General features: G+C 35.6%; 1 long non-coding RNA gene across 1 annotated transcript; it reads left to right on the top strand.

The window, feature by feature from the left end:
• The first annotated feature begins 10,144 nt into the window (after nucleotides 1-10,144).
• On the top strand, nucleotides 10,145-156,487 carry LOC145675450 (uncharacterized). Its single transcript, XR_014129119.1, has 4 exons — nucleotides 10,145-10,374; nucleotides 42,949-43,037; nucleotides 101,007-101,182; nucleotides 155,749-156,487. It is a non-coding gene; the product is annotated as an uncharacterized LOC145675450 (long non-coding RNA).
• Nucleotides 156,488-253,499: the final 97,012 nt, after the last annotated feature.

Below are 253,499 nucleotides of genomic sequence, written 5' to 3'. Positions count from 1 at the left end.
CCCAGGTTGAGAAACCTTGCTTTTGACTATGTGGTCTTGGTCTTGAATTGCGAGTAGTCCTATATGTCTTGAGTCATTCTCGATATGTTGAGTATTGGTCTCATCTCATTTATAAATTCCCGTCTCAGTTTAGATATCGGTAGTATCTGCGATGAAGAGTCTTATTTTTAAAAATTGAAGATTGAATATTTTTGTCATAATTCAGAGAAACAACAAAGAGAAACAGTAAGAGCTAAAAGGAGAGTGGCGAGAGGGGAGAAATGTTAGCAGTGTCTTCCATTGTCAGATATCTAAAGATATCCAGATTCTGCATAGCCCAAACAAACTGTGGAGAGCGCAAGTACCCTCGATATCCCAGAATCAGCGCCTCTTTTCTCTTGGATCTATCCATCTTTCTAAAGCAAGATCCAAAACCGGCTAACACTGGAAAATAATTTTGACTTAAGAAACCAAGATAATTAGTGATTTGTAATGACCACTAGACGAGATACAAAGTTTTCATATAACATGTCGTAAATTTTGTAGAAATGTTTTCTCGATTCCTAAAGAATTCTTTCTCGCCTAGATGTGATTGGCGCGGTTTCCTAATCTCGTCTAAAAATTTATTATTTCGTTTTTTTTTTTTAATTTATGTACAAAATTTATATCCTGGCTTTCTTCTTAATTTTATGTAGAAGTTATCAGAATCCTAGCGGGTCACGAGAAGTCAGTACAAGGTGTGAAATAAAAACATTAGATCATATTTATCATTAGAACATGTTGTGTAATGACTTATGATGTCTCAGGCCCGTAGCCAGCCCGAAAATGAAGGGGGGCGGTGGAAGTTAGGGGGCCCGATCCAAAAATATTAGTTCATCCCATATTATAGTTTATTTGCATGCCTACCATGAAAATATTAGAGGGGGCCAGTAAAAATTTAGGGAGCCGCCCCCCTAGACCCCCCTGGATACGGGCCTGTGATGTCTAAACATTTGATAAATGCTCTTCATTATGGGGCCGCAACGGGTCAGTGGTAGACCGTTCACCTCTGGTGCATGGGGTCCTTGATTCGATTCGAGCTCGCGTGAAGTGAACTTTGTGGTGGCCAAACACCGTGCGCGTGGGTTTTCTCGGGTTCTCCCGTTTCCTCCCACTTTCTTCATTCCACTATTTCCTTCATTTCTCATCATCACCGTCCCCTTTAGCCTAGCTGCCATAACCGTGGGACGTAACACTTAAAGATTTCGGTTTTGCTCTTGATTATGTTCGTACAATCAATGTATCAAATTAGTTTTAATACTATGAATCATATAAAGCTAGAACAGTGTTTGATATGTAAGCCTTGAGAAATTTCTAGTCTCGAATACGAGACGAGAATTGGGTATGTTTCTAGTTTACGTCTCGAATATGAAAATGTACTTCTTGTCTCGTGGGTAACTCTATTCATAATCTGCGCCGAAAAAGAACTAATTATAATCCGAGGATAGAACAGTATGAGATAACGAACATAGGACCTGGTAACGGATAATATGAAGATAACTAATAATTCAGAGTAATGCATTGTTATCCGGATTAAAAGAACAGTAGGGTAGGGCAAGGGCGCTAATCCTGGGGGGCCGAGGTTGCTCAGGCCACCCCAAAGCTCATGTGGGTCCCCCTATTGTATTTATGAGTGTACAATATTTGGCATAATTTGAGTGTAATTTGCCTTAAAATTTTCATATATATATATATATATATATATATATATATATATATATATATATATATATATATATATATATATATATATATATATATATATATAACAGTGGCGGATCCAGGATATGATCAAGGGAGGGCTAAACCATATTCTGCCATTTTATCCAGTGTAAAGCAGGATTGAAGCCCATTTTATCCAGTGCATACCTGAGAGTCAAGGAAGGGGCTATAGCCCCTATAGCCCTCCCCTTGGATCCGCCACTATATATATATATATATATATATATATATATATATATATATATATATATATATATATATATATATATATATATATATATATATATATATATATATCAACTTTCTGTATCTGAATGGACCCCCCGAATTTACAGAGAAATTGGCGCCCTTGGGATAGGGTCATTTCTTTGATAGTTGAAATTCTCAAATAATTCAAAATGAAATTAAGTTAAATATTTCAGGTTAACGTTCTCACAATTATACACTTTGGGCTTAAAAAAAAACTTGTGACTAATGGAAAGAGAATCCTTATGAAATAATTGGTACAATGAAAATGTAGGAGAAAACGGGAGAATCCTGGGGAAATCCACGAGCTTAATATTATCCTCCACACACTCATGTAGACCGGGATCGAACGAAGTACTCCTAACATCAAATTTGAGCGTTATACCCCTGAGTAGAGATGCAAGGGCTCGAAAAAAAACTGGCTTTTTTGGGGAAAAAACGGTTTTTTCTGCTTTGCTTTTTTGCTTGGGTAATTTTGGGCTTTTTTCAAAATTCTGCTTTAAATTGATAAAGCAGACTCTGTTTCACTTCTCTATAATACAAAAAGTCATTTAATTAGTGGTTGATGCCGATAATAATATAAAACCTCGAAAATAAACCATGCATTTCGTAAAGATTTTTCAAACAGTTTTTCTTCAACATATTTACGTTATGAATTCCAAAGGATTAACCAATGTATATAATAAGATTTTTTTAACCTCCTATATACAAAAGTAAGCAGAGTTGGCAAGAATCATGGTTGTTTTTGGAAATGCCAAAAACCCGTTTTGGGGGGGGGAATGTTTAAACCAGGCATTTTTGGTTTAAACCAGATTTTTTGATTTAGATATTTTGCTTTATGTATTTATATTACATATTCACAGAAATAAGTTTGTTTCGCCTTGGTGTTGTTATGCAACAACGGGATTATGCTGGAAGAGGTCCCATAAGCTTAAAGAAATTCGGTCAGTAAATTTTTTAAATTGAAAAACTCCCGCCCTAGCCATCGGGAAAATCCTGTCATTACTTTAAATGTAAAATAATAACGGGAAAACCCTGTTATTGCTTTGCATGTAAAATTTAAAGATAAACGTATCATAATCAGTACGCTAAAACTGAGGTATTAAATTACAAATTTAGTATGTAGATATCATTGAAAGTCCAATCCAAGCTAATGGTGGAAGCTACGTAGGCAATCGATAAATTTTGCCAATTTCTATCAATATATTTAAGCAACCTTGGCTTCTTTATAAAACAACAGGCATTCAGGCATGCAGAAATATACAATTTGGTTTCGTTTCGTATGTTTAGGCTTAACATCCTTACGTAATACCGAGGTTATCAACAAGACTTTCGCTTAAAGTGACATCCGTACCGCTATTTGGTTTACGCATGAAAGAAGGGTTGTGGTTCGACTAACAATTGAACATGGGGCACCTTGATTAAAAGGTGAAAAGGAAATAAAACTAATGCAGATGGTTTGATATGTGGATACATCCCCATGAAGTTCACACGATTCGCATTTTTCGTTCTTTTTATTTTATTATTATTATTTTTTTGTTTAAATCAGTTATTTAAAAAAAGCTGGTGTAAACCAGCCAACCCTAAAAGTAAACACTTCTTTTAAAAAAATACACAAAAAACGCAAAATTGTATGTAGTATTTTTACTTCAAAATATTCCATACCCTCTTTTTGAAACAAAATAAAAATAAAAGGTAAGATAAATACTTATATATGATACACTTAAAGGCTGCACATCTAGAGCTTTGGTTTCTGTATATTCTTGAAATTCTACAGTTAAGTTTTATAGAACTACCATCACGGTTTATCCAATCCTCAACTTTTCTGGATTTTTAACAAGAGGGATTCAACATATCATTACGGAACTCCCCCCTACCAAAAAAAAAAAAAGGACTACGGAATATATTTAAGTTAAGATAAATACAACTGCACAACAAACATGACTGAGTGGTTAGCTTTTGCGCTTCTATCGGTAAGTCCGGGATTCAACCCAGCATTCGACCATTCTGACAAAGCTTTTCTTCATTCCATCTGTGAATATAGAAATAGTGCGTGTACTGTGAGTTGGCCGACTTCCTTTCTAATTGTTTTTAAATCGTTATTATTACTAATTACCAGCAGTGACGGTTTTACGAAAGTTAGGGGGGCGATCTTTCGGACCGAAGCCTGTTCCCAGAGTTATGGAATGTCTAAAACAAACAAAATATCTATTAGTTATGCCTTTACTCATAAACTTTAAGCTCCCGTCAAATAAAAATTACGAATAGTTACAAAAACTAAACATTAGTAAGAAAAACCCCTCCCAAAATATTTTTTTCTAAATCCGCCACTGATTCTCAGTATAAAATGATCTTCAAGGTTGTATCCGGAAGATTACTGCTAAATATATAAACAAAACGAAATATTAGTTATGCCTGTACTCATAAACTTCAAGCTCCTCCCAAATAAAAATTAAGGATTTTTTAAAAAACGAAACAATCAGAGAAACCCCTCCCAAAGTACTTTTCTAAATCCGCTACTGATTATTTGTATAAATTGGTATTCAAGGTTGTATCCGGAAAATTATTGCTAAATCATTGCACAGCTACAGTATAACAGAAATGTGGAAGTATGGTTTGACGGAAATATTGAAAAACGTAAGTTTAACTTTTGCGCTAGAAGCTAGAGTACTAAAAGCTCTTAGAAATGAAACACGGATGACAAACTAGAGAAGAAGAATAATGTCGATATCTCAAAAGTTAAAATAAAGTTAAATAGCCTCTAAAATTGCCCTCAAATACTACATTCTTCATGTTAGCTTTAGTTCTTAAAACATGCGCTTCATCCATCTTGATGGTGAATTTCAGAGCGAAATATGTCATTTAGGTCATGGAATTCTTATCTAACTATAGAATATACTATAAGAAAGTTATTTAGATAGAAAAATCATGAAAATGAAAAAAAGGCAAAATTTCCAAAATTCTCGTTTTTTTCCCAAAAAAGCCGGCTTTTTATGTAAAAAAAAACATCGATTCAAAAAAGCCGGCTTTTTTGCATCTCTACCCCTGAGTCATGGTGTTCAAACAATTCAACTTCGCCATAATCGTTTATAATAGTGTACAATATGGTTCACATTTTCTTGGTTATAAATTATTAACATTTCTGATGAAAATTATATACACACATACACACATTATATTCAGTTGAAAAATTATTTCAATGTCCTGAGGGCTTTTGAATTTGCAATCAACCCTGTAAAACTATGGTATATTTTCTTGTGTTAGATAGGTCCACACATTATAGCTAACAATATATTTAAAAATTAAGCACTGAAATTTAACAATAATATACTTTATTGTTTAAAAAAAATATTTTAAAAAAACTTGCATCTTTTGATATATTTTGTGGAAATAAATAACTATATTTTTAATATAAATTTTTATGTCCCAAATCATCAACGGCTCCAAAATGGCGAGACGTATATAACATTATAACAAGTCTTTTCCTCTGAATGCGTGGTTTTTAAAGGGGAAAAAATGAAGAGAGAAAAAAATAGGTATAATCACTTTAAATTTTGAGCATACATGTGTTTGTGTAGAAGAATTATATGATAGAAACTAATAACGTGAAAGCATATTTAATTTTGTTTGTGTGTGTATGTGTGTGATGTTCTTACCCCATACCTCGTTTTGTTTTCACATTGACCTAAGGGTTGCCACCATCTGTAGTTTTTCATCAAATCTGGTAGTGTGGTTGTGGTTTGGGTCATTTTTTTTCTACAATAAAATTTTGGCATAAGAAATGCACGTATCCACCACTATTCGGGTAATTTATAGGTAAAATTAAGGCAAACAAAACATAACATAATATACATTACATAAGTTCACAAAACGATACGTAAATTTTCGAGAAGAGACAACAATTTTTTTTTTCTGCCGTCTTCTATAGCCTCGCTGCTGAAAGGGACGTTAAACTCAAATTCAACTAAACTCAATTTTTTTTTTTCTGACAAGGAGACTTACGGAAGTGTCATTCACCGATTTGAATGAAACTTTGCACACTTGTAGAACAGCGAATAAATAATCGACACGTATTTTTTTTTTTTTCGTTTTGTTTCGACAATGGTGAAGATTTAAGGGTGGAAACCTCACTTTGAACGTTAGGGGTGGTCTCCAAGCATAGACAGAAGACAACCATTTAATGTAGAAGAAAACATACTGCCAGGGGGTTTAGGAGAACTAATTCAAAATGTGACGTCAAAATTACAAAATTCAAAATGGCGGATCAAATATGGTGATTGCAATTACTAAAAGTCTTTTGGTTTGAAATGCTCTTTAGTTAGCCAAGAACAATTATTGTTGGCAGAAGGTTACAGAGCGGTTTGAAACATCTTTTGGTACTCATTTTAATGGGATGCTTGATTAAAGTTTGTCTCTGCACCTCTCACTATAGCGTTAACAGAGACACAAATAGTAGAAAATGTGGTGGCACAGTCAATAAATCTATGACTCACAGCTGCATATTTAATTTCTGAAAATGGTATTGTTATCGCCGTTGTTAATTATTTTGTAGAAGAATGTATCATTTGGTCCTATAGTCCAAAACAGCCTCGTTTAATCTGAAAATGTCCTTATGAAAGCATCAAATTCGGGCAAATTAACATCAGGTCTTGTGAGATCATGATCTCAAGAAGTTTTTCTCCCAGTGTCTAATGCATAGTCTATTTTGTTATTAGATTCGTAGAGTCACAATTAATCAACTTTTCAACCTATTTTACGAACAAATATCTCAAAATAAAAACGAAGAGTATCTCAAAATAGAAACCATTCGGCACTAACAACTGGTAGGATTCAGCCTCCTCTTGATTTGTTCCTCTTTAGGCCGTGGAAAAACTTCTTGAGGACATTTTACTGATATTGTCCTTTACAACTATAACATAAATTTACATCTCCGTAATATTCATAATATAATTTAGATCCAAATCACTGATTCATAATCAGTTTTCTTCTCCCAGATTTGCAAATCTTAATAGATATGAGTGATACAAAAATAGTTATTTGGAAGAAGATTGTGCTGCATTTTTGCGATTTGTAACACTTATTGCACTAATAACGGAGAGCTCGGTGTAAACAATATTTATGCATCATACTTTTTTTTTTAACGAAATATCATTACTAGAGCAACCCAAAAGCATAAAAAGCATAATAGCAATTTAGACGTATGGTTTGAACCTTGAACATGGTTGTGGTTGTTTAAGGGTCCAGAAGAAACTAATTTTAAAAGTATAATAAAGCATAATTTTAGAAAATAAAACATAAAGCATAATTTAAAATATATAGCACAATTCTTGGAAAATTCTGTATAACTGCAACTTTAACATACTATATTAATAAGAAAACTGTTTCATGTTTATTCTATTCACTTATGTTTATATGAAATACAGTGTAATAATCAGTAAAATGTAACTACAGAATTTTTATGCACAGAAGTTCAATATAATTAACGAAGAAAACATAACAATTTATCATATATATATATATATGCTTTATAAAAAGATTCATTTCACATGTCACTATATTAATATATATATTTTTTAAATCAATATTTACAAAACAAAAACATTGAAAACATAACAATGCAACAATGAAAAGCTAATTTTTATTTCTGTAAACTTTTCTGTGTAATCCTTTGATGTAGAGAAAAGAAAAAAGAAAAGAAAAAACTTTTCGCCAACCATGAATAGTACGCAAGAAAATGAAATCTTTGAATTTTACGTCCCACGGTTATGCCGGTTAGGCTAAAGGATACGGTGATGATGAGTAATGAATGAAATGGTGGAATGAAGAAAGTGGGAGGAAACGGGAGAGCCCGAGAAAACCCACGCACACGGTATTTGTCCACCACAAAGTTCACTTGGCGGGAGCTGGAATCGAACCCGGGACCCCACGCACCAGAGGTGAACGCTAGTACACAAGAACTCCACACTATATTGTTATGTGTACCTCTTGAATTTGAGCACTTTCTGTATTTTTTGTGATATCTTTTACTTTCCCTTTCTGTATATATGCACCTCTAAGGTGCACACAAGAGAAACAAAAACCGACTCGAGTAAAGCATATCTCTACAATGCATTAAGTAGAAATTTCATTAAATATGAAAGAAACTGGTTGCATAAAATATTAATAAATAAATCAAGATATTTAGAATATTTAATGTATAGTAAATATTTTACATTATACCCTCTTAATATAAAACAATGACTGAAATTAACAATAAAATATAATAAAGCATAATTTGGAAAAAAATAAAGCATAATTACACAAAAAATAAAGCATAATGTGGGTTGCTCTAATCATTAGTGTGAAGCGTTTTCTCAATAAATTCATAATTATAACAATTGAGGATATGTGAAGTTCTGACAGTGAGAGGCGAGGGGACTCATTATACGTAAGCACTCTATCAAGCATTCCGTTAAAATAAATGGCTTTCAAATTTGTAGAAAGGGATTTCAAGTCGGTCTGCAACCTTCTCGCAGTGACTATAATTGCTCTAGGCTAAGTGCAGAGAATTTCAAACCTGAAGACATTTTGAAATTGTGTAACTACTATATTGTATCCGCCATTTTGAATTTTGTAATTTTGACGTCAGATTCTGAATCAACTGTCCTAAAACCCAAATGACAGTATATTTTCTTATATGAAATGATTGTTTTCTGTGTGTGCTTGGAGACCACCCCTAACGTTCAAAGAGTGGTTTCTGCCCTTAAATCTTCACCATTGCCGAAACAAGCAAAAAAAAAAAAAAAAAAAAGTGTCGATTATTTTTTGATGTTCTTTAAGTATGCAAAGTTTCATTCAAATCAGTGAGTGACACTTCCGTAAGTCTCCTTGTGAGAATCAAGACGAGACGAGATAACCTTAATTCTTGTTTCGTCTCGTCTCGGGGTCAACACTAACTTGGACAATTGAGGAGTTTGATGTGATAAGGGCGTAAGCGAGTTTAAAAAAACACTACTTAAATTACTTGACAGCCAAATATGAACTGTAGCCTTTATACTAACAATATCAATAGAACGTATGGGCAGTGAGGATATAAGGCTCCTTACATATGTTCCATCTTCGTATAACATTTTCATTCCCGTTGAACGCTAACGAAATTGAAGGATTTTGCCAGTTTTTTGGAGCTAACCGCATTATTTTAAAAAGATATAAACTTGGCAACCCTGTTATCTTCCTATATTATATTTTTATTATTATGTCACACACACATACATATACATAATGAGAGATATTACACACACACACACACACACAAGGAAAGACAGAGAGTCAAGAGTATACATACATATACATATATCTGCTTGACTCTATCGATATAATAAAGGGTACGAACAACTCCGATTCTTACATGAAAAAAATTATACCTTTTTCCCTCTCGTAGCCACCACGTAATTTCGATAATCACCACGTTTTTTTTTCCCAGACCCCCTCTCTCTTTCCTCTTGTCTTAGTGTGCTCAACTATACTTAAGACATTGAGCGGGTCATTTTGCCCTTTTTTATTACTTAAAAAAATATTCGTTTTTTGTAGTGGTTACACTGATGACGCTTTATGTACTCTTATATATATATATATATATATATATATATATATATATATATATATATATATATATATATATATATATATATATATATATATATATATATATATATATATATATATATCCTAAACGTGACCCCCTCCCCCGTATTTTTCAAATAAAACTTAAGTAAATGTACCTAGACTTGAAAATAATGACCCCTTGTTTTTGTCTATATATCTACTTAGCTAGTGTTAGTAGGAAAAGAATTGAATACAAAGGTTTCCCTCGATACAGAATTAATAATACATTTTATGTTATGTCTTTACTGCATACGATTGGTGAGAAACATTTTTCATTGCTTTTTGAATTTCCAATGTTATTGTTCGTGTACCTTTTTTCGTTTTTTTTCTTTCTTATTACGCTATTTTTATGCTTTTTCTAATTTCTCTCTCTTTTCCTTTGTGTTTTTTCTCTTTTCGTTATTGTAGTACCCTTTGTTTCCGCTCTTGCTTTCTCGTCTTCATCATCGTCGTTTTTTTCTTTTTCTTTCTTTCTAATTTCAGTTTTTCGAAGCCGCATCCTAGTATATGGACTGAGCCAGCTAGTAGCAGGTAGCCATTTTTGTGACGTGTGATAACATTCGTATTTAGCTGTTTCACATTACCAGGTAGATCTTGCATCAACACACACTGAGTCAGAGATATTTGTGTGTAATTCGACAGTGCTACCAAAATATTGCGTGTGGGATCATTTAGGACAACCTTTTCTTTTACAAAAATCTTTTTATTTCTCTTGAAGAATTCCAGTGAATAATCGTAATTAAGGTAAGTGACTTTTCCTCAGCCCTCAGGTGTAGATTCTAAAGAATAGGATGATACTATAAGATAGTCAAAGAAAAAAAAATGCCACAAGGTATTATAAACCTGTGCTAGCAAGTATGATACAGGGGGTAAGTGGAGACAGGACGGTATTTTTAAGAGAAATGGATGATTTTTTTTTTTATTATTATTATTTTCATGGTAGGTAGTTAGTTTCGGACCTGCAGTGAGAAAGTAAGTGTACGGGCGGGGGAGGGTACAGAGGTGCATAAGTAGGCGGAGTCAATAGAGTGATTAAGATACAATCCCTAAATATATGCAAATGTTTTTAGTATGCAGAATAATTACTGCTCCACCTTCTAACAAACACGCCCTGTTTTCTTTCATTTTTCTTTTTTTTTTTAAGTTGTTTTATGTAAACCTTTCTTTAAATCTTTGGTTTAAAGTGATTTATTAAGTAAAACAGTTTCTATTAAAAAAATAAAAATAAAAAGCAAGGCGAATGCTTTAGTCATCCATTTATATATATTTTCAAGATCTACTTAAGAATTAACGTAATTAAGATATGAATAAGAATGCAAATTATGATACTAACTAACTAACCCTCCGAGAGACTTTTTATTTATAAATTGAAACCAGTTTTTCTTTTTTAATATATGACTTCAGATCCGGATTAAGAGTCTTCATCCCGGCGAAATTAACATACCGCTAATTTTACAGTAGTTATGTGATATCTTGAAATAGATAAAAGATAATCGAAATGTGGAACAAGAGCGCTCTAGACAATATTATTTTACATGAGGAACCGTTATCACGACTCACTTATCTGCTTTCGAATTCGACCCATTTTGAAAATCGGCATTTATTTTCGCGTTTCTGAACAGCTGAAAACGGAAAGCCACTAGGTGACTTGTGATAACGGTACCTCACGCAAAATAATATTGTCTAGGGCGCTCTTGTTCCATATTTCAATTATATTTTACTTATTTGAAAATATCACATAATTACTGTAAAATTCGCCGGGATGAAGACTCTTAAGGGAGCAGCTTACGGAGGCTATAACCCCGGGTCTTCAGGTGGACGTTAGCTTCCACCCTGATCAAAATATCAACTAGCTGCCTGAAAAGATACAAACTTATTTCTCGACTCGAAAATTCGAGTCGAGACACGAGTCGAATCGAGATTGCTCGTAAAAATCTCGACTCCACTCGAATGCTTCGAAAATCTTTCTATAATTATTAATATTATTTTGAAAAAAGTATTCACTCAGAAACAGCTTTGAAACCCATTCCAGCATTTATTACTTTAGAAAGGTACAGAACGCATATACTTAACAGTTAATTTTTTCAGGTGAAGATTTAATGTTCAACTCAATTCAGTTAATTAAAACTAATAATTAATGTCGTGATACTTGATTGTACTTCAAATATAATAGTAATATTTGATTATCTAGTTTGTATAAAACTATTATCCGTAGCCTATATCTAGTTTGTATAAAACTATTGCGATAAAGTGAACTTCATAGATTCTCTGAATGAGCAATTGGCAGTCTATAGTAATTTAGCATAGTTATAATTATTGTGTTTGAGTTTCCATAAACACAATAGGGGCTACATAACTTCTGCATTATTCGCTTTCCCAACTATTTTGAGGCTTTAATGTGTTGCAGCATATCACGCGTTACGGATAATATGTAATGTAACATTTGTTGTACATCACATATTATGATACGAGACTACTTTACATAGTATATTACAACAAATGGACTGCTTGAATGTCAAGAATTAGTACAGATAGGTACCTTTCACTTCTATAGATAGGTATTTTTTAAAAGGATTTTTGTAAACACTATATTATAAAACAATAAACTACATACAGTAGTTATGGTTTTGGTTCCCAACATAAAAAAAAATGGATTATTCATAAGATATTGAACTTCAACTTTCACTCCTGGCTAATGTGTGCGTATATTTGTACTCGTATACTTTGTCTCGTCTCGAATTCGAGTCGAGTCGAGACACGAGTTGAGACAACATATTTTCGAGTTGAGAGAACATTTTCTCGAGATGAGTCGAGACATTCTTAAATCTCGACTCGTGTGCATCCCTAAGGATCATCATCTTAAGATAAAATATGACCAAAAATGTGAAGCATATTCCCTTAACTTTCCTACTGTACTTTAAAAAAATATGTAATAGGCGAAGTCAGCTGGGGCCACAGGTTTTTTTTAGCTCCTGGTCTCCAGGTGGGTTAATCCTAAACTGTATGACTTTGGTAGATTCTGTACAACATATTGTCTTGCTTCAACCTTTTTGGATTTATTAAACATTATTATTATTATTATTATTATTATTATTATTATTATTATTATTATTATTATTATTATTATTATTATTATTATTATTATTATTATTATTATTATTATTTGTATAAGATGGTAGTTAGATTAAGACTAGACTTCGGTTCAATTAATTTCAATCGTCGTATGCCATTACATTGATTAGTGTTGTCTACGACATGAGAATTTTTTTCGTCTCGTCTCGCAACTGGGCGATTCTCTGGCAAGTGGTCCATTGTCAGTAAATTTTCAAAATTAATTTGAAACTATGATGTTTATGTTTTTCTATTAAGAAATAGTGTAAGTATATACTGAGACATTTAAAATCTTTTTGTAAAATATATTTACTAGGTTTTGACCACATAAACTTTATCTGTTCTACACCATGCTCAATACTGGTCACATATCCCAATTTTCAAATAATTTTCAAACTAAATTCTAAGTCCGTAATTATATGAACAATAGCAAAAAATATGAAGTGGATCTTTGGCAAAAATTTGACAATTTTGTTTTAATTAATGTTTTGTTCTGGTAGGCAAAAATCGTAGTTTTCTCATGTCATGTTTCGGTGTCCCGTGCGTAACGGAAAACATGTATTTTTCGTCTTTCCTTTGTAATTGCAGAGGATAAAGTATTGAAACTTTTGCTCCAAAGTAGAATTATTATTAGCCTGTTAGTGGTACTTATTAAATTTGTTTATTATCCTTCTTATGTATTTTATGAGGTATAGAAATGTTGTCCCGTGCGTAACGTTACGCACGGGACACTTACAGATTTATCCAAGGAAGTGAATATTATTAAGTTATTAAGATTTCAATACGTGTTAATTGTTATTGAGATTAAACAGTGAAGAATAAACTTTTATATTAACTCAAAGAAACATGAATTTGCTGAGAGAAACTAAATCAAATATAACTAAACATAACTACCAAAAACGTTTACGTTAAGTTACATAGAAACATTTACCACGAGGCTTAAAAACAAATTATCATGATAAATCGCACATTTTTCTTTTCATTAGAAAGGTAGGTATCTAAGTTGGTTTGACAGTCTTGTAGGGGGCAAATGGATTCGCAACTTTTTACTATATTCTTTCACCCTTTATCAGAAAATTAGGTGCTTGAAGGATATTTAAAACTTGATCGAATGAGACATAAAATCTGTTCTTTTCATCAAAACAAAACTTTGTACAACTGTTGTCCATGCATTTAAGATTTGTTACTCTAATGTCCCCATCTTCTTCTACATCACTTTCAGACACACATACATACCGATATTTAATCCTATTTCTGGAAGAACCACAATCAAATTTCTCTAGGAGAAATACGCGTGCTCTAATATTGTCCATTCTGAGCCCGACAGTTGAAGGGTTGGAATATCATTATGAACATCGTCTTCAAAGTTGTATTCTGAATTAATGTCGCTCTCATCACTTGGTGAATATATCATTCTGTACACTGATACTCTTTCCGTCTTCCTTGAACCAATCTAACTTGAATTGCCTTGTTCTTCTTTACATTTTAGAGTGTTTTTCTCTTCTAAAAGGCCAACAACGAAACAATGCGTAATGAGTTTCGCAAAAGGGACGTGAGAGGAAAAGAGTTAATCGTTTAACTTGCCTATAACGCTGTATCCTCACTTCATTTTTCAGTCTCACCTTGTTGCTATGTTTAAGTCTATATTTTGTAGCCCTTTCAGCGCCACTCATTGCTTTTGTTGATCGATTCAGTGCATCACTGACAATATTACTTGGAACAGAGTTACTTGCCTGTGAATCCATATTATTTACTTAAAAACTCACACTAAAGCAAATCTTCACTGTGGTGAAGTAACAATCATACCAAATAACCAAAAACCAACTGTTTCCCTTCAATTCACTTTCTCGCATTTCACCTGACAATGGCAGCGTTCAAACGACTCAATGTTTGGTAGGTAGCACAGAGGATCGAGCAGCTCAACAGTTATACAACATTATGTGGTTTGAACGCCACCAATCAGCACTCAGACAAATACCCTAAAGACATGGTAATAACACTAAGCGAGTTGCCTAGCAAAGTTCGACTTTGATACTTTGGAATATAATTTAATGCATTTAAATTAAATTATGGATGCAATTTTTTTGTGCTTATTAATGTTCAAATGTTAATCTTAAAATATCAATCTCTTTAGTAAGTATATTGCATAATAACAGTCTTAGAACAGCCAAACATTTGCATGGTTACTTTTCTGTCCCGTGCGTAACGTCCCGTGCGAAACAGTCAGTCGAAAAAGAAAACATAGTGTAAAGCTAATTGAATTCTATTTTCCAATTTAAAAAATATAATGCACAGTAAGGAGAATGAATGTAGAACATAAGTGATGGCATATAAAATGAAAGTGCTGCCATAAATCGCAGAGAATGTCCAATGAATTTGAAGTTATCAAATGAGCTTTTCGTCTGAGTCCCGTGCGTAACGCTTAATTTTGGCTTATAAATCAAATTTGCAATTGTTTTGAGTGTTTCATTTTATTTAATTATGCACTAATAGTTTTTCCCCTAATTTTGACATACTTTTTATTTTATTTGAAAATACATTTTTGTTTAAAAAAGCAGTTTTTGTGTACGAATGTCCCGTGCGTAACGCTGAGAATCGCCCAACTAAGATGAGAATTGAATTTTCAAATTAGAGAAAAGACTCGAAATATCTAACGGGGGCGCGGTGGTTCAGCGGTAGAGCGTTCACCTTCGGTGCTTGGGGTCCCTGGTTCGATCCCAGCTCGCGCCGTATGGACTTTGTAGTGGACAAACACCGTACTCGTGGGTTTTCTCGGGGTTCTCCCATTTCCTCCCACTTTCTTCATTCCACCATTTCATTCATTTCTCATCATCACCGTCTCCTTTAGCCTAACCGGCATAACCGTGGGACGTAAAACTCAAAGATGTCAATTCATTTCATTTTCATTTCATTGCAATTCTTATTTCGTTTTGGAGACGATAAAAAATAAATTCTCAGATCTCGTTGGCAGAACTAGTTCACGCAAATTTAGATCCCAAACACTGTTCTAGTGTTACCTGATCCATTATATATATATATATATATATATATATATATATATATATATATATATATATATATATATATATATATATATATATATAAACTGAAATTTTATAGAATGATTGTGCGAATACAATGTTATCAACATTTCAAAATATTCAAAGACATTCTACAACTAACTCCAATAATAAGAAATTTTGTTTAAATGTTGTTATATCACACCCTTCATGGATCTCTCGTGGCGCAAAATATTTCTGATATCTTCTAGATGAAATGAACAAGAAAACTAGAGCATAACTTTTGTACAATCATGGAATTGATTGGCATACTCCCCTAATGAACATCTTGATAAGATTGCAGCATTGTATCTGCAAAGTTTGACAACGGTGTAGCAGGTCTTGTTATCCTGACATAACTAATGCGTGTAACGAAGGATATGCTGATTTCATTTGGCTTTATTACTGTGAATACATTAAAGTGATATGGTATTTATTATATTGGTATTTATAAGTTTACAAGTTTATAAGTATTGATATTTATAAGCTTACGAAGTGGTAAATCATTGATCTGAAAGGATGATGAGAAAATTGCGGTAGTAGATGTACCGAAAACATAGAATTGAAATTGGGATTGTTAGAATCCAGGCGGTTCTACTTTCTTCTACTTTTGCACTGTTGTAAACAGTGGTAAAAATGAATCTGAAAAAGTAAGGGGGGCGGTAGGAAGCGGCATGACGTCACGCCGTCCTCCTGCCTATCTTTGCTCATTGTAATTTTTTAATAACTGGGGGGACACCATACATATTTTCTGAAGGTGGGGGTTCGGCATTCCCCCGGGTTCCCCTTCAATTTTACCAATGGTTGTAAGGGAATTTAGAGGGAATTCGTACTCATATAGCTTGAAACTTCGCTGCAAAGAGTAGGACTATCGTGGATTTAGACTCACGTACGAAATATTTTGTCAAATCTTGTCCAGTCTTTTAATATCGTGAAATTATAATAAATATTAGCTGCAGAATCCTAATATTTCTATCTAAACATAGTTTTACATACATATGAAGTGAATGGGCGAAATTTTCAATCGAAATATGGAACAGCAAACTTCTTTGACAGTCTTCCTTATATACACCCTCCATTCCAAAAGAAACCGAACGTTAAAAAAAAAACAAAAAAAGCAATGTACATTTTGGAACAAATCATTTTTATTAATCAATGTATTCCCCTTTTGCATCGATACACATATTTGCACGCTCCAACAAGTTGTCAAACGACTTCTCCATGTCCTTTATTGGAATGGTCTTTAGGACGGCGGTCGTCGCCTTCTCAATGGCATCAATCGATGCGTGCCACTTTCCTTTCATCGCCAAATGCAGTTTCGGGAACAGATAGAAATCGCACGGAGCGAGATCTGGTGAATAGGGCGGATGATGCAACCGAATAATGTGATTTTTGACCAAATATTCAGTTACAAGTCGCGAACGATGTGATGGTGCATTGTCGTCCAAAAGAGTCCAACTGCCGATTTCGCGATATTCGGGCCGAATACGACGAATTCTTGCCAGCAAACGCTTCATGACGCCCAAGTAAAACTCTCCACTGACTGTCTGGCCGGGCTGAACAAATTCTTTGTGGATAATTCCTTTTAAATCGTAAAAACAAATCAGCATCACCTTAACTTTTGACTTCACCAAGCGACTTTTTTTGGGTTTTCCTTCATCCGGCGCTCTCGATTCAGCACTTTGCCGCTTTGTTTCGGGCTCATATTCAAAACACCACGTCTCGTCACCAGTTACAATCGATTTCAAGAAGTTTCGATCCTGCCGAGCACTTTTAACGATGTCTTTGCAATGCGCAATTCGATCAACTTTTTGGTCTTCGGTGAGTTTGTGAGGTACAAACCGCGAATTAACCTTCTTAAGGCCCAAAACTTCGATCAAAATGCGGTATGCGGTTGTTTGAGGAATGCCTAATTCCATTTCAATAACTTTCACCGACGATTTTTTGTTATGTTTGATGAATTCGCGCACTTTTTCGATGTTTTCTTCCGATAATCCGGTTCCGGGACGGCCTGATCTTTCGTCATCATCCAGCGTCTCTCTACCCGATTTGAATCGCCTGAACCACTCGTAAACTTGCGTACGGGATATACACTCATCACCATATGCATTTTGTAGCATTTGGTGCGTTTCACTAAAAGTTTTACCCAGTTAAACACAAAACTCAATTGCAGCTCGTTGTTTGAAACTCATTTTCCGACCGATGTACACAACACACTGACAGTTGAAACGCAATAACTTTGTTGCCGTGCATCCAAATGTCATGACATTTATACCAGTTGTCAATGAGGGACTACGCCATCTACCGGTAAAATATTACAACAGATGGCAGTAGTGGTACTATTTGTTTTCAAAAGTTCGGTTTCTTTCGGAATGGAGGGTATATATATATATATATAAGCCAGCAAATGAGAAGTAATAACAACAAATAGAGTAGTGGTGAAATAATTGGGAAAACGAAGCTGCTAAAAACTAAAGATCGGAGGTTCGAATCCATGGTAGGGGAATTTTTTTTCTTCAGTAAAATTAAGAAATAAGTAGAAAATAACACCTGATACGCTGAGAAAACAGGCCTAGGATTTAAGGAGAATCCTTGGATTGGTGGGAACACCATGCCAAGACTGGATTGGAACGTTCTTGGATGGTAGTGTCCTATTTAAATACGAGGACACTCGTCTGATTAGTGAAAGAGCAACAATGAAGAAGTTGGAAGAACAACGCATTTATGTACAATTACGCGTAAAAGTTGATTCCAAGTACTTAACCAAGCACATCAGGATGACTGCATGAGCCAAATGCATCGTTATGATTGGTTTAAGCGTTTTAAGAAGTGATTAGTTGCCCAAGATCCAAGGATTAGACGAATTTCTACGTCAACAGACCACCAACTTGTTGAGATTGTGCGTGCTGTAATTCTGGAAAATTGATCTCTGTATTCGTGAGATTGCTGAAGACATTAACATTGATGTGGGATCTTGTCATCAAATCGTGTCTGAAAAACTTGCAAATTAAGTTACAAAATGTCACTCTTTTGTTGTGTCCCACCCAGTCTATTGTCTCGATTTGGGCCCGGCACGCATATATATATATATATATAAAAGGATTTCTACCAGGCGTTCCAGAATAGGAAGAATTCGTGGGAACGGTGTATTGACAGTAGTGGCGGGGCGGTGGATATACTTTAAAAGGGATAGTGATTGAAAGTTTCTGTAATGAGAAACAAAGCAAAAATTTGATCTTTTTCTTGAATAGACCTCATATTTCGGACAGTGGCGGATTTAGAAGGTAAAAACTGGGGGAGGCTTCAGCCAGCACCCAGACTATGATAGATATACAATGAGTTTACTATAAACTTTAAAAAATATATAAATAATAGCTTCAATTATTTTTGTCACCCAAAACATTGGGGGGGGGCTAGGTCCCCCGGCCTCGGGTTAGATCCGCCACTGATTGTGGATGGTCTATAAGAAGTACCGTAATATTGAATTTGTAGAGGAGAGAAAAAACTTAACAAAAAATTGTTTTTTTCTTTGTTATATTTTCAGCATTAGATATATTTTTGATATTTAGTATTTTCACTTATTTTGAAAGGTCTATGAAATAACGATACATTTGGCTTCCGGTTTTAATGTTGTTTTCCATGGAGCGAAAACGGTAATAGGAGGCGACAATCGGTATATGGATTCAGTATGCAAAAAATTTATTGGTCTACTGAAGTAGTAAGATTTGATTTGATTTCATTTCATTTCATTTGATGAACATTTGATTTGATTTCATTTCATTTTACAGTAAAAGCTCCTTATTCGCGCTTCCTTCATTCGCGTTTTCACTATTCGCGGATTAAAAAAAAAAATGCGACCCAATTCCTATATTCGCGGCTAAAGATTTCTTTATTCGCGGATCTAATCAGTACGTACATACAAAATAATAAAAAGGATTCCAATAGGTATCTAACCCAATATCCTTTGTAAACGCCGTCAAATGGACTAATAAAATGTAAAATAGACCTTATTACAACTTTGACTAAAGTATGTTGTTAAATGATATCGCCACTGTATTGGTTCGAACTTTGACATAAGCCGCCTTCGCCGCGATCGGTGTTTTTGAGAACGTAAACAAACAGAATAAAAGCAACTTTATTACTCAATGAATAAAGTATATTTTTAAATGCCGCCACATTATTAGACGTTCCGTCCTTTGGTAAAAGCCGCTTTGCGTATTTTATTGTTTCGTCTTTCCATTCGTTACAAAAATTGTGATCGAGTAACACGTCTCTACCGCTGTCTTCCTAATTTATACAGTAATGTCAACTAAAAAAAAATGAGAAACGAGTTTCGACACGAAAAAAATCTGTGTTACCGCTTAAAGTGAAAATAGAAATGCTTGATCGTTTACGCCTTGGAGAGTCGTTTGCATCCATATCACGCTCATTCAATGTCAACGAATCAACTGTACGATCGATAAAAAAATCCGAAGATAAAATAATTTCGTCTGTAGCTTCAACTTCACTGTCAGCGAAAATTGTTCGTGATCCAGCAATAGAAAAAATGGAAGTGGTTGTCATTATGGATCGAAGACCGCAACCAAAAAAGGGTGCCCCTGAGTGGTCCAATGGTCCGGGAGAAGGCAAAGCGTCTTTACGCTCATTTTAAAGAACCTGATGGTAGTTGTAGTGGTGAATGTACAGATGGAGGATTTCAAGCATCGGAAGGTTGGTTCAATAAATTTAAGGTGAGACAATCATTGCATAACATTAAAATCGTTGGAGAAGCTGCATCTGTAGACACTGCTGCAGCAGAACGATATCCAGAAGAATTTGCAAACATAGTAGTTGATGGAGGATACAAACCTGAGCAAGTATTTAATGCAGACGAAACTGCACTGTTTTGGAAGAGAATGCCAAACAAAACATTCATTTCTAAAAGCGAAAAGTCTGCTCCTGGATTTAAGGCAGCAAAGGATATAGTTACACTGCTGCTATGTTCTAATGCATCTGGAGATTGTGTCATTAAACCACTGATGCTTTACAGATCGTTAAATCCTCGAGCTTTAAAAAATCAAAACAAGGACGATCTGCCAGTGTTTTGGCGTGCTAATAAGAAAGCGTGAATTACAAGCGCTATTTTTTGTGACTGGTTCCGGAATTGTTTTGTTTCTGTAGTTGAAACTTATTTAAAAACACAGAATTTAGACTTTAAAGCAGTTCTAGTTTTGGACAATGCACCAGGTCATCCTCGCGAACTTGAAACTATGCATCCAAATATAAAAGTGACATTTTTACCTTCCAACACGACGGCTTTGCTTCAACCTATGGACCAAGGAATAATCCAGGCCTTTAAGCTCTATTACATTAGACGAACCTTCAAAATCGTATTGGATAATATGGAATGTAATCCTGATATGAATGTTATGGAATGCTGGAAGAAATTTGACATAGCAAAATGCATCGTAAACATAAAAGAATCATTGGAAGAACTGAAGCCACACACACTGAAGTCATGCTGGAAAAAACTGTGGCCATTTTGTTTAATGCATACATTTGCCTGCTTCTTTAAAGCCTCTTACTAGTTTTAAAGTGTTTTCTAGTATATGGTTGTGTTGTGCCGTCAAGGATGCCTATGACGATGTAATCGTGCAATGAAGGGTCAACTCCACGAATTTCGTAGTGTTCATACCTGTAGAGTACTTGACTCGTTGATATTTTTGTTCTTCAGTCAAACAATCGTCTTTAAGAGGCTTCATCCCAGCGAAATTAAAATACCGCTAATTTTACAGTAATTATGTGATATCTTCAAATAGGTAAAAGATAATCGAAATGTGAAACAATAGCGCCCTGGACAATATCATTTTACATGGGATACCGTTATCATGACTCATTTATCTGCTTTCGATTTCGAGCCCTTTTGAAAATCGGCATTTATTGAAAATCGGCACACACACTGAAGTCATGCTGGAAAAAACTGTGGCCTGCTCTGACTGCGGAAAATGACGAAGAATGTGTGCAAAGTCAAACATTGACTGCAAACATAGCCGAAATTGCGAATGGAATAGGACGAGATGGGTTCGAACAGATAGAATCAAGTGGCATTCAGGAATTGCTTGAATCTCAAGATGAAGATTTGACTAAAACCGACTTGAAGGAAATGTTACATTCACAGCCCATTAAAGAAGAGGCTTCAACAAGCACTGGAAACGTGACATTTAATTTGAAAAATTTTAGTGAAGGTTTAAGAATGGCAAATGAGCTTTGTGATTTCTTTATGAAAATTGATCCGTCTATGGGACGAAGTCTTATTTCTAAGAGGCAAATCGCTAATGCCACTGCTGAATATCAGTCTAAATTGAAGGAGCTTTTTAAAACTGCCAAGCAAGAAAAAATTACAAAATTCTTCAAACCCTTGCCTAAGCCTGAAGATAATAATTAATCAATATGGTCAAAAACTTCAATTACAGTAAATTGAATTTTTTATATATGTATTTGTTTTTTTTTTATTTTGTCACCTAGGAACGTATCCCCTATAATCCCATATAAATTATCATTCCGTATTCACGGTTTCTGTATTCGCGGCATATTTATGAAACATATACCCCGCGAATAAAGAGCTTTTACTGTATTTCACTTGATTTCACTTGATTTCGTTTGATTTCATTTCATTTGATTTCATTTGAGTTCATTTCATTTGATTTCATTTGATTTTGAGTTAAGCATCCCTTTCAGCAGCAAGGCTATGTGAGACGAAGTCCTGATCAAAGTTGAAGGTGATTCTTGAGATTTTGTCCCCTGCGTGGGCGAACACACGAACAGATTCGGATGGACGAATTGATACACAGACATAAAGGGTAAAATTATGAAGAATATGTATTCTGTTAGATGGACAGACTAACACACAGATAGAGACATAACTAACACACGTAACTAATCCACCTCTGCGCTGTTATGAGCAAGAAGTTCCTTTCGTCTTCGCGCTGCAGTGGGCAGGATATATTAACCCACCTCCACCCTGCTCTGGGCAGCAGGTTTCTTTCCCTTAGTGATGTTAGTTTCAGGGAAATTTCCCGCGGCGTAGGGAGATTTTGCAAATAATTTTTTAAGGAGGAAAAAAGGGAGATTTTACGAATGTGGGATAAAATGTAGGGAAATTTAACTTTTCAACAAAAGGTACTGTGATAGTATGACGAAAGACGGTGGCATTCTTTCCAGAATCCCACACACAAAGTGACAAACTTTCTTTTTTTCACAAGCCTTCCACAGCCTGGCTTGAGGATGTCGTTATACAAGATAACATTGAAGTAATAACAGAAGATCAAAAGCACAAATGTATATTGTGGAGATATGAACACAGTATAACAATCCATAGATACGCAATAATGCTCTCTTTATACATATGTAGTGAACGAAAATTAGAGAAATTTTATCTTAAAAAGGGAATTTTTGAGCATTTCTGAGGGAAATTTTAACCTGAGGACCTAGCATCATTGTTCCCTCTCCGCGTTACACTGGGCAGAAGATTCCTAACCATCAATCTCAAGACCTCTGCGCTGCTCTGGGCTTGAGGTCCAGACTCATAGAGAAAGAACTATTATTAGAGATACCTACTTATTTGTAGTACAATATACATAAAACTTGTATAAAACTTTTTATAGTAAAAAGGTGAGGGAAAAACGAAAAACCCATGAACCATCTCTACCATGCATTACAATATTGTTGACAAGATTTTTCAGAATGGCAGAACAAATTCACATTGTTGACATTTACAACAACACCGCACTAAATTTTTTAGAATAGTAATTTATTTACAAATTCTGATCAGAGTAACAAAATTAAAAAAAAAAAGTTTTGTAATTTAGGCAACAGAGAGTAAAGATATACTCATTGATTACGTAAATGCAGAATATGTGTAAGATTTTGTTACATAAAATATGGAAAGTATAGGGGAAGGGGAGGCAAAGTGAAATATATGAGACAAAGCGAATAACGTAATTTACAATCAATTGAATATAGATAGCAGAAAATGATTGACCAAGCTTATGACGTCACTAGTGGAAGAAGAGACGGACGTGAATGCCTAATGTCTACGTGTTGTTGTATCCACGAGAGAGAAGAAGAAAAGAAAAAATTGGATTTTGCTAAAAAAAAAAAGAAAGAAAGAAAAGAAAAAGAAAAAATCACAAGATAAGGTTTTCAGAATCTTTTCCTGCTATTTCGTAGAATGTTTGCGAACATAGCATGAATGAATAATGTGGGGTATTACCTTTATTATATTATTTAGAAGTAATAGTAACTACGCAGTCCATATGCTGTAGATATTCTTTTGTTTCGTGTTGCAGTGTGGGGCAAAGAGAATAATTTTAGAATGACAATAAATAGCAATTCACTGTCAAGGAATCTCTAGAAAAGAAGAGTGCGAAGAAGTATAGCAAGTCCACTAAGTCTACCGAAGCAGGTACTAATGCACTTTCCGTAAAGGAACTACTAAAAAAAAAAAAAAAAAAAAAGGAAATGTACCGATCAAGATATTTCTGCATGAAGAAATATTTTTGCTGCTGCTATAGATATACCAACTGCATCTGGAATTACAGAGGAAAAAATCACTTCCAAAATCTTCACAAAAGTCGGTAGTTACCTGTGCAAGTTTTGTCATGAATATTATCCACACCCACTTATTGAAGACTGGATACAATGCCCTATTTGTCAGTCATGGTTTCACGAAAATTGCTCTGATTATGTGGATCAAGGCATTTGCGTTTGCGATCTGTGCAAATCAAGCGTGTGATGTGATATTCTAAGCCCTAATTTGTTTTCTTCAGTTTGTTTGCTGTTATACAGATTGTTGTCATTAAGGTTACTGTAGATTAATAGAAACTAAACCCATAGAACACTGTCTATTTGATAAGAAAGTAGACCTGTATGGACTTGAGCTCTTTAAATAGGTTTAGGTCTAGTGTGTATGCAAGCCTAGTGTAGATCCAATTCCGTATTTAATTGTATTAGACTAACACTCACAAATTGTTAAGCACTTCAATATTCTTGTATGTCAAGCAGTCCGTTTAGACGCTAGTTCTTTTATTGTTATACAGAGCGTTCAAAAAGTCTCTATACACCTGAATCGTGAGGGACATTTGGAGGCTCATGGGGGACATTTCCAACATTTGCTATGAAAATGTGTGTTAAAATGTGTGTGTGTATATATGCTACGCCCTGTACATAGTGCTTTTATGCCATCAAGTATAATAAATTTTGAGTAAAATAATTTTCTCGTTGCTTTGAATATGTGACAATTCAGGTGTATAGAGACTTTTTAAACGCTCTGTAGAATATGTATAGAATTTTAGTTGTCACTTGAGCCTGTTGATGTTAACTGGTTCGCTTTGTCCTTCTTTCCTTTACATAGAAATAATTAAATTAAGGAAATCAAGTCCTAAACTTCTTTTTTAAATAGTGTAGAAAATTAAATTAAATTTCTATTTATAATGTATGTGCAAAACAGTGCACGAAGATATACAGGGTGACCAAAAAGTCCCTTTACAGCTGCACTTATTTCATTACTACATTATAGGTCTGCAGAACGCTTTCTGGTCGACGTGCTGAGTGAACGGAGCACTGATGCACTATTTTCTGCACATGTTGTATTTCGGTTTAATGGACGACCAGAATGAGGGGCATCCAAAACACTTCGCAGGCGAAAAAAACTTTCTTCTCCCACGTGATCAAAATTTGACGACTTGGTAGCTCCTTACCAAACCGTTCACGAAACCTATGCATTGTCTGCGGCATATTTTCGTTGTGCTTTCGTTTATGGACCCACACGCTTGCCAGTAAGCGCTCCTCCAAAGTGAAATCACTGGTACCTTCCATTGTTCTTCACCACACACAAAAACGGAGACAATCATCTGGTCAATGCACGAAATTTATTCTCCTCCTTCCGCGGACAATCACATGGTAGTTACGCGGCAATCGTGACAATTCACATGAGGATATGAGAGGTTCCAATCTTAAATGTCCTAACATCTTACATTGTTACCCGCATTTAGTTCGGTTGTACAGGGATTTGCTGACTACCCTGTATACTTAGGCATACAAAGTAGATTCTACAGGGTGATTTTTTTTTTTTAAACTCACGGATTTCATTTGGGTCTAGAATTTCTAACAGAAGTCCGATTTTCATGAGGATTGTGGCAAATGAGAGGAAGGATGGGAGATTTATGGGACCATGTTCACTTGTTTAAATTCATCCGGGGTAATATCGGCCACGCCTCAAGAAAAACCGCAAATATTCACCTGTGTACCTTACAAGTGTATCAAGTGCGGTGCGGTGTGAAGATTTGAGTTTTCTTCGTACATGGAAACCTCGCCAAGGCCAATAAGAATAAGAAATAGGAAACTGGGTCGTTGTATTGGGAATTGCGCTGTACAATTCTGTGCTACTGTGTGAGTATAATCAGGACACAGTGAGAACAGTGTACTCTTTGGAGCAACATGAGTTTATCATTAAAAGTGTTTGTTAAACGGAATCTATTGCTTTGCGAAAGTCGGTGTCCTCCCATCTTGCCTAATCCCATCTCGCCTAACGATTTATCAGCCGCTGATATCTCCAAGATAAGAATCTCCGCCATTCTAGGCGAGATGGGAGTTCCCATCTTGCCTACTCCCATCTTGCCTAAGATGTAAGAAGGGAATTTCTGCTCTAAAGAGGGAATTCCTGTACTAGTATTAACCACCAACACTAAGAAATTGTGAAATCATACGCACATTTCAGAAAAGAAATTATGTATTAATCTTTCTACATAAGAAAATCAATAATCTAGTTTCAGTATGTTTCAGAATTAATATGACAATACGAAGTATTTATAAAATAATAATTGAAATGACGAACATTGAAATCACAACAAAAATTACATTCACAATCACATGTCACATTCACACATAGATTATTACAAATAAACATATAATACAAAGTATTTTCAGATATATTTAGGGAAGAAGAGAAAAATAAAGGGTTAGAAGAATTTTAAAAAATCAGCATTTTCGTCAGATCAGTAAGCCTGGAGCAGTGGCAATTGCACACTATTTTGCAGTAGGCCGTTTACCGTTGTTACCACCATCTATAAGTAATGCTTATCAATATATATATAGATATACGATTTACAGTTTATGACAACTTATGAATATATGAAAGTGCAACCAAATATCATCTAACATCTTTTGAAACATCGAAACTACCAGGAACCTTTTTTTTTTTCTCAAGTTGCTTATATCCTTTTTCTTACCTTGCAAGCTGACAAGTAAACCTTACGTTTGGGTGAATCGAGTTGCTGACTGAAACGCATATGAGAAAGTAGTACTAAATGTGGTCAGTATTTCAGTGAAGTTGTAGGTGCGAAGCTCCAGGGGTTTAGTAGATACAGCTACCAGAACATCATATGGAAGTACAGAATAGTCTTCATACAGTTGGAGGTAAAAGCTCTGTACGACCTCTTGTAACGACAAAAGGTGAATAACAAATATATGGGTACATATTAGGACTAGGGGGAAGTCATATAGTAAGAATATATCAGACGGCGGCCATCTTGAAATCCGATATTTTGAATTAAGTTTAAGTTTTTAAAATAGGAATAGGGTCATGTGATACATGATTTAAGGCGCAAATTTCATCAGAAGAACAATGGTGATGTTAATTTTGATTTACGCGCAGTTGGTAAAAAGTTACAGGGAAATTAAATATTGTTGCAGCATATGTATTAGTCCTTTACCCGACCTTGTAAATTTTGTGTTAATGATAATAATTAAATAAAAAGCAGGTGGATAACTATTAGGTCTATGGTAAGAGTTGCCTTGATGGCGGCCATGTTCAAATCCGCCATTTTGAATGAGACAAAAGTTTTAAACAAAACGCATAACATTGACACCTTATTAATAGCAAATTTTACCATAACTCTAACGGTATAACCATTTTTGCTTTATCATTAACCAGCATTTGTTATCGCATAAACAAGTTGCTAATTTAAGGAAAAATGACCAAAGTGGAATTGAGTCATAATTGAACTTGGGTCTTTCTTCCAGAAAAGTCCTCAATTAGTACGTACTATCAATATGCAGTTCAGAAAAGAGTGCATGACTTGCACAAATGCTCTGCTCACAGTGAGCACACCTGACAAAGGCAATCGAGTTACACTTGACACATTTGTCGTTAACAATTCCGTCAAAGCAGTAGTCGTAAGGAGCGATCCATTTAATTTTGTACTGGTTAATGATAAAGCAAAAATGGTTATACCGTTGGAGTTATGGTAAAATTTGCTATTAATAAGGTGTCACTGTTATGCGTTTTGTTTAAAACTTTTGTCTCATTCAAAATGGCGGATTTGAACATGGCCGCCATCAAGGCAACTCCTACCATAGACCTAATATTTATCCACCTGCTTTTTATTTAATTATTATCATTAACACAAAATTTACAAGGTGGGGTAAAGGACTAATACATATGCTGCAACAATATTTAATTTCCCTGTAACTTTTTACCAATTGCGCGTAGATCAAAATTAACGTCACCATTGTTCTTCTGATTAAAATTGCGCCTTAAATCATGTATCACATGACCCTATCCCTATTTTAAAAACTTAGCCTTAATTCAAAATGGCGGATTTCAAGATGGCCGCCGTCAGGTATACCCTTACTATATGATTTCCCCCTAGTCCTAATATGTACCCATATATTTGTTATTCACCTTTTGTCGTTACAAGAGGTCTTACAGAGCTTTTACCCCCAACTGTATGAAGACTATTCTGTACTTCCATGTGATGTTCTGGTAGCTATATCTCCTAAACCCCTGGAGCTTCGCACCTACAACTTCACTGAAATACTGACCACATTTAGTACTACTTTCTCATATGCGTTTCAGTCAGCAACTCGATTCACCCAAACGTAAGGTTTACTTGTGAGATACTTTACGTCGTAAGCATGATTACTTCTCCTGGCTTCTAACTTGAGAAAACGGACTAATTCGATGACATGAGGATTTTGCTTATTTAGCAGAGTATTTAATCTATTATCCCAATCCTCTGCGGGATTATTTGTTCTATGGCGTTTTTTATGACAGTACCACATGCTAATTAGGACTGTAGAATTTTCTAGCCACTGGTCAATGAAATAACCATAGAACTGCTCAAGCTTAGGGGATGTCTTCTTGAATAGACAGTCAACCACTGTCGACCATTTCTAACGGAAGAAAAGCTAATGACGCAAACATTTGAACCTGAAGTCATTGTTTTTGTAGTCTGTAACCAAGAACAAATCCTGTATCTTAAACCAAAGACTCTGGTTAAAGTGAAAATTTCACCCACTTATGGAAGCTGAAGGGAAAATTGTGCTAAAAGAATTTATTACTGCTTCCTTGAAGTCTACCATTACAACTTCAGGATTCCAATTCAGGACTTTAACCTTTCATATATATACTTTCTCTTGTTCCGGAGAAGGCTAAAAACCACTGGAATCACATTAGTTTCCTCTATTGAACTTTCAATATCTGCATGAATTACAAAAAATTGGGAAGAAAGTTTGTTGTAGCTCTTAAATGTCTGCCAATAAAGAAGGTCGTGCTGGCGTGCAAAATGAAACTATTCAGGGGCTCTTATTCGTTGTGGCTGCTACTCGAAACGAAACCTTTAGATTCCACATCCAGCTCTGCTCAAAAACAAACAAAAATTCACAGAAATAGTACCAGCTATTGAACCTGTACGGAAATGGGAATTCTTATCTCGCTTTTAAATCATGACATTTCATTGCATCTGGCACTTGTACGCAACTGGGAAGGATTTTGACATGTACGAAAATGGGAACGTACTCAAGTGGGAAGACACAATTTTTTGTTGTTCTTAACAGTATGTATAAAAAAATATGCCTATCAGAACAAAATTCAAAATAATATTTAAAAATACTTTTCTGTATTAGATTCTAATTATATTTATCTCTTCCAATTATCTTCGCGACCTCCATGAAAACTTCTTGCAATCCTTAGGTTGAAAAACTCTGGCCTAGAGAGACCCATGGATGGTCTGCTCAACCGACTTCTTGAATAGATTGATTGAATGAGATTGTCGTATGTTGGGTGGAAGATCATTCCATGCACGGACAGTGGATGCAAAGAATGATTTCTAGTAATATTTAGAGGAGTGTAGGAGAAGTGAAAAGAGTTTATTTACACCTGATCTTGTATCGTGATCGTGATGAGCATTTAATGGTTGCAATCGTTGAAATAAGTAGGAGGGTTGTTAAAAGCGCAAAATCTTAGAGAAGTGTGAGTCCTCGTCTCATATATTCGAGGTGAGGAAATATTAGAGATTTTACAAGGAGTGATTTTGTGTCAATGGTTAGAATTTTCTTTAGTCTGGTGAGTGAATGAAAAGACCAGAACGCTTTCTTACGGACAACTTGAACGGGGTTTCCACTCAAAATATGGATCAATTGTTATCCCGAGATTTGTGATGGTTTCAGAAAATGTAATAATTGTTCCATGTATCTGTACTGCAGACATATTCGAACGGCAAATATTGATTGAAACATCTGGTTAAAATGATTCCTTCTTTAATGGAGAAATTCCCTCTACAGAAATTCCTTCTTTAGTGCAGAAATTCCCTTCTTACATCTTAGGCAAGATGGGAGTAGGCAAGGTGGGAACTCCCATCTTGCCTAAAATGGCGGGTATTCTTATCTTGGAGATATCAGCGGCTGATAAATCGTTAGGCGAGATGGGATTAGGCAAGATGGGATGGAATCGCGAAAGTCATTTTGAAACAAATTTGCCTCAGGTTCTGCCTCAGATAGTAATATAATATACCTATGGTCGCTAGTGAATAAATTGGAAGAAACAGGATCGCTTCTGAGTGAGACGGGGAAGCATCGGACCCTGTAGGCAGCTCTTGTGGAAAATGCCATTTATCGACTCCTTAGGTCGCCCAAGAAATCTCTCCGTTGTTTGTCGCAAGAAATTAGCTGTAACTATTCAACATGGGATATTTGGGTGTTACCGCTAACACTTAATTTGTATTCACACTAACACTTAATTTGTATTCTCACTAACAATTTGTATTCTGCAATTTTGCTTCAAAAATTCAAAACCTCATTCCAATTGCAAGGTACACTGGCGAATATTTGTGGTTTTTCTTGAGGCGTGACCGATATTACCCCGGATGAATTTCAACCAGTAAACATAGTTCCATAAATCTCTCATCCTTACTTGATCATTTACCATAAACCGCATGAAAATCGGACCCCAGTTAGAAATTTTAGACCCAAATGAAATCCGTGAGTTTTAAAAGAATTAGTCTGTATTATAACTATTATGTATATGTATCTCCTAACATACAATGCACGTTACTGATCACAAAGAAAGTTAGAAATGTGGGGATTTCTATATGCGTACTGTAAAATTCAATAAATTAACTAACACATTTATATTTTGTATAGAGATTTTATTGAATGTTTATGATTAAACAATGATACAGAATTCTTAATATTTATGGTTAAGTAAAAAATTAAAATGTTGTTGTTCTAAAGCATACAATATTGTTAATCTAAAACGAACAAGAATATTTACGTCAGTAATAAATTCAAATTAAGCGTCCATCTTGTAGGAAATACCGTAAGTTATTTGTTTTAGAGCTTTTTTATTTCCTTTTAGACACTTGAGTTTCTCTTCCGCTAGGGATTTCCTAAAAATCAGAAATTTGATAAGAATCATTGGACTACCATGGCGATTTACACATTAACTAGTCCCACTTTGTTCAGGGGGAGGGAATGAAGACTGTTCCCCATAAATTTTCATTGTCTCTTCGGTTAAGGATTTGAGGGGGAGGACGGTGACCAGGGGCGTACGCACGGAGTGGGTCCTGGGGATCCGGACCCCCCCGAAATCCCGACTTTTTTGTAAATGTAGTCTACTTTTAGGGGCAACTTTAGAAATTCTCGTATAATTTAGCCTCAAATTGTATTTTGACCCCCCCGAAACGCTTTAGACCCCTCCCGAAATAAATTCCTGCGTACATCTCTGACGATGACGGATATTGACTTATCTTGAATATTTTACTAAAGTGGGGAATGGCTCCATACTTCTGTGAATGGAAAGATTTTTATTCTAGAGGTGGCCTGGCACCGTCTAGTTATGCCTGTACCGGTAGTTAACGGTGGCTAGGGGGCTAAACCCCTGTGACCAACTTTATCCCTCCTGAAACTTTGAGTTCGTTAGTAGGTATGTATGTACGAATGTATGGTGAGGTCAAATTAGCTTCTCAAAGAAGATCTCTTCTGCTTCTCATGCCTTACTATTCTGGCTACGGACCTATGTCTATGGTGATAGGAAATTGTGTGGTGGTTCAAACTTACGTCATATTAGTAATATATATATATATATATATATATATATATATATATATATATATATATATATATATATATATATATGTGTGTGTGTGTGTGTGTGTGTGTGTAGGGTGTTCCAGAATAAGTGGGAAGTAAGGCAGGGAGTGATTCTTTGAAGGTAGTAGATGAAATGTGTTTCTGAGAACTATACGTGAATAGTTGATAATTTGCCCGCTAGATGACTCTGACGCTCCAAACTATGAATGAGATGTGAAAGACAAAGTGGATGTATTAATGTTGGATGTACCAAGACAATGATCATTGGCTAATGCATCCGATGTGGTATGGATAGCGATTCCAAACACGACAGGACTGACACAAACGATGTGTGCTTCCACGATAGAAGGATTGGAAGTTCTAGCTCAGTTTCGAGGCCGCCTCTCTCGCCTGACTTGAACCCCCTCGCCTATAATCCGTAGGGACATGTGAAATTCATTGTGTACGAGACATTAATCCCTTACATGCCTACCTTTTATGAACGCATTCAAGCGGTATTCACACACTTCGAACTCATGTCCGGTAATTTGACCGGTATGCGTGATTTCACACAGCGCCGTGCCTGTCTCCAGACAAACGGTCAACACTTCGAAAATCTCTAGTAGATTTCCTGATGATTTCTATTGAACGAATTGGGCCGCGGTGGCTCAGTGGCAGAGCGTTCACCTCTGGTGCTTTGGGTTCCTGATTCGATCGCAGTTCATACCAACTGAACTTTGTGGTGGACAAACACCGCGTGCGTGGGTTTTCTCAAGGTTCTCCCGCCTTTATTCCACCATTTCATTCATTTCTCATCATCACCGTCTCCTTGAACCTACCCGGCATAAACGTGGGACGTAAAACTCAAAGATTTCATTTCATTTTATTTTCTATTGAACGATACCTTTGTTTTGTTTGTTCTTTATTGTCCGTATTCCAATATTTTCAGAATCATTTACCGAGCCAACTATCAACTTTAATCGTAAACTTCACCAGAAGATATTTCTTCAATTGGCCTCATGCTTTTCTTCCCACTCGTTCTCGGACAACCTGTATATATATATATATATATATATATATATATAGGGTGTCCGCTGTACCCTATATATATAAAAGGTTTGACAATAAATCTACAGGATTGATGCTGTTACCTGGAAAGTTGAAGTTCTTGGAGCAAACCACGGAAAGATTATTGACAATAGTTTCCATTTTTCTTAATGCATACATTTTCCTGTTTCTTTAAAGTCTTTTACTAGATTTAAAGTCTTTTACTAAATTTAAAGTCTTTCCTACTATGCGGTTGTGTTGTGCCATCAAGGATGCCTATGACGATGTAGTCAAGCAATGAAGGGCCGACTCCACGAATTTCGTAGTGTTCATACCTGTACAGCACTTGGCTCGTTATCTTTTTGTTCTTCAGTCAAACAATCGTCTTTAAGAGGCCTCATCTCGGCGAAATTAAAATACCGCTAATTTTTTACAGTAATTATGTGATATCTTCAAATAGATGAAATGATAATCGAAATGTGGAACAAGAGCGTCCTAGACAATATCATTTTACAAGGGATACCGTTATCACGACTCACTTATCTGCTTTCGATTTCGAGCCATTTTGAAAATCGGCATTTATTTTTGCGTTTCTGAACGGCTGAAAACGGAAAGCCACTAGGTGTCTTGTGATAACGGTTCCTCACGCAAAATAATATTGTCTAGGGCGCTCTTGTTCCACATTTCAATTATCTTTTATCTATTTGAAGATATCACATAATTACTGTAAAATTAGCGGTATTTTAATTTCGCCGGGATGAGGTCTCTTAAGGGTCTGCCGGAGTGATTCGCGGTTGAAATACAATATATCTTCTATTAAAGGGGTCATGGTGGCACAGTGATGTAGCGCTTACCTCTGGTGTGTGGCGGTACCTGATTCAATCCCAGACAAGTTTGTGATGGACAACATCGTATGCGTGTTTTTTTCGGGGTACTCCCGTTTCCTCCAACATTCTCATTCCACTAATTCTTCTATCTTCATTCACCTGCCTGAATCATCCGTCTCCCTTAGCCTAAAGGACACATTCGAGGGACGTTAAATTGGAAGATTTACATCTATTATGGGGATGGTCTTATTGAAACAAGTCACGAACACGCCCTGCATTATCCTCTCCGAGCTATTGATTGATGGTCATCCAATGTTGTGGTCTCTCTCGGAGAGAGAGGATATTCTCGCGATAAACAGTTTTGATCCTTTGGTAAGTCTCTGTTGTTGATTGCTCCTAACTTACAGCAAAACTTAATGTTTGCCTTTTGTTCCATGTAAAAAATCCATGATAATAGAAACCATCCATGAATCTATGAATCCATGAACCATCTATGAATCCATGATAATCTCGATGATCAATGTTGTTAGAAGGGCACTGACGTTCTCTTTACCAAATATTCATACGTCCTGCAATAGAAGATCACAATATTAATCTCAAATGATAAAACATTTGTTTAGTCTTTAGCAGTTCACAGCTACTTTACACTAGGTTTGCTAGGTTATTCAAAAGAAAAGAAGAAATATTTTACTATAAAGGTAACCAAGAAAGTTCTGTCGCTTTTTGTAAGGCCTGTGTTCAATTGGCCCTGACACCGTGAATTGAATGCGAATGGAGATAAGGTGAAGGTCAGTTGTTGGTGTGGGTATATCCAACGTACTATATGGCTGTGGGAGTTCGGTTATACCGTGAACTTGCGTAAGGATAGAGTGAACATGAGACCTCCACAGAGCGTCATAAGGGCGTGTATGCAGTACGAGTTCAAATTGGGCTCAAACGCTGTTGAACGGAGCGGAAGATATGCCAGACTTTGGTGAGGGTGTCCTGACTACGCAAACAGTGCATCGATGGTTTAACAAGTTTAAGGACGGTGTCGAAACACTCGAAGATGCACCACATGCCGGAATACCAATACATGTGCAAAATGAAGATCTCCAGGCAGCAATCGAGGCGAACAATGCCCACACATGTGAGGAACTGAAACTACAATTCAGTGTGAGTTGTGAAACCTTCGGCAGCACCCCCATCAACTTGGGAAGCACTACAAATTGGATCTAAGCGTTCCACATGATTTGACTCCGGGCCAGAAGGCAACGCGAGCAGACACCTGTGTTTATTTGCTGTCTAGTCTGAGGAAGGAGCCATTTCTGGACAGGGTGTTGACATGTGATGAGAAGTGGGTCCTGTACGAAGCTCCAAGATGCCATCATCATTAGTTAGCATCCCATGAACCGGTTCCAAAACAGCCGAAACCAGCACTGCACCAGAAGAAGGTGCTCCTGTGTGTTTAGTGGACTGCTCGCGCCATCGTGCATCGGGAACTACTATCAGCTGGTCAGAGCATCAATGCAACTGTGTACTGTCAGCAGTTGAGCCGTGTTCAAGAAAAAACTCAAAAGTCTTGATCCAGCAGTTCTGAATCTCAAAGGGGTCCTCTTGCTACAGGACAACGCTAAGCCCCACGCTAGGATGACCCGTGACACCATTCTACGCCTTGGATGGGACCTTCCGATTATCACCTGTTCCATTCCTTTGACAATCACTTTAGAGGATGCCCGTTCAAATCCCTGATACAGGTGCAAAATGCACTTTATATATTCTTCGCTTCATGGTCCACCAAGTTCTAACGCGATGGAATCCATGTCCTTCCAGAACGTTGGCAGAAGGTCGTCGATGCTCATAGGGACTATTTTTAATCTTCCAGGTACGTCTTAGGTGACATATCAATGTTCGAAGGTGGTGGGTGAAAAAGCGAATGAACTTTTTTAGTTACCTTTATATTGTAGGTGGACAAATAAGAAAAATATGATATTCAGAATTTATATAACAAACACATATATGGTGTAACGTAGAGTAACTTTATTTGGAAACTGGGACAGTTTTGTTAAAAATGATTGCAGTACATAATTCACAAAAAAGAATAAACAATTTCCGGATGGTACTCATATGCAAAAGTGTCCACTTTGGGCTAACCTCACTCATATTCACGCTCACATCATCATCTCGGCCTCACGTTCACATCCCTTCGACATCAAGCTCACTCGACCTCACAGTCACAACATGATTTGGAACTCACCACGTCAATCAACCTCACGTCCACTTCGTGGGGGTAAAGTTGATTGAGTGTGAGTTCCGAACTCATGAGTGCCGACATGATTTCAGGCACCTTTGCTCATGTGGTCCGGATCACATATTAAGCTATAGCTCCTTGTCTCAAATAGCCTCATAAACTCAAATTCAACCAACTAAGCACTATTGTCCACAGCTATCACTTCTTTTGTTTATTATTAACAAAAAAAGAAAACGAAATAAATCATTTTAGGTGGGAAATAAAAAAACGTATATCGTAAAACGTGCCAACGTAAATCGATTGATGTATGTTTCATCAATATGATAAAACAAAAATTAACGTTAAGTGTGATAATCACAATATTTGACTCTATCTAATTAATTATACTCAGTATGTCATCTTACTAATATTATAATGAAAAACATGATTAGTATATACTTCAACATCAGTTTAATCTGAATAGGTGTTGTAAGATTTGTACAGCACCGACCGTTAGGTTCAAAAAATCGTTTTTGCCGATTTGAGTTGAAAACTTTTCATGAAGATCTACACTCACCCATACAATTTTCTTTATTTCTATTACATCAATACTGGTATATATATAGCGCCAGACTTAGAGGGTGCACTAGTGCACGTAACCCCCTTCGTTGTAAATATACAATATCTAAAGTGGGAAGCTAGCAGGGAAAATAGCAACACTTTCCGAAAATTTCTGGTGTCATGTTTAAGTTTGGGACTAAAGATAGTGGAGCTTTGGAAAAGCAATAGTTTAAGTTCAGTTTTCTGAAAGTTGGAGGAAAGGATTTAGCTAGAGCAAACACTTAGCACTTCCAGGGTATCTCCTTATTCATATCAAAGACGAATATAATCATTTTTAAAAAATTCAAATTTAATTCAAATGTACTGGTAGTTATTGCTGGACTCCCGTCAGAAAATCCTGGATCCGGCCATATATATATATATATATATATATATATATATATATATATATATATATATATATATATATATATATATATATATATATATATATATATATGTATTGAATTTTCAACTGAAATTGTTCAAATGTTACCTTTCTGTTTTACAAGTTATTTGTAACTTTTACTTTTGTAAGAAAAATAAATAATTACTGTAAAAAAATTCATTAAACATTTGATAATGTATTGAAAACATCTATAAAAAAAACATAATAAGGAGCCTCTCTACACCATTGTTTCTGTTTCTTACTAGTTTGCACAATATAGTTGGTTCGATCAAGTGTAACAAATATTTTTTCGATTGAAACAATTTTTTTAGGTACAAAGAACAGTGAACATAATATTTTCTGGAGAAAAGAAATATATAAACTAAGTCATAGTTTATGATATTTTAAACTGAAAGTAATAAAATAAGTTTTATATTTCGTTAAGCTATGAGTCAGGACAGTAAAGTCTTACATTTTGCATACTTTTAAAATGTAAACAATAGGTAAGCCTTGTATTTTTTAACTTGTAAAATGGAAACAGTAAATAAGCTTTGTATATTTTACTTATAAAATAGAAACAGTAAATAAGCCTTGTATATTTTTAACTTTTAAAATGGAAACAGTAAATAAGCTTTGTATATTTTAACTTTTAAAATGGAAACAGTAAGTAAGCCTTGTATTTTCTAACTTTTAAAATGGAAACAGTAAATAAGCCTTGTGTTTTTTAAGTTGTAAAATGAAAACAGTAAATAAGCCTTATATATTTTTAAAACTTGTAAAATGGAAACAGTAAATAAGCTTTGTATATTTTACTTATAAAATGGAAACACTAATAAGCCTTGTATTTTTTAACTTTTAAAATGGAAACAGTAAATAAGCTTTGTATTTTTTAACTTTTAAAATGGAAACAGTAAGTAAGCCTTGTATTTTCTAACTTTTAAAATGGAAATAGTAAATAAGCCTTGTGTTTTTTAAGTTGTAAAATGGAAACAGTAAATAATCCTTATATATTTTTTAAACTTGTAAAATGGAAACAGTAAATAAGCCTTGTATATTTTAACTTATAAAATGGAAACAGTAAATAAGCCTTATATATTTTTTAACTTTTAAAATGGAAACAGTAAATAAGCTTTGATTTTTTAACTTTTAAAATGGAAACAGTAAGTAAGCCTTGTATTTTCTAACTTTTAAAATGGAAACAGTAAGTAAGCCTTGTATTTTCTAACTTTTGAAATGGAAATAGTAAATGAGCCTTGTATTTTTTAAGTTGTAAAATGTAAACAGTAAATAAGCCTTATATATTTTTTAAACTTGTAAAATGGAAACAGCAAATAAGCCTTGTATATTTTAACTTATAAAATAGAAACAGTAAATAAGCTTTGTATTTTTTAACTTTTAAAATGGAAACAGTAAGTAAGCCTTGTATTTTTTAACTTTTAAAATGGAAACAGTAAATAAGCCTTGTATTTTTTAACTTTTAAAATGGAAACAGTAAATAAGCCTTATATTTTTAAAATTGTAGAATGGAAACAGTAAATAAGCTTTGTATTTTAACTTGTAAAATGGAAACAATAAATAAGCCTTGTATTTTCTAACTTTTAAAATGGAAACAGTAAATAAATCTTGTATTTTTAACTTGTAAAATAGAAGCAGTAAATAAGCCTTGTAATTTGTTAACTTTTAAAGTGGAAGCAGAAAATAATCCTTGTATTATGGTTATTTTTAAATTGGAAACGGTATATAAGCCTTGTATTTTCTTAACTTTTAAAATAGAACCAATAAAATAGTATTGCATTTTGTTAACTGTTTAAAATGGAAACAATAAATAAGTTGTGTATTTTGTTAACTTTTAAAGGGAATGTAACAATGAAAAAAGTCTATACGTATTTTGTTTGCATTGAATGTAACAAATAATTAAAACAAATGTCTTAAAAGATAAGAATGAATAAAATAAGCCTTGTTTTTTTACTTATATTTCCTTCAATTTTAAATGGGAAACAAACATAGTAAAATAAGTTATATTTTGTTAAATTTAAAGAAAAAACAATAAATAAGCTTTATATTTCCTTCATATATGAACGAGGAAAAATGTGTTACGTATTACTAGCTTTTAAATGGAAAATATTTAGGGTCATCAAGTCTAGGTCATGTAGCCAGAATAGAAAAAAGTAGGAACTCTTTCAAAGTAAACCTGGAAGACCAATCGGAAAACGACTATTAGGAAGACCTAGGCGCAAACAGGAGGACAATATTAAGATGAATCTCGCAGAAATGGGAATACAAAGTAGAAACTGGATCCAGTTGGCTAAGGATAGAAGTTAGTAGAGAGCTTTTGTGAACGCGGCATTGAACCTCCGTATTCCATAGACCATAGAATACAAACGAACAATAAAATAAGTCTTATATTTTATTAACTCATCAAAGAGAACAAAACGTTTTATATTTTATTGTTTACAAGCCAGTCTTTTATTTTTGTTTACTTTAAAATGGAAAAACAATTTGCAAAACAAGTCTTATTTATGTTAATATTTAACGGAAAACAGTAAATAAAATGAATAACGAACGGAAAAATAATTAATAAAATAAACCACACATTTTGTTAACTTAAAAATTGAGAATAATAAATTTTAAATTTTTTAACTTTTAAAAACGGAAGAATTACTGTATTTCTAGAATATAATTCAAACTACTTGCTGAGAAAAACATTTGTGAAAAATATTTACACGCTAATACAGTATATATATATATATATATATATATATATATATATATATATATATATATATATATATATATATATATATATATATACAGATAGATAGATAGATAGGTGTAGATATAGATATTACTAACTCTTAATTAGGGGATAATATACATAACACAAACCATAATTTCTCCCAAATTGTTAAATTTCTGTGCAATGAATTGGAGCAGCTCTCTGAGACAATTTCACATTTGGGGCAGGGCAATCTTGTCACGGGTATTAAAACAAGAACAAAATTAGTAAAATGTAATACTTAAAAAGAATTTATTATTATTATTATTATTATTATTATTATTATTATTATTATTATTATTATTATTATTATTATTATTATTATTATTATTATTATTATTGAAAGCGTGAAAATTACATGATTATATTCACAATTTAATGTATCTAGGCATATCGGTAAAATCATTTTCCTATTTAACTTACGAATAAATTACAAAGCAATTGAACAAAAAATATCACATACTATCCGCAAGTAAAATATATGGATAATATCAATAGTAAACACTTAGAAAATTCTGCTAGAATGTTGTACAGTCAGAAACTACATTAAGTATAGGTTGCAGCTATCATTACTTTTCATATCTCTAACCTATATTTAATATTGTTTCTGACTGTACAAGATTTGTAATGTAGGAGTTCATTTTCAACAACATTCCTCGTGGAACTAAAGAGGAATTTTCCACATATTTAATTTTCTAACTAAAGCAATTCTTACACTATTATTATTATTATTATTATTATTATTATTATTATTATTATTATTATTATTATTATTATTATTATTATTATTATTATAATTATATAAACTTTTATTGAGCTGAGTATAACTAATATCTATATGTTAAAAAAATGAAGAAATTGAAAAATAAAATTGTAAATACAAGAAACGAATCTAAAAACCAATAAATAAAATAATCCATATTTCGTTAATTTTCAAACATGAGTTGTAACTCAGTACCTCTTGCATTCAGTTAAGTTTTTAAACTCGAAACAAGAGACGAAACAAGTTTAATACTTCATTAACGTTTAAGAAGGATCGAGCAAATAAAATAATTTTGAATTCAGTTAAGTTTTAAACAAAAACCAACAAACAAAAGAAATATTTTTTTCGGTTAACTCTTAATCGGGAACGAATAAACCAAATACATTTTTCTTGTTCATTTGATTTTTAAACGGGAACAATAAATTAAATAAATCTTAAATTTTATAATCTTTTAAACGGAAAATACACACATAATAAAATAATTTTGCAAAATAAAATATACACAAAATAATTTTGCACTCAGTTAAATTTTAAAGGAAAATAACGAATAAAACAGATCTTATACTTTAAACGGAAACGAATTAATAAAAATAATCTGGATTTTAGTTAGTTTAAACAATAATGATAAAGAGAATGCGCATTATATTTAGTTACCTTTTAAACAGGAACGACTAAAGAAATAATCTTGGATTCAGTTAGTATTTAGAAGCAAATAAATAATAAAATAAAATAATTCTTGTAATTTGTTCACCTACAAATGAAATTGGATAAATAAAGTAATCTTGCGTTCAGTTAATTGAGTTGAGTTGATTTTGAGTTTAAAGTTCCTTCTTCAGCAACGAGGCTATATGAGACGGGAACTACTTAGAAATGTGGAATACGAACAACATAAGGTCCCGCCGGGAATCGAACCTGGCTCCCCCATGCCTAAGGCGCGTACGCTAACCGCTTAGTCACGAAGGGGCTTTCTGCATTCAGTTAAGTTTTAGAATGTAACAAAAAACAATAAAAATAAGTCTTATATTTCATTAACTTTAACATGAAAACAAATAATATAATCCTCAATACACTTAATTTTTAGATGGAAAACAGTAAATAAAATAAATCTAACTTTTGATTGATTTGGACAGAAACAAATAAATTAAATAATATTGCATCCAATTAAGTTTTAAACAAGAAATAATAAATAAAATACAATTTATATTGTATTTACTTTTAGACGGGACTGAAAAATTAAAATACATCTTGTATCCAGTTAATTTTAAAAACGGGAAGTAATAAGTAAAGTACTTGTTATATTTCATTTAATTCTATATGAAAACGAGTAATTAAAATGTATTGAATTTACTTGATTTTTAAATGGGAAAGGATAAATAAACATGTATAATAAATTATATATTTCGTTCTTTTACACGGGTACGAACAAATAAAATAATCTTGTATATAGTTAATTTTAAAAAAAGCGGGAAACAACAAATGAAATAAGTCGTATATTTTGTTAACGTTTTTTTTTTAAAAAAGAAAAAACTTGTATGGTTAAGTATCTAGCAATTCTAAATGGCTTTTATACCTGTGGTTATTTGTGTGAGGGGTTTTGTTTCTTGCGTTAGCGGAAGCCGAGCTGTTGACGGGCGATGGGAGACAACCTTTGCGTTGAATGTGGACAGTGATGAGCGCGGGTCCATCCTTCCAGACAGGTAAGAGTGTTATCCTGTCAATGGACTATATTTAACGTCGCTCCACTGCTATGAAATATGATGGTTTTTAACAGTGATTTTTGTTCTCCTAAGTTCTGTAAAGTTTGATTTTTTTTCTTCTTGTTTCGTTTTTTCGTTATACAATTGCAGTCTACAGTATAAAGCATTGTGTCGTTGAAAAAGTGGAGGGGAAAACCTCAAAATAATGATACAAAAGAAGGTAGCATTGTCTTTTTTAGGTAAGAAAAAATGACGATAACCTTTCAAAGAAGTAGTTAATACTACTAGTAATAAAACCTCTGTGTTATTATTTTTTTTAAAGTTACCTTCTTCAAAAAATATAGAAAATTGCTAGGAAAAGAAAAGGTACTTTATTTCAGGTGATATTTCTCTTATATGATTAAAATTAAACTTTTAAAAAAAAAGTAATATACTGTTAATTCTTACAATTTCAGAGACTTGAAGAAGAATCTGACCAATAATTTCAACAGCTGAATACGACCCACGTTTTTAAGGAGAAAAGAAAAAAAAAGCACAAAGAGAAGTAAGTACATACTTACTCCAAGATGTCAGTTTGAATTATAATTTATTGACACTTTGCCAAAACTCACAAATACTGAGTTTTCACTATTTTACACTTAATAAGTTGTGTATATTCTAAGTCAGAATCCGGTACTCTACACTAGCATTTCTCAAACTGTGAGTAGCGTACTATAAGTGCTCTTCTAGCTCTGTTCTTGCGGACCTTTTAGATTCAACATTAGTTAAAAAAAGATAGAAAAAATAGAAATTCAAATGAATTAAATATCACACACTCTAATTGAAAATATAAAAGAAATACAATTCAAGTGAATTGCGCATCACATATTTTAGTTGAAAATGTAAAAGATAAAATTCAAGTTAATTGTGTAACCTATGCTCTAGATGAGAATTAAAAAATAAATAAATAAAATTTAATCGTATACGCATCACATGTTCCAGTTGAAAATGTAAAAGATAAAATTCAAGTGAATAGTGTACCACAGAATCTAGATGAAATCCTTTAAAATAAAAACAAAAATAAACAAAATTTAAGTAAATTGCATATCACACAGTCTAGTTGAGAATGTAAAAAATAAAATCAAGTAAATTGCGCGCCACATATTCTAGTTTAGAATGTAAAAAATAAAATTCAAGTGAATCGTGTGTACAACATACTGTAAATAAAAATTTTAAAAAAATCAATAAAATTCAAGTGAATTGTATATCATGCACTCTAGTTTAGAATGTAAAAAATAAAATTCAAGTGAATTGCGTACCGATGGGAATCTCAAAAATAAAATTCAATTGAATTGCATATCACACACCCTACCTGAGGATGTAAAAAATAAAATTGAAGTAAATTGCGTGTCATATATTCTAGTTGAGAATATAAAATGTAAAATTAAAGTTAATTGTGTGCCTATACTCTAGATGAGAATTAAAAAAAAAAAATAAAATTCAAATAAATTGCATATCACACACTCTAGCTGAGAATGTAAAAATAAAATTCAAGTGAAATGCGCATTACATGTTCCAGTTGAAACTGTAAAAGATAAAATTCAAGTGAATTGTGTACCACACACTCTAGCTGAGAATGTAAAAATAAAATTCAAGTGAAATGCGCATCACATGTTCCAGTTGAAACTGTAAAAGATAAAATTCAAGTGAATTGTGTACCACACACTCTAGATAAGAATCTTTAAAATTAAAATAAAAATAAACAAAATTCAAGTGAATTGCACATAACACACTCGAGCTGAGAATATAAAAAATAAAATTCAAGTAAATTACGCATCACATATTCTAGTTGAAAATGTGAAAGATGAAATTCAAGTGAAATTCGTACCACACACACTCTAGTACAGAATCTAAAATAAATAAATAAAATTCAAGTAAATTGCATATCACACGCTCTAGTTGAGAATGTGAAAAATAAAATTCAAGTAAATTGCATATCACACGCTCTAGTTGAGAATATGAAAAATAAAATTCAAGTAAATTGCATATCACACATTTTCGAAAATCTCATAAAGATATAGGTGACACAAATACCAGAATACAGAATTTAAGGAGACAACAATTATACAAATTCTAATAGCTTATGTGGGTATTATAAAATGTTATGGATGATTTGACAATTATCTTTTAAATTCTAATATACATGTTATTCGATTAATACCCAACATAAAATTAAAATAACTTTAATCAATATTATTAAAAAAAAATATTTACTTATGCTCATGAGGAGGGACGGTACAACAAGAATAAGGTTTATTTGTCTCGTCTCGTAAATGTGGAAATCTCGTCTCGATTCTCGGGGAAAAAATCTTGTCTTATCTCGAATTTTCTCGCCTCGTACAAAATCCTTCCGTGTCGCGAGAGGTGCACGAAGGTTGTGTTATAAGAACATTTAAAACCATATTTATTATTGTAATATATGTGGTAATAACTTGCGTATCTTCTAACGTTGATAAATGCTTTTCATTATGTTCGTTCAATCATTTTAGCAATTTGTGGTTTTTATATTATGGATAACGTTATACTAAAGCAGTGTTTGAAAACTAATACTTCGGTAAAATAGTGTTGGCCACGAAACTTGTGAAGTTTATTGTGTCGTCTCAAATTCCCGTCTCGGAAACGAGACTAGAGGACACAGTAGTTCAGTGATAAAGCGCTTATCTCTGGCACTTGAGGCCCCCAGTTCGATCCTCACCCAAGTAATTATATGGTGAACAACTTCGTGTCCATGGGTTTTCTCAGCGTACTCACGTTTTCTCCTACATTCTCATTCCACCAATTTCTCTCCATCATCATTCACTTGCCCGTAATCATCCGTCTCCCTTAGCCTAAAAGGGCATAACCGTGGGACGTTAAACTGAAAGATTTCATTTCATTTCAAAACGAGAGTAGGATTGTTATGTTTGTCGTTTTCGTTTCCGAGAAAAGACAACACTACTTTTCAAGGTCCTTTGTGATTCTACTAGATCAGGATTCCTCAACCTGGAGGTCGCGAGAGGGTTTCATGGGGGGTCGCAAAGATAAGCGGAAGAGACAAATATAATTAGAATCTAATACCGGAAAATATTTTAAAATATTATTTTGAATTTTGTTCTCATAGGCATATTTTTTTAAAAAATTTTTATACATACTTTTAAGAACAACAACAACAACAAAAAAAAAAAAAAAAAATAGGTCAACTAAACATTTTCAACAGGAGCAGAGTTGTTTAAAAATCAATTTCAATAAAAGAGGTACGATGTGATACTAATGAGAACTGCATATTGAAATACCAGAAAAATACAAATGCAACAAAACCTGCATATTGAAATAGCTACAATTAAACTTGAAAGCTAGTGTGAGATACGTATGTATGTAAGCGAATAGTGTGTGTGTGTTTTTTTTTTTTTTAACACGTGGAGTTTATACAAACATAGGTTATAGAATTTATAGTAACGTAAACATTATACAAATTCTAATAGTTTATATATTAAATGTGTTGTTATAAAATTTTCTTGGTTACTTTCAATTACTGAAAAGAAAGATATCTAATGATAATTTTCTTCAATTAAATATTAATATCAGAATAAAATGAAGGGAATTTAAATCAGTTAAGATACCCATAAGTACACTGGTTTACTAGTATGCGCTCAAATATATATATTTTTAATGATAAGTTTACTTTCAAAGAGGACCAGGGGTGCACTCAAGGGAGGTCTACTGGATCCGACCCCCCCCCCAAAATGTTCTAACTCAACATAAATTCGTACACTTTCTCAATAAAACGATATTTATTTAACAGGGAAATGATTGATGTAGCATGAAAATTTAATCTTACACTTCATTTGTACTCTTTCTCTTATTTTTTTTTTTTAAATCTAGTTCCGTAATTTTTAATTGAAAATATAGGTGGAAGTATTTTATAATTACTTATCGTCTTTTCGGATGTAGAATACTACGTAGATGTAGTGGCTTGTAATATTGAACCCCCCCCCGCCACAAATTTGGACTCCTCGTAACAAAAATTTCTTGGGGGCGCGCCTAAAGGGGACACGATTTCGATTTGGTTTGACTTAGTTTAACGTTCCACGGTTATGCCTGCTAGGCTAAAGGAGACGTGGACCTACTGATTATAATGGAATACCAATCACTTTGGTCGTTCAACTGTACTACCACCGGGAACCGAACCCGGGACCACGCGAACCGAAAAATCAACCGTGCTAGCCACTAGACCAAGCGGGGGTTCGAAAGGGAACAAGAGTAGGTGATTCGTGCTTCATTTTGACTAATAAAAACAGCCCCTACTTGAAAGAAAAACAAAGGAAAATTATAGGACTAGATTGTTTTTATAAGAGACTAATGTCGAGTACCCGCTTCGCTGGGTTGAAATTAAAATTTTAAATGCACAACGCTTTATCTCATCTAGGGATGCGCACGAGACAAGATTTGTGGCTGTCTCGTCTCGAAAATGTGCTGTAAAAGTGATGTCTCGACTCGAAAAATGTAGGCTATATTTCTCTATTGGAATAGCCGTGTCTCGACTCGAATTTTGTCAGGAAAATCCTGTCTGGACTCGTCTCGTGCGCATCCCTGATATCATCTCCGAAAGCTATGGATTCGATACTAATATCGGCCATTTTCGATCATTTTTTTAAATATCTCCTCCTTCCTTAAGTTGTATCAAGGCGAAATCATAGAAAACTTCCCAGGCACGCACCTCATTTATGTCGAAAATTTGATCTAGATCGGTTGGGTGGTTCAAGGGATATTAAGCCACAAACATAGTCACTTTCACTTTTAAACATATTGATTTTTATATACAGGGTGTTTCAAAACAACACCGACAACGTTTGGGAGGTGATTCCTGACGCCAAGATAAGACGAAAAGTATTGACTAACCTGGGTGCACAAATGCTTCCTTTCGGAGTTATAGACTGCCGAAAACATGAAAAAAAAAAAAAAACTTTACAGATCCATAGCTCTAAAACTATGGTATCTACCGCAGTTGGCTCAAGACTTCAATTAGGAACTAATATGTATCCTATACAAAAATGCACGTATCGGAATCCTAAGGTACTCACGCAACATTTTTTATAGAGGGGGGTTTGGCTACAGGCATATAATTTGAGGTACTCAGCAACTACCTCTATAAAAATTGTTGCGGAAGCACTGCAGATGAGCTATGGACCTTTAAAGTTCATATTTTCGTGTTTCTGGTACCCTATAACTCCGAAACAAAGCATCTGTGTACCCAGGTTGGTCTATACTTTTCGTCTTATCTTGGAGTCAGGAATCACCTCCCATTCGTTGTCGATGTTGTTTTGAAACACCCTGTATGATCTCCCTCTCTCCCCTACGTTGCACCGTGAAAGTGAAATGATAAAAACCTTCCCAGGCACGAACTTCATTTATGTTGAAAATTTGATCGAGATCGATCGTGTAATTCAAGAGTTATTAAGTTTTATTTACTTTTATATATCTACCTCTCTCCCCTACGTTGCATCGTCAAAGTGAAGTTATAAGAAACATCCCGGTCCTGAACCTCATCTATGTTGAAAACTTGATCGAGATCGGTCGAGTGGTTCAAGAGTTGACCACACAAGTCACATAGTCACTTTCAATTTTATATAGTAATAGGAATCAACGGCGTCGACTTTCCAAAATTTATGTGGGTGCATATCAATGGCGAGACGTGTTAATCTATATGTTTTCAGGGAAGTCTCGATATTTGATTTATTTTTAGTCAAAATCTTTTATGAACGTTGTCATAAAGAGCTGCACTGTGGTAAAGTAAAATATATCAGTACTATAAGGATAAGTTGGAGCTACCCTAGCTTAGTCGGTATTCGGTAACACGGCTGACTTAAACGCAAGAGAAACGGGTTCCTGGGTCCCGTTTCTCGGGGTCCAGACTAAATCTGGGTCTCGGGCGCACACACAAGATTATTTGTGTGGGTGCTGGAGCCCTGGAGCACCCACGTGGTCGACGCGCATAAATAGAATAGAGTACAGCTGGAGTGTAAGATCAAATTTTATTTATTTATTTATTTATTGAAACAGAACACAACAGGTATTATACCCAATTACAGTGCTCATCTTTCATGAAATAATATATTTACAATTTCCCTTTTAAACCTTGTGAGGCAATCAGCATAAATATCTATATTATTTGTCATTTTTAAGAGTCTGTTGTAGGTTGCACTAATCCTCCATGTTGGCGACTTATTTAGGATATTCGTCCTTGCTTTTGCACAATAAAAGAAGTTACAGTTTTCTGGGCGTGTTTTTCTACCTGGAACGTTTATTTGAAAGCTCGAAAGCAATTCGTTGCAGTCTAGCTTATTATTAAGTACCTTGTACAAAAATATCATGTCAGATAACGTTCTTTTTTGTTTGAGGGTTAGAGTTTCAATGAATTAGAGTTTTCAGTTCTTGGGAAAATGTTTGTTTCCTTATATACAAGATATCTAAGAAATTTGAACTGGATTTTTTTCTATTTTTAGTGAGTTAATTTTTGTATCTGGGTTCCATACAAACATCGCATATTCGAGTTTGGATCGAACGTAAGTTTGATACAATTTTTGAAGCGTGGCAGGTTTACGAAACTCCCTACTAATTCTTAGAATAAACCCAAGATTTCTGTTCGCTTCATTTATTATGTTATCAACATGAGGTTCAAATGTAAATTTCGTATCATACATTACTCCTAAATCATTGACAGTACTTACAACGGGTAGTTGAGTCTCATTGATTGAATATTTAAATTGCACTGGTTTTTTACGTTTTGTAATACTCATGATTTTACATTTACTAATATTTACATTCAATAAATTACTTTGACACCATTTCACTACTGAATTTATATCTTGTTGAAGTTGATTACAGTCATTTATGGAATTTATACATCTAAAAAGTTTTTGATCATCGGCATACAACAATTTGTGGGAATACGTTATACATCTAGGAAGATCATTTATAAATATTACAAATAGTAGAGGACCCAAATTTGACCCTTACCAGATAGTTGCAAGTATTCGGTTGATTTGTATCCCTTAATCCCGGTTGATTTGTATTTTCACGCTACATCAATAATTTCCCTGTTAAACAAGTACAGGTTTATTAAAAAAGTGTACAAATGTATTTTTGGGGGTCAGGACACTATGGACTCCCTATAGTTGTGCCCCTGGTACATTTCAGTATAAGTTTTCTCTCAATAACATCATTTTTTAAATTTATAAACAAATTTGTTCTTCTTGATTTTCTCTGTAACTGTTTGTGTGTTTGTGTGTGTGTGTGTGTGTGTGTGTGTGTGCTCATATAGAGTACATGCACTATTCGTATATTACTTTTATTACATCAGCAATAGATTAAAATCAATATTAGGTATAGTAGATCTCCATGATCATTACTCAAAAAGCTGCTCCTGACTCAAAATATATAAACTTTTCACTACCGGTACTATGATCGAATTACCATTCCAAATAATAATAAAAACCAAAATAATAATGCAAAAAGAAGGACAACAGATAGCAGTCAAATAAGTATTTGCACTCTTAGGTCATTCATTCTTGTAATATTTTCAAGACATTATCACAGAAACTTAATAATTATCTTTTAGATCCTTCCTTGTGAAACAGTGTAATTTTCTTAGTAAATCACAGTGTTTAGGATTTTTTTTTCATGTTATGCATGTATCTCTTCGCATACAGCACACACGTTAATTTCGTAAGTGAAAAACAAAATACGTCACCTCGTCTTCCGTTTATAGAGGGCACTGTTGTTTTCGCTTTCTTATTGTTTCTTTTTTTGGACTTTTTAGATTGAAAATTACATAGATGATGGCGAGGCAGAATGTTTCTGACATCAAAAAGTTTTGCCCTCATTTTGAAGAAAATTGCAATTGTTAAATATGACGTTAGGCTAATTACGTATATAAAGTTATGTATGCCGTAATATAATTATTACGTACCCCTGTGATAAATAAACAGATAAATAAATCATCAATTTATAATTTTAAGTGACATTTGCTATTAGATATTATACTAGCTTATATATGTAAATTTTGTTTTCAAACTTTCATTAAATTTGAAGGCAGTGCGAGACAGAAAGATGTCCATGAATTTAAATAACATTTAAATATTATTTTCTGTGGTTCTAATACATAAGAATTTGAGCTATTGCATTCGGAAAGAGGCTAATTTAAAACTGTTTAAAAAATTATCGTAAAAATGTGATTTTTTTTTCAAATTTCGGCAAATGTTTGAGCACATGTGCGACCGGAAGATATAAACTGACTTTATTTCTTTTTTTTTAAACTCCTTTTTAATCTTGCGAATTCATAACTTTTCCGCGGTGTTACGACTTGAAAGAATCATTTTGCATTTTTTTTCGGCTCACTCTAATTTATAATAGGCAAAATAGAATGTTGAGGGATGGAATCGGGACAAGACGAGGCTGCATGTGCATAGTCTAGGTCTGGTCTCCATTGATCAATAGTAGTCTCAGTCCAGATTTAGTATCGAATCGAAAATTATCGTCTTTATCTCGGCCAACAGATGTTTGTCTCGTTCTCGGTCTCTAAGGTGAAGTATCGATCTTGTCTCGACCTCGTCTCAATGGTCTGGAAATAAATAATGTGTAATTACAAATGCATAAATAATCTCATCTTACAGCTTCAAATTTCTTCTTTTATTTTGCATTTCAGTCTTGTCTGTAGATTTATTGTTAGCAGGGTTATTCTAGCCTTAGTGTCTTACGATCATCCTTTCTGTATATACTTGTGTTCACGTGTTCAAATCACCATTAGCAGGCCTAATCACTGCGAAATTAAAATTCCGTTAATTTTACAGTAATTATGTGATATCTCCAAAGATAATCAAAATGTGAAACAAGCGCGCGCTAGAGAATATTATATTGCATGAGGTACCGTTATCACGAGTCAGCTAGTATCTTTGCAGCCATTTAGAAACAAGAAAATAAAATGCCGATTTTGTAAATAGCTGGAAATCGAAAGTAGATAAGTCAGTAGTGATAACGGTATCTCATGTAAAATAATATTGTCTAGGGGGCTCTTGTTCCACTTTTCGATTATCTTTTATCTATTTGAAAATATTGCATAATTATTGTAAAATTAGCGGGATTTTAATTTTACAGTGATGGAGCCTCTTAAGTATTGTGTATCAAGTTTATCCCAGTTTATCAAATCTTGGATAAAACTCAAATAATAATTCAGAGCCAATTTTAATCAATAGATCTTGTCTCGCTTAGTCTCGGGAGTGAAAAGGGATAGTAAACGGTACTCAGTCACAGGCCGGTAGCCAGCCCAAAAATGTAGGGGGGGCGGCTGAACTTAGGGGGGGCGATCTAATAATATTATAGTTCATCATTATATTATAGTTCATTTGCAAGCCCACCGTGAAAATTTTAGGGAGGCCAGCAAAACTTTAGGGGGGCCCGGCCCCCCTAGGCTCCCTCTGGATACGGGCCTGCTCAGTCAACTCCAATATTGTAGTTTAATTCATGCCTGTTGAATCAGTGTTATTCAATATCATATGCCAACGCAGTCGATAGCACCAAAATCGTACGATGAATTTTCATTTATTATCCATTGTGAAGTATTTTACTGTGTGGATCAGAAACACGGACATCAAGCAAAAATGATGAGAAACGTCTGGAAGCTTTCGAAATGTGGGAGTGGAGGAGAATGGAGAGAAGTAGCTGGCACGAGCGAAAAACGACTGAGAGGGTCTTAGAAATAGTGGGGAAGAAAAGAATAATTTTAGATATTATTACGGAGAGGAAGAGAAACTTATTGGGATATTATGCTAGAGCAGGGTTTCTCAATCTGGAGGTCGCGAAGATAAGCAGAAAAGATAAATATATTTATAATTTAATACCAAGTATCTTAAAAACATTATTTTGAATTTTGTATTTTTGTTTTTATACATACTGTTAAGAACAACAAAAAATAAGTCTACTAAACATTTTCAACAGACGCAGAGTTGTTTAAAAATTAATTTAAATGAAAGAGGTACGATACGAAACTAATGAGAACTGCATATTGAAATATCAGGAAAATGCAAAATTGCAACACAACCCGCATATTGAAATACAATTAAACTTGAGATACCTGAGCATGGTATGATTTTACTAGTGCGGCAATGTCCGGTTCAATTTTCGTGACGCACATTATCAAGTTACTTTCAACTGATAAGCAATTTCTTGTTTTTGTTTTAATGGTTACCATGGAAGAAGAAAAACAACTTTCAAACAGGTACGATGTAGCAAATGGAATTATTACTTTTAACAGGTTGACTGCCAAGGTGATTTGAGGGTACTGTTCCCAGGAGACCATAATTTTTTTCTTCCTACCGTTGGCTCAATTATGGATAGTCATGTCACATTTTTGTCGCGATATTTTGCTTCTCCCAAAATGTACCAATGGGAGCCGAGCACCATATGTCATGCTCATGGTCTCACAGTAATTTGTGACAACGAGCATCATATACGATGCTCAAGAACCTGAATAGGTTAGTAATTTGTGATATCGAGCATGAGCATCATATATGGTGCTCATGGCCCCACAAAAAAAGAAGGTGAGCACCACATATTATGCTCATGGCAGTCAATCTGCTAAAGCAGCAGATACCAGACCAGGATATTCTTCTCTCCTTATCGGGCAGAACTTTGTTCAAGTCTTCGTTACAGAAAACCAATTGCAAGTACACTTTTAGAGAAGTTACTGTATCCACTATATACAAGAAATAGATTCTACTGTTATAGAAATAGATGGATATCGTGAGATCTCCGCAATAGGTACATTAAAAAAATAAATCCCACACAAGCTTATTACAAACCAGAAATTATAATTGGGCCACTGGCAAGAGGGTGTGATAAAATAGGGGTCGCGATAGGAATTAGGTGGAGAACCACTGTGCTAGAGAGTACGGTGACAGAAAAGAGAGGGGCGAAGGAGACTATTGATGGACGATATCCAAACAGAAAAGTCCTACGTGAAGACGAAGAGGTTAGCGGAAGACCGTTGAGCATGGAAGCTTCTCAGTTACAGCAAGTGACCTGCCAATAATGGCAAAACACCTATGATGACATGACATTCTTTCTTGACTGTTACGTTAACTAACAGAAAATCGCGTTTATTGTCTTCACAAATATTACTACTAGAACAGTAGTTCTCAAAGTGGGGTCCATGGACTCCTTGGGGTACGCGGGACCTAGCCAAGGAGTCCACGAAACCTAAAAATTGAAATGTGCTGTAATAAAATGGAAATACAGCTACTATGCAAGAAGTATTTTTTCAGTTATTAAAAAGAAAGCAATTAGAAATTCTAACCATGTTTGCAAATTTAAATGTTTTCCTGCTTTACTAAATTTCTGCTCTGTGAGTATGGAAACTTGTCTAAAAAAGGTACTGTAACATTTTATGCTTTTCCCTACCACTTAATTATGTGAATAGACCTTTTCTGCTCTTTGGAGTATTAAAAATTCAAAGCAAAATCGTCTTAATGTGGAATCGGACCTAAGATTAATGGTGGCAAAGCTTATTCCAGATTTCAATGCAATCATGGAAAAACATAAATAATTTTATTCCTCGCATTTGTGACCCTATATTCGAGAACATTGTTCATCAAGTAATTTCCATTAAAAAAAAAAAAAAAGACATTGATTTCCAGTCTTGAAAGTTGTATTTTCAATTGAAAATTCGTTCACTGGAAAATATCGTGTATCTTTAGAATAAATTATTTACTGTATTATTTTTCTTGATCTTTCTTCATGTCAGTGGTAATTCTAATAGGTATATATTTTCAATACCATGTGAAATTTCAGATAGCATTGCAAAGGGGTCGCAGATCACTTTCCAAATGAACAGGGGGTCCGCGTTATCCGAAAGTTTGAGAACCACTGTACTAGAATAATAAATTACTACTACAATAAGTTTTATTTCAAAACGATAAATTGTTTTATTGTCAATTTAGTTTACTGAGTTTAATTGATATTATATTGCACAGTTTTCCTGCAATTATAATGGTCAGCTTAACTCCTGATAGTCTTATAACTACAGCACTCAACTTTGCCGTGGATGGTCTCAGGTTGGATTCCTAAAGGGGTTAGATTCAAACTCCGATATCTCACGTAATTCGGATCCCACTTTAAATATACGGTATTCTGTTTCTTCTATAGGCATGTTTATAAGATTTTCTTCTTCCGTCTAACAATATGAACAGTTGCAAATTGTTGTATGCTTTCGTGTTTGTTGTAAAGCAAAAGTTTGGTACTTTTAGATACAATTAGGTACGAAACTACGGGGGTGTCCGAACTCGTCCCCCCCCCCCCAGATTTCGTAACTCGACTAACATTTGTCGACTTTCTTAACAGAACTATACTTGTTTAACAGATAAATTATAGATGTAGGCTAAATATTTGGTTGTACGCCTCATCTGTATTCTTACAAAAATAATCTAATTCTATCATTTTGAAGGGTCCAAAAAAAATGTTTTTGACCCTTTCCAGCAAACATATCTGGGTGCAAACCTGGATACGATCAATGAGAAACATAGATTATGCAGAAGAAAATCAAATTTAAAGTTTAGAACCCAATGTCTACAATGATTAAAAATTTACACGTTAATATGATTTTCGATCGCCATTAATTGCTATTTACGTGAAATAGAAATTTTCTTTTTGTTTAAATTATGGAAAACATATATAGAAAGTTACACTATATTTGAATTGATTGTAAAATGTGTTTGAAAGAAATTCAAGTTCTTATTAGTTTTTAAAGTGAGTTTTTAGGTTTTCACTTTAGTGTAAGATTACCCGATATCATAATTAAGTAGACATTCTGGTATTTTGTTTAGTTGATTTCAAGCTTAACCTTCATATTGAGTACTCAAGGTATATGAGACTCAGACACAGAGGGGATCAAGAGAAGTGGAATACGAACCATATGAGTTCTTACTGTCGGGTCGCTGCGAAGACGTGTACGCTAATCCGACACTCAAGGAGGTTATTCAGTTTCAGTTGGAATTCAATTTCTCCTTTAATTGAAATATATAGGGCATGTTTATTATTATTAATAATAATACAGATTCGTTCTGAACAGCTGGGAGACGTCATGTTTTGTTAAGATTCAAAAGTACATTTTAAAAAGGAAATCAGTTGTTGGCTATGTAAAATGGATGGAAAGATAATAAAAAATATAGTCTATTAAATTCCAACCCAAAATTGTATGTCTTTTAAAATACTTGCGATCAGAACTGACATTTGCTCCACACCTTTTTATCATGTGTACACATATATGCCTATGTGTGCGCCCATCCAAGAACAATCATTCCACTTCTCACATATAACTTACCAACGTAACCAATTTTGAGTAGAGGAAATTCCAGTAAATTTTTTTCTCTCTATGACTTACGGTTCCCGAGATATGGTTCCTTAAATATTCCAAAATCGGAACTTTTTTGGCCAATATCTCGGGAAGGGTAAGAGTGACGCGAAAAATGCCATAATTTCTTAGAGATAGTTTTTGATGCTCTATCGAATGAGGGATCAAAATCGAAAAATTCCCAAATAACACACACATCTATATATACAGTATATATATATATATATATATATATATATATATATATATATATATATATATATATATATATATATATATATATATATATATAGAGAGAGAGAGAGAGAGAGAGAGAGAGAATTCAGTAAGGAACGTTTTAAGTTCGTTGAAAACTCAAACAAATAAACATCCTGCGCTCCAGATTCATTTCAGATTTTGCTTGGGGGAAGAGGGGGGTAGGTTCTCTAGTGACATAAGAATAACATGTTATTTGTTAGTATATATATATATATATATACTGGATAAAATGGGCTCCAATTCTGCTTTACACTGGATAAAGCTGCAAACTATGGTTTAGCCCTCCCTTGATCATATCCTGGATCCACCAATATATATATATATATATATATATATATATATATATATATATATATATATATATATATATATATATATATATATATATATATATATATATATATATACACTGGATAAAATGGGCTTCAATTCTGCTTTACACTGGATAAAGCTGCAAACTATGGTTCAGCCCTCCCTTGATCATATCCTGGATCCACCAATATATATATATATATATATAGGTATAAATTGATCAAGATATAGGCCTATATTTTGACACTCATAGTGGGCAATGAGAATTAGATTTGTTTTTTTACACAAATAATGCAGAAACAAATATTGAAATACTAATATTAATATTAATACTAATAATACAAATAATACTAATGTAATCAGATTTTAAAAAAATAAGTCTTGGAGCATAAATAACATGGCTATACGACACATAAATGCAATTCAAACTTATGTAAAACGTATGTAAAAATGTATTTATGATAATGTGTTCCGCTATCTTCGTTTGATCTACGAAACTAGGTAGACATGCGAAGTATATTATCGTATTCTTCACTTACATGATACATATTGAGTAAACCGGAACACATATTCAAAAACGCATTTGCTGGGCTCTGATTATCCGTAATATATTAGATATTCACATATTCATAACAGTTTATCAGCAAAGTTTTTTTTTTTTCATCTTAACCATAATTACATTTTTTTCTTTCCAATTTTCTTTCTAACGTTAATATTTTAAGAAAAAAAAGTAGGATTATGCTTCTCGTAAAAATAATTAATATTTAAATTTTACAATTTAAATGTAATCATTGGAAAATTTTATGCTGTTTCCCTTTGTTCAAATTTTATTCGTTGCATTTATATTATAATTATTTTCAATATTAATAATAATAATAATAATAATAATAATAATAATAATAATAATAATAATAATAATAATAATAATAATAATAATAATAATAATAATAATAATAATAATATCGTCTCTTTATGGTTAAATGGTTGACGAGCTTGCTCTTTCTGCATGTGATCTCAGGTTTGATTCCTGCTAACAAATAATCCTGGAATTGTATTCGACATAAATCAAAGTAGTGGTTCGGATTCCGCTTTAAATAGATCTCGTATCCAAACTGAGAAGTGTCGTTAAAATGCAATCGATAATAATAACATACAGTTTGCGTTTCCTCGTGTTTGGAATAATAGGTGCTGCGTTTTGTTGTTCCACTATATATTTTACACACGTTGTTTTCTACGCGTATAAGCCATAAAATAATACATCACACCGCACATTATTCTTAACATGATGAACATGGAGCTGACATCTATTATAACACCACCGACTTCTCGTTGACCCATTCCATATTCACTGCTGTAAAAGCTTACCTTTTGCCTGCTTTAGACTTACTTTAAATTAGACCATATGTGAGAATTATTTTGGGAGCATGTCTGGGGATTATGCCCTATAGGGAATCCCTTGTGCACAAACGGCAAATTGCTGAAATATGCAATTTTGGATTGCAAGTATGACTTCTTTTACTTTGATATGAATTGCCACCCCATGGTTTCTAGTGTTTGAAAGAACGCGTGTTACAATGTAGGTTTTCCACACGTTTGGGACAGTGTGACACTAAGCAATTTTCTCCATAGGTCCGCATGCACTTAGTGCCAGGAATCACATCCGAAATGTTATCAGTAGGGGGTGGGGCAGTGTTGCTCGGTGGTAGAGATCTTAAGTCTGATGCATTGGGGTCCCTGGTTCGATTCTTGACCAAGTAAGTGGTCAAAATCGTGTCTGTGAGTTTTCTCCGGGTACTCCCGTTTCCTCCCACTTCTCATTCCACCAAATCATCCATCAACATTCACTTACTTTAATCGTCCGTCGCCCTTAGCCTAACAGGCATAATCAAGGGACGTTAAACTGAAACATTTTCATTTCATTTTGCAAACGTGGGTGTTGTTTAAAAACACCCTGTAGACACGTCCCATTTTCTTGTCGGTGAACATGGGATAAACATTCCTTGGAAGTCCAAAAGACGTTTCTTATGCTAAGTGCAAAGGCAATCGGACATCTTTCTGTTTAATCTCAAGCAAGGCAGAGATTTTTTTTTTTTTTTTACCTAATTCCTAGCCATGTTATGTGTAATAACATAAATGAAATTTAATTTTGTTTTCTGTACAAGGAAACTAAAATTAAAAAAAAAAAATAGAAAGAAATATATAATACTAGTGACCTTCACGATGCATCAGTACAACAAAATTCGTTTAATTTTGTTGATCTTTCTTTACTCTATCATTACTTTTTCTTTTTCTTTTCAACTTTTTTTTTTTTTACGTTACCGATTTGGGACAATAAAACCTCAACATAAAGACGTAAACACACACACATACACAAGATTTTTTTGTGTGTATGTTTGTGTGTGAGTTTGGTCCTCTGCTAGTTCAGTAGAATGATCTAGTTTTTTTTTTTGATTCTTTCTTTCTTTTTTTTCTTCAAGTTTGTGTGGCTCAGCCAAGGTTAAGAAATTATGATTTTTCTTTACTTTTTTTTTTGCCTTCTTCACCCAAAGTACAAGACGGGACGGGACGGGTTTTTGTTGTTTGGCAGAGTGCTAACTGCTTCCTCAGTGACGACAACTGAAATTACGCTCATTTCAAATTTCCTGGAAGTTCATAAGTATCATTAGAAGTCGAAAAAAAAAAAAAAAAAGCTTTTAGCTGATATTCTCACAGCTCATTTTCTTTTTTTAAATTTTTTTAAAAAAATTTATTTTCCTAAGAAGGATTTTTTCAATTGCATTTCCTTCAAACTCTATTCTCAGTTAAAAAAAAGTTTCATTTAGGGTCTAATGTTGTTACTTGTAACTGGGTACATTGTAAATTGAAGATAATAAACAATCAAGTTTAAACTGTACTAGTTTCGATATTATAACAGTATCTTTATCAGATAAAATTCAATCATTCTGTGTTTAATAATAATAATAATAATAATAATAATAATAATAATAATAATAATAATAATAATAATAATAATAATAATAATAATAATAATAATAATAATAATAATAATAAAAACTGTTACACTTCAAAATTTATTATAACTGCTTCGATACTGTAGCAGAGTCTTTCGTCTTAAGTTTTGTGTATGATGAAGACCATGCCGAAAATGATGACCATGATGATAACAGTGCCATAATATAGAAAATGTTATATTTCAAAATTTATTTTAATAGTTTCAAAGTGAAATGAAATGAAATCTTTCAGTTTAACGTCCCACGGCTATGCCCGTAAGAATAACGGACGACGGATGATGGTGGAATGAAAAAGTGGGAGAAAATTTGTGTACCCCCCCAAAAAAGCATGGACACGTTGTCCAACACAAACTTACTTTGTCGGGAGTCGAACCAGGAGCTCCACGTACCAGAGAAAAGCATCTACCATTTTTTTTTAAAAAAAAAAGAAGTTAACTGATTTACCGAACCTTCCTCAGTAACTTGATTAACTACTTATTAATATGTTTTACTGCAGTAACTTATAACGACAGGGACACGAACATCGACGACAGTTAAAATCTTTCCCACCGAGAATCGAACCCGGGACCACTAGACCAGCCGGGAAGGCATCACTGAGCCACCATGTCCCCCTGTAATAGTTTCAGCACTATATCACTATTTTAATCTGATACAGAATAATTTTTATCTTAGTTTTGTGGCTAACGAAGCTATTACTATACCATCTAAACGATCATACCTGAAAATAGATTGTAATAGTTTCAATACAATAGCAATAGCTTCATTAGGCATAAGATCATCCTTCTCTTAGTTTCTTTGTCTGATGAAGATAGTGCTATGGTATCGAAATTGTTATACTTTAAAAAAATGATTACAATAGTTCCCTTACTATAACAGTATCTCTATTAGACACAAAACTATTGTTTGCTTAGTTTTCTGACTGATGAACATGATGTTATAGTACCCAAACTGTTACACTTTAAAATTTATTGTAACAGTTTCAATACAATAGCAATATCGATTGTAATGCGTACTTCTTGAAGAGCAAACTTTTCAATAAACTCATAGATACTTATGGTAGCTCATCTATATTTTTATTAATCGTTCAAAATTTATTATATATCGAATTTTTGACACTTTCAGCATGCTAAAGATTAAGGTGAGAAAGATTAAAATTATTTATCTTGTAACATTTTCAATACTGTAGCAGTATCTTCATCAGATACGAAGTCATCTTTTTCTAAGTTTTACAATCTGACAAAGATAGTACCGATTCTATTTGTATTATTACTATAGCAGTATCTACATTAGGCATAAAACCACTTTTCTCTTAGTTGTGTGTCTGATGAAGATAGTATTTTAATATATAAACTGTTGCACTTGAAAATTAGTTGTAACAGTTTCAATATTATAGCAATATCTTCACTGTAAAATTGGTTATAAGTTTTCAATACTATAGCAGTATCTTCATCAGATACGAAGTCATCTTTTTCTAAGTTTTACAATCTGACAAAGATAGTACCGATTGTATTTCTATTATTACTATAGCAGTATCTACATTAGGATAAAACCACTTTTCTCTTTGTTGTGTGTCTGGTGAAGATAGTATTTTAATATCTAAACTGTTACAATTAAAAATTAATTGTAACTGTTTCAATATTATAGCAATATCTTCACTGTAAAATTGGTTATAAGTTTCCAATACTATAGCAGTATCTTCATCATATCCCCTATCAATTACCCTTTACTCAGTTTTATATCTGATAAGATATGTTACATTATCGATTGTAATTGTATCTTTACTATAATAGTATCTCCGTTAGGCACAAAATCACCTTTTTCTTAGTTGTGTGTCTGATGAAGGCAGTATTATACCTAGGTAATAACAAGGGCCGGATCCAGGATTCTCTGAGGGGGGAGGGTATGCATCAATAACTACCAGTACATTTGAATTAAATTTGAGTTTTTCAAAAGCGTTTAGGCATCTGTGATGTGAATGAGGAATTCCTTTGGAAATGCTAAATGTCTGCTCTCGATGAATCCTTTTCCTTCAAATTCAGAAAATTGACTGAAACTATTGATTTTGCAAAACTCACTGCTAGCTTTTCACTTTAGGTTGTGTATATTTACAATGAAAGGGGGGTGCACGTGCACCTTTGCACCGCCCCTAAATCCGGTCCTGGTAATAACCAAACTGTTACACTTGAAAATTGGTTGTAACATTTTAATTCAATAGCAATATCTTCACCATACAAAATTACACTTCTCCCTATTTTATATTTGACGAAGATAGTACTACAGTACCGATTGTAATTATATTATTATTATTATAACAGTATGTCCATCAGGTACAAAACCACCCTTTCCTTAGTTCTGTGCCTGATGAAGATAGTATTTTAATATCTAAACAGTTACACTGATAAATTGCTTATAACATAACGTCTTTAGTTCTATAGCAGTATCTTCGTCATACAAAGTTACCATTCTCTTAATTTCATGTCTGATGAAGATATGCTACATTAGCGATTGTGATTGTATCTTTACTATAATAGTATCTCCATTAGGCACCAAATCGCCTTTTCCTTAGTTGTGTGTCTGATGAAGATAGTATTTTAATATCTAAACAGTTACACTTGATAATTAATTGTAACAGTTTCAATATTAAAGTAATATCTTCATCAGACACTAAGCCCCTATTCTCCTCATTTCGTATTTGGTGAAGATACTTCTACAGTATAAAAAGTGTACATCTTAAAAAATATTAAAAATAGAAGAATTACTTGAATATTAAATGTTCGTTACTAAAAGAGTTATTTGAATATTAAATGTTTGTTATTAAAAGAATTATTTGAATATTAAATGTTCGTTATTAAAATAATTATTTGAACATTAAATGTTCGTTATTAAAAGAATTATTTGAATATTAAATATTCGTTATTAAAAGAATTATTTGACTATTAAATGTTGTTATTAGAAGAATTATTTGAATATTAAATGTTCGTTATTAAAAGAATTATTTGAATATTAAATGTTCGTTATTAAAAGAATTATTTGAATATTAAATGTTTGTTATTAGAAGAATTATTTGGATATTAAATGTTCGTTATTAGAAAAATTACTTGAATATTAAATGCTCGTTATTAAAAGAATTATTTGAATATTAACTGTTTGTTATTACAAAAATTATTTAAATATCAAATATTATTTATTAGAAGAATTATTTGTATAATAATTATTCGCACTCGAAAAATTGTTTAATAACAAGTATTCCATATTAGAAGATTTGTTTTGATAATAATTATTCGTATTCGATTTTTAAAAAATAATAATTAATCGTCATTCAATAACACAGCCACACATAAAAAAAAGAAGTTCTGTGCACTGGACTCCAGGGTGTAGGTTCGATGTATTTTGTTACACAGAACCCAAATTTCGAAACCCCAGGACGATCGATCACGTCAATTTTTTTTACGGGCGAAAAACTTTAGCGATTTAGATAGAGAGGATACAAGTAACACAGCCATACAAAAAAAAAAAAAAAAAGCAAAAGTTCTGTGTAGCGTATCCCATGGTATGTATTAGATGTATTTTGGTACACAGAATCTAAATTTCGAAATCCCAGGACGATTGATAGTGTTAATTTGTTTTATGGGCGGGAAACATTTGTGCTGTCTTACGTACGAAAATTCGCTAACGTTTTTCGCCCATTAAAAAAAAAGACACGGTCGATCGTCTTGGGGTTTCAAAATTTGGATTCTATGTACCAAAATACATCGAATCCGTACCCTGAGGTCCATTGCACAGAACTTTGTTTTTTGCATATCGAATCCGTACCCTGGGGTAAATTGCACAGAACTTTGTTTTTTTTTGCATATCGAATCCGTACCCTGGGGTCCATTACACAGAACTTTGTTTTTTGCATATCGAATCCGTACCCTGGGGTCCATTGCACAGAACTTTGTTTTTTGCATATCGATCCATATCATGGGGTCCATTGCACAGAACTTTGTTTTTTTGCATATCGAATCTATACCCTGAGGTCCATTGCACAGAACTTTGTTTTTTGTATATCGAATCCGTACCCTGGGGCCCATTGTACAGAACTTTGTTTTTTGCATATCGAATCCGTACTCTGGGGTCCATTGGAGAGAACTTTGTTTTTTGCATGGCTGTCTTACGTGTATTCTCCCTATGCCAAACCGCTAAAGTTTTTCGATGATCAAATCAAGTGAATGATAGCGGAAGAATCGATGGAACCAGAAAGTGTAAGGAAACGGGACTACCCTCGAGAAGTCTCACGAACACGATGTTGTTCACCACAAACTTACTTGGCCGGGGATCGAACTATGGACCGCACGCACCAGAGGTAAGCATTCGACCACTGAGCCACTGCACCTCCAGATTCATTCATAAATAACCTAAAAGTGTTCGATCTAGTAAATGAAAAGGCATGATTTAAACGAAAATTCGAACAATATTATTCCGATTAATATTAATTCAAAAAAAAAAAAAAAAAAAAAGCTATATTGTTGTGTTACTTGTACTAAAATATGCTGACATCTACAGGAGAGTTTTCACAACACAATAAAGGTTCATATGTGGTAAACTACATATTTCACCTATGAACACTAGATGGCAGTAAAGCCACGCTTGTTATAAAATTTAAATTACGCTTGTTAAAACGAAAAAGCTATTTCCCGAAATAAGTGGAATGAAAAAAAGAAAGAAGTATATTTCGATCCGCATTAATTTTACAAATTAGGGGTCAATCAAAGTTGTTAAAAGCGAATCAATTGTTGTTATCTTCTGTAGTAAATTGCACTCTCGATTATTTGGCTTCATAAAGGAGGGGTCTATTTGAGAAGTGATTAACTCGCTTGTGCCGTGTTATGCACAGAAACTATACATATTTGCTTCGACATGCAGGGTCTCCAACCGTAGAAACTTCCTTCAATATATAACTAATACTTACCAAAAGAATTGTGATATTTAAATTGAATCCGTTAAAAATTTCTTTTAATTTTAGGTATTTTACAGTTAATTTTTTTCTAGGCGTTTTAAAAATCCTGTAAATTGATTTTTATTTCTAACTGTTCAAAAAACGAATTCAATAAGATCATTTTTTTTTTTTAAAATCCCAATCTTTTAAAAAAGAATTCAGTAAGTTCTGTTTTTACAAAATATTTTACAAAGAATCCAGAACGTTTTATTTTATTTCCAACCGTTTTAAAGAAGAGCCCAGTAAGTTCTTCATTACTTTGAACTTTTTTAAAGAAGTATCCAGTAACTTTTATTTTAAACTGTTAAAGGAAGAATCCAACCTGTCTTATTTTATTTCCAAGTGTTTTAAAGAAGAATCCGGTAAGTTTTTCTTTTATTTCCAACTGTTGACAAAATAATCCATATGTTTTAATTCCGGCTGTTTTAAAAAGAATCTAGTATGTTTTCTTTTATTTCCAAGTGTTTAAAACTCAACTGTTTTGTAAAGGTTTAAGTATGTTTCCTTCTATTTCTAACTGTCTTTAGAAGAATCTAGTAAGGTTTCTTCTCATTCCGAATGTTTGAAATATAAATCAGTAAGTTCAATATTACTTCCAACCGTTTTAAGAAAAATCCAGTAAATTTTCTTTATTTCCAGCCGTTTAAAAAAACTAATCAAGTTTTCTTTCATTTTCAACTATTAAAAAAAGATTCTAATAATGTTTTCATTTCCAACTACACGCAAAAAAAAGAAAGGTTACTAGTAAACAAGAAAAAGGTGGACAGTAACCAAGTTAGTTTGTCAATATATAGACAACAGAGTCGTGTGTCCCAGCAGCCAAGCCAAAAAGGTTAACGAGAGAAGGTGATCGTAACCTTGCGTTACAGGTTAACATTGCTAGGTTACAGTGTAATAACTCACAGGGGTACGCTAACCTATCACGTAGTGACCACTATCAATCATAGCCTGTAACCGGTAACCTTGTTCGTATGTTGGAATAACCGACTGCTCGGTTAACGAAACAGGGTGCGACAACTTTCTAACCGTGAATTTTGATTAGTATAACTTATTTAATAAATAACAGTAACAGATATTCACTCAGCCACGAGCACATCAAAAAATACAATACTAAAATAGATAATAACTACCTAAATTTATTTTCATTTGTAGTATGTACTTTTTTTTTTGTCATCCCATTTAAGGGTAACGCTCTACCCTTATAAGCCACCAATATCACAAATATTTAACAACTAACAGTGAGAATTTGTTTGGGTGATACTCTTTCCTATAAGCAAAGACGTAAAAGGATTTTGATATTTGTACCGTAAAGCAACGTAAAACGCATTATGTTTCCTGAACACATTACAAAATTATTGTTACGAGTGTGTGAATTATTTGACGACAATTACATAACTAGTAGTGCTACCATCTAGTGTGGATATTTGTACTAGAAACATGTCACTTAACATTTTATTCATTTAAATCTCAGAATATGCATAAACCTCCGTAAATAAACTTTCCTTCACATTTATGTAGAATCCATATTTTAATAACCGTTTTCCTATTCCTTCGGATGTATTCATAATTCTTAAAACTTTTCGTTCTTAAAATTGCAAATGGCGACCTTGCTGTTTGTACTTCTAGTAATGCAGTGTTACCAGTAAACAAGTTTCGGAGGGTTAAATTTGCCTTGTGTGAAAATCGGTTGATAACAACACAGTGTTTTAAATTAAATTAACCTTCTTGAATTGGTTACCTTCTTCTAACCTATTTTATAGGTTAATAGCAACCAAACACTGGATTGTTTCTACACATTTTCTAGTAACCTTTCTTGATTGATTACCGGCGACCTCGTAAAATTAACCTTTTTTGTCTCAGAAGGGTTATTACAAATTATTAACTGGTTCTAGCAGCTAAATTGTCCATTAACCCCCACTAGGTTACCACTTATTTTTCTCAGTGTATTTCAAAACCAACTGTCTTGAAGCAAACTCAGTAAGGTTGTCTTTACTCCCAACTGTTTAAAAAAACTAATTCAGCACGTTTTATTTTGTTTCCAACTATTTTAAGAACAATCCAGTAAACATAATTTTGTTTCCAACTATTTCAAAACCTGCTGTACTGAAAAAGAATTAAGTATGTTGTCGTTTCTTTTCAACTGTTTTCAGAAGAATTCCAGTATAAGTTTTCTTCTTATTTGAAGTGGTTGAAAAAATAAAATAAATCAGTAAGTTCTATATTAACTACAACTGTTTTAAGAAAAATCTAGTAAGTTTTCTTTTATTTTCAACTGTCAAAAAAAAAAAAAAACTAATTCAGGATGTTATATTTTATTTCCAACTGTTTTAAGAAAAAATCAGTAAATTTGAGTTTGTTACCAACCATTTTAAAACCTGCTGCGTTGAATAGAATTAAGGGGATCTTCTACCATCTCCGCTTAGGTTTCTAACTCTCCATTTGATAACATGTAAAATTTAATATGGTAATTTCTAACAAAGTATTGCAGGTAATAACTTGAAATTTTTAATACAAATACACAAGACCCATATAAATCCAACCACGGTCTCCAATTTACGTTACATGCGTTAGATTAATTGCAATATATTCTTCAGTAAGTTTGGCAACAGAGAATAAAAAGTATGCTGCAGAGGGGAGAGGGCTGACCATCTGTTGGCTTGTTAGCTGCTTTTAAAAGGACGCTCTTACCAGAAAAATCACGTTGTGATTCTCACTTCTCAGTGGTTAGAATGGTCTGGACTGGAAGAGCCCAAAACTTCTTCTTTCTTCCTTTCACGGTTTGTTTGTTTCTTCCACCCCCTGCTGTCACAAGAAGACAACTTGATTCGGAAAGCACTTTGAATTAGTAGCGAAAAGCCAAACTGAATGACACCACGGACGGATTAAAGGGAGGGGCGGTCACTCCCTCCGAGAACATTTGAATACTTTGAATAATCGGAGTAAGAAACTAGAAATTGCGTAATCTAATAAGAAAAGTTTGTTGAAGTATACAAATCAAGACGCGTTTTAAGTGTCACAGCATTGTACTCTCATCCCCTCCCCTCCCAATTCCCTTCTGAAGAAGTTCTCTTTTGTTTCTCTGTTCCATATTAGCCTTTACACTTACACTTTCATTATCCAGTATTGATTTTTACCATACCATCTGCACAGAAGGCGAATAAGGTTTACGAGTCCTTCCTGCCCCCTTTTTTAAAAATTGCTAATTATAATAAAATTTATCGAAAACAATTCATTTCAACGATAAAGACTTATACACATTCATTATTGCAATTTTAAAATAAACTCGCCGCCTGTCGCGTATGCTAGCGATCTAATATATACGAATAGATGAAAAGTTAGTTTGAAGCGTATTGTTTTTCTGTAATTAAGTCCGAATTCATATTTGTTTCTATTGTTGCATCGACAAAAGTGAGTGCTAAATCGATTTAGGCTCGTTGGTCTTTGCGAGGTCCCTTAAGATGCAAGGCCGTGGGCAGTCGCCCACCACTTGAAACGCCTCTGCACTAGAGGTCTGCACGTGCTCGGACCTATAAAGAATGTATCACTTCGGGCCCGGGAGGGGTTCGGGCAGTAGCGTCATTTCAGATTTGGCTTGGGGGGCCAAGACCCCTTGATATATGTAAAATTTCGCGTTTTTCACTGATTTACTACTATGCTATTGATAAAATTATATAAATCTCAAACTCAGGAGGGGGCAAATGCCTCTCCCTGTCCTCCTAAATGACGCCCCTGGGTTCGGGCTGTGAATTTTTAAATATACAACCATATTTCTCGGTCTTTTTCGGGCCTAACTTTGTAAATATAGTGTAAAACGATACAAATTGCACCGTTCTTTCTGGAGGACTTTTAAAACATAACTGCAAAATCAAACCTCGAATTGCTGTAAATAAAAATACAATTTTGCATTAATAATTAAGTTTCTGCAATTCGGGCTTATTTCGGGCTCATTTGATTATCACAGAGCTCAGTCCGGGCTAGGGTCTAAATGCTAAGACATATTTTGGACTCGGGTCGGGCCTCACATTGTAAATTCACGGGCCGGGCCCGGGCTGAAAATTCCGGCCCGTGCAGACCTCTGCTCTGCACCCGCACACATTCCTTCCTAGTCCAGAAAATCTCCTCCCCTCCGCATCGTCAATAATGGTAAATTTGTTCCTCGTATATTTGCTTATTATTGTAAGAGAAGTTCAAACCAGAACTCTAAAATTTGTTCGTTCTCTGGTCTAATGTGAGTAATGCAAGTTAAGAAAGATATGCGTAATATACAAATGTCAGGAAAACTTGATATCAATTTGAATAACCTTTTACGTAATGTTTATTTTAGAAATAATAAACTTATGCAAGTATATCGAGGCATCTGAAATTTAATGTTAAATAGTGGCGAGTGAGCCAGAAGGGGCGTGCACTATTCAGTTAGTCAAAGAACTCATATATGTAGCTTGAAAACTAATACTATTTAAACCAATATTGAATTAGACAAATTTGATCACTCTGGCCACAGAAAAGGCGTCACCTTCTATGGCCCACCCATCGCACGATGGGAATGAAAGACAGAGGAAAAAAAGACAAATTTGTAAAAAGTAGGATAACCATAATTGGAAATAGTGTGTGTATTTTTTAAGGAGGAAACCCAGAAGTACATTCTCGATATAATAATAATAATAATAATAATAATAATAATAATAATAATAATAATAATAATAATAATAATAATAATAATAATAATAATAATAATAATCTTTCTCACTTCAATCATAGGTTGATGCGCAAGAAGGAAATTTTAAAACTTTTCTCTCCCCTGGGAGAGCTGTTTTATAATTTGATAAGGTCTCTTCTTCGTAACTGCATCTATCCCTGGTCGGGCCGCGGTGGGTCAGTGATAGAGCGTTCAGCTCTAGTGCATGGCGTCCTTAGTTCGATCTCAGCTCGCACCAAGTGAACTTTGTGGAGGACAAACACCATGTATGGGGGGTTTCTCGGGGTTCTCCCGTTTCCTTCCACTTTCTGCATTCCATATATCGATTGCTAGCATTTCCTTCTTTTCACAACGTCACTAGCTCCTTTAACCTACCAGGCATAACTGTGGGACGTAAAACTTATAGATTTTTCTATCCTTGATCTTCTACTTCCTGGTTTTTCTTCTGCCTTTTCCCCTATCAACACGGTGATCCAATCGGAGTGCTGAATAAGATGTCCAAGCATGCTGTTTCTTTTTTTTTTCCTATTATCTTCATGATCTGTCGTCCTTCATTAGCTTCCTTTAGTACGTCTTCATTCCTTTTCCTTATACAGTATTATTATTAGTACACAACCACACAAAATAAATAAAAGTTCTGTGCACTGGACCCCAGGGTATTGATTCGATGTATTTTGGTACCCAGAACCCAAATTTCGAAACTCCAGGACGATTTGACCGTGTCAACTTTGTTTTATGGGCGAAGAACGTAAGTGCTGTTTTACGTTTGCTTATGTTTATCGCCCATTTAAAAAAATATCACGGTCAATCGTCCTGGGGTTTCGAAATTTGGATTCTGGGTACCAAAATATTTTGAATCCATACCCTGGGGTCTGGTGCACAGAACTTTTATTCTTTTTGTGTAGCTGTGTTATTATTATTATTATTATTATTATTATTATTATTATTATTATTATTATTATTATTATTATTATTTTCCATGCGTACATTTTCTCGAAAATATCCTCCCCCTAAGAGATGATCAACAATTCATTCCTGAATACTACTCAGCTTCTTTTCCTACTAATGACTATTTAGGAGTTTTTCCTTAGCTGAATCTCGTTATATTGTGTCTCCATTGTACGTAGAATAGGATTCGATTGCCAGTGTAAGCTCACAACTTCCGAAGTTGAGTCAACACCGTGAAAGAAATGGAGAACTATCCCAATAAAGTGGTAGCGATCTCTGGCCAAGAAAGACGAAAGGATTGTTTGATGTCATTGCACTGATCACGATCTTCTAGGTTGTGAATGTTTACCAGCTGGCATGTCCAGGCCCCTATGGGCTGTATTGCTGAGTTTAGATTTTAGACTAATAAACAGCTGTCTTTAGAAAATAACCTTGTAACACAAATATGATAGTCATGAGTTCCGAACCATAGTGTCAAGTGGTATAAATCTCACTTGGGTGGTAAAATTTGTTATTCGACATTCGTGGAAATCAACTGCTCTGTTAAAATATTTCAGTTTTCTAACATTGTTATGCCTAATTATTATTAAGTATTAATAATTAATTATTATTAAGAAGAAGCTGAAAATCGAGAAACATGGAAGAAATATTTCAAGGTCCAAACTGAAAATTAAGAAGAAACGAAAAAAATCTCATCAGTCCCAGGACCGGCCAAAAGGCAGAATACTTAATAATAATAATAATAATAATAAGAATTTTAAAATTTCGTTCTTGATTATAAGAATACATTATACATTATAAAAGTCGTATACAAAGAAATGTATACATCCTAGAAATAGTATATACATATCAACGAAATACCTTACTACTGTCAAACAACATTTGTACTGTGTATACATTTATATTAATTCTATATACTGTCACGTCTTTTAATCACGTGGCTCCCCAGCTTGGCTCACAACGATGAGCAAACGCCAATGATTTGAGTATTCTAGTAGGGAATCGAACCTAGAATCACGCGAACAGGAGTCAAAAGTTCTAACCACAAGACTATGGAACCCCTTAGTATGACGTTATGCTTGAAATTCAAATGATTCTACCAAAAACAATTATCAACGAAATAGTTTATTACATCTCTAACACATTACATTTATACTGTGCATACATCTATATTAATTACATTATGAAAAGGAGTAGAATGACTATATGCCTGAAATTAAAATGATCCTACAAAAAGCATATTTTTCAACGAAATTCCTTCCTATTGTCATGTATACGGGTAATTTTATTCGTGGGTGGAAGGAGGAGTCGCCGGAAGTAAGGAATAAATACAATACTCTCCTATCTGATAATTGAAATCATGAATAAATTTTATTATTATTATTCTTTCTGTATATGTTCATTTTCGAGTTAATCATTCCATATCGGACTCCCAAAAAAAAAAAAAAAAAAACTATCGAAACAACTTATTGACTGTGCTGATAGCGACTACTCCCCGTCACGACACCGTTTTTCAGTTTTGTTAGTGTTAGGAAAAAGAAGAGTGAGAAAGAAGAGTAGCAGAGGGAGGCAGAGAAGAAAAGAAAAAGAGAAAGAATGAAGAAAGATAAAGGATTGGAGGAGAAAGGATTACTGGATAATTCAGGAAATATAGTAATGAACTTGAATGGTTATTAACGAAGGATCAATTCCGAAGTGATCCGGAAATAGACACATATCCATAAATACGAGCCTGATCTGGGTCCAGGCGACTGCACAAGAGGGAGTTGCCCAAACCCAGCCCAAGCTAGGTGAAAATGGAATTTAATTGGTTGTAAGGTAATCCTGAATGGTAAATATTAACTATCCAGTCTCTGAACTCCATACTCTGAGATCGACCACACATATGAATTAGCTTGGCGAGACTTCTTTTTTGGAAGGAGAGAGTACCAAATTCTTTTCCTCTTTGATTCCTTCATTTTGTCACACTTCTTGCAACTCAGATATTATAGCACAACGACAGTAGAATTTCCAGTAAGTGCACTTTGCAGTTCGTTTCAAGACTATTCTAAAACTCAAGGGTCACAAAATCACCCTCCCCTCTTTCCCTTTTCAAAGGGATCTTTCGGGGGGAAAGGTGAAAAATGTGGAAACAATTGGATACAATTACTAAGAACATTTTCCTTCTTCCTTCACAAGTCTCTTGTTTATGGTCATTTCGTCTTGTGTGATAAGGCGGACTTCAGAACACAAAATTGCAACGCTCCGGATTCCCTACCCAAATTGTCACGCGGTTCGTATGTCAGTCTTCGAGTTTCTTCAAAGAATGTTACATTATCTGCTATGAGATCTGCAAACGATCTCCATTGTATAACTGCTATCTCGATAGAGGCAGTGGACAAAACTGAGGACAAAGCTGCCCAAAACAAGTTTTTGACAACAAAAAAAAAAAAAAGGAAGAAACAGAGACAACATTTGTTTTTAGCCAGAAGCGCTCATAAATCACTACCACGTGACGCGAAGACTATTAGGGCTAGAGGTTCAGCAGAGAGCTCTCAATTCCTGGAGAAATTCTATCCTCTACGTTGCCAAGTGTAAACGGAAGTATACATTATAATTAATCTAAATTGATCTGGGGCATTAAATCAAAAACAGAAACCATGAACATATAGGTATTGCTGTTGGAAAATATCATGGAAAATTTTGAGACGGTAAGTGCAATATCTTGTTAAATATTCACATAGAAATATCTACGTGTTATCTTATAGGGATCCTGAAACACTTGCAAGTGGGTAGACATCCCCTTAAGTGTTTTCGTTTATTTTCAACTGTTTTAAGGTGAACTCAGTAAGTTTTCTTTTATTTCCAAAGTGTTTAAATCTCAACTGTTTTAAATAGATTTCAGTCTATTTTCAACTGTTTTCAGAATAATACAGTAACGTTTGTCCTAATATCACGTGTTTGAATATATAAATCAGTAAGAAAAATCCAGTAAGTTTTCTATTATTTCCAACTATTTAGAGAAACTAATCCAGCAAGTTTTCTTTTATTTCCAACTGTTTTGAAATAAATTCGGTATGTTTTCTTTTATTTTCAGCTCTTTAAGAATAATTCAGTAAATTTTCTTTTATTTCGAAATGTTTTAAAAAATAACCTAGTAAGTTTTATATTACTTACAACTCTTTTAAGGAAAATCCAGTAAGTTTACTTTCATTTCCATCTAATTAGAAAAAAATAATATAATAAGTTTGTTCTTATTTCCAGCTCTTTTGAAATGAATATGAAGTTTTCTTTTATTTCCAACTGTTTTAAGAAGAATCCAGTAAGCTTTCTTTAATTTCCAAGTCTTTGAAAAAATAATCCAGTAAGTTTTATGTTACTTCCAACTCTTTTGAGGAAAATCCAGTAACTTTCCTTTCATTTCCTACTATTTAATAAAATAATCCAATAAGTTTGTTTTTTATTTGCAATTGTTTTAAAATGATTTCGGTATGTTTTCTTTTATTTACATAAGTTTTAAGAAGAATCCAATAAGTTTTCTTTAAGAAGAATTCAATTAAAAAAAAAAACACACACACACAAGGGTACTACGTAGCATACACAATCGATTAATCTCGCCGATCTTGACGATACCCAACATAGAAGTGAACCTTGACGAGATTAGTATATCTGCAATACTATGGCCTGCAGATCTTTGGTTTCCGAGTTATGAGTAAGGATACCAGATTTTCAGACTAGAAAAACGGGAAACCCTACGAAAATTTACAGCATAATCATAATTTTGCACTTGCTTTAGTCAAATATCAAAATGAATTAAATAATAATAGATCAAAACACACCAAAGGTGAGTGACAGAGAATACGCGTAGATTATTCCTATTAGTTGAGCATCAGTAACTAATAAAAGCGGTATTATTTAAATAACGCACGAATGGTATTAACTTATGACTTGGAGAAAAAAATGGGACATTTATTGATTTATACAAATTGTGAGGGAACAGATGACATGAATCTGGGACGATCCTGGCTAAATCGGAACGACTGGAAGCCCTAGCTGTGGGAAATCAAATTTGGGTCTTAGGCAGTCTAATTTCTCCCCTCCCAGAAAAAACAAAAATTCTATTTAATATATTCATTATTCGATCGATCGTGATCAAACGGTGGGGTGCTGACTGCCACGGGTGCTGACTGCCACAGCCAATTATTGGTGCTGATTGCCACGACTGGCGTTGATTGCCAATATCAAGGTGCTGACTGCCACGATGGCGTGCTGACTGCCACATGTTGTCCTAATAATATAATTTGATAACGAATTTGCCCTGTATTTCTTATAATGTTAGTATGTGTATAATCGGCAAAGACAAGTATGTGGTAAATTTCATGTCAAAAGAGTAGTTAATAAGAACAATAAAACAAAAATAAAATTTTCTTGTCCATTTAGTGATATTTTATTTTACTCATTATGATTTTCGTATTTATAATTCTTTTCCTATGAAATTTATCACAAATATAAATTTCCTGATTATACACGTAATATAAGTACAGTAAAACCTGTCTTCAACGGACCCTTTATTAAACGGAAAACTGTCATAAACGGAAATATTTCACGGTCCCATGAATTTTGGAAAACAAAACGTGTAAAACTCCCTTCATTAAGCGGAAACTGTGATACGCGGACAACGGAAAGAAAAATAAACATTTAACGGAAAATTCTGAGTTCCGGACTACAGCGTTTAGAAGATGTTTAGACATTCTGTGAGACATATACATTACACTGTCTGCGATAAAATGTTCGTTCTTTTGTTAAATATTTCTGGACAGTGTTGACTTTCCGCAACCACTACTCATATTCACCCCCACAAATTGTCCTTAATCCCCACAACTTAATCAAGAATAATACGGAATGTCGGAAAGAAGAAAACGAGATAGAGGAAGAAGAGAAATACGATACCGAGTTCCAAGAAGAGTATAGAATAAATACATATAAAGATTCTTTCAGAAGTTTAGAGGAACTGCAAAATTTTGCCTTACGAAAAAATGATTCTGATTCACTTAGTATTTAAATATAATTTCTCAGGCTAAAGTGTATGCGGAAAGTCAAGCAGCCAAGCAGCAATGTACACAGAAAACCCTGCTTAGCTATTAGAAAAATAAAGAAAACGTGTGCATAGCATATTTTGTATTCATTTTATTTTATTTATTTATTTATTTATTTATTTATTTTGTGTGTGTGTATTTATTCGTAGAAGAAAGAAGTACTGTAATCGAACAATGTACATGCAGCAATATATTTTCTCAGTATGCCCCTTTATAAGCATGTATTTTTTTTAAGAAAGGAAAGGTCTACCTCCACTAAGCGGAAACCTGACTTTAACGGAAACTTTTGCAAGTCCCGCTCGATTCCGCTAAGGGCAGGTTTCACTGTATTAAAAGTACTCTGCAAAATTATCAAATTATATTCTTACAAGAAGACAGTTACAGATATACGACAATAATTTTGGACATGAGTGTACTTTCAGTTTTGTCAGGGAGCGGTGTGTACAAAATTGGTACGATTTATGTGTTCTCACTTGAACTCTCTATGTCAGCATGAACTGTGTACCGCTGTGCAAATTGTTTCGAGCAGCTCTTGAAAGTTCCATCAAGAAAGCACTGCTGGCTGTACCTCACAAGGGAAGTTCAGGAGAAAGCACTCGCCTGCAGAGAAACTAAGCATGCCATTTGAAGTCCCAATTCATGCTGATTATAACAAGTTAATAAAATTCCTGTACGGTTGAGAACGGTTCGAGATATTCAACTTGGAAGTTTATATGAGAAAATGAGGATATACGCATTTATACGCGTTAAGTACAACATAATTAGTAACGAATATTGACATACGAATTGAAAGCTATCGGAAGTAACAGAAAAAAGTGTTTCGCAATAACTAACGGGTTTATTAGATACAATTAGTCATTACATTGTTCACAATAATCATAGGTTAGAGATGAAAATTGACCACTGTTATTCTTCTGTTTTATGAAGAAATGACGCAGGCAAAATACTCCATTGCACCATGAACATTTTATATGTGCAATTGTGTTGCATCCGTCAAGAGAACAGTTCGCAGAACCAAAGCAAAAAGCAAATTCGACAAGTGATTCAAAAGTTATAGTCCTATAATTTGTTCGTAACCTGCCTTGCAGAACGCAAACTGAAACAATCCAATGTATCGCGGTGATCGGAAGTGATTTGTATGGACACGAACTTTATTTGATTGTTTCGTTGGTACGTTATAACGTCCAGATGAAGAAGATTCATACTATGTATATACAAATCTCCTGCCATAATCTTTGATTGATCGGAATCAAAACACACCAAATGGTCGCACAAATCGTGTGCAATTCTTTGGTATCTTCTCAACCATTAGGTCTTTGCCATCCGTCATGCAACTTGTAATGGACAATTTGTCTGTGAAGGGACCCCAATGATCAAGCAATAGCAAGTTCAAACCATCAGGCTTCGCCATGGGTGAGAATACTTAACGTATTGAAACGTGCATGCACTCATTTTCTCATATAAATTTCCAAGCTGAATATCTCGAACAGTTCTCAACGTACAGGAGTTTTATTACCTGTTGTAACCAGACTGAATTGGTCCTTCAAATGATATGCTTATTTCTCTGCAGGCGAGTGCTTCTCCCGAACTTCCCTTGTAAGCTGGCTTCAGACCATCATATCCATTAAATAATACAATAAAACAATTAATATAAACAATGAAATGTGCAAATTGTACATATAACAGAAAAAACAATCCCTTTATAAACATCCAAGTGTATGTCGTTCCACTTAGTGAGCAACTTTGTAACTTATAGGATGCCACATAGATTTGCTGTGATGATTACTAAATTAATCCCTACTAAATTAATTAATAATCATAAATTTAGTATGAGGGATTAATTCCTCTCTTTCCAAATACAGTTTCTCCCAGGCTCGTGGCAGTCAGCACGCCATCGTGGCAGTCAGCACCTTCATATTTGCAATCAGCGACAGTCGTGGCAGTCAGCACCAATAATTGGCTGTGGCAGTCAGCACCCGTGGCAGTCAGCACCTATCCGATCAAACTTGGCATAGTAATAGATTTTGACGATAGTGTTGCCTACCAGGCATGACGAGTCGAGAATCAAATTTTCGCGTCTCGTTTTATATATTTATATCCTAATTTTTAACCTTAACTTCGTCTACAGGTGATCGTAACCCTTCCGCGCCTCAAGAGGCCCATGAACATAATTTAAATCATATGGTAAAGTTTTGCTTGTGCAAGCGTAGGTAGAGTTAAATTATATACAATAACGTTTTTTTATTATTATTGAATTTTATTATATTTTTTATTATAAATGGTATAGTGTAAAATAACTTTGTATAAATAGTTTACTAATACTGGATAAAGAGTGGAATATTAAGGCTCGAGCAACCTAGGGAATGATCTCCACACAGCTCTGAACAAGCTAGATGGAATGGATTTAGGATTCCCAAATGTTCCGTGCAAACAGAGGGGAATCAAAGACTACAAACCTCCACTCAAGATGAGTGACTGAAGTTAGCAGTCCCATAGAACTCCGAGCAAGCTAAGTGAGCAAGAAAGGAGGCCTAGGGCTCGAAGCAAGATAAAGGCTTTGGATTCTTTAGTTTCTATTTATTATTGGAACATGTTGGGTAATGACTTATGTAATCTTTAAACGATGGTAAACTCTCTTCATTATGTTCGTACAATCAATTTATCAATTTATAATTTTTATGCTATAAATCATGTAACACTAAAGCAGTTTAAGAGATCTAAGACTTTGGTGAACTAGTATTCACCACGTACTCAAGAAACTTCTCGTCTCGAAAACGATATTAAAATTGTATTTGTCGTGTCGTCTCTGATTAGAAAAAATATACTTCTTGCCTCATGGGAAACACTATATGTATTAAATATTATGATATGCGCGACTTTAGTTCTCAAGTTGTGTTCCATCAATTGTTGGATTTCAACTTACTCAATTAAAAAAAAAAAAAAAAAAAATCTAATTGCCTTTCAGAACAAGAATGCGTTACCGGATGATGCCAGGGGTATAAGTAGATCGGAAACGGTAGGGGAACGATAGGTAGCGGCATGACGTCACGCCGTCCCCCTGCCTATCTTTGTCCATTGTATTTTTTGTGAACTGGGGGGATGTCGTATAATTTTTTGGAGGTGATGGGACGGCGTTCCGCTTCACTTCCCCTTGTCTAGGGGTACCCACAAAGGAGGACTATGACGCAAACTGCGTCATTGAAATATTTGGGGGGGTAAACATCTGTATAAATATGTTTGAGGGGGTGTAAACATTAATCGAAAAGATTTATTTCATTTAAGAACACCTACGAATAGACAATTGGGGGGTGCGTCATGAACATAAGGGGGGTGGGCACCACTGCCTTGCCCATGACCAAACTTTTATAATAATATTTTAATAGACCATTGTGTATATAATCGAAGTATGTTGTGATCTTACCTGTGAGATGTGTATCTACGTAGAAATACATTAATAAATGTCTAACATGTTAAGCACGGATTTGTCCATAAATTATCCATAAGCACAGTAAACAAAGCGAAGTAAAGTGATGTGAAGTATCTAAAATCAGTATGCTAATTCATGACGCCCAACCATGCGAGCAGGGGCGTCATTTAGGGGGGGACAGGGAGGGGCATTTGCCCCCCCCTGAGTTTGAGATGTATATAGATTTTGTCAATAGAATAGTAGTAAATCAGAGAAAAATGCGAAATTTTACTTATATAAAAGGGTCTTGTCCCCCCAAGCAAAATCTGAAATGACGCTCCTGCATACGAGAGTTAAGGAATCCATATATTTGTGAAATTTATGTTACTAATGTGTTAGGTTGTTTTAGAATACCAATGTGGAAACAATTAAAACATATCAGGTTCCTACCTCTAATGCGCAGAATAACGTACAAATACATAATCCAACATGTAAAGTAAGTGATTTTATGCCATATAGCCTACAGTGTTTTCCCGTTATCCTATGTATATACCCACCATCGCTTATGCGCCTTCTCCCTACGGCCGCACCCTCGCAAAAATCTTTCTACTTCGCTCCTGCCCTGACTCGGTTAGATAGCGTTCATGCATTTTAAGTAGCAACCTAGGATAAGTTGGTCAGTGATTTTTGCACAATAGTTTTTTTTAAGGTATACGTATTCTTGTGTCCTCCGAAAGTGAATTTGCAACTAGAAATGCAAGTCCATGCACCAAAAACGATTGTTTAAGGTATCCGTAGTCAATTTAGTGAAAAAGAAATATACAAGCAATGAATACGTATATCCATGGATCCGTATTCTCAATCTGTACCGGAATAGCTAGTGGCGATTTGTTAAAATCAATAAACGGAAATTGTTCCCGCAATAGGAAAAATTACTATAATATAAATAATAATTACCCTCGAATAGTAAACTTCCTGCTTCGCGCCTCATCGAATACTTTTTGTTTTGTTTATTATTATTTTCAAAAATTCGTATTATTAATCTTAAGTCAGATGGAGACCCTGTTTGTTTCGTTAACGAAGCTTTTCACAAATAATTCCCGTGATGTTGCTTTTTTTATTTCTTCATTGTGTGTATGATGGTGTTTGGAACGAGTTGGTTCCCCCGCCCACTGTTAAAAAATCCAAGAAAATTCACTGATGGCTATCACACCCACATGTTCAGCGCAGAACGGAACAACACATTATATATAAAGTGGCCAATTTGATTGGCGAGACATTATATTTTAAAAAAAGAAAAAGAAAAAGAAATCTTTCCACAGGACGGGCTGGTCAAATACGAAGTAAATATGGTTTCCTGGGCTCCAACTATTATTTTGAAGTTAGCTACACCAAATTACAACTATTAAGTGCAATGATGAAAATAGAGTTTTAATGTTCCTATTATTTCAAGGGTCTATTTTCTAATTTTTGTATATTACAAGAAAAACTTCTTCAGAAAGATACAGGAAAAAATAGGTACAAATAATAATCTAATAGCAACATCATTCTGAGGCCAGAATGCATACCGTATACCTCGTTGCTGCTTAATGCATTGAATATTTCGTCTTTCTCTGTATAAATTTTATTGGCGACACATTTATTCATTTATAACATATATGTGTTATTAATATTTGGATTTCTTACCAGACAAGAACTGTGGTTGTCTCGTCTCGAATAGGGCTCGTGAAAGTGATGTCTCGTCTCGGAAAGTGTATCCATTTCCATTTTTTCCCCTGGGTTTCCCTCATTCGCACCAGGCAAATGCCGAGGTGGTGCTTACAAGGGAAGTTCGAGAGAAAGCACTCGCCTGCAGAGAAACTAAGCATGCCATTTGAAGAACCAATTCATGGTGATTACAACAAGGAAATAAAATTCCTGTACGTCTGAGAACTATTCAAAAGATTCAAATTGGAAGTTTATAGGGAAAAAAATGAGTATATGTGCATTTAAACGCATTCAGTACAACATTATTAACAAAGAATATTGACATACGAATTGAAATCTATCGGAGGTAACAGAAAAGAAACTGTTTTGCAAAAACTAGCGGGTTTGTTAGTTAAAGTTAGTCATTATACTGTTTACAAAAATGATAGGTTAGAGATTAAAATTGATCACTGTTACTCTTCTGTTCTATGAAAAAAAAAAAAAAAACGAAGCAAAAGATTTCCTTGCACCATGAACATTTTATATGTGCAATTGCGTTGTATCTGTCAAGAGAACAGTTCGCATAACCAAAGCGGAAAGCAAATTCGACAGGCGATTCAAAAGGTATATGATTTGTTCGGTAACCTGCCTTGTGGAACGCAAACTGAAACAATCCAACGTATCGCGGTGATCGGAACTGGTTCATTAGCATGGACGCGTACTTTATTTGATTGTTTCGTTGGTATATCATAATGTCCGAATGAAGAAGTTTCATACCATGTACAGTCCACAGCCAAAGCCGTCGTATTTCGATTCACAATGTCACTTAACCGAATCCACTTTTGTTATGCCGCTTACAGCGCCATCTACAGGGTGGTCCGAAAGTAGGTATACAGTACCGTACTGATCAGCTCATTGCATTTAATATAATTTCTTATTATTATCCATCAGGTAGACTTAGTTTTACTTACATCTTAAGCTCGGAAGAGCCGAAGCCAATAAACCCATAAACTAGAATGTTATACTTGATCAATGCAAGGGTGTATGCCTACTTTTGGGCCACCCTGTATTGATACACTTTGGAAGTTTTCGTATGCCATACCAAGTATATTCCCTTCTTCAAGTATATTCAGATCAAATTTGAAGTTATTTTGACCAGTGTTTTTTTTACAGCATTTTGAAAGCGGGACTTTAATTATAATCACCCTGTATTTCCAAGACCTGAACACGCTTCAAAAAATTGCTCTATTTTTTAGATCCCTCCCTCAATATCTCCACCTTGCCGCGGTGAAGGTGCTTGCGTGCTCTAATATCCCAGGAGCTATGACGGAGATAGCTTCGCTATCAGTGGGATTCCCATGCCGGACAGGTCTTCAGGGGTAGGAGTCAGACGAAGAGAGATATGTATTATGGTAGTGGGCAGCAGCTCTACCATTACCACACTGAGGCTGAAGATGATTGACATCGGCAAGGCTCAGCTGTGGGCAAAAATAGGCAGGGACAGGATGTCCTCTATGGCTGTTTCACTGCGAGGTGGAAGAACCTGGGACAGTACCACTGTACTCAGTCCCTAGAAAACAACATGGAAAGAGAAATAAGAGAAGGTAATATTAGGGAATACGACACTACTGTTTCAGAGAAGGTCGTCCCCGGCAGTGGAGGAAAACACAGCAGGGCCTTCTCCGTCGTCATCAAACGAAACCCCTGCAGGATAGGAACCTGGAATGTCCGATCGCTGTTACAGTGTGGAAAACTGGAAAACCTGAAGAAAGAAACGGAACACATGAAGATAGATATATTGGGAATCAGCGAAGTTAGGTGGCCTGATGGAGGAGACATGTGAAGCGGGGACTTCAGAATGATTTACTCAGAAGCTGTAAACGGTACAGCAATAGTCGATTTTGTCTTGAATAAGAAGATGGAACAGAAAATTATAGGCAGCTGGAGATACAATGAAAGGATAGTAATGTTGAAGATAGCAACCGAACCGAGGAATATGACGATAATCCAAGTATACATGCCTACATCAAGCTACACAGATGAGGAAGTAGAAGAAACCTATGAGCAAATAGAAGAAGTATTGATGAAAGTTGAAGACCAGAACAATTTAATTATCATGGGTGACTGGAACGCAGTAGTCGGCGAAGGTAAAGAAGAGAAGGTAATTGGGAATTTCGGCCTAGGAGAAAGGAATGCAAGAGGTACACGATTAGTTGAGTTCTCCAAAAGCCGTAATATGACTGTAACGAACACTCTCTTCGAACAACCACTAAGAAGATACACATGGACAAGACCAGTAGACAAAGAAAGATATCAAATAGACTATATACTGGTCTAACAAGCATTTAGAAATCAAGTGAAGAACAGTAAGAGTTACACAGGAGCAGACGTTGATTCAGACTATAATTTAGTTTTGATGAAGAGCGAACTCCGACTAAAGAGGAAATGAGTGGTAGCACCAAACAAAAGATGGAACACAAATAAGCTAAGAAGAGATGAAAGCATGAAAAGGAAATTTGCAAATGCGACAAAGAGGCGTCTACGGTAGCTTTAGCAGGTGATGACATCGATTCGAAATGGGAAGCCATGAAAGCAGAGATCACAAAAGCTGCCGGCAATCACATAGGAAGAGAAACGAGAACCCAATATAAACCCTGGATAACAGCAGAAATATTGGAAATGATGGAGAAAAGAAGACAGTTCAAGATAACAAACAAAGAAGGGGAATACAGAAGGTGCAGGAATCACATCAACAGAGAAGTAAAGAAGGCCAGAGAAAACTGGATAAACAACTTGTGCAAAGAAGTTGAGGAAAATATAGTCAAAAGCAATACAGAAACGGCATATAGAAAGGTTAGAAAACAGTTCGGTGAGAAAAAGAAACGCACAGACATTATCATAGACAAGGACGGAAGAACGCTAATAGAAGAGGAGCAGATAACAAGAAGATGGAAGGAATACATTGAAGAACTCTACAAAGAAGACAGAGTGAACGAGGAAGAGATAGAGAAGGAAGAAGATGTCGATGAAAACGAATTAGGACCATCAATTTTACAGTGCAAATTTGACAATGCTCTGGAGAAAATGTAGCATGGCAAAGCCCCAGGAATAGACCAAATACCAACGGAAGTGATTAAGAATCTCGGAACAGCAACAAAGAAGAAACTATTTAATCTTATTAATGAAATGTACAGCTCGGGAAAAATACCAAGAGACTTCAAGAAAAGCATATTGGTAACCATCCCGAAGAGAAAAGGCGCACGGAAATGCGAAGAACACAGAACGTTAAGTTTGCTTCCCATGCATTAAAAATACTGTGCAAAATTATCGCACAACGAATAGAAGGGAAAACCGAAGAACTGTTATCGGAGAACCAGTTTGGATTCAGGAGGAAAAGGGGAACAAGGGAAGCAATACTGAGTCTACGGTTGATCATGGAACAGCACATCAGAATAAAGAAACCAAGTGTGATAGCATTTGTAAATATAGAGAAAGCTTTTGACAACGTAGATTGGAATATCATGTTAAGAGTGTTGAAGAATCTGAAAGTGGATTACGGAGACAGAAGAATTATAGGAACCAGACAGCTGTTATAGGAAGAGATCAGAAGGAAGCAAGAATAAGTAAAGGAATAAGGCAAGGATGTGGACTTTCACCTCTCCTCTTCAACGTCTATCTAGAAGAGACTATGAAAGAATTCTTTGAGAAAAACGAGAAAGGCGTAAAAGTAAATGGTCAGGTTTTTAGCACAATAAGGTTTGCTCATGACATAGCATTGATAGCGGAGAACGATGAGGAGTTGCAGGAAGCACTTTCAAACTTGAACGATCAACTGGAAAAAACATGCAAAATGAAAATAAATAAGAAGAAAACCAAAGTGATAAAATGCACAAGAGCAGGACAGGAATAGGTAAACGTATAGCTAGATGGAGAGAAAATCGAAGACGTTAAGACGTTCCCCTATTTAGGAAGTCCAATATCCTCGGACGGAAGAAGTGAAAAAGATGTAAGTTCCAGAATAGCGCAGACTAAACAAGCATTCAATAGGAAAAGAGGACTACTAACATCAAGAAATGTGTCTCTGGACGTTCGAAAACGATTTATTAAGACACTAGTATGGAGTGTGGCGCTTTACGGATCAGAGACGTGGACATTGAGAAAAGCTGAAATATCTAAGCTGGAAGAATTTGAAATATGGGGTTGGCGCAGAATGCTGTGCATATCATGGACCGAAAGGAGAAGGAATGAAGACATACTAAAGGAAGCTAATGAAGGACGACAGATCATGAAGATAACAGGAAAAAGAAGAAACAGTATACTTGGTCATTTTATTCGACATTCCGATTGGATCACCGTGTTGATAGAGGGAAAGGAAGAAGGAAAACCAGGACGAGATCAGGATAGAATATCTAGGTGCAGTTACGAAGAAGAGGCCTTATCAAAGTATTAAACATCGCTCCCATGGGAGAAAAAAGGTTTAAAATTTCCATGTTGGCCATCAACCTATGGTTGAGGTGAGCAAGAAGAAGACTTTTCAGATTCTCTTTTATCCCTGCAATTAATACTTCAGTCACAGACGTCGTCTTCAGTTTTAAGGCAAGATACAGATCCCACACCTTTTAATTATTGGATCTCTGTAGTAATAATAATAGTAGTTGAGAAGTATATAGCAATATTAGTAACAATTAAATTACAAACATTTATGTATGTTATAAGCACACAACATACAACCATGCAGGGGCGGATCCAGGACGGACTTCTGGGGGGTGGCGGGTTCTAATACTGCTACTTAGAACTACTTTTAAGAGCTCCAAACTCTGGGATAGGTTTTATTTATATATAAATTAAGAAAGTTTCCTCTTCTGGGGGAGGGTAATGGCCCCCATCGCCGCCCCCTGGATCCGCCCCTGCAACCATACTTAATAGAAGGTCAAGCGCACACCCGGATTTTTTTTTTTTTTTTTGTTGAGAGGGGTCCAAAATTTGTGAAGGAGTTCACCAATGCTAAGTCTATGTAGTATTTGAACCGATGTAATTCCAGAAACGATAAAGACGGTAAATACTCGTTAATTATTGCCACCTATATTCTCAGAAAGAAAAATGGCAGAACTAGTTTGCTTTTTTAAGAAAAGGAAGACTACAGATGAAGAATAAGACCAAATCTTTATGCTACATCGCTAATTTCTCTGCTAAATAAGCATAATTCTACAAATGTATGTAGAATTAGGACTTTTTTGGAATGGGGAAGGGCGGACCCGGTGGACCCCCGCTTGGGTAAGTCCCTGTAGAGTATCCATAAAATTATTATCTTTAAAAAAAAAAAAGATCTAAATAATGCCACGGATCCTCTAAATTTGTTCCAAGGTTCCCTAAGGGATGGCAGACCAATAATTGGGGAAGACTGAAGTGCATTATGAAGCGAATATCTAATAATTCAGGGGCGAGTCTTGTCTCCTTTGGTATTATCCTCAGGCCCAAATTCAGGCGAAACCTAATTGCAATGGTGCCTAAGGGCCTATCAAGGCAATATGTTGTAAACATGCTTTCCTGATCTTTCATGGAATACTGTATGTATATCTGTTCTGTCCGAATACCTATTCTAACGCCACTTACCCTGACGTAGGTGTGGCTCCATTGGGAGAAGGTTCATGGCACAAAATCATGAATGACGTACTCCGTGCCAATTATTTTTTTGGGGGAAGGGGGAAGTGGAGATATAATTAAGTAAAATAGTGAGAAATTGAAATGGTTGTAGACAATTTGTATATATATACATAACATATACATATATATAACAAGAAGACTTCTTTATGATCCCGGGCTAAGGAGTGAACGGGGAGGTGGTCGCATTCGCTAACATAATGAGGCTCAAACTCAGACATATTATCCCTCCAAGATGACCATTTAGCAATTGAGGATCGCTCGATCTTAGGCCCACTATTCTCAAAGAAACTCGCTTCATTAATATCAACAACACTTATGCTAGCTCAAACTCGTAGTCGCCCGAATTCGGGCTCGCTACCCACACTGGGGTTTGAGGTAACTCCCATACCGCTCATTTATCGTCCTCCAATCCGATAAACCCAAGAGCCAGACTCACGAATCGGGACATCTCTGCTCCAGTGGGACTAATAACTCGTTCGAACTTTGATTTGCTATTGTTAATCAGGCTCAGGGCCAGTCGCACGAGCTCGCAACTTTCCGTGTAGCTCCTGGTAGTTCAGAATTTAGCTTAATTATTGAGCTTTGTGCTTGATTCAGCGTGATTCTCAAACTCGCAAGCTTAGGAATAGGAGTTTGGGCATCTTTGGTTGGGAAGCCTTTGGGTAGATCAAGACGAAGATAGGATGACAATACAAAACGGTACGACGACATTGCGCAAATTTTTCTAAGGATTAGATCGTTGATAATCTCTGTAATCTATGACCTATTAACTAGGAGCAGAAAATGCTGAAATTGCGCGAATTTCCACGGATACGTTGCTAACAACAGAATTCGGGAAATTGTGTGAAATTTTGCACCGAAATAAAATGTATAAACCCCATTCCTTTGTTAGATATACTTGTATTCTATTTTAATATTTACAAAGCAATATATTTTAACAAAAGAGACACTGACCAAAGCTTAAAACTTTACTTTATTTTAAATTATAATTTGTAACTGTTTCGGATATCTAGCATATCCTTCTTCAGACACGAGGTATTTTCATTAATTTCGATCGTGTCTGAAGAAGGATATGCTAGATATCCGAAACAGTTACAAATTATAATTTAAAATAAAGTAAAGTTTTAAGCTTTGGTCAGTGTCTCTTTTGTTAAAACAATTAATCCAAAGCCATGAATAGTCTTACTATTAAAGCAATATATATATCACGTTTACAGCTTTAATCCTTAGAATTTAAATCCTACAGCTTTAAAAAATGTCATACCTGCCTTCTCGTGGTTTATCTGTGAAATCCTAAACTCAAAGTATTTCACTCATATTTGTAACAATTTATGCGATAATAATACCTAAGCACCTAAGAACAGTAACTACGATGCAAATGCAAATATAAGGATCATTTATAGAAAGGTGAAAGGATAGCTACTAAAATACGTAGTAGACACACCTGAAATATGTAAACAAATGCTTGTTTATGATTGGCCAAAACTGGAAAATGTAAACAAATCTCTGATGTTATGTAAACAAAATGAAAACTAATGTAAACAAAATGTATATCTCTGATTGGTCGAACGCCCCTGCATGATATTTAGCGATGCGCACGAGCCGAGTCGAGACACGGCTCTTCCAATAGAAAAATATATATTTTTCGAGTCGAGACATCACTTTTACAGAACATTTTCGAGTCGAGACAGCCATAAATCTTGTCTTGTGCGCATCCCTAATGATATTTAAAAGGAATTTCTAAAAATATTTATATTCTTTGTTCATTTTTATATAAGTTTGTTTTACTTACAGTTTTTCAATAACTATTTGCTTCCAATAACTACAGTATTTTCTTACAGTTTTAATCTTTCAGGCAATCTTACAGTTAGACATGATAAAGAAAATTATTGACTGGGATATATTTTCCCCGTCCCCTTCTCTAACGACGGCCTTTAACACATGTAGTAAGGAAACTGAAAATGCTATTGTCGTCCATTGCTTCGTACTTTTCTTTCCAAAACGACATGCGTTTTGGTGACTGTTTTTATTAGTCGAAATGCTTATGGTAATGATGACAACGTTGCACAACCATTTTTTTTGCGCAATTTCCAATTTTGTTGCCTGCTCATTAAGGCATTTATCTGTGTTAACAGATAAAGGAGTGAAAGTTTGCGCAATTTCAGTGCACCTATACAAAGTATACATTTACCATTTATGATCATTTGTTTTTGTGGCGGTTAAGGGTCTTCACTACAGCGAAATTAAACTACCGCTAATTTTAGAGTTTTTCTGTAATATCTTCAAAACAAATAAAAAATACTCGAAAAGCAGAAACGTAGTGAACTAGATAATATGATTTTGCATATGATACCGTTATCACAACTAATCTATCTGCTTTCGATTTGCAACTGTAGAAAGATTTAGCATTTTTTGCGGGTTCTGTAAATAGCGTGATACCAAAAGCGGATAGGTGAATTGTGGTAAAGGTATCACATGCAAAATCGTATTGTCTAGTTCACTACGTTTCTGCTTTTCGAATATTTTTATTTGTTTTGAAGATATTACAGAAAAACTCTAAAATTAGCGGTAGTTTAATTTCGCTGTAGTGAAGATTACCTTAAGCCGTAAGATCTCAGGCCCTTAGACGTCCAAGCGGAGTTGAGTAGATTTTGAGTTTAACGTCCCGTTCAGCAGCGAGGCTAAATGAGACGAGGACCTACTGATTAACGTGGAATCCGAACCACATGAGCTTCCGCCGGGAATCGAACCCGGGTCTCCCATGCCAAAGGCGTGTAAGCTAACCGCTTAGCCACGAAGGAGCTCGACGTCCAAGTGGATGTCTCGTGGAGACAGGACTTCCTCTAGGACATTTCTGAGCTCTTTGGAGGGTAATCACAGTATGAGTTTTGGACATATAAATATTGTCCCGTGACCAAAAATGCCTACTTTGATGGTTTGGTAGGTTGAAGTTTAGTGTCTCTTTTCAGTACCGAGGATTATCAGAAATAAATCTATAATTAAAAGTGGAATCCGAAACACTGTAATTCATTGCTGAAATTCTAAGCACTAAACCAGAAGGAACAATTGTCTACTTTGACTTAACCTCACCTCACATTCCAATTCTGACATCACATTCACTCGACCTCATACTCACGTCATCAGTCTGGTATCGTTTCACTCTACTTTACAGCTACAACGTCACTTCGACATCACATTCACTCAACCTTCCGCTCACTTTATGAAGTTAAGGTTAAGTGAGTGTGAGTTTTGAACGAAATCCAAGGGAACTATCGTAGATATTTCCATTATCCTTGAAGTTTATATTATGACAATCACATCCCATTGAAATCCAATGAATATTTCCATTATCCTTAAAGTTTCTATTATGACAGTCACATCCCATTGAAATCCAATGAATATTCCCATTATCCTTAAAGTTTTTACTGTGACAGTCAAATCTCGTTGGAATTCAAGGAAAGTTCAATGGATAGTTCCGTTATCCTTAAAGTTTCTATTGTGACGGACACATCCCATCGAAATCCAAGGGAAATCCGTGGGTATTTCCATTATCCTTAAAATTGCAACTGTGACAGTCAGATCTCGTTCAAATTCAAGGGAAATCACGTGGATATTTCCATTATCCTTAAAGTTTCTCCTTAATGTTCTTAATGTTACGGGACTACGAGCCTTAATGTCTCGGATCATGTATGGGACACCCAAAGAATATGTTGTGCTACTAGTTCGTAGTTTGTCTTTTTTTTTCTTACCGAACCACTGTGGTTATAACCCTGCAAAGTGATTGGTAGCCCTGCCACTGTTAAAATTGCAGTTTTTTAAACATTTTTTGATTACCTACCTTAAAAGATATTTGCTACAATCTCTTGAGTCGAGAAGCGAAACCTGAATAATAAGGGGGAAGACTAAGGGAAGGGGGAGGCTAAGAGAAAATAGACTTGGTCTGCGTGTTTAAATGATCCACGCTTTTCCACCGTTTTCCGTCCGATTTAAAAGATGAATTAAAGAGCATCTCGTGAGAAACGAACAAAGCAATCGGCTACTGCATTCTGATCTCTATCTTCTTCTTCGTTTTCTTTCCCCTTCTGCATTTTTATTCGTTCCACAAAAATAGCTTGGTTCGTGCCATGAACGCCATTGCACAGAAGACTTCCATTGTTGATCGCTTCACCTGATAACAGGAGTTCTTACCCCCACTAACTGGTTGGAGATGGATTGTTCACTCCCTTTTAACTGCACAAGACCAATAAGTGAATTATATGGGAGGCGGGGTTTAAACGATGGATCCACAAATCACATATATATTCCTAATATATACGTCTCGGAATATTAGAATATTTATGTAAATGAAAGTATTCTCTTGTCTAACTAAAAATAAAATTAAGTTCATCGTTTTTTCACGATTAAAATATTCATACACTAGCGTTGATTCTGCTTCGCTGGGTTGAAATAGAAACTTTAAATACACAACTCATTAAGCCATGTGTTTGGTAAAAATTAAATATTACTATTATGGGCTGAATTTGGATTTAAACGGCATAGGAAGTGTCACTGTTCATCTCAGCAACCTTGAAAACTATGAATTCGACATTAATATCGATCATTTAAATATCTCCGCTCCTCCTCCCCCAAGTTGCACCGTCAAAGTGAAAATGACCAAAAAAAAAAAAAAAAAAAAACACATCTCAGACCTCAACCTCATCTATGTTGAAAATTTGATCGAGATCGGTCGGGTGGTTCAAGAGTTAGTCACTTTCATATATATATATATATATATATATATATATATATATATATATATATATTTGATTACTAACTGAATATTTCGCCACACTCATTGGGACTTCTTCACCGTAAAGCTACCTAACGCTTTTGTACTTACAGTCGTATTATTACCCTTCCAGCTGATCTGAAATGAAATGAAAATGAAATCTTTCAGTTTTACGTCCCACGAATACGCCGGTTAGGCCAAAGGAGACGGTGATAATGAGAGATGAGTGAAATGGTGGAATGAAGTAAGTGGGAGGAAACGGGAGAACCCCGAGAAAACCCACGAGCACGGTGTTTGTCCACCACAAAGTCCACACGGCGCGAGCTGGGATCGAACCACGGACCCCAAGCACCGGAGGTGAACGCTCTACCACTGAGCCACCGCACCCCCTCCATCTGATCTGGTGGCACTAATCCGGGGTACGCCTATGATGCATATGGTTCCGGGTTCGATTATCGGTTTGGAAATATCTAACATGTTACTTGCGCAAATTCTATCTTAAACTGTAGATGAGTGAGCTCCCTCTTGGCAAAGCGGTTAGCGTACGCGCCTTTGGTGCGGGGGATCCGGATTCGATTCCCGGCGAGAGAAAACTTGGTTCGGATCCCAGTTAAGCTGTAAGTCCATGTCTCATATAACCTTGCTGCTGAAAGGGAAGCTAAACTAAAATCAAAAGCTTAATATGTAGATCAGCGTTTCATATAGTCTCGATGCTAACAAATAAACAAAAGACGGCATAGATGAGAGAATTTAGAAAAGTTGGTCCTTTTAAGTCTAAATAGTTCTTTTACAGTTGGTATTTTATAGCAAATTTGTAGATGACAAGAAATTTTATCAGTCCCCTCACTTATCCACAGCTATCTACTACGATACTGCATGTATGTACCAGGTTTTGGAGGTACTGGTTACATTACTTTCCTTTTTTTTAACCAAATGCGAACATTACCTTTGACCTCAAATTCAACAATATGAATATATATGAGGTAGTAATAATAATAATAATAATAATAATAATAATAATAATAATAATAATAATAATAATAATAATAATAATAATAATAATAATAATAATAATAATAATAGATAACACACCTTTCAAAATTCTCCTCTGCATCCACTTCTATGAAAAGAAAGTCCGAAAAACTACGACGTCATACCTAAATACTTGATGTTGCACTAATCAATAGTCGTGGTTTTACATGCATATTCATGAAACAACATCCATCAAATTAAGTTCATATTATTTTCCCCTCAACATATAACACCATTGTCACAGTGCAAAGCCTGTTTTTGGTCAAATGGCTCTCATGCACGTCCTATCTCTAGTTTTTATTCTGGGTTCGATATCCAGCGGGGGTGCTAGTCTCGTGTGAAATCCGGTGTAACGCTCTCCAACCAGAAAATATTATAACTTGGCTTTTCCGAATCTGGAAACAGTGCAACAAAGGATAACCTTTGAATTATTATTAATGGATTTTTTCTCTTTTCGGACGGCATTAGTCGCAACTTTAAACTAATAAGAGAAGAAAACTTGCCTAATATATTACAGTAATACTTGCACACAGGAATTACTAACTTTTCTGCCCTTTAAAGCAATAAAAGTTTAATTTTTAGAAATGTGACTTCCCTCACAAAACGCCAATGAAACTACATTAATGGCACTTGACATCAATCATAAATCCAGTTACTTAGCCAGCTGCGCCATAGAATAACAGAAAGCAATGAAGCAATTTTTACTGATAGCCCAAGTATGGACTGAATTAGGCGATTAGTTTGAAGTCTGTAGCAGTAATGAAGGTCACGACTCACTTGGGTTTATTCGAGTCATAAAGGTCTGGGTTTCTTTTCTCAGACTCGGCCTGACTCGGTGACCTATCCAAATCCAGTGACCTGAACAGATTCGGATACCCGGAATCAGACAAAATATTAGTTCTGATTACTGCAGAGTTTCACAGTGGATGTTCACTACTCGAGCTCGAACGTTCATTTTCTTGATTTCAGGTGTCTTCATGCCTTGAATATTTCAAATTTAATTTCATGTCTATTCGTCTACTTACACTGAAAAATAGTACAATGTTTTTTGAACGTGGATTTACAAAAAATATTTAACAAAATACTATGTAGGCTCAGTGGCATGTATTTTATAGCTATTCTAAAAGAGAAGTTTTACAGGTTCGCTCGACTGAACTTTGGCAATATTTAATAAAAAGAATTTAACATTTCTGTGATTCTCACGCATTTATACTCTGATAAATCTTATAGTTATCTTTCAGTGCAATTCTTTGACACGCACGGCAAGCGAGCAAGAAAATTGTAAAATTTAATAAGAAGAGGAGAGGGAGAGAGGATTATAATCGTGTTGATCTTTCGTCGTCTTCGGCACACATCAGGTCAGCTTGGGTCATTCTCGATTATGAGTCTGCCGGGTCAAAGTGGGTCAGACTGTCATGGATCTGGTGAGTCGTGGGTTTAACTGCCTCCGGGTGTTCGTGATCACGACTATGTATGACTGTAAACAGTAAGCAGGTTGAGTTAACCCGAAAAGTAAAGACATTTTCCAACTATGCTTTCACAAAATAAAAGGCACACCACTTACATTTATATACATCTGTGTTAGCGTTATCGGTAAATCTTCTAGCTATCAAATTGGCGACCTGGGTTCGATCACCGATGGAATGGAAAATTGTTCATGTTCTACTCTCGTTTCAATGAGGCTCTGATGTTCATTCAGATTCTTTAAAAGAATACCAATGGCAGAGTGAAATAAAGAAGACCGGAGTATAGTGTTTATTACGCCATCTGTAAGAGTACTTAAGTCCAGAAACCGTGAAGTCCTTACTTCCACACACAGCTCTTGATCCTACATGACCTGTACAAAAATGAACAGGGTTGACTTTACTTTGTACAGGGGGCGCGGTGGCTCAATGTTAGAGCGTTCACCTCCGGTGCTTGGGGTCTCTGGTTCGATCCCAGCTAGCGCTGTGTTTACTTTGTGGTAGACAAACATCGTGCTCGTGGGTTTTCTCGGGGTTCTCCCGTTTCCTCCTACTTTTTTCATTCCACCATTTCACTCACCTCTCATCATCACCGTCTCCTTTAGCCTAACCGGCATAACAGTGGAACGTAAAACTTTAAGAAAAAACAAAAGGTTTACTTCATACACATTTATAGATCAAAATATAATAGAATACAGTCAATTTGTTTTTTTTTTTTTTAAAAAAAAAGTTCCTATCCGAAAAGAGTATATGGTTTTCTATGGTTTTCTATATGCTTCCTATATGGTTTTCTAGCAGTGGCGGCTAATGTTAGTGTTGCAGCGTTGCGCAACGACCAAAGTATTTTTAAAAATATATATTATTATCAATACTAGTAAAGAACAAGAAAAATACTTTCTAATACTCGCATATATACACTTTAAATAACATATTTTTTTACTTCTGTAACTATTCGTTCCGCTAATCCGTTTTAAAAAGCGAAAAATAATCCTTCACAGAGTCTCTAATTTATATTGTGTTGCAGCGAGCATGCAACGACCAGATTCCTTCAGCGCGGGAATTGGAGCGAATGTTAAGTCTCCTTTCCCCTATCTCAGAAGTTAAAGGAACTGGTCGTTGCAGTGCTTCTGCAACACATCACGGTCTCCAGTGAACGAGAAGGTTTTACGCGATAAATAAGCATTCTGAATTTTATTTCACTAGCAATTAACAAATGGAATTTGCTTTTAAGCATTCATATTTTTAAATTACGGGACCATACTGTAGCAAATGAATATAATGACAATTAAAAACAGTGATTGCAGAATTACAAAATAAGAAAGAAAATATCTAGTAGAGCAGAAAACAAATGAAAGTAGACCCGCATTTACAAGTTAATTCTTAGCTTATATTGATAATGAAGGCTTCTTCTACAGTAATTTGTGAATCAAATATCAATAAGTCAGTATGTACAATCGCCCCCTCCCCTGTGGATAGTATTTTAGTATATACATATTTCTTTTATAAAATAAGTATATTTTATACTCTTGATAATTTCCACACAAAACAGCATGATCGGAAACGCCACATTGAATTTTGGACTAGTTAGCAATGCTCAGGGGCGTAGCCACGAGGGGGCTCCACCGTGTCCGGACCTCCCAAAAATTTCGAAACTTGACTAACATTTGTACACTTTCCTAATGAACTATACTTGTCTAACAGAGAAACGATTGATGTAGGCTAAATATTTTATTTTACGCCTCATCATGTACTCTTTTTTTAATAAAAATAATCGTTCTATCATTTTTTCTAAAATCATAGGTAACAGTAATTAAGAATTACTTATCGTCTTTTCGGGTGCAGTATAAGACAGGTTCCATATTACGTAGACGTATTGGACCTCCCTCAAATACTTTGGACCCCTCCCAGCTAACATTTTTGGGTGTAGAACTGGCAGTGCTGTTTGTTTTCATGTTCTTTGATTTTTGGCTTCTGTTATATGCTGATCCTACATCTGGCGGGTTTCAAAGTTTGCTTTACAGAACATATGACATTGATAAGCATTGTTTCGCCTCATGTGGAAGTATATTGTGTTCATCGTGCATTGCGTAACAACCAAGACGGATGATTTGGAATGTAGCTTTTTCTTTTACGCACATGTGTGTGTGTTGATGGATGAATATGTGATATTCGGAATTCATATACCAGTACCTCTTTTGTATCAGTTGTTTTGATTTTTAATTATTAGATTTAATTTTATTGTGTGTGCTTTAATTCTGTAAATAACCTACAAATTCTGAATGAATTGTACACCATGACTTCTGTAAATAACTTACAATTGTACATTGACCAGCTTTCAACTGAGGAAAAAACTTCCAATTAAGGTTTAGACAAAACAAGCAAAGGGCAATTCAGGAGAGTGTTCGAAAAAAATCCAGTTTAAATTTACAGGATATCTTATGGCAGTAATGTTGTTTCCACTAGATACATTTCCTCAATTTATTTTAAATTTTCCTAGATAAACTGTGAATAAAGTGTGTTCAATGTACATTTTTATAACACTAATCTCTGCTACGAACTCTCTTCAGTCAACGCTGAAGAGGAATTCGGATCACTGTCAGGGACTGAGTTTGCTAGAATGAATCGTTCGCAATAATCTAGAAAAAAATATTTAGTGAATCTAGAAAGCTTCTGAAATTAATATTAACTGTACCTATGGCGTCAGGAAAAGGTGCTTTCCATCGAAAAAGACCTGACGATAAGAATACCAGAGTTCGACCAGCATCTATTAGACAGATTTGCTCCAATCAAAGACAGGATAATTAACTTAGTAATTAAATAAAGTGATTAATCGGATAAAATGTTCTTCATTTTTTATTTTTTAAAAACAGAATTTTATTTAATTTCACATGTCATAGCATTTGCATCTTAAGTTATGCTGATTAGTCTATGAGTCCACTTTATATCTTCTGTCTACGATCGTTTTTACTGCAACACCCGAAACCACAATCCACCGGCCGCCACTGTTTTCTAGAAACAAAGGTATGGGAATGATGGTGTTCATATGACACGATAACAAAGAAAAAGTTTAAATAATTTCTTTTACAATGTCTTGTACTGTAGAAGTAGTTATTATAAACATCATCGAATCAGTATACCAACTCGATATTCCATACGAAATATTGGGTGATTTTTGTTTTTATTTGTTTGTTTAAAACACTTTGTGGATAAAGAGGGTATAGCCAGTGGTGCCCACCCCCCTCATGTCCATGACGCACCCCCCTCAACTGTCTATCCGTAGGTGTTCTTCCATGAAAAAATCTTTTCGATTAATTTTTACACCCCCTCAAACGTAATTATTTATAGATTTTTAACCCCCCCCCAAATATTTCAATGACGCAGTTTGCGTCATAGCCCCCCCCTTGTGGGCACCCCTGGTATAGCTAATGAAAGTTCAATCACTACGACAGTTCTATACTTACGGTAGGAAGTTTAATCTTCTATAATTCAAGTTCTTAGTGTTAAAATCTTTCAAGAGTAACTTTTCGAACTCTCGATTGCAGCCAAGAAGTAAGGAAACGAATCATTTTACTTTCAGGAGCAAGTTGGTCTTTTAAATAACATGCAAGACATTTGTTTCCCATGTTGAAAGTAAAGGATTTATTATTATTATTATTATTATTATTATTATTATTATTATTATTATTATTATTATTATTATTATTATTATTATTATTATTATTATTGATATAAGTTGCATCAGTTTGTAAATTATAAAACTTTCAGGTTGTTGCAATACAAATATATATGAATAATTATTTTTAAAAATATTTCATTCGGCAGTTTGTAGGATAACAGTTTTTTCATGTTAGCAAAAGCCTCGTGAATTTTTTTGATATTTATATATCAACAGTGAACGATTTCCTACAGGATATACTACAACTGCGCTTCGCAACCAAGAATTACTTTTCATTGGGCCCTTTCCAATCAGGAAATACAATAACTGTGCCCATTTCAATCAGGAAATGCTATAACTCAGCCCTTTTCAATCAGGAAATACTATAACTAAGTCCATTTCAATCAGGAAATGCTATAACTCAGCCCTTTTCAATCAGGAAATACTATAACTAAGTCCATTTCAATCAGGAAATGCTATAACTCAGCCCTTTTCAATTAGGAAATACTCTAACTGAGCCATTTTCAATCAGGAAATACTATAACTGATTGCTATGATCGATTGCTTTTCAATACTACAACTGCACACTTGAAATCAGAAAATACAACAACTAGGCAACCAAAAATACTATAACTGGGCACTTTTGAATAAGAAAATACTATAACTGGACCATTTCTAATCAGAAAATCTTATAACTGAGCCATTTTCTATCAGGAAATACTACAACTGAGTCCTTTTCAATAAGGAAATACTATAACTAAGCCCTTTTCAATCAGGAAATACTATAACTGAAAGCTTTTCAATCAGAAAATACTATAACTGAGACCTTTTTAAGCAGGAAATACTACAACTAGGAACTTTGAAACCGGGAAATACTGCAGTTTGATCTCTTTACAACCAAGAATTGTTATGACTGATTGCTTTTCAACCACGAAACATTAGAACTGCATACTTTAAATCAGAAAACACTTTAAAGGCAACCAGGAAATGCTATAACTGGGCACTTTTGAATAAGAAAATACTGGAACTGGACCACTTCCAATCAGGAATTACTATAACTGGGTCCTTTTCAAACAAGAAATCATATAACTGGGCTCTTTTTAATAAGGAAATACAACAACCTGGATGGCTTACAACCAAGAATTACTATATCTGATTACTTTTCGACCACGAGGTAATATAGCTGGCGGCTTAAAACCAGAAAATACTAAGGAGCTTTGCTACCAAGAAATACTAAAACTGAACGTTCTTCAATCAGGAGATGCTATAACTGGTAGTTTTTCAATCAGAAAATACAACAGATCGCTTTGCAACCCAGAAACCTTGTAACTATAGGCACTTTTGAACGACAACGAATGAAGTACGACAACTCGGCTCCGTCAAGCATGAAATACTACATCTATTAGCTTTGCAACTAGAAAGTATCGGATGTTTTTAACTGGAAAATACTGCTACTTGGCATTTTTCAACTAGGAACAGGGCTATTTCCAACTAGAAAATACTATAACTAAGCACTCTTTAATTATGAAATGCTGCAATTGAGCGGTTTCCAGCCACTTTTCAATTATGGATGCTTTAACTAACATTTTACTAAAATATAGGAAACGGCTTCTTAAAGCCCGACTCTAGTTCTGGTTATACCAAGATTGTGAAGAATTCAACAATTCTAAGAAAATATCCCGTAAAGACATAATATTTGTAAAGTTCTTTTAGTTAACGGGACCAAGTGGCTAGTGAAGTATTTGTTCAGTCATTTTAAGAGCACATAATTTTTAAGTAATAGCTACGCACTTTTATCTTGAAAATTATCACTATAATTGCCGAACACTGTAAAAGTTTTATCTCAGTTTGCGTGTGCAGAAATAAACAAGAGTGACAATGGATTAAAAGCATGCGTGAATTAAGGTAACTGTTGCTATGTGTAAATAAACACGCATGCAGAAATCTATCACGCAAATCATTGGCAAAATTGGATAACTCTCTACATAGTTTCTTGGACAATGCAGTTGAAGTGGGTAGAACCATTCAGAGGCGTAGCTTTTTTCCTAAAGCAGTCCGATTCAGGATAAAATATTCATTTTGTATTAATTTCGTTCGATTTCGCAATAGCCAATCTGAATGGAACTCGTGCTCAATCAATGACCTCGCTGACCTCAATTAAATTCGTACTTTTTCAAACTCAAGCTTAGCCAAATTCCATGGAACATGAGTTTCATGGAGTCTTCTCCACTGGTGTAGTGGCTAGAGTACGGAGTTCCGAGTTCAATTCCTGGTGGAAGAGTCTTGAATTTTTTCCACATTTCACTGAATTGGACTTCATTTTAAACCATTAAACATACAGTTCCATAAAGGAACACTAAGCTCCAACTAACTAAACTTCCATGGAACTCACGTTCATTCGAATTCGACCTCGTCAACCTCAATGAAACTTGCCCTTTCGAACCCAACGTTGGTAATTTCAATGGAACTCGCCCTTTCTCGAACTCAACCCAACCCTACCTCAATGACAGTGGTGCTTTCTTGAATTCAACTTTACCAATCTGAATAAAACTCACGCTCCTTTGGACTCAACTTCCTATCCTCAACGTAACTCGATTTTTCGAACTCAACCTCAAGGGGAACACGGTGGTTCAGTGGTAGAGTGTTTACCTCTGGTGCGTGGGGTCTCCGGTCAAATAAGTATTTGATGGACAACATTGTGTCCGTGGGTTTTCTCGGGGTACTCCCGTTTCCTCCCACTTTCTCATTCCACCAATTCATTCATCATCGTTCAGTTGTTTGCTCCCCAATACATTTAATTTGACAAGCAAAAGGGTGTCAGGTTAAAAATATGACACATTATAGAAATCCAAGCATTACTGATAAGATCATATATTAACCCTGAGTATGTATTTCAGGTGCCAATATACGGTCAAGATATATTACTTAAGTGTGTACTTTAGCTTGAACTTTACCTCAAACCAAGTTCTCCAGCTAGCAGTTTTGATACTGGGGAACCCAGGAAAAATATTCACGTGTTTTACTACAGCCCTCTCCATGTGCGCCCGAAGGAGAGGTGAGGGTGGAGCCCGCGCACCACGGCTCACGAAAATGTATTAAATTTCTTAAGAGTCTTCATCCCGGTGAAATTAAAATACCGCTAATTTTACAGTAATTATGTGATATCTTCAAATAGATAAAAAGATAATTGAAATATGGAACAAGAGCGCCCTAGACAATATTATTTTGCGTGAGGTACCGTTATCATAAGTCACCTATAGTGGTTTTCCGTTTTCAGCTGTTTAGAAACGCGAAAATAAATGCCGATTTTCAAAATGGCTCGAAATCGAAAGCAGATAAGTGAGTCGTGATAACGATTTCTCATGTAAAATAATATTGTCTAGGGCGCTCTTGTTCCACATTTCGGTTTTCTTTTATCTATTTGAAGATATCACATAATTACTGTAAATATTAGCGGTATTTTAATTTCGCCGGGATGAAGACTCTTAAGATTTTCTTAATACTAATAAAAAAAATACTAAACGTAATGCAGCAACCAGGGAGATGCCCCCTAGAAAATTTTCTTCGATCGCCCATGTCTCTCTCCCTTAGGTATAATGCTGAACCACCCTTTCATACTACCCCTCAAAATCAAGGTTAATAGTGACATTAGTTCAGACCCTGTCCTTAGGAAAAAAAAAACTGATTTATTTTTAACAAAAGAAACACATCGATTGAGATACAGATGCAAACAGGAAGTGCTACCATTTTGCAGGAAGTTCTACAGACATATGTTTAAGAAACGACTTGCAAAATCCAAAGAAGCTAATCTCCAACAGTAAAACCCTGTAATTTTGTCTAAACCGGAAGTTACTATTCATTCTATATAGAAAGTACACAAAATAAAAGTTTCACAAAGAAAAACAGGGCAGCCAGTGCTCACCTTATAACAATCTTTCCAATGTATTTTCTCTTTATATTTGTGTCCCTTTGTAGAGGACACGTGTCTCCATGAATTGAAATAAAAAAAGGTCCACATGCTCTTGTAAACAATACAACAAAAGGTTTTGAAGTACTTTTACATTATTCCATGTTTTCATATTGAATTTCTTTATCATTTGTTTGTATTCTATGCGATACTTTTTTTATCTTTTATTTGCAGGGGAGTATTACAGATGGCGCTGGTAGCTGAGATTCTTCTGTTTCTCCCGCCATTTGTTGCAAAACAAACTGGAAGCGAAGATGAAACATGCTGCGAAGATGGATCTGCTTTTATACAATATATAAAGAGATACGTTTGTATCCCTTCGTTGAAATCTCTACGTGAAAGTAGCATAGGTAACAAATATTTCTGGCCATCTGGATTGTTTCATGAGTTTAGAAGTCATTACAAAAGTTAGGGCAAGAGTCTCAGTAATTTTACTGATATGATATCCTTTATGTTGAACTAGGTAAAAAAAAAAAAAAAAAAAAAAAAATAGTATGAACGTTTTATAGCCTTTTTTTACCAGGAAAATGACTGACCTGTTTGAAATGAATTTTTGAACACATTTAACACTTGGTTCATGCAAACTCTCTGGTCTAGTGATTAGAACGTTGAATTGATCTTCGAGTGATCCTGGGTTCGATTTTCGGCCGATGCTTCTCAATTTTTGGCACCCACCTAGCGTCGTGAGGCGAACTGGGGAGTCACGTGAATAAAACACGTGACGGCCACTAGGTCCAGAGTGTTCCTGATACGCCTGTTAGAGTGACGCAACACACTGCCACGTGTTCATCGCGAGGTTGGGCGTAGTTCAGCTGATCGCTAAGAGATGGTGTTGGAGCGGCTCAGGCCCAGAAGAGGTCTGTCACGCCAGTGGTTAGTCAACACTTGATTTGATATTGATTTTTATCATATTACTTTGGTTAAAAATACGTCCCTCAAATTGTATGGAAAAAATTGAATAAATCACGAGTCCGTCAATTTAGGGAGATGAAATTCGGCGAACTCAATTCCTCATTAAAGGTAAGCGTTTCGTCGTTTCGGAAAATTAAAAGTGCATTTCTGTCAACGATGAAAGAAAGAAAATATATTTAAAAAAAACTGCAAGAATTATCCTTCGATTTTTTTTGCAAGTTGTCTTTGAACTAAGTTCAAATATTCATCTGTTCAATTTGATTCATTTATGTTGAAATTTCTCGTCCCGTCTCGAAAACAGTACAAGTATCGAGACGAGATAAGAAAGTTCACGAGTCTCGTGGGTGAACACTAGTTCATCCATGTCTTAGATCTCAAACACTGATTTAGCGTTACATGATTCGTAGTAGAATATCTATATAAATAGACAGCGTGATTATACGAAAATAATGAAGAGCATTTATCAACATTTAAACAATCGCAAACTTCAACAATTAACGTGGTTTACATGTTGTTATATCACACCCTCTGTAGGCCTCTCGTGACGTGAAAGAATTCTTATATAACTTCTAGATGAAATTAAGAAAAAATCCGAACGTAAGTTTTGTACATAAATTTACACAACAGGACGAGAGGAGAAAAATCTTCAAATCGAGACGAGACTTCTATTAAATTTACGAGACGAGAAAACTGTTTCTCGTTTCATCTCATCTCCTAGGGAATACTAGTGGGTGGGATCTTTTTTCCCTAGAAACTCGGTATTCATTTAACCCCATTGGTGGTTTTCTTCGTAAACAAATATTTTAGCTAGTAATTTTTATGTCCAATAAGATGTTAGAGATTCTGTGAGGTTTTTCCTGGGTTTTCCTCATCCGCATCAGACAAATCCCGGGATGGTACCTAACATACCCTAACAGCACAAGATGTGCTAGGCATGTGCCATATAGGTGTCCCAGCTACTTTTTAGGTACCCGACACTTAGCACATATCATATTCGTGTGCTAAGTATGTACTTCAGCTACCTACAGTTCGCGCCCACCCTACCCTGGGGTAATTTTTTTCATTTGTTTAAAGTGTTTTTAGACTCATCTTAATGTAAACACATTATGCATATTACAGCGATATATCCCTATTATAATTAATCTGTACCTATATTATCAACATTGATCAGAGGCGCAATAATTAAGCATATAGCTTAGATATAATTAAAAGAAAGAACGTTGTTATTGACAGGACATGTTGTCATGAGTAAGATTATTGGTTTTGTTATTGATAGAACATGTTGTTATTGTCGAGATTATTAGTTGCTATGGAAAAAGCTTTTTACTGAGTTATACACACGAAATGGAAAGATATGTATAAAAGATATGGTTGCTGTTGATATTTAATGTACCTATAAAACCAGAAGAATAAATCGACGATTTCTGGACGCAATTCATGTTTATGGTTAGTAATTAGTAGCTGATATGTTTATTATAATAACATGATAATTTAAAGATACGTAAAACGAATCAGGGCTAAAACGAAGTGTTTTTATATATATATTTCGTTTTATCTGGTGCCGAAGACACGGGACTATACTATACTATTTAGTTCCGAAGAATAGTAAGAACTGAGTTTATGTGCATACGTACATATACCTTTTTATGAGTTTCACTATTTTGAGAAGCGGGAAGAGAATACAAAGAATTGCTAATATGCAGGATTCCGAGATTGAAGAAGTACCCAGTGTTTCAAACGAAACCATATCTGGAAATGCCGCAGCTCTGTCTGAACATTCCTATTCTAACCTTATTGATATGTTTAGTCGACTACTAGATGAAAAGCTAGAACAGAAATTTGATCAACACGATGAAAAGTTAGATGAAAAGCTAGAACAGAAATTTAATCAACAACAAAAATTATACGATGAAAAGCTAGATGAAAAGCTAGATGAAAAGCTAGAACAGAAATTTGACCAACAACAAAAATTGTACGATGAAAAGCTAGAACAGATACTAACGCAGCATAAATCTCTTGCAGATAAAGTACAAGGTGTGCAAGAAAATTTTGATCGCTTGCAATACAATTTGAAAGAAAATTTGCAAGTATTAGCTAATGAAGTTACCATCAAAATTACAAATGATACGACGCGAGAACTTGATACTAGGTTTCAACAATTTAGTAACAAATGGCAAGATAGACAGGGTCAACTAGCTCTAGAAACAGAGTCGATAAAGAAAGCCGTTGAAGCGGTGGAATCGACGGCAGCCCAACACAAAAATCAGATAGTGAATATTGCTGCCCAGGTGAATTCACATAGCATACTGATATCCAACTTACAAGAGGGAATCAGATCGTTACAAGAGAGGGAATGTGACTACAATGATCCTATGTATAAGGAAGCTTTGAGTACTCCCAACCAACAGGAGACAATGCATCATCAACAGGAAACATTGCATCACTGCCCGAGAACTCCATTAATAGAAACTGACGGGATATTTTCTTCTAAGAGTTCTATTGATGATGGTTTAGTTGTGGAAAACCACAGTAGGCGATTCCAAAGTCCAGATCGCAAAAGAAGAAAGGAGATAAATGAGAGCGGAAGGGTTCCAGACCATTATCAACACCAACAAAAATATAACCATAGTAAAATAAACGTTAAGGTCAGTGAAATTAAGGCCATGACTAAATTCAGCGGTAAGTGTGACGAAACCGCAAGCTCGTTCTTAGAAAAATTTGAAGCAGAGTGTGAGATTATGGGTGTAGATCAATCTAAATTTATGAAGTTGTTACCACATCTGTTACTTCCTCCTTGTTCCTTGTGGTTTAAAGCTATTCGCGACCATATAAAGTCCTACGAAGAATTTAAACGGGCCCTGTTGGCTAATTACGAAAATGATTTCTTGTTAGCTAACCGTGATGCGATGGTGCGAACTCGACACTACTCACCTCGGGTCGATAAATCTCTTACAGATTTTACAATCAATGCATATAATGAACTTAAACTCGTTAATCCGTTTCAGCCCGAATCCAGAATAATCGCTTCCGTACGCATTTTATTGCCGTATAAATTACAACAGATACTGTTGTCTGCTCAATGCGTAAACTTCAATCATCTGATAATTTTAGTTCAGAACTTCGAGAATCAATTCCCGAACCCTAGCGGAAGTAATCGTAATCCACCCAATCCAATTCCTGTCAGAAACCTGAATATAACTAATGAAAATATCGAAAATCTTCGCAGCGATGAGAGGTCACGTGACAATACTGGCATTGGAATTAGTGAAAGATCTGTTATGCGTACTGGAACTGGAGCTAATGGAAGATTCAATTCTAGCGGCAGAAATGGAACGAATTATGGTAATCCGAGGAACAGTTGGACGAACGGAAGAAACTTTCGTGGAAGGCGTAATTACAGTAACAATGTCATGCGTACCAGTGTGACTCAAAACAGATTCAATTGGAGATCTCGAGATGGCAGGAACTGTCGAAATAGGACCGAAGTAATAAACGAAACGGGAAATGAATCAAGTGAAAATAACCAAGATTGTGGTGTTCAATGTACTTTAATTGACCCGTTTGTTAATCATAATTTAAACTAAAACTCGCTGATATGGTTGGGGTTAATCCCATACCAGCCGAAGGTTCCCACGATTATTCGACGCAAAATTCGTCTATTAATTTATTTGTGAATAATATTGATGATAAATATAATTTAGATATGAAAAGCTGGAGCAGGTAAACGGCTAAAGCTGGTTAAAATGTCAACCCTGATATGTTAACTAAATTAAACTTGGATAACAATTCTTAATTTATTATCTCAGATGTTACGAGTTGTGTTGTGAATACTTCATTTGAACTTTATGTTTGTGCAACATGTTATCATGTGATTAATTTATTTTATCTTTGTATTAATTCTGAATGTTATGTTTACCTTTATTTTACTTTACATATTCAAAAGAGATTCGATTGTATTAACTTGAAATCCATGACAGTGAACTTAAATTGAAGCTTTTAAACGTAATTATTGCCTTCTGATCTTGTTGTTGTTTTGACAAGATGACGATCTTAATTATAAATAATGTTGTTTGTATATGGATGTTATCGCTCAATGTAAAAGAGGAACAATTAACTAGTAACTCTGCGTAAGTCATCAATTAGTTATAATTTTGAATAGATCCATAAATGATATTTATAATGAATCGACGTTTTATGATATGTAATTAGTAATAAAAGAAAAATGCTGTTATAAATGAATTGATATATATATATGGAGAAAGAAGAGAAAAGAAAAATATTTATATTGATGTAATAATAATAATTAATACGAGGATTGATGTAATAATAATTAGTACGAGGGCTATTCAAAAAGAGAATGTTTTGAGAATATCCAGGGTTCTTTCCTTCTCTGTAATACTGTTGCGGAATTCCCGTTCTGGGCGACATTTACAGCGATATATCCCTATTATAATTAATCTGTACCTATATTATCAACATTGATCAGAGGCGCAATAATTAAGCATATAGCTTAGATATAATTAAAAGAAAGAACGTTGTTATTGACAGGACATGTTGTCATGAGTAAGATTATTGGTTTTGTTATTGATAGAACATGTTGTTATTGTCGAGATTATTAGTTGCTATGGAAAAAGCTTTTTACTGAGTTATACACACGAAATGGAAAGATATGTATAAAAGATATGGTTGCTGTTGATATTTAATGTACCTATAAAACCAGAAGAATAAATCGACGATTTCTGGACGCAATTCATGTTTATGGTTAGTAATTAGTAGCTGATATGTTTATTATAATAACATGATAATTTAAAGATACGTAAAACGAATCAGGGCTAAAACGAAGTGTTTTTATATATATATTTCGTTTTATTCTTTTGTTTTATTCTTATAGGGTAATTTTTTTCATTTGTTTAAAGTGTTTTTAGACTCATCTTAATGTAAACACATTATGCATATAGGCGATTTAACATATTTCGGGGGAGTAATTTTGTAGTTCATTGACGCTTACGGCATGGGAAACATACCTAGAACATACTAGGCACGTACCCCAGGTACATGTCAGGCATGTGCCTAGGGGCGGACATAGACTGTGACTATCACTTGCCATCCATGTGATTTCTCTTTCATAAGTACATAAGATACACACTGGGTACATTCCCATGTACCTGAGGAAACATGATAGACATATGCCTGCTATGTACTTGTGCTGTTAGGGTAATAGTCCCAGGCCGTTTCCTTGCTCCCCATTCCTTTCTTTCTCTCCACTTCTCTGGGCAGTGTGATCGCCGAGGGACATCATCCCTCATATGTGTGACGGGCTAACGTGACTATAAATGCCAAAAACTTAGAAATCTAATTCCTTATCCTAAAGGCAGCCATGAACTTCTTGATAGACAAAATGAGCAGCTCCGACTTCGGATAGGTCCCAATCACGACGTGTGTTTCGACTAGGGAGACGAAATGGTGAGTAAAGAATTATTCAAAATCTCCCACGCAGCATACAAAGCTTACCACAGATTCTCTGTGCTGTATACGAAATCAGAAATAGTGCAATCTGTGGACTATGCTGAGGTCATTCTTTCTTTTCCACAAGTAGAAACGTAATCTTGTAATCAGGGACCGTGATGGCTCGGTGGTAAGGTGCTTACCTCTGGTGCGTGAGGTCTCTGGTACGATCGCAATTTGCAAAAAGTGGGTGTTGCGTTGGACAAACACCCTGTACATGGATTTTTTCGGGGTCATTCCGTTTCCTCCTACTTTCTTCGTTCGTCAATCCACATCTTGTTCATTATCTCATCACAGTATTCTTTAGCTTCATAGCATAAACCGTGAGACGTTAAACTAAAAGAACTGTTGTAATTATAAAAATATAAACACTTTAATGTGTTTTTTTTTTAAAAAAACCTTATAGTATGTATTTCTAAACAGTGATACTTTGTAATCCGAACTTCCACAAAGCCAGTTTTAAAACCCTGTTCGAATTCCAAATCAATTTTGCCTTTTAAAATAACATTAACTGGATTAAACTATTCTTAGACTCCGTGAACTCGAATTTTGAAAATGATTCTAACAGTAAATTCGCTTGTCGTTAAGGTAAACTATTAACGAATAATAACAATAATATTAAAATAAATACGTAAATTAATATACTTAAGAATATAAAATCAGAATGGAAAAATTATAAGAGATAATTTCACAACAGCTTCCGACCACGAAACTGAACGACAAGGCGGATTCAGGCGGTGGGGAAACGTAAAAACACACACAGAATCAGTGTGCTAAGTGTTCGGATTTTGGAGTAAATTTGCTCGAATGTCGAACGAATTCCGGAGCTTTCGAATTCCGGAAGCAATACTGTATTTCATCTCTAAAGTGAAGAGAAATAAAGGTAAAGTTTGTTTTCTGCTATATTAAAAAAGAGAGGATCTCCGACTTTATTAATTGTACTGGATTAATCTTTAAACTTGCAGCGAAAGGCTGTGACTTCGAAAAAGTTCGTCAACCACTGTATAGGCCAGATTTAGCCCTCTAGCTTTGGCAACAACAGCCATATGGGCTGGAGCATCGTCATGCAGTAAACAAGCTCAACGCACAGTGACAGATTCAACTGACTGCATCCAACGAACTGACGCAGCTAGACAGTTCAAACTGATAAATTATTTCTTTCATAGATAGAACAATATGACATATGAACTGGAACATTGTCATGCAGTAGTCAACCTCAACGCACAGCGACAGATTTAAATGACTGCCTCCAACGAACTGACATAGCTAAACAGTTAAAACTAATACATTATTTCTCCCGTAGATGGCACTATATGTTGTGAAGGTCTTAATACCAGTGAGGCGATATTTCATTGTCAGGTTAGAAAGTTCTGGAAATGCCCTCGTACCAGTATCTTCCTCTGTCTTGAATATATTTGAATATATTTGGGTTTACGTTAGAATTTATAAAGGTAACCAAAAAAAGTCTGTCGTTTTTTTTTTATCCACCACCTGGCGGATCAAAAGTAGTCCTTATCAGCATCGACGACCTTCTGCTAACGTTCTGGAAGGCCATGGATTCCATCGCTGTAGGACTAGGGGGGCCGTGAAGCGAAGAAGGTATCAAGTACAATTTGCACCTCTATTAGGGATTTGAACTGGCATCCTCTAAGGTAGTTGTCCAGGGAATGGAATAGATGATAATCGGACGGTGCAATGTTCGGGGAGTATGGCGGATGCAATAGTGCTTCCCATCTGAGGCGTAGAATGGTGTCCCGGGCCATCCTAGCCACTTTGGTCTTAACGTTGTCGTGTAACAGGAGGACCCCTTCGCGATTCAGAAATGTTGGCTCTAGAGTTTTGAGTTTTTCTTGAACACGGCTCAACTGCTGACTGTGCACAGTTGCATTGATGCTCTGACCGGCTGGTAGCAGTTACCGTTGCACGATGCCGCGAGTAGTCCACCAAACACACTGGAGGACCTTCTAGTGCAGTGCTGGTTTCGGCTGTTTCGGAACCGGTTCATGAGATGCTAACCAATGATGACAGCGCCGTGGAGGCTGTAACCGAGGCTGAAATTCACCGGCAAGGAGTAGAGGTAAATCAGGAGGAAACGGCCATGACTTCTCATCGATAGCGCCACCTTTCTTCAAGACAAGGCGCAACCTCATACAGCCCAGAAGACCAAGCTGTTGAAGCAGTTTCGCTGGGACATCATTGACCAACCTTCCTACAGCCCAGACCTCACTTCAAGCGACTTTTACCTGTTCCCGCACTTGAAGGAGCACATAGGAGATCGTCGCTTCGCTTCAGACGAGGAGGTGAAACACTTTGTGACAGCGTGACTGAACTCGCAATGACAGGATTTTTAATAAGAGGGAATCTTCAAACTAATCCCACGATGCGACATAGCCTCAACCGATATGGTGACTATGTCGTAAAATAACCTAATGTATTGTAGTATCGGTTGGCTGTATTGGTTGTATGAAATTATATGTATACGTTTCACTGTAGGCTTCGTAACCTTATTTTCTGATCACTTCTCGTAAAATATACCCTTAGGGGAATCTATAGAAGCTTTTACACATACAGTCAGCAGAAAATGATCTGAGAATATAAACTTTGTGAAGTGCACATCCAGTGGCGTATTTACGATTTTGTTTCGGGGGGGCCTTTGCTAACTTTCGGGGGGGGGCTTTACCTGAAAATGTGAAAATTCTGCAAGATATTTCATATTCTTTACTATAGAAAATAAGATTTCCGGGGGGGGGGCTTCAGCCCGGAAGCCTCCCTAAATACGCCACTGTGCACATCGTATGATTTGGACAATTGTTTGGCATAGGGGCTGTGGGCCTAGAACGTAAGGTTACGTGACATCCATATTTGGATGTCCAAAAGATTCAAATTAACAGAATATCGAAACCTGTGTCGATATATCGAAAAATCAAAGTATCGAAATGTCGATTAGTAAAAAAAACTGATACCACATTTCGATATATTAAAATATCAATTGAACAATCAACATATTATCATAACATAGCCCTAAGTATAGAGTTCGAACGAACAGGCAAACAAACGAACAGGCATTGAAACAATAATCTTTATTAATGTTTATCACGAGATGAGAAATAAGGTTATCTCGTCTCGTCTCGATTCTTGAAGATTACTTACTCATCTCGTCTCGATTTTTGAAAAGCTTTTCCACTATCGTTTCTAAGTATTTTTCGTCTCCCTCCGTAAATTTATGTACACTCATGTCCAAAATGATTGCCTCATATCTATAACGGTCTTCTTGTAAGAATATAACTTGTTAATGATTTTGCAGGGTACTTTTAATACTGTTACTATATGGACAAGAAAGTTTTATCTTCCTTTTATTGTTTTTATTTACTGCTCTTTTGACATGAAATTTGGCACATACATATCTTTGCCGTACTAACATTATAAGAAATATCTGGCGAATTCGTTATCAAATAGGATTCCTAAAACATGTTTATAGACATGCGACAATAATTTTGGACACGAGTGTACAAAATTTATGGGATGATTTTTTCTTCAGAAATCATACTTGTCATGCAAAGTTCACGAACAGTGTGATATTGTAACATTTAAATGGTATTGATATTGGAGTACATTGTTGTGGTCACGCGTGGCGTATTCGCCAACGCTCTCGACTTTGGTGCGAGCGGTCACGCGTTCGATTCCCGGTGGGAACACTAGGTCGAAAAAGTGTAAAAGATTTTGCAGGCAAACCATCCTGAGTGAGGATTTTTCTCATTCATACCAAGCAAATGCCGGGATGGTAATTAACATATAGGTCCCAGGCTGCTTCCTTCCTTCCCCAATCCTTTTTTCCTTCCCTTTCATCGGACAGTGTGACCGCGAGACACGTCTTCATACATGACGGCCTAACATGGAGTTAGATGCCGAAAGCCCAGAAATCTAATTCCTAATCCTAATCCTAGTGACAGCCTAACATGGCCTTAGATGCCGAAAGCCCAGTAATCTAATTCCTAACCCTAATAGTAATAGAGTATATTGTTGAGTGACTTGGTTATCTTTAAACTTTGAGAAATGCCCTTAATTGTGTTCGTATAATCACTTTATCAATGTATAGTTTTTATACTACAAATCACTAGAACACTAAAACAGTGTTTGAAATCCAAAACTTGGCTAAACTAGTGTCGCTCACGAGACTGAGGAAATTTCTCGTCTCGTCTCGAAAACAAGCAATAAGCTAGCAAAAGTTCAATAACTGAATCATTGATAAACTGAACTACTGGTTCTTGTATAGGACATCATAAAAATGAAATGAAATCTTTGAGTTTTACGTCCCACGGTTATGCTAAAGGAGACGGTGATTATGAGAAATGAATGAAATGAAGAAAGTGAGAGGAAACGGGAGAACCCCGAGAAAATCCATGAGCACGGTGTTTGTCCACTACAAAGTCCACACTGCGCGAGCTGGGATCGAACCTGGGACCCCAAGCATCGGAAGTGAACACTCTACCACTGAGCCATCGCGCCCCCATACGGCATCATCCAACATAATTACATCTTATTTTTTTAAAAACGAAAATATAGTAACGTCAAAAAATATCGAGATATCGAAAACATCGAAGAATTGAGCAGTAAAATTTTTCGATATCGGTATTTCGATATTTGAAAACATCGATCGATCGACCTCCTTAAAAATAAATTTAACAACGTAAGCTGTTACATTTATAAAGAATCACAAGAGTGCTACATCTATCTTCCAATTCTCTTTGTGCTGCTCTTGTAAGACACAAATTGATGCACACGCAACACACACACACACACACACACACACACACACACACACACACACACACACACACACACACACACACACACATAGAAAGAAAGATAAAACCACGTGACTTGTTATCTGTAATGGCGTTGTCCAATGCGGCAGTTTCGCAGCCATATATGCCACGCCCGAATGCTAATTTCCATGGTTAGACGTGACTGGAGTAACTAATTCTGTCCAATTATTTTACTTATTATTACTACTTTTTTTCCTCCGCTCCTTTCTCGCAAATGCTTTATGGCCGTCATTAACGTTTTAGCATAAGCATTTCTAAGAATCACTTCTTCAATGCCGATATGTGCCGTACAAAACCGCCAGAGTGCATCTGCATATACATATTAACTCATATTCTTAATTTTTCTCCACTCGGATAACAAAAGTTTAGCTGGTGTTATGTTACAGTTGTTATATTCAAATAAGGTGCAGATGCATTGTTAGGCGCAAGGTTGCCAACAATGATAGTTTCTTCTCAAACTTTGATCTTTCTAAAGTTTCGCTGTTAGGAATATGTGTGTCATTGTTAGGTGTATGTGTGTCACTGTTTGAAGTATGTGTATCACTGTTAGGAGTATGTAGAAACTTTAAGGATAATGGAAATATTCACAGGATTTCCGTTGGATTTCAATGGGATATGAGTGTCACAGTAGACACTTTAAGGATAATGGAAATATTCACGGGATTTCCTTGAATTTTAATGGAATATGACTGTCACCCTAGAATCTTTAATGATAATAGAAAAATCCATGAGATTTCTCTTGGATTTCAATGAGATGTGTCTGTCACAGTAGAAACTTTAAGAATAATGGAAATATTCACGGGAGTTCAGTTGGCGTTCAATGAGATATAGGCCCTAACTATAATTATTCTGCCTTTTGGCAGGTCCTGTGACTAATGATTTTGTATTGTTTTAATTTTATTTTTGGGCCTAAAAGTGCTTTTTTTTCGGTTTCTCGATCTTCACCTTCTTCTTTTAACTCCCAATATTTTCTTCTATTTTTCAAATAATCGATCAGTTCGACTCCTCGCTTTCCTTCCATCTTTCCTTCTATGGCAGTGTGAAGAAAATTTCTTCGCAAGATATGTCTAATCCAATTGGCTTTCCCACAAAGGATGCTGGTTAAAAGCGTCCTCTTCTCTCCTATCCGTTTTAAAACATCTTTGTTTGTTACTGTCTCTGTCCATTTTATCTTCTCCATCTTCCTCGAACACTACATTGCGAAGCTCTGTAAACATTTCTTCTCTGACTACTGTAATGTTCAAGTATGTGAACCATACAGTCCACTACTCCATCTTATACTGTAGTACAGAACGAGCTTCTTCCTTTGTCAGATAATAAGCCTGTTAATTAAGAATGATCTTTTCTTGTTGAATGCCTCTTTGATTAAGCAATTTGTGAGCTGATCTCTTTGGTACACTAAGTGTCTCTCGTCAAAATACTTTCCAAATACTTTCTACTTGAAATTATCGACCTCTTCAAGTTCTCTTCGTTCTATCCTGACCTTTAAGGGCTCGTTTCCACGGAATATTCTTATGATTTCCGATTTTTCGATGTTGACTCCCATTCGATATATTTAATCGATGTCAACTATTTTGTCCATAATATATTTTAGTCCTTCTTCGGTTCTAGCTATAATAATTGTATCATCTGCATATCTGATCTTGTTAATGATGTGTCCTCCAATCTTCAAATCTCCATTTCCCATTAATGCTTCCTTCATTAAATATTCATTGTAAATGTTGAATAATTGGGTTGACGTACTATTCTTGTCTGACTTCAAAAGATAGAAGAAAAGTTTCCTTATCTTTCTTAAAGTTTCCACAGTGACAGACATATCTCTTTGAAATTCAATGGAAATCTCGTGCATATACCTGTTTCCATTAATCTTAAAATTTCTACTGCGACAGTTACATCAGATTGAAATTCAAGGGAAATCCTAGAGATGTTTCCATTATCCTTAAAGTTTCTACTGTGATACACATACACCTCGATACATACTCCTAACAGTGACACACATAGTCCTAAGAGTGACACATACTCCTAACATTGAGATACACTCTTAATAGTGACACGTATACTTCTAATGATGACACATATACTCCTAACAGTGACACATATACTTCTAACAGTGACACACACACACTCCTAGCAGTGACACATATACTTCTAAGAGTGACACTCATACTATTAACAGTAACACATATGTTCCTAACAGTGACACAAACTCCTAATAGTGACACGTATACTTCTAACAGTGACACGCATGCTCCTAACGGACACAGTCACTCTAAACAGTGACATACAATGCTTCTAACAGTGACTCACATACTCTTAACAATGACACATATACTCCTAACAGTGTCACATATACTTCTAGCAGTGACATAATTCTTCAAACAGTGACACATATACTCCTAGCAGTAACACATAAACTCCTAGCAGTGACATACATCCTTTTAACAGTGAAACATATACTCCTAACAGCGACACATATACTCCTAACAGTATCACAGATACTTCTAACAGTGACACATATACTCCTAGCAGTGACACATACTCCTAACAGCAACACATATACTCCTAACAGTGTCACATATACTCCAAACAGTGTCACATAAAATCCTAACAGTGACACATATATTCCTAGCTATGACATACAGCCTTTTAACAGTGACATATATACTCCTAACAGCGACTCATATACTTCAAGCTGTGACACCAAATAACTTGCAATTAAATTATAAATATAGTGTATTTTTCATTATTATTTAAAAAATGATCTTTGTGGTTTACAGAGTTGGCAATATTGATCAGATGCATATAATAAAGTTTTGCACTTATGTATCTTTTTTTCTGTTTTAAATATATGTTTATTTTTGTTTCCGCAGAAAATGCACTATCGTTATCTATAATTAATATTTTTGCAATGCACTTATGATGCAGATATACACGTTGTATAAAATGAAAAGAAAAATATGTCGAATTGTGTTTTATGATTTTCTCTCCAAGGAGATTGTAACTAATAAAACACTTGGAAATAATGGCTTCTTTCTTTTCTTTCTTTTTTTTTTCAATGCATTTCCTTATGAACAACGTCCAAACGAAACATGGTTCTCAGATAAATTATGCAATAATCAGAAAAGGTAAAAATAGATACATGCTTTGATAAAAATGAAATGAAATCTTTAGTTTTACGTCCCAAGGTTATGCCGGGTAGGCTAAAGGAGAAGGCGATGATGAGAAATGAATGAAAATGGTGGAATAAAGAAAGTGGGAGAAACCCGAAAAAACCTACGAGCACGGTGTTTGTCCACCACAAAGTCCACATGGCACGAGCTGGGATCGAACCAGGGACCCCAAGCACTGAAGGTAAACGCTCTACCTCTGAGCCACATGATACATGATTTGAAAGTGAGACGTGAATTATCTTTTTGAATTCGAGTCGAGACCATAAATTTCACGAATCACGTGATCAACACTAGTTCACCCAAGTCTTAGATCTTGAGCACATTTTTTTTAGTGTTATGTGGTTCATGTAAGAAAAACAATATTTGATAAAGTGATTGAAGGAACATAAACAAGAACATTTATCAACGTTTAAAGATAAACAACTCATTACACAATATTCTCGAATAGTAAATATGGTTATATAATCATGCCTAATATGCTGTATGGTCGCTTACTTTAAGGGAAGAACCAGGCTGAACATATTTGAGAATTAAATCCTCAGACGAATATTCGAACTCAAGAGGAACGGGAATGGGGAATGACGGAAAATTCATAACGAGGAACTGCATAATTTATACCGTTCGCCAAATATTGTTAGGCTTATCAAATCTAGGAGGCTCAGCTGGGGAGGTCATGTAGCCAAGACGAAAGAAAGTAGGAACGCTTTCAAAGTTTTAACTGGAAATCCAAGAGAAAAACGACCATTAGGAAGACATAGGCGCAGATGGGAAGATAATATTAAGATGGATCTCACAGAAATACAAATGCAAGGTAGAAACTGGATCCAGTAGGCTAAGGGCAGATACAGAAGTTAATGGAGAACTTTGTGGCCCGGTATTGAACTTCCAGAATCCATAGGCCATAGAGTTAGTTATATCACACCCTTCGTTGAGCTCTCGTGACGCGGAGAAATTCAGGTAATTTCTACATGAAATTATGGGGGAAAATTAGGGTATACAATTCGAGACGAGAAAGGATTTTTTGAGAAAAGAATTCTACAAAATTTACGAGACGAGACAAGGAAGCTCTATTTCTATTCTGGTCTCGTCTCTTGGTCAACACTTGCTCTTCCAGGTAGGAACGTTTATTCTACTCGAGACGAGACCGCACTTTCTTCACATCTTTCCAAGATTACGTAGAAAAAGAATCCCATTTTCATATCATCTTACAATACAAGAGAAAAATAATGATATAAATTGCCAAAAGGACTATAGGCAAAATAGGAATAGGCCAACCAGGAATTGTTGTTTCGCCTACCTCTGAGATAATAATTATATACACTGTTAAAGGACTGTAGCCAAATAGGAATTTTTATTTCGCCTACGTCTGAGATAGAGATGATGATATACATGTTAAAGAACTGTAGTCAAATAGAAATAGGCCAAGCATGAATTCTTGTTTCGCCTACGTCTGAGATAGTGATTATGATATACACTGTTAGAGGACTGTAGGCAAATAGAAATAGGCCAAACAGGAATTTTTATTTCGTCTACATCTGAGATAGAGATGATGATATACATTGTTAAAGAACTGTAGCCAAATAGGAACAGGCCAAACAGGAATTCTTGTTTCGCCTACGTCTGAGATAGAGATGATGATATACATTGTTAAAGAACTGTAGCCAAATAGGAATAGGCCAAACAGGAATTCTTGTTTCGCCTACGTCTGAGATAGAGATGATGATATACATTGTTAAAGAACTGTAGCCAAATAGGAACAGGCCAAACAGGAATTCTTGTTTGGCCTACTTCTGAGATAGAGATGATGATATACATTGTTAAAGAACTGTAGCCAAATAGGAATAGGCCAAACAGGAATCCTTGTTTTGCCTACGTCTGATATAAAGATGATGATATACACTTTTAAAAGACTGTACCCAAATAGGAATAGGCCAAACAGGAATTCTTGTTTCGTCTATGGCTAAGATGAGATAGAGCTTATAATATAAAGTTTCAACGGGACTGTAGACGAAACAGAAATAGACCAAAATAGGAATAAATACCTGACACGGTGAATACGCATATTTGTAGTGTAGCATTTTGTCAAATACCATAAAAAATCGTTAATTGCGCAGGTGTGAACTCTCAAGGGGAATAAAATTGAACAAAACTTTCGATTTGGGGTAAATATTGAAGGTTTTATTAATTTAAAATATACAATAAAAATTAAATAATTCTTAACTGAATATAAATTGTTCTTAGACACTATTTTAATTGTTGTTCACAGACAAACATTTTCATTGTTGAACTACGGTACATAAAACTCTTCATTGCTGTTCGCAAACATTTTTATTGTTGAACCACATACAAACTCTTAATTGCTGTCCACAATCATTTTCATTGTTGACCACATGTAAGCTTCTAATTGTTATCACAAATATTTTCATTGTTGAATACAAGATATACTTTCAATTGTTGTCTTCATTTTTATTGTAAAACGTGAGACAGTTTTAATTGTTAACCCACAGCTAAACCAAATAAAGAATTAGAATTGCATGGATATGGGAATAGTACTTTTTAGTGGAGAATTAGATTAAAGTAACTAACTAACTCTATGGCCCAGGCCCGTATCCAGGAGGATCTAGGGGGGCCGGGTCCCCCTAAATTTTTACTGCCCCTCCTAAAATTTTCACGGTAGGCTTACAAGTGAACTTAATATGGTGATAAACTATAATGTGGTTGGATCGGCCCCCCCAAACTTCGACAGCCCCCCCTAAATTTTGGGGCTGCCTACGGGCCTGCTATGGCCTATGGAACCCGAAGGTTCAATGCCGCTTTCACAAAAGCTCTCCACTGACTTCTATCCTTAGCCAAGTGGATCCGGTTTCTATTTTGTATTCTACTTCTGTAAGATATATCTCAATATTGTCCTCCCATCTGGGCCTAGGTCTTCCTAATGGTCGTTTTCCGATTGGTCTTCCAGCTAGGACTTTGAAAGTATTTCTACTTTCTTCCATCCTGGCTACATGATCTGCTCAACTGAGCCTAATAGACTTGATAACCTGGTAAACGGTAATAAATTTATGTAGTTTCTCGTCATGAAGTTTCTGCCTTTCCCCATTCCTGTTCCTGTTGGGTTCAAATATTCGTCTCAGGATCTTATTCTCAAATACTTTTAGTATACGTTCTTCCCTTAGCGTAAGAGACCATGTAGCCTATTACAACCATACAGCATAACAGGCATGATTATCGTTTTGTATATTTTAAGCTTTAAAAAGGAAAGTACATTAATAATAAAAAAAAGAAGAAAAATATGAGGTATATAATTGTCTACTTCCCTCTTCTGTTCGTTGTACAGTTCTAAGTTGAGCTTTTTGAATTCATTTTGAGTTTAATGTCCCGTTCAGCAGCAAGGCTATATGAGACGGGATCCAGTGATTAACATGGAATCCGAACCACATGAGCTCCCGCCGTGAATCCAACCCGGGTCTCCGAAGCCAAATGAACAGTACTAAGGAGCATTATAATTTCTATTTTTACTTAATGTTATTTTGAAAAACTAAATGAAATCTTTAAAATTTATGTCCCTCACCTATGACCGTTCGGCTAAAACAAATGACTTACTAATGAAATTAAATTTACATGAAAGCTTAGGCGAAACGAAAACATGGAACAACGATTATGCGAGAAAACCCACTGACACAATGTCCCAATCATATACGTACACTCATGTCTAAAATGATCGTCGCATATCTATAACTGTCTTCTTGCAAGAATATAATTTGATAATGATTTTGCAGGGTACTTTTAATACTGATACTATGTGTATAATCGGAAAATGTATATTTGTGGTAAATTTCATAGGAAAAGAATTATAAATACCAAAATTAAAATGAATAAACAAAATGTTAATAAATGGACAAGAAAGTTTTATTTTCGTTTTATTGTTCTTATTTACTGCTCTTTTGACATGAAATTTCCCACATACATGTCTTTGCCGATTGTACACATACTAACATTATAAGAAATACCGGGCGAATTCGTTATCAAATTATATTTTTACAAAAACATTTTTATAGACATGCGACAATAATGTTAGACATGAGTGTACATGAGTTGGGACCAAACTCAGCAACTTCATGCATCAGAACTGAGAAAACCACCATTGAGCTCTGATATGTATGTAAATCTATATATATAAAAGAGAACGTACAAATCCTTTGTCCGCTCATCACGCTAATACGGCTGAACCAATTTCTTTCATTTTTGGGGGGTTATTAGGATTTGGACCCTAGATGGTTTTTATCATATCACTTTAATTTTTAATTACCAGTGTCTTGAGATAATTGACCATTCAAGTGTCATCCTTTGTTATTAGTTCATCATAGGTAAAAATAAACGTATTTATATGCAACCCGCATGACCGTGTCACTCGGCGGGTTAACATAAATGACAGGCGCTATAATTTTAACATTTACTGCAATTTGAAAGCGAAAAAGTAAAAATTATCTAAGTAACAAAGTTTATTGCGTTCCGGGGTGACCGCAGCGAAGCGGGGTGAACGCTGCTATCACTCGGCGGGTTAACATAAATGACAGGCGCTATAATGTTAACATTTAATGCAATTTGAAAGCGAAAAAGTAAAAATTATCTAAGTAACAAAGTTTATTGCGTTCCGGGGTGACCGCAGCGAAGCGGGGTGAACGCTGCTAGTGTGTAACTGAAGTGGAGGTCTTTGGCTTGTATACTACTCTGGTTATTTACTAATATAGCCATCCACAGTATCTGCCAATATATATCGAGGAAAGGGTGTCATTTGTTTGTTTTTTTAATCACAGAAATTGCTATCAGATATTAATTGATATTAAATTACAATAGATGATAACACATGTCAAATATTTGCTGCTCCAAATTTGACAGTAATTCACTGTAATTTTACGTCATTAGATTGACAGAAAGTAATTTAATAACCAAAAATTTGATTGATCGTAGTTTATATCACAGTATCACATTTGCTAATGGGTTGCTTTAGTTTAACATTGTTGAAATGTTACTATACATGTCAGTAATGAGTTGTAACTATATTGAAATGGTTTGCACTGTTCATAAAATTATGGGTAATCCCATATACTGTAGTAATTACACCAAATATCATTTTTAGAAATTTTTCTTCATTTTTTAGGATAACGAAAAAGAGTCTGAATATTTTTCTTTTATAACAAAGAATAATAATTCGATTTTTTTTCTAAAAGCGAAAAACAATTAGAATAATTTCCGAATAAGAAACAATTGTTGAAATATATTAACTCCCTCATTTATCCTTGAATTATTTTATCTCTAAACAACAAGGATATGTGGAAAAGTGTACACAATACTTAAACGAAATTGAATCATTTTTAGACACAGTGACTGAGTAGTAGCGCACTTTACCAGAGGTAAGCGTGGGGATCCCTGGTTCGATCCCCGGGGACAATTAAGTTTGTGATGAACAACATCGTGTCCGTGGGCTTTCTCGGAATACTACTCCTGTTTCCTTACACATTATCATTTCACCAATTCTTCCATCATCATTCACTTGCCTTAAGGTTAGTGTAAAAGAACAAGTTTTGGCGATAGATGTCACTACAGTCTTCGTATCTTTCCCAATATATTTTTTACCTTTCACGAAAATTTACAATTTCTCTTACAAATTTCAACCTAGAGACTTCAATTTTTTTTTTTTTTTTTTTTTTTTTTTAGAAATAACTTCATAACCTATCAAAGAGAATTATCCGTGCCGATTTTTTATTTAGAATTTTCCTTCATTGTTGGAACAGTTCCATTGTTAAAGGTTTGGATATCCATTTTAACAATCTAGCTATTTCAAGAATGAAGAAAATTCTTTAAAAAAAAATCGGCAAGGATTATTGCCTTCGATAGATTATGAAGTTCCTTTTCTAAAAATTTGAAGTCTGTAGATTGAAATTTGTAAGAGAAATCGCGAATTTTCGTGAAACCTAAAAAAAATACATGGGTGAGATATGAAGACTGTAGTGCCATCTATCAGCAAAACTTGTCCCTTTAAACCAACCTTAAGCATCGGTTTACTTTAGCCTGAAGGACATAATGATTAGACGTTAAACTCAAATATTTCCTTCCATTTCATTTTCGAATAATTTTTACTCTTGTTATCGTGAGAAACTGTTTTATTATTATTATTTTATGTGCAGTGGCGGATCTAGCCCGGAGCCGGGGGGCCTAGTCCCCCCAGTTTTTTGAGTGACAGAAATAATTTAAGCAATTATTTGTATATTATTTTGAAGTTTAGGCTATAATAAACTTATGATACCTATCATAGTCTAAGTTCTGGTTGGAGCCCCCAGCTTTACCTTCTAGATCCGCCACTGTTTGTGTGTAGTCTTGCTCGCTCACAAGGCTTTCTCGTCTCGAATATTTTGTAGGCATGTCGTCTTGTTTTGTGAGTTTATGTACAATATTTATGATCTTGTTTCTTATTTTCATCTAAAAGTTGTCAGAATCCTTCCGCGTCACGAGAGATGAGACATAACAGCATTTAAACCATATTTATTATTATTATTGGAGTTTATTGCGCAATGATTTGCATACCTTTAAACGTTGATAAATGCTCTTCACTGTGTTCGTATAATCACTTTATCAATTTATAGATTTTATGGTTTGAATCATGTGTAACACTAAAACAGTGTGAAATCTAAGACTTGGGTATACTAGTGTTGCTCACGAGATTCCTGAAATTTATCCTCTCGATAACGAGACGAGAATTCTTATAATTCTTGTCTCGTCTCCAATATTAAAAATGTGGTTCTCGTCTATATTCTTAAGCAGGTGTCAAGTTTCACTAAAATCAGGGATAAAAGTGCGGAGAAACGCGGGGGGACGTCGTCCTCCACCTCCAAAAAATATGTACGGCGTCCCCCCGGTTCCTAGGAAATTACAATGGACAAAGATAGGGCAGGGGGACGGCGTGACGTCATGGCGCTATTTACCGTTCCCCTACCTTTTCAGATCCACTTTTATCCTTGACTAAAATCAGATAAATTTTAAAAGTTCCCTTGGAATACTGCATATATAAACATCGGCGCCAATCTGTCTTCAACATTGGGGGGAGCGGGACGGGTGAACCCTTCCTATATATATACAGTGGCGGATCCAAAGGGGGCTATAGGGGCTGTAGCCCCCCCCCCTTGACGCTCAGATATATACTGGATAAAATGGACTTCAATCCTGCTTTACACTGGATAAAACGGCAAAATATGGTTTAGCCCCTCCCTTGACCATATCCTGGATACGCCACTGTATATATATATTTAAAAATCTATGTTCAAAATATTTACGAAGCTGAAAAACAATGCTGTGGAGGATCAGGGGAGCACAGTTATTTACAACATTGGGAGGCGGGCAGATTTGAGGCTTATTCTGGGGGGTGGGGGAGATGAGATTCATATTACGGTAGACCCCTAATATGATCTTAGGCGAACGTGTTGGATATTGTATATCAGGCGATGTAGATAAAATGGCAGTCGGATACAAATAATCACATTTCTCCCCCCCCAAAAAAAAAACACAGTTCAAATCGGATTACTGGGGGCAGTCCCCCCGTTCTAATATTATGGGACATGTCCCCCTCATGCCCCCGGAATTTGCGCCATTGTACACAGACACCAAATTCAAGCTGTAGTTGGCTTAAACATTGACTAGCATTGACTCTGGACCAAGGACGTCATTTGAAGAGTTTCAGAAACATTTTTTTAAAATTAATTGTACACTAATATAGTAACAAAAAAGTAACATTCCTATGTCAGTTGACAATCTTAGCTCTCTTCCTCTTGGAAAAATTTTAATGACGCTACGGTCTCGTCAAAATCTGAAATAATGCTACTTCCTTGAACCTCACGCAATAAGTATTATTAGAAGCCAATTTGTAACTACGTTGATGGTTGACATCTCGATAATATAGACAAACCAACACCATTGTAATATAATAACAAAGTACGTATAAATGAATGTATTTAGTATGTTTTCGCTCCGACTCAATTGACGTGGAATTTTACAAGCCTGATTTTTCTCGTAATAGTTAGAGGAATTGCCGCTAGATGGCTGATGCGTCTATTTATTCGCATGTCAGATTCATCTTTGTTAGCTGATCGTGACGAGTCCAACTTTCAACAAGAAACAAACAGGATTATATGTTGGAATTGAAATGTTACCTTCTTTTCTTAAATATAGAAACCAACAGGTTAATAAATATTATTTATTATTTTTACTTTTAGGATATTTGTATTTACAGTAATAATAAATACTGGATAAACACTGTAGTTTTGTTTTTAAAGGTAGTACTTTGCTAAGTATCATTGTCTCTAGTGAAACCAGGAGCGGATCCAGGGAGGGGCGATTGCCCCCCAGAAGAGGAAACTTTCTTATTTTATATATAAATAAAACGCATCCAAGAGTTTGGAGCTCTTAAAAGTAGCTCTAAGTAACAGTATTACAACTCACCGCCTCCCCAGAAGTCCGTCCTGGATCCGCCCCTGAGTGAAACTATGTAATAACAGCAGTGTTGGGTAAGTTACTTGTAAAACTGTAACGCGTTACAAGTTACTTTACTTTCTCTTAAAATGTAACGCGTTACTTGCCTCAAAAAAGTAACTGTTACTTTACTTCGAAAGTAACGCGTTACTTTTAGATCCGAAACTTTGAATATGTGGAAAAAATCTTATTACTTCAGTTTTCCGTACTTCTATTACTACCACTATTATTATTATTATTATTATTATTATTATTATTATTATTATTATTATTATTATTGCACGCTCTGAATCGATTTATGTAAATGCAAGAACAAATTTTTACTTGACAACTATATGAACATTTTAATGTAACATTGAGTAAAATGCCATACTGCGTTACTCGTAGGGATGGGCACTAGTGAATTCGAGCAAGTTTTCTTTGAAACTCGATTCGACTAGAAACAGACATCTTTGAGCTCTACCCGAAAACTCACACTGAGAAAAATAAGTGGTAACCTAGTGGGGGTTAATGGACAATTTAGCTGCTAGAACCAGTTAATAATTTGTAATAACCCTTCTGAGACAAAAAAGGTTAATTTTACGAGGTCGCCGGTAATCAATCAAGAAAGGTTACTAGAAAATGTGTAGAAACAATCCAGTGTTTGGTTGCTATTAACCTATAAAATAGGTTAGAAGAAGGTAACCAATTCAAGAAGGTTAATTTAATTTAAAACACTGTGTTGTTATCAACCGATTTTCACACAAGGCAAATTTAACCCTCCGAAACTTGTTTACTGGTAACACTGCATTACTAGAAGTACAAACAGCAAGGTCGCCATTTGCAATTTTAAGAACGAAAAGTTTTAAGAATTATGAATACATCCGAAGGAATAGGAAAACGGTTATTAAAATATGGATTCTACATAAATGTGAAGGAAAGTTTATTTACGGAGGTTTATGCATATTCTGAGATTTAAATGAATAAAATGTTAAGTGACATGTTTCTAGTACAAATATCCACACTAGATGGTAGCACTACTAGTTATGTAATTGTCGTCAAATAATTCACACACTCGTAACAATAATTTTGTAATGTGTTCAGGAAACATAATGCGTTTTACGTTGCTTTACGGTACAAATATCAAAATCCTTTTACGTCTTTGCTTATAGGAAAGAGTATCACCCAAACAAATTCTCACTGTTAGTTGTTAAATATTTGTGATATTGGTGGCTTATAAGGGTAGAGCGTTACCCTTAAATGGGATGACAAAAAAAAAAGTACATACTACAAATGAAAATAAATTTAGGTAGTTATTATCTATTTTAGTATTGTATTTTTTGATGTGCTCGTGGCTGAGTGAATATCTGTTACTGTTATTTATTAAATAAGTTATACTAATCAAAATTCACGGTTAGAAAGTTGTCGCACCCTGTTTCGTTAACCGAGCAGTCGGTTATTCCAACATACGAACAAGGTTACCGGTTACAGGCTATGATTGATAGTGGTCACTACGTGATAGGTTAGCGTACCCCTGTGAGTTATTACACTGTAACCTAGCAATGTTAACCTGTAACGCAAGGTTACGATCACCTTCTCTCGTTAACCTTTTTGGCTTGGCTGCTGGGACACACGACTCTGTTGTCTATATATTGACAAACTAACTTGGTTACTGTCCACCTTTTTCTTGTTTACTAGTAACCTTTCTTTTTTTTGCGTGCAGCTTGAAAAATTTCCTCCAACTCGACTCGAATTCGGGTCGAGTTTCGAGTCGAGTCGAGCCAAATCTGGTGTATAGTTTCGAGTACTCTCTTCATGTATCTTACATAGACAATATAATTGATCAATGGTACTACTACTACTACTACAACTCTTTATTCTTCTTCTTCTTCTTCTTCTTCTTATTATTATTATTATTATTATTATTATAAGAATACTGTGTATAAACATGAAAGATAGGCGGTTTATACTAAAAAAATAGTTGATTGCCAACCTCGGTAGTCGTGAAGTCTAGGAGTCAAGGACATTGTTCACAAGCTTCTGAATTTGGGTTGAGGGTCTAGGTTGAGTATTCGGGCTCGAGCCAAACGTTGTTAAAAATTATAGAGCACTAGCCAAATATCTTCAAACCTGTTCGGTCCAGATTTAGAATTGTCAACGACTCGAGCAGATCGGCTCACAGCTCATTCACTATCGACTCAAACCGAGAAGTGAGCTGAGCCAACAACTCACCCAACCGAGTCGGCTAGAGCCCTTCGCTCAGTTGAGTCAACCAAGCAGATGGCTTATCCCAACCAAGCCAGCTCGAGCCGATGGTTCACCCCAAGCGAGCCGGCTCGAGCTATCGGCTTAGTTGTAGTCTCGCTATCGAGACGAGACGAGATACGAGCAGTGTCCCCTCTCGTGAGCAACACTAAAAGTATTCCATATTTTTTATTCCATATTAGTTTTGACTCGACTTGGATTCGAGTCGAGTTTTGGCTTGACTTGTGCCCATCCCTATGCGTTAGAAAAACTGGTTGCTTATTATTATTCTGCTAAACTAATTATATAATAATAACAATGTTGCTATGTAAAATTAAAAATACAGAATATAGAGAAACATTACACTACAACTGACAAAATTAGAACACATGAACTGGGGGTGAATCAAAATTTGTCAATAACTCTAAAATCGATGCATGCTTTTTAAAGCTAGTTGTTCCAAACTCTATAATCAACGGAACTTTAGAATATGCAAACTGATCTAAAAGAACCCTAATATTACATACCATCAACATTACATCAATAAAGTACCTGCTCATCAGAACACAGTTTATTCATATTAAACCCTTACTGAATGTCGTTAATTATGGCACCCTAGTTGTTGATAAATATTTCCCGCCGAGGCACCACTTTACTTTTAAATTCTGTTCACCAGTGGCGTATTTACAATTTTGTTTCGGGGTTGCTTTGCCTGAAAATGTGAAAATTCTGCAAGATATTTTATATACTTTACTATAGTAAGTAAGATTTCGGGGGGGGGGGGGGCTTAAGCCTGGAAGCCCCATCCCTAAATACGCCACTGCTGTTCACCATCATCTTCAGCTTTTAAGAAAAAGTATTCTTTCAAATGTTTGAACGATAAAATATTTTCGTTCTCCATCTTTATAAAAACAACACCATTCAAAGTAAAATAGACTACCAGTACCATTGCACTCGTAGTTCACTCACTGAATGTATTGATTTGGAGCTGTCAAAATCTAAGACAAAATCTTCCAGGTGCTTCCAATCAGTAGACGTGATTTCCCTGAGGCTGTCCTCATCTTCCAAAAACAGCAAGTTGCACTATATTTTGTTATGTAAATAAACAAATCAAATTGTATCTATGAATGTATTTGCAAGCCTACCAACGTAAATTTTCGTAAGGCAAAACGGGAAAATGCACATGGAAATTTCCCGTTCCGCCTTGCATTAAGATGAAAAGTGATAACAGGTTTTACATGCAAATTTCATTGTTTGAGGTCATAAGGCGAAACGGGAAAAGGCGAACAGTGCAGGAATTGTCGGTCACTGACATCGTTCATGCTCAATTGTTCCATTCTGAGAAATTCACTAACAGGAAAGAAACATTTGTTTCCGAAAAAAATATACATATATTGTAGTTACTCATCCGAAATGTGACGCGAAAAAGTAACGCAAACTAGGTACGTTACTTAAAAATTTGTAACGCGTTACCGTTACAGTTACTTTGGAAAAAATGTAACGCGTTACTAGGAAACGTTAGTTAAAAAGTAACGCGTTACTTGCGTTACGTTACTTCCCAAGACTGAATAACAGTAGCATGTCTTCTGATTATTAGACAAACTTTTACACGTCACGTGTAATTCTCCGCTGCTATGAACCTTTCCGTTACTTTCTAAAATTCAGCATAGACGAAATTTTGTTTGTGCTGATCAGCATTAATTTTATATTTTCTGATGTTTATACATATTCTACTAGTTGAAATGCCCGTTCCTCACTCGGGAAGAAGTTTATGGAAAATACAGGGTGATTAAAAAAAACTCATGGATTTCACTTGGGTCTACAACTTCTAACTAAAGTCCTATTTTCGTGTGATTTGTGAGAAATGATCAAGGAAGAATGGGAGCTTTATGGAAGTATGTTTACTGGTTTAAATTCATCACGGGTATTATTGGCCATGCCTCAAGAAAAACAGCAAATATTCATCAGTGTGCCCAAGGGCGTCCATGTTGTGGTTTCCAAAAGGGGGGGGGGCAAGTACAAGCGACGTTTCAAATATAGTTTCAAATTTTGCTGTAACTAATCTAAAAATTCTATTGGGTTTTCGATATTCGCAAGTAAAATTTCCTCTTAGGGGGGGGGCGGCGAGCGCAACACCTTGACCCCCCTGATGGACGCCCTTGAGTGTGCCTTACAATTGGAATGGGATTGGAATGAGTTTTGTTCGTTAGACGACAACCTCGCCAATGTCAACAGGAAACTGGGCCTTTGTATTGGGAATTGTATAGTGCTATATAGTTTTGTGTAATTGTGTGATAGTGATCAGGATACAGTGAGAATTGTGTACTCTTTGGAGTAACATGTGTTTATCGTTAAAAGTTTTTGGAGAAGAGAATCTCTTGTTGCCACGCAAAGGATATTTAGGAACAAATTTGCCTCACGTTCTGCCCCAGAGAGAAATATTGTCGCTAGTGAATAAATTGGAAGAAACAGGATCGCTTCTCAGTGAGACAGGGAAGCATCGCACCCCGCAGGCGGGTGTTATGGAAGATGTTAGTTATCGACTGCTTAGATCTCCTTTACCCAAGGAATAATTTTTACGTTTATGGGTATTACCACTAACACTTAATTTGTGTTCTCACTAACAGTTAATTTGTATTTTATAATTCCGCTTCAAAAATTCAAAACCTCATTTCAATTATAAGGTACACTAGTGAATATTTGCTGTTTCTCGTGAGGCGTGGCTCATATTACCTGCGATGAATTGAAACTATTACACATAATCCCACAAATCTCCCATCTTTCCTTGATCATTTGCCAAAACCACATGAAAATCGGGCTTCAGTTAGAAATTGTAGATCCAAATGAAATTCGTGAGTTTAAAAAATTCACCTTGTATTTCAAAGTTTAAGTTATATTCGAACTTCCCTTCAGGATACGGAGTTGAATTGAAATTTTATATATATACAAGGGCGGATCCAAGGGGGGCTAAGGGGCTATAGCCCCACCCCCTTGACGCTTAGCTTTACACTGGATAAAATGGGCTTCAATTTTGCTTTACACTGAATAAAACGGCAAATTATGGTTTAGCCCCTCCCTTGATCATATCCTGTATCCGCCACTGTATATATATATCAGCTTTAATACAAGATGATTATGTTCAGAAATTCTTTTTGAAGCGAACAGATTTATCAGTCAAATTTATAAAACTTCTTTTGACATTGACTTAAGTTTAATCTAGCAACATAGAGAACAACTGCGGTCCCAAGGGTGGGCCGTGTCACATTTAAACTCAGACTAGTAAACTCACTGTTCGACTTCGACAAAGATAAAATTCTGATAAGCACTACCTAAAACTACTGCGTTGCTCTGTATATGATAATAATTTTCTTATATTCTACCTATAAGCAGGGACGTGAAGTTTTCGTTTTAACGATAGCACCGAAAACTTGAAAACGACAAAGTACATTCCTATTCCTAAACATATATGACAGAAGGTCGTTTTTTGGTGTTTTTTTAAATCGCGAAATAACGCGAATTTGGTACTTTATCAAAATAACACCGAAATTCACTGCATAAAGCGATAGATTCGCGAAATCACCATAATACTAATAAAATAACACCAGTTTCCTTTGCAACAAAATGTAATTCACAGAAGACCATCATTCCTGTTATTTTTTGACCGGTTGGTTAGTGAAAGTTTGCCCCTGAGATTTTGCTGTCTGTGCTCTTGAAGCCATTTCTTTGCCAACTTTCCAACGTTGATTCTTAAAGATATTTTTCAGAATACAACTCCAGTTATGGTAAGGAGGCAAAACCTTTAAAAAGAAAATGTGGAAATATTGACAATTTTGTCCTTTAAAAAATAAGAAACATTGAAGAAACCATAAATTCGCCATTAAATGAAAATATGTGTTAATAATGATATGAATTGCGTTTTAAGTAAGTATATTGTGAATTTATTTTTTTGAAGTGGAGAAAATGTTAAGAAACACTATGCCATGAATTGCGTTTTAGATAAGTATATTGTGAATTGATTGTTTGTTTGAAATTAAATGAAATCTTTGAGTTTTACGTCCCACGGTTATGCCGGTTAGGCTAAAGGAGACGGTATTGTTTGTTTGAAGTGAAGAATATGTTAAGAAATACTTCAGTGTGGTTTTTAGTCGATATATATGTATGTATTCAAATCATACATTAAATAAATCCAAGTTTAGAAAGGATATCAAGAAATTTTTCTCAGATATAAGTCCAAAAATATAATTTATTCTTTTAAAATGTCAAAATTTAAAACTATTCGTTTAATTTTAAAATTATATTTTATTTTAATTAGCTTTCACAGACCACTTTCTCTATGTTTACAATACACTTGCTTCTCAAAACTATTACAGAACAAAGCAAATAACCCGGATTTGCTTACATTAAATAGCAAAAAATAACTCCGATTTTGGGCAAAAATAACACCAATTTCAAGGATAAAATAAAACGAAAACTTCACGTCTCTACCTATGAGCGGTTAGCGTACGCGCCTTTGGCGTGGGAGACTCGGGATCGATTCCCAGCGGGAGCTCACGTGATTCAGGTGCCACGTTAAACTGTAGGTCCGCGTCTCGTATAGCCTCGCTGCTGAACCGGACGCTAAACTTAAAAAAAAATCAAATGAATTCAATATTCTATCTAATATGACCTTTTGTGAAACAGAAGCACCATTTCAGAATTTGCTTGATGGATCGAAGAGATTGTCCGCCCAGACCTCTTTCAAACGACGCCACTGCACTAATATGAAACTATAGGGTCTATGTAAAATTCATTCTGAGATCACCCTCTTGTTCATATGTTTTAAGGGTGAACTGGTTTGCTAGGCAACCGAGCAAATGTCCGGAAGAAACTAGCCTTTATGGTTCCGTCACAAATATCAATTTAATATTATAAGTAAGATAAATACATTTTCCCTAAATTATTTATTATTTTTCTGGAGTAATCTTTGTGAATCTTTATTGAAATGATAACTTTTGAGGCACATCTAAGATTGATGAACCTGAAGTTAGAGCTACATTGATGAGGCACCGCGTTCAATCAATAGTGTTATCCACGGGGCGAGAATTATGTTTTTTTTTTTTTTTTTGCATTCGAGAGGAAACAAGAAACGTGTCCTGTCAATTCTCGTCTTTTTTTCGATTCGAACCGAGACGAGACAAGAAATTGACGAGTCTTGTGGATAATGTTATTTCAACAAAGACTTAGATCACGAACATAGTTTTATTGAGTTCCCGCGTAGTTGCTGGTGCGAGGTCACGCGTTCGATTCCCGGTGGCGACACCTGGTCAAAAAAGTGTTAGAGCTATTCAAACCAGCCATCCTGAGTGAGGTTTTCCTGGATTTTCCTGATTCATACCAGTCAAATGCCGGGATGGTTCCTAACATATATGTCCCAGACCGCTTCCTTCCTTCTCCAATTCTTTCTTCCTTATTTGTCCCCCAATAATGTGGCTGCTGAGGGACATCATCCCTCATAGGTGACGGGCCAACATGTCAGAAGCCCAGAAATCTAATTCCTAATCCTAATCCTAGTGACGGCCTAACATGACCATAGATGCCGAAAGCCCAGAAATCTAATTCCTAATCCTAATCCTAGTGACGGACTAACATGGCCATAAATGCCGAAAGCCCAGAAATCTAATTCCTAATCCTAATCCTAACTCCGTTTTAAAGTTACGTGATTCATAGTACAGAAATTATAAGTTGATAAAGTGATGTACGAGCATAACGCTACATCCGCTTGGTAGTGACGCAGAAAAAGCAGACGTCTTCGCAACCTATCTGCAGTCTATCTTTACGCCAACCGAAGCTTCCATTCCTCGGAGACATCCCACACACAGGTTTAACATCAATTCACCAGCACTTCAACCGGACACGAGTCATACTTTGCCCGATCATCCTCTCACTGCGCCTATCACTGTAACCTATATCTGTTCCGTCACGAATCATACTCTGCCCGATCATCCTCTCACTGCGCCTATCACTGTAACCTATATCCGTTCCGTCACGAATCATACTCTGCCCGATCATCCTCTCACTGCGCCTATCACTGTAACCTATATCCGTTCCGTCATAGCTCGTAAACGTAACACTGCTCCTGGTCTGGATTCACTCACATACCGCCATATCAAACAAGCACTTTTCGTCTTACTACCCCTTCTAGCAGCTATTTTTTACCTTCATTCTCCCCACAGGTTATCTTCCTGCCCAGTTTAAGATTTCCAAAACACTCATGTTTGCTAAACCTCACAAACCTCTTGATACCGTGTCATCCTACCGGCCTATTCAATTAACTCCAACTTTTAGCAAACCTGGACGCATCCTGGTCAATCGACTTCACACTTACTTAACGGCGAAAAATTTACTTCCTTTGCATTAAGCCGGTTTCCGACCAGGCTATAGTATTAACGATCAGTTACTTCGCCTTACCAACATGATCACTAATCATTATAATTATTCAAAGCCTTCAAGTTTAGTTTTATTCGATCGTGAAAAGGCATTTGATAAAGTATGGCACATGGGACTTCTTTTCAAACTTCTCTCTTTCCGTCTTCCTACCACATACCTCCGCTTCATCTGTAAATTTCTTCCAACCGTATGACTTATGTTTACATTAAGTACAGTGTATCTTATACTATATTTATTCATAGTGGCGTTTCCCAAGTCTCAGCCTTATCCCCGCTTTTATATTTGCTCTGTCACTGACATGCCGTCATTATCTGTAAATGTCCATACTTTCCACTATACCGATGACACGGCTTTCTTGGCATTCGCTACAACCATCTCCCAAATAAACACTGCGATGAATGAATCCATTCGTCGGTTTAGCAACTGGTGGTCGGACGTGGCGCTTAACAATAAACGCTACCAAAACCCATGCAATAGTATTTATCCCACCAAAACGGAGATCAAAGGTTCATCGAAACCCACTTCGTCTTGCCCTTACAGTAAACGATGCTGACATATACCACGAGAAAACAGTGACCTACTTGGGTATCACATTTGATCACCATCTTACATGGCATCCATACCTCGCTACGGTCGTAAGCAAAGCCAAAAAAGACTGAATTTAGTTAAAAGTCTTACTGGTACAACGTGGGGTCTCCGTTCCTCTACACTCATTAACACGTATAAAATATTCCTCCGTCCCGTTCTTGCGCATGGCTTCACCGCATAGACATCAGTAAGCACAAAACATTACGAAAGGCTCTTAATAATGGAAAGACATGCTCTCCGCCTAGCATACCGCATTAAATTACCGAGTCCAATCCGTGAACTACACGACCGCATTACCTTCCCGTACTTTCTCTACCACCTCGAAGTCCTCCGACTCAAATATATCAACCAACGATATGAGAGTGAGCATGCTCTCTTCTTTGAAACAGTTTATTACGACGCTCCCTACATGCAAAATTACCGCTTGCACCTACACCTTTCTCATTGCCTTTCACACTGTATAAATATATTGTTCCTCCAGATCATCCCGACTATGATCTTATCCGCATGCTCAGCACGTCAAACATCCCGCCGCATATATCACCTTCATATCATGCACAGTAAATTCGCTTGTTATTACGAGGGCTTCCTTACGTATCTCATCACGTCCAGAGACGCCCTTGGACAGAAGATAACCCAACATTTGTCTTATTAACCACTTCCTTTGTGTTGTGTTCTCATACAGCACATCATTCTCATTTCACTTCGCAACTTACTCATAAACAGCATATTCATTCCTGGCCTCCGAACTGTCTATGCTGATTATAAAGAAATGCTTATCGATACTAAATAAGGTTAATAGATGTCTCTTTGGCCACCTAAAAATTCTTCCTACTGCACGATTATGTGAATATCTTTCCCTAGTACAAGGCACAGTCCTCGCAATGGGTGCTAGCTACTCCGTACCTAGCTAGCAAAAAAAAAAAAAAAAAAAAAAATATATATATATATATATATATATATATATATATATATATATATATATATATATATATATATATATTTCACTTTACAAATAAAATTCAAGGGATTATCAGAAGTTATTGTTGAAAACTTACAATTGCTTTACGATTTGCGTGTAAATACGACATTCGGATGTATGGCATGTAAATTACAGTGCAAGAAAGACAAACCAACCTGTGCTAAGTCCCACAAGAAAGCACGAATCTAACCGAGTCAGGGCAGGGCGAATCTGGTTAGCCCGCATGGGTGTGCCTTCTAAGATAGGAGGCGCGTCAGCGACGGTGAGTATACGCGTAAGCAAAATGAAATGAAATTACATCTTTAAGTTTTACGTCTCACGATTATGCCCGTTAGGCTAAAGGAGACTATGATGGTGAGAAAATGAAATCAATGGTGGAATGAACAAAATGAGAGGAAACGGGAGAACCTTGAGAAAACCCACTGATATAGTGTTTGACCCCCACAAAGCTCACTTGGTGGGATTGAACCAAGGACCCCACGCACCAGAGATGAACGCTCTACTACTGAGACACTGCGGCCCGTATAGCTTACTAGTAAGCGAGGTTACTGAAAACAAGTGGATTTTGACAATGATACGAGTTTCAATAGTACTTGTCATGGTTTCATACTTGTAGCGCTCCACTTGTAAACATAAAATACAGCTTCTGTACAGTGTGCAGAAATATACTACCGGTGGAAAATAGTATCTAATACAGCCGTCTTTCATATGCACTCACTTATTTAATCCGTCGTAAAGCATTTGTAATTATTTTTACGCTAGTAACCCTACACCTGTAAAACTAAAATACAGTTGTATTACTTTGTGTTTATCTCTACCGCCTGCAGAAATTTGTTCCTTATAAATAATTCTTTTCATGCAAAGAATTTAATTTTACTTGTAAATCTTCCAAAATGTGGTGTGCTAAAAATAAATTAGCACATTGATTATTTCATGGCTACCCAAGGAAAATGATATCTGTCACCGCCCCTAATAAAAATACAACTAAGCCTATTGCAATCTGTAAAAGATAGAACATTATAAAAAATAATTTCTTTTCATCACCAAATATGAGAATAAACCAGCACCAGTAATCAAATGTAAAGTGGTACTTCTGTGACAAATCAAAGATATAGAAATTTTTATTTAAAAAAGAAAGTTAAAAAGAAGAACCCATTACAAAATATCAGAGAGTGAAAATGAGAAATAATATTAAAGATGCTAGAATGACTTTAAGATGGAAAAAATATTAGATACAATTTGCTCGTGAAATTGAAAACCACGCCCTCTCTGTTTTCAAGATTCCGAAAGGTAAAAAGACTAAATTACTTTCTCGGATAGTTGCTTTAAAATAATATTACGTTATAACAAGGACGAAAACCACAGATTATAATGGGTTAAAAATGTTCGGTATATTTGATTCGGGATTTCTGTTTAGAAATAAACTTACCTAGCTACTTAAGTACACCTTCTTACTAATCATTTTGCTTTTTCTTTTACCCCAACAGAGGGCAGCATAATCTCGTACCATTTCCACACTTTTTTTTTTTAAAAAAAAAGAAAAACGGTCTGCCTCAGTTTAATTTTGATTCAACACTAAACTGCAAATTTACAAAATATGTTGAAGTCTCGAAGCGGTATATAAAACTTACAAGAAACAAAAATAGAACATTATAATAGGATTATATTCAAGGATTTTTGTTTTTGGTATTAACATTCGTAATGGAAACTGTATGACGAAACGAGAAAGCATAAATGAAATTATTTCTCTCGTAATGATTAGAGGGTGATATTGTGTTCTACACCTATCATTACGAAACATTGAATATAAGAAGGATACGGATAACAGAACTTGACGGATAAATAGATTCAGGAATCTTACGACTTACACATAATTTGGTTTGAAATATTAAAAAGGAAAAAAAAAAAAACATTAATCGGCGGAGAATTACGATGCATAATTCTGCTTATTACGTTACGTACAATTTCCTTAGAATTGTTTCTAATTTTTGTTTCCTTTCTTTATTATTTTGTTTCTATCTTTGCTGTTGTTGTTAAATTGTTGGAGTCTTGTGTATGTGTTTGGAATTGAATACATACATACCCATTTCTAGAAATCACAATAAAGAAAAACCCCGCCGGCAAACATCAAACATTCTTCCCGTATAATGATAGAGAAACGTGTAATTACTAATATCATACGAAGCTATGCTTTCGTTTCAGTTCTCTCTCTCTCTGTGCATATGTTTATATTTATGTAGTTAACGGACGCACAAGAGCAAAAGTGAAAAACGGATAGGGTCTAACTGATTTCATGTTAATATTTGGTACAGCTTTTCAAGACTTCGTTTTAAAAAAATATTATTTTATTGAAGCTTTATGAAGGCTTATCATACACCAGCCCTTTTTTTTAAAGAAAAAAATGAAGATATTTTTTAGATTTCATATTAAACTGTATATTAAGCAACAGACACGTACGCAGGATATTTATTTCGAGGGGTGCAAAACTTTTCAGGAAGGTCAAAATTCAATATGAGGATAAATTATATTAATATTTGTAAAATTACCCCTAAAATTATACTAAATTTACAGAAAAGTTTGTATTTCCGGAGTTTCCGGAACCCCAAGTACCCATCCCGTACGGACGCCCCTAAAAATATCTTTAAGTTTTACGTCCCATGGTTATGCTGGCTAGCATAAAAAAGACGGTGATTATGAGAGAAATAAATGAAATGGGCGAATGAAGAAAGTGGGAGAATCCCGAGAAAACCCATGCACACGGTGTTTGTCCACCACAAAGCTTACTTGGCGCGAGCTGGGATTGAACCAAGGACCCCATGCACCAGAGGTGAACGCTCTACTACTAAGCCACCGCGGCCCCTTTCGACGCCCCTGCTATTCAATAAATTTCTTACTGATATACTAATAAATATCATTTATAGAATAAGCTTTTTACCTTCACGCTTCCATCTGAATGCAATGGCGTGCACATAATTTGATCAAAATGTCTTCAGGAACCGAAGCCAAGCTCATATCGTGTTAGGACATGCATGCATTTAAAATACATTTTAATATGGTAAATTCTTATCGAGTAGGGTTAGCAATTGATCGTTACATTTACACCAATATCTTCGGTATTTATTTAGCAACTTCAATATTAACACATAAAATATTTGGTTATACTCTTACACAATATATCGCATCCTTGGAGCGCAAAAGTTCTATGTCCAATTTTAGAAATTTTACAGGAGAACAAAAATAATGCACATAGAACATAGGAGGAAATATGGCATAAAACAATATTTCATTCATTATTTCTTGTAAATAATAACAATTTCGTAAGCTTTTTTGCCGCCATGTGAAACAGCACATTATGCGTCATCTATATGTATAAAAAAACTCAATTTCGGAAAAAAAATTGACTTACAGAACCTTTGCGCTCTAAGAACGCGAATTATTGTTTCTTAGAAAGATTTTTAAAAATAAGTAGCTACGTTTTCTTTTTTTTTTTTAAATACAAGTTTCTTTATAATTTGCCTCCTTCGAAGGATAGACCCCAGTGGTGCTATTTCAGCCCAGAAGGGGCATTTAGGGGGGCATTTAGGGGGGCAGAGAGGGGCAATTGCCACCCTTCCCTGAGTTTGAGATTTATAAAGGTTTTATCAAAAGAATAGTAGTAAATCAGTGAAAAACGAGAAATTTTACTTAAATCAAGGGGTCTTGCCCCCCTCCCAAGCAAAATCTGAAATGACGCTCCTGTTTCAGCCGGTTCGCTAAAAACCGGTTGTTAAAATATTTCGAGTTCGCAGGACCATTTGTTATACCCAGATATAATACTAAATTTTACCCAGTTATTACATGTAACAATAAATTTTAGTTTAACTATCTTTGTTTTTTTAGAAATTCTTAGAGCCACGGGCTTAAATATATGGGGCCTTATGCAGAGTCGTTCTGACGAGTGATTAGTACCATACTAAAGAGCTCGACTAACATATGTTTCCTGCAGTAGTCAGGTTTTTAGTATGACGCTAATCATACATTAAAACGACTCTGCAATAAGGCCCATGATTTCTCAGAACAATGTATAAGCGTTTATGTCTTAATCTCAAATGCTCAGATATCAAGAATAAGAACTGGGAGGGGGAGGGGGAGGGGGTTTGAAACTCATACTATATACCATTATGAACAATTGCTGATTAAAGGTCTTTGCAATACTTTTTGACAATCATCTATCTTGGATAATTCGTTTCCAAGATATTAGCAGTGCTACCTAATTTCGCCACACTACCTTGTATTAGAATGCTGTGTAGGTCTCTTACTTGTCACTTGTGGTACACAGTAGAAAAATTTGCTTTTGTCTACCTTGTATGGTTTGTTTCTTCGTTTCCTAAGAGAGTTCTCTCTCTCTCTCTCTCTCTCTCTCTCTCTCTATCGCTTGTTAAAAAATAAAATAACACGACTAATAGACTCTACTTGTAACACTAAAATGATTAACTTGTCACTATGTAAAATGTAAGTCATTTTTGTAGCAAATGACAAAGTGTAAACATATGATTAATTCTACAATCTTTGCTAGTACTTACAAAAAACATAATAGGATGCGGGGGAAAGGGTGGAGAAGAACAAATGGGAAATTGATCTTTCCAAACGATTTCCTGCCCAAATACAATAAATCTGTTATATGTCCATAAAACTTACCAAATAAAGCATTTTTACAGTAGAATGTGAAATATATATATATATATTTTAAAATTTTTTAATGATCAGTTTATTGGTACATTTCCATTTCCTATGATCTGTGATTCTAACTTCACACTCCACTTTTACACTGAGACATGGTGTTGTCCACCACACACTCATGAGGGATCAAACCAGAGACTTTTCGCATCAGAGGTGATCATTCTACCACTGAGCCCCGTGTACCTTCATGATTCTGATACCAACTTGGTTTTCTATTAATCAGAAAAAAAAAAAAAACAGTAAGTTATGTCCTTATATACCCATATAGACACTAAAACTGATTACCGGAAAATTATGAGCCGGTAGCCTTTTCTCTCTATCTATAAAGGTAACTAAAACGTTCTGTCGCTTTTTCACCCACTACCTTCGAACATCGATATGTCACCTAAGACGTTCCTGGAAGTTCAAAAATAGTCTCCATCAGCATCGACGAACTTCTGCCAACGTTCTGGAAGGTCAGGGATTCCATTGCGGTAGAACTTGATGGGCCGTGAAGCGAAGAAGGTATCAAGTGCATTTTGCACCTCTACTAGCATTTGAACTGGCATCCTCTAAGGCCATTGTCCAAGGAATGGAAAAGGTGATAATCGGACGGTGTAATGTCCGGGGTGTATGGCGGATGAAATAGTGTTTCCTATCCAAGGCGTAGAACGGTGTTTCGGATCATCCTAGCCACATGGGGCTTAGCTTTGTTCTGTAACAGGAGGATTCCTTTGCGATTCAGAAGTGCTGGCTCCAGAGTTTTGAGTTTTTCTTGAACATGGCTTAACTACTAACAGTATACAGTTGCGTTGATATTCCGATCAGCTGCTAACAGTTCCTGATGCACGATGCACCAAACACACAGAAGGATCTTCTTCTGGTGCAGAGCTGGTTTCGGCTGTTTTGGAACCGGTTTATGGGATGCTAACCAATGATGACGGCGCCGCGGCCGTGGAGCTTCGTACAGGACCCAATTCTAATCACACGTCAATACCTTGTCCAGAAATGGCTCCATCCTCAGACGAGACAGCAAAGAAACACAGGTGTCTGTTCGCGTTGCCTTCTGGCCCGGAGTCAAATCATGTGGGACCCATCGACCCAACTTGTAGTGCTTCCCAAGTTGATGGAGGTGCTGCTGAAAAGCTTCTCCACTCACACTGAATTGTAGTCTCAGTTCCTCACATGTCTGGCCACTGTTCATCACAATTGCTGCTGAAGATCTTCATTTTGAACATGTGTTGGTCTATGGCACGTGGTGCGTGTTTCGTCACTGTTATTTAACTTGTTGAACCATCGCTTTACTGTCAGCGTAGTCACGACACCCTCACCAAATTCCTGGCGTACCTTCCTCCCACTGAAGCGGCATTTGACTCCAGTTTTAACTCATACAGCATACACGCCCTTATGACGCTCTGTGGAGGTCCCATGTTCATTCTATCCTTACACACGTTCACGGTATAACTGAACTGCCACAACCAGGTAGTATATTAGATATACTCACACCAACAACTGACCTTCGCCTTATCTCCATTCGCATTCAACTCAAATGTTAGGGCCAATTGATCACAGATCTCCACAAAAAGCGACAGAACTTAATAGCGTTTTTGCTCTATAGTGATCAACGTTAAAACCGGAAATGGTTGATTTCTACCACTTTCGGTTTGAATACCATATTCATGAACGAGCTTTTGACCCTGTATATGCTAGTTAAAGTTGACCGTGATCCATAAAATAGTTCTTGAGATATTTTGTCCCTTGGACAGACGGACGGAACCACGGATAACAGAGTAAATATGCGGTGTATAAAGGAATTTTGATAAACTACTCTTAAAAAAGGAGGACTTTTATTAACTAGTCAAAGATTAGCGTTGCTTTCCAGTATCGAGGCTATGGAAGACATGGAGATATGGTTTAGGATCGAATTCTAATTACCACAATGCGTTCAAATTTCAAAGCTCTCCCAACTGGGAATCGAAGTCAGGATCCCGTACTCCAAAGCAAGACTTCAAAAGGAATTGAGGCTTATCTAGTGTTCACAATAGAAAATAGAAATTTGAGCCATAAGCAGCGTTACTGATTTCTGTATTATCTTTCCTGGATGGGAGTCTTCCAGTCCTTATGTTTCATTAGGTATATAAGACATTGAAGCAAAACGGCAAATTGTTTAAAATTAAATGCCACAATTTAAGTGCGTATTCAAAGTTTCACATTAAAATTTCTTCCGAGTATTTGTCACAGTATACAATGGATCATTGCGTCGCAGTCTGTGGTTTATTGCATTACGTTGCAACGTATTGAAATCTTATTAAAGTTACAGCACAAAGTACTTGGAAAATTTTGTATGTTTTATTTTTATATTATTATTTACTACGCGTAAGACTGGCAAATAATTTGTTGCGACTATACACTAAAGCTAATTGAAATATACTTTTAAAAAGGCTGCAGGCACTCTTGGATATAGGGACTCAGAACACAATGTCACAAGAAGCTGGTTTCTTTCGACATCTCTGATTCACATTTCTTTCTTTTCCTTGTTGTCCACTGTGTCCTTGTGTAATGATCATTTTGTTGAGTCCACAAGACCTTTTTTTTTTTAATTATTTCAGTTAGGTCAGCTCAAGCTCTGCACATATCACATCACGTCCGTGTTTGCAACACAAATTGTTTTCTGGTTAAGAAAAACAAGGAAGTTTCTATAAGAGCATTCACTACACGAGCTGACACATGCATTAATGATACTGAAAAGCATAGTTAATTAAAAGAAGCCTCAAACTGTTAAGAACGCTCTAAGGCTCTGTTTCTAAGAACATGGCCTTCATACGTGAAAGAAAAGAAATAGGCGCCCTTGAACAGTTGCCGAAAATAATCAAATCATAATTGTAAAACATGTAGTGAGCGTTACTATAGAGATTGATTGCCCTGGAAAATATTGAAGTATGCTGATCATAATTCATGGAAAACACATTTGAAATTGGTTCTAATGAAAGCTGAGCTCATTCAATTGCCAAAGACGGTACAGATGGAGAATATGGAACACCAGAAATTTCTCGAATTCTTTAGTTTATACTGAAGTGTTCTTCTGTTATTAGGAGAGCACCGTGGCTCAGTGGTACAGTTCTTATCTCGGAGCTGTCGGGTTTCTGGTTCGTCGATCCCCGAACAAGTAAGTTCATAATGCGCGCCATGGTGACCGTGGGTTTTCAAGAGGTACTCCCGTTTCCTCCAATATTCTCATTCCACCAATTCTTCCATCATAATTAATTTGCTTTAATCATTCGTCTCCCTTAGCCTTAAGGACATAATCGTGGGACGTTAAACGGAAAGATTTTATTTCATGTTTTTAAATCATTACAATAACGATATTATTTTTTTACAATATTGTTAGGGTTTAAGGGAGGGAGGGAGGGAGGAATGTCCAACGTCATCTATTAAGAAAAAACTGATGCTTTACAATTAACCACGCCATCTATTAAGATAAGACTAATGCTTTACAATAACCATTCCATCTATTAAGATAAACTGATGTTTTACGATAACCACGCCATCCATTAAGATAACACTGATGCTCTACGATAACGACACCATCTATTAAGATAAAACTGATGTTTTAAGATAACACTGATTCTTTACGATAACCACGCCTTCTATTAAGATAACACTGATGCTATTCGATAACCACGCCATAATACTAAGATAAAAATGATGCTGTACGATAACATAACAACACAATCTATTACGATAAAACTAATGCTTTAAGATAACCAAGGCATGTATTAAGATAATACATGCTTTACGATAACCAAGCTATCTATTCATATAAAACTAATGCCGTACGATAACCACGCCATCTATTAAGATAAAACTAATGCTGTATGATAACCACGACATCTATTAAGATAAAAATGATGTTGTACTATAACCACGTCATCTATTAGAAAAAAACTAAGACTGAAGTATGCAATCAAACTTCTCATTATAAGGCTAGAAGAACTTGGTTAATGAAAAATTGTCCAATATTATGGAAATAATGAAAATAAAATGAAACTTTTTTAAAAGTTTAAATCTCACCATATAGGGTATAAGAGACGCATGATTAACTATAATGAAAGTGATTGATTGTGGAATTAAATTTCTGTTATGCTTTCCCAGCAGTAATTCAATCCGGAAACCACATAAACCAAAAGGAACACGCTATAACTACAAGGCGCCAGCGTGGAGGGTACCAAATATTATGGTATTAACTCGTTTAACTTGAATGTTTTTGAAAAATAAAGTATAGACCAATCGCGTAATCATCACATCAAGTTGAACAAAATCAGAAATCTTAAGGGCAAATTCTTATCCGTAGTTTTCTAGAAAATTGAAGAAAAAAATTAATGGTGTTGAAAGTTGTGTATTGTTCTTTGCTAATCTGATACAGTTCATCGTCTTTACTCTGTCTGAATAGTTTATTTATTTATTGTATATAAGAAAAGCTGACGTTACCATTAAACATTAATCAATCAATCAAGTACATGAGAAATATCCATTATTAAGTAGCTGGTTCTTATATATTCTTATTTTTTCTCCTAATAGTGGTGGATATAGCCCTATCATTGATCCACATACTACTCGTAAATAAGTAATTTACTAAACTAATCAAGCTAAATAGTTTGCTCCCAATATAAAAATTGGAATACAAAAATTGGAATTGTGCTCAGTGGCGTCGGAGCTGGAGAAACAGGTTGAGCTTTCCTTTTGTCTCCATATGACGCAGGGTACCGATGTGCTGACGTGAGACTGACGGAACAGTGCATAACTTCTCCTTTCTGACAGTTGCTGACGTGATCATAACAATGAGGCAAATAAAAAGAAAAACTGTTTCTATGGCAACAGCACGTTCAGCCAATTGTAATGGCTCATTTCTCTCGCTCTGCAATGGTAAACATTCCACCCTTTCCGCACGTTGTCAATTTGAATATAAACAAATGCACGTTGCTTTAGTCAAAAGTCAACTTGAGTAGTGGACCTGCTGGTTATTGAGATTATTCTTTTTAGTTCTCTTTTGTGTCATTTAATTTTATAAAACTCACATTTACCTGCAATGAATAATTTCGTAAAGAAATAATAAACACTTCTGACCAGAGTATATACACACTTGTTTATTAAAAACTAAATTACAGTGTAACAGTTTCGACAATTTAACGTTGTCTTCATCAGACACTAACTAATAATTTCGTGTTTTAATACCCAACGCAAAAGCTTGCAACACAGCATTGAGCCCCACGTGCGCACAGTGAGCTGTCAGAAAAGACAAGTACTGTAATATCAATTGCAGTATAATGGTGGTTGTATTTGCATGTGTAATGCGTAGCTGACCAACCTAGTAACAACCTAAAATAGATGATTCTTTAAAGCCCATGCGCGCTTTAGGTATTTGAAACCATGCAGTACACACTATTTTAGTGTATAATTAAGTCTACTTCTCAAATAAAATCATTGTAATAAACTGTTATAATTTTAGATTTTGCAAACGTACTTATGAAAATATTGGAATAATTATCTTTATTATAATAAACAGACTTTTTACTTAGTAGTCCAAACTATTGCTTATTATTGCTTTACTTCATTTTAGTGTCATCTGGAAGTCAATTTTAGAAAAATATATGTGAAACCTGGAATGTATTGGTCTTCAAATAGTTGCCATCCAATTGGCTTAAAGGTCTTCACTACAGCGAAATTATACTACAGCTAATTTTAGAGTTTTTCTGTAATATCTTCAAAACAAATAAAAATACTGGAAAAGCAGAAACGTAGTGAACTAAATAATACGATTTTGTATGTGATACCTTTACCACAATTCACCTATCTCCTTTTGATATGCTGCTATTTACAGAACCCGCAAAAAATGCTAAATCTTTTTACAGTTGCAAATCGAAAGCAGATAGATGAGTTGTGATAACGGTATCACATACAAAATCGTATTATCTACTTCACTATGTTTCTGCTTTTCCAGTATTTTTATTTGTTTTGAAGATATTACAGAAAAACTCTAAAATTAGCGGTACTTTAATTTCGCTGTAGTGAAGACCTGATACTATTGTATCTGATATTCTTTAAAATGAGTTTAAAATGCATTATTAACCGATAGATGGCAGCACGTGTCCGTATCTTTGCAATGTATTTGGTATAGAGCGACAAAGGAACGCTAATCACCAACAGTTCGCAGCACATATTCCCTATCTTGCCAATGTATTTTATAGGGAGCGACTGCATTCAAAATAAATTAATCAAGTTAAAGAGATGACCAAGTTGACAGGTTGAATAAACAATCTTCTAATTTTCCTTCCTTCCATTCAATGTCCTAGCAATCTGTCTCACACGGTTAAACTGTCTCGTCCAATAGCCCTTCCCAAAACATCCAGCTCTCCGAGATCGGAATGGAGGGATATATTATCTTCCGCTGTCAGCAGAGAGAAAAACAGAGTGGTGGTTTCCCGTTGCTTTCCACTCCCAAGTATCCAAGCCATAAATGTCACTCTGACCCAAGAATGTTATAAAATAAAGGATCTGCCCATATGTATCTTCATTATATGAACTCAATGAAGCCGAAAAACAATCGAGCATCGTCTGAGCTTGCACGTCTGATTGACTACTCTCGTTTCCGCCATGATTGTTGGCTCAAAATATTGCGTTCCTATTGGGCGGAGTGGGTAGAGTAGGTGTTTGGCGAAGCTGTAACGTATGACTTCACGAATTTGTTGCATGGGCAGATCCTCTATTTTATAACATCCTTGCTCTGACCACACCTGCGAATAATGTTTAAGTTACCGTACGAATCACTATGATCTCCACCAACTTGGCTGGAGAACTGCTGTCTTGTTATATCACACACTTCGTGGACCTCTCAGAAGAAAAGATAACGTCTAAGAAATTAAAAGGGAAACCAGGACATAAATTTACAAAACAAGACGGGAAAACTTTTTGAAAAAATTAAGACAAGGCGACAAAGTATTCTTCGACATTCGAGACGAGAATTCTATAAAATTTCACGAGACGAGACGATGCAACGCAAGTGACTTTTCTCGGGGTTTTCCCATTTTCTCCAGCACTTACAAATCACTTTGATTAATCATCCTCTAGCATAAAGTGCACAACCGTGGAACGATAATTAAATTAGTGTCATTTTTCACACTAATTTCATCTGTATATTTCTATTACACAGATAAAAGAAAGTACGTGGCGTACTTAAAAACGTAGGTTACATGCGGAAATCCTGTAGTTTTTGGAATTAAGTACGACTAAATATAACGCCCTGCATCAAACGTATGTTTTACTTAGGTATAATATGTTTCGCATAAGTGTTCCATCTATACGTATTTACTATATGAAAGAACTAGTATATACGTATATAGACGGTAAGGATTCCTCAGATGGACGTATAACATATACCTGGAGTGTGTAACATACGCATAAGTATGTAATATTTTTGGAAGACCGTTAGATGTCAGACACCCTGCAGCGGCATGATGTAACATCTAAGCGGGGAAAGTACGTATGTAGCATATGGATAACGTATGCTCCGTACAATTTCCGAAGTAAATATTCATGTCGTATATTTGTATAATATACCACTGTCCGGATAACAGATTTTTCTCAGTGTAAATACTTGAAAACGGCATACAACTTACTATAGACCATTGCTCATGTGAGTATTGTGTAGGACAGTGGTTCAGAACCTGATTCCTATCACGGTCACGGCCCCCATTTTCTCATATCCTCTTGCCAGCGACCCCCTTATAATTTCCGGTTTTAAAAAGCATATGTGGGATTTTTTAATATACTGTATCTATTGCGGAGATCTCACGATATCCATCTATTTCTATAATATTAGAAACCAGTGGCGTTCGGAAGGAGGGGCCGCCCCCCACCAAAGAGGTCCGACAATGTACTTTGGTACTTTGTAATTTTTTATATATTTTTATGTTTATATATTTTTTGTTCGTAATTTTTCTATAGACCCTATGTACCTATAACAGCACTTGCACCCCCCAAATACACATCCTGGCTACGCTACTGGTAGAAACCATTTCTTGTATATAGAGGATATAATAACTTCCCTAAAAGCGAATGGATTAAAATCAATGTTTGTTAGTTCATTCATATTAAAAATATCGAATTCGATCCATCATACTGTTTTAAAATGGATACCATTGTCCGGAGTGGTTTTTCTCCCATGGAAAGCATTAAAACAAAGACAAGAAATCGTGTATCAGTTGAAAATGACTTGATAATGTGCGTCACGAAGACTAAACTGGACATTGCCGCACTAGTGAAATCACACCATGCTCAAGTATCTCATTAGCTTTCAATTTTAATTGTATTTCAATACGTAAGTTTAGTTGCATTTGTATTCTTCTGGTATTTCAACACCCAGTTCTCATTACTTTCATATCGTACCTATTTCATTTAAAATTATTTTTAAACAACTCTGTACCTGTTGAAAATGTTTAGTAGATCTATTTTTTGTTGTTCTTATTAGTATGTATAAAAATAAAAATATGACTATCAGAACAAAATTCAAAATAATGTTTAAAAATATTTTCCGGTATTAGATTCTCATTATATTTATTTCTCCCACTTATCTTCGTGATTCCCAGGTAGAGACAAACTGGTGTAGTAATGAAGTAAAGTAACGTAGAAATTTTTTCAATATCCTTAGCTACCTTCTGATGTGTACTGACCACGCAGATGCAGGGAAATATGAATCTAGTTTTATCTTTTCTTCATTCGCGTCCACTAGAAAAAAAATCGTAGAAAACGCAGGGTTTTACAGGAAGTATGACATGAAACGATATGTGACTCTCGTAAATTGGCCCGTAACACGAAGACCTCTCCTGGCCAAACAGGTCGGCAACCTTTTCTTTTGGATGTCTTCCAATTACCAGCAGCTCTGGAAGAACAGACGAGCCGGCCCCTATTCTCATTCTAATAAACTGTGGACAAGGCGCGCCTTGATGACTGTTAGTGTGTTGTTAAAAACCAACAGCAACTCACCTTCGCGGCAGGGGGTGCTTCTTTCTTCCAACCTCCCCCTAATTTCCACCTCATTTCTTCCCCTTTGGTAAAAATAAAACCTCTGGATACAGGGAGAGAAAATGACGTGTCATTATTCATAGTTCCAATAGTACTGGGTTTCGCCTGCACTTCATCAATGAAAACGATACTGGCACCTTTTCCTACGACATCGTTGCAAACAGTAAGGTTCTTAATTTCTCCAAACTCAACATTCCTAAGTCAATTGGATTGGATTTGTGTTTACTGTCCCGTTTAGCAGCGACGGTATATGAAATGTGGACCTATAACATAATGTGAGATCCAAACTACATGAGTTCCCACCGAGAATTGAACCCGGGTGTCCCACAAGTGTATTGAGGAGCATACTTAAACTTACCACCCTTTTCCAGCAAAGAGATTATAACGTGAGATACGAGACTATACGTAAAATTGACACTAGAATTCGCATCATAAGCATTTTCAGTGGGAATCGATCTCAGGTCTGAAAGCATCATAGACGAGAAACTATTTTCAAAAATTCCATTTCCTTCCCTATTATATCTGTTTATGAAAAAAGTCCTGACTGATTGACTGATCATCGCTCATTGCCATTTGGATAATACATGAGAATTTGTGACGTATGGTACCACTATTTGGAAATTCGACGTGTAAGGGACTGAAATGATCATTGCAATTATTATAAACAAGTTTGATGGGAAAAGGGTTGAGAAAGAGGGAGAGTACATTAGATAATCCCGCTTCACTGATGAGTATAACTGGTTGCCTACAATAAGGATACGAAATCAATTTTGAAAATAGAAATACTATTTGTTTTCATTTTAAGCAGCTAACATTGGTTTTCCTCATTTCACACATATTGGAGGAGGACTGATTAAAAAGAAATAAATCAATTTAAAACAAAATATTGCTAAATATGGGACTTGAAGTCAATTGTGGTAACTCAAGCGCGAGCCTAACACCAGAGAGCACTTTTTTTTTTAAATCTAAATTTAAAAACAAGCACTGAATGTATTCTGGTTTGTCCTTTCTGCAAGAACGCCGATTCTGGGGGGCGGGAAGGCCCGGGGCCCCCAAAGCTCATGTGGGACTTTTAATTGTATATATGAATATTCAATATTTGGCATAATTTGAATGCAATTTGTCTTAAAATCCTCATACCTTCTGCATCTGAATGGGTCCCCCCAAATTTACAGAGAAATCGGCGCCCTTGCCTTTCTGTCACCTTTTCTAGTCCTTTTTTTTTATTCATCTTATCCAAACGACAGAGACACGAATACAGAAACATCAAGGACTGCTAAAAAACGCCCATATACTTCAATGGGACTCGAATCGAATTCACCATAGATCGAGCAACGTTATCCGCAACCGAACACCGCAGAATACTCGACTACGGGCCCCGGTAACTTGACTATAGGGTCCTTACAAGCCATTTACCAATGACGAAGACATGGTAATTTAAGGGGTCCGCGGTGCCTCAGTGGTAGAGCGTTCACCTCTGGTGCTTGGGGTCCCGGGTTCGATCCCAACCCCGGCCAAGTGAACTTTGTGGTGGACAAACACCGTGTGCGTGGGTTTTCTTGGGGTTCTCCCGTTTCCTCCCACTTTCTTCATTCCACCATTTCATTCATTACTCATCATCACCGTCTCCTAACCGACATAACCGTGGGACGTAAAACTCAAAGATTTCATTTCATTTCATTTCATGGTAATTTTAGACGTTCGAAATTGGATGAATATTTATTGAGGTTTTCGATACTAAGTTTAAGAGAAGGGAACACTTTGCAAATTTCGCTAGTTGTAGTCTGTGGAAGAGGAGGATTTAGATTTCTGGGCTGTAAGCATCTAAGGCCGTCACGTTTGAGGGGAAGGAGAAGACGCAAGGATTGGGGAAGGAAGAAAACGGCTTGGGACCTATAAGTTATGCACTCCGCATTTGCCTGGTGTGAATGAGGAAAACCCAGGAAAACCTCATTCAAGGTGGCTGGCCTGAAAAAGCGTTTTACACTTTTTCGACCGAGTGTCCCCACCGGGAATCGAGCCCGGGACCGCTCGCACTGAAGGCGAGATCGTTAGCAACTACGCTATTCGGGGCCATCTACTTGTAGTCTGTGTTGGTGTCCAAACCGAAAGACATGAATTTGTTATTATAGTGCAATGCTATGTCTAACCTGATGCTTTAGATTAGTGCAACGCATTGAGGGAACATCCGGTCTCAGACTCATCGTATCTGACTTTCTAGACCCCAGTTCACTACTACTTAACTTCAGCAGCTCTCGGGAACGTAAGAAGAAAGCTCGGATAGGAAGGGGATAGAGAATGTCTATTTTGTATATATATATATATATATATATATATATATATATATATATATATATATATATATATATATAAAGAAGTTAAGAGAAATTCTCATAACATGTTTCGTGTGTAGTATTGCACTGTTCGGGGGGCAGAAATACGGACATTACGCTAAAATGTTATAAGCTTATTTGATCAATGCAGGGGTGTATACTTGTATAAATAATAGTCTCCCATCCTCTATAAATAATAGTCTCAATTATTTTTGTCACTCAAAAAGCTTGGAGGGTTTACGGTAGAGACCTGCACGGGCCGAATTTTTCGGCCCGAGCCCAATCCAGCCCGAATGTACCTAGGCCCGGCCCAGACCAGGCCCGAAAAGTTTTGCAGATTTTCGGCCCGAGCCCGGGCCGGCCCGATAAATTTTTAAAGTTTTTGGCCCGACCGCGACCCGATAAACTTTAAAAAAAATTAGCTCGAGCCCCAATCTTTCTCAAAATTTAGTATTAAACTTGACCTAACCCACAGAAACATTTTCTAAACTCTGGTTCACAACCTGACGCTTGCCTCCCGAATGGTACCATTGCCTCCTAGAACTTTACCTGTCATCAAGAGAACAAAAACTCCATTTCCTGTAACAAAAATCTAACTTAATTGATTTTAGCATAAAGTGACGATGGCAATATTGTTTAGCGACAAGCAAAACTTTCCCACCCCTTCTTGTCATATTTTGGGTTCAGTGAAGATCAAGGTCAGAGCTCAATTTACCGTGCAATGCCTGCAATCCTCTATAGTGAAAGTGGAGCCGCTAAGTAACACAAACTGTAAATAGCTATTGCATTCTTTGTACCATTTTTCACGGGCACACTTCTTCAACGTTTAGATTTATTCGAATTATAGTTTAACGAAAGTCAATAATTATTAAAGAATAGCAATTAATCGGCCACAGCCCGGCTCGACCTGAAGAGAAATCAGTGTCGGCCCGCGGGTCGGGCCGGGCTTCGGGCCTCGGCCTGAGCCCGGCCCGTGCAGGTCTCTAGTCTACGGCCCCTCCTGGCCCCATGTTAGATCAGCCACTGGCAACACAATGGGTTTCCGAAGCAAGTAACCTTACGGAAAGTCGAACCCAGTCCAAAAGCTAGTCGACCATCACATGGAGCTTTCGATTTCTGACTTATCTTTGTACAGCCCTGTGTAAAGCAGTGCCGTGATAGTGCGAATGCTATTTTTGCAGCACTGTCTCTCTTCGAAAGCTACACACAGTGGCGTATTTTAGGGGGGGTTCCGGGCTTAAGCCCCCCCGAAATCTTACTTACTATAGTAAAGTATATTAAATATCTTGCAGAATTTTCCCATTTTCAGGCAAAGCCCCCCCCCCGAAAGAGGAAAAGCCCCTCCCGAAACAAAATCGTAAATACGCCACTGGCTACACATCACCCATCAAGCATCTGGTCGATCTCTAGTTTTTGCAAGAGTGGTCGCAAGAGGAAGAAATGGAAAGCAGAAATACAACCCTGTCCCAGTAAACCTCGCAACGTGTTGTTTACTTACCAAACTTCTGGCAACCGGAAATCTGTTTGTATCCGTCAGTTTGACTATAAGAAAAATGATTGTTCATAATGATTCTGTACGTTATGTCTATTTCCGAATCATTTGCTCTCTGAGTCGTCAAACGCCTTACAAGGAGGCGTCGAAGTTTGTTTTTTATTTCAATAATAAAGGCAAATAGAACGCTGTTATAGTCAGCATCAGGTCTTTGTGTTGGCCCTCTGTCGGCGGTTTTAGTGGTTATTACATAAAAAAAGAGAAAGAAAAACGCCGAATTACCAGAAAAGAGCTCAGCGACAAAGGCCCCATTACGTTTTCACATAATTGTATATCCTGTTACTTATTGCAAGGCTATTTTGTATAATAGGGTTTCGTCCTTTCCGTCAAGTCTTCAAAGATGGATTTCTGTTCTTTGGAACCAAAGAACTTCTGCCGCCTTCAAAAAAATGTTTTTATTATTTTTCTTTCTTTCCCCTCCCCGTGTTGTTGTTTGGTCATTGTATGAAAAACTGATATCCGACCCTCTCCCCCTTTAAATCGTCACTTTTTCACTATGCAAGGCGGCGGGAGCTTTTTTTCTTTTGGTGTTCATTCAGGCGGGTGGGCAAAAGGAACACCTTCGTCCTCAACGGAAAGAAAAGCGGACATTTTCAAAGGAATCCGGGAGAGGAACATTCGCACTGAAGATGGTAACGAATGGTCAGTGTTGCAAAACCGACTAATAGAATACCAAACTTTTATAACGAAAGAATATATTTACTCCCACTATTAATCAATCCCACCATGCAGGGCCGGATTTAGAGGGAGTGCACCGGAGCACATGCACCCCCCTTCACTATCATTATACACTATCTAAAATGAGTACCTAGCAGTAAAAAAGCAACATTTTTCGGAACTTTCTGCTGTCATGTGTCCGTTTGAGGCTTAAAAGAAAGCGTAGTTTTGCAGAAGCAATAGTTTAAGAGTCTTCATCCCGGCGAAATTAAAATACCGCTAATTTTACAGTAATTATGTGATATCTTCAAATAGATAAAAGATAATCAAAATGTGGAACAAGAGCGCCCTAGACAATATTATTTTACATAAGAAACCGTTATTACGTCTCACTTATCTGCTTTCGATTTCGAGCCATTTTGAAAATCGGGATTTATTTTCGCGTTTCTAAACAGCTGAAAACATAAAGCCACTAGGTGACTTGTGATAACGGTGCCTCACGCAAAATAATATTGTCTAGGGCGCTCAAGTTTCACATTTCAATTATCTTTTATCTATTTGAAGATATCACATAAATACTGTAAAATTAGCGGTATTTTAATTTCGCCGGAATGAAGACTCTTAAAAGAAAGCTTAGTTTTGCAAAAGCAATAGTTTAAGTCGATTTTTTGAAGGTTGAAGGAAAAGGATTCACTGAACAATGTATTATTCCTCATTCACATCACAGATGCCTAATGGCATTTAAAAACTTAAAAATTTAAATCAAATGTAGTGGTAGTTATTGGTGCACCCCCTTCAAGAAATCCTGAATCCGGCCCTGCCACCATGGAGGAAATTTAGGGTGAAAAGTGAAGAATTACATATTATCCTATTACTTCTGGATACGATTCAAAACCTACAAGGTACTTCTTACAAAGATGCAAATTTGAAGTTCAACAGAAATGAAAGGCATGAGGTGCAAGAGAAGTAATAATAATAATAATAATAATAATAATAATAATAATAATAATAATAATAATAATAATAATAATAATAATAATAATAATAATAATAATAATAATAATATCTCCGAATACTAATAACTGTCATGTCCAAAAATCATAGAGACACACTTTTGTTTTACAAGGAGAAAGCAGACTTTGGTAATTGAACTTCGGGGTCATTTTTCGCGAGATGATAGTGCACATTTAAAGTGTTAATATTACAAACTGCGAGAGCGCAATAGCCAAAATTAAGCGAAAAAAAGGCGTCTTTAAGTTTTCGACTCGCCACATATATCGTACGAAGCGCAGAATCACCAAGTGACGGCGTAGAAGAGTGAGGAGCATCAGAGAGTTACGTACAAAGTGTCCTGGGTTCGATTCCCATCCCAGTCAGCTTTTCTTGTTTTTTGCTTTGACCAACAAAGTAGCCATTTGTAACTACAAGTAAAATATAAAATCACCATATGTTTAGAATGAAGAAAACAATAGAAATGTTCAAATCAGTTGTAAAACCTTTCAATGTTTCACGCTAATTACCAACAAAATGTAATCTATTCCGTAAATATATTGATATGACGAGTTATATTATGGTTACCACAGTCCTTGTGTAAAAAGTGTTCTTCACGCTTTGTGTCTATATCTGTGGACAGTGTCCGAATTACAAGAGGAATAAGGGAGAAATTTTCTTTGGTAATACTGGATGTTGCTATAACCAGGAGCGTCATTTCAGAGTTCGATTCAGGGGGGACGGGCATCACCGACATACGACTCACGTTTTGTAAACTCTTCGTTCGGGCAATTGCCTCCTCGTGCTCCAATAAATGACGCCCATGGCTACAACTGTCATACTTTCCCATGCTACTGTAGTCTGACGCCCCTGGTTATAGCATACATTCAGAATTACCAAAGGGAATTTCCTCTCATCCCCCTTATAATTCGCACACTGTCCACAGATATAGACACAAAACGTTAATACATGACAATGAAGTGTTGCATTTGTTTAAATTATAAATTACTTCTTATGCTTCATATATGTGTTTGTACAGGGTTTGGCAAATAAAAGTGGCCCGGACGAACGGATACGAGTAGACGTGAATGTATGCATGGAACCACATCACGTGTACGCATACCACCGGTTCAGATCTTAGTACAGGATGTATCAGTGTGGGTTGAGCAGTGCACAGGTGAAGATAGTATTCACAGTGCAGCAGAGGGTGTCCGTTCTGGAAGGTTACGTGAAAACAAATTCATGGAAAAAAGTGTGGTCAGTTGTTTGCTCGTGAATTTCATGAAGTCAAAGTGCCAGCAAAGAGTACAATGCAACGATGTCAGAAAATGGCGTCAGACAAGGTCTGTTTTGAACAAGGCAAAAAATATTCTGAAACGTGTCTGAACATCTGAAATTGTGGATACAGTTAACCAGAAAATGCCCCAGAGTTCTACCAAATCAACCCGACGTCTGTCGCATGAAACTGGCATATCACGTTGATCATGCGGACGAAAATTTTCTACTCCACGGATCACATTTACCGATCTTCTCGCCTGACAGAATTGTCAGCAGAGGTCAATTTGATGTCGGCCCTAGCTGGCCACCCCGGTCAAGTGATCTGTCCGTGTGCGATTACTTTTTATGAGGAAACCTCAAGTCTAAGGCATATCGCAATAGCCCTTGTTGTTTTCAAGAACTGCAACATAAGTTTTCTGATGAAAGTACAGCAATTCCAGTGGCCCAGCTTCGATCTACCTTTTGCAACTTGCTGACCGGAGCCCAAAAGTGTCAAGAGATGAATGGTGGTCATTTTCAGCATCTGCTATAAGGAGGTTAGCGAACTATTTCCTTTCCTTTGCTGTGTTTCTTTGTTACCCTACAACTCTGTTCTCCAGGCCACTTTTATTTGCCCCACCCTGTATATGCACCATGGGCGCCTATGAGTGGTTCATGGCACAGGTGCGCCATTGTTATTTTAGGGGGAGATGTGAAGTAATAGAGCTTGTGCAGATGATTGTACAGTTGCAAGAGAAGAATGGGGAATTGGCCATCACGTCAGATCAGTCAGTGTCAGGGGAAAAATTACTGACTAAAAAAGAGAGTTTTAAATCTGCATATTAAGACTTTTCAGCATACTTGATTCGAATGGCACTTCTGGACTTCCTTTTATTGTCGGGGGAGGGAGGAAGTAGTAGTCCTCTTAGAAAGTGCCTTCCTGGTGGGCCCCTGGGTTCCAATACGGCCCTGAGTCTGATCAATACTCCCTGGCTACGCCACTGGTAAATGCGCAGGTTTTATTGTATATTTAATAAGTTGGCAACTTTTGGTAAGTTGGTCAGGTTTCTTTGCAACCGCGACAATGTTAACTTGCAGAGGATTGTTTCAGTATAGTTGCTACAAAGAAAAAAGTCAGTTTAGTTTTCGTCATTCACTTGTGACTGTCGGCTTCTTATGCTGTTTCTGTTTTGCAGGTAGAGACTAGAGAGGATCCGGGATAAAGGAGAAGACGAAGATGAGGCGATTAGCAGAAGAGTCGTTAGAAGAGGATAATAGTTAATTTGGGGCCTAAGAATGAAGTCATCGTAAGAAAATAAGGAGAAGGTGGAGTCCAAAAGGCAGGGAATTAGTGCTGAGTTGTGCAGCTAACTGGATGGGAAAGGGTGGAAAAGGATAAACTTACAACAATAGAAGAATGGGGAGCTAATATTGGGAGAAGGGTGATAGAAACACCGTCTTTCCTGACATGAATGCAGTCGGGAACAAATTAGCGCCATTCTCTTCACCAAATACGCATGAAAAAATAAATACGTATGTGTTAGTTATTGTGTGTGGCTGTCAAAGATGGAGACACGCATCACTTTGGTGATGAAACTTTCACTTATGAGGGCTAATCACTGCGAAATTAAAATACCGTTAATTTTACAGTAATTATGTGATATCTTCAAATAGATAAAATATAATCGAAATGTGGAACAAGAGCGCGCTAGCCAATATTATTTTGCATGAGGTATCGTAACCACGAGTCACCTAGTAGTTTTCCGTTTGCAGCCATTTAGAAACGCGAAAATAAATACCGATTTTCTAAGTAGCTGGAAATCGAAAGCAGGTAAGTGAGTCGTGATTAGTGTTGCCACGAGACGAGACATTTCTCGTGTCTCGTCTCGTCTCGTCTCGTAAACGAGACGAGACACGAGACGGGACAGAGCCCTTTTAGACGAGACACGAGACGAGACAGGCTACTTGTCCCGTCTCGAAAACGAGACGAGACACGAGACGAGACGGGACGTCTCCTGAAATGTCTCGTCTCGTCTCGTGTCTCGAAAATGAAAACGCTGGCGAGAATGGCCAAGATTGAAATTGCCAGCGGTCATATAGATTGCAAAAGGAAAATCCACTTTGTGAGAAACCATGTTGAAAAGCCTGCATAGAAAGATGTCCTCTGTCTATTGAATGAAACAATCGTGATACATTAGCTTCCATTAATATCATCCTTAATGTATTGTCCCCAATTCCCCTTGCTGTAAACTGAGGACTTCTCATTTTTTTCATTTCTGGCTGGAATGATGACAAACAAAATCAAAGACAGGGAAGATTTTTACAAGGTCAAGAAACCGAACTACCACCACCATCTATTCAATTTGAAAACTGGGTAAGGTCTACACTCATTACAGGCTGTAGTTGAAAGTTCTGGCTGAGATGGCGGAAGAGAAAAGAACAGACTATACTTGTCTTTATTCTCTGGTGGCGGTATTCTTTTTGCTATATGAACCGAAAAGGGCAATTGAAGTATGTCACCTTGCAACTAAAATTTTGTCTTCTCTCTCTCCCTCTCTCTCTCTCTCTTTCACACACACACACACACACATTACCATTAAAACACACTTTTAACATTTTACCAATCGCTCGCTTATTATACAGCAGTCATGTTGTAAAATTCACCTCTTCGTTTGGAAGGCGAGCGAAGGACAAAGAAAGCAAAGATATTATCGACGAACCCTTCAAATTGTTTGCTTTCAGCAAATTTATGATACTAACAGTAACACTTTAGGTGAAGAGAATTTACAGGGGGACCTTCGTTTTGTTACGCGGAAATGTCTGATCTGACCAGAGTGTGAAATTGCCCTCTGCTTTCATGTTGAGAGGGGGGGAATACTTCCCTTTCCTAGTGAATAATATTCATTAGGACCTGAATTATCTTCAGAAATGGTTTCTTACAGAGTGTAAAGAACATTTGGTATAATATTCATGGAACTCCGTTGAAAGCAGAAAATATCATGTGAATGATCAAAATTCGAACATTGAAGAACATAATTAACACAAAAGAAATAGGATACCCAAACCATATTTTTAAACCTGCTATAAAATGTATATCCTATATTTTTACTAATTCCTTACTCCCATGAAAGTATTCTGGGGAGGATATTCTCTCCAATTTTTTCAGACTGAAATCCTTTTATCCCGTATGATTTCGCCCCCTGACACAATACGAAAAAACAAATGCTGTTAAAATCCATACACATGAACCTTCAAACCGATGGTCTATCGCCGCAGACCGCTCAGCTTGGTATGAATATGTACGTTGTATGATTGCGAATAGATCACGACAATATAAGAAACTTTAATCTAAAATGGCCACCCAAAAATCAACTTTTTTTAGACCACTTGCTAATCTGGGTGTACTGTCATGAGTTTGTTACACAAACGGGGCAACCACTACATAGTAGCACACACCCCGCGGTTATGGGAACAGATTTGAACCATGGAGGTGAAGACTGGCCCCAAGCATTCTTTCGTCCGATGTGTCGTTCAGCTCCCATTACTATGGCACTTCAAATAGAGTTTACTGTACAGTAACATATAAAATTTCAATCAAATACTTTCCATTACTCAATAAAATTATTTGGTTCCGAGCTTTTTTAAAACAAATAATTGCAACAAAACTAAACATGCTAAAATGAAAAATAGTTTTTGGATTGGTATGGGTTAACACTGTGAAACCTAAAGGCTGGAACATATGAAATCAAAGTGTACACACATATCTATCTCTCTATTTATCTATATATCTTCCTATCTCTCTCTCTCTCTCTCTCTCTCTCTCTCTCTCTCTCTCTCTCTATATATATATATATATATATATATATATATATATATATATATATATATAGATATAGATATAGATATAGATATAGATATAGATAGATAGATAGACACTATAAAGCAAGTGGTCTGATAGTATACGAGAGTGTCGGGGATGGTGACACCTTTACACCGAACTTTGGTTGTCGTGTAACATTATTTGACATTAGTGTCTTCATCTTCGACGTACCTATGGGCAATTTACTGTATATTCGTGTATTGAAACTGGTGAAACAAATTTCAATGTTTCAGAATGAAAAAAAGAAGAAGCCAGGGTCGAGAAGCCTCAGACAATTAACAGCAGAGATATATTATCTTGTAAACTATTTGTCCTTGCCCTGTGAGCTTATTTGAATTTATTTTTAAGACCTTTAGGCAACTTTGGCCGAATGGATGATGATGGGAAAATTAGTGGAATGAAGAAAGTGGTAGGATACTAGAAAACTTCGAGAAAACACACACATTCGAAAAATCAAATGAAATCTTTGAGTTTTACGTCCCACGATTATGCCGGTTAGGGTAAAGGAGACAGTGATGATGAGTAATGAATGAAATGGTGGAATGAAGAAAGTGGGAGGACACGGGAGAACCCCGAGAAAACCCACGCCCACGGTGTTTGTCCACCACAAAGTTCACTTGGCTGGGGCTGGGATTTAACCCGAGACCCCAAGCACCAGAGGTGAACGCTCTACCACTGAGCCACCGCGGTCCCCACACACATTCGATGTTTGTCCACCACAAAGCTCACATGGCACTAACCGAGATCGAACCGACTATCACATACACCAGAGGTGAAGGCTTTACGGTGAAGCTACCGTGACATTTCTTGTCTTGTGTGTTCTGGGTAATACTTGTAACTTAGTTGTATCTTGATTAGCATGGTGCAGCCTGCTATATTTTACTTTCGTTCCCATGGTATGCTGCTATATTTCTTACGAGACAAGACGAGACAAAACGAGACAAACGAGACGAGACGAGACGAGACGGGACAGAACCTCTCGAGACGAGACACGAGACGGGACGAGCGCATTTTTTCGAGACGAGACTCGAGACGAGACATGCTTTGCACGAGACGAGACGAGACAGCCTGAAGTCTCGTCTCGTCTCGTCTCGTGGCAACACTAGTCGTGATGACGGTATCTCATGTAAACTAATATTGTCAGTCTTGTTTCACTTCTCGATTATCTTTTATCTATTTAAAGGTGTTACATAATTACTGTAAAATTAGTGGTACAGTATTTTAATTTCGCTGAAAATCATGGCTACCTTCATTCGTAAATCGACAGAGACCGTGACTTGAACTTCCTGCCCGCCGGCCTAGTGGCTACCGCGTGCGCCTTCGGCGCATGTGGTCCCGGGGTCGATTCCAGAAAGGGAGAGTCTTTGGGATTTTAACTGTCCTCGATGTTCCTGTGTTCGTGTCCCTGTTCTTTAAGGTTAATGGAAAACAGTAAACTGAAGTAATTGTAGTAGTAATTAAAAAATGGTAGAAGACTTATCTCTCGTGCGTGGGATCCCTAGTTCGCTCACACTATCATTCCACCAATTCCTCCATCATCATTCACTTGCCTTAATCATTGTCTTCTTTAGCCTAACAGGTATAATCGTGGGACGTTAAACTGGAGGGTTTCTTTCTTTCTTTCTCTCTCTCTCTCTCTCTTTTTTTTTTTTTTTACTTTTGTAAATCCTTCAAACTCTAATCATTTCCTGAGGTACGCTGGCTAAATGATGTAATCAAACAGTCTTAGACATTCAGCTATCAATTCTAAAACTAGACAAACGGTTCAAATTCCATGGCAGACCATTGGTATTCTCAACTATCGAAATGAAAATGAAATTTTTAGTTTCAAGTGTCCTACAATTATACCCTGTAGGGTAAAAGAGACGGATAAATTATGGAAGTAAATAATTATGGGACAATTCGCTTGTGTATGGAAGCCTCCCCTCGATAAGCTTTTGGCTACGCCACTGATTTCACAATTTTCATTTTTCAACATCCCTTGAAATACATCCTGTCGCTTTCCCTTCTAAATATTCTTGTAATAGATCTCACAATTTTCTTTTCTTAACATCCTTTCTAACAGGTCTTACAATTTTCGTTTCTAAATATCCCTTGTAAAAGATTTCGCAATTTTTATTTTTGAACATTCATTGTAATACATCCAAGGTGTCCATGGAAGGTGTAATTAGCCCAATAGCTGTCCCGAGACAGTAAGGTTCACAATAGATACTTTAGGGATAATGTAAATATTTTTTTGGATTTCAATGTTATATGCCTGTCACAGTAGAAACTTTAAGGATAATGGAAATATTCACGAGATTTCCATTGGATTTCAATGGGATGTACTTGTCACAAGATAAACTTTAAGGATAATAGAAGTATTCACGAGATTTCCATTGGATTTCAATGGGATAGAGTGTCACAGAAGAAACTTTAATGATAATGGAAATATTCACGAGATTTCCATTGTATTTGAATGGGATAGAGTGTCACAGAAGAAACTTTAAGGATAATGGAAATATTCACGAGATTTCCATTGGATTTCAATGGGATAGAGTGTCACAGAAGAAACTTTAAGGATAATGGAAATATTCATTAATTTTCCCTTAGATTTCAATGTGGTGAGTCTATCACAGTAGTACCTTCAAACTAAGAATTCATTGTGGGCTATTCTGGCCTATATCCCCCGAAAAGAAAAAGGATCTAGCTATCATTTACGAAGTTGCAGATTTCATCACTTAGAAACCTGCTTAAAACTATCAGGAGCAGCTCATTCCGCCCGCTCCGTCCAAAAAAATACTTATAACTTAAAAAAAATAGAGTCCCCAAAGAAATTCTTAAAAGAAGTGAATCCTGGAAGAAGGGGTGGGTCAACTTATACAGTATAGTCTCATGCCTCACACCAAGTAGTTAGGTCTCTAAACAATTTCCCCCTTCTCTGTAAAAGAAAAAAGCCAAAGTAGAAAGCGAAGCTTCCCATGGCGCGAAGGGGAGTCAAGCCCAAAGTTTTTGTAACTTTCTAAAATTGCAAAATAACTATATGTTAGAAGCATAACAAGAACACATTTACACAAAACATCAGAACATTTTAAAATACATAAAAAACAAAAAAATTACTATATACATAAAGTACCTTGGCCAAGAATTTTTTGTATTACCATAACAATATTATATCAAATACTAATTTAATTACCAAGCAAAAATTATACAAAAAAAAAAAAAAACAGCTATACACCAAAGCTGCTATAGCAGAATATTACCCTGACTGCGAAATTACTCTGGTATGTTTGATACTGCTTATTGCCTTGAGAAATTACTCTGGTCTATGGGATACTTCTTATTCTCCTGAGAAATTACTTTGCTTGAGGAATACTGCCTATTGCCCTGATAAATTACGCTGGTATGTGAAATACTAACTATTGCACTGATAAATTACTGTGGTATGTTGGATACTGTCTATTGCTCTGAAAAATTACCCTTTTATGTGGAACACTCCCTACTGCCCTGAGAACTTAACTCTTGTATGTGGATACTGCCTTTTGCCTGAAAAATTACTCTGACATGTGAGATACTGTCTATTGCTATGGCATGAGGAATACTATTGCCATGAGAAATTACTTTAGTATATTTGATACTGTTTTTTGTCTAAAAAACTACTCTGGTATGTGGGATACTGCCTATTGCCCAGAAAAATTACTTTCATATGTGGAATACTACCTACTGTCCTGAGAAATTATTCTGCTATGTTTGCTACTGCCCTTTGTCCTGAAAAATTACTCTGATATGTGAAATACTACCTATTGCCTTGAGAATAGACTGAAATAGTGTGACGTCACATCTTTCTCGTTGCCATAGTGATCGCCATTTTATTTTCTAAACAACAAGTAGCCTAAATACCTAACGAACCTCTGTGCAAAACGAAAACAGTGATGAAATATTTCGGAACTGCAAACATTAGAGTGGAAGAAATACTTATGTTTCCTTTTAAATATTTCTAATGATTGAAACTGAAAAAAAGATAGAAAAAGTAATTAGAAAAGAAATATGTTAAATAATGTTACATGCATGACAAGCATTGACACTGAAATTAGCGAGTTCACATGTCTTGTGAAATTTTCCCTCTATTTTGAGAATTTCTATATTTTCAGGTTAAATTAAACCTTAAAGTGTACTCTCCCTGTTCATAATCAGATATTAATTTTAAATAATTCCGGAAAATTTTTGATTCAGTAATATGAGTATGATATACTATTGCAAATTTGAAGAGGATTATTGTTTAACAGTTGTTTAAAATATATACTGAACCATTCATAATTGGATGTGTAATTATTGTACGTTTGCTAAATGCTTAAAAAAAGTTGAGAGAGAATACAAGAAAAGATGTTACCTATATCCACTGATGGTCTGGATTGAATATTTGCAGAGGCTAGCCTTTTCTTTCTTTTGTAATGTATACTTAGAAATAATATTGTGCACTTCTATTATAAACAGTAGACATTAGAGGTGTAAATGTCCCAATAAAATTAACATTATTCTAAAAGACTTTTTTCTTTTTAAAAAATCATATATATTTTTACAGCTTTCTCTATGCCGACAGTTTGTCAATCTACACGTTAGGGAATTTATATTGCGTATAATTGCTTCTTATGGTGGTGTGCTTACATTAACTATTCGATTTCTACCTTATTACTTAGGGGTGTGGAGCTTTTAGAAATAAGCTCTTTAGTTCACGCTTTGTTTGTATAGAAAAAAACATGGCGATCACCATGGTAACGGGAACGAAATGACGACATCACTATTTCAGTCTATTTACTCCGGTATGTTTGATACGACCTTTTGCCCTGAGGAATTACTCTGGTAGGTTAACTTTCAGAGATTACTCTGGTATGTGGGATACTGCATATTGCTCTGGTTATGTTTGATACTGCCTCGAACCCTGAAAAATTACTTTAGTATGTGGAATACTGTCTATTGCTCTGAGAAATTGCTCTGGTATGTTTGATACTGCATATTGCATTGAGAAATGACACACTGCCTATTGTTCTGAGAAATTTTCTGGTATGTTTGATACTGCCTAATTCCCTGAAAAAATTACTCTGGTTGTGTGAGATACTGCCTATTACCCTGAGCAATCACTCTGGTATATGAGATACTGCCTATTGCCCTGAGAAATTACTCTGGTATATGTGAGAGTATTGTCAGAAATTACTCTAGTATGTGGAATACTATTTATATGATACTGACTATTGCCCTGAGAAATATCACGCATAAGTTTCCAATTATTCTATTATTATTACTTAATGCTTATTTCTGCCGTCTTCAGACATGTGTTCCTTATAACACTAGTGTTTTGATAATTGGCATTCCATCCAAGTATAATTCTTCTAAGTGTAGATGTTTTTAAAAGAGAAAGCCTACCAGTTACAATTTTAACCTTCAAAATAACCTTAATGTAACTAACTAACTAAATAAATAATAAACTGAATTTGTAATAGTAACAACTGTTTTATTATGAATATTTCCTTGTAAATACCAAAACATTTTCAGTATATTGGTATTTAAGCAAAATAATAAAGTTGTTCAAAATGTGCACAATTACTGCAAAAAAAAAAAAAAAAAAAAGGTCATTTTATAATGTGTGTTTTTACAATATTCTTGCAACAACTTAAGCGACGTATGTTATCTTTAAGGGTAACATGTAATGGAAACATTGAGACTTCTATGTGTATTACTTACTGTATATACAGGGTGGCCCCAAAGCTATTTTTGGCTAAGAAAAACTGTATATGTAGTTCTAAGAATCAAAATTAGAGCCTAGAGCTAAATGAATAAATGTTTTTTTTTTAAAAAAAAAAAAACAATATTAGAGTTATTTTGATTATGGTTTTCTTGCCTTTCTTCCACAATAAATATAATTTCTTTACTACAACCATAGTTTTGTTAATTCTTACAAGTAGAAAAAATCAAGCGCATTTAGAAGGACAATCCGTAGATTCCGCCTACAGGCGGCTTTTCTGGTGCTGCTCCTGCCACGGCAGAAGATCTGTAATCTGTGTTGTGGTACAGATTTTTCTGTACTTCGTTGGAGACAGATCAATCTAGATACTACTGCTACGTACTATTTATCTCTGTAGGTGTGTTTCGTGGGAATTTTCTAGATGCTGCTACGTACTACTTATCTTTGTACGTATGTTCGGTACAGATTTTCTATATGCTGCTACGTACTCCTTATCTTTGTACTATGTTCCGTACAGATTTTCTAGGTACAGCTACGTACTCTTTATCTTTCTATGTATGTTCCGTATAGATTTTCTAGATGCTGCTACATACTCCTTATCTTTGTACTATGTTCCGTACAAATTTTCTAGATACAGCTACGGACTCCTTATCATTGTACGTATGTTACGTATAGATTTTCTAGATACTGCTACGTACTCCTTACCTCCGTACGTGTGTTCCGTAGGGATTTTCTAGATACTGCTACGTAATTTTTATCTCTGTACGCGTGTTTCTTAGGGATTTTCTAGATACTGCTACGTACTTCTTATCACTGTACGTGTATTACATACAGATTTTCTAGAAACTGCTATGTATTCCTTATTACTGTATGTTGTTCCTTAAGGATTTTCTAGATGCTTAGATGCTAGTACTTTCTTCTGTACGTGTTTTCCATAGAGATTTTCTAGTTGATACTATGTACTAATTCTTTTCCGCCGTATGTTTTATTTTCATCCAGAAGGAAAATCTAGATCGTAAACAAGAATTGGACCGTGTGGTATCCGCACACAACTAAATAATGTTTATCGAAGTGCATATCATGATTTTCTGTACAATGCACGTGCCGACGAAGCACACACACGTGGTTTTTGTCTATTTGCAGCTGTATAGATTGGTCCTGGCTACGTAACAAGCCTGTACGTAGTCTAGTACAGACAACATTGTGTTTGATACACAACCCTTTCCGGATTTTCAATACTAAATATCAGCTTTATTTCTCTGAATGTAGGGAAACTGATTTTTTTGCTACCCTGCACATCTACAGGTAGGTATACAGTAATTCATTAGTACACTTTGTTTTACTAATTTTAATTATTTACGTGATGGTGCCACTGCTCTAACAGCACAAGATGTGCTAGGCATGTGCTATTTAGATATCCCAGCTTCTTTTTAGGTACCCGACACTTGGCACATATGATATTCATATGCTAAGTATGTACTTCAGCTACCTACAGTTCTAGGTACTTGTTACACCTAATTGATATTTGCAACTATGTACCACAAATATAACATTTATATACCTGGCTCAGTTTCGCAACTAACAGTCATTTGTTTTTATGTCGTCACTTGGGACATATATCTGTCATGTTCTAGATACATCCTTTAGGTACATATTGTTTCAGATACCCTAACAGCATAAGATATGCTAGGCATTCGCTATTTAGGTGTTCTAAATTCATCTCCCGCATTTGATGCATTTGTTGCTTCTTTTTCTAAGCGATTGTGTACTAGAAGCAATAAACGCATCAACTTTATTAGATGGTAACTGTCGCCGATCATTTGAAAGTGAATATGGAAGAACCATGAAATAAAGTAAATAGACACTCGTTATATTGTTATAAAATTACATGGCGAGCAGATTTTATCCGGTCCCAAACGGTTATAGTCGAATTTATGCGGTTAAAGGAGCACTCTGATTAGCCGAATGCAAAAGACCTCAATAATTTATTCCTTTACAAGCAGCGCTCTCTTTAGTGCCTTTGTGGACAAGACGGAAGAGCACGCTGCTAGTAATCTAAAGGTTGGTGGTTCGAGCCCCTCGTAGGAAAGCCCTACATTTTTTACTTGTTTAAAGTGTTGTTTAGACTCACCTTAATGTAAACGCATTACTCATATAGGTGATTTAACATATTTTGGGGGAGTAATTTTGTGGTTCATTGACGCTTACGGCATGGGGAACATACTTAGAACATACTAGGCACGTTCTCCAGGTACATGTCAGGCATGTGCCTAGGGGCGAACATAGACTGTGACTATCACTTGCCATCAATGTGATTTCTTTCTCAGAAGCAAATAAGGCACATACTGGACACATTCCCATGTACCTGAGGGAACATGATAGGCATATCCCTGCTATGTAATTGTGCTTTTAGGGTAGTTAAAACTAGGAACATTTCGTCAATGAACTACTTCCAACAAAATGACTGATCTTATGCTTTTGTCAATGTTTTCTCACAGCACTGGGTGGCCTCGCGTAGCGTAGTCGCTAACTCTCTCGCCTTCGGTGCGAGCGGTCCCGGGTTCGATTCCCGGTGGGGTCACTCTGTCGAAAAAGTGTACCACCCTGAATGAGGTTTTCCTGGGTTTTTCCTCATTCACACCACGCAAATGCCGGGGTGGTACCTAACTTATAGGTCCCAGGCCGCTTCCTTCCCTCCCCAATCCTTTCTTCCTTCCCTTTCCCCGGATTGTGTGCTCGCCGAGGGACGTCATCCCTCAAATCGTGACGGGCTAAATGGCCTTAGATGCTGAAAGCCCAGAAAATCTAAATCCTAAATCCCTCTCACAGCACTGGATAGGACGACGAGACTGTGTTGGTTGGCCGCCACGTTCACCTGACCTTACGCCAATTGCCTTCATTTTCTAGAGCGTGGTGAAAAATAGATTTTATGAGACAAATCTTCAAGGAGTGAACGAAACAAAGTTAATAAGAGAAGTATTTGTAAATGTTAATGCAGACCGGACCGCAATTTAAGTCAAACTCTGTGTCGAAGAGTTTGCGAATACGTTGAATACATGTTGCAATGTTGATAGAGGACATTTTAAACTTTTAAAAGGATTAAACAGAGTTTAACATCTTCAGTGCAATGTTGAATTACTTACAATAAGCACCTCTAGCTTACCATTATCGCTTCAGCACGTACTATTCAGACTTATCTATCTATATTGTAAACCTATTTTTGTTCATATATATAAGGTAAATAATCAGACCGGAATGTAAATAATTCTCGAACACTTCCGGTTTCAGTATAGTAATAAGGGCGGAAATGAAGTTGGGCGCTGAATTTGTTCTTTAAATACCTGTCCCACTTTTACCGTTTTCACTCTGATATGCAGGTTGACACAAATACAGAGGACAGTCATTGTATGAGACTAGTGGTACATAAGCATGTTTCGACGTCTAAAAAAACTGATGGATAGTGAAGAAACATCATAATTACTTGATTCAAAATAAAACGGATTATTTGGATGGAAATAATTTATCTTTCATCAAGATTAACTGGAACATGGCGTAACATTTTTTTTAAATGTGCAATTTCATTCCCATCCAAAGATACGTGGGCTGTAGAAGGTAACGCCTTCTCTTGGGCTATGAACATTCATTTATTGGTAGTATCATTGGGAGATGGGTGTCAGGTTTCTTACAAAGTGCAATTTCATTGTCATCTGAAGATGAGCGGGCCGCAGAAGGTAACGCCTTCTCTTGGGCCATAAGTATTCATTTATTTGTAGTTCATTGGAAGTTGGGTAACATGATTCATTTATTTATTGATGTGTTTATCTGAGTACAAAACAAAACAATACAAAAAATAGAACAAAATTAAGAAAAGTGCATCTTACAACAAGCAATGAAGTGCTAAAGTGCTGAGAAGTTTCTTGACTTCATGATAATAGTTTAGAGAAGAAACCCGTGAGGATGGTGAATTTGCTGAGTAGATCTGGGACGGCTTTCAGCTTTGGGATGTAGATAGTAGCGTGTGTACTATGTTGGTCACGTTTAAATCCTTCAGAAGTTAAAGAAGTTCTTTAATATTTTGGATGATGTCTTCAGAGGATGAATTATCATCAGGAGACGTCTTCGGTGTTGCAGCTGCGATAGTAAGTGATATTGTAAGGCTCAGGCCTTGAAGTGGATGTAGCAGTGGTGTCTTGAAGTGGATGTAGCAATGGTGTCTTGAAGTGGATGTAGCAGTGGTGTCTTGAAGTGGATGTAGCAGCGGTGTCTTGAAGTGGATGTAGCAATGGTGTCTTGAAGTGGATGTAGCAGTGGTGTCTTGAAGTGGATGTAGCAGTGGTGTCTTGAAGTGGATGTAGCAGTGGTGTCTTGAAGTGGATGTAGCAGCGGTGTCTTGAAGAAGTACTGAATTGGAGCTTGTGCTTGCTGGTATTGTTCTCCCTTTTTGCTTGTAGAATTTGTTGTATTTGCGGACATCTTGAATAATTAGCAGAATGAACGCTTTTACAATTGACACATTTCGCTGGTGTGTCTCTGGTCTTCTTTTCGCATTGTCCACTACGGCCAATGAGAGCCGGCGTACTTAAAAGTCTTCATCCCGGCGAAATTAAAATACCGCTAATTTTACAGTAATTATGTGATATCTTTAAACAGATAAAAGATAATTAAAATATGGAACAAGAGTGCCGTAGACAATATTATTTTGCGTGAGGTACCGTTATCACAAGTCACCTAGTGGCTTTCCGTTTTCAGCTGTTTAGAAACGCGAAAATAAATGCCGATTTTCAAAATGGCTCGAAATCGAAAGCAGATAAGTGAGTCGGGATAACAGTTTCTCATGTAAAATAATATTGTCTATGGCGCTCTTGTTCCACATTTCGATTATCTTTTATCTATTTGAAGATATCATATAATTACTGTAAAATTAGCGGTATTTTAATTTCGCCGGGATGAAGACTCTTAACGCAGCAGAGCTTGGCAAGTTGCTTGCGAATGCCCAAATGTTTGCCATTTGAAGCATTGCAAGTAATATTTCTTTCGTAGTGGTTGTATATGTACTAACATGTGAAACAATGAGTGTTCTTTTAAGATTCTGGAACCTTGTAGAGTTTCCTTCAATGTAACCAAGAATAGTAGGATGGGTACTTTCCCTTTCTTGTCTTCATGATTCTGGGTTCACGTTTGTGAAACGGAGATTATTGGACAATCCTTCTCCTTGAGTGATGTCTTCAATGCTGGTATAAATTGGAAGATGGCGAATAACTGCTTTGATGGTCTCAGTTTTTTCTTGATTTCGGTGATACAGATATTCTAGTTTGTTGCAGGAACAAAAGTTTTGCACGAGTTCGTAATCTTCCTGAAGCTCGCACTTAATTTTTGTGTACCCGCACTGTATTTATGAATATACAATATTTGGCATAATTTGAATTCAATTTGTCATAAAATCCTCATATATCCTTCTGCATATGACTGCCCCACCCCCCAAGTTACAGAGAAATCAGCGCCCTTGTATGTATATCCAAGTTTTGGTCACGCCTGAGCTAGTCTTCATATCGTTCATTTTCTCACGTACATCCAAGTTTTGGTCACGTCTGAGCTAGTCTTCATATCGTTCATTTTCTCACGTATATCCAAGTTTTGGTCACGTCTGAGCTAGTCTTCATATCGTTCATTTTCTCACGTATATCCAAGTTTTAGTCACGTCTGAACTAGTCTTCATATCGTTCATTTTCTCACGTATATCCAAGTTTTAGTCACGTCTGAGCTAGTCTTCATATCGTTCATTTTCTCACGTATATCCAAGTTTTAGTCACGTCTGAGCTAGTCTTCATATCGTTCATTTTCTCACGTATATCCAAGTTTTAGTCACGTCTGAGCTAGTCTTCATATCGTTCATTTTCTCACGTATATCCAAGTTTTAGTCACGTCTGAACTAGTCTTCATATCGTTCATTTTCTCAAGTATATCCAAGTTTTGGTCACGTCTGAGCTAATCTTCCTATCATGTATTTTCTCATCCTTTCCAAGTTCTGTGTTTGGAGTGGAAGCTTTATCTGTGTCATTCGTGGCTTTTGAAAAGATCTGATAGGTATTTGATATTTGTATAGGCGCAGGCGTCTGTGATAGTTCCAAGTTTAATTTCGGTAGAATATTGTAGTTGGTTAATGTTCTAGATGACTTTGTAACCATCATGAAGCTTAGTAGAAAATTTTCAGATTCTCGTGTTGCCAATTCCCTCTGAAATACCAAGGTGCACCGTATATTTCTTCCGACAAAAGGTGCCCATGATCGATGGCATTTTGGATTTTAAACATATATTGTATATACAATATATATATTTTTAATAAAAATTACGAAATTGGATATTTTGCTTTCAGACTTCCAAACTATAGTATAAGTATAAGAAGACATATGCGTTTAAGCGTCTCCCTCTAAGATAAAATTTAGTCTATAGCCTGCAGTTCGCACTGCTAATTTATTTTGCACGTTACGTCTTTCGCTGTTATTTATCTCGACAGTATTTTCTCACATAAGCTTAAAGTGCTAATAATGTCTAGTCATTATTTTCGTGTGTGGGAACACGAGAGATATTTTTCACTTTAATGTCCAACTAAGCATACACGTGCTTAATGAAGCGATCCAATAATTATATAATTTCATTTATATTTATATTTTATCGTCTTATTCCACTGTATTGTTGATCTATTTGATAACAAGATCCTAAGATGAATATTCGAACGCAAGAGAAACGGGAATGGGAAACGGCTGAACCTTCATAATGAGAAACTACATAATTTATAAGGTTTACCAAATATTGTTAGGGTCATCCGTTCAGTCTAGGAAGCTTAGGTGGGTAGGTCATGTAGCCAGGATGGAAGAAAGTAGGATCATTTTCAAAATCTTAACTGGAAGACCAATCGGAAAACGACCATTAGGAAGACCTAGGCGTAGATGGGATAACAATATTAAGATGGATCTCACAGAAATAGGAATACAAAGTAGAAACTGTATCCAGTTGGCTAGGTACAGGAGTTAATGGAGAGTTCTTGAGAACGCGCCATTGAACCTTCGAGTTTCATAGACCATAGAGTAAGTTATATTCGATTTAGTAAGTTAAAATAGTTTTATTAAGATTTGCGTATATTCGATAATTCAATCGAGTTAATCGGATTAGTCTACATTCACGATCTAGAAGTTGTCAGAATGCCTTCGAGTTAACGAGAGGTTTACGAAAGGTGTGAGATAATAACTTTTAAAGCATATTTACTATTAGAATATATTGTGTTCGTATAATCATTTTTATCAATTTATAGTTTTTACACTATGAATCATGTAACACCAAAAAATATATTGTGTTGCCCATGGGACTCGAGATATTTCTAGTCCTGGAAATGAGACGAGAAATTCCTGTCTCGTGCATATCACCAATCAGAAGTTAAGCTGTATGTAGGTCCATGTCTCATAGTGTCTCAGTGCTGAAGGGAACACTTAAGTTCCAAAGCACCCAATGCACTTGTACTAGGAGCAATCATAATAAAATTTACAATGCGCGCAATACAATATTTTTGAACACAGGGGCGGATCCAGGGGGGGCGATCGGGGCGATCGCCCCCCCCAAAAGAGGAAATTTTCTTATTTTTTATATATAAATAAAACCCATCCCAAAATTTGGAGCCCTTAAAAGTAGCAGTATGACAACCCACCGCCCCCCCCAGAAGTCGGTCCTGGATCCGCCCCTGTTTGAACATCATATAATCTAATTGTATAGATATTTCTAGTATAGTCATCTTCCAAAATATGTCACGTTTTACAACTGCTCTGCAGGTTTTTTTTTTTAAAAAAAAAAAAAAAAGATTGTTCATTGACATTTGAGCTCTGTGACACAAAGTCAGAAGACAACACAAATAATGGAGGTAAAATGAGCAAAATATATAATCGATGTTAAAAATAATCAGGAAAAAAAAACCGAGAAAACCCTTTGAAAAATAACCCCGCGACTGTTATGTGTATAGAAGTCATTGGGTGTCTTTGTTACTTGGGTTGAAAATTAAGTGGGTGTTCAGAAGAGAGAGAGAGAGAAAGAGGGGGGGAGAGGAAGATGAGCCCTGCCCTTGTAGACGCCATCGCAACGACTGTAATAAGCTATTGATGTCATCAAAGGGGTGTTCCGTTACACAGTACTACACACTTTCCTCTGAACCCTACCCCCTTTCCGTACGCCCTCGTATAGTGCGAGAAAAAAAAAAGAAAGGGGAAAAAAAATTCAGCTCTCCTATGTCGCAGTAGTACAATTACATCATTACGGGTCGGCCAATTACGCCTCGTTATGGGATCAAACGCAGGCAGCCGATTCAAAAGCGCCAAGTCAAATTCTTTGACTGCTCAGTGACGCATTTTGCTCTGAGTTTTTTTTTTTTTAATGATTATCCCGCTTCTATTGATGTTCAGCGTTAGTTTCTGGTATATTATCCTGGTGTTAGGTACTTGATAGGGAAGTATAGAGTATAGGGAGTGACCCAGTATAGGGAGTATAGGGAGTATAGGAAGAAATAGACGCCAGCAAAACCCAAAGACGAAACTTTTAATGACTATCCAACAAACAGTATCATTACATTAAAAAATAGCAGTCCTGTATTTAGCAAAACTAACTTCCTTGGTCAAGAAAATCCAAGGTTTATCGCCACAGAATCAAATAAAATGTACGGTCCACCACATCGTTGATCCTATTCTTCAATATAAAAAAATATGCTGTAGGTGTTTTTTTTTTTTTTTTTTTTTTTTTTTTTTACATGCTTCTATTCAATTTCCAATGTTCTACCATGGCTTCAAATCTTACAACCTTAACTACAACCATTTTCCGACACAACATAATTGATGAAATTTTCCACAGTATCATAATTCGAGTTTTAATTAATATTTCAGTATTGCTTTCATATATTTATAATCAGCGCCGGCTCTATCATATGTGCAACACGTGCATTTGCACGGGGACCAAGTTTAGAGAGGCGGCAAAATCTGTCATAACTATATATTCTTTAAAATAAATATTTCTTGTTGGAAACAGACTTCATGGTGATGATTGTTAAATTTACTAAGCTGACCTTCTATTTGAATAGTACATTCATATATCATATTTGGGTCGTATTTGTTTAAGGTCCCATGGACAGCGCTAAAGCAAATGGCCAAGCAAATCCCAGCAAGAATTGTTTGACTGTTGTCAAATATAAGAACTCAACTCTCAAACAGTAGCGAATACCTGTTCCATTTAGTTAGTTATCACAGTTTTGACATGAAAACTAGTCTTGTCTTTGTCACAAACAAGTTCCTTATCATGGAAGGTGGAAACAAGGTTAATTAAATTTTTTTTTCAATAGAAGTAGAAGAAAAATCAAGCAAGAAATCTAAAAGAGCTAGTTGCACTGGAATTGCAAACTGATATATTGAGGTTGAAGTTCGATATTCAATTCTATAAAAAATAATTACCATCTTTACTCTGCAGGTGTGTTTCCTTTATATTTCACTAACATAGTAGATTATTATTTAAAGAAAAAAATAGACACAACGAGATTTATTTGTAGTGTTTATGCCTTTCTGAGTGCGAGTATACTTACCATCCCTTTCGTTGTTCATGATGGGGCAGCATACTTAAAATCAGGCCGTCCCTGTTTATGTTATTTTTAAGGTAAGATTTCTTGTTTGATTTATTAAGATCAATATCAACATTTTTGTGTATGTAACCAGCTTTACTCTTGAGTAAAGCGGGATTTTTTTTTAGTATATAGGGGTTAACATTAACATGTTCGAACAAAATTTCAGATTTTCCAAGTTTTTTCGTAATATATTTGTAAAAAAATAAAATAGAAACTTTTTTTTTAAAAAAAAGAATTGCTTTCTTTGAAGAAATAATAAACAAACGAAGGCAGTTGTACTACGAACTAAAACAAATCTGTTTAAAAGACATTTACTTTTTTTAAAAATATATTTATCTTGACTTAAAAACAAAATTTGAGAAAAGCACTTATACACTATGTGATCAAAAGAATCCGGACATACGTTTTTCATATTAGGTGCATTGTGTTGCCACCTACTGCCAAGTACTCATTATCAGCGACCTCAGTAGTCATTAGACATCGTGAGAAAGCAGAATGGGGCGCTCCGCGGAACTCACGGACTTCGAACGTGGTCAGGTAAATTGGGTGTCACTTGTGTCAGAAGTCTGTACGCGAGATTTCCACACTCCTAAACATCCCTAGGTCCACTGTGTCTGATGTGATAGTGAAGTGGAAACGTGAAGGGACACGTATAGCACAAAAGCGCAGAGGCCGACCTCGTCTGTTGACTGACAGAGACCGCCGACAGTTAAAGAGGGTCGTAAAGTGTAATAGGCAGACATCTATACAGACCATTACACAGGAATTCCAAACTGCATCACAATCCACTCCAAATACTATGACAGTTACGCGTGAGGTGAAAAAACTTGGATTTCATGGTCGAGTGGATGCTCATGAGACACATCACGCAGGTAAATGGTAAACGACGCCTCGCTTGGTGTAAGGAGCGTAAACATTGGACGATTTAACCGTGGAAAAACGTTGTGTGGAGTGACGAATCACGGTACACAATGTGACGATCTGATGGCAGGGTGTGGGTATGGCGAACGTCATCTGTTAGCGTGTGTAGTGCCAACAGTAAAATTGGGAGGTGGTGATGTTATGGTGTGCTAGTGTTTTTCTTGGAGGGGGCTTGCACCCCTTGTTGTTTTGCTTAGCACTCTCATAGCGCAGGCCTACATTGATGTTTTAAGCACCTTGTTGCTACTCTCTGTTGAAGAGCAATTCGGGGATGGCGATTGCATCTTTCAACACGATCGAACACCTGTTCATACTGCACTGCCTGTGGCGGAGTGGTTACACGACCATAACATCCCTGTAATGGACTGGCCTGCACAGAGTCCTGACTTGAATCCTGTAGAAAACCTTTGAGATGTTTTGAAACACCGACTTCGTGCCAGACCTCACCGACCTACATCGATACCTCTCATCAGTTCAGCACTCCGTGAAGAATGGGCTACCATTCCCCAAGAAACCTTCCAGCACCTAATTGAAAGTATGCCTGCTAGAGTGGAAGCTGTTATCAAGGCTAAGGGTGGGCCAACACCATATTGAATTCCAGCAGTACCGATGGAGGCCGCCACGAACTTGTAAGTCATTTCCAGCCAGGTGTCCGGATACTTTTGATCACATAGTGTATATATAGTCACTTGATTTACATAAGAATTGAAGAATTTGTGGATTCATTGTATATGAGAGAATACTCCATGTTTTTCGTTTTAGATATGTATAAATAAATAGAAATTTCAAAAAAAGAAGAAAAAAGAAAAGAAAGTTTCTTGAAAATAGTATTATTACTTTTTTCACTTTTCAGATCAATTTAAATGTTTTGTTTGCCATTGCTTATAAACAAAGTAAACATGTTTTATTATAATATTTTAGAATTTCATTTATGAAATACGATTCTAATATATAAAATTGAAAGTGACTATGTTTGTAACTTCGTATCTTTTAAACGACCTGACCGATCTCGATCAAATTTTCAACATAGATGAGATTTGTTCCTGGGGTGGATAAGAGAGGGGGAAGGGGAGGTATTTAAAAATGATAGAAAATGACCGATATTAGTGTCGAATGCAGTTTCTGGGGTCGCTAAGATGAACAGTGAAATTTCCGATGCCGTTTAAATCAAAATTCAGATCCGGAGCTTGGAGGAAGGGCAGGGTGAAATATATAAAAATGGTCGAAAATGACCAATATTAGTGTCGAGCCCGTAGTTTTCGGGGTCATTGAAACGAACAGTGACACTTGCGATGGAGTTTAAATCCAAATTCACTCCTTTATGATCAAAATGAAACGTATTCTCCCCGTGCAAAGAACGAATACTCTGCTGGTACAATTATAATAAGCATTCTTCGAAGAAAACTCAACCCCCGCCAAAAATAAATTACGTCCTTGTAAATTTTTGCTCCGTACAGTAAAGATGTTATTAAAATATTTATTTGCAAAATTATGTAGTAGGAAATCACCTTAGCAGTTTTTGAGAGAAATGTCAGAAAAAAATCATCCTCCAGGAATAAAACTAACCTTGTGTGACTTTTTCATGAGATATGGCTTATGTAATTGTTGTAGAGCTGTTAATGAGATACATATTCATGAATTAGGAACAAGAGAACCTAAGACGTTTTAGAGCAAAATCATCCAGAAAGAATATATTACCAACCACTATAAATTACCCTCTCGTAATTTTTTAAAAGGACAAATAATTTACGTCATATGGTCAGGTTATTAATGAAACCTTTATTCATAAATATGAAAAAAAAAAGAATCGCCTGAGTCGTTTTTGAGAAAATCGTCCGTAACAAGTCACCCGCAAGAGTAAACTATCTTTTCTGAAATTTTTCACAGAAAAATAGTTTATAGCCTAGTGTGAAGTTCTTAATGAATTATTAATTTATGAAATATAAACTAAATCGTTAGAGCCGTTTCTGAGAAAATAACATTTAAAAAAAAATCCCTCCTGTAAAATACCATTAGGTCTATTTTGAGGAGTACGAAGATTTTTTTTAAAGGAGTGTTATAAAGCCAAGAATTTATGCGGACATGTAGAATGGTACACTGAGAATAATCCGTTATCTAGACAGCGGTATATTTTACAAATATACGGAATCTTTATGTTTACTACAGAAATCAGACAAAGCGTACGTTATCCATATGCTATATAAGCATTAGCCTTTTTTCTGCTTAGATGTTACATCATGCCGTTGGAGGATGTCTGACATCTGATAGTCTTCCGTATATTACATACGTCAGCTATATGTTACATACGTCCATCTGTATGTGAGATCCTGACCGCTTATATACAGTTCTTCCGTTTGTACGGAAAGTACATTTATTCGTAACACTTATACGGAAAGTATGAATAAAATATATTTTTTCAGTTATACGTTTGCTGTACGTTAAGTCCGAAAACTACACGATTTACACAGGTAACCTACGTTTTGACGTACACCACATACGTTTTCTTCTATGTATCCCTGATGATAAGTTGGAATGAACCAATAATAGAGTAGATGAGATATGGGTCTGTAGTTTCAAATAGAATCAGAATTACACATGAACTTTCACCAGGGATGCAATTCAAGTTTTTCTGCATCAAAGGTAAAAGTGTAAACCATTTATCCAAGATTAAACCCGTATGCTTAATGCTGAATTCCTATTTATTTGTTTGTCTTGTATACAAATCCACATCTGTCGGCTTGACATACTTCTCACAATCAGTAGCTGTAGGCCACGATTACGCCTGTTCAGGGGCGGATCCAGGACCGACTTCTGGGGGGCGGTGGGTTGTCATACTGCTACATAGAGCTACTTTTAACAGCTTCAAACTCTGGGATTGGTTTTATTTATATATATAAAATAAGAAAGTTTCTTCTTCTGGGGGGCGGTTCCCCCCTGGATCCGCCACTGTGCCTGTTAGGCTAAGGGAGACGGATGATCGAGGCAAGTGAATAATGATGCAAGAATTAATGGAATCATGATACGGAAAGAAGCAGGAGTATCCCGAGAAAACTCATGGACATGATGTTGTTCGCCAAAAACTTTCTTGGCCGGGAATCGAAACAGGGACCTCACGAACCAAAGGAAAGCGCCCCACCACTGAGCCACTGTGTCCCTTATAGGCGGTAAGTATCTAAAATACAGATGTAAGTTATACAGGGTATTCACTTATTATGTAGCCAAAATCTACAGGTGAAATCCTCACACCTACACAACGAAAAAAGTCTACACGAACATAAGACGAAAAACGCGTTGTTTCAAAGTTACGAGATGCCAAAATCGAGAAAATTATAACTTTGAGGCTACCTAGCTCAAAAACTATGAGAGATATCAAATGCGGTTAAAGAAATCTTAGAGGAACTAATACACTGTGTACCTAAATAACCATGTTTTAGAGTTGCCTCGTATCAGGGCAACGGATTTTATAGAGGGAACTGTGGTCTTCCACCTGTCTCTCTAAAATCATGTACGCCGGTACAATCCACCTCTGAAACATGGTTATTTAGATTAGTGATGAGCGCAAGAGTCTTGGTCTTGCAGTTTTTGCAAGAGTTTTGCATGCAAGACCAAGACCAAGACCAGGAATCCCGATGCAAGACCAAGACCAAGACCAAGGGGTGCAAGACCAAGACCAAGACTAAGACCATACCTGCAAGACCAAGACCAAGACCAAGACTCTTGCGCAAGAGTCTTGCACAAGTATGGTACTACTTGATTTTTTATAGAATGTAAAAAGGAAGGGGAAAAATCATTATATCTTTCACGTGAACTTTTTGGTTCCAGTAAAAATACCGCCGGAGTGAATGTGTTCCCAGTAGTTTATGCAATCCATGTGAGTCGATCTGCTCCTGTAACATATAGCTACAGTATGTCGTTTTCTGAATCGGTTGTTCACGAGACGACCGACAGCATAATTCTATGAATTGTTACAAGCTATAATAACTTCAGTGTCTGATTTACTTTGGTCATCATTTGATCATTCACGACGGCCCATGATTGGATTTTGGGAAATCATACGAAGAATAGTTGTGTCCATAAGAAGTGGATAAGCAAAAATAAACTAGAGCATGTTATGGACGCGGTAGCTCAGTGGCAGAGCGTTCACCTCTGGTACATGGGGCCCTGGTTCGATCGCAGCTTGTGCTATGTGAGCTTCTTTGGTGAACAAACACCTTGTGCGTGGGTTTTCCCGTTTCCTCGTACTTTCTTCATTCCACCATTTCTTATCATCACTGTTTCCCTTAGCCTCAGTGCAGTGGCGTATTTAGGGGGGGGACTTCCGGGCTTAAGCCCCCCCCCCGAAATCTTACTTACTATAGTAAAGTATATGAAATATCTTGCAGAATTTTCACATTTTCAGGTAAAGCCCTCCCCGAAAGTTAGCAAAGCCCCCCCCGAAAGAAAATCGTAAATACGCCACTGCCTCAGTTTAATAATCGTGGGACGTTAAAGTAGATATTTCATTTCAAGACATATTCTATTAATGGTGTTCTTCTTCCAAAACTAAAGAAATGTAGTATTGAACATCGGCAATTCCGTACACCATAGGTGCCGACTACATGGGTATGGCCTTGGCTCTCAGGTTCAAGCATCCGTTGGAAATTTTTAATGTGTACTTATAAAATTAATATTGAAATAACATTTTCATGACATTGACAAAAAGTTAGCGCATGTGACCGCAAGTTTAATTTCATAGGATGCTTATACGTTGAATAATTGTTTATCAATATAACTTATAGCTCCCTTAGGCATACGGCATATCTAGGATTCAATGATATAGCATTATACAACAATAAATAATCTATATTCACAACTGAGAGTGATTTCGAACTTATTTCAAATAACTTGAAGTTCGATGCCGTTATTATGTATTTCTAATGTAGGTCAAAAGTATTTATATAAATTGAGTTTACACAAAAGACATAGGCAGTTGAGTCGTTTTCAGTTTTCACTCAAATTATTCTAAAATATTGGGGCCGCGGTGGCTCAGTGGTAGAGCGTTCAGCTCTGGTGTTTGGGGTCCCGCGTTCGATCCCAGCCCCCGCCAAGTGAACTTTGTGGTGGACAAACACCGTGTGCGTGGGTTTCCTCGGGGTTCTCTCGTTTCCACCCACTTTTTTCCTTCCACCATTTTCATTCATTATTCATCATCACCGTCTCCTTTAGCCTAGCCGGCATAATCGTGGGACGTAGAACTCACAAATTTAATTTCATTTCGTATTCTAAAATATGAAGAGGTTTAATTATTATTATTTTAATTTTTTCTCTCTTTTTTGGTCAATATTGCAAAACCTATCATCATCGTCATAATAATAGCTATTCTGCCGTTATTGGCAGGTCACTTGCTGCAGCTGAGAAGCTTCGATGACTGTGGTCCTCAGCTAGTCTCTTCGTCTTAACGTAGCAATTTTCTGTCTTAATATCTTTCTTTAACTACAATCTCCTTCTCTCCCTCTCTCTAGCACGTCCCTCATAATACAGTTCCTCCTCAGCCAATGTCCTCCTCTTAATTACATCTAAAATTCTTCTTTTCTCCCCTACTGCTATTATTTCTAAAACCTTCGCATTCGTTTTCCGTTCAACCCAGCTGATTCTCTCCTTTTTTCTCCATGTCCACATTTCGAAAGTCTAATTGTTTCATCGTTTTTGCGTAATGTTCTTGTTTCTGCCCCGTACAGTACGTATTAGAATCAGTAAAACAAAATTTCAATATTTAATTGGGAGTTTGTTCAATACAAACATGAGCTAATCGTGGTTGGAAAGAAAAAAATCTGACGCCTTTAGAGTGTAAAAATAATTTTGCAATTTATGGTATTTCAGTAATCTGTGCCGTATTGATTTTCTTTCATGCGTCACACTGTCAGGGGTAGCCTCCCCAGTTTGAGAACCGGTGGAGTATTGGATCTGTTAAAACATATAAAAAATATTACGAAATGTTGTGATTTATCTGATATATGTAGTGAAGCGTGATCACCCATTGAAAAAAAAAGTAAAGGTCATCGCCTATGTTGTACAGTATCATCACACTTACACGAGGGTAAAATATATTACATTTAGAAACATACATTGTATTTCCCTCACTATTGACGCAATGTAGAATTTATTATCCCTTATATCCAGAGTAAAATTTACTTATGAAAATCATTGATTTCTTTAAAGCAAAACTTGCAAGACTCTTGCAAGCAAGACCAAGACTGGGTGTGCAAGACCAAGACCAAGACCAAGACCAAGACCAAGACTGAGGGTTCCAGTGCAAGACCAAGACCAAGACCAAGACCAAGACCACCCGGGTCTTGGTCTTGGTCTTGCATTTGCTCATCACTAATTTAGATAGACAATGTACTGAATAGCTCTTTAACCGCCTTTGATATATCTCATAGTTTTTGAGCTAGGCAGCCACAAAGTTACAATTTTCTCAATTTCGGCATGTGCTTGGGGTCCCGGGTTCGATCGCAGCCCCTGCCAAGTGAACTTTGTGGTGGATAAACACCGTCATTCATTACTCATCATCACCGTCTCCATTAGCCTAACCGGCATAATCGTGGGACGTAAAACTCAAAGATTTTCGATTTCGGCATTTTGTAACTTTGAATCAACGCGTTTTTCGCTCTGTTCATATGGACTTTTTTTATTGTTTAGCTGTAAGGATTTCACCAGTGGATTTTGGCTACATAATAAATGAACACCTTGTATATGTACTTATATGGACGTATATAACATGTAATTAATCTTTATACTAGTAAACCGTCGACATTATGTTCAGACAAACTTGGGAGTACCGTGGATACTTCCCTTGAGAGACTTCTGTTCTCTTTGGAGTCCATTACTCACCCCACATTACTCCACACATATAGACAGTTAACCAAATTAAGGGTAATTTCGGAAATAAAATGACATTACTTGAAGTCTAGAATTAGGAACTACTTTAACATTCAGATTCCCATTCATTAGACTGAGATTTAATTGACGTGTGATACACGCACAAAAAAAGTTTGTCTATCCTTCCCCCCGCTCCGGTTCCACCTCCCTTTCCGTCCTGTAGGTCCCCAGAGGGTTGTCATGACACAAGGAGTCCCTGGAGGGGTCTCTCTCTTCAAATATACCAGATGGTTAATTGGTGTTGCACATTTGCCTTGGGGACACTGGCTGAGTGCATATGGCCCATGGGAATGCCGACCACGTTACAACGTTCTCACGATAAACACATTCAAAAAGCTTATTTTGTTTAAGGATAGTGAAAGAACATTACAATACTAGAAATGCATACGCACCTTTGGCGTGGGAGACCCGGGTTCGATTCCCGACGGGAGCTCATGTGGTTCGGATTCTACGTTAATCAGTAGGTCCATGTTTCATATAGCCTCGCTACTGAAAGGGACGCTAAACTAAAATCAACTCAACTCAATACTAGAAGTATATGCGTAATTTTTTAGGAGAATGTGTGTGTCAATTTCAGAACTATATGCGTCAAAATTAGGAGTAGGAAAATGTGCAGGACCTTTTAGGGAAAAAAAATAAAAGACAATAAATAAACATGCTTACTTGCAAGGGCGCACCCACGGAAGGTCCACTGGGTCCAGATCCAACCAAATTTCGTAACTCGACTAATATTTGTAGGCTTTCTTAAGAGTCTCTATCACTGCGAAATTAAGATACCGCTAATTTTACAGTAATTATGTGATATCTTCAAATAGATAAAAGATAATCGAAAAATGGATCAAGACCTCCCTAGACGATGTTATTTTGCATGAGGTACCGTTATCACGAGTCACCTAGTAGCTTTTCGTTTGCTGTTATTTAGAAACGCGAAAATAAATGCCGATTTTCTAAATGGCTGGAAATCGAAAGCAGATAAATGAGTCGTGATAACGGTATCTCACGCAAAATAATAGTGTCTAGGAAGGTCTTGTTCCACTTTTCGATTATCTTTTATCTATTTGATGATATCACATAATTATTGTAAAATTAGCGGTATTTTTCTTTCACAGTGATAAGGCCTCTTAACAGAACTATACTTGATTAACAGAGAAATTATTGATATAGGCTAAAGATCTGATTTTATGCTTCATCTGTACTCTTTCTTTTCTTATAAAAATAATTTAGTTTTATACATTTTTTCTAAAAATAAAAATGGTAGTAATTAACAATACTTATCGTCTCTTCGGGTGCAGGATAAGACAAGTTCAATATTACATAGGCGTATTGAAATTCCCTTCCCCATCATAGACTGCCGCAGTGACCCAGTGGTAGAGTGTTCACCTCTGATTCATGGGGTCCTTGGTTCGATCCCAGCTTGCGCCAAGTGAGGTTTGTGATGGATAAACAGCATGTGGGTTGGTTTTCTCGGGTTCTCCCATTTTCTTTATTTCACCATTTCCTTCATTTCTCATCATCACTGTCTCCTTTAGCCTACCGCCATAACCTTGGAACGTAAAACTTAAAAATTTCATTTCATCCTCCCAAATTCTTTGGACCCGACCCAACAAACATTTCTGGGTGCGCGCCTGGCTACTTGATACTAAGTTTTATACGTAAAATACTATGTTTTATACGTAAGATACTATGCTTTATACGTAAGATACTATATTTCATACGTAAGATACTATGTTTTATACTTGGTACTATGTTTTATATGTAAGATATACGTGAATGAATAAATGAACATCCTATAACAGCAGAATTAAAACTATCAGTTAGAATTATTGGTAACGAACGAAGTAATTTTTAGCACCATAAAAATTCATTTCTGTTGATGTTCTACAAAACTACCATGAGGATTTACCCTGAAGTATCTCGATTTTAGCTCAGTTCGGTTAGATCTATTGACTGGTAGCCTAGATACAGGAACGAACGAAGGATTGTTTCCAAGCGGGAAGCAGAGGACTGATTTCAGCGGGGAGGGAGCGAAAGATCGACACAGAAGCATAATTATTGTGAATGTGATGCATGTATTAACGGAAAACAGCGACTTTAAGGAAGGTTACTTATAGTCAATATCCCATATACCAACCGAATTTGTAAATTTCGTTTTCTCCAAGACATAGCTAGAGCAATTATCTCAATCGAGCCCATTAATGGAATCAATCCGTTAATATCTTACCTGGTAACGGTGACTAACGGTCTATCCGTATCCCATACATGAAAACACTTCGTGTGATCCTCTCTACTGTCTTTACAAGAGTTTATTTAATTTAAAGATTTAAATATTATTTATGCAATAAAGACAACGAATTTAGTGTACTATGTAACAAATATCGGAATTTAAAATCTGTAAAATGAGAATTATTGTTGATTTAGACTCAAAAGTATTGTAATGTTGTATGGGAACACTCTAAATAATGTATGCAAAATTTCAACCCTTCATCTTTTTATTATAAAACAAAGAATGTCTTATTTCAAATGTACTATGGCGTGGGAGACCCGGGTTCGATTCCCGTCGGAAGCTCATGTGGTTCGGATTCCACGTTAATCAGTAGGTCCACGTCTCATATAGCCTCGCTGCTGAACGGGACGTTAAACTCAAAAAATCAATCAATCAATCAAATGTACATTCTCAGACAACCCATGTAAACTTGTCTATTCATTTTGTCATACCAAAGCAATCAATAAACGAAAGACTAGTTTCCTTTCCATCCTTATCACATTCCTTTCTTGCTGAACACTAACGTCATTGTCCGCTTTCGAACAAAACCACAGGAGACACGTATCATTGGGGCAATAGTGATTAAGTTTGAACTAATGGACGTCGAAGAGAGCAACGTAGAATTTCACATTGGAGAAGATTTCGTTCCACACAGATTTGAGGTTCATTGCCGCAGATGCCATCCAGAAAGAAGTGAACATCCATCTTCTTGAATCTGAGACTAACACGGCATTTCTTTTCATCGCCCCTGACAAGTTTTGACAGGATTTCATCCAAATCGCCAATCTTATTTGAATTCTTCAATTTCCAACCAGGAAGTGGGATATCGTCCAGAGGATTCCATTCAATCATCGTGGAAGTCGATAATTTCAGCCAGGACCAACAACACGGTTAAGGCTAGTTCTCATTCCTACTTTTATGTAAGTAATCTTTCTTCCTAACTAGTCTTGGTTTTATCAAATGAAACTTATAAAGTTTTACTTATATTCTAACATAACTTCCTATTTTATGAGCTTTGCATAGACTTTAGTTCTCATCCCCAATTACATCTCTTTGTTTAACCCTTTTAAGATATATCAGGGCCGCGGTGGCTCAGTGGTAGAGCGTTCACCTCTGGTGCTTTGGATTCCGGGTTCGATCCCAGTCCCCGCCAAGTGAACTTTGTGGTGGACAAACACTGTGTGCGTGGGTTTCCTCGGGGTTCTCCCGTTTCCTCCCACTTTCTTCATTCCACCATTTCATTCATTATTCATCATCACCGTCTCCTTTAGCCTAACCGGCATAACGTGGGACGTAAAACTGAAGGTTTCATTTTTAACCCTTTTAAGATATATCGTAGTTTTTACTACGAAATGATAGTGTCTTCAAAATTCGATTAAAAGAGAACTAAGAAAGCTATTTAGTTCCGTTTTATTATTATTATTATTATTATTTATTATTATTATTATTATTATTATTATTATTATTATTATTATTATTATTATTATTATTATTATTATTATTATTATTATTATTATTTTAAAAGAGAGGAGGCATTGAAGAAAGCTTTGGAAGGGTCTTACGCTTCCGAGCGTCGGAACATAGGGGAGTATGACGTCGTCACTTTACAAATTCCTTTCTTTTTTTTAGTGAGGTCTAACTTCAACATTTTTTGGTGAGCTTCTCTTTAACCCTAGATTTCTGAAATTTTACACAAACAATCAGTGGACCCTTTAGTTTTTATACGATTTTTTTCGTATCTCTTCGTCAACACAGAAAGGGGGTTCAGAGGAGCTAAAGGGTAAGAAAGGGATATTTGTTGACCAATCAAAATCCCGATTTCCCTTCAAAAATCCCTTTAGGTACATGATAGGGACATGTGAGTGGTACTGTCTGAAAGCCTGCTCTATTCTGAACAAAACGATGTATGAACCATAATCGTACGATAATTAGGGATGATGCTGTACCTTTTTGACTGAAAGTCAACAAAAAAAACTAGGAACTCCATATCTTAAAAGGGTTAAATACAGTAGACTTCCGATTATCCGGCTCGTGACTATCCAGCTTCCGTACTATACGGCCTAGTTTTCTTTTACCGTAATTAAATGAGGAAGGCAAGACGTTGCATTGGCAATATTGCTAAGGCATTGGAAGCGGGCGTCTGCTACGCTATGTGTCGTATACAAAATACAAGCAGTCGCAGGAAAATAGCAGCGTTCTGCTTCTTGTTCATTGTTTCGTCAGTGTGTAACGGATCTGAATACAGTACGCTCGTCGCTGTTACCGATTATAACTGTACAGTACGTACAATATTGTATTCCTAAATTGTTCTTGGGGTATGCTTAATATTTTTTAAGTGTACTACAGTGAAGATTTGAAAATGGGTGATAAACGGAAAAAGATGTAGCGACTATGGAGGAGACTATTCATGAGAACTCCGGCCTACCTGGCTTTTTTGTTATCCGGCCTGCCCTTCCGCCACATCAGGCCGGATATTCGAAAATCTACTGTAATTTATAATAAATTACTTGTTAAAGTCAATATTGAAATCTGAGCTATCAGAACTGATGCACACACTCGTATCTAATAAAGATGCAATTTAATAGGGTTTTAATTAATTATTAACACCCTGCTCATGATGTATAAAATAACCAAGAAAGTACTGTTGCTTTTTGTGTAGGTCTGTGTTCAATTGGCCCTCACACGGTGAGTTAAGTGTGAATGAAGATAAGGTGAAAGTCAGTTGTTGGTATGGGTATATCCAACTTACTACCTCGTTGTGGGAGTTCAGTTACACCGTGAACTTGCGTAAGGACAGAGTGAACATGGGACCTTCACAGAAAGTCATAAGGGCTTGTGTGCTGTACGAGTTAAAACTGGACTCAAACGCCGCTACAGCGGGGCCGAAGATATCTCAGATCTTTGGTGAGGGTGTCGTGACAGTACAGAGGTGGTTTAACAAGTTTAAGGATGGTGACGAAACACTCAAAGACGCACCACGTGCCGGAAGATCAATACATATAAAAAATGTAGATCTTCAGGCAGCACTTGAGGCGAACAGTGGCCAGACATGTGAGGAACTGGGACTACAATTCAGTGTGAGTGGAGAAATCATTCGGCAGTACCTCCATCAACTTGCGAAGCACTACAAGTTGGGTCGATGGGTCCCACATGATTTGACTCCGGACCAGAAGGCAACGCGATTAGACACCTGTGTTTCTTTGCTGTCTCGTCTAAGGAAGGAGACATTTTTGTACAGAGTGTTGACATGTGATGAGAAGTGAGTCCTGTACGAAGCTCCACGGCGCTGTCATCATTGGTTAGTACTCCATGAACCAGTTCCAAAACAACCGAAACCAGCACTGCACCAGAAGAAGGTCCTCCTGTGTGTATGGTGGACATCGTGCATCGGGAACTGCTACCAGCTGGTCAGAGTATCAGTGCAACTGTGTACTGTCAGCAGTTGAACAGTGTTCAAGAAAAACTCAAAACTCTGGAGCCAGCACTTCTGAATCGCAAAGGGGCCCTCCTGTTACAAGACAACTCTAAGCTCCATGTGACTGGAATGACCCGGGACACCATTCTGCACCTTGGACTGGAAACACTATTGCATCCAACATACTCTCCGGACATTGCACAGTCCGATTTTCACCTGTCCCATTCCTTGGGCAATCACATTAGAGGACGCCAGTTCAGATCCGTAGTAGAGGTGCAAAATGCAGTTGGTACCTTCTCCGCTTCACGGCTCACCAAGTTCTACTGCGATGGAATCCATGACCTTCCAGAATATTGCCGCTGATGGGGACTATTTTTGATCTTCCAGGTACGTCTTAGGAGGTGACATATGGATGTTCGAAGGTGGTGGGTGAAAAAGCGACAGAACTTTCTTGGTTCCCTTTATAGATTGCTGTATTTTCAACTTAGGTTTAAACACCTACGTCATCGGTACACGCTGAAAATGCTGGATGGCCTACGCCGTTGTAACAATTCCACACAAGATCGTTAGAATAAAATTAAATTTTCTTCTAACCAACTAACCAACTTCTGACCAACCAACGAAACTCTCTTTATGCACTTTTCATTGTCGAAAATCTCAAATCTCTTCACAAAATAATTACTAAATATGTTTGATAAAACTTGTTATGCGCCACCACTCGCCTCAGTGCTCTATCACTTGTTCAGGAATTTTGCACGGTACAGATTTACCATCATTTGTTCACAATATCATAATTTTGTTTGTTCTTATACTTTGTCATTGATAATTTATTTTTTACTAGTTTCCATAACTTTTACCATTGGGACATAAATAAATGACTACGTGTAGAGCTGTAAGTGTCACAAAAAAAAAAAAAAAAAAATGTACATGCGTCAAAAACGAAAACATGTAAAAATGTTGTTCAAAATGTTTTGTTACCATTTACATAGATAGAAGATAACGTGAACAGTAAGTAAAAACTTAACGACTTTTTTAAAGAATTAAAGTTTAATTTGTTATCCGTTAATGTTAACGGATTAACTCCATTAAGGAGATAATAGCTCTAATTATCCTTTTTAAGAACCAGAATTAAAAACATCGCAACCATTGAAGAGTTATTGTGCGGATACTGTCAACAGAACCTTATAAGTTTCACTGCATGATCCTAATAAGAATAAAATTAATGAAGAAATTAAAAGTAAATTGGTGGCCGGAAACTCTTGTTACGAATCAGTAAATGAAACGAGGACACTGTACTCCTGGGTTCGATTCCCAGCCGGTGCTTCCCAAAATTTAAGATAGGAAATCCTTTCTGCAATCATCAAAAGCAGCTAGTCGTCATTAATATCGTGGAAGCCAAAGTTGAAAACCTGGAGAAGTATTATATGGATAGAAAAGTTGGTCATTATCATGAAGGGATGAACAAATGGATTCAAACATTAAAATATTACGATTATTTTTATACCCAAAAAGAATTAACAAGCAGGTAAATTGAGAAAATAAAGTATAGGAAACGGTATTCCATAATATATATGTCACCCGACATTATACAAGTTAATAATCAATACATGTAAAATAAGCATGAATCTTTAAGGAATGGGTACAAAATTACGGTTGCTAAGACACCATGTTATTATACTTTCAGTTCCAATAATATGAAAGCAAATTCATTAATTCTATGGTTGAGACACTAAATTTGCATTCCTTCATTTTTATGAAGATCCATGGAAATGCTATCGCTGAGATAATATTTCTGTGTTTCATCAGTTTTATGAAGATGTAAGGAAATTTTATCGCTGAGATAATTTTCGTTTGATTCACCAATTTCATGAAGATGTAAGGAAAAGTTATCGCTGAGATAATTTTCGTTTGATTCACCAATTTCATGAAGATGTAAGGAAATGTTATCGCTGAGATAATGTTTAAATAATTAACCACTCTTATGAAGACGTAAGGAAATGTTATCGCTGAGCAACTTTGTCTTTCATCTGTTTTATGAAGATATAAAGGAAATTCTGTGTCTGACACATTTCGTGTTCACTTTCATTATGATACAAGGAAATTCTATGGATAAGAAACTATGTTTCTATTCCTTTAGCTTCATGAAGATGCAAGCAAATGTTGTCGCTGAGATAAAGTTCGTAAGATTCACCAGTATTATGAGGATGTAAAGAAGTGTTATCGCTGAGATAATGTTTGTGTGATTCACCAATTTTATGAAGATGTAAGGAAGTGTTATCATGAGATAATGTTCGTGTGATTCACCAGTTTTATGAAGATGTAAGGAAACGTTATCTCTAATATAATGTTCGTTTGATTCATCAGTTTAATAAAGATATAAAGAAATGTTATCGCTGATATAATGTTTGTGTTATTTACCAGTTTCATGAAAACGTAAGGAAACATTATCGCTGGTATAATGTTCGTTTGTTTCACCAGTTTTACGAAGATATAAGGAAATGTTATCGCTGATATACGGTAATATTTGTGTTGTTTACCAGTTTTATGAAAACAAGGAAATGTTATCGCTGATATAATGTTCGTTTGATTCATCAGTTTTATGAAGATGTAAGGAAATGTTATCACTGATATAATGTTGGTGTGATTTACCAGTTTTTGAAGATTTAAGGAAATATCATCGCTGATATAATGTTTGTGTTATTTACCAATTTTATGAAGATGTAAGGAAATGTTATCGCTGAATTAATGTTAGTTTGATTCACCAGTTTCATGAAGACTTAAGGAATTGTTATCGCTGATATAATGTTTGTGTTATTTACCAGTTTTATGAAAACGTAAGGAAACATTATCGCTGATATAATGTTCGTTTGATTCACCAATTTTATGAAGATGTAAGGAAATGTCATCGCTGATATAATGTTTGTGTGATTCACCAATTTCATGAAGATGTAAGGAAATGTTATCGCAGAGTTAAGATTCGTTTCATTCACCAGTTCCATGAAGATATAATGAAATGTTATCGTTGAGATAATGTTTGAATAATTAACCAATTTATGAAGATGTAAGGAAATGTTTTCGCTGAGCAACTTCGTATTTCATCTGTTTTATGAAGATATAAAGGCAATTCTATGTCTGAAAGTGAGTTTCATTTTGATACAAGGGATTTCTATGGCTGAGAAACTATGTTTCTATTCCTTCAGTTTCATGAAGATGCAAGCAGTCGTTCTTTCAGAAAAAAAGTTCCGGGGGGGCACACTTAGTATTCCGGATGGGCACTGCTGATACTTTTCTATTTATTACTATATTGTAGACGTATTATTTTGGTCTCCACCGGGGGCACTCTCAGAGCTCGGGGGGCAGTGCCCCCCAAAAACAGGTCTGGAAGAAACACCGGATGCAAGCAAATGTTATCGCTGAGATAAAGTTCGTGTGATTCACCAGTTTTTTTGAAGATGTAAAGAAGTGTTATCGCTGAGATAATGTTTGTGTGATTTGCCAATTTTATGAAGATGTAAGGAAACGTTATCGCTGATATAATGTTCGTTTGTTTCACCAGTTTTATGAAGATGTAAGGGAATGTTATCGCTGATATACGGTAATGTTTGTGTTATTTACCAGTTTTATGAAAAGAAGGAAATGTTATCACTGATATGACGTTCGCTTAATTCATCAGTTTTATGAAGATGTAAGGAAGTGTTACCACTGATATAATGTTTGTGTGATTCACCAGTTTTATGAAGATGTAAGGAAATGTTATCGCTGATGTACTGTTTGTGTTATTTACCGGCTTTATGAAAACGTAAAAAAACGCTATCACTGAGATATTAGGTTAGGATTTAGGATTTAGATTTCTGGGCTTTCGGCATCTAAGGCCATTTAGCCCTTCACGTTTTGAGGGATGACGTCCCTCGGCGAGCACACAATCCGGGGAAAGGGAAGGAAGAAAGGATTGGGGAAGGAAGGAAACGGCCTGGGACCTATAAGTTAGGTACCTATAAGTAGAATGAGGAAAATCCAGGAAAACCTCATTCAGGGTGGCTGGCCTGAAAAAGTGTTTTACACTTTTTCGACCGAGTGCCCCCGAATCGAACCCGGGACCGCTCGCACCGAAGGCGAGAGCGTTAGCGACTACGCTACGCGGGGCCACCGCTGAGATATTGTTAATTTGATTCTCAAGCTTTATGAAGATGTAAGGAAGTGTTATCTCTGAAGCACTTTGTTTATAATCGGTTTTATGAAGATATAAGAAAATTCTGTGTCTGACACATTCTATTTGTTCGTTTTTAGTTTCATTATGATTCAAGGAAATCTTATGCCTGAGAGACTATGTCCCTATTCCTTCAGTTTCATGAAGATGTAAGGAACTGCTATCGGTAAGAAACTATGTTTTATTTGTTCAGTTTCGAGAAGATGCAAGGAAATGCTGTCTGAGATACTGTTTGTATTTGTTCAGTTTGATGAACATGCAAGAAACTGTAATATTATTGTTGAGGCACAATATTCGTATTTCTTCAGTTTTATGAATATGCAATTAACCCGCGTCAGGTACCATGGGGTCAAAATTGACTTCAGTGTTTTTCACAGTGCTGTAACTTTTAATACATTCGAAATTGCTTCTAGTCTTTTTTTTTTTTTTTTTTTTTTTTGTATTTTCACTTTGGTTTCAGACAGGAATTATGCTTACTACAGACTTGTGCTCGGGTTTACGTAATGAAGGATATTTGTTAGTATAAGTGTTTGGGGTCAAAATTGACCCCATGGTACCTGACGTGGGTTAAATGCTTGTCTATTTAGTCAGTTTCATGAGAACGCAGGGAAATACTACCGCTGAGACACTATGTCTGTATTTCTCCAATTTCACGAAGATGCAAGAAAATGCTATTACTGAAACACAATGTACGAGTTATTATTTTTAGATCAAAGTTTAAGAATAAAGCTGAGATAGTATTTTAGGTTTTGAATTAGCAAATTGATACAACGTAAAAGAACAAAACGTTTAAGTGGTTCTCGATCAAGACTTGTCCTAAAAAAATGTTCTCTGCCAACATAAACTCGACCATGAATAACCCTATCTGCGTAAATGAGACTTTTGGTCAGCTATAAGAAACAGCAACTAACTTTGGAAAATTTATCGTCTGATTAGGAGGTCGCTTAAATTCATACGAACTGACTTGTGTGGCCCCTTTACCAATATATGTACACTTTCTCACAGCATCTGTACGTGAAGGTTCTTTTTTCCATAACATTTTACTTGAAATATTGCGCAAGAAAATATATACTTGGAATGGAAAGCTATGAATAATTTTAATATAGCTGAAAATCCTTTATATCTTTTTTTTTTTTCCTGGGAGGGAAGGGAATAAACTTTGTCTATAGGGGGAAAGTCGAATCGTAGAAGTATCACGAAAAAAAATGGAGGAAGGGTCTTGTCCAATGGTCTATCTACGAAACGCTTGTGAAACTCCTGAATCTGAAAGCCCGCTTTGATATATGGCGCTGAGTACGAAGAACTTACATAGGGCAGAGAGTGCTGTCCACCGGCAAATCCTCGAGTTTTTGGATCTGCGAGTGACTGGACAGTTTGATATGAGAGAGAAACTTTCCAGTTATTTAATAGGAAGGAATAATACTTTGCTTTCCACACTGGGAAAGTTGGTGTTAGAATATGCAAAATGTAGCGTAAGAAATTTATTAGAACAGAGGGGAAAAAAATCTTAGAAAGGAACTGAAGTATTTATGGCTTGTTATTTTTCTTTATATGTTCATATGCACGTATTGCGGATGACCATATGAAAGAAAGAATAAAAGGTAAAAAAGAAAATGAGAAGATGAACATTTTTAAGAGAAAGAAATATTGTTGAAGTTTTCAGTATATGAAACAGAATTTATAATATAAAGTTGTACATAAATTTTTGTTTTGGAAAGGAGATCAGAAAGTTACGCCTTGATTCTGATTTGATAATATATCGTCGCAGTCAAAGAAAGAAAGAAAGAAAGAAAGAAAGAAAGAAAAAAGACTAAATTAAGTCCACAAAAAATATATGATAATGAAAAAATAGTGTATATTTATTTACGAAGATAATCACTTCCATAACAGTGATCGTGAACTAAAATTATTTTCTTCAGATTAAGTTAATGTAAATTCAATTAATGACTATACAATTAATGCAAATATAACTATTATAAATTCAACTAACACAAGTACAATTAATGTAAATTCAATTAATGTAAATACAATTGATGTAAATACAACTAATGTAAATTTAACTATTGTAGGGTCTAAATTCAACTAACTACAATTAGTGTGAATACAATTAATGCCAATTCAACTAATGTAAATACAAGTAATGCAAATATAACTATTGTAAATTCAACTGATGTAACTACAGTTAATGTAAATACAATTAATACAAATATAACTAATGCTAGTTCAACTAATGTGAATACAATAAATGTAAATACAAGTAATGCAAATACAATTAATGTAAATTCAATTAATGTAAATACAATTAATTAAATACAACTAATGTAAATGCAATTAATGCGTTCTAGTAATAAACACGGTATTATATGTATTTTTAAGATGGTTTTCTATGATGAAGAATATAAAAAAATATATACAGTATTATTTTTTTTTAAAAACAAATACCTAACTCAATCAACAAAATAGTATGAGGGTTTAAAAACACTAAAAGTGCAAAAAGGAACAAAAAGTAATTTTTAATCACAGCACTCTGACCAATAATGTTTACGGCAAACGCGCCAAGGGTGCTTGGAATTGTGGGTACATGCGTGTGTGCGTGTGTGTTTGTATCCCGAAATATTGTTCATAAGCCGAGGGTAAAATTGTTCAGAAAATTTGTTCTTAAACCGATTTGTTCGCGAACTGAAGGTTTGTAAACCATGGTCCACTGTACGTAATTTTTTAAAAAATGTTAATTTGAATACTTAGTTTAAAAATTTTAAATCTGACACCGTAAAGAAATCATTTCTTAGTATTAGGCAGTAGTTACGTGAAAGGTAACCTTTTACACTTTCAGCGACCTAGGAAAATGCTTTAGTATAAATGCGCTCCACGCTGTTCTAGTGTCTACCTCATGCGCCTATCATGGAAGGGGTCCCAGATTCGATTCCCAGTTTGATGGTAGTTCAGATTGTTCTACCTTATACTCAGTGAAGGATTTAGGTTTGATAGTGCCCTAAGCTATTGAAAGAGGCCCTTTATACGTCAATCTTTCTTTATCAGCGACAAAATGTTGCCATTTTTTTAAAGGTTTGAGTATATGCTGTGTGGCTTATGCTAATTTATGAACCTAATGAATATCTAATTAAAAACAAGGACCCATTACAAGCAGGGCTGGGAAACGGGGCCTCCATTGTAAGCGGGGTTGGATAACAGGAGTAGGGATGCGCACGAGACAAGATTTATGGCTGTCTCGTCTCGAAAATGTGCTGCAAAAGTGATGTCTCGACTCGAAAAATGTATATTTTACTATTGGAAGAGTCGTGTCTCGACTCGAATTTTGTCAGGAAAATCCTGTCTCGACTCGTCTCGTGCGCATCCCTAAACAGGAGCCTCATTACAAGTGAGGCTGAGAAATAGAGTCCTATTACTTGCTTCATAAGAGCCTAGTACATAACAATACAAAACACCATAGTTTTATCTTATTTGCTTTTTCTTGTTATTTGTAAATTACGTTACAATAAATTCTTTTTCTTTAATTTTTTTGGTTGGCTCGCAAATGAGTGGGGCCCTGAGCTATAGCGTGTTTAGCTTATCGTAGTTTATCCGGCTCTGCTCGTACTGTAGGTTCACGTCTGTCATTACCTCGGTTTTCAGTACGGACGCTAGACATCAACGATCACCAGCAGCTACAGGGCAATATAGTAGTCATTTTGGAAAAGGATTTTCGCTTACATATTCTGAGCCCAGCAAATAATAGACTACCAATCATCCATTTCCCGGCAGTCAATTAGGCCTACTGTTTCCAATCTCCGCTTTCCACTTAGTATCCATTATTTAGTTCAGATTTGGTAGATTAGACATGCACAAATTTGTTAATCCTACAATTCATATATGTTAAATCAAAGTTACAGATGCAGTATGGTAATGACGTTTATTATGGCCTTTTTATTTTTTTAAAAAATAAAGTCAATTGTTTGTGTCTTAGCAAGTCATATTAGATTAACGACCCTAAATTCCTTAGCTTTGGCTGTCTTTAAGCGAAAGCTGTGATTACATAAAAAAATTACATATTTCCTGTACAGAAATTTTTACCTGTCTTAAACTTTCAGACAAACACAAGCTACAGGCCCTTAACTTACCTAACCGAAACATATGTAAGCTAAATCTGCATAATCTTATTGCTAAAGTTATGAAAATGACCTCGACGACTTTACAAATTTTAATACAATTTAATCTCATTTTGAATTTGTACCTCTCCTGAAATAAGTAACTTTCTCCGTAGGTGAGTGTTTTATCGTTGTGGCTTCATAACCGAGAGGTTCTTAGATCGAAATCTGTGACCAAAAACTGTGATTTTATATATATATATATATATATATATATATATATATATATATATATATATATATATATATATATATATATTCATTCATTCTCCAAATATTAAGATCTTTTACTCCCTGTGCAATCATCTATTCTTCATAAAAGGAGTTCTCCGCTTTAATTCGACAACTGTGGGAGTAATGCTCACCGGTTCGACTGAGAAACTTTGGTTCTTACGCATCACAAAATCAAAATTTTCGTCACAATATGGATAGAGTCCGATCATTTATTTCTCCAGTTCTAACCTTGCATAAGTGAATATGTCCCTCTCTGTCATGAAATCAGATGCAAGTGTTCTACCAATGAGTCAAGGTGAATTCCTATAAGTTCGTAGATACAAAGCTGCTGATATTTAGGTATTTCAAACAGGAGACATAGACACAAATATCAGTAAAACAGCCGTTTTCCTTCTGAAAATTTTTATCTTGAATATGGTTCTCGCAATGTTGACCAATCACATAAAAAGTGGATGATATTTTCGTAAAAAAAAAAAAAAAAAAAAAAATTGAGTGAGACAGTTTTGTAAACATGGCATGCCAATGACATAAATATCCATCACCAGTATTAAATCATTTGGAGAAAACTGGCTAAAAATTGATCTTATTCCTGGGTTGTATGCAACCCACCTTTCTTCGGTGATTTTCTGGTTGTAGTATACTTTAGGATAATATTTTATCAGGTGGTGTGGTATTTATTTTACTTTTTTTTAAAAAAAATAATTATTATTATTTTCAAAAATTGTTTCGTCGAGGAGTGAAAACAGAATCAAAATATGGTCAAATGTTCTTGAGATAATCGCGAACATACGTACATACGTATACACATACATATAGGTCAAACTAAGAACTTTTTTTTTTTTGAGGTCCGTTAAAAATGGATTTTCATTGACCCCCTAATGTTTAGGAGGCAATAGAATATTATAAAGTGTTACAAAACACAGTGATGAATGATTTTTGAGATATTATTTATAATTTGCAATCTGAAATACACACACACACACACACACACACACACACACATATATATATATATATATATATATATATATATATATATATATATATATATATACAGAGTGTCCCAATAAAATGTATACACTCTTTGAATAAATGTAAGACTAATAATAATTATGATAGGAAAAAGTTTCAAAATTCAAACGTAATTTGAACAAATATAGAAACCATCCATTTATCGAAAGTGTTTAAATTATTGGCCATTGTGGTCCAGGCATAGCTGATAACGCTGACAGATGGTATCCAAAACGTTCCATAATCGTTGCAATTCGTATTTCGGCGCATTCGTTTTCAATGTCTGATTTCAACTCATTGATTGCAGCTGGTCTTGTGCTATAAACACGCTTACTTGGTAGGGAATCGAACTACGGACCTCACGCAACAGAGGTAAGCTCTATCACTGAGCCACCTTTAACCCTGCTTAGCAACTATTATAAAAGAAAGTGATGAATTACTTTGAGGTGTTATTTATTATTTGTAAAACAGAAAACAAAGAACCTTTTGTGACTGCATTATGCTATGATACGTAGGAAATATTATGAAATAAATTGGTCAATATTAAAATTTGGTATTACGATACTAACGTATGCCAAATTATTGGATTGGAATCCGGACGCTCACATATATGTATATATCCACACCTAGCTTAGAATTAATGTCTAGTATATGGGGGCAATTAAGTATAACTTCATAATAACATACTATTTGACTTAATTAGTGCAGGAGCTCCTCCGTGGCTAAGCGGTTAGCGTACGCGCCTGTGGCGTGGAAGGCCCGGGTTCGATTCCCGGCTGGAGCTCATGTGGTTCGGATTCCACGTTAATCAGTAGGTCCACGTCTCATATAGCCTCGCTGCTGAACGGGACGTTAAACTCAAAATCAACTCAACTCAAATTAATTAGTGCAGATGTTGCATTAAGTTGATAATGTCTTAACTTATTAAATAAAACTAGAGACATCAGACTAAAGACCCAAAACTTGTGCTGTGATCTTATGGCTATTCCGACAATAACTAACATGTTCATACAGAAGTAGGACTTCTGATGGTGGTAGTAGAGATTGATCATATAAGTCGAATATTAGTAATGCGTTTAGCAATTCATAAACCAGCTTGTACTCGCTCACCAAGATTTGATCGGAGAGGTCGAACTTTCCTCTGTGTTCGTCACTCGAATACTCTCTGGAGTTCACTACAAAATCAGTCCACCTACCTTCTCTTCCTAGTTTTTGGTGGCGACATTCTCATCCGCTTACCTTTACATTAAAAGAATTTTCTCATTACTCGAAGTAGGAATTGTTTGTTATTGAGTCGACACATTGCTATATAGCATAAGTTTTATTTCCTATCGAAAGGAATGTTTTTTTATCTGGACATAAACGGCGTGACAAACATCTTGGCATTTGAAGGCGGCGCTCCAATTTTCCTTTAAATGCTGCTACCAAATGAGAGGCCAGCGGTATTGCCACGTCTATTTTGTACACATTCACGTTTATCCTCTGCCACCTGATGGCGCTGTAGTTCGTCTGCTTAGCCATAGTCACACCCCTTAGCACTCGGCAACGTCGCGTCAGAGCTTGCGTTTTATTCGTTTAGCTGAAATGCAAAGATGTTTGTCTCAGGCTTTAGTTTTAATTTGTCACGAGACTCCCTTGATTGTTCTAAAACTGTGAACGACCTATGGAAATTGGATTTTATTTAATATATGAAAATTTTACAAAGTATTGTGATCATTAGTTAATAAAATATCTTTTACCGTTACGAAATAATTTCTGTCGTATTACAATCCTGAAGATTCTTTTAAATAGCACATTTCTCTAATTTGTTCATTAACAGAATTTGATCGATTTCTCTGTTAAGACACATGGTTATATTTATGTGATATTATCATTACTTCGTAAAGTTGAAAACTTTTATAATTGGATATTTTCTACGTATGAGACTGAGGTAGATTAACCTAAACAAACAAAACTATGTATTAAACCCTATTGAATTTGTCCTCCATCGTTTTTTCAATGAAAGTGTCCAATTTACATAATAATAATAATAATAATAATAATAATAATAATAATAATAATAATAATAATAATAATAATAATAATAATAATAATAATACATTAGATTACAGATCACCATTACATTAAATGAGTTTAAATTAATCAGGGGTTCACTCAGGGACGTACGCAATGGGTGAGTCCTGAGGGTCCAAGCCCCTCTCGAACTCTCAATTTTTCTGAAAATTAAGTTCAATTTTAGAGGTTATTTTACAAATTGTAATATAATTTATCCTCAAATTGAATTTGGACCTCAAAAAAAACATTTTGGACCCCTCCCGATATAAATTCCTGCTTACGTGCTTGGGTCCACTAATAAGTAAACTTCTTCTTCTTTTTTTTTTTTTTTTTTTTTTTTTTTACTGTATAGAGCAACGTTTCTGCTTGGTTGACTGTGGTATTTCTTAGCGATTAGTTGGGACATACACATAAAATAATATTTTGAGAAACTAAAAATCTATTATTGAGCCTTTCTTTTACCTTCCCATAATGCACTTCGGGAGGAAATAGTTCCACAAGAGTACATACGATAACAAACATATATTTTTTTTCCTTTGCGTTACACATGACCAATGTAAAATTACCAATGACATTGTATTGTTTGGCCAGAAACGAAACAACAGAGGCGTGGCCAGGAGGAATTAATTCTATAGATAGGACATGTCATGGCGTAACTAATACATCAAAAGGCAACCAATCAAAGGCCACGTACCAATCATATATACCTCATACATAATCCATCTATTATTGATAACAATGCTTTCAGTATTTCGATATGTCAAATTATGAAAATTCTGGGCCAATGTCCTTTCACGAAAAAAATATTATAGGGTAAAATTGGAAACGAATGGGAAGTCGGTATTCATGTGCAGTACTTAGGAATTAAAAACAAGTTAGGGAATAATGACCAGATATAATCATATACATGTGTGTTTTTTTTTTTTCATTTTATATGCTTCAAACACACAGAGTTATTTTGACAAAAGTGATGCCATAATGTTTTTATTGTTAAGGTTTCTTTCCGTAAGAGAAAAGATCGGTTTACATTAATTTTGTCTATTCGTTATCATGTCGCATCGTTTCGCCTAACCAATTGAGGCGTCTAGGGAGAGAGAGAGCTATGTATACCACTTCGACAAGAAATGGAAATAAATTGAGTTTTCTAAAGCATCATGTTGCTACTGGCGCAAATCCCGGGGCATGAGGGGGACATGTCCCCTCCAATCTTGAAACTGGGGGGACTGTTCCCCCAATAATCCGATTTGAAATGTGTTTTTTGGGGGGAGGAATGTAATGATTTGTGTCCTATTGCCACAAAGGAAAGTGAGATGAAATTGATGTCCCCCCAGAATAAGCCTCAAATCTGCCCGCCTCCCAATGTTGAAGACAACTCTGCTCCCTGATCCTCCACAGGGTTGTGTTTCATATCGACAGTGAGCATCGACTATCGCTTAACAATAAATAAATAGAAATAAAAAATAAAAATAAAAAAGGAAACGGTCTTACTTGTCCCCCCAATGTTAAAGACAGATTTGGCCGCTGCATGTTGCGTCATAATTTATATAATAAAGGGTCAACTTTTACTTCTTAACTTATTGTTAGGTACATTATGCAAAAGGAAAAATATGTATTTCAATGTAAACAGCATTTATTCTGAAATTTATGGTATAATGTTTGTAGTGTACCCATGTGCACTACAATATAGTACATCAAAGAGTTTTAACATGACTTAAATACTTTTGCCTGAACGTAAATCATATTCACAGGTTTACATATGAACTACAGAAAGACATAATGTCTTCTGGAGTATCTTCACTGTCCATTGTTTCTGGCGATGTTGGTTTTTGGTAAATATCATGGAAAATTGGACAAATATAAGGCATTATTGCCATGAGGCCTTTTAACTTTTGGGCTGATATTGATCGTCCATATGAATAGAATAGGGGTGTTTCGTCAAGGAAGTGTATTCACATAAGGATAACCAAGTATGAAATCTCTTCTGGTCTTGGAGCGATGAAATGGCATGTTCTTGAAACGTTCCATATCAAGATAGGTGTATTTGAAAAAGAGTGTGCCTGCTAGTGTTGTATCAAATTTCACAGCAGTTATTTTCGTGATATGAAAGTTAGCATTGGATATTGCAACACCATTCTGTACTATTCTAATGTTCAATTGTTGGTACCTCCTTTAATGCCATACTAGACACCATCGGCAAGGGCGCGGGGACCAGCCCCCCTCAAAGCTCATGTGGGCCCCCTATTGTATTTATGAATATACAATATTTGGCATCATTAGCATGCAATTTGTCTTAAAATCCTCATATATATACCTTCTGCATCTGAATGGGCCTCCCAAATTACAGAGAACCGGCGCCCTTGACCATCGGTAAGTGGCATAGCTTCTTCTCTCATTCAAAATGCTAATATATACGTATTCATGAACTCAGAATATGTGCTGCAGAAAACGCGGGAACTATATGACATGATTATAGTTCACGTCATAGATATCATATAGTAGGGGCCGCGGTGGCTTAGTGGTAGAGCGTTCACTTCTGGGGGCGTGGGGTCCCGGGTTAGATCCCAGCTCCAGCCAAGCGAACTTTGTGGTGAACAAACACCATGTACGTGGGTTTTCTCGGAGTTCTCCCATCTGTTCCCACCTTCTTCATTCCACCATTTCATTCATTTCTCATCATCACCGTTTCCTTTAGCCTAGCCGGCTTAACCGTGGGACTTAAACCTTAAAGATTTCATTTCATTTCATTTCACTCAGATGTCATATGGCAGTAGAATACTACAAATGACAGAAACTAAAATTTTTCAAGATTTGTGGCATAGTTCCCTCTTTCATTAGACTTTTGACTTCTTTTGATATCACGAACCACCTCCCGGAGTTTGTACACATTTTTCAGGTTTGCCTTGTATATAGATATTGGACCTTTGCCAACAAAAATTTCAGATTGCGCGCCTGGTTGGAGATAATCTTTATCATAAGTCAACGCAGTTGATTAATAGAAAAGATTGATGGAGTTAAATATCCCCGTATTTCAAGTCGATTAGGGTAGAAGGGGGGAATTGGGAGCTGTTTTTGTCAACATTTTTTGTCACAGGTTATAGGTGTTTTTCTAGTTTTGATTATAAGTCACAGGTTCTTTTGCACCTACTGTGATACTGGTAAGCTTTAGACATCTTTAAATTGATGCTGCAACATTTTTAGTTTTGTGATCTGATTTCCACCCAATTACCGCCAAGGTGGTAATTGGGTGCAAATTGATTAAAGCCATTACCGGTGCACATAAACCCGTGGAGGTGATCGGGTGTAAATAAAGAAAACTCAAGCTTTCATTCATTTGTATTCCACTTAAAAACTAATAGTTTTATATAGCCTAGAAAAAAAATATACACCTTTGTTTACGAAAAATACGGAGTAATTTGTTTCTACATTTCAAAGATATTTGAATTCCCTTTCGAACCTTCCACTCAGGGCCATGTCGTGGGGGAGGCGAGCGGGGCAACGGCCCCGGGCACCGAAGTAAGGGGGCGAAAAATTCGGGAGATAAAAGGAAAAAAGATACGAAAAATTGTTTGGAATATATGTATGGAGGCGCCGTCGTATACTCTCGCCCCGGGCGCTGATTTTTCACGGCACGGCCCTGATTCCAGTTATTGTTTATAGCACAGCATATTGTCCTGTGAAAACCCAGAATATATCACATACGAAAAAAACTATAAGCGGTCAAAACTTTGGTCGAAAACGTAAAAAAAAAAAAAAAAAAAAAATAGAAAAACCAAGAAAACAGGCTCTGACATTCAAACAAACATAGGAGAAGGTAATAAGACTAACGCTAAATAACTATAAATTATTACAATAGAACATGTGTTGGAACTCTGAATTCATAGACAGGTCCTATTTACAGCATCGGCACTATTGGCATACGCAACACCACAAAAGGCAAAGATAGCACAACATTCAAATGAATTCTAAGCAAAAAAAATGTTCACTTAAGGTTGGCGTAAAAGGACATCTTTTTCCAATAGATGTCACTACAGTCTTCGTCAGACTTCAAACTTTTGGAAAAGGAACTTCATAACCTATCGAAGGCAACAATCCGTGCCGATTTCTTATTTTGAATTTTCTTCATTGCTGAGAGAATTATATTGTTAAAGATTTGGATATCTCTTTCAATAAACAAGTCATTTCAACAATGAAGACAATTAAAAAAAAATCGGCACCGATTATTGCCTTCGATAGGTTATGAAGTTTCTTCTCTAAATATTTGAAATCTCTAAGCTGAAATTTGTAAGAGAAATCGTGAATTTTTGTGAATGATAAAAAATACATGAGAGAGATACGAAGACTGTAGTGACATCTATCGGCAAAACTTGTCCCTTTAAACTAACCTTAAGGCATTCCACCCATTTACCCCCATATCATGCACCCAATTACCCGTGGGGGTAATTGGGAGGTATACAAATTTTAACAAAATTTTAACAGCCTCACAAGATGGCTGGTCTTCAAGGCACCATACATATGATGTTTTTAAGCAACAGTAAAAAATCTGGCTCAAAACATTAATAGATGAGGGATTTAATATGACTCAAACCAAAACACACACAAACCTGAAACTCGGTTTCAAATATATCATTTCTCAACCAAATCAAGTTTTTTTTTGTCATTATTACACCCTCTTAAAATTCATCTAAGCTTTTATTTCTGATCAACATCTACCCACCCAAAATTTTGGTGATTAGACTAATATATAAAAATAAATAGAACTTAACTCTTGAACCACCCAATCGATCTCGATCAAATTTTCAACATTCATGACATTCGGGCCTGGGATAATTTTTATCATGCTGTGCCTCGCAAGATGGGGAGGGGAGAGGGATATATAAAAAATCACCGAAAATGACCAATATCAAAGAGCGCTTTAGTAATAGTAAAAACGGAACACATTACTATTTTCCCTTAATTTAACCCAACGAAATCGGGGTGCGTCTTAGGTTCGAGGACGTCTTAAATACGAGTAATTATCGAGAAATTCTTAAAGATATTATTAACGTGTTATTAAAACTATTTTGCTAGCCATAAATATTTTAAATTTTGTATCATATTCAATCATTCAGACAACAATAGTGTCCTGTGCTTGCGTTGGACGTGCGGTTTGCTAGTATATTTTAATATAAAATTAAATAAATAATATAAATAAATACAAATATAAATAAATATACAGTACAACCCCTCAAATCCGAACTAATTGGGGCTGAAGCCTGTTCGGATTTCGGGGTGTTCGGATTACCCGGGAAATAATATTACGTACTTATTTCGTCACTGAATTGACGGTAAAACAACGATTGAGGCTAGACAGGGTGGCCCAGTGGTCGAAAGGGCAGTGACCTTGACTGGCGGGTGTACACTCATGTCCAAAATGATTGTCGCATATCTATAACTGTCTTCTTGTAAGAATATAATTAGATAATGATTTTGAATAAGCATTAAGTCTAAAAATGTTAAAACCTTAGAAAAAATTAATTTGTGTAATTAAATCTTTTTTTTTTTCATTTTCCAGCTGTAGTTATTTTTTTTTCTCCTGAGAACGTGTTCGGATTTGCCGGGTTTTCGGATTTCCGGGGTTCGGATTTGAGGGGTTGTACTGTATATTAAATATATTATAAGCTTGGAAGTAACAAGGGTGTCTCAGGGTGTCTCATATATATACAGGGTATTTCAAAAGTCCCTTGACATAGGGTAAATTTATTATTATCAAAGTTACAACAAAATGTTTAAGAGGGAAAACCGTCTCCAAATATGATGTTTTCAATCTAAAATGAAGGAATTTTTTTAAATCGGACGAGACGTTTGAGCTGTACACTCTTTATGCGCCCAATGTTAAATGCAAATGCAACTCTATTGGAAACCAATTATATTTTTAAACTTCTAAAAATCCCTTAAAATTTATAAACTATAAATAAGTTATTATCATTCCTTTTTCATTAAAGTAATTTTCCTTGCTTTCTTCTCTTTGAAAAGTATTTTAGAATTTTGTCAAAGTTCAAACTCCTGGTAATTTCAGATCCAATGGCCAAAATTGCCAAACTGTTTTAACGTTATTACTAATTGATTATCTAAAGTAATTTTTGATCAGTTTCAACTTGAAGAAACTCCTTTCTCCAGATTCCACAGTAACTAGAATTCTTTTTTTAAAAAAAATCGTATATTGCAATGTACTCTTCTGTATATTTGACAACCAGGAGTACATTACAATTTAGCATGGGCCCCCTTAGGTTCGGGCTTCGATTCGAGACAATCAGCCTCAGTCCAATCCTGCACGCAATTATGTACAATGGAGATCTTTGTAACTGTTAAGGCTAGTTTTGATATCATAATTAATATAGAACAGACACTTTATGTAGGAATCACATTATTAATTTTTCCTATAATGTTAATTTGTTTTATAATATCATATTTTCTTGCAAATTTCGTATATTAGTAATAACTAGCTGAAATACCCATTCTTCGCATGGGGGTTTAATTTGGAACTCAACGCCTGTGGGAGTATCAGCATTCATCTCAGCGACCGCGAAAACTATGGATTTGACACTAATATCGGTCATTTTGGAATATTTTTTACATGTCTCAGTACCTTCACCCGCAGGTGACCCCCGGCCCGCATACAATGGTAGCTGAATTTGAAAGTCATCGCTAATGGAAGTATTATTACCATTGACCTCAGCGACCGAGAAAAATATGAATTTGACACTAATATCGGTCATTTTGGATTACTTTTACATGTTTCGGTATTCCTCCCCGGTGACCTCCGGCCCGCAGCCGAATGGGGTGAATTTGGAAGTTAATGTGATCGGAGTTTCACCATAGACCTCAGCGACCGAGAAAAATATGAATTTGACACTAATATCGATCATTTTGGATTATTTTTACATGTTTCGGTATTCCTCCCCGGTGACCTCCGGCCCGCAGCCGAATGGGATAAATTTGCAAGTTAATGTGATCGGAGTTTCACCATTGATCTCAGCGACAGCGAAAACTATGAATTTGACACTAATAGCGGACATTTTCTACTACTTTTATATGTCCCGGTAAACGACACCCCTGAGATACCCCTGGTTCTAATTATATATATATAAAAAAACGCTTCGTCTTGGTCTGGGGCCTGGACCAAGGTTCCCGTGACCAAAATTTGGTAACTGTCGGTCCACTGGTCTGGTCCCCAGGCCGCACACAGACAGACAGACACACAGACTCACAGACAAACAAACTCTTTATTTTATTTATATTAGATTAGATTATTTAATTTTTTCAAGATTTCGTTTACGTCAATTGGTTAGCCAGGTCGCTATTTAATAAGCTTATGTGGACGTAGTGATACTAATATTTTGTTACCCATCGAAATGCATATATTTAGAGGTATTCTTCTAAATTCTGTGAATTTATATTATTTTAATATTGTCGTATTCTAAATATTCGATTTCGTTAATTGTAATAAATATTTTCAAAATTATTCACTCAGAAACTTCGATGATTATTTAAAAATAGGCGGATTATGTTCATAGTCTTGTATTAATTTTCCCATATGTTTTTTAATGTAACGTTGTCAAGGTTTGCTGAACGTCTCTGGTTGAGACTAGGTACTCGATGGTGATTTTTAAATGAAGTCAGTTATATGGAATTTCCGCTTCTTGCAAGTATTGCTGTTTTTAGCAGAAATGAGGTGTGTTACACACCTGAAATTTAAATATTAAAGTCAAAAGGAAATATTGAACTAAAATTGGGGAAGAAAAGTCACTAAATAAAACAACTGCAAAAAGACATATCTCAAGTGTATAAGGTACATACATCTTAATTCTTGGGATCATATTGCCTATTATTTCATCAGTGACATAATTTGTTTTATCTGCTTGCTGATTAGTGAATCTTGAGCAATGGCGTAGCCTAAAACATTATTTTGATTGAAAGATTCTTCAAAATTGAGCTAAACAGGGGCGGATCCAGGACCGACTTCTGGGGGGCGGTGGGTTGTCATACTGCTACTTTTAAGGGTTTTAAACTTTGGGATGGGTTTTATTTATATATATATAAAATAAGAAAGTTTCCTCTTCTTGGGGGGGGGCGATTGCCTTGATCACCCCCCCGATCCGCCCCTGGAGCTAAACCTAGATACAACATTTTGAAGATTTTAATATTGCAGCTCAAATTGCTTATACAAGGCAGAAGTTGAATTTTGAGTAGTGTTTCTTCTAGACATGTTTTTTCTTGGGGGAGCCAAAATAATACCTCTATAATACAATAATAAATAGAATATTACCAGAAGTGCCTCCCGGACTACTAAGTGTGCCTCCCCGGAATATTGTTTCTTAAAGAAACATTGATTTTGAAAGCATGGAACAGGCAATGAACATGTTTCGTGGCTAGATTCATTTTAGTCCCTCTTCCCATAAGGTAAAATGGCTGTATTTCCGAGCATTGCACAATATTTTACTAGGCATATTTAAATTATTAACAGAATGAAAGAGTCTTGGTAAATAAAAATGTAATTTTCTTTTTTTAATTCAATGACCTAAGGTTTTTTATTGTTCAAATCAGTCATATTCCATGGAAGAATACTGAAGTATTATTGCTATAGCCACAGTAAATAAATATCAATGGAACAAATACAGTTTAAAGGATACTTTTATTTAGAATTTGCTGGTGTTGACAAAAATAATTCCCATAAATATTTAGACTTGATTACCTTTGTATTTTGATTTTAGTGCAGATGCGTGCTTAATGATCCAGAAAAGATGGTTAGACTGTAGTTTGATAATGTCACTGTATATAGTTATAAATAGTTAAATGTGAATTACAGAATACTCATATGAATAGTACCCGAGATTTCTATTTATATATGGGTCAATATTAAAGTAAACTAATGTGGTATGTTATATGTAGAAATCATGCAAGGCTGTTACTATACATTTTCTTTTGATTTGGTATGTATATATTCACACTGTATGTACAGAAAATAACAATTTAATATTTTATGCAGTATGCATGTATGCAACTCCAAAGTACAAATCTTGTATAAAAGTGTGAGAATTAGTTTTATTTAAAATTTGAGAAGACAAACACGTAATACATATCTTTTTCATCTAGTACAACCTAGACTTTCAATAGTTCAACGTGCTCTGTTCTATAGGGTTCCTAAGTTATACAGTGACATATCACATACACTCGTACACTCATGTCCAAAATGATTGTCGCATATCTATAACTGTCTTATTGTAAGAATATAGTTTGATAATGATTTTGCAGGGTACGTTTAATACTGATACTCTCTGTATAATCGAGAAATGTATATTTGTGGAAAATTTCATAGGAAAAGAATTATAAATACGAAAATTAGAATGAGTAAAACAAAATGTTGCTAAATGGTTAAGAAAGTATTACTTTCGTTTTATTGTTCTTATTTACTGCTCTTTTGACATGAAATTTGCCACATACATATCTTTGCTGATTATACACATACTAACATTATAAGAAATAGCGGGCGAATTCGTTATCAAATTATATTCCTGCAACAACATATTTATAGAAACGCAACAATAATTTTGGACATGAGTGTACATTTAATTCTGAATCTGCATATAGCTCTGCACTACGAGGTCATTTTGATGGATAAATTTTAATCAACTATTGTCAACTTTTCTTGTTATTATTTTGATATTATTATTATTATTATTATTATTATTATTATTATTATTATTATTATTATTATTATTATTATTATTATTATGTTATAATCTTTGAGGGATGTTAAATATTCCAGTGTAAACTGGCCTTCAGCTTTATCTGGAATTATGTTCGTAAATAAATAAATAACTTTTGAAAACCTATTATAGCGACGAGCTCCTCCGTGGCTAAGCGGTTAGCGTTTGGCGTGGGAGGCCCGGGTTTGATTCCCGGCGGGAACTCATGTGGTTCAGAGTCCACGTTAATCAGTAGGTCCACGTCTCATATAGCCTCGCTGCTGAGCGGAACGTTAAACTCAAAATCAAGTAAAGTCCTCTTATAGCGACAACTATTAACAAAACTGTGAATTAATTCAGGTCAGTTGTCATCCGAAGTTTATTGTAAACTTTCTTTTACTTTTAAAATGCTCATAATAAAATTTGCTGTGAATAAAGATTAATAAAATTACTACACAATTTTATTTCTATATTTAGTTAAATAATTTCCTTGCATTTTGCGAGTTGTTTCATAAGAAATCTTCAATGTATTTTCAATTATGAGAAGTTAGTATCTTTTTTCTTTAACTAGTAACAGATAATAGGATCCTTAATTGTGCAGAGACGAACATAGAAGATATCTTCTGAATTATAAGTTGGCAGATTTATATTAAGTCAGATTTATATTAAGTCAAATTTATATTAAGTCAGATTTATATTAAGTCAAATGTATATTAAGTCAGATTTATATTAAGTCAAATTTATATTAAGTCAGATTTATATTAAGTCAAATTTATATTAAGTCAGATTTACGTTAAGTCAGATTTATATTAAGTCAAATTTATATTAAGTCAGATTTATATTAAGTCAAATTTATATTAAGTCAGATTTATAGTAAGTCAAATTTGCAGTTGTGAAACAGTAATAAATATTAATTTTTATATTTTAAGTAGTTTTTTTTAAGTATTTGTAGGGAGATTTTTTTCCTTACAACTGCTAAAATTGCGGCTCTAAATTAAATATCCAATTTGCATAAATTATTACACATTTTTTATTACGTATTATCAGCATGTGCACAGCTTAACAAGTGAGTTAGGTGAGTATTTTCTTCGCTCATTATCTGCGGATGTGAATACAGCAGTTTTATTTAAGCGATAGTTTACAAGTAGGATGTGTGTGTTACTCTTAGAAAAAGTAGAGTATAAACAACACCAGATATAATCAGTTACTAAATATTAAATATACATACAAAGTTAAAACATACTAAATTATAAAATAACAATATACAAAACATTAATGGAATAAAAGAATAAGAAAAAGTTAACTGCTATTAATCAAATTTACTACTTGTATTTTATGTGCTATTACTTCTCTAAAGGAAATCGGAATTCCCAGAGTCCCTTTATTAAGAGTCTTCATCCCGGCGAAATTAAAATACCGCTAATTTTACGGTAATTATGTGATATCTTCAAATAGATAAAAGATAATTGAAATATGGAACAAGAGCGCTCTAGACAATATTATTTTGCGTGAGGCACCGTTATCACAAGTCATCTAGTGGCTTTCCGTTTTCAGTTGTTTAGAAACGCGAAAATAAATGCCGATTTTCAAAATGGCTCGAAATCAAAAGCAGATAAGAGAGTCGTGATAACGGTTTCTTATGTAAAATAATATTGTCTAGGGTGCTCTTGTTCCATAGTTCGATTATCTTTTATCTATTTGAAGATATCACATAATTACTGTAAAATTAGCGGTGTTTTAATTTCGCCGGAATGAAGACTCTTAATAGAGCTTAATATCCGTAGCATTCAGAGATGACAGGACTTCGGACCTCCAGAAGTCATGTCCATCTTCCGGTGTCCGGCAAATTAATTCAATAAATGTATTTCTATATTGTGAGAATTTTTGTATTTCTTATGCAAAGAATAAAGAACAGATATAAAATGACTCACATAGGCAAATGTTTGTGTGTGAGTCTGATTCTCGTATTTTATTTATTTGTTTTCTTACCATAACATATAAGGTTTATAATTTTTACTTTTAGTTAGTAATAGTTTTTTAATTTTTTTTTGTTCTTTTAATCACTGTAAAATTAACCTTTTATATACTTTGAAATTACTTTCCTCTTTGATTCGGACTGAGAGTTCATTATAGGTATTCGAAGCTCTGTAATATGTATGTTTGATACTGAGTTATAGATTTACTCGTTGCTTTAATTTCTAAATTTTTGTGTATCACATTTCCGGTTATATACATATGTTATATACATATGTCGTCCCATTTTTTTGTATTCTTTTTAACATATATTTTCATATTATTCTTATATAGTGTACATAAATTAATAATTAGATAAAATAATAAGCAGAATATGACGTCGAATGCGAAGATCGAAATTATTGTAGAGCTAATTTCGTTTAAACTTTGATATATATATAGAATTGTTTAAACGGTTCTTTATATATAGATATATATATCAAAATGTATAGCTTAAATAAGGTTTGAAGTTGAACAATTTGAAAGTGGATTCTTTGATGTTAATGATGTTTTATTCATAGGAATTTATCGGCAACTTTCCCTCTAATTTCGAGATTGATCTTGATTTTTTTTAAAAATAGATTTGTTCACAATTATTTAGAGAATATTTTAAGCATAACACTACAAAATTTTACATGGTGTCCACATGAAACCTCCCTGATTACAAATGAAGGGTAAGGGGGGGAAAGAAGGAATGTCACAAAATTGCATTTTCGAGAAAACGCGTTTTAATATTGAAAACCTTGTAAAAAGAATAGGGTTAGTTAAATTTTTTCCGCTTTTTACATGGATATTTCTACATCTACGCATGCATGGCATATGCAGTCAAATAGTACCAAGAGTCACCAACAGATAGGACAAAGCACCCGAAAAAGCACATACATGGACATTCGTTGTTTTTTTCTCCTTACCCTTAAAATATTAATTGCATGGAAACTATTAGTGCCACAGAATAACGATTTGCGGCATCTTGAAAAGCAACTCAAATATTTTTTTGTTGTTGTTGTTGTTGATTGGTAATTGTTGATATTTGTTGGAACTGTTCAGTAACAAAGTTTATTTGTATTTTTGTTATTTATTGCAGGTGTTCATGAACAAAGACGACAACAGCACAAGGGAGAGCGCAGTGAGTAGTGTGGTTGGCTGAGACTAAATCACCAATTACTGTGCAAAGAAACTTCAGACGAAAATACCAACGGGATCCACCAGGCGTCAAGACCATTACAACATGGTTTGAGAACTTTTTAGCCACGGAGAGTGTAAACCGACAGAATGGCTCCGGCAAAGCAGAAACATCTGAGGAGACCGTGGATGAGATCAGGAAGGTCTTCACTAGAAGCCCAACAAAATCAGTTCGCAGAGCATCACGCCAGCTGAACATCCCACGTTCAATGATCCGTAAGGTGCTCCATAAAAGACTAGGTTTGTATGTATGTAAGGTTTAAATCGTTCAGGTGCTACAGCCCGATGACCTATCAAAATGAACCAGGTTTGCAGTGGAGATTCCGGAACGGATCAAGGATGATCCTGATTACTTGAGAAGGGTGATTTTCAGTGATGAAGTAACGTTCCACACATCAGGTAAGATGAATCGTCACAATGTGCGCATTTGAGGTTTCGAACCAACATACGTTGTTCGTGAATACGTCAGAGATAGCGAGAAAGTGAATCTTTGGGATGCGACAGAATTATTCGACCATCTTTCTTCATGAAGCACACAATAACTGATCCCGTTTATTTGGATATGCTTGAAGACTTTACTTTTTCCGCAGCTACTCCCTTTGCAACCAAATGATAATATTCCAACAGGATGGTGCCCCACCGCACTGGTGTTTAGATGTTCGTAGGGCTTTAGACCGAACGTTTCCACAGCGATGGATTGGACGCGATGGACCCACTCCTTGGCTACTGCGATCTCCTGAGATAACCCCTATGGATTTCTTCCTATGGGGTTAAGTCAAAGATAGAGCCTCCGCCATACCTGTACGTGATATTCCTGCTCTTCGTCACAAAATCGGAGAAGCCATCAAACTGGACATGCTACACAACACATGGCGGGAGATTTAATATCGACTGGACATTCTGAGAGCTACTAACGGGGCACATAGAGAAGTGCATATAGGGATCGAAAAAACGGTTTTGAATTACTCTTCAGGATGCCGCAAACTGTTATTCTCTGCCACTAATAGTTTCCACGCAATTAACATTTGTAATCAGGGAGGTTTCATGTGAACACCCTGTATAATTTTGAACATATTAAATTAATAAGTTTTATTCAATTTTCTGCTACTAGGGATTACAAGGGTGACTACATCCTTTCTTAAATTTATTACACACTGCTATGTTTTAAGAATTTTTAAATGCTAAATGCTAAAAGATTCTCCTAGAAATTCAATGTTACCCTAAGTTTAAACATAGTAAAGTCTGCTTAGTACTGTGAATATTACATTGGATGACAAAAATATCCGTTCTATTTATTTTTATGTTTCCATAATAATTCACTGATGGTTGTTTCCTTACTTCTTCAGATTCTAGGAATAAATAACCTGTTAATGTTCCAACTTTTTATTTTATTATTATTTTTTTGACATCTACTTCAGTTAGGACTTATATGTTGTTATTTTTCTTTTCGATTAGTTATTTAAACAAAAAAAATACTAGCGTTCTAGGCAAGTGTGAGTTTCGAATCCGGTAGCCGGTGATCAGGGCCGGATTTCCCAGGCCCGGTAGGCCGGGGCCTATGGGCGCAAGCTCCCAGGGGGCGCACGGCCGAGAGAAAAGAAAAATAAAAAATATCTAGAAATAAAAATAAATAGCCATAACTTAACATATTTTTTGAATTGATTAAAAAAATCAGGCTAATAAAGCATTCTGATTTTGGAGTTCATTGGAACAAATAATTGTTGGTAAAGTTCACTAATCTTTTGTTAATACATTAACGGTATTTTGTTAAGCCCAGAACCAAGTAAATTCCTCAAAAAACTTGCAATGATACAATTGCATCGTGGAGTGGTGTTTAAGCAATTAACATATAGGCCTGATATAATTTTTTAATAAAGGTTTTTAGGAAAGTAACTTTAACCAGACTAGGGGGCGGAAAAAATATTGGGCCTAGGGGCGCCAAAATACTAAATCCGGCCCTGCCGGTGATTCTGACAGTTTTGCATCAGCCTCATTGTTGTTGCTTCTGATTGTAAACCTTACCTAAAAGTTAATTAAGTAAACTCTGTAATATTAACAATTAACGAAGCAAAAAGTCTTAAGATGAAACATCTACACTGAGAAAAAAAAATCGTAAGTGGCGTACTTAAAAAGATAGGTTACATGCGTAATTCCTGTAGTTTTTGCACTTAACGTACAGCAGACGTATAACTGAAAACGCATGTTTTATAATACTTTCTGTATAAGTGTTCCATCTCTACGTACTTTCCGTATGAAACAATGTAGGCGGTCAGGATCTCACATACAAATGGACGTATATAATATATAGCTGACGAAGGTAACATAAGTATATGTATGTGATATACGGAAAACTGTTAGATGTCAGACATCCTGCAACGGCATGATGTAATATCTAAGGGCAGTGCCTATGTAGCATACGGATAACGTATGCTCCGTACTCTATAGAAGCAAGAGGATACCGTATATTTATACAATATACCGCTGTCCGGAGAACGGATTTTTCTCTGTGTATCAACATGGGCACCCGAAAGTGGGGGCAGGGTGGGGTTCGGGCCCCGTGGATCACGAAAATGTATACGTAATATAGCAAACCACGTGTATTAAATACCAGAAATATCAGACAAAATATAGCAAGCGTGCAGATGCCCCCTAGAAACTTTTCTTTGGGCGCCACTGTCTATCAACTAATAGACCACACTGAAATGAAAAAAGATGATATCAGTGCAAATTCTCATGCGCAATTTTCGAGAGAAAAAAAACGTTTTTATTAACCTCGTCAAGCTTTCACTACTCCACTGGCAACACGACAGCACACAGCATGGTGAATGGCATATGGTCAAAGATTATAAGTAATTCTTAAGATAAAATGTTTGATTAATTATAATACTGTTCAGAGCTAAGACTTAGATCAATTGATAGTTCACATCAAGCTGAACAAAAGATATTTTGGAGATTGAATTCTCATGCGTAGATTTAACAAAAATCAAGAATGGTGATTTTTTGGTGGCGTTAAAAAGTTACTAATAATAACAAGCAGAGGTGAACCAAACTGAAACACTACCGACGTGGAAAGCTATAGAACACAGCCCGAGCTGTGTTGCCGAACCGAGCGAAGCCTGTCTCTAGCCGAGCTTGACCACCAAATACCGCGATCTTTATTCTTTAGCCCATGAGCTACTTGACCACCAAATTTGGTTCAGATCTGGCTAGTAGTTACCGAGAAATAATACATCATATAAAAGTCGAGTCGAGCCTGACCCCAGCAAGGACCGGTCATTGAATATAACGATCTTTATTCTCTACATCATGAGCTACTTGACCACCAAATTTGGTTCAGATCTGACTAATAATTACCGAAAAATAAAGCATTATATAAAAGTCGAGTCGAGCCTGACCTGGCAAGGACCGGTCATTGAATATAACGATCTTTATTCTTTAGACCATGGGCTACTTGTCGACCAAATTTGGTTCAGATCTTTCTAATAATCACCGAGAAACAAAACATCATATAAAAAGTCGAGTCTAGCCTGACCATGGCAAGGACCGGTCATTGAACATAGCGATCTTTATTCTTTAGATCTTGAGCTACTTGCCCGCCAAATTTGGTTTAGATCTGACCAGTAGTCACCTACAAATAAAGCACCATATAAGAATCGAGCTAAGTCTATCCCTGGCCAAGCCCGGCCACCAAATATAGCGATTTTTATTCCTTAGGCCATGGTCTATTTGCCCACCAAATTTGCTTCAGATCCTGCCACTAGTTACCGACAAATAAAGAACCACATTAAAGTCGAGTCAAACCTTTTCTTTGTCAAGACCGGTCACCGAACATAGCGATCTTCATTCTTTAGACCAGACAGTACTTTCTCATCAAATTTAGTTCAAATTCGACTAGTAGTTATTGAGAAATAAAATACCACACAAACACACACACAATTGCAGTAAAACTACAAACTCTTGTATGCTTACGCCGGGAGCTAATAGTTGATAGTTCACATTCTCCTAAAAGTGATACACACATTTCCTCTAATAATATCACAACCTACCTAAAGTATAAATGTAGGATCCTCTATATTGCAATATTAGAACATCTAAACAAGGTTTAAGAAACACCAATACCACAATTTGTACACAGTAAATGCTAAATACTAACTGATATTGAAGTTTCATTGCTGAAGTTTTGAAACAGAGACAACTGAACGAAACAAAGAAAACAAGAGACAAAAAGAATCTAACGTTAAAAGAATCAAAAACAAAAACCAAGAATTATCGTATTCCAAACGCGAAACTTCTTCCATTTTTTTAATTTTTATTTTTATGTTCAATGAATTTCCTTCCTGCTACGTGCTGGTTATAACAGTAAAAAGAAAAGGGGGGCATAAAAACCAACAATTACACCAATTAAATATACTTCTAAAGCACACACAATTGTACCCTTATTGTTGGAAAGGACATTGTTTAGTTCTTATTGAAACGTCCAACATAAAAATACATTTAATAATGCAAGTCTCCTGTAATAATCGAATAGTACAGGTAAAAACAACAAAACCATAGGTATTAAGATGTCAGATCCAAAAACATCTGCTCCATTGGTAATGTTTATACAGTTTCTTTCAAGAGATGGTGATTGTGGTTCTTTTATAATCATCACATCATGTCCTGTCTATATAATCATCACCACTAGTATTTTTAAAAAGAAATGAAAACAAAATTGTCAGTTATTTTTTTTAAATATAAGACACGTGACCTAGAAATACAAAAACATTCTATTTGACGCAAAGATGCTGTGGTTATGGACATAGCAAGCGCGACTGTATTTTTTTTCCAATTCTTCCGGTAAATGTGCGGTTTGTATGAAAATTGAAGGTTATACAAGAAAGGGGGAAGAAAGAAAGAAAAAGCGAAAAAGTGATATTGTTAGTAATTAACCTAGACTTTTACATTTAAAACATACATTTAATGACCGTTAAAATTGTGGTATCTCGTGTGTTAATGAGACTTGATATCGTTTTCCTTAGTTATTAATAAGACGAAAGATGTATAATTTTCGCTTCATAGACAGCAGACAATATGTGTGAGAAACACTTATGCATAACGTTTATAGATTTTTTTTTAATATTCATAGAATGCTGTGTATTATCGTCTATAATACTGGATTTTTTTTAAATGGTAAAAGTACGGTATATAAGATGTAGTATCAAACTTACTTATAAATTCTTGTCACTATCTAAACGTGGTTTTGCACACTTTGCATGTCAATAAAGTTTTTATTTCCACGCCCTATAGTCATAAAGACGCTCACTAACTTTCGCCAAGTAAGCCATTTCATTACTATATATATATATATATATATATATATATATATATATATATATATATATATATATATATATAGAGAGAGAGAGAGAGAGAGAGAGAGAGAGAGAGACAGAGACAGAGAGATCCAGGACCGGATTTAGGGGGTGCAAAGGTGCACGTGCACTCCCCCCTTCCCACTTCGTTGTAAATGTACTGTACACTATCTAAAATGAGAATCTAGAAGTGAAAATAGCAACACATTCCGAAACTTCTACCATCATATTTCCGTTTGGGGCTTAAAAGAAAGCAGAGCTTTGCAAAAGCAATAGTTTAACTTGATTATCTGAAGGTTGAAGCAAAAGAATTCACCAAGCAAAATAATATAATATTTGTCAAGTAGGGAAGAAAACAGAAGACAGGAGGAGAAATTGAAGGAAAAGAATTAACCAGGCAAAATAATATAATATTTGTCAAGTAGAGAAGAAAACAGAAGACAGGAGGAGAAATTGAAGGAAAAGAATTAACCAGGCAAAATAATATAATATTTTTCAAGTAGGGAAGAAAACAGAAGACAGGAGGAGAAATTGAAGAAAAAGAATTAACCAGGCAAAATAATATAATATTTGTCAAGTAGAGAAGAAAACAGAAGACAGGAGGAGAAATTGAAGGAAAAGAATTAACCAGGCAAAATAATATAATATTTTTCAAGTAGGGAAGAAAACAGAAGACAGGAGGAGAAATTGAAGGAAAAGAATTAACCAGGCAAAATAATATAATATTTGTCAAGTAGGGAAGAAAACAGAAGACAGGAGGAGAAATTGAAGGAACAGAATTAACCAGGCAAAATAATATAATATTTTTCAAGTAGGGAAGAAAACAGAAGACAGGAGGAGAAATTGAAGGAAAAGAATTAACCAGGCAAAATAATATAATATTTTTCAAGTAGGGAAGAAAACAGAAGACAGGAGGAGAAATTGAAGGAAAAGAATTAACCAGGCAAAATAATATAATATTTTTCAAGTAGAGAAGAAAACAGAAGACAGGAGGAGAAATTGAAGGAAAAGAATTAACCAGGCAAAATAATATAATATTTGTCAAGTAGAGAAGAAAACAGAAGACAGGAGGAGAGAAGGACATTTTTGCTCTGCATTCCACTTGCGACCCTCTTTAAAATATTCTCTTCCGTTCTATGCATGAGGGTTATCAGCGGCAAAGAATATTGTCACATGCCACTTTGATGAGTTTCAATATGATTGGTTATTTTGGTAGTTATTGGTGCACCCCCCACCCTTCAGACAATTCTAGATCCGGCCCTGGATATATTATATTTTACGAACTATAAGTCGCTACGAATCATAGGACGAATTTTTAAGCAATTTCTTTTGGCGATTTAAGCAATTTTGTGATGGCGGAGCGCAAAGGAGACAGTGCTAGCAAGCTTGTGAATCACCGCAATTCATGTTGGTCGCATCGGTGCACTGTTGCTGCCAGTTGAATCCGATGTTACCAGATAGTGTATAGGTTTCCCGCGGCATCGAATATATGGCCATTTTTAAGACTGGCGGAAATTTTAAATCAAACACTGGACTTTTTTATATTACTTTCGAGTATAAGACACAGCTGAATTTTGAAGGCAATTTTTCGAAGAAAAAAGTGCGTCCTATAGTCGGTAAAATACGATATATTAACTTGCTTTTTTAAAAAAATAATAAATAAAATAGAACGTCCGAAGACAAACTTCCTTTTCTTTAAAAAAATCATAAACAAAACAAAACAAATCCTATGTAGTAGAAAGTAAGTGTTTCAATTTTGTTTTCAAGAAAATTATTTTTTAAAAAATTAAATCTTCTGTTTATGCAAAACTAAATACAACACGGGGAGCTTTCTCATATACATTCACCTAATAAATTCTTCAAATCTGTCGTAATATTATAATATAATATTATAATATAAAATTCTTCGTTATTAATATAAATTAAGAAATAGTAACATACTGTAACATACGCAGAATTTGATCAAAGGAGGTTTCAGCACTAGATTTCAGCACTAAGTCTTATGTTCTTTTACGACAAGCGAGATATTTCACATATAAATATTTTAATATAATAAAAAGCTTATTTTTCTACATTATCTTGGAAAAAAGGAGATTTAAACCCCGAAATGCAACTACCTGCTTACCATATTATCTGAGAATTGAAGAACTTATAAATTGTTTGTACATTATAGCGTCCACATGCTTTCATTATAGAATACGCTGGATTATAGTAAGATTTTTTCCTTTTACTTTACTATTTGGCGCTTTCGACACTATAATCAACTTGAGAAAGACGTTGAAATATTACTCCAAGTTAAAAAAAGTATATCTAAATACCGGGTAAGTCAAAATGATGGATTTAAGAAATTTATTCTGTAAAATCTGATGAACATATGCTCTTGTGAGACATCTTCTAAGAAGGGTACTGTCAAAGTTTTCTTTAAACATATCACAAGCTTTCTATGTGAGCACCTGGCGTAATACATCAATTCAATAGTCTATTTCCTACCAAAACTTTTGTATCATAGCATGTTGCGGTCAATATATCAGCTCTAATGGTTGCTCTAATGCGGACACGCAAGTCATCCAGTGCTTTTGGAAATGGTGGTAAGTAAGTATGATCTTTTACAAAATCCCGCATGGCGAAATCATATGGAGTAAGTCGGGGGAACGAGGTGGCCAACGAAGGGGAAGTCGCTCCTGTTATCAACGTAATTTTTCTTTACTGCTCACTACTGCACTGAAAGTGGAAATGCTGTCTGTAAAATATATATAAGACTTTCGGCGCTGTGTGAGATGTAATCTTTGTATAATGTCACGAAATGAATAAAATTAAGGTTTACAACTTTGAAGTCACGTGTTGAACCATTTTAAGTTAAAGAAAAAGATGTAGAAACAAGTATATTGCTTTTTTTCATTGTAAAACTAAGGTAGATTTCGATATTACGGGAGTCCAATATCCTAACCATAAGTAGAGGTCTGCGCGGATGCGGATATCTGCATCAAAATGGGTATTTGCGGATATATATTTCTTTTCTGTCCGGATAGCGGATAAAGTTGCGGATATGGTTTCCTACATTTTTCCCCTACCTAAAAAAAAACGCTATGAAATTTGTGATAATGGTGAAAAGAGCACTAAAGAAATGTTTGTTTTCAATTAAAAGTTTTAAAACCGATTAAAAAATAAAAATCAAAATAAATGTGTACTAGTGACAGCAAAAGGATAAGAATTGGCACGAGAGAGTTGTCCTTTTATTGCTTTCTTCAATATTTTTAGCAGCCGTTTTGTAGGTGATACTTCTATTTATTGTACCACTATTTACTTTTTTAAAAAATGTTGCCAAAGCCCTTCTGATAAAGCTGAAAATTTTCAGACCAATGGTCTTGAAGATGCAGAAATATGTTCAAATAAAGATTTTCCAGCTTGAGAGATCATTAACCGAAACCCTAACTTAACACACCACATCCCCTTCCATAAACTGAAAACTGGTCAGCAGAATTATCTTTGCCTTTTGTGACAAACTGGAGAAGCACGTAGTTCAGCGATATAGTAAATAAATATCAACATTCTTCAGCAGCTAAAATCTAGAAAAATACGCTCATCTTTCTTTCTCTCTCCTTTTTTTTTAAAAAAAATCTTAGGTGTTTAAAAATATTTTCGAAATCATGACTATTATTGAATATGTAAGTTGTATATATATTTGATACCTCATTATATACGGATGCGGATGCGGGTGCTGATAGAGATGTTGCGGATGCGGATGCGGATAGAGATGCAGCGGATGCAGATGCGATATTTTATATCCGCATAGACCTCTAACCATAAGTGAGTTCCGATTTCAATTGGAGGATAAAGGGGCTCTACCAGTTTTGATCAATGAAATTCCGACATTAAAACCTGAAGCGACACATTTTTACAACTTCCGGTTTCCATAGAGAAGTTAAAACTGAGATTAAACCTATTTTAAATCGTTTTGAGAAAAAAATGAGATTCTTAGTTTGATCTGCTTGTATGTATGTATGTATGTTAGTGATTATGTCAAGAACTGTTCAAAAATATTTCGATGAGGTTTTCACTAATGGAATAAGTTATTTCCACAGAAAATTCTTACGTACGAGGGTCATTGCAAAAGTCATGGCAACTATTTTTTTTTCGAAAAATATAACAAATTAAAAAATAGTCGTCATGACTTTCGGAATGACCCTCGTATAAAGTTAATTAACAAGTTAAAACAATCAAATAATTCCTGCTACACCTAATGGAAAAATCTTAGCCTAAAATATTCGCAACCAGATAATCAACAAAGTAAAGTGTGTTGCATATAACCAAGGGATTAAGCATATCCTATACTCTTACACCAAGCTTTCCCCAAATGATTTAACGTTGGCTGGTCTGTGATAGGTGTTTAAATCATTGGCGATGAAGCTATGTCAAAAAATTAACATCGAAGTAATGCTGTATTAGACATTAATTTGTTCGGCTTGGCACGACTTTATATATATATATATATATATATATATATATATATATATATATATATATATATATATATATATATATATATATATATATATATATATATATATATATATATATATATATATATAATAGTAATACATTATTTTTTGCTTTCAAGCGCTTTATTAATAATTTATCTGGTTTTTAGTGGATTTTAAACGTTGGTTCATATTGATTGGGGTAGTAAATTCGTAACAAGAAAAGGGGTCCACGGTGGCTTAGTGATAAAGAGCTTACGTCTGGTGCGTGAAGCCCGTGTTTCGATCCCTGGCCACGTAAGTTTGTGGTGGACAATATCATGTTCGTGGGTTTTCTCAGAGTGCTTCAGTTTCCTTCCACACTCTCATTTCACCAACTCTTCTATGTTCATTCACTTGCCTTAATCATTCGTTTCTTAGCTTAAGGACATAACCGTGGACATAACTTACTTCAGTTCAGACTCCAAGATTGATAGAAAATAACTCAAGAACCAAATGTGTGCACACCATTCCATTTATTTATTTATTTATTTATTTATTTAATATACAACAGAACAGGCTTAATGCCCAGTTATAGTGTTGTGTACATACAATAAATGTTACATACATAAAATTCTTAATTATTCCTATGGAAAATTTCTTGTTTCACGTATGATCGAAACCTGTTTTCTAACAAACTAAATACATCCACTTTATCAAGCTTATTTACAATGTCATTATATATATAACGTACACATCCTCCACATAGGGGATTTAAATAATATATTGCTTTTAGCTTTCGCACAATAAAATGTCCCTGTATTTTCTACTCTGGTTTTGCAAGTGGGAATCCACAGTGATATTTTCGAGACCAACTCCATTCAATCAATCTTATTATTTAATAACTTGTATAAGAATAACAAACCCAACATCCATCTTCTTTTTTCTAGAGTTTGAAAATTAAAGTTGTTTACTAGATCATTGTAGGAAAAATATTTGGAATAAAAACTAGTTTTTTTTTTTTTTTTTTTTTTTTGTATGTAAGCATTTTCAAGAATTTCATTTGAATGCTTTCTATTTCTTGAGAGTATTTTTTTTTATTATTATTGGAGGTCTATATAGTAGAACAATATTCTAATTTCGATCTAACATATGTAAAATAAAGTGTTGCTAACGTTGTCTCACTGAAAAAATCTTGCCCTATTCTGTACATTAAACCTAAGTTTTTATATGCGCTGTTTATTAGTCACGAGTATACAGTAAACATATTGAACTCGAAAAACATAGGTGCAAACTACGTGGATGCTCCGGGGCCATTGGAGGTATTTAATGCGTTCTGAACACCCATTAAATATTTGTATTGAAATTAACTTCGAAATTACATTTTCATATGGTGAATAATAATAATAATAATAATAATAATAATAATAATAATAATAATAATAATAATAATAATAATAATAATAATAATAATAATAATAATAATAATAATAAACTACAGCGCAGGTTAAATTTCAGATATTGATAAATATTCTGTGCGTTGAATAATTATTTATCAATAAATATTTTTTAGACTTTTCAGATTTACGGCATATCGAGAATCGAGTGATATAACATTACAGTGATAATAATAATCTGTGAGTATAGTTTTGTATAATTATTTCTTTAAAAAAAAAACTTTGTTTGATGTTGTTAATTTATGTTTTTACAAATGTAAAAAATGCTTTACGTAAATTACAAGACAGTTGAATCATTTTCTATTTTCACACACATTATCCTCAAATATTCTAAACGTTTGACTGTATTCTTTATCTAATTTTCTGTCTTCTTATTTTGGCCAATATTGCTAAACACGTTTAAAATTGACAAACAAAATCTTAATACAGTACCTGTCAACTTGGCCACCTCTCTAAGTTCGCCACCTGCTTATCTTGGCCTGGTTCGTCTTGAACCTGCATTTTCTCATAAGATATTCGTTACTTGTTACTCTGTAAGTTGGCCACCTGTCTATCTTGGAAGTTGGCCGCATTGAAGCAATGTTTATCCTATGTTGATAATTTACCTGCGTATCTTGGCCACGCGAATATGTTTTGTTATTTTTCTTAACTCTTTCTAAACTGCATATAAATTATAGAATTTATAATTTTGCTTTTCTTGTTTTCAATCTGAATAACTCAGTGTGCTACAATACCAATTTCAATAAACTACATACATATGTTTCGATTTTATGTTGTTTGTGTGTTTGTGTTTTCCATCCTAATAATTCCGTGTACCAGACTAGTTTTCAGGAAGAAAAAGCTACATATATTAAATATATTGTAGTATTTTTTCTAGTACTGTATATTGTTATGATTACCCTATATACATAATTTAAAAGTAGCTGTCGTGGTATTGCTTATCAAAATTTTACAATCAAGTAATACTATAAATTCTATTCAAAAAATACACCAATCACACTTATTTTCTGTAAGTTGGCCACCTGTCTAAGTTGGCCACTTTTCAATGTAACAGATGGTGGCCAACATAGACAGGTTTCACTGTATTTAGAAACTTTGTTCAATGTAGAGTGTGGGAAATCGTGCTAAAATAATATATATAGTGTTTCAAAACAACACAGACAACGTTTGGCAGGTGATTCCTGACAACAAGATAAGACAAAAAGTATAGACCAACCTGGGTGCACAAATGCTTCCTTTCGGAGTTATAGGCTGCCGAAAATATGAAAAAAAAAATGAACTTTACAGGTCCATAGCTCGAATACTATGGGACCTACCGTACTCGGGTCAAGACTTCACTTAAGAACTAGTATCTGCCCTATCCAAATATCCATGTTTCAAATCCTGCGGTACTTCTGCAACAGTTTTTACAGAGGTAGTTTGGTGAGTACTTGAAATTATATAAGTCCCTCTATAAAATTGTTGCGTGAGGACCGGAGAATTCTGAAACATGTATTTTTGGATAAGGCACATATTGGTTCGTAAGTGAAATCATTACCCGACTACGGTAGGTCCGATAGTATTGGAGCTATGGACCTTTTAAGTTCATTTTTTCATGTTTTCGGCAGCCTATAACTCCGAAAGGAAGCATTTGTGCACCCAGGTTGGTCTATACTTGTGTCGGTGTTGTTTTGAAACATGTATTATCCTTTGTATATTTTGAAACATGTATTATCTGCTACTTGCTACCACTGGTCTACTGGATTTACTTTTTTAAAAAAAAAATGATAATAAAAAGAATATGGGACGTTAGTGGCGAAGCCTGAACACTCATCCCTAAGAGCTGCTAAAATGGCGACTCTATTTCAAATATTCAATGTTCATAATTTATTACATATATATATATATATATATATATATATATATATATATATATATATATATATATATATATATATATATATATATAGATGAGACGCGAAAAGGTTATCGAGAATCGAGACGGGACGGAAAGAACTCTTCTGAAATCGAGACTAGACGAGACTTCTACAAAAATTTACGAGACTTGACAAGATGATTATATGGTCCATTTACTTCATCGGCTCCCCCCAAAATTATTTTCTCTTTTTTGTCCATTTTACGAACAGTTACATTTCGTCGGTCCAATGCCAAAACCGCGAATGTGCAAATTTTGCTATTTTCACCTAAGTGCAGTTTCATGTTATTTGGGGGCACGCAGATTCCAATACCAAAGTTCCATTTGTGAAATATGAGTATAAAAGAAATTATCGTCAATACCGAAAACATGTACAGCTCACAGATGACGAGAAGAACCCTAGCAGAAGTAGTGTGACGTAGGTATGGGCTCGCCCACTTTTCGCACGGGGGTTTTCAAATGACACCGCGGAATAGCACACAGATAACAACCCGGAGTAGCAGACGACATCTAAGTATAGACAACACCTCAAAAACCGAAAATGGACTTGACCGTGTCGTTAACCTTTCCCCGCTACCCCTGTTTTAGGGTTCTTCTCGTCATCTGTGAGCTGTACCTAAGTCTATATATTGAATTTTCGGGGTAAGTTGAATATTAAAATGCTTATAACTCAAATTTAGAACATTTGCGGTTTTGGCATTGGATCGACGATTTGTCCTCATTTTACCTCCTTTACGATAATATATCTTGAGTGGATTTAAATTAATGATATTAACAGTCATTGAAACGTTCGACAACACAACAGCTTGCTCGGATTGGAGGGTAGTGTCCCTTTCAGCATCGAGGATTATATGAGCAATGCACTTACAGAATACACAGAGAAAATAACTTATATGTTGTACGTCAAAACGTAGGTTACATGTGTAAATCATGTAGTTTTTGGACCTAACGTACCACTATAGATAGCATCCTCCAGCAAACATAAGCTGAAACCGTATATTTTATAATACTTTCCGTATGAGTGATCCATCTATACATACTTTCCGTATGAGTGATCCATCTATACATACTTTCCGTATGAGTGATCTATCTATACATACTTTCCGTATGAGTGATCAATCTATACATACTTTCATATGAGTGATCCATCTATGCATACTTTCCGTATGAGTGATCCATCTATACATACTTTCCGTATGAGTGATCCATCTATACATACTTTCCGTATGAGTGATCTATCTATACATACTTTCCGTATGAGTGATCTATCTATACACACTTTCCGTATGAGTGATCCATCTATGCATACTTTCCGTATGAGTGATCCATCTATACGTACTTTACTTATGAAACAAAGAACTCTATCTAGGCGGTCAAGATCTCACATACAGATGGACATATATAATATACATGGTGGTAGGTAACTCCACCGACAAACTTTGGGAGGTGATTCCTTATATGAAATGAAAGAAAAAAAGTTCTTATAAACGTAGGTCGAAGAACGTCTCATTTCAGAGTTATGAACCGCCGAAAATTTGAAAAATCATATTTTGAAACGCCCTGCCTTAGAAACTATAGGACCTATAACAAGCGGTTTAAGGAATTACACAGGAACTAGTATGCGAACTATCTAAATATCCATGTTTTACCACCCTCCGTTGTGGGCGAAACGAACGCGTTGTTAGTACTTAAAGGAGTATCCCTATACCTCAATTTCCTTTTTACAGTTCGTTTCGCCGATAACTGAGGATGGTAAAACATGGATATTTAGATAGTTCGCATACTAGTTTCTTTGTAATTCCTTAAACAGCTTGGGATCGGTCCTGTAGTTTCTAAGGCAGAGCGTTTCGAAACGTGAATTTTCGAATTTTCGGCGGTTCATAACTCTGAAAGGAGACGTTTTTCGTCGCATGTTTATTAGAACTTTTTCCTTTCTTTTCATATAAGAAATCACCTCCCAAAGTTTGTCGGTGGAGTTACCTACCACTCTGTATAGCTGACGTATGTAACATACGTATACATACATAATATACGGAAGATTGTTAATTGTCAGACATCGTGCAGCGGTATGATGTAACATATAAACGGAGAAAAGGCGGTACGAATTTGGCATATAGATAATATATGCTCCGTACAGATTTCCGTACTAAACATATAGATTCCGTATATTTGTGCAATATTCCGCTGTCCGGATAACGGATTTTTCTCAGTATAACGTTGATCTTGAACCTCATGAACTCGCACCGAGAATCGAACCTGTATCTCCCGCACTGATAATAGCTTGGGTCACTGACGAGACGAGATGAGTTGAAAATTTTCGTGATGACGAGATTCGAACCAAAACATCACATTCATGATACCTTTTCCAGATAAGATAGTCTTAACTTGTGTGTCATCATCATCATAGGTATTCTGCCATTATTGGCAGGTCACTTGGTGCAGCTGAGAAGCTTCCATGCTCCACGGTCTTCCGCTAACCTCGTTGTCTTCACGTACTATTTTTCTGTTTTGATATTGTTCATCAATTGTAGTCTTCTTCTCTCCTTCCCTATCTTTCCTGCCACTATACCCTCTAGCACGTACTTCATGATAGAGTTCCTTCTTAGAAAATGTGCCAATCAGTTTCTCTTCCTCTTCTTAATAATATTTAAAATTGTTCTTTCCTACCCTCCTTTTTAAAAACTCATTCGTTTATTGCTGGAATCACCTAATTCTCTCCATTCTTCTCCACACTCACATTTAGAAAACTTCCTGTGATTTTTTTCAACATTTTGCGTAATATCCGTGTTTCTTCCCCATACACTACAATATTCCACACAAAGCATTTTATGAGTCTTTTTCTTAATTCTTTATCCAAAGTCCCACAAAGTAATATCTTTTTCCTCCTAAAGACTTCTTTGGCTTTCCTATCCTTGCTTTCATTACACCTTCACACTTATTATCACTGATAATACTATAGACAACTCTAAACAAACCATTGATTTAATGTGAAAGTAAGCTCTTAAAACCACTTTTGAGCCTCAATCATCAAAACATCAAAATCCTTTATAATTTTCAGTCAATGTATTTATAATTTGTTCTGTTGACAGCATACAACCTCTGACGATAAAGTTTGGTGAATGGTCTCGTAAATAGAAAGTAGATACAATATGAATGAAACTTACCTTTCTGTCCTTCGAAATAGTCCCCTCCCGCAGCTGAGCACGGCAGTACCTGTCTTGGAAACATTTTGAGAAATCTTCTTTCGGGATGGTGTCCAGGAGCCTCGTCACGTTTCACTGAATGTCTGGAATACCGTCTAGTCTCTTTCCTTTCAATTATAGTTTGAGACGTGAGAACAGGAAGAAGTCGGGAGGATTCAGATCTAACAAGTATGGTGGATGGCTAATTTGCACCACCCTCTTTTGGGCCAAGAATTGTCTGACGATATTGGCTGTCTGAGGGCGAGCATTGTCGTGAACCAGAAAACACGAACCTTGTTCTGAGTACTGGGTTCGTACTCTTTGTACACGTTTCATGAAACGTCTCAAAATTTGCACGTACGTAGCAGTATTCAATGTTGTTCGCTCAGGTAGAAATTCTTGTGACATTATGACATTACTGTCCAAAATAAGTGATTAGCATCATTTTAATGCGTGATTTTTTTTTTTTTTTTTTTGCTTGGCGTTTCGTTTCCATGCTTTGGCGTTTCGTTTCCGGATCGTACCTCATACACCAGGACTCATACTCAGCAACAATATAATTCAAGAAATATGGGTTTTCATCCGCCATAGTGATAAAATCCTGTTAGGCAAGAACACTTGCGTGCTTCTGGTCATCAGTCAAGTAATGGACATGAGTCGACAACGCGTTTTAAAAGAAAATAAATTAACCACAACATTGTTAATTCATGTTTGATCGATAAAGCAAAAACAGCAACTGAACGGAAAATTAAAGAAGTTCATTACATTCATAAGGAGAAACCGGCACTCAATTCAGATAAAGGTGACATAAATGCCATTTGGAGCAATGTTTTTGCTACTCATTTTCGCCGTCTGGAAGATAATGAAAAAAGAAAAAAACAGTAAACAACAGTGAATAGTAACAAGTGAATTACTATTAACATATGTCTACTTCTAGTGAACGGAAGATTTTCACTCCGCACATTTTTAAAATTCTTTTTATGGTTTAAATCCTTTTCGAAGTGTACCTAGGCTGACGATTAAGAGGCCTCATCACTGCGAAATTAAAATACCGCTAAGTTTACAATAATTATGTGATATCTTCAAGTAGATAAAAGATAATCGAAAAGTGGAACAAGACCTCCCTAGACAATATTATTTTGCGTGAGATACCGTTATCATGACTAATTTATCTGCTTTCGATTTCCAGCCATTTAGAAAATGGGCATTTATTTGCGCGTTTCTAAATAACTGCAAATGGAAAGCTACTAGGTGACTCGTGATAACGGTACCTCATGCAAAATAACATCGTCTAGGGAGATCTTGATCCACTTTTCGATTATCTTTTATCTATTTGAAGATAACACATAATTACTGTAAAATTAGCAGTATTTTAATTTCGCAGTGATAGGGACTCTTAAGACGATGTTCTTCAAAAGTACTTCCTAGAGGTAAGGTTTCTTTCTTGCAGTGACTATTAGCCTTTTACTTACATTATTTCTAGTACAACCTATTATTTAAATATTATTGCTAGTTTATAGTACACTCAAGAAGCCTATCATGGTCTGAGTTCTGGCTGCCCACTCCCCTACAAGTTTTTAACTTCTAGATCCGTCACTGTAAATGCCAGTTTATTATCGCAACTTGAATAATATCGAAACAATTCCACTAGAAATCTTCCCTTCCCTTCGCCGACTCATTAACCCTGGTACCAGTAAAGAGTTGGACGATTTACAAAGGTAAAAAAAGAAGAGGAAGAAGAAAGAAAGAAAAAAAGAAAAACTGTTGTCACAAAAATTTCCTGTCTGCTATCAAAATACCATTAAGCAGGTCAGTTACAATTGTAACACAAATTCTGCAGGTAGTGGACAATAGGTTATACATAGTAGAGGGGGCCGGATGGAACCAATTAAAGACAAGTTCCGAATAAAATTTAAAAAAAAGAAAAAGAAAAAGATATCAGCCATGTTGAACTATGGGAGTTAAAACGTTAGTACCTTTCCACTCAAATGTCGAGGTTTAATGTACGAACCGATGTCTTCGTAATGTGAGACGAGGCTTTAATTGACTTCTCATGCCAACCAAAGTACGACATCAAATGCAGAACATTTTTTTTTTTTCGTTTAATGTAGCTAATTACAAGCAAGAAGGGACGGATGGATGTTCTTCAGAGGAGGAGCACTTAAAACAAAACAAAAGAAAAAAACTGCAATTATTACTTAAGATAGAGTTTGTAAAAAGAAACAAAAAGAAGAACAAATTAAAAATTCAAAAGGAAAAAAAATGGGAGAGCGACAGTACGGCGCCTTTGTATTGTCTCAATGTAATATCAAATCTCAGAAAAGTCATTGTATTTTATCTGGTAATACCGTCGTCTCCAGGGAATTATTATGACAATAAAATAAGGTACTTGTATTTGCGTGACAAAATTTTTTATAAATGTCAAGTACGAATCAACCATACTAATTTTGACGGTGAACTTATAGCTTTGTTCTCATTAGATTCAAATCATACTTGCCTGATGTATTGGCGTACAGCTTGGACGTTTATAATAGACTAGTTGAACGCCCATTCTTTGCACAGCAGAAATAAGTTTATAGGAAATATTTAAAAGGTTTCAAATATTAAGGATGGGTGTGGCCACCAGCACAGGGAGGCAAGGGAGCACTTTCCCCTTGTCCTGGATTTTCGAAAGGTGTTCAGTTCTTGAATATACATGTTAGAGAACACTAATTTGCACTCACATACTATAATACTTAATACCTTTACAGTAAATATGATAGTAGTATGGTATAGTTACTGTACTACTTAACGAACTTATATGTGTACGAACAGGCCGGTAGCAAGCCCAAAATTGTAGGGGGGGCAGCTGAAGTTAAGGGGGGCCCGATCCAACCATATTATAGTTCATCACCATATTATAATTCATTTGCGCGGTGGCTCAGTGGTAGAGCGTTCACCTCTGGTGCTTGGGGTCCCGGGTTCGATCCCAGCCCCCGCCAAGTGAACTTTGTGGTGGACAAACACCGTGTGCGTGAGTTTTCTCGAAGTTCTCCCGTTTCCTTCCACTTTCTTCATTCCACCATTTCATTCATTACTCATCATCACCGTCTCCTTTAGCTTCACCGGCATAACCCTGAGACGTAAAACTCAAAGATTTCATTTGCAAACCTACCGTGAAAATTTTAGGGGGCCAACAAAAATTTAGGGAGGCGGCCTCCCTAAACCCCCCTGGATACGGGCTTGTGTAGGGATGCTCACGAGACGAGTCGAGACAGGATTTTCCTGACAAAATTCGAGTCGAGACACAACTCTTCAAATAGTAAAATACCGTATACATTTTTCGAGTCGAGACATCACTTTTACAGCATATTTTCGAGACGAGACAGCCACAAATCTTGTCTCGTGCGCATCCCTAGGCCTGTGTACGAATAATTGCTATTTTAAGGTGAAGCACGGTGACTCAGTGGTAGAGCGCTTGCCTCAGGTGAGTGAGGACCCTGGATCGATCACCGACCAAGTAACTTTGTGGTGGACAACATCATGTGAGTGAGTTTTCTCGAGATATTCCCGCTTCTTCCCAATTCTCATTCCACCAATTAGGGATGCACACGAGACAAGATTTGAGGCCGTCTTGTCTCGAAAATGTGCTGTAAAAATGATGTCTCGACTCGAAAAATGTATTCTTCTCTATTGGAAAAGCTGTGTCTCGACTCGAATTTTGTCAGGAAAATTCTGTCTCGACTCGTCTCGTGCGCATCCCTACCACCAATTCTTCTATCATCATTCACTTGCCTTAATTACCCGTCTCTCTTAGCCTAAAGGGCATAATTGTGGGACGCTAAACTAAAAAGATTTCATTTTGGAAGCAAAAATAGCTGAATTATTTTATAGTTCAAGTAGGCTGTTGAGAAAAAGACTCATAAAATGCTTCGTGTTATACTGTATACACGTTATACTGTATGGGTCGGAAACGTGGACATTACATAAAAGTTATGAAAAACTACTGAAAGCCTTCGAAATGTGGGTGTGAAGAAGAATGGAAAGAATTAGTTGGGTCGAGCGGAAAACGAATCAGAGGGTGCTAGAAATGGCGGGGGGGGGGAGGAGAAGAGAACACTTTTAAATATTGTTACGAAGAGGAAGAGAAACTGGTTGGGAGATTGCCTAAGAAAAAATTGTATCATGAGAGACGTCCTAGAGGGAATGGTGGCGGGAAAGAGAGGGAGGGGGCGAAGAAGACTACAATTAATGGATGATATAAAAACAGAAAGATCATACGTGAAAACGAATAGGTTAACAGAGAACCGTGGAGCATGGAAGCTTCTCAGCTGTGGCAAGTGACCTGCCAGTAAGGGCAGAAAAACTATGATGATTATAATGATTAATTAGACTTAACTGTTCAGTTTGAAAATAACGGAATTATTTTAATAATGAACATGACAGTGTAAATTATTATTATTAAAAATGCTTCAGGCTAAAAAAATTGTAACAGAATAAAATCCATAAAATACAAATAACATTTTAACAATTATATTAATAATTGCACAAAATAGTTTTAATAATAAATAATACAATGTTAATAACAAAGTGATTATGGTGGTTGTGAATATCTGAAAATATCAAAAACAAAATCAAAAACCTTAACTAATTTATATCTTCATAAAAAGAAAAACTGCTCTGAGACTAGCTTAACTGTCTAATGATAAAGACGGCACTTTAAAATGAAAAAATGAAAATGAAATCTTTGAGTTTTACGTCCCACGGTTATGCCAGTTAGGCTAAAGGAGACGGTGATGATGAGAGATGAGTGAATTGGTGGAATGAAGAAAGTGGGAAGAAACGGGAGAACCCCGAGAAAACCCACGAGCACGGTGTTTGTCCACCACAAAGTCCACTCGGCGCGAGCTGGGATCAAACCAGGGACCCCAAAGCACCGGAGGTGAACGCTCTACCATTTTTTTATTATTATTATTATTTATTTAACTAACACAAATATAGTGTACAGGTAACAGGAAATTATACATTTCAAAAGAGGGCTCATAGAATAAGATTAAAAAAAAACTATGGATCAGTATATTATGGTGCTAATTGTTCATTTAAAACAACAAGAAAATTGCCAAAGTTCTTTTGCCGTACACTGGGAGAAAATTTCCATTTTTCTTTGAAAACATGATATTTGTAACTGTCCACTGTATATTCCTGATTTGACAAAAGATATTGTATGGTTATTCCACAAAGCCAAATCACTGCATTGTGTTTTTGTGATGGAAAGTATTTAAAATCTGGAAATAAGATAAAGTCTGGCGAAAACGTATCAATACTGCAACGACATATAATTCGTAAAATAGTTCCGAGAAGGAGCCAGATGGGACTAATTAGACTGCAAGTTCTTAGTCTATGTTGACGGTTATCAAGTTGAGAACAAGACACACAGTTTGGGGATTGAGTGAATTAATCTTGTGTAGTCTGCTTTTTGTTGGTGCCAAATCATACCATTGAGCCACCGCGCCCCCAAGACGACATTTTAGTGGGAGGTAGAATGATTAGTGCATACCAGTATACAGTTTGCAGATGGCATGGCGCTCGTTCCGGAATCTGAAAAGAAAATCAATAATATGTTAGAAAACTTGAGGAAGGGCTGTGAAGAATATGGGATGAAAATAAATATTAGAGAGACAAAATCCATGGTGATTGGAACGAAGGAGTCGGTGTCAAATATAGACGTAGGAGGGGAGAAAATAGAACAGGTGACTAGTTTTCAATATCTGCGTAACCTGAAATAAGAGCAAGAACAGGTATGGTGATAGAAGCTTTTGGGAGGAAGGAAAATCTATTTTGTGGGAGCTTGAATAAAGAATTAAGAAAAAAGACTCATAAAATGTTTCCCTTGGAGTATTGAACTGTAGGAACATGTACATTACCCAAAAAATGATGAAAAAACGACTGGGAACTTTCGAAATGTGGGTGTGAAGAAGAATGGAAAGAAATATCTGGGTCGAGCGGGAAACGAATGAGAGGGTATTAGAAATGCTGGGGTAGAAAAAACAATTTAAGATATTATTGGAAAGAGAAACTAAAGTTCATTCAATGAACCTTCTGATCCTGATGTAAACATTGCAGAATTGTATTTTACTCCGCCAGTCATCGGATGATTGGCTATCGGTCAGCCTTCTTTCGAGAAGCACGTGCCTGTCGATGTTTTACTTATTCCCCGCATGTGACCATATTGTTAACTGTGATTTGCGCTAAAGTTGGGTCAAAACAACTTTCAATGCATCCGTATTCTCTTTTATTGCATTAATTCAATTTAGTTCTTAGATAAAGTGTTGTCTAATTCTAAGGAATTCTGGTAATGAGCCTTATAAGCAAGGACTATTTTCTTCTGCCGCATGGGTGTTCTAAGACTCTCTAACCAATAAAATCAAACAATCACCAAGTGTATTTGTTTACATGAGGTACTGAACATTCCTTGAATGAACTTCAGTTGGGAGATTGTCTAAGAAATGATCTGTATCATCAGGGACTTGTTAGAGGGTATGGTGGCAGGAGATACAGGGAGGGGCCGAAGGAAAGTACAATTAATGAACGATATAAAAAAATCGTACGTGAAGTCGACGAAGACGACAAGGTTAGCGAAAGACTCTATATCATTGGAAGCGTCTCATTTGCGGCAATTGACCTGCCTATAGTGACAGAATACAAATTAAAAAAAAAAAAAAAAAAAAAAAGCTTAACTGTAAACTATAGAGTTTAGCCACTGTGTAGTTTCGTGCTGCTGTTGCATATATACTCTTCGACTATGCTTTCTTCTTTCTTTTCAGATTTGAAGATGCCTAAAAATTTACTAGCGGAAGTCTGACCGACAATCATGGAGTCAAGAAAGTATAAAACAAGCCAAGATAACTATTTATTTTGTATTTACTACTAAACATCAAAATGTGTTCGCATAGCCGACAATATATGTAGATATATGTTACTTAAAGAAAAAAAATACCATTTTTCATTTTCCCACAAAACTTACATAATGTACCCAGTTTTACCTTACTGGTGGAATAAAACTGAGTGATTTGACATTTTCATTTGTAACATTATTAAGAAATACGTTATGGAACTCTGCAGCTTGTAAATATATATATATATATATATATATATATATATATATATATATATATATATATATATATATTCTATACTTCTCCGATGTATAATTTTACAGCACTTTACTAGCAGAACTGTACCTTCCAGAAACCATCGTACCTTAGTTACCAGGCTCTACCCTACTTTTCCCTATGCGTTCCCACAGGACTTGGGTAATATGAAGTTGAAATACGTCAAGACTCACTCTATAGCCTATGAATCCTGAAATTGAATGCGGTATTCAAAAAAGCTCTCCAGTGACATCTGTCCTTAGCCAATCGGATCAAGTTTTTACTTTGCATTCCTATTTCTGAGAGATTTACCGTAATATTGTCCTCCTATGTGTGCCTAGGTCTTCCTAATGGTCGTTTTCTAATTGGATTTCAAGTTGAAACTTTGAAAGCTCAAAATGGGGGGGGGGAGTAAAATTGACCTTATGTTGGAATTTTGCATACATAACAAATTATTTTGCACTATAACTTCCGGAAGAGTGTTCAATTTTCACTTAACACGATGCATAATGCTTTCTCTCTTTCTTTCCGATTCTTATAATTGCTTAGGGCTGAAACGACAACTTGATATATATATATATATATATATATATATATATATATATATATATAGGGTGTTTCAAAACAACACCGACAACATTTGGGAGGTGATTCCTGACAATACGACAAGACGAAAAGTATAGACCAACCTGAGTGCACAAACGCTTCCTTTCGGAGTTGTAGGCTGCCAGAAACATGAAAAAATGAACTTTAAAGGTCCATAGCTCCAATACTAAGTGACTTACCGTAGTCGGGTCAAGACTTCACTTAGAAAACTAGTACATGCTCTATCCAAATATCCATGTTTGAGAATCCTGCGAGATAATTTTTTATAACAGAAGATCAAATGTTCATGCTACACCAATAATTTTCCCCTTCAACAAATATAAGTTTATTGAAAAAGTGATGTTGAATTAGGAAGTCCGAGAGCAGGGGTCCAGATCCAGTGGAATGTCAAAGAAGAATGACACAGTGAATCAAAGAATCAAAAATCAAAGAAGAATGACAGAGTGAGTCAAAGAATCAAAAATCAAAGAAGAATGACAGAGTGAATCTATCTCCCCCCGCCAAGATTTAAAAGAAAAATGTTCCACGCTAAAAAAAAATATTGATTTTTTATACAATAAATTAGCTTATTTTTGCTGAAGGTTCCTTGTCATCTCTACTCTTTTTTTTTTCCTCGTCTGAAATCGACCAAAAATGAGATAGTAAATTTATTCCTCCCTCCCCCAACTAAGAAAAGGTTACACGACAAATTACATTTTCATTTTAAAAATAAAAAAAATAGAAAATAGGTTCAATGTTTTGTTCGATACTTAAAACTTACTTCTATCGTTTGGCAAAGAAATTATAGGCAAGCAAGGGCGTCCATGTTGTGGTTTCCAAGGGGGGGGGGACACGTATAAGGGACGCTAGAAATATAGTTTCAAATTTTGCTATAAGTAATGTAAAAAATCTATTGGGTTTTCGATATTCTGAAGTACAAATTCCTCTGGGGGGGGGGCGAGCGCCCCACCTTGCTCCCTTGATGGGCGTCCTTATAGGCAGGGGAATAAAAGTAGAATCATTTGCATCAACGATCAATCTTGAACCTATTCTTTATACAAAATGAATATATGGTTCAGGGGGCGCACCCACGAGAGGGTCCAACGAGTCCGTACCCCCTTCCAAAACTTTCTAACTTAAGAGTCTTCACCCCGGCGAAATTAAAATACCGTTAATTTTACAGTAATTATGTGATATCTTCAAATAGATAAAAGATAATCGAAATGTGGATCAAGAGCGCCCTAGACAATATTATTTTACATGAGATACCGTTATCACGACTCACTTATCTGCTTTCGAGTTCGAGCCATTTTGAAAATCAGCATTTATTTTCGCGTTTCTGAACAGCTGAAAACGGAAAGTCACTAGGTGACTTGTGGTAATGGTATCTCACGCAAAATAATATTGTCTAGGGTGCTCTTGTTCCATATTTTAATTATCTTTTATCTATTTGAAGATATCACATAATTACTGTAAAATTAGCGGTATTTTAATTTCGCCGGGATGAAGACTCGTAAACATATATTCGTACACTTTCTCAATAAAACTGTACTTGCTTAACAGGGAGATGATTAATGTAGCATAAAAATTTGAACTTACACTTCATGTGTACTCTTTCTCTTATAAAAACAATATAGTTCTATAATATTTTTTTTTCTGAAAATATAAGTGGAAGTATTTTACAATTACTCATCATCTTTTCGGGACACACTGTGTAATACCAGTTCAATACTACTACGTAAGACGTAGTAGCTTGTACGAGTATTGGGAACCACGTCCAAAGCTTGGGTCTTTCCCAATAAAAACTTCTGGATGCGCGCTTGATATGGTTCAATTGAAATTAATCGTTCTGACTAGTTTAATTTTGATATACTGTAGAACAGTGGTTCCCAACCTTTTCTGACTGACAGCACATTTTACTGAACATCTAGAACATCGCGTCACAATCGCTTGATAATAATAATGTGGTAGTCCCCTCCCACAGAACCGTGCAGGTGACGTCACCCAAAGGGTTAGCAACACTGCTGTCCAGTCGGCGAGCCTACGAAGCGGATATACACGGAAAGCAGCGAGAGAGGCTCGTCCACTTCGAACTCGACGATTGCTGGAGCAGGCAGGAGCAAGTAGTGAGCTCCTAATCAAGAAGGATGAAATTTCGTTTTGCGGGCAAGAAAACGAGACATGAGTCTCATAATCTTTAAATTTGTGGTCGCCGGCTCATTTAATTAAAAGAATTTTGAAGAGATATTCAAAATTAAATGATCCGGGGACCCACAAACCCTCACAACAAGTGAAAATTTCACCGTTGTCGGCCAAGGCAGCTAACAACAGGAATACGCTTCCTCGTTACTTACTTAAAACGTAGGTAAAACACATGTAAGAAAAGCTACAGCTAAAGGCATGCGATTCAAGCAGGTGGATGAACGAAAACAATCGAATATAAATAACAACTTTTATTAGGCTGAGGGCCTCAATATTTAAATATACAATTTAAAATATTTTATATTTCGAAGTATTTAACTAAATATTTGTCCACTGTTCAGGTATACTAAGATACTTATGAAGTTTAGTCTGCCATGTAGCACGTCCTATTCTTCCTTCTTGATTAGGAGCTCACTACTTGCTCCTGCCTGCTCCAGCAACCGTCGAGTTCGAAGTGGACGAGCCTCTCTCGCTGCTTTCCGTGTATATCCGCTTCGTAGGCTCGCCGACTTGACAGCAGTGTTGCTAACCCTTTGGGTGACGTCACCTGCATGGTTCTGTGGGAGAGGACTACCACAATAATAATAATAATAATAATAATAATAATAATAATAATAATAATAATAATAATATCTATTAGAATAGTGAAACCAATTAGTTGTTATAATGACTCTATATAGCACCGAGCATTATTGCTACCGAAGGAAGTGTTGACTGCAGTGTTGCCACACTCCTAGCTCTGTAATGGGCTGAAAAATAGTATACCAAATTGAAACAAAGAGGGCAGAATTCATCATTATCTTATACCAGTGTAATACATGGCTCTACAACACGAAATTAAAAGACGAAAAAGTTCTAGAACACTTCCCGCCCCCTCTCTTTTAAGAGTCCAAATCAAGAAAGTGCTCTTTTCAAAAATTACTTTTTAAAAACATCGGAATAGGAGGACCTCGAAAAATCGTGGAAGTAGTAGATGAAATTTTTCTCACACGTAGGAGGTATAATAGAGGCCGTAAAATAAGAGGAAAAACAGTTATCCGCTTCGGTATGTATTGTAAGGAAACCAAACGCGCCTCTGTTTCACAGTGACTAATAAACCAAAACGGTATTATGGTCATTGTATGAAAAAAAAATAATAAAACCAGGAAGAAATCAATCATCTCCGAGTTAGTGTGTAAACAGTACATTATAATAAAATATTAAAAATATAAATACTGTATAATAATTTCACCGTAGCTTCTTTCACGGCTGAAGGAGGATAATAGACTGTAAGAAAAATATAAGGTAAGTAAACTGAAATTTGTAAAAAAAAAAAAAAAAAAAAAATGTAATACCAGTCCAGGGTTCTAGAACCTTTGCTGAAAGACATCAACACAGCATATTATTAATCATTTTAAGTCAGAATGATATCTGTTATTTCTGGATGTAGGAAAAGTCTTACTGACACTTTTGAAAATGTGACAAGTATTTCTTAAATGGTGCTGAATTGGGTAGAATTGTACCAACTTTTTCACAAAAGGGGCTGAAAAAGCGTGGTACCAACGGGCCGATGCATGACAAAAGGGGCTGAATTTGGTACAATAGTACCAAGTGTGGCAACACTGGTTGACTGCCACAGTCTGTTTCGATTTTAACTAATTATTATTATATTCTTCAGGATTTTTTAAATTCTAAAATTTTGCGATATAACTTACGGGACTGTGTGACACACCAGTGTATCGCGACACACTAATTGAGAACAATGCTGCAGACTATTCTGTATTCAGCACAGTTCCAAACCAGAAAAAGGGGAAAATTTCATAAATAAAATTAGGAATACTTGTTTACTTATTTTCTTAACGATCTATTTGGCTTGAAACACTTTTATAAAAACGGGGCTTTGCCCAGGAAAAGCAGTCATCTATTGAAAGGCTTTTTCAAACACTAAAAATTGTAAGTTTTGACTCCTTAAAGCCTGTCTTTTTTAACATTTGTATGGGTGAGACAAGAAATCTTATCTTTGAAGAGCGGCTCTAGCCCAGGACCTACGGGGGCCTAGGTTCCTCTGTTTTTTGAGTGACAAAAATAATTTAAACCATTATTTATATATTTTTGAAAGTTTATCTTAAATTCATGATATACCTTATCATAGTCTAGGTTCTGGCTGCCTCCCAGCTTTTACATTCTAGATACGCCACTGGTCTGTTGCTTCTGGCCTTTCCAACGACCACAGAATATACTTTTTTTCGTATGTCTTCTGATGAGTTGGACATGACATGTTCAGAATTGCAAAGACTAATAATGATATTTGTACAACTCACCAGAAGTTAACACAACAGCCTTGTTACCCTATATTTCATAAATTGTGTTAGTGTAAGAAAAAAAAAATGACCAAACTGTCTACAGATTGTACAGTCAGTTACAAAAGTTCTTTCCACTAGATAAAATTAATTTCGTAAATAACTTCAGCATTGAAGGACAATTTCAGTACAGTCTTGAGTAGATAAATTAAAAAGAATGTAATTTTCTGTACGTTCCAGCCTTGAAAAATCTTTTGAAACTGTACACGTTCCAGCCTTGACAAATCTTTTGAAACTGTACACGTTCCAGCCTTGAAAAATCTTTTGAAACTGTACACGTTCCAGCCTTGAAAAATCTTTTGAAACTGTACACGTTCCAGCCTTGAAATATCTTTTGAAACTGTACACGTTCCAGCCTTGAAAAATCTTTTGAAACTGTACACGTTCCAGCCTTGAAATATCTTTTGAAACTGTACACGTTCCAGCCTTGAAAAATCTTTTGAAACTGTACACGTTCCAGCCTTGAAAAATCTTTTGAAACTGTACACGTTCCAGCCTTGAAAAATCTTTTGAAACTGTACACGCTCCACCGTTATTTCCAAAATAAATTTTACCGAACGGAAAGAACTAATGTCGCTGATTGTACATGCTAACGTTGTATAACTTCAAGGTAAGTATCTTACGTTTTAATTTCGATTACTTAACTTCAAATTATCATGTGTGTCGTGTCTGTAACATGATTTGGAGACTATGAAGAAATTACTCTGTGAGGATTTATAAAATCAATCTGAATTTTCGTTTTTTTTTAAGAAATGGTCACAATGATAGTCAAGTATCTGACACTTTGAAGTTACTTTATTTAAAATTGAAAGTTAATTTTTTAAAACAATACCAATAAGTTTCGTTAAAATTAATCGATTTTGATGTAATACAAAGGGTGTTCAAAAAGTTTTGCACAGTGGTCTCTAATTTTTTTATTTGTTGCAGGAGGAGAACGATTTTTTTTGTGAACATACTTGGAACATTTAGCTATAAGTTGGTATATAAAAATATTTTCTTTTATTTACATGCGAGCCATAATGGACCGTGAAGTAGATGTCAGGTTGCGACAACAGTCGGTGATGGAGTTCCTCTTCAAGATCGGCGATGACTTTGCCACATTGATTCACAGGAAGTTGCTCCCTGTTTATGGGGAGGACACATTGGATCGCAGCAGTTTCCAGCGGTGGTTGCAGAGGTTTAAAGAAGATGATTTCTCTCTATTAGACAATCCACGATGCGGTAGACCATCGACGGTAGGAAAAGATGTGAATAAGGGAACCATTAATCAAATAATCCAAAATGACAGATAAGTGACGACACGACAGCTCGCTGAAATGACTGGTTTGTCATTGGGTAGTGTGGTATCAGTGGTACAGTCACTAGGGTACAGAAAAATCTGTGCACGTTGGGTGCCTAGATTATTGACAAGAGAAATGAAAAAGATGAGGAAGGATGTGTGCGAGGGTCTCGTGACGACCTTTACTGAAGAGTGGAAACAGTGTTTTGACGGCGTCATTACTCAGGATGATTTTTTTTTCTCTTTGGTCATCTCAAGGCCCACCTGCGCCGTAAAACATTTGATAGTGAGAAAGACCTTATTTCCTGTGTCAAGCCATAGTGTAAAAGTCAATCCCCAGAATTATCATGGAAAGAACGTTGGACCAGATGCGTCACAGCTGATGGAAACTACATTGAGTAGGCTCAGTGTATAGCTAAATGTTCCAAGTATGTTCACAAAAAAAAATCATTCTCCTCCTGCAACAAATAAAAAAAAAATAGAGACCACTGTGCAAAACTTTGTGAACACCCTTTGTATGTCGCAAATTTTCTCTGAGGCTCCAAGTTATTATAACTACTTTGTGTTGAAATCTGTCAAAAATGATAGGGTGCATTTAATCCTATCCATAAGGCTTTGGGCTCAATATATTCAATGAGCCGTGCTAGCGCCCACCAGAATCATTCGGGCTCTAGTTTGTTTAGCAGCCTATCGAACTCATTCTCACAAAGAGCCTGCACTCATTTATTGAACTCGAGAGTCAAGAGTCCTACTACCCTCAGAGGTTGAAAGAGACATTGAATCTGACAATCAGAATATATAATAATTTCCGCTTAGATGAATGACACATGTCGATGAGAGAGGGGAGGGGGGCAATGTCAATATCCTTTTTCACATACAATTGTCGAAGCGAAACAAAATGTAAGGTAGGAAAGGTCTAGTTAACAGTAATTTATATCTTTAATTAAAACCAAAAAAAGACATGCTCGACAGATCTCTTTGTTAAAATATTCACATAAATTTCCTTTTCTTCGTTCGCCACAAGCGACTTACTGGCTCCGTTTGGCTACATTGAACACTTAGATTTCTTCTTTGTTCCTTTTTCTTTTCTTTTTTTAAAGTTCGCACCGATCCGTGGAACAGAATTATTAAAATTAAAGAAAGAAAAAAAAGTGGTTTTGCAGAACTAAATGAACCAAGTACATCAAGAGAGGTGCTGCCCAAAAGATGAGAAAATCTCGTGAACAACACTAGTTCACCCAATTGTTAGCTCTCATACACGGTTTTGAAATGAAATATTTAAGTTTTACGTCCTACGATTATGCTGGCTCCTCTTCAAAACAAACAGGAATTGCTCTCAGCTAGTACAGTCAAGTACAAAAATTCTTTCCGTTTGCTAAAATTTATTTTAGGAATAACGGTAAGAACCACATTCTTCTTAATTTACTGAAAAACTGTACTCAAATTGTCCTTTCATTTCTTAAGTTATTTACAAAACTAATTTTATCAGACAGAAAGAACTTTTGTCACTGACTGTATGTATTTAGCACAAAAGATATTATACTTTCTGCAATTTGAAAATAAATCTAAGAATTAACTCTTGCGACATCTTAATATCCAGACTCCGGAAGTACGCAGAATTATCTCTGACCTGAAATATCTTCATAAAATAGTTAATTGAAACTTAAGAGGCCTCATCCCGGCGAAATTAAAATACCGCTAATTTTACAGTAATTATGTGATATCTTCAAATAGATAAAAGATAATCGAAATGTGAAACAAGAACGCCCTAGACAATAAAATTTTACATGAGATACCGTTATCATGACTCACTTATCTGCTTTCGATTTCGAGCCATTTTGAAAATCGGCATTTATTTTCGCGTTTCTATACGGCTGAAAACAAAAAGCCACTAGGTGACTTGTGATAACGGTACCTCATGCAAAATAATATTGTCTAAGGCGCTCTTGTTCCACATTTCAATTATATTTTATCTATTTGAAGATATCCCATAATTACTGTAGAATTAACGATATTTTAATTTTGCCGGGATGAGGTCTATTAAGATCGGAAATATTACTTCAGGAACTATCCTTACGTGTTCCTTCCCGCATCACCCGGATACTTACCTATTCCATCTTGCCCGTCCTAGGTTGGCAATTATACAGTTTCTTTTCTTTTCTTTCTTTTTTTTTCTTTTTTTTTTTTTACAGAATACCAAACTATTATAATCAAGTAACAACTGATGTGGACATTTTTTCAAGCTACCCGGTATTTGAAAGAGCAATTAAATGAGTTTTGACGGAATAATATTATTTTACACTCTTTTTTTGACACTGTTCTATCTTGTTGTTGTTATTGTTGTCTTGTTTTTTTTTTCTCTTTTGTTAACATTTCCCTGTGTAAAATGGCAAAGTTATGCTGTATCTGGGAATTTCGTTCAATAAATAAATAAACTGATCTCTTGAACTGATCCAGTAGTTATAATCAAATTCCGACCAGGAACTACATAGTGTCCGCAGAATGAAACGGCAGCAAGGGTGCACCCACGGGTGGAGGACATCGGGTCCGGACCCCCTGCAAAACTTCCTAACTCAACATACATTTGTACACTTTCTCAATAAAACGATAAAAACTTGTTTAATATAGAAATGATTGCTGTAGCATGAACATCTTACACTTCATCTGTACTTTTTCTCTCTTAAAAACAATTTACTTCTATCATTTTTTTGTATGAAAATATAGATGAAAGGATTTTACAATTATATACCGTCTTTTCTGGTGCAGAATAATACCCGTTGAATACTATATAGAAGTAGTGGTTTTTAGTATTGGACCCCCTGAAAAAAGTTTGGACCCCTCCCAACCAAAATTTCTAAATGTCCGCCTGAACGGCAGATAACTATTAGAATTCCCCCTAGAAATACATGAACACTCACGATTGATTAATTTATGTTTTCAATATTTGTATAATAACAATGTATATTCTTTTCCGGTTATTTTACTTTTAATTCAGTTAACAAGCGAATAAAAGACTTTTGTACAGATATGACGTGAGAAGAAAAAGCATTTCACTGGCATGTACGCTCATGTAAACAAATCGATTCTTTTGTTTGTTTATAAAGTGAGATTTATTTCTCATTTCCACAGTGGGGTCGTAGTGGGGATATGCCCCCCTGACCACCTTCTAGTTACGAGCAGTGATGCTAACCCAGGGGGAAAAATCCATCTTATGGGACTTTTTGACATTTAACTTAATTTCGGAAAAAACAACGGGCAAAAGCCTAATTACAGTTTGCCATCATTGCATGGTAATACACTTTAAAATTTCAAAGATATTCCAAGAATGCATAACATTTACGTTTGTTTGAACAATTTGCTTTCTGTTTACTGTATCTTCTAGGAATGGGCAAAACCAGTTTTTATAAAAACAGAAAACCGGTTTCTATAAACACCGAAACCCGAAAAACCGACATTTCGGTTTTCTCCAAAACTGGTTTGGTTTTTCACCGAAACCGGTTTCGGTTTTCTCCAAAACCGGTTCGGTGAAAACTTTTCAAAAACACATAAAACTATTTCTGTGGAAATGGATTCGGTTTCCGGAGAACAACGAAACACCATTCTGGTCAGACATAGAACAAATTTTGGAAAAAACCGGAATCGGTTTTGAAGAAAACCGAAACCGGATCAGGTGAAAAACCGAACGGGTTTTTGAGAAAACCGATAACCGGTGTTGAAGAAAACCGAAACCGGTTTCGGTGAAAAACCGAAAAGCGGGTTTTTGAAAATTTTCAAAAACGGTTTTGGTTTTTCTAAAAACCGAAAACCGAAAAACCGGTTTTTGTGCCCACCACTAGTATCTACAAATACTGTGCTACGAAAATTCTTGTCATTTAATATGTACACTTTACCTGTGTAGTGTTTTCTATTTTTTATTCCTATATTTTGTAACTTTCTGTCCAACAAATCATACCGGTACTGCATTTAATGCAAATCACTGTTAGGATATAATATTGATAATAAAATTCTTTGTTTAAAACTTTAAAATACGTATGTAATAAAATAATAATATGAAAGCAAAATATGCGTTAAAATATACAGCAAAATATACAGGATACAGCTAATTTATATAGAATGAAAATTTTGTTTACAACTAAAAAATATTTACAGTATATCTGGGTGCCCTTGTGCATCTTATAATACAATACGCACATTTTTCTGGCAGGCGATACATCCAATACATTAGCCCTTTGCGCTGAGAGATGGAATATGACATTATGGGGTCTCGTTGTTCTGTGTTGGACGTGAATTTTGATGTTTGATAACAAATATCCTGACTCTATTGCACTGTGAATTATTTTATGTAAGAAAGATAAAATGAAATGAGTTCTCCTGCTTTCAAGTGATTCAAATGAATATTTGTTTCGAAGACCTTCGTAGTTCTCAAATTTTGGATATATACCTGTTTGTTTATATGTCAAAAAGCGCACAAATTTATTTGGAATGTTTTCAATTTTTCTTTATATACTTCTTACTATTAGAGAACCCCATATTATCGCTGCATATTCCACCTTAGATCGTACATAGGCAGTGTATAATGTTTTGGGGACATTATTAGAAAAATCACTTCCTAATCTCATCACAAAACTAAAGTTCCTAAAGGCCTCACCAACTACTCTGTTAACATGAATATTGAATGATAGGTTTGACTGTAGAGTGACTCCAAGACCAGTAACATAATCCACTCTCTCAATTGGCGTTTGATTCATAGTGTACACATTGTGTACGTAGTTCATTTCCTGGTACTCTACCGATTATGGCCCGGGTCCCTAATATGGCCCACCCACCATATCTCTGCAGATTTAGGTTGGTGCTACTAGATGACAATATAAACTATGCCCTCTGAACCGCGCAAATACGTTTACGCTTTGCCATGAGGACATAGTTTATATTGTCATCTAGTAGCACCAACGAAAATCTGCAGAGATATGGTGGGTGGGCCATATTAGGAACCTGGGTCATAATCGGTACAAGCACCATACTTTGCATTTTATTAAAAATTATTTAGCAGAAATTGATGACATATATGGAATTTGTCGTATATTTAAAATTCACACGAATAAAATTTTTTAGGGGTTAAAAATAGATATAATGAGCCAACAAAGAGCGTGAAATTAGTGTTAATTCTCAAATTTTTAATTAAAACTATTAAGATACAGGATAAATGTACAATCTTACCAACATACAACAGCTGAGACATCTTTCGTCAGACAATATCTCATAGTGTCTGATAAAGCCAAAGAATTAGTTGGTGAAATTGTAACACGTATTTAATTTTTTAATGAAAATATAATATGGTTTTGCTCAGCAAACAATTAGAATGTATTTAATTATATACAAAGCAAAGCTTCTACTTATGGAAAATAAAACTATTTGTTTTATCTCGAAAAGTTTGTGCTCTTGAGGAAATGTTTTGTGAATTGTATTTATGATAATCAAAAATCAACCGGCAAGGAACAAAAATTGTCTTTTTGGTAAAATCAAATAATGAACAAACGAATGAATGAAAGAAAGAATGATTTCTTTTTTTTAAATCAAACGAGAAACAAGTGAAAGAAAGAGAAAGTAAAATATCAAACGGGAAACAATTAACTTCCAAAATTTTTCGCATAAAATAGTGTGAAAAATGGCAATTTTCTACCATTTTTAGGCTCAGCATGAGGTGATGACAGAAAGACGTGAAGGACATATTGCATTCCTGATAACAAGAGATACTTTTTTTCCGAGTAAGGAATACTTATGCACATACTATTTTATATTCGTGGAAGGCCAAATAGTTTTATTATTATTATTATTATTATTATTATTATTATTATTATTATTATTATTATTATTATTATTATTATTATTATTATTATTATTATTATTATTATTATTATTATTAAAATATCAAATAATACGTACTTTCGATAAAGTGAATACTCTCTAAGATCAATATTCAACCATACAGAATACTCTCTAGGCCAAAACCATATTCAGGAAGAAATTAAATGTCGACTAAAAGCAGAGAATTCGTGTTATAATTCAGTTCAAAATCTTTTGTCGTCACGAATTCTGTCGAGGAATTTAAAATACATAAAACGATAATCATACCAGCTATTCTGTATGGTTGAAAAGTATGGTGGCTTACTCTGAAGGAAGAACGTAGACTGAAAGTATTTGAGAACAAAATTCTAAGACGAATATTTGAACTCAAGAGGAACAGGAATGGCGAATGGTACCAACTTCGTAATGAGGAACTACATAATTTATTTCGTTCACCAAACATTGTTAGGGCCATGAAATCTAGGAGGCTCTGGTTGGTAGGTCATGTAGCTAGAATGGAAGAAAGTAGGAAGGCATTCAAAGTTTTAAATGGAAGACTAATCGGGAAAACATTATTAGGAAGACCTAGGCTCAGATGAGAGGACAGTATCAAGATGGATCTCGGAGAAATAGGAATACAAAGTAGAAAATGGATCCAGTTGGCTAATGACAAAAGTTAATGGAGAGCTATTGTAAACACAGCATTGAAACTCCGGGTTCCACAGGCCATAGAGTTATTATTATTATTATTATTATTATTATTATTATTATTATTATTATTATTATTATTATTATTATTATTATTATTATTATTATTATTATTATTATCCTTTAATTAGTATAACGTAGGAAATTCGAAAGCAAAATGGGATTTTTTTCACTCTAGAGATGGGATTTTATAACTTTTTTTTTTAAGGTTTAGTGGGTACGAGTGTGTTTCGAATGATCGTAGTAGAGTGAAACCTCCAACCCAGACTTGTTCCAGTATCATAAGTAAAAGAAAAAATTTGCTTTTCCAAACAAACAAACAAAAAAAAAAAAGTAAGACAGGAAACTGCTCGTTGAAAATGTTACTGTAAAACAAACAATCTTTTGTTATCTATGAAATTGTCGGGAAAGCTACAAGGCCCAGAGGTAAATGGACTAAATTTGTTAGGGAAGGAAAATCTTTCGCGTAGAATTTTTGGTCATACGGCTGACCCTGCATGAGTGTTATTGCTTATTGAAGGTTTTCTAGTATTTCCACCAGAAAACAATTTATTAAAAAAAAAAATCAAGTTCAGCTTGAGACTCTTCTGTTTGATGGTTCAACCAGGTCTAGACTCATGATAGATACACTTGTGAGGAAAAGACTTTTCTGTCTTCTGTATCACAGAACCGAGAATAATTATTGTCCATTATTGAAACGTTTCAGAGAAAAATGAACTGTCCGCTTTCGCATCTGAGTGTGTCCGTAAAAGGGAGTGTTTTGTTCCGTAAGAGAACATATATTTTTGCCGGGACAAAAAAATCTGTCCGTATTATAGAGCTGTCCGTTATTGAGAGGTGTCCGTTAAGGGAGGTTTCACTGTATCACTACATTCTTTGAAGATTGTGACTGTGAATCCAACAAGGAACGGACATGAAGCTGTCAACCGGACATCCGAATCAAACCTAGTCCATTCGTTAAATATAACAAAATATAGGTTCATGCACAAAAACTTAGGTGTCATGGACAACAGAGTAAGTTCCTGAAACACACTAACCCTGTTAATCTAAACAAAATCGTAGACTCGCAGTGAAATAGCTATTGCATCAACACTGTTCATTGGAAAATCATATTTTATAGTTCATTCTCTTTAAAATGAAACAAGATTTTATTAGGGCTCATAAAGTATTCGAACAAGGAAAATTGGGAGAATGTCAAGAAAATTCCTTCAAGAAATTCCTCCCATCAACTTTGGCTTCCTCTGGAGTGGTCCTGAGTAAAAAGTACACAATCCAAATGTATCTCGGGGAAAACAAATGTGTGTACCAAGTTTTGTATTGATAGACGGAATAGATGTGAGGGAAAAGCTTGTGTACCAATATATTTTGTGCATGAAAATATATCTTTGTTATGTTTATCGAATGGACTAGGTTTGATTCGGATGCCAGGATGACACGTTTATGTCCGTTCCTTGTCAGATTTCTATACTATACCTGAACAACTATACACATTAATTATTATATTTCTACTGTATTAGCTATATATATATGTTCCGCTATTCCTAAATCATTGACAGTTTCCAGAGATGTAATGGTAATACTGTTCATTTTACTATTTCAAAAATTGATTTTTTAGAAGAAAATACCTTATTTGTGAGAGAATCAGTAGAAATTCTATGGACAAACCAGAATATGTGAGCGACAGAGAACGGAATATGTGTACCTCCCTGAAGCATATTAGTCGTGCGACAGAAAAATGCTACTTTTCCCGCCATTTGTCCTTGGGGTGGCAATGTCTGGCGTTTTTCTATTAGCACGAGGGCGCCACAGTGTTTTAGCCTTCGCGGAAATCGTGATTGGACGTTCAAAGGCACAAGAATCGTGTTTTTGACTTTTTCCTTTTCTTTTCTTCCCTCCCGTCTCTGTTTTTCTCAGCTTAATTTATTCTTTTTGTCTTCCTTTCTGTCTTTCATTATTAGTTTCCCATCTTCTATGCTTCTTAACATCTTAACGTTGTTTCAGCCACTCACTTTAGGCTGTGCTAGAATTTTTTTCAAAAATCATTATTCACTCGTTTTGTTTCTTAGAGCTTTTTGTACGGAAAAATTAAACATTATTTCTACTTTGCGTTTTTTTTAAATGACAGTTGTCTTTTCCATATGTCATTTGTCTTTATGGAACAAAAAAAAAATGTCCTCAAGAAGTAGCCGATACGTATTTTCTAAACACAAATGATTGCAAAAATTTTAAGAACTGTAAAAGAACTCAATTATATATCCATATTTTGGGGGGGGGTGGAAATTAGGGCTATTTAGGTATACAGCCATAGTATGAACTCTTTTCTTTACTGTATGATTGTTTCACAATATAGATTAGAACGATATAAACAAATATGATAATAATAATTATAATAATGATTATTTTTACATCATCAATACTCCACATGTTACAATTCATTACGGTATCATTAACAAGAAAGTAATTATAGTGAATTTATTGTAATTTTATATACTGAGAATTTGACAGTGCAAACTGTAAGGACAATTAGTTCTCATTTGCATTAAGAATAATAATAACATGCTCAGAATACGGTTTCGATATGCACAAAATATGGTTTTCATATACACAGAATACGGTTTTCATATGCACAGAATACGATGCACAAAATACGGCTTTGATATACACAGAATACGGTTATGATATGCACAAAATAAGGCTTTGATATGCACAGAATACGGTTTCGGTAAGCACAGAATACGGTTTTGATATATATACAATACCGTTTTGAAATGCACAGAATACGGTTTCGGTAAGCACAGAATACGGTTTTGATATATATAGAATACCGTTTTGATATGCACAAAATACGGCTTTGATATACACAGAATACGGTTTTGATATACACAGAATACGGTTTTGATATGAACAGAATACGGTTTTGATATACACAGAATACGGTTTTGATATACACAGAATACGGTTTCGGTATGCACAGAATACGGCTTTGATATACACAGAATACGGCTTTGATATGCACAGAATACGGTTTTGATATACACAGAATACGGTTTTGATATAAACAGAATACGGTTTTGATATGCACAGAATACGGTTTTGATATACACAGAATACGGTTTTGATATGCACAGAATACGGTTTTGATATACACAGAATACGGTTTTGATATACACAGAATACGGTTTCGGTATGCACAGAATACGGCTTTGATATACACAGAATACGGCTTTGATATACACAGAATACGGTTTTGATATACACAGAATACGGTTTTGATATACACAGAATACGGTTTCGGTATGCACAGAATACGGCTTTGATATACACAGAATACGGCTTTGATATACACAGAATACGGTTTTGATATGCACAGAATACGGTTTTGATATGCACAGAATACGGTTTTGATATACACATAATACGGTTTTGATATACACAGAATACGGTTTTCATATGCACAGAATACGGTTTTGATATGCACAGAATACGGTTTTGATATGCAAAAAATATGGCTTTGATATACACAATACGGTTTTGATATATACAGAATACGGTTTTCATATGCGCAGATTACAGTTTTCATATGCACAGAATACGGTTTTGATTCCAGTAACACGTTAAGGGGCCGCGTGGCTCAGTGATAGAGCGGTCACCTCTGGTGCATGGGGTCCCGGGTACAAACCCTGCTCTCGCCAAGTGAACTTTGTGGTGAACAAACACCGTGTGCGTGGGTTTCCTCGGGGTTCTCCCGTTTCCTCCCACTTTCTTCATTACACCATTTAATTCATCCTCTTTATCACCGTCTTCTTTAGCCTAGCCGACATAATCGTGGAACGTAAAACTGAAACATTTCATTTTATTTTTTTAGTTACACATTACTCCGTATCACAAGAAGGTACATTATAACGTTTCAAAAGACGCATCCAAATGAATTTTATGTATTAGTTGTGGTAATGATACCCTTTGCAGGGCCGTGCCGTGAAAAATCAGCGCCTGGGGCGAGATTATACGACGGCGTCCGCATACATATATTCCAAGTAACTTTTCCTATCTTTTTTCCTTTTTTCTCCCGAATTTTTCGCCTCCCTTACTTTGGCGCCCGGGGCCGAGGGTTACAAAATTTTGGTGACGGATACCTTGGTTCAGACCCCAGACCAAAGCGAAGCGTTTTTTTTTTCAAAATTCAAACCAAGGGGGTCCCAGGGGGGCGTTTACCTGGACATGAAAAAGTAGTAGAAAATGCCCGATATTAGTGTCAAATTCATAGTTTTGGCGGTCGCTGAGATCAATGGTAATACTTCCATTAGCGATGACTTGTAAATTCAGCTACCATTGTATGCGAGTCGGGGGTCAGCGTGAGGGGCGGGGGGAAGAGATACAGAGACATGTAAAAATGATTTGCAACGGCTATCTTACTTATCATAAACCTGACAATATTTTAATTCAGAAAATATATTCCACATTCGTCTTTGAGAACCCTATTGGTATTACTAATATTTCATAACTGGAAGTGCACTGAAAGGCAAAGAAATTGTGTAGCTAAATACAGAAATAAAATTGTGAATTGAATAAGTTAATCTTTATTCATAGCAAGATGTAGGGTTGGTAGGGTGAAATTGGATCACCTTTGCAGAAAAAGTCAAATTGGAAGTTTAATATGATTCTATTTAAATGAAAAGTGCATGTATAATAATAAGTGAACCTTCATCTAATAGGCTGTAATGAAAAGTTTTTTAAATGTTATAGTTCTTACCCCAAAAATTTTACTTTGTAACAGATGATAGCTCGATCCGATTTACCCCAACGTTGTGGGAGAAATCGGATCACAATCATTGTGATATGCAAATGCCGCAAATAAACTTTTTTGTTGCCTGCTGATTGAAATATGCCTTAAATTCAGGCCCGTATCCAGGAGGGTCTAGGAGGGCCGGCCCCCTAAATTTTTGCGGGCTCCCCTAAAATTTTCACAGGCTTGCAAATGAACTGTAACATGGTGATGAACTAATATATGGTTGGATTGCCCCCCCCCCCTACATTTTTGGGCTGGCTACCGGCCTGCTTAAATGGCTTTAAAACACTAACATCAAGCGGGTGCAGAACATGTGTTGTGTGAGGTGGCAACAACAACACTTCTATAACATATTTTTCACACACGTCTACTACAGAC

Source organism: Thermobia domestica, chromosome 18 (genome assembly GCF_964235325.1).
Source record: "Thermobia domestica chromosome 18, izTheDome1.hap1.1, whole genome shotgun sequence".
NCBI classification, from domain to species: Eukaryota; Metazoa; Arthropoda; class Insecta; order Zygentoma; family Lepismatidae; genus Thermobia; species Thermobia domestica.
Note: the sequence above shows the minus strand (reverse complement) of the source record. Positions and strands in the feature narration are given on the sequence as shown.